This window comes from Nycticebus coucang, chromosome 16, assembly GCF_027406575.1.
Source record: "Nycticebus coucang isolate mNycCou1 chromosome 16, mNycCou1.pri, whole genome shotgun sequence".
Classification (NCBI taxonomy): domain Eukaryota; kingdom Metazoa; phylum Chordata; class Mammalia; order Primates; family Lorisidae; genus Nycticebus; species Nycticebus coucang.
The window spans coordinates 47,914,081-48,202,438 of record NC_069795.1 but is presented as its reverse complement, the minus strand read 5'-3'; the positions used below and the strand labels follow the sequence as shown (position 1 = coordinate 48,202,438).

General features: G+C 37.5%; 1 pseudogene; it reads right to left on the bottom strand.

Annotated features, from left to right (window-relative positions):
• Positions 1-113,381: 113,381 nt before the first annotated feature.
• Positions 113,382-114,461, bottom strand: LOC128568135 (RING finger protein 44-like; annotated as a pseudogene).
• Between the last annotated feature and the right edge of the window lie 173,897 nt (positions 114,462-288,358).

The window sequence follows — 288,358 nt, the reverse complement described above, 5'->3', positions numbered from 1 at the left end:
AATTCCTCCATTCTACAGATGCCCCATCCTTCAGTTTTTGTTGTGAATCACTGTCCAGAATGGTCTAGCTGTCTCTTTCCTCACCTCCTCCTCATGTGGTATTCTCTCTCTCTTTGGTTTGAGAGGAAAATCAGTGGACATACCCCAAAGATGTTTTCAAATGGGTTTCTTACTTTAGCATATTATCTCATAAATACACCCTTTCTTTGTCTACCACACTTGCCTTGACCTTCTCTTTGATTAGACTACCATTTTTCATTTTGGAGGGTGAGGAAAGAGATGGCACATTCAAGGGCTATTTTCAAGGTTACAGGGCAGGGTTAGTGGATAGCAAAAAAGGCATGGTGAAGCACATCAATCTCCAGGGAGTCTTATCTTCCGATCTTATGGTGGTCTTTCCCATTGACCACACCCTTGTGGTGTAAACTAAGGGAGCTCTTTCGTGCAGATCAAACTCTACAGCACAGAGCAGGTGGAAGAGACTGATGTGCACATCTGTACAAACACACGGAGAATGGCCAACACATGCATTATTTCTTATTATCATTTTCCTCCCTTCCTTGCACCCTTTGGGCTGCTTTCTTATCCTTTCAGTTGGTGTTCTTAGCAATCCAAAGGTAATGCTTGGGTAATTGCTAAAGTGAAATGAGAACTAATATTGAAAGAAAAGGAAAGAGAATCAAGGATTCTAGTGTGTTTGCTTCTCATCAACAGGCTGAACAAACCTAATCAGAACGTAGGAAAGTGAATCTGCTGAATTAAAACAGTTTTTCCTTTGTGGTCCCAAGTACAGTATAAATGAATATGGAATAATATGTTGTGGATTCCTCAGGCCACATACAGGTAATTGAGAGATAGCTCATCATGGTAAAATTTTAATTTTTTTTTTTTTTTTGCTGTGGTTCCATTTCACTTAAAGTATTCCTCCTGTTTCTTTTCATCCTTTGCCCAATCATCTTTCTTTTTTGGTCCCTACTAGCTCTTCTTATGGCCTTTTACATGAATATTGCCCCTCCTTTTTATCTCGATGCTGATGAAACCACTATTATAATAAGTTGAGATACCATCAGTGTATTTCTTTTACCCTCCCTCCAGAGTAAGGAGTTATGAACTAATTTCTTCAGAGTGCAGGAATACTTGATTGAGCAGTGGAAGAATTTAAAGATGGACTTGGTATATAATAATCTCTTCTTCTCCTAAACCTCCACCTCATAGTTGATTATGGAAACCTTCATCTTATGGGATACAGACTTCACCCAAGTTTGTGACTATCCCCTAAGTCCTTAGACCACCTCTGCATAAGACTAACTAATGGCATGCCTTTGGGTTTCATCTAAATGCCATTTTTTTTTTTTTTTTTTAGGGAAGCCTCCTCTAATTGCAAAGACCAGGATAAATCCTCTGTTGTAAAACTTGCTGCATTATAATTAATCTTTTATGTCTGTCTTGGACTCATAAATAAGCTTCAGAAGGGCAGGAACAATAAGTGTCCTGTTCACCTCTGCATCCGCAGACACCAGTCATGCAGTGGACACTCATGAAAGACTGGCTGAGTGGAAATTGAATTAATATAGCCAAACACCAGCTGAATTGCAGCCAGGGTGATTTGAAGCTCAGTAGGTTTATCAGTCATGGTAGTCTTTACCACACTGCTAGGCTTTGTACTAAATCTTATTTATTTATTTATTATTTTTTTGTAGAGACAGTCTCACTTTATCACCCTTGGTAGAGTGCCGTGCAGCATAGCTCACAGCAACCTGCAACTCCAGGGCCTAGATGACTCTCTTGCCTCAGCCTCCCAAGTAGCTGGGACTACAGGTGCCTGCCACAATGCCCAGCTATTTTTTTGTTGCAGTTTGCCTGGGGCCGGGTTCGAACCTGCCACCCTTGGTATATGGGGCTGGTGCCCTACCCACTGAGCCACAGGCGTAAAAATCACTTTGCTTGGTCAATAGCTGCTTTAAAAGTAGAATTTTGCATGTAGCAGCACAGATAGTGGAATTGCAACCTTACTGCAATTTACAAAACTCCAAGAGATTTGGCAAGTATTTTGGCCTGTTGCATTTTTGTAAGTATTTATTTGGGGAAGAGGCTGCAAATTTAACTTTCTTTTCATGGTCCCTTTCTTATTTCTGTCTAAAGAAAACTGATATGAAATGAACTGGAAACTTTAGCATTCTTTTTGTTCTTTTTTAACTCTTATTAGAACAATGTGGAAAGAACACTGGCCTTGGACTCATAAGCTCCAGATTCCAGTCCCCAATCAGTGATGTTTTTTCATCTATAAAACAGAGATAATATTAATTAAAATTGCATAAAGTTGTTGTCAACATAAAAATGAGATGGTCTGCATAACATATTTTGTGCAGGGTCTGACATAACTAAGTGTTCATTAAATGGTGATGACGATGTGGCGATGACAATGATGAGGATAATGATAATAGATGCTTAATTATTTGATATATCTAAATACTTACTGTTTTATCTAGATCACAGGTTTGGGAGGTCATGTAAAAATGAGAAAAAATATGTGAAAGCACTTCATAAACAACTTAATTCTGATGTATAGCACTAATAACGGTAGTGACGGGACTGGTACATAGTGGTAAGCATTAATATTGTATGTAGATTTAACTCCTAATCCAAGTCGCATTCAGTTCTATTCTGAACACACTATTGTTTTCCTTCTTCTTTTTTTTTTTTTCCTTACTTGGGGGAATCAAGAGTTCTGATTGGGAATGGGGTTTCAATGAACCTGCAAAACACTCATCAAATGGTTTATTTTCCTAACCTTGTGTGTATCAATTTCAAAACCTGAAATGTTCATTCCACATTTCACAGCCTCATTTACCTATAGTGTCATGAATGCCATGAAAGGTGTTGATTTAACTTTACATTTGTGAAAAGTAACAGTGGGCAAACAAATACTCCTGAACTGAAGGAGATAAGCTTCCTACAAACTTGCAAGTCACTGATTTTGGTTTTGTTTTGTTTTCAAAAAACAAAAGCCTTCTGATTGCTTTAATTCTTATCATAAAGGGCACAAATTTCCAGATTCCCAGCTGTGTTGGGGTCCCTAACAGGAGAAGTTCATTGAATTTTCTGCCAGTATTTTCCTTCAGAGGTGCTTTCTTTTTAACTTAATTTTTATTAAATCATAACTGTATACATTTATGGGGTACAATGTGATCATTTAATATACAATATCGAATGCTTAAATCAAACTGATTAACATAACTGTCACCTCATTTACTAATTTTTTGTGGTAAGACATTTATAATATACACTTAGTTGTTTTGTAATGTACCCTTACATTGTGCACATTAGGTGAGATTCTACCAAATACTCTCCCTACACTGTCTCTCCCCCATCTCCTCCCCTTTCTCTTCTCTCCCTTTCTTCTTTCTGGAGTATATCTGTGTTTTATCATTTGTATGAATATGTAAGTGATTCTATATTGGTTTCATAATAGTATTGAGTACACTGGATACTATTTTTCCCATTCTGGAGATACTTTACTAATGAGAATATGTTTGTAAAGTCTCCCTCTTTTTATGCCTCCACAGTATTCCATGGTATATATATACTGCAATTTGTTAATCCATTCATAGGTTGATGGGCATTTAGACTGCTTCCTCAACTTGGCAATTACGAGTAGGGCTGCAATAAACATTCTGGTGCAAATGTCTTTGTTGTAAAATGATTTTTGTTCATCTGGGTAGGTACATAGTCGTGGAATTGCAAAATTAAACAGTATGTCAACTTTTAGTTCCTTGAGAATTCTCCATACTTCTTTTCAAAAGGCTATATTAGTTTGCAATCCCATCACCAGTGTAGAAGTGTTCCCTTCTCTCCCATATCCATGCCAACATCTGTAGTTTGGGGATTTTATAATGTGGGCTAATCTTACTGGAGTTAGGTGATATCTCAAAGCGGTTTTGATTTCATTTCTCTGATGATTAAAGATGATGAGCATTTTTTCATGTGTTTGTTGGCCATTCACCTGTCATCTTGGGAGAATTTTCTGTTCAAGTCTCTTGCCCACAAAGAAATGGGGTTGTTTGTTCTTTTTATATTGATTAATTTGAATTCTCTGTAGATGCTAGTTATCAAAGGTGCTTTTTCAATCAATCTGCAGGTTTTCTGAGGTTCAAACCATAGTAAACTCTTTCTTCAATGTCACTGAAGAAAGATATTTCAGAGAATTTAAACATGTGGGAAAATTCTCTGGATAATTATGAACTTCAACTTTGTATCCCATCAAATTTGACTTAATAGAACTTGTCTTCTTTTTTCCCCTTTGATTAGCACCATTAATGAGAAGTTAATATAAAGTAAGAAGGAGGAGAAAAGAGGTAAAAATAGAATATGGAGTGTTTAGAATTGATAATGAGCCTTTGAAGGTTTTTCAACTTCACCTTATTCAGCAGATGCCTTCTGAAAAAATAGTAGACTAATCAAGTCATAAAATGTTAGCTCAAAAAGGCAGAGCTACCATGAGTTAACTTCTTTCCTTTGCCAAATAGGAAACAGATACTTCAGTTACTGGTGGGTATCCCTTCTGTGCAAGTGTTATGCTTTTCTGCATCTCTCTTGTTGGGTCTTTGGTTATCACAGAAACACTTGCCAGCAATCAGTATAATCAGTGTTGGCAAAACACAAATGTTAATGCCTTTTAATCAGCTAGGCTTTTAGAAGACTTGGGCTGAAAGCCCAGAATAATCTTACTTAGCTCTACAGATGAATGGTGCAGCAAGTTTTAAGAATTTTCATTCTAATTGATGATGGTGATAGAAATGGCAGTTGTGCTCACAGTGATAGAAGAAACCACAAAGTCACGTGTTGTGTGGGCATGTGGCTGTGTGTGTCCTGACCTCACCACATGTTTCACATTCCCAGCTTTCTTCTTACATTTCCTTCTAGCTTCTGTCTTATTTAGCAGTAAGCCTGGGGCAAGACACTGCCTCAGCTACCAAATATTAATGGAGCAAATAAAATATACCACTGTAAAAATTAACTGTTAACTTTTTAAAAAACTTTTTTGCCACATGGGGCATCTATGCAGCTTGTCCTGCCCTTGTGTAGACCAAAATTGCCCAATTTCCTTTCATGACTCAGGCCCCCTGGGCCCTGGGCCTAGCTCTGTTCCTTCCATTTCCTTTCACTGCTTCCTGATAAGAAGTATGAGATATGATGTCCTACGTCAGAGGGTTAGGATATTTCTATTGCTGGTACATCTAGGTCAAAATACAGTTGGCCTTCTGCATCAGTGGGTCCAAGATCCCACTGCCTATCAAAAATACTCAGAGAAAAATGGCATCTGTACCAAATAAGTACAGAATTTTTTCTTGTCATTAAAACCTAAACAATATGTTATAACAAATATTTTATTCACATTGTGTTAGGTATTATAAATCATGCAGAGATGATTTAAAGTATTTGAGAGGATGTGCCTAGGTCATATGCAAATACTATGCCATTTCATATCATGGACTTAACACTGAGGAAGGACTACAGTTGTAACTTTAGAACTTAAGCATTTCGAAAAAAGCAATTAGGGCGGCACCTGTGGCTCAGTCGGTAAGGCGCCGGCCCCTTATACTGAGGGTGGCGGGTTCAAACCCGGCCCCGGCCAAACTGCAACCAAAAAATAGCCGGGCGTTGTGGCGGGTGCCTGTAGTCTCAGCTACTCGGGAGGCTGAGGCAAGAGAATCGCTTAAGCCCAGGAGTTGGAGGTTGCTGTGAGCTGTGTGAGGCCACAGCACTCTACCGAGGGCCATAAAGTGAGACTCTGTCTCTACAAAAAAAAAAAAGAAAAAAAAAAAGAAAAAAGCAATTAGACTTTAGGTATCTAGGCTTTTGACTTTGGAACAAATTTGTGACTAGTAATCAAGGTGAGTAGTAAAATGGAGTTTATTAAATACAACAAAAGAAGTGCATTTCAAGAGCTATGTTCACTGAGGATAGAAAGTACACTTTGGACTTAAGATCTAACACTGGTGCATCTGTCAGTGATTGACATAAAAACCTTTCCCTGGATAGGTACATGTCTACAATAGGATGAGCATTACATGGATACCACTGTTTTCTTGGATTCTAGTACTTCTGTTGGGGCTTATCCCCTGTACTTCCACAGCCTCTGAGCTTTATCTTGCCGGCATTTCCAGGGTGGCCTGGACGAAGCTATTGATGGATGAAGTTTTATAAGAAAGAAAAGCAGCTAATGTGACTCCTTAGCTTAAGCAGATCAGGAACACAATCAATTGACCTTGAAGGGGGTGGAAAGATACTGAGTGAGCTGGAAAAAGTGGTTTAGCTTTGACTTCCAAGAAGATCCCTTGTGCTAGACAGATGAGCTTGGGTGTTTTCTAGTCAAGATCCTTCTAGTCATGAATTCCTCCCCCACATCAGATTTTCCCCCAACCCAAGGCTGTCTAATTGCTCTTCTTTGAGAAATACTTTAGTTTTCTGAGATTATGGCTTTCCCCATTTTTAGTGTGAATATGCCTTTGTTTTATAAAATCATGGTGTTGACAGATGATACTTTGTGTTTTTGATGGCCCAACTTGGCAAGGTTGGCACTTGGTAGTTTTCTGAAAATTCTCCACATTTTAAAAAATTTACTGGTTGTTGAATTCCCAAAGTCAAGAACCCAGGGTGTTTTGGTCCTTGGGGGACAGAGGTGGCCAGGAAAGCTTGAGGCAAAAGGAAGACCTTGCAGACACTACAAAGCAGGCAAACAAGGGTATTAAGTGCAGAGGAAGGGAGGAGCACGCAGGTATTAGCAGGAAAATGGGTTAAGTCAGAAGGGAGGTTAGGCAGCAAGAGATGGGCCTTGCAAAATCCAGAGGAGGGAAGGTGAAAAGATGATCTCAGAGGCAGGCTAGCAGCACAGGTCCCTGCTGTGATGAGAGAAGAGCTTTTCTCTGCTGCATGTGGTGGTCCTCAGACTTGAATGGATGTAAGTCAGAAGGCTGAAATCCCACCCTTGTTTTGTCACAATGGAGGAGTGTGTATTGTTAGAGGCACCTGATTCAGTAGAAGAGGAACTCAAATTCAATATCTTCCTTTACCTTAGAGCACACATGTAGGGGCTGCTCACAGAATTCTCTGTGTTAGCTGGGTGAGGGAAATGTGGTAATGGGGTCCCAGATTGCCAAGACTAAGGGAAGCAGGCAAGTCTCTAAAATCTCTTGAAAATAACAGAAAACAGGAGGGTCAACATTTTTACCCAAATCAGAGATTGTTACTGATTTTAATTCTTGCATACAAATATAATGGATAATAAAACAGAAATTGCTATTTTAGGTTGTATTTTCCTTATGAGTAGAGAGTCAACATCTTTTCTTTCATTCATAGTCATTTTTATTTCTTTTGAAAATGTCTATTTGAAATTGACCATTTAGTTTCTCATGTAGCAGTCAGCTCCCAGTAATTAGGTTTTATCAAAGGACCGAATATGGTGGGGTTTTTTTTCTTTTTCTTTTTTTAAATTTTACCTACCTATTTGCCTACTCAGGTTAAAATCTTGACCTTGGATTTCGAAAACCCGTGTTCAACTCTTGGCTCTAGTGGATACATGTGAGCTCAGAGCTTCAAGCACGTAATTAATTAAATGAGTCAAACATCATAACTGGTGGGAGGGGCAAGATGGCCGACTGGAAACAGCCTCCAACAGAAGCTCCTATCCAGAGAGAAGAATAATGCCCTGAAAATATCCAATTAAGCTGAAGACAGGGAGCCCAGCTGAGAGAGAGGTGAGATAACTCCAGGTCACCCCCGCTGAGACAAGCTGCGACTCCGAGACAACAATCTTCAGGTACAAAACTCAATCGAAAGGAAAAGTGCCTGACCCCTACCCCAAGAAAGCTGCGGGTTCTTTTTTCCTTTTCCTTTCACTCCTCGTTTGCTCCTGTGGGTTTTCTACAGGTGAGCAGTGAACTGAGGATCTCTTATCTCAACCCATGGGTGTGAGCTGTAGGAAGTGGGGACTACTTCCTCCAGAGGGACCCTGAGGTGACTCTGAACATTCTCTTACCAGGCAGAAAAAATTGAACTAACATCATCCCTGCCATTCTGAACTTCCAGTCCACCCTTCTCCCCTCACAGCATAAACCAGATCCCTAACCCCTGCAGAGACTGAGGGAGGAGGCTCATGAGCAGGGCCCCCCCTCCCAGTCTGCCTGACTGAGTGCCCAGCCCTCCTCCTGGACTCACCTGCAGCCCTGCACCTGTGCTGTAACCCGCCTTCCCTGTCTCCTAGCCGCACCATGGCTCCCGAGCTGTGTGCCATGCCCAGCCCAGCAGGAGACCCGCTGAGGCTGCACACCATGAGGTGACCCTCCAGAGACCTGCTGAGGCCACATGCCAGACCCGCCTGGCCAGAGACCTGCTGAGGCCATGCCGGGCCTGCCCTGCCTCTGTGCCGGGCCCCCACCCGACCAGAATCACCAGTGGAGTCACTGGGCACTGGACACTGCCAGATTCCTGTGCAGCATACCCTTGCTGCCAGATCCATGTGTAGCATGCTCCTGGAGCTGCTCCTACAGCCAGAATTCTTTGGCTTTGACAGTGGCAGAGGAACTGTGCAGGGGCACTTCCCACAAAGATCCAGCAACAATGAAGTGATCACGCCAGGGTCTAATCTTGGAGAAACACCCCCCACCCCAACTCTGTACACTACTAGAGGAAACCAGAACCTACTCTATAGGGACACTGGTGCTGCAGAGTGGCAGGGGCAAAGGCGCAGTAGCTGAGAGAGATAAGCATTTGCTGGCCTGGTACCCCCAGGATTAGACTGAGCCCAAGTGGAGCACTTGCCAGTGGCTATTGAATACCCGAGGCAGGCAGGCCTCAGCTCCCCTAGCTGGCTGGTAGCTGAGGGCAGTAGCCAGGCCTTAGGGGCATTGACCTTCCCTTGACTCTGACAGGCGCTAGGCCCTGCCACTTCGCATTATTGGAGGGAGCAGGACTGCAGCCCTGTGGGGACACCAGTGATTGGGCGTGAAAAAGGAACAAAGTGGAGAAAGAGACTCAGCTCTCTGGTTCTACTGTGCTACCGGGTGGGCCTTTCTGACTCCGTAGAGCACTGGACAGAGCCAAATCTGAGCAGCCAGTAGACCTCTGCTATTTAGCTGCTGGAGACCTTTCAAACTCTCCCACCTGAGAGTTTGTACTAACTGGGTCAATTGGTTCAGAACCCCTAACTTGGGACAATCACCCAAGGACCCTCTTGGGTGATACCCTGGTTGTGTAGTAACAGGAAGGGTCGATTTTCCCTTTCTAATTATTGTCTAGGGAAGTGGGGTTTCTTAATTGCTTGTATTTCTTCACAGCTAAGATTTCACCAGAGTCACTGATCCACCAGGATCAGACAAGAAACAGTTAAATACAAGACTGAGCCACCTAACCCCACCACACCAAGCAGGTTTCCCCAGCCTCAGACTGTAATATAGTACAGGTCATTTGCAAAACTAAAGGGAAAAAAGTTGCACTCATCAGTCCCAGATCCTTAACAAAGGGCTTGTTAACCACAACTCCAGGAAACCCCAATCCAATCTCACCTTACCAGACCACCTAGCCAACACTGAAAAACAATCAAGAGGGGGAATCAGTGGAAAAACTCTGGCAACATGAACAATGAGAGCAGATCAACTTCCCCAAGAAATGATAAAGCAGATACAGCACAAGATCCTATTCACAAACAAATGTCTGAGATGTCAGAAATCGAGTTCAGAATTTGGATAGCAATCAACAACATGGAGGAAATGATGAAATTAAATTTAAAGCAGAAATTCAAAAGATGTCTCAAGAATTCAAGGAATTTAAAGACAAAATGACCAAAGATTTTGACAGGTTAAAACAAGAATTTGTAGCCCTCAAAGATCTAAAAAATACAATAGAATCCCTCAGTAGCGAATGGAGCAGGAAGAAGAAAGGATCTCCAATATTGAAGACAAAGATTTTGAATGCTCCCCAACACTCAAAGAGGAAAAAAGTGGAGAACAAAAACGGATCATTCTCTCAGAGAGCTCTGGGATACATTTGCCTTATAGGAATACCTGAAAGTGATGAGCTTGCTGCGAAGGATACAGATGCTTTGCTTCATGAAATAATTAAAGAGAATTTTCCAGACATGCCCAGAGGTTCTGAAATTCAGATAGCAGACAGTTTCAGAACACTGGCATGACCCAACCCAAATAAAAATTCTCATAGACACATAATTAATTTCGGTAAAGTTAATATGAAGGAGAAAATTCTGAAAGCTGTAAGATGGAAGAAAATAATTACATACAAAGGGAAGAACATTAGAATGACTGCAGATCTCTCTGCTGAAACCTTTCAAGCTAGAAGAGGGTAGTCATCGACCTTTAATCTCCTTAAACAAAATAAGTTTCAACCCAGGATCCTGAACCCAGCTAAACTGAGTTTCATCTATGATGGAGAAATTAAATACTTTAATGACTTTCACATGTTGAAGAAATTTGCCATAACTGAATCAGCTCTTCAGGATATTCTCAGACCTATCCTCCATAATGAACAACACAATCCTCCACCACCAAAGTAAAATCACTCAGAAACTTTTGATCAAATTCTAACTTCCATAGTGGCCAAAGGATTAAAAATGTCTGCTGCACTTTTGAAAAACTCAATACCCCAAACCCTGCGTGGTTTATCATTCCTCTCAATAAATGTGAATGGCTTAAATTGACCTCTAAAGAGACACAGGTTGGCTGACTGGATACAAAAACTCAGGCCAGACATCAGCTGCATTCAAGAATCTCACCTTACCTTAAAAGATAAACATAGACTCAGGGTGAAGGGATGGTCATCTATAATTCAGGCAAATGGAAATCAGAAAAAAGCTGGTGTTGCAATTTTATTCGCAGATACAATAGGCTTTAAACCAATCAAGGTAAGAAAAGACAATGATGGTAATGTCTTATTTGTTAAGGGCAACACTCAACATGATGAGCTTTCAATTATCAACATCTATGCACCCAACCAGAATGTGTCTCAATTTATAAGAGAAACTCTAACCAACATGAGCAACTTGATTTCCCCCAGCACCATAATTTTTGGAGACTTTAACACTCCTCTGGCCGTATTGGATAGATCCTCAAAAAAGAAGCTAAGCAAAGAAATTTTAGAATTAAACTTAACTTTTCAACATTTGCATCTAATAGACATCCATAGAACATTTCATCCTAACAAAATAGAATACTCATTCTTCTCATCAGCCCATGGATCATCCTCCAAAATTGACCACATCTTAGGTCACAAGTCCAAACTCAGCAAATTTAAAAGCATAGAAATCATTCCTTGTATTTCTTGGACCACCACAGAATAAAAGTTGAATGCAGTAACAACAGGAATCTCGACATGCATACAAAAACATGGAAACTAAATAACCTCATGCTGAATGATAGCTGGGTCATAGACAACATTAAGTAGGAAATCACCAAATTTTGGGGACAAAACAATAATGAAGAAATGAACTATCAGAACCTCTGGGATACAGCAAAGGCAGTCCTAAGAGGAAAATTTATAGCATTGCATGCCTTCCTCAAGAGAACAGAAAGAGAGGAAGTCAATAACTTAATGGGACATCTCAAGCAACTGGAAAAGGAAGACCTTTCCAACCCTAAACCCAGAGGAAGAAAAGAAATAACTAAAATTAGAGCAGAACTAAATGAAATTGAAAACAAAAGAATCATACAACAGATCAACCAAACAGTTGATTTTTTGAAAAGTTCAGTAAAATAGATAAACCATTGGCTAACCTAACAAGAAGTAGAAGAGTAAAATCCCTAATTTCATCAATCAGAAATGATAAAGGCCAAATAACAGACTTCTCAGAAATTCAAAAAATCCTTAATGAATACTACATAAAACTCTACTCTCAGAAGTATGAAAATCTGAAGGAAATAGACCAATACTTGGAAACATGCCACCCTCCTAGACTTAGCCACAAAGAAGTGGAAATGTTGAACAAGCCCATAACAAGCTCTGAAATAGCATCAACTATGAGAAATCTCCCCAAAAAGTAAAGCCCAGGACCAGATGGCATCACATCAGAATCTACCAAACCTTTAAAGAGGAACTAGTACCTATATTACTTAATCTTTTCTAAAACATAGAAAAAGAAGGACTACTTCCCAACTCATTCTATGAAGCAAAAATCACCCTGATACTCAAACCAGGAAAAGACCCAACAAGAAAAGAAAATTATAGACCAATATCTCTAATGAATATTGATGCAAAAATATGCAATAAGATCCTAGCAAACAGAATCCAACAACACATCAAACAAATTATACACCATGGCCTGGTGGGTTTCATCCCAGGGTCCCAAGGATGGTTCAATATATGTAAATCCATAAATATAATACATCACATAAACAAATTAAAAAACAAAGACCATATGATTCTCTCAACTGATGCAGAAAAAGCTTTTGACAATATCCAGCATCCTTTCTTGATCAGAACGCTTAAGAAAATAGGTAATGATGGAATATTTCTTAAACTGATAGAGGCCATCTACAGCAAACCCACAGCCAATATCATATTGAATGGAGTAAAACTGAAATCATTTCCGCTCAGATCAGGAACCAGGCAAGGATGCCCACTGTCTCCACTGATTTTTAACATTGTAATGGAAGTCTTAGCCACTGCAATCAGGCAAGAGAAGGCAATCAAGGGGATCCAAATAGGACCAGAGGAGATCAAATTGTCACTCTTCGCAGATGATATGATTATATATCTGGAAAACCCCAGGGAATCAACTACAAAACTCCTAGAAGTGATCAAGGAATATAGTAACGTCTCAGAATACAAAATTAACACTCATAAATCTGTAGCCTTTATATACACCAACAATAGTCAAGGGGAAAAAACAATCAAAGATTTTATTCCTTTACAACAGTGCCAAAGAAGATGAAGTATCTGGGAGTGTATCTAACTAAGGATGTGAAAGATCTCTATAAAGAGAATTATGAAACTCTGAGAAAAGAAATACATGAAGATGTTAACGAATGGAAAAACATACCATGCTCATGGAGGGGAAGAATCAACATTGTTAAAATGTCTATACTACATAAAGCAATTTACAGATTTAACACAATCCCTATTAAAGCACCTCTTTTATATTTTAAAGACCCGGAAAAATTAGTACTTCGTTTTATATGGAAACAGAAAAATCCTTGAATAGCCAAGACATTACTCAGAAATAAAAACAAATCAGGAGGAATCACGCTTCCAGACTTCAGACTATATTATAAATCGATAGTGATCAAAACAGCATGGTACTGGCACAAAAATAGAGAGGTAGATGTATGGAACAGAACTGAAAACCAAGAGGTGAACCCAGACACTTATCGTCATTTGATTTTTGATAAGCCTATTAAAAATATAAATTGGGGGAAAGATTCCCTATTCAATAAATGGTGTTGGACAAATTGGCTAGCCACTTGTAGAAGACTGAAACTAGACCCACAGCTTTCTCCTCTGAAAAAGATTGACTCTCCCTGGTTAAAGAACTTAAACTTAAGACATGAAACTATAAATATTCTTAGAGAGAGTTCAGGGAAAACGCTTGAAAAAATTGGCCTGGGAGAATACTTCATGAGGAAGACACCCCAGGCAATTGAAGCAACATCAAAAATACATTACTGGGATCTGATCAAATTAAAAAGCTTCTTCACTGCCAAGAACACACTAAGCAAAGCAAATAGACAGCCCTCAGAATGGGAGAGGATTTTTGCAAGTTATACTACCAACAAAGGTCTAATAATTAGAATCCACAGAGAACGCAAACTTATTACTAAGCGAAAAACAAGTGATCCCATTTCATTGTGGGCAAGAGACATGAACAGAAACTTCTCTGAAGAAGACAGGCGCATGACCCTACAGACACATGAAAAAATGCTCATCATCTTTAATCATCAGAGAAATGCAAACCGAAACCTCTCTGAGATACCATCTACCTCCAGTAAGAGTAGCACACATCACAAAATTCCAAAACAATGGATGTTAGCGTGGATGTGGAGAAAAGGGAACACTTCTGCACTGATGGTGGGAATGCAAGCTAGTACGTTCCTTTTGGAAGGAAGTTTGGAGAACTCTGAGGGGTCTAAATGTAGACTTGCTGTTTGATCCCGCAATTCCTCTTCTAGGTGTATATCCAAAGGACCAAAAATCATTTGGCAATAAAGATATTTGCACCAGATTGTTCATTGCAGCTGAATTCATAATAGCCAAGTCATGGAAGAAGCCCAAGTGCCCATCAACCCATGAATGGGTTAATAAATTATGGTATATGTATATCATGGAATACTATTCAGTGGTAAAAAAAATGGAGACTTTACCTCTTTTATGTTTACATGGATGGAACTGGAATATATTCTTCTTAGTTAAGTATCTCAGGAATGGAAAAAAAAATCCAATGTACTCAGTACTACTGTGAAACCAATTTATAATAACTCACACTTGCATATGAAAAATGGAACACAATTTTAGCCTAAGATGAAGGAGGAAAGGGGAGGAGGAGGGATGGGGAGGGTGTGGGAGGGATAGTAGGGGATAATGGGGGACCACAACTATGGAGCACATTGCAAGTACAAGTTGGATCTATCATGTGTAGAGAACAAATGTCCTAATGTTATAATTGGTAAATGAGGTGAAAGCTATATTGATTAGTATGATGTAAACACTCCAATTTGTACAAATAATCAACACACTGAAATTGGCATAAATGTATTTATGATTTATGTGCAAAAGACTTAATAAACAAACAAAAAAACATCATAACCTATATTCCCTAGAATGATTGTGAAAATTAAGTGAGGAGATGCCATGTACAGGACTTAGCATAAGATTTGGCACATTGATTGCATGAATGGTTGCAATTGTATTTAATAAAAGAAATTACAGATCATTAGTAATAAATCACAACCCACATGATTCTGCCTCTTCTACTTCAAATTCAGATTGGGGTTCACACCAGCTATAGAGACTCTGGGGCTTCTATTCTGAGTTGGGCTGAGTTAGTTGCAATTCCTTCTAAGATACTGCTATACCTCATCTGATCACCTTGCTGTGTGTGGATTACCTCTTATAAATAGTTCAGAAATTTGAAAATTAAAAGATTTGGAGAACTGTTGCTATGCAATATCTTGATTGAGGCAAAGGATAGAATCAACCAGAATCACAATGGTTAGCCACAATAGTTATTGTAAGTTATAAGAGCAATAACAAGTGAATGATGATCTGAGTATATTAAAAGGAGGAGGGAAATGCCACAGTTTTCTCCTCGAATGTTTTGGATAACTACATGTCATTATTGTCAATAATTATAATAATGTGAAAAATGATGAATTAATTAAACAGTACCTTTATAGAATGGGTGAGATGATGATCATTCCATAAAAATGAATATTGGTAATTTATCTTAATTATTCTGTTAAGAAAATAACACTACTCAATAATTTTGGGAGAAAATATGTAGTGTTTCTTCTTTTTTCCTTTTATTATTGAATTATAATGTGCAAAGCTGTAAAATGTTTTATAAAGGACTTATAAATGTCACTCCAGTCTCTCTTACCAATAATTTCTATTTCCAAAACTAGAATTTCTATTAAAATACAATAGTAGAACTAGGAATTTACAATATAATCTTGATAGTTGCGTGCCTCAGAGACTTTTTCCCATTGATCGCCACAACTTACATGGAACTTTTGAGAGGAAGCAGATGTTACCCCCTCCTGGTAGATATCAAATGCATGTGACCGTGAAGGGACTTTTTGAGTGAAAGCATGCAAAAAACCAGGCTGGCATAGTAATCTAAGTCCCTCAGTTCCCAAAATTGAACCCCTGGGGCTCAAACATAGCTGAAGGTTGAGGCAATTAGGTTTATGATTACCTCAACTGCCCTGCTTCTGGCATTTCTAAATGATGCCTATCTCAACTCTAGGAAAGTGGATAATCATAAAACAGTGTCGGGATTCACTTCTAACTCTTGGGGGCCTTTCCTCATTATGTTTACATATCTGTTGTGAATGCTTTAAAGTCTGTTCAGGGCGGCGCCTGTGGCTCAGGGAGTAGGTTGCTGGCCCCATATACCGGAGGTGGCAGGTTCAATCCTGGCCCCGTCCAAAAACTGCAAAAAAAAAAAAAAAAAACAAAAACTAAAGTCTGTTCATCTCCAGGTTATCGCAGATAACGGAGATAAAGTAAATGGGACACAATTCTTTATTCTAGGAGGAATCTGTTTTGTAAATGATAGTGTCAGTGGGGTGATACATTTAAACGTGGTCATGCCTGGTATCAGGCTGTTACTGGGAATAACCAGGCATCTGTTGTTGCCTCTAGGGTAAAACTTCAGCTAAAGGGATAGGAATATCAGTAGAGACCAGGATTTTCTTGGTGTCCTGGTGTCATCAGGATTGACCCTCCTGGGTTGGTGACTGATGGTTCAGTATTGGGTATGCCATAGAAATAACACTAGGTTCCTTGTTACACCAAAGCTTTGTCTGTCTGACTCTTGGATGTTCTGCTCTATCATGGAATTGGTAAACTCCATGATGAGATATTATTTTTTAAAAATTAGGATGAAGGGAAAGAATAGGGAGGGGAGATTTCTTTTCAGACAATGGGAAAATATAGTAAATTTGGCTACAAAGAAAAAAATAACCCAACTACAGTAGAACCTCCATGGTTGACCATCTCCTTACATTGACCACCTTTTATAGTTGACCTAATTTTCACAGACTGGACATGCACCATGTGTACGCATCAGTGCAGTAGGCCTAGCTCTTTATATTGACCACCTCCATATGTCAGTTTGTTACAGCCCCTGGGTGGTCAACTTACAGAGGTTCTACTGTAATTGAAATGATTTTAATTGAAAAGTGGCTCCTAGATTCTTAGAGACCTCTTATTTTATTTTATTATTATAATAGCACAAAATAAACACAGTCATGACTGTCTGACCCAAGCTGCTGGGAGTGAATGACACAACTGTGAGGAAATGAAGCTCTCACACATGAATCAAGGGGCTGCTAACAGTTAGAAACAGACGCCTGGGTACCTGCTGCCAGGTTCTCACTAGGTCATCTTCAAGTTAAAACCAGTTTCAGAACAATCACCAGAAGCTGGATATCCAAGCTACCGAACAAAATCTTATGAAGTTGGTACAAGGCAACATTGCAGCTAGACAGTGCGGGTGGTGGAAAAGGTCGGGACTGCACGCGGAACAATGGATCTTAGCTTTCTCCCGTGGCTGTGTGATCATAGATAAATTTTTATACTTTTTACTATCCCAATTCATTTGTTTGTGAAACTAATAAATAGGACTAGATTAATTCCAAGGTTCCCCTTTAGCTCTAAAAATGTTACTGATTTACTAGTTTTGACAGGCAATCCTGGCTGTCCTTCTTTCCTTTGCTGTTCATTTTTAAAGTGAAGGGTTTAAATGTATAATATTTTCTGTTGGCTTATAAATATATACTTTTATTTTAGTGAATGGATAAACACAACCAACATTTAAATTAAGTACTATTGCAGATACTGTGTCCATCTTTCTTGAGGCTATTGTTCTGTAGGAATAAAAAATATTCTTTGATATCTGGGATATGACCAAAATTCCATAGAAATAGGACAAAACAGTGCTTAGCCTAGTTGCCAGAATGTTGGCTTTCATTAAATGCATAATTTTTTTTTTTTTGGTGTTTTTGATCTCAAACTCCACCCTGCTGCAAAAATGCAATTTTAGCCAAATACCATATCCAGGGATGAGGTAAATTTAATCTCTTTTTGTTCTGGATGAAATATAACTGATATTTTTTTACTATTTTGGTGCAGTCTTCAATAGGAATCATTATCCTATTTAATAGACTATATTTTTCAAAACTGTATTGGCAGTAAAAAGATGGTATCATAAAAATTATGTCCACCAAAGTAAATCTTTCTAATAAATAGTTGGCAGATATAAATTATAATAAAAACCTCTAATTTATTTTGAGCCCTTAATTTCTTAAAAATGCTTCAAAGAGATACCTTTTTTTATTCAACCATTTTCCATTACATCTGTAGTCTCTGTCAGCCTAATTTCAGCAGGATTTAAGCAGAAATTACTTTTTCTTTTAAAAATGTAATATCCTTGATCTTGGTCTGCCCTCATATAAGTATTTCACCAAACATAATGTTTGTTTTCTGTGAATACACAATTATCGAAAACCTTCTCCATAATAAAGGCACACATGTGTGATACGGTCACAGTCATCATATATGACAGATACCTTATACACACACACAAATATACACACAAACATGAATTCACTCCCTGAATGTCTGGGATCACACACACACACACACACACACACGACGGAATTCACTCCCTGAGTGTCTGGTATCTCCAGGATCACACACACACATGACAGAATTCACTCCCTGAGTGTCTGGTATCCCCAGGCTTTGTGTTAGACACTGGTGGCCCCACAGTGAACCAAAGCTTACACAGCTTCTGGTCAATAGGAAAGTGACGGCTCCAACCGCATATTAACTTCTTCCTTTTCACTCACACAAGCATGGGAAGCACAGCAAGCACAGTTGCTGTTGGAGGCAGCAGAGCAGTGCCCGGTCTGTGAGAGAGAAGAATCCCAAACATGACTTTTGTACTTTTCATGGAGGCCTCTGCAACCCCCCCAACCCCATGGAGCCTTCTGCACCCACCCATGGAGCCCAGAAAAAGAAATTGGATATTTACAGATTCTTTTTTTTAGAGACAGAGTCTCACTTTGTCACCCTTGGTAGAGTGCTGTGGCATCACAGCTCACAGCAACCTCCAGCTCTGGGGCTTAGGTGATTCTCTTGCCTCAGCCTCCCGAGTAGCTGGGACTACAGGCGCCCGCCACAATGCCCGGCTATTTTTTGTTGCAGTTTGGCTGGGGCCGGGTTTGAACCCACCACCCTTGGTGTAAAGGGCTGGCATCCTACTCACTGAGCCACAGGTGCTGCCTGGATATTTATAGATTCTTGTAAGAGCAATTGCCAGTGCTTAAAAATCAAGAGATTTTTCAGTCTCCAAACTTGATTTTCATTTATGTGTTTGATTTTCTAGGCTTTGGTAAGCATGAAAGATGGTGTGACCTAACGACTGAGAATCTAAGTACTGGAACCTGCCAACATGGGTTCAAGTCCAGATTCTATTTTCCAGTTTGGGCACCTTAGTCTTATGATATATCTCATTTCCCTCACCTGTAAGATAGAGATGGTGCTGACATCTGCCTGACTGATATATTGTGCCTTATTATGAGGATTGCATGAAATTAATACATGTAAAATAATTACAATGGTGCTTGGCATATAGCAGCCACTCAAAAAAAAAGCTGTATATTATTATGTATAATAAAAAAATCCCACCCAAGATATATACATTTGGGAATAATTTGCTTTCTCTTTCTGTCACAGTAAATTATTTTGGAGTTTTCTTTTTTTTTTTAGTGTGGAGCTGAACCTTTGTCAGGGATGATAAATGTGACCCAATTTTGATATATAGTAGGACAAAGGCTGTGTTTTAGGGCTTCCCTCCTTGAAGACTCTTCATGGCTTGGTTCTGGCCCTGTCACTTTTGCCCTGTGGGTTTTAGGTTCCCTATGCAACAAAAATACAGAACAGATGTTATGAGGCTGAGCTAATGGCAGCCTGTAGCCCTGAGCTCCTTGACTGATGGGTTCAAAAACTTTTCCCTAGCAACTTAAGAGTGCCAAGAATGAGTGGGCCAAGCAGGAGAGTTATGGCTCTTTGCAAACCCAGAAGGAGCAGTTCTCCGTCTGCACTTGACATGTCTGAGGGTTTAGAAGACCGTTTTGTGGTACAGCTGAATCCCCAGTGTGCTGTGTTCCCAGGGAAGAAAACCAATAACAACAGATCCCACAACTCATACCATTTACAAAATGGGCGTCCTCGCAAGTGGGGCTCTGGGAGGAATCTCACAATTTCCTGCCGCTTTGTCTCTGAAGGGTAAGTAAGGAGAGTTGTTCCCATTTCAGATGCTTTCGTTTCTCAAGACCGTGTGGAGAGTGTGGCTTTGCCTTTGCTTTTCATTTTTGCTTCCATTACAATGCTTGCTTTTTATCAGCTTTGCTTTTTGTACTGCCTGATAACCTTCAAACCTGAGAATAAATTCAGTCAAACTTCTAATTTCACCTGCTGGGAGTTTGGGTGTAGAAGATCTCTCGTATCTATCTTTCAGTCTCAAGGTAGACAGAAAGTGGAGAATGCATGATGACAATGACCAAAATGAGGCAGTAGCCGAGATGCTGCAGGAACACTGCAAACGCAGTGAGAGTCAACCAGAGTCTTCAAAGAACCATTTGTTATCTGATTTTGCTAACATTAATTCTTTTCACTTACATGTGCTTTCTTGTGACTAGAATAAACAGAATTTTACAATTTCCTGGGGACCAGATTCCAGTTCCTGTCAGGATTTTATAATTAAGTCCTTGAAGCATATTCTGTCTGACAAACATTTATGCTCTATAGACCTAACTCACCACATTTCTTAAAGTTACAAATAGCCAAGTTTCATCCTCCAAAATGCAGAAATTCACATTCAATAACCTTGAGCCCAGACAGTTGATCTCTGATGTTAGTTAATTTGGGGGAGGGAGTCCCATTAATCATTTGATTGAATTCCCATGGCTCATCAGCTTACTCTACTGGGAAAAGGCTTGGAGACTGAAAAACTTCAGCTAATAACTATCTTGGTCTTGAGAATGTAGTGTCATGATTTAGGTGTCTTCGCCTCTTGGATACCTAGTGTTTTCTTTTAGAATATACTAATAAATGATGCAGCTGTCACTTCTAAGAAATCAGGATTGTAATATATTGATAACTGAGATTTAGGGGAATTATTATCCTTACCAAATACCCTGAAAGAACTAAAAAAAAAGATCCTAAAATTTTTCTCTTTTTGACAGGGAAAGAAAGCTGAGCCAAAAGAGCTTTTGATAATGGTGGCAATAATTTTTTTTTTTAATTCTTAATTTTAAATATATTTTTTAAGACTTTAAGACGACCAGAAAAAAGCCTGGGTTTAGCAAGGGTCTAAGGAATCTTTAAAGAAAGGATCATCACAAAGGAAATAAGGAAGCAAGGGTTTGAATAAATCCCTGAAAGCATGGTAGTAGGGACAGGGGAGGCAGGGGCCCAGGTTGCAGGCGACTGCAGTCAGTGGAGAGGAGAGTGGTGGGCATTTGGGTCTCAACTGTAGGGCACAGCAAGTCCTTAACACAAGATTACATCAAGTTAATTATGTAAAACTAAGCCCAAACAATCGACATGTTTTAGGTGCTTAATGTATATTTGCTCTATTCTTGTTTCACCATCACCATATGCCACAGACATAGTCCTCACTTCAGGAATGCATAAAACTGGGAGGAAAAGGGTTGGGTAAAATTTGAATAGACAAATTTAATAAAGAGAATGCTGAAAATAGCATGAGCACCAATGCTGGCCAAAGTGAAGACATCCATGTGCACAAGTAAATGTGCCAGTAGTGTGGGAAAAGAGGGAGATACAGTTGGGGAAAAGATAGCTACTTTCTACACAGGTTCTAATAGAAGTCAAATCTGCATTTTGGTTTCAGCTCAGAGGTGCTGGAACCTGGAGAGCTCTGTGGTTCTCTAGGACCATGTTACCTACCTATATCATGGATGCACTTCCATCAATCATTGTAGAGATATAAAACTCTCTAAGAAGTTAATTTAGCTCTACTGCCTTTATTTCATTAGTTTTCACCCAAGATCTGGCATTTTTTAAAAGCTGGAATAGCTGGACTTCTTCTTTTGTGTGATGTAAAGAAAGCATACTCTCTAGTGTCATCTCGCACGCTGGTGCTCTGAAGACTGAAATCGGAGAGAATGAGTTGTTGCCATGGATGATGGTCATTTTCTAGTTTCCTTTTATTAACATGTGATCTTTAATGGGCTATGACAGAACATGTGCTCTGTGCTTTTTCGTAGTTTCTTGGCATTAAAGAGGCCTAGAGCATGCCTTGAGCTCCACAGCACATTCTAGCCCCACCCTAATTCCTGCCTGATCTGATCCCACTATAGATACACACTCTATTCCAGAAATCCTGCTAAACTTTTCCATTTTCTCTCTAAACATGCCTCAGTGCCTTTGTACTTGCTATTCTCTCTTCCTGGAATGTTTTTCTTCTGTTTGTCACTGGGGATCTACATCTCATCCATTTATTTAAAGTTTGGTTTCTTAGATAGAACCTTTCCTGCCTCTCTTGGGCTGAATTAATAAATCATTCCATTGGGATTGCCAATTCTACATCCTCACAGTATTTTTTAGCTTTTTGAATTCATTAGTATGCTATGGAGACATATCTCAGCTAACTGTCATAGTTCCTCAATGCAAATAATTATTTAGAGTCATCTTTCCAAAACATTATATTTAATGTGTGGATAATTTTTAAACCAAGGGTAGCTTATTATAAAAAAGCAAATCTTATCATTTGTTTCAACATCCCCAGATTGAGTCTGCATTTTTCACATTGCTTGTTTAAAGATTCTTCAAGATTACCTTTGGCAGTAATGTTTGAGGACATGGGGACTCATTGTTTCTCATAATTCATGCTGGCAATTTAGGCAGTTTCATCTTTAGAATTAATAGAATAATCTTAAGATGTGTTCAAGAAACTAGGGTTTTATGTTCATTTCCTATTTGATTAAATCTTTGATTTCGTTTTTCCCTTAAGTGAATTACTGTCACTGAAAATTAAGCAACTTCTTGAAAGCTTTAAATGGCCAAATGGTCATTTGCCTGGTAGAGTGTCAGGACCCACATATTACTACTGAACTCTTTTAAATTTAAAAATTCTAGGATCTTTTAGTCGGGCACAGTGGCTCACTGCCTGTAATCCTAGCAGTCTAGGAAGCCAAGACGGCGGGGATCACCTGAGCTCAGGAGAGAAGTAAGAGCAGAGAACCCACCTCTAAAAAAAAAAAAAAAACTAGCTGGGCCTTGTGGCAGGTGCCTGCAGTCCCAGCTACTTGGGAGGTTGAGGCAAGAAGATCTCTTAAGCCCAAGATTTTGAGGTTGCTGTGAGCTATTATGCCATAGCATTCTACCAGGGCAACAGACTGAGATTGTCTCCAAAACAAAAACAAACAAAAAAAATATTCTATCATCTTTTCCCAAATTTGGAAACTTTTATTGCCTTCATTGCTTGGCCTGTTATGTGACAGCTGTTGACTGCATATAGAACTTTCATTTTTAAAGCTGCATCATAATTTATTCTTTTTGAAGGCAATAAAGGCAGTCTAAATTTATGGTAATGTTCAACTCCTCGATGCTCATGTTCTTTCTACAGCATTTTACTCCTGTTATTTTCTTCCTGGGTGGAAACTTATGAACCTCTAATTACAAGATTCAAGGGGAGAGTACAGGTAAATATGAGAATTCTAAAGTATTCAGGAATGGGCTTCAAGACATCTTCCCCTTAACATTGAAAATCAGCTCATCAAAAAACAAACAAACAAAAAAGGAGAGAGGTTGTCTTTGTTCATGAAAATGTAACAGCAAGAGCTGAGAAGAGTAGAATTATTTAATTTTAAAAAGCAGGATAGATATATTGACATCTTAATTTTAATGAGAAAACTGAGGGTACTGACCTTAAGGCATTGTCCAAGATCATAGAGTTAAGCTTTTTCAAAAACCTGAAAATTTTCAGAGGCAAGTGAACTGGTCTGGCTAAAACAGAGGAGGTTTGGTTTTATTTAGTTTGGAGAGCATAAGAACATTGGTATGTGCAATTGCCTAGGGGGTAAAGATGCACATGTTGGTTACATCTGTCAGTCCTTCCAAACATCCCCATACATGTGAGTACGAATCATAAGTAACAATGATTGTAAGATATACATATAAAATGAGCTCCGTGTTTCAGTGACTTACTTCTAAATCTCATTTCCCACTTACGTTCTACTTTTAGCTGTATTGCCCCTGGCCCAACACATGGTTTGAAATACCAGACATGGAAAGACAGTAATAGCCAAGCAATTTTATCAGTACTTCCACACTTTTGCAATATATTCTCTTTAACAGCAAAATCTTTGAAATGGATTGCATTAATGTACACAGCTATGATTTAATAAAAAAAATCTTTGAAATGGCCTGCTTATTTATCAAATTGTAGATTTTTACAAACACATTACGATAAGTTTTCCAATATGTATCTATGAGTGAAAACACAAAAGAGAGTAATATGTACATATTTTAAAATATATGAGCATTTTGTGAGCATTTTAAAATATACGTACATATGTATGGAAAATTTCTAGAAATATACACAAAATAATTAACGGCTCTGTGGAGAGGGCCTGGGGAAATGATGTAAGAGAGAATTCACTGTTTATTGTCTATAATTTGTATACAGTATCTCTGGGTTCCCACACACCTCTTATATTTTAAAATAATTTGATAAATGCATGTATTCCCTATAACATATTTCTCATGAAGGGAAAGTCTTTAAAAGAAGTATGGGAAATGGGGCCAATTTTCTCTGTCTCTTAATTGCATTTTTTTCTTTTGGTTGCTCTGATAATGGTCTTTTATCTATTTGTTTTCAGATCCTTTTCTCTCCCTTCTCCTATAGTTTATAGGGTAGGACAGACAACAAAGAAGCTGAATTCCCTAGTTTCCTAGCCCAGTTGGCTTTCATCTAAGTTTGGCAGTGGGAAGCAATGGAAAGATGGTGGAGGATAGGAGAGGGAAAGAAACTAGTGTGGTTCCCTGCAGGCCTCTGTGCCTGTTGGCCACTCTGATTGACTCACCTCTGTAACTCTAGTTCTCTCTAAAGTGCCGGCTTCCAACAGGCAGTCCAGTCAAAGTTTGAGCCTTCTTGATAGACTCAGCTTCTAGACTCTAGGAGTATTAACCTGTCCTTTTATCCTTCCAGCCTAGAGACATCAGCAGCTTTCTGCTGTTACTATCCTGTTTCCCTGAAAATAAGACAGTGTCTTATTTTAAGGTGTGCTCCCAAAGATGCACTAGGTCTTATTTTCAGGGGACATCTTATCTTTCCTGTAAGTAGGTCTTATTTTCGGAGGATGTCTTATTTTTGGGGAAACAGGGTAATTCTTAAGTAATACCTTTTCCTATTTTGCAACTAGAACTTAAATGATAAGGTCACTATCAAAAATAATGAGTACTTTCCTTTTCCTAATTTTTTCAAAAAGTTATTATTTGTATGTAGTCTGTAGAATAGCAATTAAATTTATATGTGAATTTTATTGACAACATTATGTATTTCTTTATCTTCTTTTTGAAGACATTTCTAAAGGCTTAACCTTATGACTTTGGCTAGAAATTAGAACCAAGAACCCTCAAGGCTTCAGTCTTCTAATTTGGCTATTATAATATTATTTTCCTATTTGACACAAGAGTTGTTTGGGGATGTTTCAACTCTTGGTGTGTTGGCATTAATTTTTATTGTTATTTCTAGTGTTACGGCATTGTGGTTACAAAACATCATCTATGCTATTTCACATTTGGAAATTTATTGAGATTTTATTCCAGGGCTAAAGTTGGCTTCCACTGAAAACTTTAATATATTTTCCATGTGCTTTTAAAAGTTGCTTCATTTGATTTTATGTGTGTGTATAATATCTATATTTATTATGTTATTTAATTTTTTTCTGCATTGATACTTATGTTTATATCATCTATCGAGGACTATGTATATGTTCTCTATTACTATTCATTTATGTCTATTTTTTCCATGTTTTGGTTTATATATTTTGATGATATATTATTGGGCACATAAAGATTCAGGATGGTTATATTTTCATTATAGACTGCACACTTCATCTTTATCAAATCCCCTTCTTTGAGTAAGTTAGTACTTTTTGCCTTGGATTTGAACTTATTAACATAACTTACAATAGCTTTCCTCTATAATAACTTTGATTTTTTTCTAATTTTCTTTTCTTCATGGATGTAGATGTTGACTCTTACTTGTATGTCTTCTATGTCCATTTTCATTTCGCTTTAATTATTCTTTCCAATGATTTCTAATTCTTTATTCTTGTTTTGCTCAAATACTCGATGTTCTCAAGTCTAACTTCCATAATTAAGTCTGTATTTTTGCTGGTGTTCATTAAAAATTTGTTTCTAACGTGGATTTTATTTCTGAATGAGTCATGTTTATTTTTTCTACTTTCTTGCTGAGTTCTGCCAGCTCATTTTTTAATATCCTTCTATTGACTTGTCTTTTCTTCTTTAAGCCATTCTGTTTTGTTCTAAATACTTTGTTCCAAAAGACTCTCTGTTTTCTCTAATGTTTTTTTAATATCACCAAAGAGTATTTGAACAAACCATATATTTCTTCTATAATTGTTACATGTGACTTTTGTGTGCCTCTTATATGTTACTTTTTCATCTTTTCCTTTTACTAGCTCTATACTTTGGTTTTATGCCAATTTCTTTCTGATTTATTTTCATCTTTAAATAGGGCTGTTCTTTCAGAGCTAGCTGTTTGCTGAACAAGAGTCTGAGGAAGGGCTGAGGAAGTAACTTGGGACAGCTGATAGCTTTATTATGGTTATGCTGTTTCAATTCTCTTTGTAAAGTTTTGCCAGGAGACAGAGTTTTGTTCACTTCTCATGGATGTGCCCTTTTAGTTTGCTTGTTTTGCCATAGAGCCATGTGCTAGGAATTCTTATTCAGTAATTTTACTTCACCAATTTTGAGCAGCAACCATAAAATGATTGATTGTTACCTGCTTTCTCTCCTTGCTGTATTGCCAGCCTACGAGTTTGAAAGATATTGGGTCTGCCTTATTCCTTATTTGGCCCCAGGTTGCCTGTCACTCTACAACTTGCTATTTCAAATAAGGGAAATCACTGGTCAGGCGCCTGAGGGCTGTGTCTCTTTCCTTTGTAGAATTCCATGCTCTGCCTGAGGTCTGTTAAGGTATGCATCTATTATGCTCAATTGAATCCAAATATCACTGTATTCCTCAGAGTTTTTGGTTTGGTATTGTAGTGGCTAATATCATTTAAAATGGAATTTCCTTGTTTTGTTCCTGATTGTTCTTTCTATCTGGTTTTAGAGAAGAGAATAGAGGTAGAAGCACCTTTACTTTCAAGCTCTAACTGCAAGTCTGTAGGCTGGTGGTCATCAGGCCTGTAGCATAGACTGCTGGGCTCACCCCAAGAGTTTCTGATGCAGTAGATCTGGGGGAGGACCCTAGAAACTCTACTTGTTTTAATGTGGATGCTTGATACTGGACCACAGTTTGAGAACCTCAGCTGTAGGCTATTTATATAATAGTAGTATCAACTCTGGACTGAGTTAGTAGGACATAGATTTGGATCCCAGGTCATAAACGTCAGTTGGATTTTTGCTTAATTCTTCATGTAAAAAAGGAAAGTGGTATATGTTTTGTGATATTACTATGTAAAGACTTTCTAACAGTTCAGTGAAAAGGTTTATAGCTATTAACTCAGAGGAAACAGTTTTGTTCACTTTTTTCCCCTCAAATAACCAATTTTACTCAAGACTGAGCTCTTTTCTCAATTGGGCTCAAGTTTTCCAAGTGTAATTAATGCTTGCTTTTATGTTTTCATGGTACACTTCAATAGGTAATTCTTGGCCCTAAACTTCTTTTTAATTTTTTTCCCTCATCTTCTTCTATTTTCAGTTGATATTTGCCCTGAACTTTTATCCATAGTTTTTAGCATTAAACCACTCAGGAGATCTCCAATATACCAAACTGAGTGTTACCACATAGCTAAATTTCACCAGAATGCTTTTTACTCTGACCAATATATTTTCAGGTTTGACAGTTTGATAGCTTTCTCATCCCTATCTCAATTTTTTTCTCTTCCCCAATTTAGGACAGAGATTGGCCTAGTAAATGTCATGTTTCATGCAGTAGAAAGGTCAAATATATTTCAAATCCTGTGATTCAAGTTCATCAGGAGGAAACTAGAGATTTGATAGAGCTAATGAATTTTCTGATTGTGTATTGATAAGATGAAACCTCTGAAACTATAATAACTTTAATTGAGTGAATTATTTACTTAAAACTTGGAAATTGAGCAGCTGCATCTGGGGAAATAATTTAATCTTTCATTTGTGACTTGTTCACTTTTTTCAATGGTGTTTCTGTTGACTATAAATTGTAAGCGACTATATGTACAGAGTTCAAACTAGAATCTATGCTGGGGAGCTGAAGGATAATTCTGGCATTTGTTCATCTACACCAGAAATGCTGATTTGTAATAATGGGAAGCTTTGATGACTTGAAAGTATTGTAATCTCATTTCAAAAAAAAAAAGTAATATTATCAATTAGAGGAAGGCAGAATGGGTACTTAATTTCAACAGAAGTTCCAGAAACATATATTGAGTTTAAACTGAGCTCTGGAGCCATGTGCCTGGAAAAAGTGTTTGAAGACATGCCCAATTGTCAAAAGAGCCAAAAGATCAGGGCTGTCATACTATTTTCAAGTCCTTCACACTTTCCTTGTCTAATATACCTAAGTCACAAGTATGTAAATTGCTGTAAATGAGTTACAGAAATACTCACTGAGATCGGGAAGAAAAATAATCAGAAGTCAAGAAAGAAGGTTACTTTAGGAAGCAGCCAGAAAAATTGAAAAAAAAAATGAGAAAAAGAATAAAAAAGATTGGCTAAATAGTAAGATGACAACTGTCAGTCCTTCTGTTCTTTGGGGTCTGACCTCGTGGTGGTGGATGCAGCCTTTGGTATGAATGCTGCTAAGTGTTTCCTGCCACACGCTTACTCCACATCTCTCCATCACAGCCTCTGTCACTCACACAGAAAAGACCTTTTTCTCTCTTACTTAGTGAAAGGCTGCTGTTGCACTCTCTTCCTCAAACCAAATGTTAAAGCCATACAGTTATGTGATGGTCACCTTTCCCTTAACTATAGAACCTTCCTGGACGTCATTTCCAGTGTGCCCTTTGCATTTTAGGGGAGGGGTGATGGCTAATGACTTCCCAATATGCAGCCCTAGAATTTCTGCTCATGCCTGAGTGAAGCCCCGGGGCAGCGAGATTCTGTTCTTTCCATTCCCACTTGTGTATTATTTCCTTTTCTCAGTTGTGCCATCATGTAATAGAATTATTCTTTTTTCAGTCAAATCACAATATTATTAATAACAGTAGCAATTGCTTTGCTTATTTATTATCTCTAATTTTCTGACAAATTTGATAGTGCAGGTCTCAATATATCTATTTCACAGATAAGAAACTGAGGTTCAAAGACAAAATCTGGTGGTCCTAGGACTCAGAATTAGGTTTGTCTGAATCCAAAAGCCACAGTCTCTTTCCCACACCACTCCAGCCTACTACTTTGCGTTATATTTATTACATGGGAAAGTATAAACAGAAATTTCTCTCCTTTGCATTTCTAATATAGTCTATGACCATGGGGTTGGTATAACTTACCAATTTCCAGGGACTAAAGTGAATAAAGAATGGGCTTACGCAAACCATTCTTCAAGTTTCAAAGTGGCCATGGCATGAGTTTTCAAACTTCCCAATCCAAGCTCAATGCTAAAGATTGGGTTCACATAACCCAAGCTGACAGAAACTTGCCCACAATTGATGTGGCTAATTTGTACAAGAGATCTTACTTAGAGCTTAGAATAGGAACATCTGACTCCACAAAGGGGCTGACCAGTTGAAAAAGTCCACTGTCCTTACAAATCTTGGAGATTTGACCAAGGAAGTAGAAAGCGGATTTAGCTTGCTTGGCATGTGAAGCTGCCGATTGAAAACATTTCAAGTATGCAACTCTAGACTTGTTTTCCCCCCCAAAAAGGACTAATATGGAAATCTCAGCTCATAGAGACCCCTCCGGAAGTTCTTCACATTACTATGAGTATCATTCTTTCTCATAAGCTAAATGTACATGCAACTAAGAAACAAAACATTCTAGCTATGTATTTGTTAAAGATTAGGCCTGCACTGGAATTTTATAACATCAATGAGAGGGGGAAAAAAGGCATTATTGAATCAAAGTGCAGATACTAGTCTGTGAGAACTGTCTCAAGATTAACTGACCATTCAAAACCAAGAATTGATTTGTTTTACAAGGTCTGGGTACCTGAATGTCCATGCCCCTCTATTTAATCAACCCAGCCAGGAGTTAGTTATAAATATTGTGGCCTTCATTTAAAAGGTAGCAGAAAAAGGAAATAAGAGCATTTCATGAAAGCTTTATAAAACATAAATATAAAAATAATTGTTAAGTCTATGAACTTGGAATTAACTTCTTTCCAAGATTCATTTTCTACTTTGTCGTACTTCTCTCACACACGCACACATACACACACAATTGGCAAGAAGAGCATTTATTCACAGTAAATGTTCTTAGCCTTCTTAGTTTTTTCACAGAGCTCAGATGGTTATTAAAAATGAACACAAATTACAACAACAGTGAAAACCCAAAAGGAAACTGAAAAAAAAAAAAAAGGGTAATTGAATCTTTTAAATATGGAACAGACTATGTCCTGACCATACTCACATGTTGAAATTTTAGCCTCCACTGAGCTGGTATTAGTCTGTGGGGCCTTTGGGAGGTGATTAGGTTACGAAAAGGATTAGTACCCTTATAAAAGGAATTGTAGAGAGCTCTCTAGTCCTTTCTGTGCCATGTGAGGACACAAGAAGTTGGTGGACTGCAACGCAGCACTGACCATGCTGGCACCCTGAATCAAACTTCTAGCCTCTGTGACTCTGAGAAACACTTTTTTTTTTTTATAAGCCACCTTGTGTATGACACTTTGTTATAGCAATCCAAACTGACTGAGGTACTATGGTTAAAGTAATGTGATTTTTAATGTGAATATCAGACATGCTGATATCTTCTAAACTCTTGTGTTTGTGACTTGTCTGTTGTGGCAGGAGTGTGGCTAGAGGCCCTCCTGCCTCCCCAGCTGTTGCCCCATGGCACTTTGCACATAGCGCTGTATTGATGTCTATTGTCTGTATGTACACCCTCATCTCTTCAGCCTGAATCTTATATAACTTCTCTCCTCTCATTATTGCTTAGGAAGATTTTACATATCTTGACATCCTCTGTCATTTTTTGGTTTGGTTTGGTGGCAAAGGGAAGAAGACGTAGGGTTGAGCAAGGGGAAGTAGGAAGATAGGGATGGTCCCTCCAACTTGGTTCAGTGCACTGTTTTCAACTTCTTTTGTTAGAGAAGTGAGTGCCAAGAACTGGCTATTCAAAAGGGTTATGGAGACCCTGGCTGGCAGAGATTCCTTGGAGCCCAAGTGGAGAGCGAAGGGCAGTGCTGAGGAGGAATGCTCTCATACTCTGCAGACTAGGATTTGGGGGAGTGCCCGCAGGAAGTTCCCTTGGTAGCATGTTGGAGTTCTCAGGGACAGCAGTTTCAGGAGTGAGAGCTCCTAGGCCCGAGGATGTACTTCTCAGTATCTTACGTTGCAGCTGCAAGCAACTATACTTCTTTCTGAAGTTCCTGTGAAGTCCTCAGCCACTTCAGGCTCTTGTTCCTCCATGAGTAGAGGCAGAGCAGAATAGCTTCTGACATAGACCCCTGATGGATCAGCCAGCCCTGGACCACGCCTGTCTTTGCTGTGAGAAGTGGCATTCTGGTAGGAGCTGTTTGGGGGGCTAGATTGTCCTGATTACAGGAAGAACAAAGAGAGCCTGGAGTGGGAATCGGGGGTGCTGTGGCCTGTATTAGTCAGATCTGTTCTATTTCGGAGTAAATGGGGAAGAAACAAAAACACCCGGAGAGGAATGTCCATGGGGAATAAGAATAGATTTTCCAGGGGCATATGAGAAGAAAGTTCTTTAGCCCCCTCTCCCCTCCTTTGCCTTCCCCCATCTTCTCCTCCCTTCCTCTCTCTTCCTCTCCTCTCTTTTATTCTTAATGTTCTGTTGCTGTTTGGGTTGTTCTGAAGTCAGTGTGAAGGGTAATAGAAAACAGTGAGTTTTCTTGTCAGCTTTGATTGACACCATTTATATTAGTCAGTATCCAACCAGGAACACAGAAACCACTCAAAGTATTTAAAAGTGGAAGTTTAATAGAAGGCCTTGGTTATATACATGATAGAAGAACTAAGTAACCAAACAGGAGACAGGAAGGCAACCCAGAGATTAGCAATGATGGAAGTCATACCAAGAAAGACAAAGAAGGGACATTTTTATGTGATCCCAGGGAATGGGGGTCATCCAGCGCTATTTGTAACTGCAGCTGGCCTTTCTGCCATGAAACCATGATGGAGACACAACCTGAGACAGAAAGAGAGGTGTAAAAACTCAGATCTTCTTTTTCTCATGCTCTTCTATCTTCCCTCTAAAGCCGAAGTCCTCCGGAATTTGGGGAATGCAGCCTGCAGGGGTCAGCACCTCCTTGCTATAGAGCAGACTAAGTGAGAGCTGACACCCCAAGGAGCAAGTCCCTCTTCCTTCTAGTAGGGTTCTGGATAACATGGCAGAGGACAAGCGTGTATGTGTGTGTGTGTGTTGTGGGTGGTGGAGTTTTAGAGTAAAATTGAGAGAAATGTAAAATTGAGAGAAATCCTCCTCCATTTTACTGGTAAAAAGGATAAAGTTTATGCTGGCTTAATGTTCAACTTTTAGACGAAGGGATCATATTCAATGTGAATTCATTTCACAGACTTTAATAAACATTAGAACCTGCCACCAGTTGAAATGAGCTTATCTGAGATTCTATTCCCAATGAGCAGTAGCAGATAGAATTTTATCCTGAAATGTAGAAATGGCCAAACACTTGAAGCAAGTGGGTCTCAGTCTTTACATTGAAATGGTAATACTTATTTCTATTATAGTAATCATAGAAGAATTAAATTTAGGAGAGGGAGGGGGGAAGTGGGCAGAGGGAGGGTGATTGGTGGGATTACACCTGCAGTGCATCTTACAAGGGTATATGTGAAACTTAGTAAATGTAGAATGTAAATGTCTTAACACAATAACTAAGAAAATGCCAGGAAGGCTATGTTAACCAGTGTGATGAAAATGTGTCAAACAGTCTATAAAACCAGTGTATGGTGCCCCATGATCGCATTAATGTACACAGCTATGATTTAATAAAAAAAAAATACAATAAATAAATAAATTTTAAAAAAGAAGAATTAAATTTAGAGGAAGCAGATGTGTTTATTTAAATTTATTCATGATGTTACCAGGGATGGGCAAATTTGTTTAGATAATGTACAAATTGGGTTAAAGGTTTATAATAAATATGAACAATTTGAGGGCTCAAAGTGTATAATTAACCTTTTTTCTTCCTTTTTTGTTTTTATGATTCTGTTGCTTTTTCTGTTTTCAGCCAAGAGAGACAGTACTGAAATGTCATTAAAAAATGTTGATTTTGCAGTATTTCTCTGCCCTTGGGAACAGGAAATACCTAGAATTCTGCTAGTAAGATGATTCTTATAAAATTTCTCATGTAATTTTTATAATGAAGGGGATTAAATATGTTTAGATGAGTATCCAACATCGGGAATTTTGTCACTCTGATGCTTCAGATCCATTGACATTTTCCCAAAATGTTTGTCCCCTCTTCCATATGTTAGGGAATTACATTTAAGATCAAGTAATCAGGATAATTGAGTGTGTGCTGGTTTTAGTTTCATACTCCTTATGAATGTGAAATAGATTAAATAGAGGACACTTGAGAAGTAACGAATTCCAACAATAATATCAATTGTTGTAACAAAAAGGCCAAGTGAGTGACTTTTCAACACCATTAGGGTATCCACATTTTCTTCTCTTTAGGAGGAGAGAGGCTTGGGTTAGGTTGTAAGTAAGAGTTGGCTATCTGTAGAACTGCCAGGCTACCTAAGCAGCATTTTGGCTGCCGGTGTTCTCCTGGTCATCTGAGCCATGGAACCAATTTGGAAGTAAATTAAAAAAATAATGTCACATAAAGACCCAAATTCAATATGCTGTTCTTATATCTTTCTGTATCATAGAGAAGAACTAACTGTCACCTGGTATTTAGTTATTTGAAACCCACTTTTTATGTTTACATTTACCTTTGCTATAGATGATCTGATTGTCTTAGTCAACATTTCAGAGAGGAAAACAAAGCAGACTAATTTTTGCTGAGCCCCCACCATTGTCTAGTCACTGTGTGAGGTAGTTGGGAATGAGGAGGAAAAACAGACATTACTAAATTGGCAAGTAGATAGCTTGTCCCTGTGACAGACACCGGCTGTACTCGTTTATGTACTGAACTTGAATGATGGAGAGTAGAGTCATGGCTTAGTGAAGTTAGTTAGCATGGACTTTGGGGTCAAGTAAATTCTCTATCCTTCCCCTACTTTCCTCTCTGTATAGCAGAGAACCTGTCTTTGTGAATTATTTCTGAGACTATGTTGCCAGTTGGGAGATAGAAGACTGGTAGGAGGAAGAGATGATCCCGGGGCTTCCTCTCCATCTCTCTTTGCTTCAGAGATTACTTTAAGAGTGGCTGTGCCTCCTCTGAAGCTTTAGTTCCTGCCAGACAGTTTGCTTTTCCATGGCTCCAACTCCCACTGTCTGAGCCTCTTGGTTCCAGTGTCTACTGTGTCTAGCTCATGAGCTCTGGTGACATCACCTCCTCCCTTTGTCTCTTCAGCTCTGAGGATGATAGGAGCCTCCTGCAGATAGAAGTTCCTCATTGCTTCCTTTCCAATGTATGCTCTTTGAGCTCTTCTAATGCCTTTGTGACTAATACCCTTGGTGAGCTCCCTCTGTTAGGTTACCAGTTATAGGCATTGTGTTCCTGGATGTACCATGAATGATACAGAGTTTAATGGGTCCAGGTTAAAGTCTGTGTTTGACCCGTCATGTGCAAGGCATTCAGGCTAGTCATTTAAACGGTCCAAGGCTATTTTCTCATCCACATGGTAGGTTGAATACTGACCTCCAAAAATCATTATGGAGCTTAAGTGAGAGATTTCTATCATGGTACCTGGCACATTGCAAACATTCAAGAAATCTTAGCTCTTAAATCTATGATGAAAAGAGCAGGGTTCTGCTCTCTAAAGTCTCCAATAAAGAGAATTCTAGGGAAACAAGAAAAACATAATGATCGTATGAGCAAAACATCCATTTAAGAGGGTGTGTGGGTTGTTGGAAAGGTCATGGAATACAAACTGGAGTTGTTTGGACATACTGTCTATGGAGAAGAGCAGATTGTCTGAGAGAAAAAGATGAGACAAGGGTGTATTCCAGGGAAAGGGTCAATGGGGAGAAAAAAGTAAACGTTGGCTACAAGGCCTTAAGGCGTGCCCGTGGAACAAGAAGAGTGGGCAGCAAGTACTTATAAGAGCTGAGGGCACATAAGGATAGCTTCCGGCTGTGGGAGCCATCAGAAGATTAATGCAAACCCAAAGAAAGCAATGTTGCTTATCCTCTCATAATATACAGTTTTGCTAATCCATTTCCAAAATGACATCAAAACTCTTCTAAGATATATCTGGTGCTAGAAGAAGCTTGTAAACATAACTCACTTTACAGAACCATATCCAAGGAAAATCTTTGATAAGTGTCCAAATCTTAATTGATTTGAATATGTTTTTAACCTCCTTTCTTTTACTGAAAATACTATGTAAGAAGTATAATTTATTAAAGTGATAGACATGAAATTTATGATATAATGTCCCATTTATCTAAGATTGCAATGGAAAAACATTTTGGTTAGCTTTGGTAAATAGGATGACACATTTACCATGTGGTGTGACATGAGGTTGGAAAGTAGTAGGTGCTCAATTAGTGCTCACTGCATTAAATGTGTATTAAGTAAAAATATTGGCAACATGGAGTGACAGATTTCCCAAAGTTTTAATAAGACAACCACACAGAAACAACACATGCATTATGAGATAATGACTTTGAAGCTACAAAATGTGTTACAAATGTAAGATGTTGTTATTGCAAAAGTAGCTTGAGTTAACATAGCAAGAGTTGCTGGCATTAAATCATAATTTTAATCTTGTAAAGGAGGGAGTGTTAGGTATTTGTGTCTTTGATTTATATCTCACTAAATCATGGCACAGTGCAGTGGGGCTGGAAAATACAAAGCCAAAGCAGACTGGAGTTTGCTTTTAATGATGCTACATTTAGGTGGAATGCAAACATCTCAGTTTAAGATATTATAACAGACCATAATATCTACACAATAAAACATACAGGTTGAGTCTGTCTCCAGAGGGCTTGATCTTTTCCTGGAGAACAAGAGAATCAGCTGGCTCATGTTGTCTTCATCTTTAGGCTAAATCTGGTACCAGTGAGACAGTACATGCAGTTGCTTTGGGTCCAGTGATTGGCAAGGGAAGCACCATTCCTCGTATGTGGAGACAGATATAGTACTTGCCTCTGTAAGCTACCATGCAGGACACCTGTTGCCTTGGCTATCTGGGGAGACTAGAGAAATCTTGCTTATAAGATTATACTCTTAAAAAATATTGGGTATACTTGGGAATATAGATTTGGGATAAAGTCATGGAAACTTCAAGTCAGAAGAAAAATTCCAGTGGTTTAGTTTTATTTACACAGAGGTTGAAGTTAATAACATTTAGTTAACCACCATTTCGTGAAATTTTCCTTTATATGAACATACAATTTTTCATAAGACTCTTTTGTTAATTCTCCCTACCTTACCTTTTTTTTTAATATTCCAAATAAAATTTTCTGGAGAAAGGGGATAATTTAATATGCTGCCTAGACACAGCTGTTGTTTTATGTTTGGGGAAACAACACAGAAATTCCTAAGTGAAAACAGAATGGCGTTCCTTTCAAATATACCAATATGCTGAGATTTTTATTTTCAACAAGATTACCCTGTAAAGTAAATACAGTTTCAAATAGCCACTCAGAGAATTTTTAAATGCTTAAAGATATTTTGGCACCATCTATAGCAAATTAATTTGTAGTTTATTCAAATCACACGAGGAGAAAATAGCATAGTAAATGAGCGTAAACCAATTTCTTAATGTTTCTCATTTGCCTAATTGCTTTCCCAAGGAATAAATGCAAAACACTCAAATATAAAGTTCATAAAAGATACAAAACATGCTTATGGCCACAGGGCTTCCTCCTGTGTTTTCATAGCTCTATGTTTTATTTTTGAATATGTCCATATACTGCTCCATCATTATCAAGATCAACAAAACACAATAGTCACCACCCATTTCCAACTCTTTTCTTCTCCTACTCTTTCTTCTTATAACCCCCATTCTAACCCTCCTTTCTTTCTCCCTTTTCTACTCTCCTCCTCTGCCTTCCTTTTTCAACAAAAGGATCTTTATTAAGTATTTTCTGGGCATCAGATATTGTGGGTTCAAAGGTGGGCTATAAACAGTTCATTAAAAGAATAAAGTGGGATTTTGAAATTAGAGTTCATTGTGGAGAGTCTTTGGGTAGGATGGATAGTGGAGGAATGTTGAAGAAACAATAAATCTGTCAGTCTGGCTGGAGTAAAAAAAAATAATAGAAATAACAAGAGGAAGATAAATATTGACCTGAACATTATGAAAGCCCATGAGTGCTGAGTTTGGATTTCATTTTGTAGGCAATGGGGAACTGTCAATGGTTTCTAAATGCCAACATATGCAAAAGAGTGATCTGGGAAGAAAAAATATATTAATTAAAGGGTAGGTTCAACTGATCTGACAGAAATCAACAATGAATTCCCTAAATAAGATTAAAGTTTGTTTTGCACTTTATTAACAGTCTAGACTTAACCAGTCTAGACTGGTAGATTGGCTCTGCAGAGTCAGGGCTCCAAGACCCTTCTATCTTATTGCTTCACCATCCCAAGGGTTTGTTCTTGTCTACGTGGCTCATGACAGCTTGCCTCCACTTCCACATGATTGCTACAGAGAAGCAGGATGGGGAGGGCAGGTGCTGAGCTGAAATACAGGGCTTCTATTAGGATAAGAATAATCCCAGTGGAACAAGTGTGAAATATAATTAACCTGTCAAGCAGCAGTGTGCAGAACACACTGCAATAGGGCCTCTGGCTCTGTTCCTTTAAATATCATAACTATCCTAGGACTGGCTTTTATACATGGGGCTCTGAAACTTATGTTTCCTGGCTCCTTGGGGGGAAAATTAGATTATTTCACAGAGAGATTGGGGTTACAAGGAGATGCAGAATGGGACAGTGGAAGAAGCAACAGATTGTCAAGCCAATTGTGTTCAGTGCTCACATATAACTTGGGTGACCTTGTACAGGTTAAGTAAACTTATTAAATCTCAATTTATTATCTACATATGAGGTTATAAATACTTTTCCTTTTGTCATAGTGCTTGTCATAGAATTAAAAAAAAGAGAAATATAATATCATTGGCTTGCTGTTAATATGGATATAGATGTAGATAGACAAGGTCTGACAATTAAGTACTCAAACACATCCTAGAAAAAGTGCTATGTAGCCCATTGCTGAATACCACTATGGTCACCTTCAAATTACTCCCCTTGGGAAGCTATGCACTGATGCCAGTGCCTAGTTCACCCTTCAAAGTGATTTTGGAACTCTTTTTCTAGAATGGCCATCAGAGCTGTCATGGTATTATGCTGGATGTCCTAAATGTCATCAAAATGTCTTCCTTTTAATATGTCCTTTATCTCTGGGTAAAGAAAAAAGTAACTGAGGGCTAGAACAGGTGAGTAGGGAGGGTGTCTCAATACAGTTATTAGTTTACTGGCTAAAATCTCCCTCACAGACAGTGCCGTTTAAGCTGGTACATTGTCATTACATAAGAGCCACACCTTTCCCATGCCAATATTTTCAGTTAAAGTTTTCCTAAATGTTTTTCTATGGATGTTTACTTGGTCTTCTGTACGTCTCACAATTAGCCAATGATTTGGACCCAAAATTCTATGAATTCATACAATGTTTTCTGCTGAAAATGTGTTCTGCAATGTGTTCTGCATGTTACTAGCTGTCTTAACCTCTCTTCTTCAGTGACATTTCTCTCTTGCCAAAAAACATTTAATCCACTTGTACACTGCCATTTTTTCATGGCATTATCCCCATAAACTTGGCAAACAAGTTCCTGATTTCACTTTCACTTTTGCCCAGTTTAACAAGAAATTTATGAATGTTTGTTTTTGTTCTAATTCAATCTCCTGCATTCTCACGATGGCACACAAAAACACACAAAATTATGAATCCCACTCAGAAGGACACCACCACACATTGATATGACCACAGCTGTGACACACAAATATATCAAGGTTGTAAAACCTGATTGAGTTGTTTGTATGGTGCTGTCAATGTAAGCATACAGTGGCATGTTTGGGAACTTGATTGTCATACCTCGTGTATCTATGTGTGTGTGTGTATGTATGTTAGATAGATAAATGAGAATAGAATAACGTAATAAGGAACAGACATGAAAAAGACTACAATTCCTACTGTGATATTTATTTCTTTATCCCTAGTGTCTGGCATATGGCAGGCTGAACATATCTTTGTTGAGTTCACCTGTTTCTAAAGAGCAAAATTTACCTTAAAATCATATTCAAATATTCTTAGGGAAATGATTCATATTTACTTGTAGTTGTCAAGATTTTCTCCATCTCATTTTTTTACTAACTCTCTATTATAGTCTACATAGTAGTAAATAAAAGTGTGGTTTGATATAAATTTTCTATTTATCATATAGTATTATCAGGAAGAAATCTAAAAAGGTATCTGTTTTAAAAACTATTTAACAATTGTATTTTTCATTCTTTTTTAGATCTTTTCCTTCAGCTCTCCTGTCATTAAGAATGAGTCGTGAAACTTTTGCCTTAAGAATGAGTCTCACAGATAACCTTTAAAGTCCATAGTAATAGAATGGTTTTGAAATCTACTGTTTAAAAATTTTATTTTGAGAAAGAAAAAAATTTATTAAATTTCTAAATCTTCCTTTCTGTAAATATTAAAAACCAAGACTGGCAGACTTCTTTCATAGAGTTTTATTATAAGTCATTCTATAAAAATATTGGCATATGTTTTAAGGAAATTTCTCATCAAGGTACTTAGGTTTTGGTTTTTGTTTGTCTTGTTTTCTCATAAAAAGAAAAAGGTAGGAAGAAGAAGTATAAGATGTCAGACATTATTGTCCTAATTGTTGTCTCTTGGCCCAAACTCCAAGAAGTGGCAGTGAGAGACATAAACACTGATAGTTTTAGAAAATTCCTAATGAAGGAGGAAGTGCTCCTCCCTTGAAATATTGCAGCCAGCCTCTTACAAGATTGGTTTCTTTCTGCCTGTGTTGGAGCAACATGATGACAACCAGATGATACTATGCCATGGCTCAATGTCAAGGCAGATAGGCTAGAACTAATACACTGTTAACCTGTTGGCTGAGTGTGGCCTTTAGTGGGTCTAAATATTTCTGTATGCCTTGGGAAGTAGACATCTAAGTACTAAGTCAGGACAAAGAGGCAGCAGAAGTTATTAAACTTGTCCATGTCAGGGACCAAATTTCATTTCAACAGATATTAAGGAAAGATTTCTAAGCGCAAGACCAGATTGACTACTATATGGGAAGGAAATAGCAACAGAAATGTACAAATTTCCCCACTCCCTAGATGTGCTTTTTGGAACGTGGAGCCGAAGGGAGAAACTCAGGTAAGTGAGAAACCTACAGTTGACTGAATTAACCAAAAGGAAATAATTTTAATTTGGAAGAGAATTTTTTTTTTCTCCTGCCTTAATAGGGGTTCTAGAGAGATGAGATGAGTTATAGACAATGGCAAAAGGTGGAGGATCTACCTGGGTTGTTGTGAATATATTTCAGCCCTACTTTAAGTACTTAAAATATCTACCCTGTTTTCCCGAAAATAAGACATCCTCTGAAAATAAGACCTACTTACCGGAAAGATAAGACGTCAACTGAAAATAAGACCTAGTGCATCTTTGGGAGCACACCTTAAAATAAGACACTGTCTTATTTTCGGGGAAACAGGGTAGTAGCATCCCAAAGTGAACACTGACATTTATTGGCACTTAAAGTATATGCTATTTTGGCCAAAGGTAGCCTATTAAATGTTCTCTTTTATTTGAAAAAAGGAGCCTTTGTTTCCAGAAATTTCATAACTTGTGAATTTCTCCATGGTGGTAGGGTGGAGAAATACAAACCCTTCAAGAGAAATCCAACCGGCCTCTATGAGCACTTGTCAAAGAACTTGGAAGCACCACGAGAGGTCAGGGAGCACCCTGTGGAATTTGCAGGAAAGAGGTAGAAAACGCCTATTGCCAATCAAGGTAGGGCCTGAAGGCTAAGTCAGGGCACCCACTCCATTTGCTTTTGTGCCTGCTGTTTGCCTTGGCAAACACAGACTCCTTTGCAGGAGGGAAATGATTTCTACATGGGTCTGCAGACTAAGCGGATGTGGACTCAAAAGAAAAGGGGATTGAGTTATTCTGACCGCATAGCTGTGGTTCATTTCCCTGGGCCCTCCCCAGACACATTGACATTTTTACAGGAATGAAATGAAGGCGGTGATGACAAAGAAGACATTATAACTGCCACCTGAATGGCAAGTTAGTGTAATATTTACTTGTTAATGCTTCTGAAAATAGTTCTGTGAAGAAGGAAAATTTCAAATAAGTTATCTAATCTATCTTCCTGGCAGTGAAGAATTACCACCTACTATTTATCAAAGATTAGGCAATAGGCTTTAAATTTTAAGTTATGAGGGTGAAATAATTCCATATGACCCAACAGACATACTTTGGAGAAGCATCACTGCTGAATGGCCTTATAATTGAATATATATGCCAAGAGGTACATAGTTGAAGGAGATATCCAAGGAACATGAACTTATAATGTAACATGTATTTTGATATTTGGTCACTTACATATCACATTGTTGTTAAACACTATTCTTGAGCTCTGTACTGGGTTCTGGGGACAGCCGAGTTTGTTATCTAATGGAAGTGATGAGTATAAATGATTCAATACATGTAGGTGCTAAGGAAAGGCCTGAGTTCCAAAATAGCATGAAGAATGGTGATTGGAGATCTGGGCTGGGAAATCAGAGCAGGCTTCATGGAGGAGGTGATACTTGTGAAAATTTTTCATGCAAAGCCACATGGAATCATTTTTATAATGTAACAGGTGCTTTGAGGAATAAGCCATTTTGAGGTTTTTTTTTTTTTTTTTTTTTTTGAGACACAGTCTTCTCAAGCTGTCACCCTGGGTAGAGTGCTATTGTATCATAGTTCATAGCAATCTCCAACTTTTGGGCTCATACGATCCTTTTTCCTCATCCTCCCAAGTAACCAGGACTACAAGTGCCTGCCATAATGCCCGGCCATTTTTAGAGACAAGGTCTCGCCCTGGCTCCAGCTGTCCGCTCAGATAATCCACCTGCCTTGGCTTCCCAAGTGCTGAGATTATAGGTGTCAACTAATATGCCCAGCTTTGAGGGTTGTTCTTAAAAACAAGTGACTTGATCAACATGAGGAAGTTTCTTTAGTATGCTCCTTAAGAACCTGAAATGAGGAGACCAAGCCATTTTGTAATGGCTTATTCAATGTATTTTGCTATTGCTGCAGTGAAATCAGCTCTACCATGCGCATTGTGCTTGATGACCTAGGGAATAATCATTGTGAAGGCCAGGGTCTGCTAAGCAAAGGTGAGAAGGAAAGGGAAGTTTAGCAGAGATGTTTCTAACTCCTTCACTTTCTATGTCATCTCTTCACTGCTTCTCTCTACCTTGATCATCGTCATATATATCTGGCCTTCACCTGTTCTTTTGTCTCCTTTCTTGGTAGGAAAGAAATTGATAATCTCATTGACATTTCACTTTTAGAATGTAATGGTTTGCTTCCTGTCTGGGAACTTTGGTTTTTAAAAAAATCTATAGAAGGAAGACAATCCTTAACCAGGAAGAATGATGAGATTTCTGATAAAAAGACACTTGAATGGTTGAAGTGTATCTTTTTACCAAACTTCTCAAAGAAATACCACCTCCTTTGCCTAGGCAAGAAATGCTGATTAAAACTCCTCAAAAAGTATTCCCCTAAAGGAATTTTAGGAGATTTAGTAAAGCTGTAAAGACAGAGTCCACAGGACTTACAACATCCTAAAGAAGTCATGGTATTATTTATACTTTACAAATTCATGAATGAATTGCATTATTTGAACCATACTTATATACATGCAAGTTCAAATTTTTATTCTTAGTGTAGACTTGAGTGGTGAGGGTAAAGAAAAAGAAAGTGACAGAGAAAAATATATGCATGTTTACAAATTCTATTTACGTGTGTCTAAGTATGTGTTTATGTGTGTAGATGTGTGTATGCTATATCACACAGCATGTTTTTGCACTAGATGGTGTTGATTGTGGCACCAAGAATCACAGAGGCAGTCTGGAAAATTTTAATTCAGTTCTCTTTGGGTCTGGTACTGTAATTTTTCTACCCTCAGGGCGTGCAGGGCATGTGAACTTTTCAGCTTCTGAATTAATTATTTATTCTTAGCCATTTAACCAGTCAGGCTCCAGGAGTCCAGAGCAATCTGATTCTGGAATGATTTCCTGGCAGACTTAGCATGGATCCTTTTTAGAGAAGGCATGTAATTAATTGTTATTGACAAGACTTTGATGGTTTTCTGTTTCTTTACCAGGTTACCATGTTGTTATAAACATGGTTTTGTTGCTCAGTTGTATGGTTTTTAAAAACTATAAATTTGTCTTTGTTATTTCAGTTTACTGTCTTGTATTATATACAGCCTTTAACACTCTTTAAGACATTTCCTGTTCATCTTAATTCTCAAATTATTATTCTGGAGAATTAATACTATGTTGATTAATATTGAGTCCAACAATCTATTTGCTTCCCCCCGCCCTTTCCCATGTTCATTTTCTCTGTTTTAAATTTCACCAAAATTCTAGACAGCTACTATTATAACTAATAAAAAATTCTTGCCTTATTTACTGTTGTATTTGTTACTTTCATGTCAGTTGCTTATTATTTTTTATGAATGTCAAGTGGAAGAAACAATGTAAATATTTAATATCTTGCAACTCATACGGTCGTAAAATCAAATTTTCAGTTTGACACAAAATTCAAAAACAACTCAAACCATCCATATGTCTTGAAAATATTTCTAAATTGATTCCAAATATTCTTTTGTAGCTATGAGTCCCATTTCCCACCAAATGTTTGTCAATCCCCCCCACAACCACTAAAGCTTTAGAAAATGAATGAGAGTTCAAACAAGCACCATATGATCATGGAATCACATACTTATGAAGTTGTATAAGACCTTCATGGTTATTTTATTCATCTACTCATTGCATTTTAAAATTTCCTTTATATACATCCCCTCATAGAGAGAGTTTGATTTGTTCTTGAATTTCTCCTAAGAGAATTAATTCACTTTTGAAACAATATATTTTATATTTGAACAACAACATCAGAAGTTTTCTCCTCTTAAGACTTGACTTTTCTTGGTCTTAGCTTTGGAATTATCTTGGAGATATAATTTTTCCAAAATTATCTTGAATAAGTCTAATTCTTCAATCATATGCAAACCTTTCATTTGTTTATGTCAACAACTATGGACTCCAATGTCTTTTTTTTCTTTCTTTACAGGTCCATTATTTCCTGTTCCCTTGTTCATTGCTTACATTATATGTCTGACTATTATTCTTAGAACATACTCAGTTTGTAGCTTTCCTAGAATCTGGAGCCTATAGGTGGTTTGGACACAAATCTCCAGGTGTGTCCTCCAGAAAACTATCATCTTTCCTCATTCTAAAATGATAAACTTCCATCGACATATCCCAAGATTGCAGACTAAGAATTTTGGATATTGGGCGGCGCCTGTGGCTCAAAGGAGTAGGGCGCCAGCCCCATATGCTGGAGGTTGCAGGTTCAAACCTAGCCCTGGCCAAAAAAACTGCTAAAGAAAAAAAAAAAAAGAATTTTGGATCTCATATTTCATTGTTGATTTATTTCAGGCTTACTGTTGTCTTAAACCATTAGTCATGTCTTTATGCCTTCACCCTGGGCCCTGTATCCTTCACTACCCAGAACTCAAACCTATTTTTGTACTTCAGTTCAGGATGTTCAATTTATCTACTTTAAATCTTATCTTATTGTATGCATCCTGGCTTGGAAAGATGTTCTTGGGGTTTTTTTGGGAGGATGGGGTGGAGAAGAGAGCTAAATCATTCATAATCATGCCCAGCTTTCTAGCATCTACAAATTAGGCATTGCTATCATCCATATTTTTTATGTGAATTGTTGATAAAATTATGCGGTGTGAGAGAATTAGGCCAACTTCTCTTTAAGTTGCTATTGATATACAAATAAACACCTTATAGTTATTTTTATGGTTCTTCAAAAATTATAAATGCAACTAATCAAATTGTCATCTCACCCCATTTCTTCTTATTATAGACTAAGCTATTTAGAAGGAGACTTTGTAAAATGCACATGTTCCATATTCCATACCTATTACAATTTCTTTGCCTGGCGAAGTGGGAAAAGTAGGTTAATCTGATGTGACCTATTAATTAACTAATGCTAACTCCTTGTGGACGCTGTTCATTGTATCCTCATAATATTCTCTCTTCTGGAGTCTTACTGATATTGTTATGCTGCTCACTCTCTTTTGGAGTGTGCTATTTCCATCTCCTTCTCTGTTTTGGAATAAAAAAGACATTTGGTGGGTCTGCAGTCCTCCTGTTCCTCTGCTAGTTTTCACATTTCCTTGCTGGCACACATCATGTTTGCATTTCTCTTAGCCACAGGAGATGCAATTCTCCTTGACAGAATTATAGAGCTTGTTTAAAAAGAAGATAAATGCTCTCTTAACATTTATACAGATTATAATATATTTAATAAATTTCATTCCCTCCTGGTGTGTTTTTGGCAAAATATTCATTCTGAAGAACATTATCTACAGAAAAGATAGGGATCAAATGAGAAGTATGTGTTTTTACTGTCTCTCTATTTTCTGTCAGCCCTTTAAAGTTATCCATAGTTCTTCAACATTCATTGTTAGGAAAATGAAAAACAAATCTGGAGAAAATATTTTCAAATCACGTATCTGATAAGGGACTTACATGCAGAATATGAAAGAAAACTGATAAGGCAATAATTAAATAAAAAACTCAATAAAATAGAGGGTGGAGCAAGATGGCAGCCGAGTAACAGCTTCCTTGCATCTGGGCACCGTGAGTCTGGGGATATAGGACTCCAGGCATCTCTGGCTGGTGGGATCTGCCTATCATCACCCCTGAGAGGATACAGGGAGTCAGCGAGAGACTTCTGGACCCCAAGAGGAGGACTAAAACAGTGGAAAACCGGCAAGTGGTCGCGTGTGTTCAATCCGCCTAAACCCGCCCGCAACTTCCACAGGCACAAGAACTTAAAGAGCAAGAGGAATTGAAAGGAAAATTAGGGCAAGTAAACAGATAAAAGAAATCACCCATGAGGAAGAATCAGCAGAAAACTCCAGGCAACATGAAGAACCAGTCCAGAACTACCCCGCCAAGGGACCATGAGGTAGCTACTGCAGAGGATTCCACCTATACAGAAATGTTAGGAATGACAGAAAGGGAATTTAGAATACACATGTTGAAAACAATGAAGGAAATGATGGAAACAATGAAGGAAACTGTTAATAAAGTGGAAAATAACCAAAAGGAAATCCAAAAACAGAATCAAATAAGAGATGAACGATATGAAGAATATAAAAAGGATATAGCAGAGCTGAAGGAAATGAAACAGTCAATCAGGGAACTTAAAGATGCAATGGAAAGTATCAGCAACAGGTTAGACCATGCAGAAGAAAGAATTTCAGAGGTAGAAGACAAAGTTTTTGAGATAACTCAGATAGTAAAAGAGGCAGAAAAGAAGAGAGAGAAAGCAGAACGTTCACTGTCAGAATTATGGGACTTTATGAAGCGTTCCAACATACGAGTTATAGGAATTCCAGAAGGGGAAGAAGAATGCCCCAGAGGAATGGAAGCCATACTAGAGAATATTATAAAAGAAAATTTCCCAAATATCACCAAAGATTCTGACACACTGCTTTCAGAGGGCTATCGGACCCCAGGTCGCCTCAACTCTAACCGAGCTTCTCCAAGACACATTGTGATGAACCTCTCCAAAGTCAAGACCAAAGAAAAGATTCTGCAAGCTGCCAGGAGTAAGCGCCAGTTGACCTACAGGGACAAATCCATCAGATTGACCGCAGACTTCTCTAATGAAACTTTCCAAGCAAGAAGACAATGGTCATCTACCTTTAATCTACTTAAACAGAACAATTTTCAGCCCAGAATTCTGTACCCTGCTAAGCTAAGCTTCAAAATTGATGGAGAAATCAAATCATTTACGGATATACAAACATTGAGGAAATTCGCCACAACAAGACCAGCTCTACAGGAAATACTTCAACCTGTTCTGTACACTGACCACCACAATGGATCAGCAGCAAAGTAAGAACTCAGAAATTAAAGGACAGAACCTAACCTCCACACTGATGCAAAAGATAAAACTAAGCAATGGACTCTCACAAAATAAGACGAATAGAATACTACCACACTTGTCAATTATCTCAATAAATGTTAATGGCTTGAATTCCCCACTGAAGAGACATAGATTGGTTGACTGGATTAAAAAACACAAGCCATCCATTTGCTGTCTGCAAGAAACACACCTGGCTTCAAAAGACAAATTAAAGCTCCGAGTCAAGGGTTGGAAGACAATTTTTCAGGCAAATGGAATTCAGAAGAAAAGAGGAGTTGCAATCTTATTTTCAGACACATGTGGATTTAAAGCAACTAAAGTCAAAAAAGACAAAGATGGTCACTTTATATTGGTCAAGGGAAAAATACAACAAGAAGACATTTCAATTCTAAATATTTATGCACCCAATTTAAATGCTCCCAGATTCTTGAAGCAGACCTTACTCAGTCTGAGCAATATGATATCTGATAATACCATCATAACAGGGGACTTTAACACTCCTCTTACAGAGCTGGACAGATCCTCTAAACAGAAATTAAACAAGGATATAAGAGACTTAAATGAGACTCTAGAACAACTGTGCTTGATAGATGCATATAGAACACTCCACCCCAAAGATAAAGAATATACATTCTTCTCATCACCCCATGGAACATTCTCCAAAATTGATCATATCCTGGGACACAAAACAAATATCAACAGAATCAAAAGAATTGAAATTTTACCTTGTATCTTCTCAGACCATAAGGCACTAAAGGTGGAACTCAACTCTAACAAAAATGCTCGACCCCACCCAAAGGCATGGAAACTAAACAATCTTCTGTTGAATAACAGATGGGTGCAGGAAGAAATAAAACAGGAAATCATTAACTTCCTTGAGCATAACAACAATGAAGACACAAGCTACCAAAACCTGTGGGATACTGCAAAAGCAGTTTTGAGAGGAAAATTCATCGCTTTAGATGCCTACATTCGAAAAACTGAAAGAGAGCACATCAACAATCTCACAAGAGATCTTATGGAATTGGAAAAAGAAGAACAATCTAAGCCTAAACTCAGTAGAAGAAAAGAAATATCCAAAATCAAATCAGAGATCAATGAAATTGAAAACAAAAGAATCATTCAGAAAATTAATGAAACAAGGAGTTGGTTTTTTGAAAAAATAAATAAAATAGATAAACCATTGGCCAGACTAACGAGGAATAGAAAAGTAAAATCTCTAGTAACCTCAATCAGAAATGATAAAGGGGAAATAACAACTGATCCCACAGAGATACAAGAGATCATCTCTGAATACTACCAGAAACTCTATGCCCAGAAATTTGACAATGTGAAAGAAATGGATCAATATTTGGAATCACACCCTCTCCCTAGACTCAGCCAGGAAGAAATAGAGCTCCTGAACAGACCAATTTCAAGCACTGAGATCAAAGAAACAATAAAAAAGCTTCCAACCAAAAAATGCCCTGGTCCAGATGGCTTCACTCCAGAATTCTATCAAACCTTCAAGGAAGAGCTTATTCCTGTACTGCAGAAATTATTCCAAAAAATTGAGGAAGAAGGAATCTTCCCCAACACATTCTATGAAGCAAACATCACCCTGATACCAAAACCAGGAAAAGACCCAAACAAAAAGGAGAATTTCAGACCAATCTCACTCATGAACATAGACGCAAAAATTCTCAACAAAATCCTAGCCAATAGATTACAGCTTATCATCAAAAAAGTCATTCATCATGATCAAGTAGGCTTCATCCCAGGGATGCAAGGCTGGTTTAACATACGCAAGTCTATAAATGTTATCCACCATATTAACAGAGGCAAAAATAAAGATCACATGATCCTCTCAATAGATGCAGAAAAAGCATTTGATAAAATCCAGCATCCTTTTCTAATTAGAACTCTGAAGAGTATAGGCATAGGTGGCACATTTCTAAAACTGATTGAAGCTATCTATGACAAACCCACAGCCAATATTTTACTGAATGGAGTAAAACTGAAAGCTTTTCCTCTTAGAACTGGAACCAGACAAGGTTGTCCTCTGTCACCTTTACTATTCAACATAGTGCTGGAAGTTCTAGCCAATACAATTAGTCAAGACAAGGAAATAAAGGGAATCCAAATGGGAGCAGAGGAGGTCAAACTCTCCCTCTTTGCTGACGACATGATCTTATACTTAGAGAACCCCAAAGACTCAACCACAAGACTCCTAGAAGTCATCAAAAAATACAGTAATGTTTCAGGATATAAAATCAATGCCCACAAGTCAGTAGCCTTTGTGTACACCAACAACAGTCAAGATGAGAAGCTAATTAAGGACACAACTCCCTTCACCATAGTCTCAAAGAAAATCAAATACCTAGGAATATACCTAACGAAGGAGGTGAAGGACCTGTATAAAGAAAACTATGAAATCCTCAGAAAGGAAATAGCAGAGGATATTAACAAATGGAAGAACATACCATGCTCATGGATGGGAAGAATCAACATTGTTAAAATGTCCATACTTCCCAAAGCAATCTACCTATTCAATGCCATTCCTATCAAAATACCAACATCATACTTTCAAGATTTGGAAAAAATGATTCTGCGTTTTGTATGGAACTGGAAAAAACCCCGTATAGCTAAGGCAGTTCTCTGTAATAAAAATAAAGCTGGGGGCATCAGCATACCAGATTTTAGTCTGTACTACAAAGCCATAGTGCTCAAGACAGCATGGTACTGGCACAAAAACAGAGACATAGACACTTGGAATCGAATGGAAAACCAAGAAATGAAACTAACATCTTCCAACCACCTAATCTTTGATAAACCAAACAAGAACATACCTTGGGGGAAAGACTCCCTATTCAATAAATGGTGTTGGGAGAACTGGATGTCTACATGTAAAAGACTGAAACTGGACCCACACCTTTCCCCACTCACAAAAATTGATTCAAGATGGATAAAGGACTTAAACTTAAGGCATGAAACAATAAAAACCCTCCAAGAAAGCATAGGAAAAACACTAGAAGATATTGGCCTGGGGGAAGACTTCATGAAGAAGACTGCCATGGCAATTGCAACAACAACAAAAATAAACAAATGGGACTTCATTAAACTGAAAAGCTTCTGTACAGCTAAGGAGACAATAACCAAAGCAAAGAGACAACCTACACAATGGGAAAGGATATTTGCATTTTTTCAATCAGACAAAAGCTTGATAACTAGGATCTATAGAGAACTCAAATTAATCCACTTGAAAAAAGCCAACAATCCCTTATATCAATGGGCAAGAGACATGAATAGAACTTTCTCTAAAGACGACAGACGAATGGCTAACAAACACATGAAAAAATGTTCATCATCTCTATATATTAGAGAAATGCAAATCAAAACAACCCTGAGATATCATCTAACCCCAGTGAGAATGGCCCACATCACAAAATCTCAAAACTGCAGATGCTGGCGTGGATGTGGAGAGAAGGGAACACTTTTACACTGCTGGTGGGACTGCAAACTAGTACAACCTTTCTGGAAGGAAGTATGGAGAATCCTCAAAGCACTCAAGCTAGACCTCCCATTTGATCCTGCAATCCCATTACTGGGCATCTACCCAGAAGGAAAGAAATCCTTTTATCATAAGGACACTTGTACTAGACTGTTTATTGCAGCTCAATTTACAGTCGCCAAAATGTGGAAACAGCCTAAATGCCCACCAACCCAGGAATGGATTAACAAGCTGTGGTATATGTATACCATGGAATACTATTCAGCCATTAAAAAAAATGGAGACTTTACATCCTTCGTATTAACCTGGATGGACGTGGAAGATATTATTCTTAGTAAAGCATCACAAGAATGGAGAAGCATGAATCCTATGTACTCAATTTTGATATGAGGACAATTAATGACAATTATGGTTATGGGGGGGGGAAACAGAAAGAGGGAAGGAGGGAGGTGGGTGGGGCCTTGGTGTGTGTCACACTTTATGGGGGCAAGACATGATTGCAAGAGGGACTTTACCTAACAATTGCAATCAGTGTAACCTGGCTTATTGTACCCTCAATGAATCCCCAACAATAAAAAAAAAAAAAAAAAAAAAAAAAAAACTCAATAAAATAGACCAAAGATCTGAATAGACACTTCACCAAAGGGATGTATGGATGGTGAGTAAGTATATGAATAATGCTCAACATCATTAGTCAGTAAGCATATTAAAGCCACACAAGATATCAATGCATTTATAAGAAATGCTTAAAGAAAAAAATTAATCATACCAAGTGTAGGCAAAGATGGAAAGGAACTTGATTTTCATATGTTGTTTGTGGAAATGCCAAATGATTTGGTTACTTTAAAAAACAGTTTTGCAGTTTCTTATAAAGTAAATACAAACCTATCAATCTTATTCCTAAGTATTTATCCTAGAGAAAGGAAAAACTACATTCACACAAAAACTTCCAAGGGGATGTTCATATGGCTTTATTTATAATTGCCAACAATTGGAAACAGCCTAATGTCTCTCAACCATGGTATAGCCACGCTATAGAATAATACATGAATATAAGAAAGACCAAACTATTGGACAAATCTCAAATGTATTATGCTAGTGAAAGAAACCAGGCTCAAGAGGATGAATACTATCCCATGGATATGACATTCTTTCAAGAGATGCAGAACAGGCAGGTGGTGGCCAGGGTCTGTGTATTTGGATAGGAATTACTTACAAAAGGGAAGAGAGGATTTTTGTTTTGTTTTGTTTTTTGACAATGAAACTTTTCTATGTCTTGATTGTGGTAACACATGATTATATGCATTTGTCAACTCTCAGAACTGTGCACTAAGAAGAGTGAATTTTATTGGATATATAAGTTAAATCATTTTTTTTAAAAAATGAGAGTGTAGCTTCTTTATTCTTACTATTCAAATCTTTTGTTATTGAAAGCAAAACCATTTTAATTTTCCTAATACATAGTGGAACTATGCCAAAAGATCTCTCATAATAGCTGGACAAACCTTCCAGACTGTCTTAGTCTGTTTGGGCTGTGTTAACAAAATACTCATAGAACAGACATTTATTTCTCACAGTTCTAGAGGCTGGGAAGTCCAAGATCAAGGTGCCAGCAGATTCAGTATTGATGAGGTTTTACTTTCTCATATGAAATTGTTTTCCCACTGTAACTTCACATGATAGATGGGGTGAGGAATTTTTCCAAGGTCTCTTTTATAAGAGGACTAATCCCACTCATAAGGGCTCTGTCTTATGACCTAATCACTTCCCAAAGGTTCCACATCCTAATACTATTATCTTCAGGGTTAGGATTTCAATATACGAATTTTAGATGGACATAAACATTCAGCCCAGGCTGAATTGCACAGGCTGACTGATATGATATCCCATTTCAAGTTCTTCCCCCAAGGACTTCTCTTTCCTCATAGAGTTCTCCATTGTAGATCTGATTGTATCCCACAGGATCACAGTCTCCTATTAGGAACGCTTTGGCATCATTACTATTTTCCCCATAGACAAATACATGGTCTGACAATTAAGTTCATGAACTTGCCACGGGCTCCTTATGTTGGCAGCACTGTACAAACAGTTCAGTAAGGTTTCATAACCCTGGTATATCAATATCTCCCAGCTATGTTCGTGTTGATGTGTGGCAGCATCTTGCTGAGTGACCTTCACTACTGGTGTTGTGTGTTTTTGTGTGCCATCGTGAGAATGTAAGAGCTTGAATTAGAGCAATATACAAACATTCATAAATTTCTTGTTAAACTTAGTAAGAGTGGAGGTGAAATCAGGAACATGTTAGTCAGAGTTTATGGGGATATGCCATGAAGAAAACAGCAAGGTAAAAATGGATTAAATATTTTTCTGAGGGGAGAGAAAAAAATCACTGATGAAGATAGGTCATGGCAAGCAGTGATGAGGAAAACCGATGAAAACATTGCACAAATTTTTCAAACTGCACATCAAAATCATCTTCTGACTATGAGAAGCATAGCAGACCAAGTAAACATTCATAGGGAAACAGTTAGGAAAATCTTAACTAAAAATCTTGGCATGAGAAAGGTGTGCCTCTTGCATCATGACAATGTACCAGTTCACATGGCAGTGTCTGCGAGGGAGTTTTTAGCCAGAAATACAAATAACTGTATTGGAATACCCTCTGTACTCACCAGATCTGGCCCTCAACAACTTTTTTCTTTATCCAAAGATAAAAGAAATATTGAAAGGAGGACATTTTGATGACATTCACGACATTAAGGTTAATATGACGACAGCTCTGATTGCCACTTCTAGAAAATGAGTTCCAAAATTGCTTTGAAGGATGAACTTGGTGTGGGGTTGGCGCATAGTTTCCCAAGGATACTACTTCGAAGATGACCATAGTGTTTTCAGCAATGAGGTATGTAGTACTTTTCCTAGGATGAGTTTGTGAACCAAGACTTATTATACCACAGACCCAATGGCCATGATCTTCCTATGATTTTTTTTTTTTTAGTGCCCTTGCTCCTTAGCCCCAGTATAACATTTGCGACAGGCTTAGAAATGATGAAATACATACATATTAAATACGTCTGGTATGACCATATTTTCCTGGTACTTTATAGAATCATGAGGTTTTAAAAACCACCAATTCAGATCAGATTTTCTTTGTTTGTCGGTGAATATGGAATGTGGGGTGGAATCATAGAGTCACAGAATGTTCAAGCTGGACGACTCTTAGAGTTCATCTAGTCCAATTCTCTATTTGACAGAATCAAAAGCTTCATTGCCTGTTGGCCATTATCTGGTAACTTCAGGCACTCTCTGATCTTGCATTCCTTGGGCTCCATCCAGACCCAGGTCCAAGATACGCTGTGCTCCTAGAGAAATGCATTCCACTTGGATAAAGCAAAACAAAACAAAAGCCCAGCCACCTCTTCTTTTAGCAGACAGGAGTATAAATATGAAGTTCTGAGCATGCATCAGCAATCAGCTATGCTGTGGTTCAGTAAAATAGGGCTTATTTACACAGACTTTGGGTTTTCCTTAAGGTCAGGCATTTGGGTTCCTTCAAGCCTTCCGGTGGTCTAGGAGTAAAGACTTTGGATGATCCATTTTATGTATTTATTTATTTAAATTTAACTGTAGTTCAGGCTTACTATCCAGGATGTTGGGAACTCTGATTTTAAAAACAAAAACAAAAACAAACAAATACCTACCTTCAAGGCTACTTTACCTTGTTTGTTCTTAGAACATTTCTTTTAAGAAGTTCAAGGCTCTCTCAAAAAGGAAAACATGAAATTAGGTTTTCTGCTGCTCTTGGCTTCTTAAGAATAAGGTTGTGGCACAAGTACAAAACCACCAAGGTTTGGAGTTCTCCCTACTGAGGATGGGTGGGTGATATCTGAGAAGATAGTCTCAGCCGGAGGAAAACAGGCTACACAGCTCAGTTGTTTATTTCCCTTTCTCTCAACAAGTTTACTAAGAGAAGCTTCTGGGTCCTTCGTTTATTTGTCCTTTTGATTAATTTTCTTGCAATGATATCTGCCAAACCTGAAACTGTCACTTTTAATCTGCGCCTCTCTCCGAGCAGGGTCAATTGTGGGACTTGGTCCTATTCATGCTGCCCACCCTCCCTCTCTCTCTCTTCTTTTTTTTTTTTTTTTTTTGCAGTTTTTGGCTGGGGCCAGGTTTGAACCCGCCACTTCTGGTATATGGGGCAGGTGCCCTATTCCTTTGAGCCACAGGTGTCACCCCCTCTCTCTTTTGGAGATCAGAACACTTACTGCCCCTGGGGCATGAATTTCTACTTGAATGAATTGAACTGGTCAAAATTCAGGTGTATGGGACCTCTCTGGTTGTTAAGAAAATGTGTTTTTTTGTTGTTTTTTTGTTTTTGTTTTAATGTGTCACTTCTAAAATCTTGCCTTTCTTGTCCCCAGAGCTTAATTGTTAAAGATTTAGGTTCCCTGTTTCCTTTTCTTTCCTCTTGCTTCTTTTTAAGAGTGTGTATGTACTTCTGTCTAGACTAGAAGAACTCTCCTAAGAGTCTGTATGGGGCGCCGAGGAGGGCTTACTGGGGGAGCATATTTACTTTTCGGGGGTGCTCTTACCTGCTGTCCGTGAAGCTGTCCACCTTCCTCTTCAGAACTCCCTCTGGAATTTTCCTCTGATACTCTCATGACCCCTTCCCTCCTGCTCTCATTGCCTAAGACCCAGTGACATGGGAGTGTCCTGTGCAGTGCCCTGGTGTCTAGTTGCTGCTGTTCTCTGCCACTCAGGTCTTATCAAGGCCCCGATCATACCCCCCAAGGATGTTCCTTAGATGTGGTCTTGTTTTCTCAGTCCTTCCAAAGGGACTGTTTAACCTAAGAAGTAAGTGTGAGGTAAGGAACTCATAGATTTCTCTAGCAGCTGTCTAGAGACAGAGACTCCGCTGTTGCTCTCTACTCAAACACAGTGTCTCCAAGGGCAAAATAGGGGGATCTGGGAGGCGTCCCACATGGAATCTCCCTGCTCTGCCTGGCTTTGGGTCTGCCTGTTATTGCTTATTCCAGAGCAGGGAATCTTAGACCTGCTTTTGGGCTGCGTGTGGTTTCTCATGTTCACTCAGACCTCTGATGTCTCTGCTTCAGATCCCATCCTCAGGGGCCTCACATAGCATCAGCAGTCCCAGGCTCTTCTGGTATAGGTGGCTTGTGAATAAGCCTCTCAAGTCACAAAATGGGATGAATTCCCACTAAAGAAACAAGTTTTTGCAATTTTTAGGCAATTTCCAAAGCTACATGGAATACACATTGATTTATCTTTAGGAAAACAAAACTAGAACAAGAAGTTGTATATTTCTAAACATTAAAATCATTAAAAGGTTAAAGAGCAGCTATTTATTAACATGTTCGCCTCCCACTCCATCTTTCCAAAAGGAAAGGAGCGATATTTATTACCCAGTAGGACCTGTCTGGCCGCAAGGAACTCTATCTAATGAAAATCCCATGCTGCAGGCTGAGCTGGAGGAAAGATCGGGAGTGGCTCAGACCCAGGCCTTCAAGGCAGGGGATGCACAGACACTGTGGTACTTGGTCTGCGGTGGAATATCTGGAAAAAGCATTGGTTACATTTTTGTAACCCTTGGCTAATGAGTCCCAGTCGGCAGAGGCTGAGCTGAACACCACACAGGCAGCAGACCATCAGTTTGCTTCTCATGAATGCAAAGATATCATGGAATCAGGTCTTGTCTTTTCATGTAACTTGGCAGTTAATTTCCCCCTTAATTAGTTACAACACCATTTATGCACAACAAAGGATTTTATTATTTCCTTAAAAATTATGCTGGGATCCTGGAATTTATTGTTTTTTTAATTTTATTTTTTACATATACATGTGTTAATTAGGTTTCCATTCTTTTTTTCTTCACAAAATTAAAAAGACTTAAAATTTAATAACAATAACAATGTTTAAGATAAGGATTAGAAACAAAAACCTTGTAAAGAACGAATGAACATAAATACATTCAGAAAAGGAATCAGACAATTGCTACATTGAAATATTAAGCAATAATAATAATAATGCAAAGAAAGTAACATTCACATTGTCAAATAAGAGTATGTCTATTATAGAATGCTTGACTCTGAGATTCAGTATGGGAATTTATTTTCTAAGAATATAATTCAGCATTCATTGTGCTTTTTTTCTTAAAAAGCAAGCTTGAAGGTCAGAGATTTTCTGGTGGAGACTGTTCTTGTTCTCCAGGTTTATTGAAAGAGTGTTACAAAAGTACATGTTTTGCCTCTTTGGTCCTGCTCCTAGGTTCTAATAGTTAACAATTTTTTGGTATTTTGATGTTTGGAAAGAGTTTGGCTATGCAGAATCTCCAATGGAGGTCTTACTAGAATTAGGGGAGAAAAAAGAATCATAAAGTAAAATTTTAGAATATTACTGCTTGGAAGGGCTTTGGGAATCCTTAGTTTAGCATAGCCCAAAATGCATCTAGTAGAATACTAGTTCTAAGAAATAATATTTAAAAATCAGGTTACAAAATCAAATGGAAAACATGGGAAACATGGAACATTATTTCTTTTCCTGGAGATACAGAGTTTATATTAATATATTATGGATCTGAAGAGTACAAAAATGAAAAAAAAATACCAAAACCACAACACCCCAGCTTCATATGAAAGCAGCATTTCACCCTTTTATTTGATTATGCAATATCTCTCATCTCTCTCTTTTTTCCTAAAAAACACTTAAGGAAACTAAAGCCTTAAAGTCACATAGCTAATAGGTGGCAAACCGCTGATCTCATTGTACTCAGGCTCTAGATTCCTCCATAACTTGCTGGGGTTTGTGAAGTGATCCAAACATGACTTAGGGAGTTGCTTGCCAAGTCATTCTCCTGGATCTAATGATCTTTAGGTGATTCTCAGACCAAACAGGAGGCAACAGTGCTCATGAGGTAAGCTCACAGAAAGAACCATGGAGGACCGGAGTGTGTTTGAGTTTCTGCATCTGAAGGGAGAGTTGGTTCTGCTGCCCACAGATGAGTAGCTACCTAGTCTATGCCAGCCCATAATAAGTCAGCGAAGAGATGAAATGTGCCTTCAGAAAATGTCTGTGCTCTTTTAAAATTCCTGGTGTAAGTATAGCTATCCCTTCACACCCCCAGTGCTTTTAATAAAAATTCTACTCTGGAAATTTTATTCATATTAAAGTATAAGTGATAAATAAAAAATTAAGTATTTCCTATTCCACAGGGATTTACATTTTACCCTAAACCCTGTGCTAAAGAAATAAAACTCTGAGGGGGCCACTTAAGGCAAGTGAGTGGGGGAGAATTTATAAGACGGTACATAGAACTGAAAACCACTGCAGGTAGATACATGTCTGTTTCATGTTTGAATAAGAATAGCCTGGGTTCCAAAAAATACACATTTCTGGTCCAACCCAATTTAATACATATGCCTTAATATTTTATTTTAACAGTTCTGATAAGTCATCTTTTTCACACGATGTAGTAGCCTTGGTGAGTCGCTAGGGAAGAATGTGACCTGACTTTTCACATCTGACCTTTGCTTCTGCCACTTAAGGAAATGACAGAGCATGCTCAGGACTTCTTGGTCTCTCACACATACTTATTACATCCTTCTTGTGAGTAGCTCTCATGTACCAGACCTAGGGAAACAGATACACCTACGTCATGGCTTTTGTCCTCAAAGAGCCTACCTTCAAGAGAGGATATTCATAAATTCATATAAACAGATAATGATGACTTGATAATTTCTGTAATGGAGATACATGCCAGCAATGTGGGAAGGAATCTTCATGTTGGGGTTTTGAGCTTTCTTGACAAAATCAATTCTACCTGCTAAGTACTTCAGTGGAACTCAAATTTTGTGCTATTCTTCAGGCCCTAAATCTAGGCCAAAGTCACAGGTCGTTCTTAAAACATAGTTTCCTGCATGATGTGGTTATGTGAGGTGAAAACCTTCCTATCATAAATGGCACAAGCTTTTAAGGCAACATTTGTGTTTAGGTTGGTCTGAAGCTGTTAGGTATTGGAGAGAGGTAACACACTAACTTAGGGAAAACTGTGGACTCTAAAGATATTAAGATAGCCAGCAACTTCTGAGCAATAAGCAACAGAGAAGAAAGGAAGATGTTTTTTAAAGCAAAATGATAGCACTTAATGAGGTCATTAGGCTTTGACATCTCAATTCTCTTACGCTAGTCCATAAAACTAAGTTTCCAACATATTGGGCAAGCACATCAGCAAGAATTGAGATGTTAAGTCATCTTCAGTTTCTTCTTCAGGGCCTCATGGAGTAGATCAGCACTGAAAAAGTCTGGATGAATGTTGCAAGAGGTAACCAGTGTCCCCAAGAGTTGTACAATGTGCTGACAATACCCAGGCTATGAATGTCTTGATGGTGCTGGGCCCCTCTTTCCTTATATCTGCCATCATGTAAACTCCCAGGGCATTAAGTTTAAGCAACTGAATTCCAGAGCTATAAGTGACTTGAAATCCTTCTGAAAAGCATTAGGGGAACAGCTTAATGCTCAGCTTTTGAAAGTGACATGTTTAGATTTGGACCATGGTTGGGCCCTTTACTAGCAGTATGACCCATGAAACACTTAATATGCAATGAGATCATGGAAGGTAACCATGTAGCATCTGCACAGTGTAAATGGAAAAATAAATGTTAATTACTATTGTAACCTCACCTACCCTTCTTCCATTTAAAAAAATAATTTGGGGACTCAACAATGTGAAATACTTTGTCTAGGGTCTTATGGCTAGTCAGTAACAGTCAGAATTAACTTACTGTTGGCCTCACCAGAACCCTGGGATTTGCTCAATAGAATTTTATATTTTAAGCCACCTTTAAACAACCATAGAGTAAGGCTCCATTTGGATCTTCTCCTTCAATTACTTGTCACACTCATACTACAATCACATACTTTTTGTATTCATTTCAGTAGTTTTGGCACTTGGTTTTAAATTCTTCACCTTAATATTGTGTTTTGCAAAGTCTGTTACCTGTAGAGCTGAACCCATAGTAGACTGTCCAGAATTCCTCGAATCCCTTTTACTATTTATGTCTGGGGGCTTCTCCTCTTCTGTTTGTTTGAATTTCTCCTGACAGCCCTCACTTGCAATTCTTTTTTTTTTTTTTTTTTTTTTTTTTTTACTTTTTTTTTTTTTTTTTATTAAATCATAAGTGTATACAATGATATGATTATGGGGCATCATACACTCACTTCATAAACCATTTGACACATTTTTATCCCAGTGGTTAACATAGCCTTTCCGGCGTTATCTCAGTTACTGTGCCAAAACATTTATATTCTACATTTACCAAGTTTCGCAAATACCCCTGTAATATGCACCACAGGTGTGATCCCACCGATTCCCCTCCCTCCACCCACCCCCCCCTTTCCCACTTCCCCCTATTGTTAAGTTGTAGTTGGGTTATAGCTTTCATGTGAGAGTCCCAAATTAGTTTCATAGTAGGGCTGTGTACATTGGATATTTTTTCTTCCATTCTTGGGATACTTTACTAAGAAGAATATGTTCCAGCTCCATCCATGTAAACATGAAAGAGGTAAAGTCTCCATCTTTCTTTAAGGCTGCATAGTATTCCATGGTATACATATACCACAATTTATTAATCCATTCGTGGATCGATGGGCACTTCGGCTTTTTCCATGACTTAGCAATTATGAATTGGGCTGCAATAAACATTCTGGTACAAATATTTTTGTTATGTTGTGATTGGAGGTTGCTGTGAGCTGTGTGAGGCCACGGCACTCTACTGAGGGCCATAAAGTGAGACTCTGTCTCTACAAAAAAAAAAAAAAAAAAAAAAAAAATCACTTGCAATTCTTCTGGAGTCCTATGGTGCGGACAGCCAGCAGGGTCTGGGATTTTATGTTCCCTCTCTACTCCATTCCCCTGAGCTCCTAACCCATGAGTAAAAGGGGAGGGACATGAACACTCAGCCTTTGTACAGCTGGTCAAGACCAACTCAGAAGTGCAGTTTATATTCAGAGCTGTCTTTGGGGTCTGGGCTGAAGCCAGGACTTTGCCTGAAATCCACCCCCCTTTGCTTATTTGCTTTTCCTTTCCTGTCCCAATTCCTTCCTTGGGAGCAAATCCTCACCTCAGAGTCTGCTTCTGGACCCCCCAGGTATGCTTGTGTTAACCTTCTATCAATAAAGAACAGCCTTATTTAAGAACAAGCCATCTTCATTTTTACATAAACAATGTTTCATACTAGAAATTGTTCAAGAGGGTAGAATGTTTTGTTATTTCAGTGAGATCACATACGTAAAGGCTGCTTGAACACTATAAAAGCCATGGAAATGTCTGTTATGGTTACTCAAATTTCATTCCCTGTGCTGTAATTTTGAGCTAAGGAAGATAAGTCTGGCCTGTAAAGTACACATCACAGTTTCCCTTTCTCAGCTTTCAAATTCATCAGCGTTTCTATTTCCATTTCTGACACTTTGGTTGTCTGTTGACACCTCACCGATTGTATCAGGGCAGGAAGTAGAGCTCTCAGAGTAAAGACTGTAGAACTGGCATATTTAGTGCATTCAAAGTTGGATGCACTAAACTGGTTGGCCAAAGTTGCCAAAGTTGGATGGCCATATGAAGGCAGTAGGTTATGCTTTTAAAATAATATTTAATATGACTTTATCCTTTAATTTATAACAAGTTTTAGAATATGAAAGGCTATAAAAAATATATATTTTTGTAATTGCCAATTGTTTTCCTCAGCTTTCTCCTCTCATGTTTAAAAGAGGGGAGCATTTAGCACTAAATTTGACCATGAATGCACAAGGAAAAAACAAGCTTACTATACACTAGATTCTTCTTCTGTTATGCATGTTGATATAAAACTTTAGTCTGGTTACTTCTCCTGGTGCTTGTGTTTAGTGATTGAAAGAGCAAATATTTTTCTATTAAAAAAGTGCAAAAGAAATGAAGACGTTTGTGTTTTATTTGCTATAAATTCTCTGTGGTTGCTGCACTGACCATAACAGCTTCTGTCCTTGCTCTTACAGCAGTTTCATCAGGACTGAAATTATCTTCAAGGAGTATCCTGCAGGCATTGTTGGGCCTTGTACTCTATTCCCACAACCCAACATGGGTTTTGGAATTATAAAGGTGCTTTGAGTAGCTGATGCAAGAGTGGATGCTGAACCCCCAATGTGGCTTTTATGTAATGTTGATTCTATAACTTGCAACCAATGGCAGAGCTCATGGGAAAACTTTCTATCCTCCCACTCTCCCTGTTCTTTTCTGGCCACAGCCAAGAGCTGCAGAATGAGGAAATTCTGTCTAGTGAATCTGGGGACAATAACTTCATTTCACTGCTGGTCCAGTTCAGGATTTGCCCCTGGCTTAGAGTTGGTCGAGAGAGTTATGCAAACCAGCACCAGAGTGGGAGAACCACAACTCAACACCAGTTTTCCCTGGAGGTCCCCAGCACAGCCCCAGGAGTGCCTGGCTGCATGGATGTGGGGCTGAGGCCTTGGGACTGCCTGTAACACCAATACTCAGAACATGAGAGACTCAAAGTTCATTGCAAAATAAGTTTTTGATTTCTTCCCATGATTTACTTAATTGTGAATTATGTAGACTAATTTGAATAATTGTCATATTTGTTCTCAATAAAACAAAATGAGAAATTCTGAGCAATCCACTTGGTACTATTAAAAAGAAAAGAACTCATGGTTGAAATGAATGATTGTTATTTTAATGAAAATATGAAGAATAAAATTATATTATTTCTGACAACCCTGGGTTTTACTTTTTCTCCCTCATTTTGAGCTTATAATTCTGGCTCTAAATTCCAGATCAGTATTTCTTGCCAAAATGTACCCTCTCTTTTTTTGCCTGAATAGCTCAAAAATATCTATATATCTATATATAGATATACACACAAATATATATACATATATATTTCATATATACATATGAACTTTTTTTGTATAAAGGAGAATTCCCTTATTCCATCCAAGGATTACAAGACTTCAACGTGTATCTTGCCACTGAGCTTAAGATCATTAAAAGCCAGTTTTATTTTGCTGTGACTTATCTGAGGTTTTTCACTATATCCAGCTTCAGCCTTATTTTGTACATATTCTCAGAAGTGAATGTTTTAGGGAGTGTAAATGCCATGAACACTGCTTGGATAGGTTTGTCTCTCAGCCCCTGGGCATCCTGAAATCCTCAGAGAAGTCTGTTTTTGAATTGCATGAGCAGGTTTTATTGAATTAGGTTCTGATTTCTTTTCTTTTCTTTTTTTTTTTTTTTTTTTTTTTGCGGTTTTTGGCTGGGGCTGGGTTTGAACCCACCATCTCCGGCATATGGGGCCGGTGCCCTACTCCTTGAGCCACAGGCGCCACCCGGGTTCTGATTTCTTGATGAAGAACCTCATCATAATACAATGCAATTGATACCCTTTGGACATATCCACAGTCTGCAGGCTGTGTGATTTTGGCCTTTAGATAAATTAGGATTGAAATATCACTTTTCTGGGCGGCGCCTGTGGCTCAGTGAGTAGGGCGCCAGCCCTATATGCCGAGGGTGGCAGGTTCAAACCTAGCCCCGGCCAAACTGCAACAACAACAAAAAAAATAGCCGAGTGTTGTGGCGGGCGCCTGTAGTCCCAGCTGCTCAGGAGGCTGAGGCAAGAGAATCGCGTAAGCCCAAGAGTTAGAGGTTGCTGGGAGCCGTGTGACGCTATGGCACTCTACCGGAGGGTGGTACAGTGAGACTCTGTCTCTACAAAAAAAAAAGAAATATCACTTTTCCTCACTGAGGCATACCTAACTCCAACATCTTGGCACAGAGCTTGACTTGTCATCTAGAGAGAGAGAGGTGGCCAGGGGACTGCAATTACTTGTGGACTATTGGGAGGCAACCTAAAGTCATAAGCCAAAAATTCAGCCACTTCATCCTTGTTCACAATTTCTTGTCCATGTTTATGGGAAATTCATAAGATGCTTCATCTAATGGTTCAAACCCACATGTATTTGCTTGAATTATTCTTCATGTTCAGCCTATTGCATCAGAAAGCTACTCAAAAGATGAGTTAATAGAATAAATTTCTATTCCTACAAGTGGGTGTAAATTCGAGACATTTTGTTGCATGGAGTGAGGTTAGAAGAAAGAAGGGGTCTGCACTGTCCTGGCTCCCTCTACTTCTCCATAGTTTTTTTTAAGGATCCAGGAAAGAAAGTCAGCTATCAGTAAGCCTTTCCTTGTATTCAGCAACACCATGTGTCTTTGATAACACAGCACACACTGTCTTCCTCTCCGCTTAGTAAGTTGTTGAAGGAGGCAGAGAGTAAAGAGGGAAAGGTGTCTTGGGAGACAGGAATTCTAGTACCTCGTTGGAGTCCATATGTGATCCCCAGAACTGAAGTTGTCCCTGAGTAAAATAAGAATGCTGCACAACCTCGTGCAGGAGGTAGGATAGAGAGTGGAAAAGAAAGACCCACCTGGATTCACATTCTGGCTCTACCATTTGCAGCTTTTAGACATTCGACCACCTTCCCAGTATTTATAAAATGAGGCAAATAAGGCTGACCTTGTAAAGACATTTAGGATGAAAGGTAGTATACATACAGCATCACATTTTATAAAGGTATTTGATAAATAGTAGGTAAATATGTTAGAAACTTTGTACATTCAAAGGGCATCACATCATCATTCCTGTGAGTGCTTGTCTTTTGGATAACTGACGCTTGTTTTACATCAACAGCTCCTATTATCTTTAGAGAGATTTGTAAGCAAAAATGATTCCAAATTCAACATTTTTTCTTCTGTTATTTGGGGTTTAGTTCAGTCAATAATTTTTTAACTCCAGATATGTTTGTGCCAGGCAGTGTGCTATGTGCTGGGAATGCAAGGACAATTGGGCAACTCTGTCTGCCAAGTGCTGTTAATTCTAGTGCAAAGGCAGACAGAAACAGAAAGAATATTTCAATGCAATTTGAGCTGTGCTATGCATAGGTTGTGATTGACACTGTTAGTTGTCTTCTTGATAATAGTTCTCTCTTTCTTACAGTTGAGGCAATGCTGATTTTGTTCAGGCTGGTAGAGTGTTCAGCCTAATTCCTGCCTCCCTGGGCTCCCTTCTTGCTAGGTGTGGCTGTGTGAAGGAGATCTGAAGAGTAGGGGACACATGGAGGGATCTGATGGGGATTCCAATACAGTCGTAGTCCTGATAAATGGGGGTTATTCTAGGGGACACTGCCTTTCTGCATTTTTCCTGTCTCGAATGAGTGATTGTAACGCCCAATGATGCAACAACCATCGTGTGATCACAAGAGACAAGCATAAGGGAAAATATGAGAGAATTCCAGAGGTACTAGCCCTGATGCCATCGAGCTACTGAACCAATATCAGCTGCTTGCTACCTAGCTCCAAAATCTTGTTATGTGAGAAAAATATACCCGTATTTTGTATGAGCTGCTATGAGGCAAGCTTTCTGCTACCTGCAACCAAACTCAATCCCTGTTGTCTATAAGCAGGAGGAAAAGAGGTCAGATTGCTCCCATAATATTTCAATACTAAGCAGCTGAAGAGGAAGCATAGTTGCTACATCCAGAAAGTCTGCCCTCTGGTGGTTGGGAAGAGTGCCTGGCCAAAAACTTACTCTGCTATAAGGAATTTCTCACCCACCACCCAGTTTAGAACACTACTCAGGCTGCAATGGAGAGAAAAAAAAAAATAATTGGATGAGCCTGCCTCCTGGGAAATTGGAGACATGTTCCCATACAGTCTTCCATACAATTAGTCACAGTGTCACCTGAGTGACCTCGTGAGCTGAGGGACCCTGGTCAGGAACTCAGGGTTCCCTCTGAATTAGATCACACCAGAGCAATCCACAGTCCACGTTTCAGGTTAAACCCTTGCTGCGTTTTCCAGAAGCAGGGCTTTGGAAACCCTGACCGTGGCCAGATTCACAGATATGCAGCTGCCAAGACTAACAGACTGGTAGACAGTCTTTTAGCTGCCCTCGCAAACTCCTAAAGAGATACCTGCTTTTTCCAGTAATTCCCCATCTCTCTCTTTTTTCTTTTTTTGGGCACAAGTTGAGAGTCTCACAGATGGCTTCGGGGAAAATAACTGCTTGTTCTCAAACATGCTGTTGAGAGACACAGCCCGGCTCCCTCCCGCCCTCTTCCACAGTTCCTGGCCTGCCTGGCCCTGTCTCCAGATCATGACGCTGCAGCCTTGCTGCTCTGCAAGCCCCCATTCCTTCCTGTGCCCTGCTGGCGGCCTGGACTGCTGGCGTTTCCATTCTTCTAAGTAGCTTGGCAAGTAGGAGACTTTGCTTCTCTGTTCTGAGCCTGGCTTTTAACTGTTGGCTGAAGGGAGCATTCAGCTTTGTGTCCACAGAGCTCAGGGAGCCCTCCCAACTCTTCCTCCTATTATGACTGCCTGTAATCACTGAGGTGTGTCTCAACCTGCAAAACAAACAGCCACAGAATGAGCTGGCTTGAACTAGACCTCCCATTTGCTGGGAGGTGGGATGTGAGGCAGGCTCAGGGTGTGGGTTGACATTGAGGGCTGGAAAAGAAACCTTAGTGGAGCCATGAAAATGCTGTGTCTATGATCAAAATGAGGACATGCACAGTTTGCGTTCCCAGGTTTAGTTTTACTGGATTCCATGCAGGTGAGGAGAGCAGAATTGTAAGCAAACGCTCAAAGACGGCAAATCCAGATGTCAGCAATGAAAGTTAACATTGGGATAAAAGGCAAGTAACAGCTGATATTCAGAAGAGACTAAATATATGCTAACATGCGGTCATGTCTTTGGGTTTTCAAAGACCCTGAAGTAAGTGGAAACTGTGCCGGACTAACATTCATTCCTGCCTCTTAAAATTTCTTTAGGTATCTTATTGAGTCTTAGTTTCTTTATTGGTATCTTGGGGATAAATGAATGAACTTTTCTCATAGGGTTATTTTGAAACTGACATTTTGATATCTTCAAAAGAACTTTATAATTTGTGTTATTTCTCACAAGGTAAATTTTCTTTTTTCCCTTTATTTTATAATTTTTATTTTTCATTAAAGTGTAGTTGACAAAAATTGTATATATTTATAGTGTGCAATACAATCCTTTGATATTTTGGATATCAACCCTGTATCAGATGAACAGTGTGCTGAACAGTGTGCAAATATAAGGCTGACTCTTCTTTCTGTAGATTGTTTAGTTTGCTGTGAAGAAGCATTTTAGTTTAATATAATGTCAATTACTTATTTTTTCTCTTTTGGTCTGAGCTTTTAGAATCATAACCAAAAACTTCACTGCCCAGGTCAATGTCATGATGTTTTCCCCCATGTATTCTTCCTATAGTTTTATAGGTTCAGGTCCTATGTTTAAGTTTTTAATCTATTTTGAGTTGATTTTTGTTTTTATTATTATTATTAAATCATAGCTGTGTACATTAATGCGATCATGGGGTACCATACACTGGTTTTATAAACAGTTTGACACATTTTCATCACACTGGTTAACATAACCTTCCTGGCATTTTCTTAGTTATTGCATGAAGACATTTATATTCTACATTTACTAAGTTTCACATGTACCCTTGTAAGATGCACCGCAGGTGTAATCCCACCAATCACCCTCTCCCCGCCCATCCTCACACCTCCCTCCCATCTCTCTCCCTTCCCCATATTCTTAGGTTATAACTGGGTTATAGCTTTCATATGAAAGCCATAAATTAGTTTCATAGTAGGGCTGAGTACATTGGATACTTTTTCTTCCATTCATGAGATACTTTACTAAGAAGAATATGTTCTAGCTCCATCCATGTAAACATGAAAGAGGTAAAGTCTCCATCTTACTTTAAGGCTGCATAATATTCCATGGTGTACATATACCACAATTTATTAATCCATTTGTGGATCATTGGGCACTTGGGCTTTTTCCATGACTTAGCAATTATGAATTGGACTTCAATAAACATTCTGGTACAAATGTCTTTGTTGTAAATGTGATTTTTGGTCTTCTGGGTATATACCTAGTAGAGGAATTATAGGATTGAATGGCAGATCTATTTTTAGATCTCTAAATGTTCTCCAAACATCTTTCCAAAAGGAATGTATTAATTTGCATTCCCACTAGCAGTGTAGAAGTGATCCGTTTTCTCCACATCCATGCCACTATCTCTGGTCTTGGGACTTTGTGATGTGGGCTAATCTTACTGGAGTTAGATGGTGTCTCAAGATAGTTTTGATTTGCATTTCTCTGATGATTAAAGATGTTGAGCACTTTCTCACATGTGTGTAGGCCGTGTGCCTGTCTTCTTCAGAGAAGTTTCTCTTCAAGTCCCTTGCCCAGCCTGCAATGGGATCACTTGTTCTTTTCTTGCTTATACGTTTGAGTTCTCTGTGGATTCTGGTTATTAAACCTTTGTCAGAGACATAACCTGCAAATATCTTCTCCCATTCTGAGGTCTGTCTGCTTGCTTTATTTACTGTGTTCTTGGTTGTGCAGAAGCTTTTTAGTTTGATCAGGGTTCCAGTAGTGTATTTTTGATGCTGCTTCAATTGCCCGGGGAGGGGGTCCTCCTCGTAAAATACTCGCCCAGACCGATTTCTTCAAGGGTTATCCCTGAACTCTCTTCTGGTATTTTTATAGTTTCATGTCTTAAGTTTAAATCTTTAATCCAGTGAGAGTCTATCTTAGTTAATGATGAAAGGTGTGGGTCCAGTTTCAGTCTTCTACAGGTTGCCAGCCAGTTCACCCAGCACCATTTGTTAAATAGGGAATCTTTTCCCCACTGAATGTTTTTAATTGGCTTTTCAAAGATCAAATAACGGTAAGTAGCTGGATTCATCTCTTGGTTCTCTATTCTGCTCCAGACATCTACTTCTCTGTTTTTGTTCAGTACCATGCTGTTTTGATCACTATCGATTTATAGTATAGTCTGAGGTCAGGTAGCATGATTCCTCCTGCATTGTTTTTATTTCTGAGTAACGTCTTGGCTATTCGAGGTTTTTTCTGATTCCATATAAAATGAAGTATTACTTTAAAGTATGACAGTGGAGCTTTAATAGGGATTGCATTAAAATTGCATATTGCTTTTGGTAGTATGGACATTTTGATTCTTCCCAGCCGTGAGCATGGTATGTTTTTCCATTTGTTAACATTTTCAGCTACTTCTTTTCTTAGAGTTTCATAGTTCTCTTTATAGAGATCTTTCACATCCTTTGTTAGATAAACTCCCAAATATTTCATCTTCTTGGCACTACTGTGAACGGAATAGTGTCCTTAACTGTTTTTTCAGCTTGACTATTGTTAGTATATATAAAGGCTACTGATTTATGAATGTTGATTTTGTAACCTGAGATGCTGCTGTATTCCTTGATCACTTCTAAGAGTTTTGTAGTAGAATCCCTGGTGTTTTCCAGATATACAATCATATCATCTGCGAAGAGCAAAAGTTTGATCTCTTCTGACCCTATATGAATACCCTTGATCACCTTTTCTTCCCTAATTCTGATGGCTAAAACTTCCATTACAATGTTAAAGAACAGTGGGGACAATGGGCAGCCTAGTCTGGTTCCTGATCTGAGTGGAAATGATTTCAATTTAACTCCATTCAATATGATATTGGCTGTGGGTTTGCTGTAGATGGCCTTTATCAATTTAAGAAATGTCCCTTCTATACCAATTTTCTTAAGTGTTCTGATCATGAAGGGATGCTGGATATTATCAAAAGCTTTTTCTACATCAATTGAGAGAATCTTATGGTCTTTGTTTTTTAATTTGTTTATGTGCTGAATTATACTTATAGATTTACATATATTGAACCAGGCTTTAGACCCTGGGATAAAAGTAACTTGGTCATGATGTATAATTTGTTTGATGTGTTGCTGGATTCTGTTTGTTAGGATGAGTTGATTTTTGTATATGACATGAGGTAAATGTTCAATTTCATTCTTCTGCAGATGGATATCCAATTTTCCCAGCACCATTTATTGAAGAGATTGTCCTTTCCCCATTGTGTGTTCTTAGTGCCTTGTCCCAAGATCAGTTGATGGTGAATGCATGGGTTATTTCTGGGCTCTTCATTCTATTCTCTTGGTTTATGTGTCTGTTTTTATTTCAATACCATGCTGTTTTGATTACTATAAATTTGTGGTATGTTGCTCTAAATTGCCTTAGCTGTGTTGAGTCTTTTGAAAAGCCATACAAAGTTTGAGATTTTTTTCTATTTCTGTAAATAATGGCATTGCAAAATAATGTCATTTTGATAGAGAATGCATTGAATTTGTGGTTCACTTCGGGAAGTATGAGCATTTTAGCGATATTAATTTATCTAATGGTATGTCTTTCCATTTTTTGGCTTAATTTTTTTCATCAATGTTTTATAGTTTTTAAAGTACAGATATTTCATTTCTGTTTAAACTTATTTCTAAGTATTTTATATATAATTTGAGGGTATTGTAAGTGGGATTGTATTCTTGAATTCCTTTTCACATAGTTTTTTGTTAATATATAGAAATGTTACTTATTTTTATATGTTGATTTTTTTATCCTTCAACTTTACCAAATTTGCTTATTATTTCTTACAGTTTTTGAGGTGGAGTCTTTAGAATTTTCTATACATAAGATCAAGATCATTTACAACCAGAGACAATTTTACTTCTCCAATTTGGATGTCCTTTATAATATTCATTTTTCTTGTCTCATTGCTCTGGCTAGCACTACTAGTACTAGCACTACTGTACTATTCACTATTCTATAGTGAATAGAGGTGATGAGTGAGGTCCTCTTTATCTTGTTCCTGGTCTTAGAGGAAGAGCTTTCAGCTTTTCATCATGAAGTATAAAGTTAGCTATGGACTTATTATATGTTAACGTTATTTGTTAGAGATTTTTTGTCACAAACTAATGTTGAATTTTATCAAATGCTTTTTCAACATCTCTTGACATGATCATATAATTTGTATTACTTATTCCATTACTGTGATGTATCATGTTTATTAATTTGTATATGTTAAATCATCTTTGCATCCTAAAGATAAATTCAATTTGTTTTTTTTTTTTAATTTTTTTATTAAATCATAACTGTATACAATGATATGATTATGGGGCATCATACACTCACTTCGTAAACCATTTGACACATTTTTATCACAGTGGTTAACATAGCCTTTCCGGCGTTATCTCAGTTACTGTGCCAAAACATTTACATTCTACGTTTATCAAGTTTCGCAAATACCCCTGTAATATGCACCACAGGTGTGATCCCACTGATTCCCCTCCCTCTACCTACCTCCCCTTCCCCCTTCCCCCTATTGTTAAGTTGTAGCTGGGTTATAGCTTTCATGTGAGAGTCCCAAATTAGTTTCATAGTAGGGCTGTGTACATTGGGTATTTTTTCTTCCATTCTTGGGATACTTTACTAAGAAGAATATGTTCCAGCTCCATCCATGTAAACACGAAAGAGGTAAAGTCTCCATCTTTCTTTAAGGCTGCATAGTATTCCATGGTATACATATACCACAATTTATTAATCCATTCGTGGATCGATGGGCACTTGGGCTTTTTCCATGACTTAGCTATTATGAATTGGGCTGCAATAAACATTCTGGTACAAATATCTTTGTTATGTTGTGATTTTTGGTCTTCTGGGTATATGCCCAGCAGAGGAATTACAGGATTGAATGGCAGATCTATTTTTAGATCTCTGAGTGTTCTCCATATATCTTTCCAAAAGGAATGTATTAATTTGCATTCCCACCAGCAGTGCAGAAGTGTTCCCTTTTCTCCGCATCCACGCCAACATCTCTGGTCTTGAGATTTTGTGATATAGGCTAGTCTCAGTGGAGTTAGATGATATCTCAAAGTAGTTTTGATTTGCATTTCTCTGATGATTAAAGATGATGAGCATTTTTTCATATGTCTGAAGGCCGTGCGCCTGTCTTCTTCAGAGAAGTTTCTCTTCAAATCCCTTGCCCAGCCTGCGATGGGATCCCTTGTTTTTTTCTTGCTGATGCGTTTGAGTTCTCTGTGGATTCTGGTTATTAAACCTTTGTCAGAGTTATACCCTGCAAATATCTTCTCCCATTCTGAGGGCTGTCTGCTTGCTCTGCTTACTGTGTTCTTAGCTGTGCAGAAGCTTTTTAGTTTGATCAAGTCCCAGTAGTGTATTTTTGAAGCTGCTTCAATTGCCCGGGGGGTTCTCCTCATGAAATACTCACCCAGACCAATTTCTTCAAGGGTTTTCCCTGCATTCTCCTCTAGTATTTTTATAGTTTCATGTCTTAAGTTTAAATCTTTAATCCAATGAGAGTCTATCTTAGTTAATGGTGAAAGGTGTGGGTCCAGTTTCAGTCTTCTGCAGGTTGCCAGCCAGTTCACCCAGCACCATTTGTTAAATAGGGAATCTTTTCCCCACTGAATGTTTTTAATTGGCTTGTCAAAAATCAAATAGCGGTAAGTAGCTGGATTCATCTCTTGGTTCTCTATTCTATTCCAGATATCTACTTCTCTGTTTTTGTGCCAATACCATGCTGTTTTGATCACTATCGATTTGTAGTAAAGTCTGAGGTCTGGTAGAGTGATTCCTCCTGTTTTGTTTTTATTTCTGAGTAATGTCTTGGCTATTCGAGGTTTTTTCTGATTCCATATAAAACGAAGTAATGTTTTTTCAAGATCTTTAAAATATGACAGTGGAGCTTTAATAGGGAGTGCGTTGAAATTATATATTGCTTTGGGTAGTATGGACATTTTGATAATGTTGATTCTTCCTAGCCATGAGCATGGTATGTTTTTCCATTTGTTAACATTTTCAGCTATTTCTTTTCTTAGAGTTTCATAGTTCTCTTTATAGAGATCTTTCACGTCTTTTGTTAGGTAAATTCCCAAATATTTCATCTTCTTCGGCACTACTGTGAATGGGATAGAGTCCTTAACTGCTTTTTCAATTTGACTGTTGTTGGTGTATATAAAGGCTACTGATTTATGAATGTTGATTTTTGTAACCTGAGACGTTGCTGTATTCCTTGATCACTTCTAGGAGTTTTGTAGTAGTGTCCCTAGTGTTTTCCAGATACACAATCATATCATCTGCGAAGAGCGAGAGTTTGATCTCTTCTGACCCTATATGGATACCCTTGATCGCCTTTTCTTCCCTAATTGCGGTGGCTAAAACTTCCATTACAATGTTGAAAAGCAATGGAGACAATGGGCAGCCTTGTCTGGTTCCTGATCTGAGTGGAAATGATTCCAATTTAACTCCATTCAATATGATATTGGCTGTGGGTTTGCTGTAGATAGCCTCTATCAGTTTAAGAAAAGTCCCTTCTAGACCAATTTTCTTGAGTGTTCTGATCATGAAGGGATGCTGGATATTATCAAAAGCTTTTTCTGCATCAATTGAGAGAATCATATGGTCTTTGTTTTTTAATTTGTTTATGTGCTGAATTACATTTATAGATTTACGTATATTGAACCAGCCTTGAGACCCTGGGATAAAACCAACTTGGTCATGATGTATAATTTGTTTGATGTGTTGTTGGATTCTGTTTGTTAGGATCTTGTTGAATATTTTTGCATCTATATTCATTAGTGATATTGGTCTATAATTTTCTTTTCTTGTTGGGTCTTTTCCTGGTTTGGGGATCAGGGCGATATTTGCTTCATAGAACGTGTTGGGTATTCTTCCTTCTTTTTCTACATTTTGGAACAGGTTGAGTAATATAGGTACTAATTCCTCTTTAAAGGTTTGGTAGAATTCTGACGTGAAACCATCTGGTCCCGGGCTTTTCTTTTTAGGGAGGTTTTGGATAGTTGATGCTATTTCTGAACTTGATATGGGTCTGTTCAACATTTCCACTTGATTCTGGTTAAGTCTTGGAAGGTGGCGTGCTTTCAAGTATCGGTCTATTTCCTTCAGATTTTCATATTTCTGAGAATAAAGTTTCTTGTAATATTCATGAAGGATTTTTTGGATTTCTGATGAGTCTGTGGTTATTTCGTCTTTGTTGTTTCTGATTGATGATATTAGAGATTTTACTCTTTTTTTCCTGATTAGGTTGGCCAGAGGTTTATCTATTTTATTGACCTTTTCAAAAAACCAGCTTTTTGATTTATTGATCTGTTGTATTATTCTTTTGTTTTCAATTTCATTTAATTCTGCTCTAATTTTGGTTATTTCTTTTCTTCTACTGGGTTTGGGGTTGGAATGTTCTTCCTTTTCCAGTTGCATGAGATGTCCCATTAAGTTGTTAACTTCCTCTCTTTCCGTTCTCTTGAGGAAGGCTTGCAGTGCTATAAATTTCCCTCTTAGAACTGCCTTTGCAGTGTCCCAGAGGTTCTGATAGCTTGTGTCTTCATTGTCATTTTGTTCCAAAAAATTGGTGATTTCTTTCTTAATCTCATCTCTGACCCAGCTATCATTCAGCATAAGGTTATTTAACTTCCATGTTTTTGTATGGGTATGCAGATTCCTGTTGTTACTCAATTCAAGTTTTATTCCATGATGGTCCGAGAAGATGCATGGAATAATTTCTATTCCTTTAAATTTACTGAGGTTAGACTTGTGACCTAAAATGTGATCAATTTTGGAGTAAGTTCCATGGGCTGATGAGAAGTATGTGTATTCAGTTTTGTAGGGATGAAATGTTCTGTAGATGTCTGCTAAATCTAAATATTGGATGGTTAGGTTTAAATCTAAGATTTCTTTGCTCAGCTTCTTTCTGGAGGATCGATCCAACACTGCCAAGGGAGTGTTGAAATCTCCAACGATTATGGACCTGGAGGAAATCAAGTTACTCATGTCTGTTAGAGTTTCTCTTATAAATTGAGGTGCATTCTGGTTGGGTGCATAGATATTAATAATTGAGATCTCATCATATTGAGTATTACCCTTAACAAATATGAAGTGACCATTCTTGTCCTTCCTTACTTTTGATGGTTTAAAGCCTACTGTATCTGCAAATAAAATTGCAACACCTGCTTTTTTCTGATTACCATTTGCCTGAAATATGGATGACCATCCTTTCACCCTGAGTCTGTATTTGTCTTTTAAGTTGAGATGTGACTCTTGTATGCAACAAATATCTGGCTTGAGTTTTTGTATCCAGTCAGCTAACCTATGCCTCTTTAGAGGACAGTTTAAGCCATTCACATTAATGGAGAGTATTGATAAGTCTGGTGGAATTTTGGGTATCGAATTTTTCAAAGGTCCAGTGGACATTTTTAATCCTTTCGCCAGTGTGGAAGTTGGAGTTTGATCCGAAGTTTCTGAGTGAGTTTACTTTTGTGGTATAGGATTGGGTTGGTCATTGTGGAGGATAGGTCTGAGAACATCCTGAAGAGCTGGTTTACTTATGGCAAATTTTTTCAACATATGAATGTCATTGAAGTATTTAATTTCTCCATCATAGATGAAACTCAGTTTAGCTGGATACAAGATCCTGGGTTGAAAGTTTTTTTGCTTTAGGAGATTAAAAGTTGATGACCAGCCTCTTCTTGCTTGAAAAGTTTCAGCAGAGAGATCTGCAGTTATTCTAATATTCTTACCTTTGTATGTTATAGTTTTCTTTCGCCGGGCTGCTTTGAGAATCTTCTCTTTCATGTTAACTTTAGTGAAGCTAATTATGATATGTCTGGGAGATGGCTTATTGGGGTTGAATCGTGCTGGGGTTCTGAAGCTGTCTGCTATCTGAATTTCAGATTCTCTAGGCATGTCTGGAAAATTTTCTTTCATAATTTCATGTAGAAGGGCCTCTGTGTCCTTGGCAGCCACTTCATCATTCTCCAAAATTCCTATAACCCTTATGTTGTTTTTTTTTTAATTATCTGAGAGCTCTCTGAGTGAGTGATCCGTTTTTGCTCTCCATTTCTCTTCCTCTTTGAGAGATTGGGAGCGTTCGAAGACTTTATCTTCAATGTCAGAAATCCTTTCTTCTGCTTGTTCCATTCTGTTACTGAGGGATTCTACTGTATTTTTCATATCTTTGAGGGCTGTAAGTTCTTGTTTCAGTGTATCTAAGTCTTTGGTGGTTTTGTCTTTAAATTCGTTAAATTCTTGAGACAATTTTTGAATTTCTCCTCGAATTCCTAATTCCATTTTATTAATCTTGTCTGCAAACCAAATTCTGAATTCGACTTCTGACATCTCAGCCAGTTGTTTATGAATGGGATCTTCAATCACATCTGCCGTAACTTTTCTTGGGGGGGTTGATCTATTCTGGTTATTCATGTTACCAGAGTTTTTCCGCTGATTCCGCCCCATGGTTTACTCCCTTTGGTTTTTCCCCTGGGGTTTTATCGAGGGCCCGTACAGTGTTGTGGCCTGAGAAACTGGGGCCCTGTCTGGTGTGGTGGAGCAAAGTGGTTCTGTCTTGTTTTCAGCTGGTTTCTGTTCGATCCTATTGCAACTTCTACTCTGGCTTGAAGTCTCAGCTTTTGTTTGCGTCCTTGTGATCACAACTTGCCTCAGCGGTGTTGATGTGCGTTCTTCAGCCTTCTCTCTTGGTGAGGCTCAAGTCCACCAGGATACTTACTAAATTCCTGTCCCTTAACTCTCCTTCTGGACGGGAGCCTTTGTTGAAAGCTGGCTTCAGTCCGCCATCTTGTCTCCCACCAGATAAATTCAATTTGATCCATGCTGTATAATTTCTTTTAATGTGCTATTAAACTCAGTTTGCTAGCATTTTGTAGAGGACTTTTGCATCTGTCTTCACCAAGGTTATTGCCCTGTAATTTTATTTCTTTGTAGTGTCTTTGGCTTTGGTATCAGAGTAATGCTGTCCATGAAAAATGAGTTTGAAAGTGTTCCCTCCTCTTCAGTTTTTCAAAAGTGTTTGAAAGGATTGGCACTAATTCTTTTTTAAATGTTTTAGAGAACACATCAGAGAAGCCATTATTTTCTGAACTTTTCTTAGTTTGGAGGTTTTAAATTATGGATTTAACTGTTGGTCTGTTCAGATTTTCTATTTCTTGATGATTCAGTCTGGGTGAGCTGTATATTTCTAGGAATTTATCCATTTTTCTAGGTTATCCAATTGTCGATGTATAATTATAATTGTTCAAAGTAATCTCTTATAATCTTTTGTATTTCTGTACTATCAATTGTAATATTCTTTTCACTTATTTATAATTTTCTTTGAGTCTTCCCTTTTTTCTTAGTCTATCCAAAGATTTGTCAGTTCTGTTTATTTTTTTGAAACACCAACTCTCAGTGTCATTGATATTTTTAATTGTTTTTCTGTTCTCTGTTTTTGCTCTGATATTTATTATTTCTTTCCTTTGCTGAACTTTGGGCTTAGTTTGCTTTTCTTTTCTAGTTCCTTGAAGTGTAAAATTAAATTTTTGATTGAAAATATTTCTTCTTTCTTAATGTAGGATTTTATGGCTATAAATTTCTTTTTTAGAATTGCTTTTAGTGTATCCTATTAGTTTTGGTTTATTGTGTTTTTATTTTCATTTGTCTTAGATTTTTTAAATTTCTTTTTTGATTTCTTCTCTAACATATTGGGTGTTCAGTGTGTTGTTTAAGTTCCACATATTTGTTAATTTTCCAATTTTCTTTCTGTTATTGATTTCTGGTTTAATACCATCGTGGTCAGAAAAGATATTTGATATGATTTTAATCATCTTGAATTTGTTAAGGTTTATTTTCTGGCCTAACATGATCTATGCTAGAGAATTTTCCAGGTGTGTGAAAAAAGTATATATTCTGCTGTGTTAAATGGGATATTCTGTATATGCCTTGTAGGTCCATTTGGTGTATGGTGTTATTTAACTTTATTTGTTAAAGTTTGTTTCCTTTTTGATTTCTCATCTGCATGATCTATTTGTTGTTGAATGTGAGATATTGTACTAAAGCTCCCTATTATTGTATTTCTATTTCTCCTTTCAGTTCTGTCAATATTTGCTTTATATATTTAGGTACTCCAATGTTGGGTGCATATGTATTTGTAATTTTTTTTTTAATAAATTGTCCCCTTTATCATTATACAATGACCTTCTTTGTTTTTTTATACACATTTTGAATTAAGTTCAGTTTGTCTGGCATAAGTGTAGCTATATCTGTTCTCCTTTGATTTCCATTCATCCTCTTTCAATCTACATATATCCTTAAAGCTCAAGTGCATCTCTTATAGGCACTATATAGTTGGGTCTTATTTGTTTACCCATTCAACCACTCTATAACTTTTGATTGGGAAATTTAATTTATTTATGTTTGAAGTAATATTTGTAGATAGGGACTTACTACTGTTATTTTGCTATTTTTTGACTCTTTTGTTTTTTTCATTGGTTAACATCTCCTCCTCTCTTCTTGTCCTTTGTGATTTAACAATTTTCTGTAGTGGTGAGTTATGATTCTTTTCTCTTTATCTTTTGTGAATCGAGTATAGATGTTTCTTTGTGGTTACTATGAGGCTGATATTTTATATTTATCAGAGTCTATTTTAAGCTGATTTCTATTGAAAAATGAAAACACTGTATTTTACACCCACCCTCCACATTTTAAGTCATTCCACAAGGTGATGTCCCATAATTCCTATAGACATTTTCCACTATTTTTTCTGTCTATTCCTCTCAGATGATTTCAAATGACATGTCTTGAGCTCATTAATTCCATTTTCTGCTTGGTTGAATCTGTTGCTGAATTTCTCTGTGAAATTTTTCATTCAGTTATTTTGTTTCTAAGTTCCAGAATTTCTGCTTTGTTTTTTTCTATAGTTTCTGTTTCTTCATTGAACTTTTTTTTTGCAGTTTTTGGCCAGGGCTGGGTTGGAACCTGCCACCTCTGGCATCGACACCCTACCCCTTTGAGACATAGGTGCTGCCCTCTTCGTTGAACTTTTCATTTTGTTCATATATTGTTCCTGATTTAATGTTATTCCCCTTTTCCTTTCATAACTCACTTCTTTTAGTAGAGATGAGATCTGGCTCTTGCTCAGACTGGTCTTAAATGCCTGACCTCAGGCAATCCTCCCACCTTTACTCCCAGTGTGCTAGGATTACAAGTGTGAGCCATCCATGGCTGGCTTTGTAACTCACTTCTTTAAAAGGATTACTTTGAATTTTTGTCAGGCAGTTCATAAATATCTATTTCATTAGGATTAGCCACTGGTGGTTCAGTTTGTTTCTTTGATGGTGTTATATTTTTCTGAATGTTTGTAATCTTTGTGACCATGTATTCGTGTCTGTGTTTTTGAAGAAGAAATTACTTATTCTAATTTTTAAACACTAGATTTTGCTGGAACAGCTTTTTACCAATATGCTTAGAGGTTCTGGGCAGGCTGTCTGACATGTTCAACAAGACTTTCTACTTTATGGGTCTGGCCTGGAACCTAGGACCACTGGTGCTAGCCATCTGGTGGGGAAGGCCCTTGATATGAGCCTGTGGGAATTGGCCTAGTACTAGGGTCACCCTGGATACTGAGTCTTAGTACTGGCCTGGATACTGGAGTGGTGAGGTCTTGTTTGGTGCTGAGTTTTACTGGAGTGAGCCCAGTGTTAGAGTCTGAGGCAATGTCCCATATTTACTTTACCCTTCCCCTCATTCAGGGAGTATCTCTCTCTGTGTGCTATACAGCATGGGCTTGGCAAGGGTGATGCAGGTAGTATGAAACTATCCATCCTATCCTCTTCAATGCTTTATTTCTGTGCTACATTCAGATGCTGTAATCTCTCATCTGGTTTTCTTAGCTCTTGTGAAGGTATTTTCATGCACAGATGATTGTAAGGGGATGAGCATTGGGAAATTCTATTCTACCATCTTTTGGATATCACTCTTTATTTAATTTAGTAAAGCACTAGAATCTTTACCTAGGAACCAAAACTAAGAAAAGTCACAAAATAAAAGCAGGAAGGCAAAGCTCAGAGAAAGATATGTCAACACCCCCTTTTATGTAAGCATTACTAGTTTCAGAGTTGGGTGCAGGCAGAACTCCTTTAAATTGCTAGCCTGTGATGCATTTCTGGTTACCTTTGCATGTATAGATATTTAGGGAACCAAGTCTCTGCTTGAAGAATTTAACAGTAAATTTTATTTCTCTCCTCTCTCTATTTCCTTTGGAAAGGAGACTAGAATCCAGAAACAAGAACAGAGAAAACTGGAATGTCACAGAATGAGAATGTGCATCCTCTTGAAAATCTGAGGCTACTAGAATTAATTTTAGGACTTTACTGGATAAGGGCACACTGGCTGTAGTGTTCATCAATATCTAGTTCCCCTCCAGTTCCAGATACACAGGGATTGTGATCTCTTGTTCCGTGAAGTCAGGCATTGCCTAGAAGTCACTAGCAATGGCTAATGAAATGTAAGCAGAAATGACCTCTGTCTCTTACAGTTCCCATCATTGGTGTGGGATCTACTGCTCTCTCGCTGCCATGCCTTCTCAAGGGGCTGTGTTTTTCAGATCCTGTAGTGGTAGGTTGGGGAGTGAAAAGGAGAAGGAGTAAGACCCTCTGAAAGTGTGGACTGCAGAAGTCACTGACAATTGCCCTGGATGGAATCTTGAAGTGCAAAGGACTTTTGTGTAAGAAGTAAATCTCTGTAGTGTTGGGTGGCAGCCTAATCCAGGCTTTGCTAAATATTACTGATATATTGATGTAAGACTTCTGCTCTTCTTGTGGTGGCTTTCGTTGCATTTTGCCCACTCTAAGCAGCCAAGCCAGCACGGAGTTTCCTTTTTCTCTTTTGTTTTTCCTCTTTCTCAAACCCAAAATAGCAGATGTATGGAGCGTTTCAGCTGTTGGGACTGAAGGGAAGAAATAACTTCTCCTTTCTCTTCCGATTTAGTCTTGTCACATAAGTGGTTTGCACTCTGGTGGTCTCCACCAATGCCAGGTTTTTATTCTCAGGTACTTCCCCCATTCCTCGCCAGCCCATCCCACCTTTATTCCAAGGCTCCAACTCTCAAGGCAGAGTGGTAAGAGGAGAGGAAGTGGCTTCCACAGGAGCCAGGACCCCCCTCCGAGGCAAAATGTATTGTCACATGTCAGCAGGTCTAGGTTTCTCTCTGGAAACTAGCAGACTTGATATGTGTCACCCACACACCAAGCTATTGCAAAATCAATGCAGCCACAGAGACTCTGCAGAGCTATTTCCTGGCAAGGAGTAATAAATGTGGTTTAGTCTCCTCTCACCCCCTGGGTATTAAAATAGTATATTTCAAATAACTTAGAGGGAAATGTGCCTGAAAGGTACTTTAAATGGTTTCTGTGGGTTTGTGTGCCATCATGTCTTCTTGTCACATTTTCCTCAAGTATACTCTATCCCTGAGGCTTTTTTAATTTGTGTCACAATCTCCATATACATATGATTTTGGTTTTTGTTAACTAGATATAATCATAGATTAATATAATTTTTGCTGACATTTATTTAGAAACCAATTACCGTATTTCAAAAACACAATAAAGTGCAATAGTTGAATTTTACACACCTATTAATTAAAAGATGTTAGCTTTTAAAAACTAGGTCTATGTAGGTGTCTTAACACAATAACTAATAAAATGCCATGAAGGCTATGTTAACCAGTTTGATGAAAATATTTCAAATTATATATAAAACCAAACCAACACATTATACCCCATGATTGCATTAAGGTACACAGCCATGATTTAATATATATATATATATATATAAACTAGGTCTATGTCTAAAAATGAAGTTTTTATAATACATATATTGCCAAACATACCTTCCCAGGACAGTTCTGGCCCTTTATTACTTTCTTTTTCTTTAACTGTATGACAAGAATAATGATAAGAAGAGTAAGAGTATGCCACCACATCTAAACCATTGGCTGTTAAGAAGTATTGATGTTCATTAGGTTAAATATAGACAAGAAGTCAATAGAACCTATTGAAATCACCTTCAATTTTATGATTCCTATTAATCCAAGAGATGGAAATATTTGATCAGGCTCGCTTCATTATAAATTACTCTATTTAATAAATTTTAAAGATTTTTCTTCCTCTTATTAACTAAATTACATTTTTTAATTTCTAGTACGAAATTCTAACTTCACATTTCTGACCTGGGTGAAGAAAATGTAACTGATGTAGGAAAGTGACTTCCAATCTTGGGAGCCACTTGAGGTCCAAGTGGGTCCTTGGCTTCACACAAGAAATAATTCAAGAGTGGACAGGGTAAAGTGAAAGTGAGATTTATTCAGAATGTATAAAGTCTGCTCCACAGACAGAGCAGAGTCAAGCACTCCCTGCAGAAGGGAAGGGAAGGGGCCCTGTTACTGTTTTCTTTCTATTTAAGCAATAGGCTAAGCAAGGGGAAGAATATGCATGGTAGTGGCAGTGTTTTTCCACCATCATGTTTCTAACCAGGAAGAACCTGTTTCTATCCTATTCTGATTGGGGCAATTTGAAAGTTTGTCCCATGACTTCATGACTCAGGTACTGTTTCAGCAGCCCCCAAAGAAATGACCAAGGCATCTCCTGCAGCAATGCCATCCCCAGAGCTGTACCTGCCAGTACTTGTCTCATAACCAGAAATAAAAACCAGGTAATATTCAAAATTCTAATTGAGTCTAATTAAGTTTTCTGTTAGATACAATAAATGAGTTATCAATTGTAAAGTTGAGCACAGCTACTATGGTGGGGTTTGGACAGATCCTATTTATGTTGAATTTATGTTGAAGTCCTCATTTACTCAAGCCTCATGTGTGAACATTCAATTCTGACTCATTAGGGTCAATTTCATATGAAAACTGTAATGCAGATACAGAGTTAAAACACAGATTTTGGGCAAACCCTATTGATATGATTCAGATTTTTGCCCCCCCCTTCCAATTTCATGTTGAAATTGAATATCCAATGTTGGAAGTGAGGCTGAGTAAGAGGTGTTTGGGGGTAGATCCCTCAAAAATGGCCTGGGAAACTTGCCATGGTAATGAGTGAGTTCTCACTGTATTAGTTATGTGAAAGCCAGGCATTTAAAAAGTGTGATACCTCCTCTCTCTCTCTCTCTCTCCTTCCCATTATATGACATACTTACTTCCTCTTCTGTCATGATTGAAAGCATCTTGAAGCCCTTGCCAGAAGCAGGTGCTGGCACCATGCTCTTTGTATAGCCTGCAGATTTGTGAACCAAATAAAAACTATTTTCTTTATAAATTATTTAGCCTCAGGTATTTCTTTAAGGTAATGGTAAATGAACTAAGATACCCACATTCACTGACCTCAAATAGCCCTGTGGCCATGATGGGAAACTTTGCAGGGATATAGCTGGATGATATTTGGCCTGAGATGACGGATCTAAGTTACCATGATGTATAAAAGAGGCTACTTCTTAGTTCATTATGAATTCTCAAGTTATTCATGATACACTTCTTGTTGCTTCAAACTGCCAGTTGAGATAAAAAAAAAAAGCTTAAAGGGACTCTGGTATCCATGATATGATTTTAAGCTTAAGAGGAGCTTAAGCTTCTTAAGTTGAATAGGAATTAAGAATAGAGGATATCTCAACCTCTGTCTACTCTTAGAGTTTGCCAAGTTAGTACTTGTCTGAGGCTGTAAAGAAAGGATTGTCTAGCGTGTCTCAATAGGAAGAACTGGTTTTGAAACCATGAACTTTGGAGGCAATGGAGGCTAAGGGAAGAGAAGATAATTAAAAAGTTCTCATAAATATAGGCATTCCTATCCCTCTTCTTAGATCTCCTGACACAGAGGGCTGTCCATGAGATTGTTTCTTCCACTGATTTATTTTTCAATGTTATAGACTGAAGCATTTGTTTGAAAAGCTTATTAGCAATAAGCTGCCAAATAGTATTAAATGATAGTGTTGGGGAGAAAAGGTAATGTCTTTTCTTCATTAGTCACAAGGTTCATGGATGAAGTGCCCTTAATAAAATAAAATAAACAAACAAACAAAAATAAACAAGAGAAAAGTACACAAATTTATCTAATACAAGTTTTATGTGACATACACAGAACAAAGACCTCAAGAAACAGGGAAACTGTGTATTTTTAAGATTAGGTTTGATGAAGAGTGGGTACCCTCTTAGAACTATGATTAGACAAAGGTGATAGAATCTAAAGGTAAGGAGCTGGGGGAAGAAACTCAGCAAGGCAGGTTTGTTCAGATTCTTTTCTTATGTTCCTGTGTTTTCAGGATGTTCCTTACCTGCAGGTATAGGGTGAGCATAGACAAAGATCTTATGACCAATTCTGGAGAAAAGTCAGGGAAATTTTTATGACCTGCTTCAGAGGAGAAGGCCGGAGAATGCCAGAGAAAACTTCCTGCTTGTGCTGTTTTCTCAAATGCCAAGGTGCCATATTTTGAGGTAGCATGTCCTGAGCCCTGTCAAAATCCTTAAGGAAAATTCCTAATTAAGAGTATTCTGCACTAAAATTTCATAGCTTTGAAAAGTTTTCCAGTGATTTATCCTATCGAACATTACTACTGGATTGAAATAATATTATATTTTAAAGTGAATGTGCCAGTTAATATAGGCTAAGTTGTTCTTAACAAATAGTTCTAAAATTTTAAAGGTTTAAAACTCTTGCTCCCACTCTACGTCCATTGTGGGTTGGCTTGTCGAGGTGGGTGGGTAAGGAGATGTATGCTACACTGTCTTCTGTCAAGAACCAGGATAAGGTTGGCTATGTGTCCACACAGCCAGAATGTCAAGTCAAAAAGAAAAAAAGACAAAAGGCAGGTGGGAGGAAACAACACAGGGAGCAAAGGAAGCAGGCAGATCACACAGTGATTCTTGAAGGTTTCTCTTAGATGTGACAAACATAACTTCTGCTCTCATTTCACTGGCCAAAGATAAATCTATGGGCCACGCCTAACTGCAAGGGGCAGTTATCAATTTCAAAGAAGGAAAACTAAAAATATTTGATGAACATTGGGGCGGTGCCTGTGGCTCAGTGAGTAGGGCGCCGGCCCCATATGCCGAGGGTGGTGGGTTCAAACCCAGCCTGGGCCAAACTGCAACAACAACAACAAAAAAATAGCCGGGCGTTGTGGCGGGTGCCTGTAGTCCCAGCTGCTCGGGAGGCTGAGGCAAGAGAATCTCATAAGCCCAAGAGCTGGAGGTTGCTGTGAGCTGTGTGACGCCACGGCACTCTACCGAGGGCAGTAAAGTGAGACTCTGTCTCTACAAAAAAAAAAAAAAAAATATTTGATGAACATTAATGACCATTATACTGTATAAGATTGTCACTTATTTAATGCTAATTCCAGAAATGCTAAAGTATTTTCATTAAGCATTTATCTGTCAGATGTGTCTCACAGAGACGTATAGACTTAGACCTTTACTCTTAGTAAGTTGGCCCCTTCATATGCATGAAAGTGAGTTTATTTTTTATTTATTTATTTATTTATTTTTTATATTTTTTAGTCCTGTGACGTCATCGCCCTCTACCGAGGGCGGTAAAGTGAGACTCTGTCTCTACAAAAAAAAAAAAAAAAAAATTAAAATTAAAGTGAGTTTAAATGTAGCAGCAAAGTTTGAAAGAGCAGGGGAATAGGCAGCCAGATGGAGTATCACTCCTTAAGGGTGCATGTTGGGGAGGAGCCAGGGAATAAGCAAGTACAATAAGGCAGTCTGGCATAGGAAAAACAGAAGACAGGGGTTGAAGTCAGAAGACAGACCATTTTTAATCTCTTACTTTGAAATTTACTGGATGAGTAATAACGTGTATGTTGTTTATTCTCTAGAAGCTTTAGTTTCCCTACCTGAAAGATAAACAATCAAATGGGTATTACATGTAAAGTACTTTGTGACTCATAAGTACTATATAAGTATCGTAGAAAGAAGAGTATGTTATTCTGAATCCTGGGCATGTCTGAGCTCTGTCCAGATTTTAATGAATCCCTAATCCTGTCTCAGAAAATAGAATTACTATTTTTCATAGTACCACATCATATCATCTTTATTTAAGTTACCAACACTAATTTTAAATCTATAAAATTTATTAATAATAAAAATGATATTTCATAATATTTTCCTGAATTATTTCACACTGTAACACCCAAAGCCCATATCAACTGCCCTTACTGAACAAATAAAATACCCTAAACAAAACTGGGTAGATAATAAAATAGTGGAGCAGAAAACCAATCCTGAACAAAAAATGAACACACAGAAAATGAAGCCTCTTTGGAGGAAGGCAAAAGACAAAAATAGTGAGGGCAAAATGTAAGTTACTTTATGTTTACACTTAATGTTATGACACTATAAACCTATTCATTATGTGCCACCCCCCTTTATTATGCCACACATTTTGAATAGTCAGGGTGCTTTGCTCATTCAATAAATATTATTATGAACTTAGTAATTACAAATTTAAGTTTTAGAACTTCTTTGTCATTTATAAAGCTTAAAGTCTTCCTTCTTTTCCTTTCTTCTCTCTCCCTCCCCCTTTTTTCTTTCCACATTGATTAACCATAGCTGCTGCATGTTATGTAGGAATAATCAATGTGCTTATAATATTTTCCCTGATCTAGAACAATGGAAAGGCTAGGGATGGTAGTGAGGTAGAAGCTGTTATACAAGTATAAATAGAATGTTATGGGAGCAAGGAAAAGAAAGTAACTCTGTTTAGGAAATTCAGGAAAGGATTCAAAGAGAAGGCAACATTTGAGTTGAGTTTGCTGTATGTGAAAGGTGGAGAAAAGACATTTAGGTAGAGAAACAGCTGTGCTAAAGTGCAAAGATGAGACATAGCCTTGTGTATCTTGAACATCAAGTGATTTAAGTAAATGAAATATAAGATATTTGTGGCAAGGCCACATTGCAAAGATAGGCAAGAACCTGACCATGGTGGTCTTTGTAGGCAATAGCCAACAAGTTTTTGGGATATCTTAAATCAGTGGTTCTCAACCTTCCTAATGCCACAGCCCTTTAATATAGTTCCTATGGGTCACAACCCATAGGTTGTGAACCGTTGTCTTAAATGGACTTCAAATAGGCTGATGCTAATATTGTTATTTAGTAAATGTCCACGTTACTCACAATAGACGAAAACATTGTTTCATCTCAAGTTGATGGATTTCTGAATTACTATCTTAATCTATATGTTGGATCTAAAATTAACCCCTCACTTTGGCTCAACCACATGGTTAAGATTATCTTCACAAAGTAGAAAATCTCCTGTCCTGATGCTTCAGGTAACTTCATAAGTAACATTGGTCACATTGGGGAACCTAGTCTACCCACTCAGTATTTTAACTCCAAAGCAGTTGAGTGTGACTCATTTGTTGGGATTATGCTCGACTTTCATGTAATCATCACAAACATCAACACAGGGAATGACCTTGAGAGTTTTCCATTGGGTAACTCAGTGCTAAATATTTCAAAATGAATGAAGCTGGCATGTGTTTTCTTTTTCTTTCCCATACAGTCTGAGTTTTGCCAACAATTTTAAGTGTTGAGCAAGCTAATTTTTTATAGTCAAAACACCAAAGGTTTTAGTTCTATAACTTTAACTTTCAGAATGAATTCAACTTTGCTGCATATTATGATATTAAAGACCTTTGGAAAAAAACGTAAGCATAAACTAATGACCATGATGCAGATGATGTATTAGCAAGCTGGAAACATTTTGTTCATTGTAGCTGGGTGCTTTAAAAGGAAACTCAGTAGTACATGTTCTCTTGTCTATAAGAGTAAGATCTACAAATTTATGCTAGTTTTATAGACTAGAATATGCTTATGGTAGATTTAAACATAATATAAACTATTTCATATTGGGGCATTTTGGGGGGTATGCAATCATAATCTTGATTGTATGACTAAGATTGTAATATGTACTCTTTTTTTTTAAAATTAAAAAGGGATAAGATCATTGAGATGGGTAATGCCTTCTAAGTGAAATATCTAACAACTGTGCTTGGAGGCTAATATCTCTGGGAAATTACACCAGGTTCCATGGATAGGTAAATAAAAAACAAATTTGATTTAGTGAGTAAAGAGGGAATATTTGAGAGTGAAGTGTTAGTTGAATACGGGCAAGAGTCAGATCTTCTTGCTGCATAATGATATCCTAGGGGTTAACCTAATTTTTTCTTATCTCTGTAAGCCCTTTGTTTACTTCACCTTAACTCTGTTCATATTAAATTAGGTCTTTACTGGCCACAGCTAAAATGCAAAGTGATTAATTCTTAGCATTTAAAATTCTAAGGGCTTTAATTCTGGTGACATAATATAATAGATTAGAAAAATACTTTGCTAGTTGATCCACTTGTCATGACCCCAGCCTCCAGTACCAGACCTGGGGAAAACAGATAAAACTGTAGGCAGAGGTGTCCAACCTGTGTCCTGTGGAATCCATGCTGAGTTAGTGAAGACTTTTTTCTTTATCTGTGGTGTCAGACATTACAAAAAGTATGCATGAACTTTGTTTTTGCTAATCAGCTTTCCTTATTGTGTATTTACTGTGTGGCTGAAGACAACCCATATCTTCCAATGTGCAGCAGAAAAGAAAAAAGGTTGCAAACCCCTGTTAAGGTGAGGAGAGAGAACTTCTGAGTGAGTTGAATTTTTCCCCTGGGAACATTTGCAGAATCCTGGAAATTTTGCCCTTTGGAAAATTTAGCCAAGTGAGGGTAGGGTCTGCAGATTGGGTTTTGTTTATGCATCGAGCCACTTCCAGGAAGAAAGGGAAATCAGCAAAGATTTTGTTCGTTTGCTTGTTTTTAACCATCATTAGAGGCTGGTGAAGCAAATTGGAAACTTTAGGAGCTTCTTAAATGCATAGCTAATTTACCCCAGGTGACATTGGCACAATTCTAGACATTTGCAGCAGCACTAAAGATTGGAAAGGTAGTCTATAAAAGCTTCAAAAGGTGAAATCTAAAACATTCTGGAGGGAGTGGGCCTGCCTCACTGCGGTCTCTTAGTGAAGACATTTGTTAGAATGTTAAGATGCCTGGAGTGGCAGGCTGAAGAGCTGGGTTAGAGACTTATTAATTACAGAGCTGGAAATTCTGAAGTTTTTCAGAGCTATGGAAAAGGAGATCATTTAGGCACTCAATCAAAAGCTTGAGATAGTCATTCTCAAGAAGAGGACTGAAACAGATGTATACTGAAACTACAATCCAGCTCTACCTCAGGCCAATTCCTGACTATACAATGATCAGCCTCTTACCTGAGCTGCATAACAGAGGAAAGAGAAAGCCTTCTCTGGAGAGAGAAAAAAAAAAATCATTCAGATCCTCTTTATTTCTTTTATACTTAATGTCTGACACACAATAAAATATTACTATATATGCAAAAAGACAGGAAAATATTAATGATCAACAGGGAAAAAGAAGGAAAATAGCAGGAGACCAATAAATGATTCATGTAGCAGAGTTGCCAACCAAGACCTTTGGAATAATAATGATTAATATATTAAGTAAATTAGAGAAAAAGATTAAAAGAATAAATGCATGAAAATTTTTTCAAAGAATTACATATTCTGTTAAATAAAATGAAGTAGACAATCTAGAAGTGAAAACTACAATCTTTAAAATTAGGAACTCAGTAGATAGAGAGAATTTAGATTAAAAAGAGAAGTATACAAGGGCAAGGGAATTGAAAGGAAAATCAATAAAAAACACACAAAATAAAGAATATAGAAAAATCAGAAGAAAACATGGTTAAAGATATATAGGATGATCCAATAGTCTAACATACATATAATAGGAGTCCCAGGAGGAAAAAGAGAGAAAATAGGTAGAATCACACATGGTTCCTACTCTACCATCTGTGAATGTAAGGAGAGCAGCACTCATGATGTAATAGGGGCAATACTGCTTTTCTGATAGAAATAGGTGGAGCAATTACTCACTGTGCAGTGCATAGACCACGTGTCACAACCACAGGGGAGTAGTGAGATGGGGGATGCAGGAGAGCACCAGAGTTAAACGCTCACAGAGTATCCACCTATCTCTTTGTTAGCTCAATTTTACAGAGTAGGGCTAAAATATACAGTCCAAGAAACTCTCTCTTCACTGATAGATCTTCTGTTTTATGAAGAGAAGATATTTCAGATGAGAAAGAACCAGGATAAGAACTCTGGAAACAAAAAGTTGAGAAGACCCCAGGGGAAGAAGTTTTTGAAATAAACAGGAAGGAGCAAGATATTAGCACAGACCAAACCCCAAGAGCTTTAGAGTCCAGTTGGAAGAGTAGGTGGAATGGTTTTTTTCATGTTCTCTAACATCTCTGACAGACAGTGGATTCCTGAGTTGCTGGAGAGACTTTCTGTCTACGCAAGCCCAGAGGACTGCTGCCACCAGTGAGCTGGGAATTTCTTGTGGATAATATCATACCAGGCCCAGCCTTCCTAAAGTGCCTCCTATCTCCACATACCAGAGCCAGGATGGCATATTACTTCACTACCCACCATGTGCCTTTGTTCTCTTCAGGGTGTTAAATTCCTTGGGTTTCACTTGCTCATTCCTACACAGACATTTCCCAGCTCCCACTCAGACTGCAGGAGCCACCAGCTCCAGTGGGTCCCAGATGACCTGTGTGACTCCAATGGTTGAACACTTTAAGCAGAAAGCTTACCAAAGAGAGGGACAGACCCAGCTTGAGTGCTAGCTTTTCTCCTTTCAGGCTCTTTTTTTTCCTCTTCTCCTACCCCACTCATGGCTGCCAAGAGACAATTGAGCCACCAAATAGGCTTCCAAAGAGAGAGGCACTCAAACCTTTCTTCTGGGAGTCCTGCAGTGACTGAGAGGTGCTTAGACTGTGAGCTCTCTGCTTGCTGGCCCTCCCTGATGCGGCCTCCGTCAGAGTGGGGCACACTACAAAGTGGAGGGACATTGAACATGCTTGAGAACCCTGTGGGCAACACAGGACCAGTGTGCTTCTTCCTGGCATGGCCAGAATTAATCTTTGGAGATGCCAGAAGGGTCTAAAGCTGCATTCTTAGTCTTTGTAAACAGAATAATGACTAGCTTAGAATTTTGTATCCTAAAAAAATAAGTTTCTTATATAAGGGAGAAAATAAAAGACTTTCTCAGACAAGCAAATGCTGAAGGAATTTTTTTAAGACCAGACCTGTCCTGAAAAAGTACTAAGATCTGCATTATACACTGATCAGCACAGTAAACACACACCAATGTAAAATCATCCAAATGCTAAAGTTCAGAGCCCAGATATTACAATGGCTCAAAAGGTAAGACAAAGTAATAAAGTTCTATGAGTAGGAAGAACAGTAATCCTCCCCACGTATCAATTCTTTCAATAAATGTGAATGGATTGAACTCTACTAATAAAAGACAGGCTAGCTGAATGGATAAAAAACTATAAGCCAAGTATCTGCTGTATTGAGAATATGAATCTAATTCACAAGGACTTATTCAGATTCAAGGTGAAGGGATGAAAAAAAAAACATTCCATGCAAATTGAAATCAAAAGAAAGCAGGGGTAGCCATTCTCACATCAGATAACAGACTTTCAATCAACATAAAGACAAAGATAATCATTATGTAATAGTAAAGGGAATAATACCACAAGAAAACATAACAATTCTAAATATTTATTCACCTAACATAGGTGCACTCATATTTAAATGTAAATCGTACTAGATCTAAACAAAGTGATAAACAGCAACATTGTATTATCTCGGGCCTTCAACACAGCACCTTCAGAACTGGCCAGATAGGAAAAATAAATAACACTTAAACATGCTCTAGAGCAAATGGGCCTAACAGGTATTTATGGAACACTCTACCTCCAAACTACTGAATATGCATTATTCTCATGAGCACAGAAAACATTATCCAAGATTGATCACATCTTAGACCACAAAACATGTCTCAACAAATTCAGAATAGAAATTATATCATTTATCTTCTCTGACTACAGTGGAATACAATTAGAAAATCAAGTCCAACAGAAACACTCAGTTCTATACGAAGTTATAGAAATTAAGTAACCTACTGCTGAATGATAATTGGGTTAAGAAGGAAATTAAGATGGAAATTATAAGATTATGTGAAGTACATGACAAAGCAGACACAAGCAATCAAAATCTGTGGGATTCAGCAAAATCAGTCCTAAAAGGAAAATTCAGAGCCTTAAATGCCTACATCAAAAAGAAAAAAAAATCTAGAAAGATCACAATCAATCTAATGAATCATCTTAAGGAAATATAAGAGTATGTGAAAATGAGCTAATAGAGAATCACAGACTATATCCCTGAAGGAGAATTAGAAAAAGCAAAAAGCATGGAAAGCCTATTTAAGGGAATAACTGAGAAAAATTTCCCTGGTATCACTAGAGATTTAGATACCCAGATATGAGAATGTCACTGAACATGAAAAGATTCATAGTAAACAGGACATCATGAAGTCACAAAGTCACGAGTCTGCCAAAGTCAAAGTAAAGGAGAAAATCATACAATCATTCAGAAGAAAGTGACAACTAACTTACAAAGGAAAACACATCAGACTAACAGCAGACTTCTTAGCAAAGACCTTACAAGACAGAAGGATTGAGGTCCCATTTTTAGTCTTCTTAAACAGAATAAATGCTAACTAAGAATTTTATATACTGCAAAACCAAGTTTCACGAATAAAGGAGAAATAAAGCCTTTCCCAGCTAAGGGAATCTGTTGCCACTAGACCTGCCCTACATGAAATGCTTAAAAGTGCTCTATACATGGAACAGTACAATCAATATCCATCATCGTAAAAATGCCCAAAAGTTAAAGCACATAGCTCTTATAAAACAGTAAGATAAAGGGGAAAACAAAGCAAGTAGGTATCATTCAGCATGATGAACAGTACAATATTTCACATATTGATACTAACGTTGAACATAAAGAATCTTAATTTGCTACTTAAAAAATATAGATTGGCTGAATGGATGAAAAATATATAACCAAAATATATGTTGTCTCTAAGACATCCATCTAACTCACAAAGATTTTCATACACTCAAGATAAAGGTGTGGAAAAAAAATTCCACTGAAATGGAAATCAAAAGTGAGCCTGATTAGATATTCTCATATTACATTTTATAGATGTTTAAATCAACAATCATAGAAAGGAGATGATAGTAATTATATAATGATAATAGGAGAAATTCAGCAAGAAAATAATCCTACATGCACTTAACAGAAGTGCTCAGATTTATAGAACAACTCTAGTAGATCTTAGAAAAGAAATAAACAGCAGGATTATAATAGCTGGAGACTTTGACACTCTCCTGACAGAATTAGACAGATCATCAAAAAAGAAAAGCAAGAAAGAAACATTGGATTTAAATTGCACTCAAGAACAAATGGACCTAATAGATATTTATAGAAAATTGTATTCTATACATTCTTCTTATCAGCACATGGTACATTTTCCTAGATAGGTCATATGTTAGACCACAAAACAAGTCTCAGCAGATTCAGAAAAGTCAAAATCATACTATGTATCTTCCAAGACCACAGGAAAATGAAACAAAAAATCAATTACAGGGAAACTTTGAAAACTATGCTAACAGATGGAAATTAAACAACCTGTTGCTGAATGATCCTTGGGTCAGTGACAAAACTAAGATGGAACTCAAAAGATTTTTTTCAAACTTTTGTTTGACAAAGAGGACACAAGATTCCAAAAATCAATGGAGTATAGTTAAAGCAGTGCTAAGAAAAAAGTTTATAGCTTTAAGTGTTAAGAGGACAGTTCATACTGATAAATCAAAAAAGACATAAAGATTACAAATTAACAATCTAATGTCACATTTCAAGGAACTATAAAAATAAGAAGAAACCAAACCCGAAGCTAATAGAAAAATAGAAATAACAATGCTTAGAGCAGGGCTAAATTCAATGGAAACAAACAAAAAAAGTTGGTTCATTGAAAAGATAAACAAAATTGATAGGTCACTGGCTAGATTAACCAGAAATAGAAGAAAAATAACTCAAAAAAGGAAAAAGAAGTACAATTAATACTCCAGAAATACAAAATATCATCAGAGACTGCTATGAAAAGCTCTACAAACACAAACTACAGGGTGTTAACCGATGGAAGAACATATGCTCATGGCTTGGAAGAATTAACCTTGTTAAAATGTCTACCCCACCCAAAGAAATCTACAAATTTAATGTAATCCCCATTAAAGTACTAAAGTACTAAAGTCATATTTTGAATATCTTAGAAATATTTTTATGTCTATGTCATAGTTTTATGTTTTGTATAGAACTAGAAAACAACCCCAAATAGCCAATGAAATTTTATGAAATAAAAAGAAATCTGGAGGCATCACTCTACCAGACTTCTGGTTTATACTACAAGTCTATAGTGATCAAAATAGCATAGTATTGGCATAAAAATAGGGACATAGATCTATGGAACAGAACAGAGAATCTAGAGATGAAACCAACCTTATATGCTCATCTGATTTTTAACAAAGCATATACTGGGAAAATAATGTGTATTAAATAAATGATGCAGGGAAAATTGGCTAGCCACATATCGAAAACTGAAACTAGACCTGCACCTTTTACCCCTTATAAAAATTAACTCATGATGGATAAAAAATTTATTTATTTATTTATTAAATCATAGCTGTGTATATTAAGACGATCATGGGGCGCCATCCATGTTGCGTGACCGGAGACGCAAATGAGCAGCAGCTTTGCTGTAGGTGTAAACTCGCTAGTGTAATTTATTAAGTCAAGAAACAGACTATGCACCATGGGATGGCCTATTGCAAAATTCTTTATTCCAAGTTTTAGTTTTATACTCTTCTAGTCACGTACACACCTAATCCACTATCTATTAGTTTCATCATCTTATCTTCTTTTTTACGTATCTGTAATTTAACTTGCAAGGAAATATTTATCATATCAATGCAATCAATTGTGTAGTAAATCTCTTCCTCCAAACAGTGACTAGGTTTTGAGCAGCTATCTAAAAGATCACAAAGACGAAAGTACCCACAGGGGAATTGAATATCTTCAAGCATTCACTCAGTTTACTCAGTATGAAGTAATGACTGTAACCTTCCTTCAGGGCGGAGCACCTATAGACCTCTGACAATATGTTGTTAACATATGTCAACCCTCTGGTCCGTATCTCTGAGGAAGGGTGGCATGCCCTAGGATCTCAGGCTTCACGGGGTGTACTGCTTCAGAGAAAAGGCCTAAGAAATTTGTAACTCCAAAAGCCTAACTCTGCGAGTAATCCAGGGGGGTCCAAGCCTCTTAAGCCTCTGGAAGAAAAGCATGTCATTTAAAACTCACACTGAGGATTGAAAGCAATGCACTGTCGAAGGAACCGCTGAGCTAAAGCCAGCCCTGCTGGTGGGAATGCAAATTAATACATTCCTTTTGGAAAGAGATATGGAGAACACTTAGAGATCTAAAAATAGATCTGCCATTCAATCCTGTAATCCCCCTACTGGGCATATACCCGGAAGACCAAAAATCACACCATAACAAAGATATTTGTATCAGAATATTTATTGCAGCCCTATTCATAATTGCTAAGTCAATGGAAAAAGCCCAAGTGCCCATCGATCCACGAATGGATCAATAAATTGTGGTATATGTTCACCATGGAATATTATGCAGCCTTAAAGAAAGATGGAGACTTTACCTCTTTCACGTTTACATGGATGGAGCTGGAACATATTCTTCTTAGTAAAGTGTCTCAAGAATGGAAGAAAAAGTACCCAATGTACTCACCCTTATTATGAAACTAATGTAGGACCTTCACATGAAAGCTATATCCCAGTTATAACCTAAGAATAGGGAGAAAGGGGAAAGGGAGGGGAGGGAGGGGGGACGGAGGGGGAAGGAGGGGGATTAATGGGATTACACCTGCGGTACATCTTACAAGGGTATATGTGAATCCTAGTAAATGTGGAATGTAAAGGTCTTAGCAAAATAACTAAGAAAATGCTACAAAAGCTATGTTAACTAATGTGATGAAAATGTGTCAAACGATCTATGAACCAAGTGTATGGTGCCCCACGATCATACTAATGTACACAGCTATGGTTTAATAAAAAAATAAAAAAATAAATAAAAATAAAACTCACACTGAATTTACTTTGTGTGCTTGATGTAGGATAAGTTTATTTCTAAATATTATCCTACAATACACTGGTTTTATACACCATTTGACACATTTTCATCACACTGGTTAACATAGCCTTCCTAGCATTTTCTTAATTATTGTGTTAAGACATTTATATTCTACATTTACTAAGTTTCACATGTACCCTTATAAGATGCACCGCAGGTGTAATCCCACCAATTGCCCTCCCTCCTCCCATCCTCACCCCTCTCTCCCCGCCCTCTCCCCTTTCCCCATATTCTTAGGCTATAAATGGGTTATAGATTTCATATGAAAGACATAAATTAGTTTCATAGTAGGGCTGAGTACATTGGATACTTTTTCTTCCACTCATGAGATACTTTACTAAGAAGAATATGTTCCAGCTCCATCCATGTAAACATGAAAGAGGTAAAGTCTTCATCTTTGTTTAAGGCTGCATAATATTCCATGGTGTACATATACCACAAGTTATTAATCCATTTGTGGATAGATGGGCACTTGGGCTTTTTCCATGACTTAGCAATTATGAATTGGGCTGCAATAAACATTCTGGTACAAATATCTTTGTTTTAATGTGATTTTTGATCTTCTGGGTATATACCTAGTAGTGGAATTATAGGATTGAATGGCAGATCTATTTTTAGATCTCTAAGTGTTCTCCAAACATCTTTCCAAAAGGAATGTATTAATTTGCATTCCCACCAGCAGTGTAGAAGTGTTCCTTTTTCTCCACATCCACACCAACATCTCTGGTCTTGGGATTTTGTGATATGGGCTAATCTTACTGGAGTTAGATGATATCTCAAAGTAGTTTTGATTTGCATTTCTCTGATGATTAAGGATGATGAGCATTTTTTCATATGTCTGTAGCCCATGCACCTGTCTTCTTCAGAGAAGTTTCTCTTCAAGTCCCTTGCCCAGCCTGCAATGGGATCACTTATTCTTTTCTTGCTTATACATTTGAGTTCTCTGTGTATTCTGAGACATAACCTGCAAATATCTTCTCCTATTCTGAGTGCTGTTTGCTTGCTTTAGTAACTGTGTTCTTGGCCGTGCAGAAGCTTTTTAGTTTGATCAAGTCCCATTAGTGTATTTTTGAAGCTGCTTCAACTGCCCGAGGGGTCCTCCTCATAAAATACTCGCCCAGACTGATTTCTTCAAGGGTTTTCCCTGCACTCTCTTCTAGTATTTTTATAGTTTCACGTCTTAAGTTTAAATCTTTAATCCAGTGAGAGTCTATCTTAGTTAATGGTGAAAGGTGTGGGTCCAGTTTCAATCTTCCACATGTTGCTAGCCTATTCATGCAGCACCATTTGTTAAATAGGGAATCTTTTCCCCACTGGATGTTTTTAATTGGCTTGTCAAAGATCAAATAATGGTAAGTAGCTGGGATAATCTCTTGGTTCTCTATTCTGTTTCATACATCTACCTCTCTGTTTTTGTGCCAGTACCATGCTGTTTTGATCACTATCAATTTATAGTATAGTCTCAGGTGCAGTAGCATGATTCCTCCTGTTTTGTTTTTATTTCTGAGTAATGTCTTGGCTATTCAAGGTTTTTTCTGATTCCATATAAAACGAAGTATTATTTTTTCAAGATCTTTAAAGTATGACAATGGAGCTTTAATAGGGATTGCATTAAAATTGTATATTGCTTTGGTTAGTATGGACATTTTAACAATGTTGATTCTTCCCAGCCATGAGCATTGTATGTTTTTCCATTTGTTAACATTTTCAGCTATTTCTTTTCTTAGAGTTTCATAGTTCTCTTTATAGAGATCTTTCACGTCCTTTGTTAGATAAACTCTCAAATATTTCATCTTCTTTGGCACTACTGTGAATGGAATAGAGTCTTTAACTGTTTTTTCGGCTTGACTATTGTTGGTATATATAAAGTCTACCGATTTATGAATGTTGATTTTGTAACCTGAGACGCTGCTGTATTCCTTGATCATTTCTAAGAATTTTGTAGTAGAATCCCTGGTGTTTTCCAGATATACAATCATATTGTCTGTGAAGAGGGAAAGTTTGATCTCTTTTGACAATATATGGATACCCTTGATTGCCTTTTCTTCCCTAATTGAGAAGAATTAGGGAAGTGTAAGAATCAGAGAATTGTGAAGAATTGTAATGTAACTTCCATTACAATGCTAAGAGCAGTGGAGACAATGGGTAGCCTTGTCTGGTTCCTGATCTGAGTGGAAATGATTTCAATTTAACTCCATTCAATGTGATATTGGCTGTGGGTTTGCTGTAGATGGCCTCTATCAGTTTAAGAAATGTCCCTTCTATACCAATTTTTTTAAGTGTTCTTATCATGAAGGAATGCTGGATATTATCAAAAGCATTTTCTACATCAATTGAGAGAATCATATGGTCTTTGTTTTTTAATTTCTTTATGTGCTGAATTATACTTATAGATTTACATATATTGAACCAGCCTTGAGACCCTGGGATAAAACCGACTTGGTCATGATGTATAATTTGTTTGATGTGTTGCTGGATTCTGTTTGTTAGGATCTTGTTGAATATTTTTGCATCTATATTCATTAGTGATATTGGTCTATAATTTTCTTTTCTTGTTGGGTCTTTTCCTGGTTTGGGGATCAGGGTGATGTTTGCTTCATAGAACATGTTGGGTAGTCTTCCTTCTTTTTCTACATTTTGGAACAGATTGAGTAATATAAGTACTAGTTCCTCTTTAAAGGTTTGGTAGAATTCTGACGTAAAGCCATCTGGTCCTGGGCTTTTCTTTGTAGGGGGATTTTATATGGTTCATGCTATTTCAGAACTTGATATGGGCCTGTTCAACATTTCCACTTGATTCTGGCTAATTCTTGGAAGGTAATGTGCTTCCAAGTATTGGTCAATTTCCTTCAGATTTTCATATTTCTGAGAATAAAGTTTCTTGTAATATTCATTAAGGATTTTTTGAATTTCTGAGGAGTCTGTTTTTATTTCATCTTTGTCATTTCTGATTGATGAAATTAGAGATTTTACTCTTTTTTTCCTGCTTAGGTTAGTCAAAGGTTTAACTATTTTATTGATCTTTCCAAAAAACCAACTTTTTGATTTATTGATCTGTTGTATAATTCTTTTGTTTTCAATTTCATTTAATTCTGCTCTAATTTTGGTTATTTCTTTTCTTCTACTGGTTGGGGTTGGAATGTTCTTCCTTTTCCAGTTGCTTGAGATGTCCCATTAAGTTGTTAACTTCCTCTCTTCCTGGTCTCTTGAGGAAGGCTTGCAGTGCTATAAATTTCCCTCTTAGGACCGCCTTTGCGGTATCCCAGAGGTTCTGATAATTCATATCTTCATTGTCGTTTTGTTCCAAAAATTTTGCAATTTCCTTCTTAATCTCATCTCTGACCCAGCTATCATTCAGCATAAGGTTATTTAACTTCCATGTTTTTGTATAAGTATGCAGATTCCTGTTCTTACTGAGTTCAACTTTTATTCCATGGTGGTCCAAGAAGATGCAAGGAATAATTTCTATTCATTTAAATTTACTGAGGTTAGACTTGTGACCTAAGATGTGATCGATTTTGGAGTATGCTCCGTGGGCTGATGAGAAGTATGTGTATTCAGTTTTGTTGGGATGAAATCTTCTGTAGATGTCTGCTAAATCCAAATGTTGGATGGTTAGGTTTAAATCTAAAATTTCTTTGCTCAGCTTCTTATTGGAGGATTTATTCAACACTGCCAAAGGAGTGTTGAAATCTCTGACTATTATGGAGCTGGAGTAAATCAAGTTGCTCATGTCTGTTAGAGTTTCTATTATAAATTGAGATGCATTTTGGTTGGGTGCATAAATATTAATATTTGAAATCTCATCATATTGAGTATTACCCTTAACAAATATGAAGTGACCATTCTTATCCTTCCTTACTTTTGTTGGTTTAAAGCCTATTGTGTCTGCAAATAGAATTGAAACACCTGCTTTTTTCTGATTACTATTTGCCTGAAATATAGATAACCATCTTTTTACCCTGAGAGTATATTTATCTTTTAAGGTAAGATGTGACTCTTGTATGTAGCAAATGTCCAGTCAGCTAACCTGTGCCTCTTTAGAGGACAGTTTAAGCCATTCACATTAATGGAGAATATCAATAAGTTGGTAAAATTTGGGGTATCCAGTTTTTTGAAATTCTAGTGGACATTTTTAATCCTTTTGCCACTGTGGAAGTTAGAGTTTGATCAAAAGTTTCTGAGTGAGTTTACTTTTGTGGTAGAGGATTGGTCTGGTCATTATGGAGGATAGGTCTGAGAATATCCTGAAGAGCTGGTTTGGTTATGGCGAATTTCTTCAACATATGAATGTCATTAAAGTATTTAATTTCTCCATCATAAATGAAACTCAATTTAGCTGGATACAGGATCTGGGGTTGAAAGTTATTTTGCTTTAGGAGATTAAAAGTTGATGACCACCCTCTTCTGGCTTGAAAACTTTCAGCAGAGAGATCTGCAGTCATTCTAATATTCTTCCCCTTTTAGGTAATGGATTTCTTATGTCTGGTTGCTTTTAGAATTTTCTCCTTCATATTGACTTTATTGAAATTAATTATGATATGCCTGGGGGATGTCTTATTCTGGTTGAGTCATGCTGGGCTTCTGAAACTGTCTGCTATCTGAATTTCAGAATCTCTTGGCATGTTTGGAAAATTCTCTTTTATAGTTTCATGGAGAAGGGCCTCTGTGCCTTGAGAGGCCACTTGATTACTTTCAGGGATTCCAATGAGGCAGATATTAGCCTTCTTAGAATTATCCTAGAGCTCTCTGAGAGAATGATCTGTTTTTGCTCTCCATTTCTCTTCCTCTTTGAGAGTTTGGGAGCATTCAAAAGCTTTGTTTTCAATTTTGGGAATCCTTTCTTCTGTTTTCCACTCTGTTACTGAGGGATTCTACTGTATTTTTCAGATCTTTGAGGGCTGCAAATTCTTGCTTCAGTGTGTCAAAACCTTTGGTGGTTTTGTCTTTAAATTTGTTGAATTCTTGGGAGAACTTTTGAATTTCTCCTTGAATTTCTAATTCTGACTTTTGAATTGCTCCTTGTATTTCTAATTCCAAATTTTTCTCCATTCTATTAATCTTGTTTGCAATCCAAATTCTGAATTCAATTTTTGACATCTCGGTCAGCTGTTTATGAATGGGATGTTCAGTTACATCTGCCATATCTTTCCTTGGGGGGTTTGGTTTATTCTGGTTATTCATGTTACCAGAGTTTTTCTGCTGATTCTGCACCATGATTATTTTACACCATTTGATTTTTCCCCTGGACCTTTGTCAAGGACCCATACAGTGCTACGACCTGAGAAACTGGGGATCTGTTTGGTGTGGTAGGGCTAAGTGGCTCTGTCTTGTTTTCAGCTGGTCTCTGTCTGACCCTAGTGAAACAGTTACTCTGGGTTGAAGTCTTAGCTGTGGAGAAATACCAGCAATTAAGTCACCCCACCCCCCACAGGTAACATTTGGAAAAGGATAATCAAACCTTCCTACAAGCACACACCCAGGGGACCACTTGGATAGTCCTCGGGCGATTGGCTCTTTTCAAAAGGTCCAAATCAGTTGTGTCAACCATCACCTGTCTCAGGTGGGAGAGTTTAAAAGGTCTCTGGCAACTAGACCACAGGGGTCTGCTGACAACTCAAATATGACTTGCTCTGGTGCTCCCTGAAGTCAGAAGGGCCCACCCAGCAAATAGATTAGTCTGGTAAGGTTGATACCTCCTTCCCCACCTTGCACCTCTGTTCACATCCAGTCACTGATAACCCTCACAGGGCTGTGACCCAATTGCCTCCAATGAGCAGATACTCCAGGGGTTTGCACCTGCCTGAATCACAAGGAAATCTATGTCTGCTCAGCCAGAGCACCACTCTCTGCCTCTATCCAGCAGGGGGAGGTGAGGCCTGAAAACCTCAGGCACTTAATGGAGGCTTGGGGGTGTTCAGCCCTGCCCCTGATTGATGTTACTGACAGAACAGAACAACTTTGTGGGAATTTGTTTCTGTCCCTGCTAAATTCCCCTGCAGAAGAGAAGCTATTTTGAGTTTCCAGAACCTGTGCCTCAGGCCCCATCTGTGCTGCTGTACTGTCTCAGCTGTTTGTATTCATAGCACGGTTACCTGTCAGATCCAGCCTCTGCCTGTCATCCTTTGTTTAAGCTGATGGTCCCCTGGGGGCTAGGTGCATCTTAGGCTCAGTAAAGCAGTCCTCTGGGTCAGCCCCATTCTGAGAATCTCCTGGCTCTGCACATGCATTTTCTAGTCCCTGCGCTCCACCCAGGCCGGTATTGCCTCAGGCAAACACTTTACTCTCGGGACCTGCTTTTCCATCCCAGATCTGTTCCACAGTGGTTGCCACCTGAGAAGATGCCCGGCCTCCTCTGGTTGCCCAGAGAGATAGAGGGTGTGACTTCAGAATATCCAGGGGTGAGCCCTAATGTTGCCAAAAACGGCTGCTGCTTTGTGCCTCGGGGCACTGCCACTCTGGTGTGGTTCCCTCTCAGCGAACCATCCTCTCCTCACTCCCATGCCGCAGAATCAGCACTGACCAGCTGCAGTCTAGGCCCTGTCCACATCCCTTGAGAAATCACCCAAGAATCTGGACTCCTGGGGGACAGGCCTCCAGACCTCAGAGTGAGAGTGGAGGGGAGTGGTGGGAGCTCAGAATTGCAGGTAGAGAATATATACAGTTTTATACAGTTTTATGCCTGGCAGGAGAGCACCATGGCACCCTAGTAGGGGAGGTAGGTCTAGTTTTTAGAGGGTCTATCCCGTGGAGTGTAGTGGGAGGACCTTTGAACTCTGTTGTTTGCGGGGTACTCTGAGCCGTTCTCATTGGTGAGGGGCTCCCACCTGCTTGGTGAGGGATTTTGTACCTTTTGTTTGTATCCTTGGGGGTCACAGCTTGCCTCAGTGGGGTTGATGTGCATTCTTCAACCTGCTCTCTTGGTGCAGCTCTAATCCACTAGGCTACTTGCTAAATTTCTGTCCTTTAACTCTCCTTCTGGATGGGAGCCTCTGTGGAAAGCTGGCTTCAGTCAGCCATCTTGTCTGTGCCCCTGGATAGAAAATTTAAATCTATGACACAAACTAAAAAAAACCCTAGAAGAAATTGTGGGAAAAAACTCATTAACTTATTAGAAAGAATTTATGAGGAAAACCCCACCGGCAATCACAACAACAATAAAAATAAATATATGGGACCCAATCAACTTAAAAGTTTCTGAACAGCTAAGGACACAATCAATAAAGCAAAGAGACACCTTCAGAATGGGAGAATATATTTCATACTACAAATCCAGCAAAGGTCAATAGCAAGAATCTACAAAGACCTAAATTAAATCAACCTCAGAAGAGCAAACAATCCCATTAAAAACTAAGTAAGGGACATGAACACGAACTTTTCTCATAAGGACAGATGAATGACCAACAAACAATGAAAAAATGCTTATTTTACCTAATCATCAGATAAATGCAAATCAAACCACTTTGAGCTATCACATAACCCCAGGGAGAACAGCCCACATAACAGGGTCCCAAAGCAACAGATGCTGCCATGGGTGTAGAGAGAAGGGAACACTCATGCGTTATTGGTGGGACTGCCAACTAGCACAACCTCTATGCAAAGAAGCATGGAGATTCCTCAGACAATTGAAAGTAGATCTACCACTTGATCCTTTAATTCTATTACTAGGTATCTACCCCAAAGAAAAAAGACTTTTTACCATAAGGACATTTCCACTCAAATATTTAAAGCAGCTCAATTCATAGTTACAAAGATGTGGGAGCAACCCAAGTGCCCTTCAATACATGAATAGGTTAATAAATTGTGGTAGAGGTATACCACAGAATACTATTTGGCCATAAAAGATGGAGATTTGTTATCTTTTATAACAATTTGGATGGATTTGGAGAATATTCTCCTAAGTGAAGTATCACAAGAATGGAAAAACAAGCATTACATTTACTTAGTACTAAATCAGAACTAGTAGATAAATACATGCTTACATGGAAGAAAAGTGCAATTAAATTGAAATAGAGAAAAAGAAAAGGAGGGTTTGGGTAAGTTCCCACCCTGTGGGTATATTGCGTACTACCTAGGTGAAGGACACAACCACAATTTGCACTTTAACCTTACAAAAGTAAATTGCATAATCTAATTGTATTTACCCTCACCTTAATCTGAAATTAAAAAACATTAACAAATTCAACCCAGAAAAACATAAAAGGGATCATACAACAACACCACAAATAGTTTATTTCAGGTATGCAAAGGTGGCTTAACATCAGAAAATCACTCTGTAATTCATCACATAAACTGACTATGGGAAAAAAATAAGAATTTACAAAAATATAAAAATCATGAGCATTTACAAGTAGATTTAGCAACATTATTGAATGTAAGGTTAATAATATGGATAACTTTATAAGTATTTCTATATGCCAGAAGCAAGTGGAAAATTAAATTTAAAACATTATAATTTACAAAAGCATTAAAGATTGCATACCTGGTATCTTAATTCATTTTGTGTTGCTATAACAGAGTATCTGAGACTGGGTAATTTGTAAAGAGAAGGGAGTATGTAGTGTAAAGTTCTGCAGGCAGAGAAAGGGGGGAAGCATGACACTAGCTTCTGCTCAGCTTCTGATGAAGGCCACATGCTACCTCAAAAACTGACAGAGAACGTCAAAGGGGAAGTGGACACTTGTGAAGAGAGAACAGGAGGCAGAATCTCACTTTATTGAAACTCCTTATCCTGGAAACTAAACCCACAAACTAATGCAGTCTTCTGAAAGTGAGCATTCACTACCATGAGAATAGCACCAAGTCATTAATAAGGAATCTCTCTCCATGACCCAGACACCTCTCTTGAGGCCCCACTTGACAATACTGCCACAATGGGGATCACATCTCAACATGGGTTTGGTGAGGATCAATGAACCATATTCAAACCATAGCACCTATGAACTAACACCATGAGAATGTGCAGACACGACCACTAACTCCCTGTTGCCATTGCCCCATGAAGGAAACAGGATAGAAGTACAAGCTTGCAAGAGGTGGGCTAACCATAAGTGCAGGGTTGCCCCGAGCAACCTCTGTCATGGCCTTTTATTGCAGCATTATACAACAGGTGTGGGGAGGCCCATGCACTGGAGATACGTGCTTAAACTGTCTCTATGTGCTCTTTTCCCACGGGCCCAACTTCCACCCTGCTGCACCTTGAATGTCCAATGTATAATACCTGCTTGCTAATGAGCAACTGATCTTAACTCATTAACATCTGCAGCTGCTTGAAGGCTTGTCTACAGGCAGCAAAACATCTCCATGCCGGCTTGGAGATTGTCCCACTCCCTGGGCCTCCCTCAAGAGCAGGTGGCCACTTCCACAAGCTTGGTGCACAGTCTCCTACACACCTCTACAGTCAAATTATAAAACATTATGGAGAGTAATTAAAGAGGATCTAAACACACAGAGATATACTACATGTGTTTAGGAGTAGATGGAAGACTAAATGTTGTAAAGATATTATTCTGCCTATATAGTCTACAGATTTAGAATAATTCTAATTTAAAATACGAGCATGCTTTTTATTAAATGAAAATTGGAAATGGAAAGGACCAACAGTATCCAAGACATTATTGGAGAAGAACATAGTTGGATGACCTATTTTACCAGATATCAAAGTTTATTATGAAATTGTAGGAATCAAGACAATGTGGTATTGGTAGAAGGACAGATAAACAGAACAGAGAGTCCAGAGCAGGACTCACATCATCAACTGATTTATGACAAAAAAATGTGAAAAAGTGACAGTGCAATGCTGCAAAGAAAGATCGATCTTTTCAATAAATGATACTGAGTCTATTAGGTATCTATAAGAGTACAATTTGCTGAACCCTACTTTGTAATATGTAGGAAATGATCAAATTTAGATGGATTATAGGTCTAAATGTAAAAGGAAAAACAAGGTTTTTAGAGGAAAAGTTGGGTGATCATCTTTGATGTCAGGGCAGGCAAAGGCTTTCAGACAGAACACAAAAAGGACCACTTATAAAACAAAAATAATAATTAAGAACAACTTTAAGAACCTCAAAGTATATGTATCCAGAATACATAAAGGACTTCTACAGATTACGAAGAAAAAGGTAGACAACCCAATAGAGAAATAAAGATTTGGGTAGAGAGTTTGTAAAAGAAGATACTCAAAAGGCTGATAAATTTATGAAAAGAATTTGATCTCTGCTGTCAGAAAAGTGCAAGCAAAAAGCCAGCATATGACAGCACTATGCGTGATTGGTCAAACTGGAAAGGACAGAGAATGCTGGGTGCTGGAGAGGCTGTGAAGCAACAGGAACTACTTTGGCTGTGAGGCACTGCTGGTAGGAGTCTACATTGGTACAACCACATTGAAAAACAGTCTGGAACTGTACCTTGGAAGTGTGAACAATGTAATCTAAAAATTTGTACCCTCATATTTATTAATTTGAAATAAAAAAAAATTATGGTACTATCTCCTAAGCAGTAGGATATACCTAATATGATGCTTAGGTATATCATCAACAGAAACAAGTAACTGTATCAAAAGACGTGTACTAGATGGTTTTAGTAGCACTATTCATAAAAGTAAAAAACAAACAAACAAAAAAACCCCTGAAAACCACTGAAGTGCCTGTTAAGGATAGAATGGATTAATAAATGCTTGCATTGTCACAGACCAGAATACTGCCATCGCACCACACCAAGGACAACTCTCCTCCTCAGGATGGATTATTCAGAAATGTGTAGTTTTCCCAGAGTGTCTCACACTGTTGGAACACACATTTCAGAAAGAAACAAGAGGCTCAGTGGGGATAACTCCATGGAAGGTTCTGTGTGACTCTGGTAAGGGATTAGCCTTTGAGAGGCAAAGCTCCTATCATTTGTGTAGTCAGCCTTCATGATTCCTACATGGCTCACCAGTGTCTGAGCCTGGTCAGAGAAGGGGCTAATGCATCCCTTAGGAATCACAGCTACAGAGCGAGTGACTCACAGCGATCAGGTCCTTCAACCACCTTAACCGTGATTATGCAGTGGAATAGAATTACAGTAGAATTAAGTAAATTTAGATTCTAAAAATTGTCTTTGTGTGTGTGTGTGTGTCTTTTTTGGATGTGGATCTAGGGCTGGAAAAAGTACCTGCAGATGTGTAAAGAAAATGATCCAGTATGAGGAGTTTTGCATTACAAATCTGTCCCTGAGGTTGAACTTGCTACAGTGGTATGCTTTAATATGACATCTAACGTGCAGTGAGGAGGGAAAAAAAGTGAGGAAAGATTGATTTTCTTTTGCAACAATGAACTAGACACAAAAATTTGATAGTTAACTTCATCTGCAAACTAAATTTTGCAGTGTCTTTTTAAGAGCCAGACAATTCTACCACCAAATAAAATATTTTTCTTTCATCCATATTACCATACTACTGACAAGTCTTCACCTCAGAACTCATCATTCAGAAATGTGTAGTTGCTTCCAGAATGTGTCTAATACTGTTGGAACAGGCATTTCAGAAAGAAATTAGAGGCCCAGTCTCGGTAATGCCATGGAGGGTGCCTTGCGCCTTGAGTGAGGGACTTGGCCTATAAAAGGCAATGTTCCTATCATTTGCCAACTTGGCCTTCATTATTCTGATGTGGCTCGCCAGTATCTGAGCAGATTTTGGCCTCCTGTCAGCTGGGGACTTGGGTCGTATGTCCCTTTAGTTACAGAGCAACCAAAACGCCACTTCAAGGGTGTTTTTGAGACTAAAAAGTTTTCAGTTTTCAAGAACATTAATCATATTAACTAGTTTATATTTTTTAAACATAGTTTTTTACATTCCCTGGCCTGAAATGGAAATGTCACTACTGGGCATCGGCCCCTACAGACTTGGCTATTTCAACAAGGTTGGGAGAAAGCAGTGCTGGTGGCCAAGTGAGTTGCCCGAGTCATTAGGAGTTGGAGAGAGTCCTGATACAGTCAGGGTTCTGCTCTTGCTATTTACCACTGTTCTTGGCAATGCTGATCATTGTGGCTGCACTAGGGGCCTCTGGGACTCAGGAACCAGAGACTATGATGGGAGAGAGGAAATCCAAGTCCTCTCAGAAAGGGGATGCCTTGGAGTAACCTCATGTGGCCTTCATGTGCTTGGCCCTTGTGCCAATCTGTGCTCAGTTGGAGTACCAGTTAATCCTCCCCATGTCTGTATAGGGTTCCTTGATCTCCTCCCCATGTCTGTATGGGGTTCCTCGGCCTCCATGGAGAAAAGCCATTTATTATGATTTTAGATCAGGCTCAGATGTCTTCACTTCCCACTTATTATGTAACTCCCACAGAAGCAAGTAGTTTCTCTAAATAGAGGGGGGGGTAGGGGGAGGAGGGGAAGAATAATGCTACATCTAGGTAGAGTATTCTTGGCAGAGAATCACAGGAGGGCAAAGAATTTTATATATAAAATTGTCCAAACATTTTTGTTTGCAGCATATGAAGAAACAAAGTCTCCAACAAGTTATGTGACTTATCCAAGGACATGGAGAAAGTTAGCAATACCAGGATTAAGATTTTTTTTAAAGTTAAGATTTCTGTTTTTCTCTCATTTTCTACCTATCCGTAATGACACACACACACACACATATATATTCAGGTTTAAGTCAGGAAAATGATATTATTTTCAAAATCTCCATTATGTACCAACTACTAAAATTATGTAACAGTGAGTAACTTTTTTTTTCCACGCTTATTTTTTAGGTCCAAGGATTGTTTCTTCTTGGCAAAAGCAAATCCATCATTCTTTAGTTTCCCCACCTTAACAATTAAGGAATTTTCTTCTCCTTCCTTCTGTTAGCCTGGCAGCATCCTCAAATGAAAACAAACAAGCTGTTAATCGTTTCTTTTTTTCTTTTCTTTTTTTTTTTAAGGAAAAAAAAATCTTCAGAAATTGTGTTTAGCCCCATCTGGCCTTAGAAAAACATAAGAATTGGTGATCAAGTACATTCAGCAGGATGGCTGCCTTTCAAGGGAAACAATATCTGGATACTTCTACGTCTAGACCACAGAGGAAAAATGCTTCCTTGTTAATTAACCCATTGAAAGCAGAACAGGCCCACGTGGCTCTGGGAAATGGAGCTAGAGAGGAGCTGGAGAGACACAGACTCTGAAGATTCACCCTACAGATGGCATTGCTGCTGATTCCTTTACAAAAGCTCGTTCGCTAGTTTTTATTTTAGCATTTTAGATCCGGAATCTATATAGAGTAAAGAATGAATAGAGGGGTAATAAAAAGTTGTATTCTTAATTGGCCAGTGGTATTTACCAAAAAAAAATTTTTTTTTTTTTTTGCTATTTCCATTTTACTCCATTTGCATGCCAGTGCTGAGGATTTTTTTTTTTTTTTTTTGAGACAGAGTCTCACTTGGTCACCCTTGGTAGAGTGCTGTGGCATCATAGTAACCTCAAACTCTTGGGTTCACAGCAACCCCAAACTTGCCTCAGACTCCCAAGTAGCTGGAACTGTAGATGCCTATCACAATGCCTGGGTAATTTTTTAGAGGCAGGGTCTCAGTCTGGCTCAGGTTAGTCTGAAACCTGTGAGCTTAGGCAATTCACCTGCCTTGGATTTTTTGAGAAATCTTCTTCTCCCTGGAGTATGAAGCTATATAAGACCCTCTTAACCTTTTCATTGAGAAATAAGAGGTTGAAAGGTTACTTAGAAAAGTGATTTGTCTGGGTTCTCTCAAGAGAACATTTATATAAATCTTAGAAGGATTATGAGTCATAATTTGATTTTATAATCACAGTGTTTAAATTCTGCTTCATTATTTACAAAAGCTAGATATGAGCTGATGTGCATTGTTACCTAACTAAATAACCTACTTTTTAAAAATTCTTTGCAGGCATAGACAATGAAATAGCACAGATTTCAGTGAAATATTTTAAACCTCTTATGTGTATATTAACACTATTATCAATCATAGACAAAGTTCTTTGTATGGTACATTAAAGTTTCCTAAGTATGATCATGCATAAGGAATACATGATAAAATGCTACTACATGCTTACCAAGAAGCGTAAACATCATGCAGATCTGAAGTGAAAGAACACACAGTATCTACTTGAGAAATGTGGTCTATAGGGAGAAATAAATACAAAAAAAAATTAATATCACACATAGCAGTGCTGAGGAACTCAATAAAAGCATGGTGAATGTCTAGTGAAAATAGCTGAAGAGTTTTTACCAGCTTTTGCTAATCGATGAAATAATAATATAAGGAATGTTTGAATAGCTATGAAGGAAATCAAAAATAAAGTCATTCAAACTTTCTTCTTACCTGTCTCCCTCTTGAGAGAGTTCCCCCTACCTCCACCAGGCTACTCTTTGGTGTGGACCTTTCTGGAATCACCCTTTCCAACATTATCCCTCATCTCTGCTCCTTTTGTCTATCAGACTCCTGCTGACACTTGCAAGCACTGACATTGCATTTTCCAACTCCTCCTCTTCCTGGTTTTCTGCCTCTTCTTAGGCTCACCTCTGCCCTCTACCCACAGATTATATTAGATGAGCCTCCTCAGTATGCTTATAAGAACTCTTGACTATTTTTATCCGTGTATGTACAGTGTAATAGTTTAATGATTTATATCTGCCTATCCCTTCAACAAAGACGTGAGTACTTTAAGAGGAGGAATACTATCTTATTGATGTGGTATTCTTACTACCTGTGTTAGTGTCTAGCACATAGAAAGGGTCCCATAAAGTTTACTAAGTGAACGAACTAGGGGACTGATATTCAGCACTGAATGAAAATACAGAGACTCTGCCCTCAAGGAGTGTATAATCTAATAGAGAGATAGGAAACACGCATGTATACACACACACCCTCCTTCCCCTGTACCCCACAATTACAAGGTGTGCTAATGCAGTGAAGGAAATGAAGAGAGTTATAAGATAGAGAATAATAGAGTGAATGCGCCTCAGATGGGAGATTATATTAATAAATGTTAGGTTTTAGTTATAAACAAGGGAATCTACCATGGCTGTCATTAGAAGAAAATGAATTTATCAACATACAAAAGGTGACTCACAGGTTCTATAAGAAAATTAGGGATCCAGAAACAATGGCCAGTCACATCTTAGGATCTGCTCTAGCAAAATCAATGCAGCCACCGCCACTTGAATCCAAAACAACAGCTTTCCCAAGCTCCCACCTGTCCAACGATGCTCAGAGTGGGCCATCACAATGTCCACAATTACTGCCCAGAATAGTTCATCACACCTTTCACCTGCCTTCTGAAAGGTGAGTCTGAGTGAGACTAGCTGCTATTGGTCCCTTCTCAGGGGAAGGCTGATCCACAGACCCTGGATCAAAGACCTGCTCTCCAGCTGGAGTGGATCTGCAAAGTTGAAGTAACTATAAAATGTGCAAGGAACTGGCCCCCCAAATTGCATACAACCTTTCTAACACAGAATACAGTTCCTGGGCCCAGCCAGGGCTGGGGAAGATGCCTGCTGTCATGTCGAGGCCAGAAGTTGGTGATTAGAAGAGTAAAGAGAGAAACAATGACAAGCCCCTACCACAGTAAGACACTGGTGACGTGGCATCTATAGCAAAGTCGGCAAATCTCAAATATCCTAAGTAATTGTTTTATAGTCTTTTTTTTTAAATGATGATGTTTTTTCTTTTAATACGGAGTTCTGCCCCCAATAGCTGTGTGTTGGAATCATTGCTACAGCTGTCTTACTGATGTGGTATTCTTACTACCTGTGTCAGTGTCTGTGAGCCCCTTTCTGCCTGCCCCAGGAACTGTAAGGGTTTTGAAATCCTTTTGCTGGTGTTGAGAAGGAAGGGAAGTTAGAAAGAGTGGTTCTCAGTGTAAAATGCATGGATTTTCAACACTGCTGTAAGTATAAAAATGTCACTTGGGGTTACACACAATGAGAAATTTAGGTTCTCCATGGAGATGAGACCAGGCCAATGGGCCCCATGAAGGCTATGGTGGAAAGTGGGGAGCTGGGGCCACTTTTGGGGAGAACATGGGTGGTTGGAGCATCCTTGAGGCAACAGGTGCCAGGGGCTGCCTCCTAAGATGTGCCAGCCCCACATACAGTTCATTTGGGGAAGCTCTCCCAGCTAGGAGTAGGAAAGGAAAGGAATGGGACCAGGGAATGAGGGTGGGGAGCTCAGCCAGACCCTACAGGGATCCCCTCCAGACCTTGGAGGGCAGGATCAGGCTAAAAGGGGGCCTCTGGCAATGGGGATCCATTCCCTCCCTGGCCCCCTTCCTCCTGGGACTTCCTTGGAGGAGATTCACCTAGGCAGGTGGCAGACGGTACTGGCTGGAGTGGGAGAAACACCCTGAAAGGTGAACAGTCCCAGCAAGGATGTGTGCAGTACAGTGCATGGCAGTCAGCTGCATAGACTCTTCAACACTGACCGTGACTGCCAGCTGTCCAGCCTAGCCCCAGCCACGCAAATGAATGTGGCTCAGGAGGCTCAACTAGACGGCTCTCTGTCCCCTGGGCAGCATTCAGTCCTGGTTGGTCCCTAACCCCATTAAACCAAAAAAAAAAAAAAAAAAAAAAAAAAAATTGTCTTAAGAATACACAGCTATGATTTAATAATAAAAAAAATCCACATCCTGAAATTATATAGTGATTTTGGACCAAATGAATAAAGAAACTTTGCTACTCTTCACATTCATGCAAAATGACAGAAAGTGGAGAAAATCAAGCATAGGTGTGGCTCCACCATGGGGTGGGGCAGCCACCAGGAGCATGGAGACTTCCTAAGGGTACATGTGTCTCAGCTTAGGGCTGGTCTCCCATTTGCTCAAGAGCACCAGGTGGGATACCCTCCAGCCTATGGGAGGGGCTTTTGTGTCTGGGGTGAGGGTTCTCTACGAAGCCACAGCCACACCTTACAGCAGTGTAGGCAAAGGTGGCTGCCTGAGTTGGTCCTCTCAAGGCAGGAGGACTTAGCCTCGGAGTCAGAGAATGGCTTCATGATACTGACCACCCACCTGGAAGTGCCACTTGAGCAGAGGGTTCACTATTTCAGTGCAAGAGGACAGAGGACCCAGGATGGTTCGTACTCTGCCCATCCTGGGGCCAAGGAACTCCACCAGTCACACTTGCAGTGCCAGGAGAAAAAAGGAGAGGGACCAAAGGCAAACAGGAGGAGACAAAATCATGGACACACAGGCAATTTTGTAGCAGACAGGCAGGCAGATCAAGGAAGGAGTCTTTGGAGTTTAGCAAATGCAGAAGCTTCTTGTAGGGATTTCTTATGGGGCTGACTCTGGCAGCAGCTCTGGAGAAAGAGGTGAGAATTATGGGGCTGGCCTGGATCACTCCCTCCCTGCCTGCCCTGGGTTGCCTCTGAGTTTGCTTTGGGCAGGGTGGTTTTCCTGGGCAGCTATAGGGCCTCACTAAGCCTCTCTGGGCACCTTGGAGGCATGAGGCCTGGCAAATGGTACCTGTCTGTTTAGTCTTCAACCGCTTGGACACACTTGGTGTGGAACTCATTCCGTAGGGAGGATTTGGAGCAGCAGCCACATTCGAAGTCACTAGCACAGACCATACACAGTGTCTGTTCTGACTGATGGCTGTCTGGGTTAAAGCAGTAGATGGAATCTGCTCTGTCTGCTTTGGTGAGGTCTCAGGGCTTGGCATCTCCCAGCCCTTCTGCCAGAATCAGGAGGGTTCCACATTCCTCCATGTTCACATCATCCACATCCAGATCCAGCCCGATGGTGAGCCCCATCACTGTTGGTGACACTGGTAGCATCAAGAGGAAGTAGGGCAGGAAGCTGGGATAATAAGGTGGTGGGGGTGGGGGTAGAGGATGTTGCAGACCATGTCTCTGGGTGCTCAGTCTTCATGGCATTGTGAGAATATGGCACACCAAAGGACAGCTCTTGGTGCAGCAGATTGTGGGGCAAGTAGTGCAGGGGCACTGACGGGGACAGGGTAGGACTGGGGCAGAGGTGCAATAGGTGAAATTACCCAGGGGGTGCAGTGCCCTTGCAGGTTCACATTGTTGTCCAGCCACCGGAGGGGCATATGTGGGTGCTGGGTCTGCAGTGATACAAACTACCAAAGAGGAGCCATGTGGGTGGGCTGTGGGGTGGAGACAGTGGGTATCATCACTGAAGCTGAGATGAGGGTAGGTCTGGGGGGCAGAGGGAGCTGCTGTATGATGCACACCAAGATCAGCAGGGGCAGGGGTGGGAAGCAGCAGAGAGCATAGTGCTGCCCACTGAATGTCAGGGAGCATGCTGGGAGCTACTGAGCCCTGCAGATGTGCTGGCCTGTAGGCAGGAGGAAGCCTTGGATAAGCACTGTGGTGACTGTGTCAGACATAGGGACAGGTCCCTGGTGCACCTACTCATGAAGATGAACCATGAACAGGTTCTATTGGGTTGCTGGGTGCAGCATTGGGGGCTCCCACCAACAGGCAGGTGTGGTGGTTAGGGCAGCAGCTTCCTCAGAGCTGGTCAGGAATGCTGCCAGGTTGTGCAGAGAATCTCCACTAATCCACAGGGGCAGAGGGTGGCCACCTAGACACTGCCAGAGCCCATAGTTGTATCAGGGGAGTATGGGGGTGGAGGGGCTGGGCCAGGGCTCATAACCTATGTCATAGTCCCCTCCTTGGAGAAAGGGTCTCACCTGGAACACTGAAGTGCAATAGGGTTGATCTTCAATGTGGGGGGAGTGGCCTACCAAATTGGCCCAAGTTGTTAGGAGGGCCCTAACAGCCAGGCCAGCAACCTTCTTGGAGATGACCTCACCTCCTAGAGCTGCAGCACCACAGTGACATCATGTGCTGATCACCCCACATCTCTGTAAACCTTTTATATAGAGAGAGGATCTTGCAAATGAGACTGAAAAGAAGTACCAAAGAGATCAAAGGAGAACTGGGGAACATGTATCATGTAAATGAAGATAAGAGAGAGTTCAAAAAAATTAAAAAGAAAGTGGCAAAGTGTGGCATTAGAATAATCATGTAATTATTCTAAAAGGTGGGTGAATCTCAAATATAATTGGCTAAGTGGAAGAAATCAAACTCTTGCCAAGACAAAACTAAATTTCAGGAATATAAAACAGATTAGTGTTTGCCAGGGGCTAGGAATGAGGGTGAGTTTACTAGCAAATGGTGTAGAGAATGCTGGGGGTGGCAATGGTAGAATTATTCTGTATCTCATCAGTGCTGTTGTGTGCATTACTCAGGACTTGCAGTGCTCAATGCAAAAACCGAATACGTTGCTGTGTTTAATAGTATTTTGATACTTTTTAGTGCTGTGTGTATTCTGTTATATAAATATATCACTGTTTATCCATTCTAGTTGAGGAACATTTGTGTTGTGTTAAATTATTTGTTATTATTCATAAAATTATTTGTATATTGGTTTTAGGGTAAACATAAGCAGAGGTTAAATTGTATATTTAACTTTATATCAAACTTCCAAACTGTTTTTCAAAGTGGATGAATTATTTTCCTTCATACTTTAAGCCTTCAATCCTTATGAGCACTTGATATTGTTAAATTTAAAAAATAAATTTAGTTATTCTAATAAATGTGTAGTGGTATTTCATTGTGGTTTATATTTCTCAAGTGATTGTGTGGAAACAGTTTCATGTGCTTTGTTTGTCAAAACATTCTTTCCTCGATTGTGTCTGTTTTGTCTATTTTTATTGGCTTATTTACTTTTTTCATACTCAGTTTTTTTTAATAATAATATATTTAATGTTTGTCTTCCATACCAAACCATAAGCTCCAAGGACTGATTTGCTCTCAGTTTGTAACATAGTTCCAGCACCTAATATGTGTTATAAAAAATAGTTTGATATGAAGAAATGCATCTATATAATGTTTTATAATTTACATTTTTAAAAAACTTTATTCAAATTAATATGAAGGTAAAATATTTAGGTTACATTGTTCTCACTTCCAGGATAAAGTTCCATTTGTCCAAGAACTCCTCACCCAGGGAGCATGTTATACACCTTCCCAGTGTGCACATTAGGTGAGATCTCGCCTCATATCCTCTCTCCTTCTGTGATTTGTCCCCCACCCCCACTTTCCTCTACCCCCAAAATGAACTATAATAGTGTTTTATTGTTCTTATGGACATGTAATTGTTTATATATTGATTTCATATTAGTATGAAGTACATTGGATATTTACTTTTCTATTCTTAATGATACTTTAATCAGAAGCACATATTTCAGCTCCATCCATGTAAATGTAAAAGATGTAAAGTTTCCATATTTTTTAATGGCTGAATAATATTCCATGGTATACATATACCACAGTTTGTTGATTCATGGGTTGATGGGCAATATAAAAGATGTAAAGTCTCCATCTTTTTTAATGGCTGAATAACATTCCATAGTATACATGTACCACAGTTTGTTGATCCATTCATGGGTTGATGGGCACTTAGGTTGCTTCCATGACTTGGCAATTATGAATTGAGCTACAGTAAACATTCTAGTGCAAATGTCTTTGTGGTAAAATGATTTTTGATCTTCTTGGGAAATACCTAGTAATGAGATCGCAGAGTCAAATGGAAGGTCTACTTTTGGATCTTTGAGGATTCTCCATACTTCTCTCCAAAAAGACTATATTAGTTTGCAATCGTGCCAGCAGTGTAGGAGCGTTCCTTTCTCTCCACATCCTTTCCTATTCAGTTTTGAGAGCATTTGTGTAATTTAGATACAAGTTCTTTATTAGATATGTAATTTGCAAATATTTTCTTACATTTTGTAAGTAGCTATTTCTCTTAACTGTGTCTTTTGTAATTTTGCTGATATTTCCCCTGGGTATAAAATTCTTTGTTGACAGTTTTTTCCTCTTGCATTTTGAAGATGTCACTCCATTGTTTCTGATTTGCCTGGTTTTTATGAAATATCAGCTGTAATTTTGCCTGTGGTTCTTCTGTACATAATGTCTTTTTTTCCTCTAACTTCCTTCAAGATTTTCTGTATGTTTGATTTTCAGCCATGATCATGTTGTACCAATTTTTTTTAATATAAAAAACCGTTTTGACATTTTCCAAGCTTTTTGGATATGTAGTTTGAAGGCTACCAATAATTTGGGACACATTTAGCATAATACATATATATATATTTTTTTTAATTTTTCAGCATAATATCTTTAAACATTTCTCTCTTTCTCTTTTCCTTGTTCTCTCTTTTCTTTTGGAATTTCAGTTATAGTGGTTTTGACATTTTGTGGTCTAATGCTGGGATGCTGTCTCCATCTAAATCCTTTTTGTAAAAATTATTATTTTTTCATTTGTTCATTCTTTTTTCTTTTTAATTTTTTAATTTTATTATTTTTTATTGTTAAATCATAGCTGTGTACATTAGTGCAATCAAGGGGTACAATGTGCTGGTTTCATATACAATCTGAAATATTCTCATCAAACTGTTCAACATAGCCCTCATGGCATTTTCTTCTTTATTGTATGTAGACATTTGTATTCTGCCTTTAGTAAGTTTCACCTGTACACATTCTCAGATGCACCATAGGTGTGGCCCCACCCATTACCCTCCCTCCACCCTAACATCCCTCTTTTTTCTTTTTTATTATAGCTGCTTCATGTGAATAGAAATGATTTGTTCTTTAGTTTGTGTAAATTTCACCAATCTTCCTTCAAGATCTCTGATTCTTTCCTGAGTTGTGTAAAGTTGATGAATGAGCATTTTGAAAGCATTCTTAAAGTCATGATGCAGGTTTTTAGTAAATGGTTGCACTGAATATAATAATCTTTTCTTTATTAATGTATTAAAAATGAGATTATTTTAAAATTTTCTTTTCTTGTACTGCTTCATTTAGTCTTTGTTACTAAAGTTTTCCTAGTCTTATAAAATAAATCGGTGGCTTTTCTTCATTGAGTGAATCAATTTGTATTATGTAGAGATTACTTTTTCCATGAATTTTTTCTAAATCATTCCTATAAAGTTATCTTATTTTCATGTTGCTATGAGGAAGCCTTCTTATCCTTGAGGTGAAATAAATACAATATGTAATTAGCTATTGTAATGTGTATTTAATCACTGGTATTTAGGGTACAATTCAACAGTGTTTAGTGTATTCTTAGTGTGTGCAATTAACAGTTTTATAGTTTCACATTTTTTTATTACACCATAGACCCCATATCTATTAAGTAATCAATCACTCTCATTCCCTTCTCCTCTCATTCCCTAGTAACCTCTAATCTGCCTTTTCTCTTTTTTTTTTTTTTTTTTTTTTTTTAATTTTTTTATTAAATCATAAGTGTATACAATGATATGATTATGGGGCATCATACACTCACTTCATAAACCATTTGACACATTTTTATCCCAGTGGTTAACATAGCCTTTCCGGCGTTATCTCAGTTACTGTGCCAAAACATTTATATTCTACATTTACCAAGTTTCGCAAATACCCCTGTAATATGCACCACAGGTGTGATCCCACCGATTCCCCTCCCTCTACCCACCCCCCCCTTTCCCACTTCCCCCTATTGTTAAGTTGTAGTTGGGTTATAGCTTTCATGTGAGAGTCCCAAATTAGTTTCATAGTAGGGCTGTGTACATTGGATATTTTTTCTTCCATTCTTGGGATACTTTACTAAGAAGAATATGTTCCAGCTCCATCCATGTAAACACGAAAGAGGTAAAGTCTCCATCTTTCTTTAAGGCTGCATAGTATTCCATGGTATACATATACCACAATTTATTAATCCATTCGTGGATCGATGGGCACTTCGGCTTTTTCCATGACTTAGCAATTATGAATTGGGCTGCAATAAACATTCTGGTACAAATATCTTTGTTATGTTGTGATTTTTGGTCTTCTGGGTATATGCCCAGCAGAGGAATTACAGGATTGAATGGCAGATCTATTTTTAGATCTCTGAGTGTTCTCCATATATCCCTCCAAAAGGAATGTATTAATTTGCATTCCCACCAGCAGTGCAGAAGTGTTCCCTTTTCTCCGCATCCACGCCAACATCTCTGGTCTTGAGATTTTGTGATATAGGCTAGTCTCATTGGAGTTAGATGATATCTCAAAGTAGTTTTGATTTGCATTTCTCTGATGATTAAAGATGATGAGCATTTTTTCATATGTCTGAAGGCCGTGCGCCTGTCTTCTTCAGAGAAGTTTCTCTTCAAATCCCTTGCCCAGCCTGCGATGGGATCCCTTGTTTTTTTCTTGCTGATGCGTTTGAGTTCTCTGTGGATTCTGGTTATTAAACCTTTGTCAGAGTTATACCCTGCAAATATTTTCTCCCATTCTGAGGGCTGTCTGCTTGCTCTGCCTACTGTGTTCTTAGCTGTGCAGAAGCTTTTTAGTTTGATCAAGTCCCAGTAGTGTATTTTTGAAGCTGCTTCAATTGCCCGGGGGGTTCTCCTCATGAAATACTCACCCAGACCAATTTCTTCAAGGGTTTTCCCTGCATTCTCCTCTAGTATTTTTATAGTTTCATGTCTTAAGTTTAAATCTTTAATCCAATGAGAGTCTATCTTAGTTAATGGTGAAAGGTGTGGGTCTAATTTCAGTCTTCTGCAGGTTGCCAGCCAGTTCACCCAGCACCATTTGTTAAATAGGGAATCTTTTCCCCACTGAATGTTTTTAATTGGCTTGTCAAAAATCAAATAGCGGTAAGTAGCTGGATTCATCTCTTGGTTCTCTATTCTATTCCAGATATCTACTTCTCTGTTTTTGTGCCAATACCATGCTGTTTTGATCACTATCGATTTGTAGTAAAGTCTGAGGTCTGGTAGTGTGATTCCTCCTGTTTTGTTTTTATTTCTGAGTAATGTCTTGGCTATTCGAGGTTTTTTCTGATTCCATATAAAACGAAGTAATGTTTTTTCAAGATCTTTAAAATATGACAGTGGAGCTTTAATAGGGAGTGCGTTGAAAGTATATATTGCTTTGGGTAGTATGGACATTTTGATAATGTTGATTCTTCCTAGCCATGAGCATGGTATGTTTTTCCATTTGTTAACATTTTCAGCTATTTCTTTTCTTAGAGTTTCATAGTTCTCTTTATAGAGATCTTTCACGTCTTTTGTTAGGTAAATTCCCAAATATTTCATCTTCTTTGGCACTACTGTGAATGGGATAGAGTCCTTAACTGCTTTTTCAATTTGACTGTTGTTGGTGTATATAAAGGCTACCGATTTATGAATGTTGATTTTGTAACCTGAGACGCTGCTGTATTCCTTGATCACTTCTAGGAGTTTTGTAGTAGAGTCCCTAGTGTTTTCCAGATACACAATCATATCATCTGCGAAGAGCGAGAGTTTGATCTCTTCTGACCCTATATGGATACCCTTGATCGCCTTTTCTTCCCTAATTGCGGTGGCTAAAACTTCCATTACAATGTTGAAAAGCAATGGAGACAATGGGCAGCCTTGTCTGGTTCCTGATCTGAGTGGAAATGATTCCAATTTAACTCCATTCAATATGATATTGGCTGTGGGTTTGCTGTAGATAGCCTCTATCAGTTTAAGAAAAGTCCCTTCTAGACCAATTTTCTTGAGTGTTCTGATCATGAAGGGATGCTGGATATTATCAAAAGCTTTTTCTGCATCAATTGAGAGAATCATATGGTCTTTGTTTTTTAATTTGTTTATGTGCTGAATTACATTTATAGATTTACGTATATTGAACCAGCCTTGAGACCCTGGGATAAAACCAACTTGGTCATGATGTATAATTTGTTTGATGTGTTGTTGGATTCTGTTTGTTAGGATCTTGTTGAATATTTTTGCATCTATATTCATTAGTGATATTGGTCTATAATTTTCTTTTCTTGTTGGGTCTTTTCCTGGTTTGGGGATCAGGGTGATATTTGCTTCATAGAACGTGTTGGGTAGTCTTCCTTCTTTTTCTACCTTTTGGAACAGGTTGAGTAATATAGGTACTAATTCCTCTTTAAAGGTTTGGTAGAATTCTGACGTGAAACCATCTGGTCCCGGGCTTTTCTTTTTAGGGAGGTTTTGTATAGTTGATGCTATTTCTGAACTTGTTATGGGTCTGTTCAACATTTCCACTTGATTCTGGTTAAGTCTTGGAAGGTGGCGTGCTTCCAAGTATCGGTCTATTTCCTTCAGATTTTCATATTTCTGAGAATAAAGTTTCTTGTAATATTCATTAAGGATTTTTTGGATTTCTGATGAGTCTGTGGTTATTTTGTCTTTGTTGTTTCTGATTGATGATATTAGAGATTTTACTCTTTTTTTCCTGATTAGGTTGGCCAGAGGTTTATCTATTTTATTGACCTTTTCAAAAAACCAGCTTTTTGATTTATTGATCTGTTGTATTATTCTTTTGTTTTCAATTTCATTTAATTCTGCTCTAATTTTGGTTATTTCTTTTCTTCTACTGGGTTTGGGGTTGGAATGTTCTTCCTTTTCCAGTTGCGTGAGATGTCCCATTAAGTTGTTAACTTCCTCTCTTTCTGTTCTCTTGAGGAAGGCTTGCAGTGCTATAAATTTCCCTCTTAGAACTGCCTTTGCAGTGTCCCAGAGGTTCTGATAGCTTGTGTCTTCATTGTCATTTTGTTCCAAAAAATTGGTGATTTCTTTCTTAATCTCATCTCTGACCCAGCTATCATTCAGCATAAGGTTATTTAACTTCCATGTTTTTGTATGGGTATGCAGATTCCTGTTGTTACTCAATTCAAGTTTTATTCCATGATGGTCCGAGAAGATGCATGGAATAATTTCTATTCCTTTAAATTTACTGAGGTTAGACTTGTGACCTAAAATGTGATCAATTTTGGAGTAAGTTCCGTGGGCTGATGAGAAGTATGTGTATTCAGTTTTGTTGGGATGAAATGTTCTGTAGATGTCTGCTAAATCTAAATATTGGATGGTTAGGTTTAAATCTAAGATTTCTTTGCTCAGCTTCTTTCTGGAGGATCGATCCAACACTGCCAAGGGAGTGTTGAAATCTCCAACGATTATGGAGCTGGAGGAAATCAAGTTACTCATGTCTGTTAGAGTTTCTCTTATAATTTGAGGTGCATTCTGGTTGGGTGCATAGATATTAATAATTGAGATCTCGTCATATTGAGTATTACCCTTAACAAATATGAAGTGACCATTCTTGTCCTTCCTTACTTTTGATGGTTTAAAGCCTACTGTATCTGCAAATAAAATTGCAACACCTGCTTTTTTCTGATTACCATTTGCCCGAAATATGGATGACCATCCTTTCACCCTGAGTCTGTATTTGTCTTTTAAGTTGAGATGTGACTCTTGTATGCAACAAATATCTGGCTTAAGTTTTTGTATCCAGTCAGCTAACCTATGCCTCTTTAGAGGACAGTTTAAGCCATTCACATTGATGGAGAGTAAGGATAAGTCTGGTGGAATTTTGGGTATCGAGTTTTTCAAAGGTCCAGTGGACATTTTTAATCCTTTCGCCAGTGTGGAAGTTGGAGTTTGATCCGAAGTTTCTGAGTGAGTTTACTTTTGTGGTATAGGATTGGGTTGGTCATTGTGGAGGATAGGTCTGAGAACATCCTGAAGAGCTGGTTTACTTATGGCAAATTTTTTCAACATATGAATGTCATTGAAGTATTTAATTTCTCCATCATAGATGAAACTCAGTTTAGCTGGATACAAGATCCTGGGTTGAAAGTTTTTTTGCTTTAGGAGATTAAAAGTTGATGACCAGCCTCTTCTTGCTTGAAAAGTTTCAGCAGAGAGATCTGCAGTTATTCTAATATTCTTACCTTTGTACGTTATAGTTTTCTTTCGTCGGGCTGCTTTGAGAATCTTCTCTTTCATGTTAACTTTAGTGAAGCTAATTATGATATGTCTGGGAGATGGCTTTTTGGGGTTGAATCGTGCTGGGGTTCTGAAGCTGTCTGCTATCTGAATTTCAGATTCTCTAGGCATGTCTGGAAAATTTTCTTTCATAATTTCATGTAGAAGGGCCTCTGTGCCCTTGGCTGCCACATCATCAGCCTCCGAAATTCCTATAACCCTTATGTTATGTTTTTTCGAATTATCTGAGAGCTCTCTGAGTGAGTGATCCGTTTTTGCTCTCCATTTCTCTTCCTCTTTGAGAGATTGGGAGCGTTCGAAGACTTTATCTTCAATGTCAGAAATCCTTTCTTCTGCTTGCTCCATTCTGTTACTGAGGGATTCTACTGTATTTTTCATATCTTTGAGGGCTGTAAGTTCTTGTTTCAGTGTGTCTAAGTCTTTGGTGGTTTTGTCTTTAAATTCGTTAAATTCTTGAGACAACTTTTGAATTTCTCCTCGAATTCCTAATTCCATTTTATTAATCTTGTCTGCAAACCAAATTCTGAATTCGACTTCTGACATCTCAGCCAGTTGTTTATGAATGGGATCTTCAATCACATCTGCCGTATCTTTTCTTGGGGGGGTTGATCTATTCTGGTTATTCATGTTACCAGAGTTTTTCCGCTGATTCCGCCCCATGGTTTACTCCCTTTGGTTTTTCCCCTGGGGTTTTATCGAGGGCCCGTACAGTGTTGTGGCCTGAGAAACTGGGGCCCTGTCTGGTGTGGTGGAGCAAAGTGGTTCTGTCTTGTTTTCAGCTGGTTTCTGTTCGATCCTATTGCAACTTCTACTCTGGCTTGAAGTCTCAGCTGTGTGAAAAAATCAGCAATTAAGTCACCCCGCCTGCCCACCTCTGGCCCCAGTTGGAAAAGGAGAATCAAACCTTCCTACAATCGCACACCCAGGGCACCACCTGAAAAGTCCTCAGTCTATTAGCCCAGTTCAAAAGGTCCGAATCAACTGTCTCAATCGGCACTTGTCTCAGGTGGAAGGGTTCAAGAGGTCTCTGGGAACTGGATCACAGGGGCCTGGTGACTCCTCTGAGACAGCTCACCCCAGTGCAGCGTGGAGTCAGGAGGAGCCACCCCGCAAACAGAGCAGTCTGGGAAGGTTGACGTCTCCTTCCCCACTTTGCCCCTCCATCGGACCCAGTCACTGGTATCTCTGCAGATGGCTAACCCAGTTGCCTGCAGTGAACAGACACTCCAGGGGTTTGCACCTGCCTGAATCGCGAGGAAGTCTGCCAGGCCCCCGCAGACTGCCGCTATCTAGCAGGAGGAGATGGGGCCTGACATCTTTGAGTGTTTGATGCAGGTGATGGGAAGGAGGTGTTCACTCAGGCTTAGCCCCGTCCCTGATGGATGCTGCTAACAGAACAGAACAGAACAGACAACTTTGTGAGGTTCTGTCTCTGTTCCTGTCATCGCCTACAGGAGACGGGCTGTTTTGAGTTCAAACGTCTTTGCTGCTGGAGAATTGCGTCTGAACACCTCTCTGGGTCGGCCCCGCCCTGGAGGCTTCTGGGTTTGTGAGCCGTGACACCGGTGGCCTCCTCTGGTTGCCCAGGGAGACAGGGGGTGTGGCCTCAGAATATCCAGAAGTGAGCGTTCTGCCGTTAAAGAAAAAACGGCTGTTGATCTACCTCCAGGGAACTGCTGCTCTGGTGTGGGCACTCAGGCGACCCTTTTCTCCTCTGTCCCGCGCACCAGAGTCAGCACTGAGCGGCTGCAGTTTGTGCTGGGTCCACACCCCTTAAGAGATCCCCCAAGAATCAGAACTCTTGGGGGATGGGCCCCCAGACCCGGATTGGGAGTGGGGCGGGGGGAAGCTAGAGTTTCATTCAGTTTCACGCAATACTACGGTCCGGGGAGGGCTCCTGCACTGCACCGCAGGGAAGTGCCGCCAAGGCTTGATTTCCCCTCAGCGGAGTGCCCTCTCCTTGCTCACGTGTCCCAGAGTCAGCGCTGACCTGATGCAGCTCAGGCACTGTGCACTCCCCTCGAGAAATCACCCAAGGAGCCGAACTCCGGAGGGATAGGCCCTCAGACCCCGAGTGAGAGTAGGGGCTCTCAGCTCTCAGCGGGGAGGCCAGAGTCTTATTCAGTCTTGTGCCCGGGGAGGGCTCCTGCACTGCACCGCAGGGAAGTGCCGCCAAGGCTTGATTTCCCCTCAGCGGAGTGCCCTCTCCTCGCTCACGTATCCCAGAGTCAGCGCTGACCTGACGCAGCTCAGGCACTGTGCACTCCCCTCGAGAAATCACCCAAGGAGCCGAACTCCTGGGGGATTGGCCCTCAGACCCCGAGTGAGAGTAGGGGTTCTCAGCTCTCAGCGGGGAGGCCAGAGTCTTATTCAGTCTTGGGCCCCGTATGCCCGGGGAGAGTTGGTGCACTGCACCGCAGGGAAGTGCCGCGAGGCGTGACTCCCCCTCAGCCCGGTGCCCTCTCCTCACTCGCGGGCCTCAGAGTCAATGCTACCAGTCGCAACTCGGGGACTGTCCACTCCCCTTGAGAAATCACCCAAGGATCCGAAGTCCTGGGGGACAGGCCTCCAGACCTCAGTGGGCGGGAGGGGAGCGCCGGGGATTCAGGGTTGCCGGCAAAGGATTCCCAAAGTTTTATTCAGCCCTATGTCCGGCAGGAGAACGCCACGGCACCCCAGTAGGGGAGGTAGGTCCAGTTTTTAGAAGGTCTTTCCCGTGGAGTGTAGTGGGAGGGCCTTTAATTTCTGCCCGCTTGTTAAATTGTGAGGCTCCAGAGCCGGTCTCATGGGGGAGGGGGACTCCCGTCCGCTTGGTGGTGGATTTTGTACCTTTTGTTTGCGTCCTTGTGATCACAACTTGCCTCAGCGGTGTTGATGTGCGTTCTTCAGCCTTCTCTCTTGGTGAGGCTCAAGTCCACCAGGATACTTACTAAATTCCTGTCCCTTAACTCTCCTTCTGGACGGGAGCCTTTGTTGAAAGCTGGCTTCAGTCCGCCATCTTGTCTCCCTCCTGCCTTTTTTCTTTATAGATTTGCCCATTCTGGATATATCACATAAAAGGAATTATATGTTTCCTTTTGTGTCTTGCTTCTTTCACTGGCATAATGTTTTAGAGGTTTATCCAAGGTGTAGCCTGTATCATTACTTTATCTTTCTATGGCTGAATAATGTTCCATTGTTTGTAATATAACACAATTTGTTTAGACATTTATTCACTGATGGGACATTTGGGCTGTTTCTATCTTCAGGCTATTATGAATAAACATTTGTGTATAGGTTTCTGTGGGAACACATATTTTCCTCTCTTTTGGGTATAAACTTAACAGTAGAATTTCTGGGTCATAAGGTAATCCTATGTTTAACCTTTTTAGAAACAACCAAATTGTCATCCACAAGAATATCATCCTTATGTATATTCTTATCAACATGTTTAAAGTTTCCAATTTTTTCACATTCTTGCCTATACTTGTTATTTTCTATTTTCTTGATTACAGTCATCCTAATGGGTATACAGTAGTGTCATATTATAGTTTTGATTTGCATTTCCTTAATGATGGACAATGATGTATATGTTTTCATGTGGTTGTTAGTCACTTTGTATATCTTCTTTGGAGAAATGTTAATTCAATCTTTTGTTTATTTTTAAATTTGGTACCTTTTTGCTGTTAAATTCTAAGAGTTTTTATATAGTCTGGATATTAAATATTATCAAATATATAATTAAAAATTATTTTATTTTATTCTGTAGATTGTGGGGAAACTTTTTGAGTAATTATAAATAATATGTTTTCCTTAGTGTTAAAAGTATTTTCAAGCTATTTATATCTTTTTTATTCTATTTTATAATATATTTCCACAGTAGTACTAATTTCATTTGATTTAAAAAATATATTTTCAAAATGTTCATATTATTCTCTGCTGATAACTTTAATGTCTGATATATCCATTTCAACAACTTTTATTATTCTTGGTAGTTCTTATTTGTGTATTTTTCTCTTAAGTAATACATTGTTGGGTTTATAAGCCTTCTCTCTTGTGCCTTTGTTTTCTATTTCACTGTTCTCTTCCCTTAGTTATATTATTTCTTTTCTTTTATTATATTTAAGTACTTTGCTTTTCTTCCAATTTCTCAATTTCAGATTTTTTTTCTGAAATTTTTTTTAAGTCATATACACAAAGATCATGAATACATTTATGCCTTTGTGGGAGTTAATGTGTTGATTATTTGTACAAATTAGAGTGCTTACATCCTACTAATTAACATAGCTTTCACCTCATTTACTTAATCACAGTGTTAAGACATTTGTGTTCAATACTTGATAGGTTTGACTTGTACCATTACAATATGCTCCATAGGTGTAGTTCCACCATTAACCCTCCCTCTATCAAACCACCTGCATCCTTTCCCATACCCTCCCCATTCCTCCTTCATCCTGGGCTATAGTTGTGATTCATCTCTCATATGAAAGTGTGAGTGATTATAAATTGGTTTCATAATAGTACTGAGTACATTGGATATTTTCTTTTTTCATTCCTGAGATACTTTACTAAGAAAAATATTTTCCACTTCCATCCATGTAAACATAACTGAGGTAAAGTCTCTATATTTTTTAATGCTGCATAGTATTCCATGGTATACATATGCCATTATTTATTAATCCATTCATGGGTGGATGGGCACTTGAGCTTCTTCCAAGATTTGGCAATTATGAATTGAGCTGCAATGAACAATCTGGTACAAATATCTTTGTTACCAAATGATTTTTGGTCTTTTGGATATACACCTAGTAGAGGAATTGCAGGATCAAATGGAAGGTCTACATTTATATCCCTGAGTGTTCTCCAAACTTCTTTCCAAAAGGAATGTACTAGCTTACACTCCCATATCAGAAGTGCAGAAGTGTTCCCTTTTCTCCACATCCACGTCAACATCTGTAGTTTTGGGATTTTGTGATGTGGGCTACTCTTACTGGAGTTAGATGATATCGCAAAGTGGTTTTGGTTTGTATTTCTCTGATGATTAAAGATGATGAGCATTTTTGCATGTATCTGTAGACTGTGTGAGAACAGAGAATCTTCTGTTCATGTCTTTTGCCCACAATGAAATGGGATCACTTGTTCTTTTCTTATTAATAAGTTTGAGTTCTCTGTGAATTCTGGTTATTAGACCTTTGTCAGAAGTATAACCTGCAAAAATACTCTCCCATTCTGAGGGCTGTCTACTTGCTTTATTTACTATGTTTTGGCAGTGCAGAAGCTTTTTAGTTTGATCAGATCCCAGTAATGTATTTTTTTTTGTAGAGACAGAGTCTCACTGTACTGTCCTTGGGTAGAGTGCCATGACTTCACACAACTCACAGCAACCTCTAACTCTTGGGCTTATCTGACTCTCTTGCCTCAGCCTCCCAAGCAGCTGGGACTACAGGCGCCTGCCACAATGCCCTGCTATTTTTTTGTTGCAGTTTGGCCAGGGCTGGGTTTGAACCCGCCACCCTCGGCATATGGGGCCGGCGCCCTACTCACTGAGCCACAGGTGCTGCCCCCCAGTAATGTATTTTTGATGTGCTTCAATTGCCCTGGAGGTCCTCCTCATAAAGGATTCTCTCAGGCCAATTTTTTAAGTGTTTCCCCTGCACTCTCTCTAAGAATTTTTATAGTTTCATGTCTTACGTTTAAGTCCTTTATCTAGTGAAAGTCAATTTTTGTTAGAGGAGAGAGGTGTGGGTCCAGTTTCAGTCTTCTACAACTTGCCAGCCAATTTACCCAGCACCATTTGTTAATAAGGAATCGTTCCCCCAATTTATATTTTTTGATAGGCTTATAAAAGATCAAATGATGATAAGTGTCTGGGTTCATCTCTTGGTTTGCAATTCTGTTCCATATATCTTCCTTTCTATTTTTGTGCCAGTACCATGCTGTTTTGATCACTATAGATTTATAGTATAGTCTGAAGTCTGGGAGTGTGATTCCTCCTGATTTGTTTTTATTTCTGAATAATGTCTTGGCTATTTGAGTTTTTTTTCCTGTTTCTATATAAAACGAAGTACTAATTTTTCCAGATCTTTAAAGTATGACAGAGGTGCTTTAATAGGGATTGCATTAAATCTGTAGATTGATTTGGGTAGTATAGACATTTTAACAATGTTGATTCTTCCCAGCCATGAGCATAGTATATTTTTCCATTTGTTAACATCTTCAGCTATTTCTTTTCTCAGAGTTTCATAGTTCTTTTTGTAGAGATTTTTCACATTCTTTGTTAGGTACACTCCCAGATATTTCATCTTCTTTGGTGCTATTGTAAAGGGAATAGAGTCCTTGATAATTTTTTCACCTTGAATATATAGCATATATATATGAACAGTTTTATGAGAATATTTCAGATTGTATATGAGACCCACACATTGTACCCCTTGATTGCACTAATGTACACAGCTATGGTTTAACAATAAAAAAAATAAAAAATAAAAAAGGCTACAAATTTATGAGTATTGATTTTGTATCCTGAGACACTGCTGTATTCCTTGATCACTTCTAGAAGAAGTTTTGTAGTTGAGTCCCTTGGGTTTTCCAGATATACAATCATATCATCTGTGAAGAGTGACAGTTTGAAATCCTCTGATCCTATTTGGATACCCTTGATTGCCTTCTCATGCCTGATTGCCATGGCTAAAACTTCCATTACAATCTTAAAAAGGAGTGGAGACAATGGGAAACCTTGCCTGGTTCCTGATCTGAGTGGAAATGATTTCAATTTTACTCCATTCAACATGATATTGGCTGTGAGTTTGCTGTCGATAGCCTCTATCAGTTTAAGACATGTTCCTTCTATGCCTATTTTCTTAAGCATTCTGATGAAGAAACTGAGTATGCAGAGTATACAGGATAGTGGATATTATCAAAAGCTTTTTTTGCACAATTGAGAGAATCATATGGTCTTTGTTTTTTATTTTGTTTATGTGATGAATTGTATTTACATATTTATTGAACCATCCTTGGGATCCTGGGATGAAACCTACCTGGTCATGATGTATAATTTGTTTGATGTGTTGATGGATTCTGTTTGCTAGTATCTTATTGAATATTTTTGCATCAATATTCATTAGAGACATTGGTCGATAATTTTCTTTTCTTGTTGGGTATTTTCCTGATTTGGGGTACAGGGTGATATTTGCTTCATAGAACATATTGGGAAGTATTTCTTCTTTTTCTATGTTTTGGAAAAGGTTAAGTAATGTAGGTACTTGTTCCTCTTTAAAGGTTTGGAAGAATTCTGATGTGAAGCCATCTGGTCCCAGGTTTTTCTTTTTGGGGGGATTTCTTATAGTTGATGCTATTTCTGAAATTTATATAGGCTTGTTCAACATTTCCACTTCTTTCTTGGAAGGTGGTGTGCTTCCAAGATTGGTCTATTTCCTTCAGATTTTCATACATCTGAGAATAGAATTTTTTGTAATATTCATTAAGGATTTTTTGAATTTCTGAGGAGTCTGTTGTTTTTGGCCTTTATAATTTCTGATTGATGAAATTAGGGATTTTACTTTTTTATTTCTGGTAGGTTGGCCAAAACTTCATCTATTTTATTGACCTTTTCAAAAAAAAACAACTTTTTGATTTATTGATCTGTTGTATAATCCTTTTGTCTTCAATTTCATTTAATTCTGCTCTAATTTTGGTTATTTCTTTTCTTCTGCTGGGTCTGGGTTGGAATGTTCTTCCTTTTCTAGTTGCTTGAGATGTCCCATTAAGTTGTTAACTTCCTCTCCATTCTCTTGAGGAAGGCTTGCAGTGCTATAAATTTCCCTCCTATTACTGACTTTGTGGTATCCCAGAGGTTCTGATAATTCATGTCTTCATTGTCATTTTGTTCCAAAAATTTGGTAATTTCCTTCTTAATCTCATCTATGACCCAGCTATTCTTCACCATAAGGTTATTTAATTTCCAAGTTTTTGTATGAGTATGCATATTCCTGTTGTTATTTAGTTTAACTTTTATTCCATGATGGTCCAAGAAGATGCAGGAATAATTTCTATTCTTTTAAATTTGCTGAGGTTAGACTTGTGACCTAAGATGTGATCAATTTTGGAGTATGTTCCATGGGCTGATGAGAAAAATGTGTATTCAGTTTTATTAAGATGAAATCTTCTATAGATGTCTATAAAATTCAATTGTTGAATGGTTAAGTTTAAGTCTAAAATTTTTTTGCTTAGCTTCTTATTGGAGGATCTATGCAACACTGCCAAAGGATTATTAAAATCTTCAACTATTATTGTGCTATAGGAAATCAGGTTGCTCAAGTCTGTTGGTGTCTCTCTTATAAATTTAGGTGAATTCTGTTTGGGTGCCTAAAGGTGCATAATTGAAATCGCATCATGTTTAGTGTTACCCTTAACAAATATGAAGTGACCATCCTTATCTTTCCTTAGTTTTGTTGGTTTAAGGCCTATTGTATCTGCAAATAAAATTGCAACACCTGCTTTTTTCTGATTTCCATTTGCCTGAATTATAGATGACCATCCCTTCACCCTGAGCCTGTATTTGTCTTTTGAGGTGAGATGAGATTCTTGTATGCAGCATATATCTGGCCTGAGTTTTTGTATCTAGTCAGCCATCCCGTGCCTCTTTAGGGACAGTTTAAGCCATTCACATTAATTGAGAGTATTGATAAGCCTGGTAGCATTTGGGTATCGAGTTTTTCAAAAGTTCAGTGGACATTTTTAATCCTTTTGCCACTGTGGAAGTTGGAATTTGATCAAAAGTTTCTGAGTAAGTTTACTTTTGTGGTGGAAGATTGCCCTGGTCATTATGGAGGATTGGTCTGAGAATATCCTGGAGAGTTGGTTTAGTTATGGCAAATTTCTTCAACATGTGGATGTCATTAAAGTATTTAATTTCTCCATCATAACTGAAACTTAGTTTCAACTTGGGTTGAAAGTTATTTTGTTTTAGGAGATTAAAAGTCGATGAACACCCTCTTCTAGCTTTAAAGGTTTCAGAAGAGTGATCTTCAGTCATTCTAATGTTCTTCCCCTTGTAGGTTATGGTTTTTTTACATCTGGCTGTTTGCAGAATTTTCTCCTTCATTTTAACTTTGGCAAAGTTAATTTATAATATGCCTAGAAGTCTTATTCCAGTTGAGTTGTGCTGGGGTTCAGAAACTGCCTGCTATCTGAATTTCAGATTCTCTGGCTATGTTTGGAAAGTTCTCCTCGATTATTTCTTGCAGTAGAACATCTATGCCTTTTGAAATAACCTTGTCACCTTCAGGAATTCCTATAAGGCGAATATTAGTTTTCTTTGAATTTTCCCAGAGCTCTCTGAGAGAATGATCCATTTTTGCTCTCCACTTCTTTTCCTCTATGAGCGTTTGAGAGCATTCAAAAGGTTTGTCTTCAATGTCAGAGATCCTTTCTTCTGCCTGATCTTGTCTGTTGCTGAGATATTATACTGTATTTTTTAAATCTTTGAGGGCTGCAAGTTCTTGTCTCAATGTGTCAAAATCTTTGATAATTTTGTCTTTGAATTCTTGAAACAACTTTTGTATTACTCCTTGAAATTCTAATTCCATCTTTACCTCCACTCTGTTGATCTTATTTGCCACCCAAATTCTGAACTCAATTTCTGACATCTCAGCCATTTGTTTATGAATGGGATCATTTGGTGTGTCTGTGAGTTGATCTACTCTGATTATTCATGTTGCCAGAGTTTTTCTGCTGATTCCACCCCATGATTATTTTTTACCATGGGCAGGTGAGGTGAAATTAGATTGGGGGCTCCTGTAGTTGTGGTTAACCAGCCGATTGCCAAGGTTCTGGGACTGGTGACTGTAGCTTTTTCCCCTACAACTTTGCAAAGGACCTGTACAGTATTATAGTCTAAGGCTCTGGGGACCTACTTGGTGTGGTGGGGGTAGGTGGCTCTGTCTTATATTTATCTGGTATTTTTCCGATCCTAGTGGTTCATTGACTCTGGTTTGAAATCTCAGCTGTGGAGAAATACAAGCAACAAAGACACCTTGCCCTCCACCAGCAAGAACTGGGAGAGGAAAATCAACCCTTGTCATTGCCACACAACCAGGGTACCACCCGAGAGGGTCCTTGGGTGATTGACCCAGAATAGGAGTTCCAAACCAATTACCCAGTCACTATCAATTCTCAAGTGGGAGAGTTCAAAAGGTCTCCAGCAACTAGATAGCAGAGAACTATTGGCTTCTCAAATTCCAGTGCTCTGTGGAGTCAGAAAGGCCCATCCAGTAGCAGAGTTGGACCAGGTATCTCCTTCCCCACCTTGCACCTCTTTTATGCCCAGTCACTGATAACTCAACAGGGCTGTGGTCCTGCTCCCTTCTCCCTCCCCACATGTGCCAGGGCTTTGCATCTGCCAGAGTCAAAGGAAAGTCTATTCCCCCTTGGCCAGGCAATCACCCTCTGCCACCTGCCGGCTGTGGGAGGTGAGTCCTGCCTGCCTCAGGTACTTAATGGCAACTGGGGAGTGTTCCACCTGAGCTCAGTCTGAAAGGAAAACAAGTCAGCAAATGATCTTCTCCCTTAGTCACTGTGCCTTTGGCCCAGCCACTCTGTAGCACTGGTATCCCTATAGGGCAAGGTATGGCTTCCTCTGGCAGTCCTCAAAGTTGGGGAGGTGTCTCTCCAAGATTAGACCCCAGTGGGATTGCTCTATTGTTGCTGCATCTTCATGGGAGATGTCCCTCTGCAGCTCCCAGGCAGCTCCATGGCCAGGGAGGTCACTGTAGTGGCTGCTTTGGGAGCACGGGGAGCAGGGCTCCAGCAGCAGGGCGGGGTGCATGGTGCATGGTTATGGTGGGGTGGAGTGCCCAGCAGCTCTGGCAAGCAGAGCTTACAGCCAGGGCTCTGGCTGGTGGGGGTACAGGGCTCATAGCTCTGACAGAGCGGCTCTGGCTAGATGGAGCATGTGGCTCTGGCAGGGTGGAGCATGCTGCGTGCAGCTCTAGCTGGGTGGAGGGTGCCACAAGGTGCTCTGGCTGGGCAGGGGCCATGCACTTGGTTTCAGGAGGGTGGAGAGCTTGTGGCCCACAAGCCTCCTCTTGCAACTGGTTTGCACTTTCACAGAGCCAAGTCTGACAGCCTCCCCCCTTTGCCTTCACTACTACTGTTGGGCTCACTGTTACAGTGTAGCTTTTGTACCATGGCCCTTGCAGTGTCCAGACCTGGCAATGAACTATAGACATTCTGGTCTCTGCATGGGTTAGGCTTGTGGATCGTAGGTGAGGTGTGGAGGTTGGACTGGAAGTTCAAAATGGCAGGGAAAACATTAGTTCAACTTTCATGCCTGGCAAAAGAGGGCTCAGGGTTACAGCAAGGTCCCTCTGGATAAGTAGTCCCCACTTTCTGCAACTCTATCCTGTGGGGTGAGACACGAGGTCCTCAGTTCACTGCTTGCCTGTAGGAAACCTATAGCGAGCCAAAAAGAAAAAAGAAAAAACACTCTTGGATGAGGCAGTGGATACTTTTCCTTTGGGATGAGTTTTGTACCTGAAATTTGCTTTCTTGGAATCTCAGCTTGCCTCAACAGAGGCAACATGCAGTTAACACTCCTCTCTCAACTTAGCTCCTAGTCTTCAGCATTGTTGGGTACTTTCTGGTCATAATTCTTCCCTCTGGATGAGAGCTTCCATCAAAATCTGGCTCTAGTCAGACTTCTCCCCAATTTCAGAATTTTTTGAGGTAAGTAATCCATTATTTTCAAGTACTCTTATTTATATTTTAGCAATATGCAAAAATTTTTAAACGTAGTGCTTCTATTGTCCAAATCTAAATTTTGTTGCTTCCAATGTGGTTTCCCATTTAGCCAATGGGTTATTTAGCGTTGAGTTCTCAGTGCACAAACATGAATTTTCAGAACATTTATTTTTCAATTGGTTACTAATTTTTGTAAATTGGCTTAAGCGAATGTAGTCCATATATCAGTTCTTTTCTAATTGTGGAAATATCCTTTGCGACCCAGTTTGCAGCCAGTTTTGGAAAACATATTCTTTTTAGGGTGCAGAGTTTCGTGTTGATTAATTGGATCAAATATATGTTGACATTCAAATATCCTGTAACTTCATTGATTTTTGTATGTGCTTGAAATATCAATTTCTGACAGTTATTTAAAAATATCTAAGTATGATTTTAGACTTATAAAATTCACTTATAATTCTGGCAGCTTTTGCTTAATGAAATTTTAAGCTATTTTTTAGTTAATATGTATGATTGTTTATCTTCTTCTTCCTTTTATTGTTGTTTGATAGTATTTCTCTTAAGTTTCAGTAATGTGTGTATCTTTAATTCCATGTTATTTAATGTTAATATTTTTTTTCTTTTTGAGACAAAGTCTCACTTTGTTACCCTCAGTAGATTGCTGTGGCCTCATAGCTCACAGCAACCTCAAATTCTTGGGCTTAAGCAATCTTCTTGCCTCAATTCCCCAAGTAGCTGGGACTACAGGCACGCACAACAATGCTCAGCTATTTTAGAGAATGGGGTCTTGCTCTTGCTCAGGCTAGTCTCGAATTCCTGAGCTCAGGCAATCCACCCACCTGAGCCTCCGTGAGTGCTAGGATTACAGATGTGAGCCATTGTTCCCAGCATAAGGTTATATAGTTACAACAGCTTTGTTTTGGCTAATAAATGGCAAGAATTCTTTTTTTATACCTTTATTTTCCATTGCAACTTTGTCTGTTATTTGTCAGTTGTAGCAGTATTTTTGTATCTGTATTTTTTCTTAGATTCCAATTAGACCATCTCTGTTTTTCTAAGATGAGATTATTCTTCCTACATGTATTATTTTTCACATTTAGGACTAATTTCTTCCATTTTGTTTTCAATTCTATATAAAATCATTGACTTTTGTCTCTATCTTTTTCTGGTGTTTTGCTCAGTATTTTCTAATTTGTAATAGATTGATAACATTTAAATAATTTTTCCTTTCTTCTGTTATTTTTGTTTTCAAGACATACATTCTAAAATTTTAATGATTAGCCTTACATTTTAAACCTTCATATTTAAATATAAATTTTTAAAATAAATCTATATTTATTTAGCATTTATATCCTCTTCCTTAAAAGCACAAGTTTTATTTATCCCTCAATTACCTATTATGCACTGTGGTTAGATTTTGACATTTTTCTTTAGAATATAGGCTACAACTTATTTTTAAACTAAAAATGTTGCCATTATAGATATCAGCTTATTAATTTATCAGTATCTTTTCATATTGTCTTTGCTTTCCTTGTGCATTTACTTTATTTATTGTTTGATTATATCTTAATGTAATATTCTAATTCAATGATGGTTAGGGGTTGGGTGGGATAGGAATAGTCTTAATCTTTGTGTTTCTATAGTTATCCTTGTTTTTCTCTCATAACTGAAAGTATAATTGAAACGTATCAATATAAATATCATTTTTCTGGAAATCCAATTAGAAATGTGGTCCAGATTTTTAATCTCTCTTTCACATATTTGGACAACTTTTTGATATTTTTTAACTTCCCTTTTCTTTCTATAGCACATTCTGGATAAATTCCTCAGTACAATCTACCAGTTTTCTAATTCTCTCTTTGATGATGTTCAGTCCAGGATCTATCCCATTTATTCAAATTAAAAACTAAACTTTTTTTTTTAATTTTAAAGGCTTCTAATTCATCTTTTTTCAAACTCATTTGTTTCAGTTAGATTGTTTTATAACAATATTTTATGCAGGGTGACATATTTATATTAATTTGTTGCCTATCTTTGTATTAAAAATCTTTAAGTATTTTAAATTTTGTTTTGTAGGTCCTTTCTGAAAGAGAATCTTTCCTTTTTTCTGTAGTAGTTTGTAATTTTCTCCACCTGGCATCCTGTATTCTTTATTCATGACTAAGTCTTTAAATGGCTTTTGGCACTCTTTTTTTTTGTGTGTGTGTGTGTGTGTGTGTGGCTAGAACTGCAATATAATTTGCAATTTTGTTGTTATGTCTATGACCCCAGTAATCCATAGACCTGCAACTCCATTTAAGTTGTAGCCTTAGGCTGTGTTTGAGCAATGTTATTGTCAGCCTTCTTTTACAGGTACAAATAGAGCAGCTCCTTCCTAGTACTTGGCTTCGTGTAGTAAACCTGGCTCACAGCTTCTATAATTTTGTGTGGAACACATTTTGTTCCTGTATCTTGCAAGGCTAAATGCCTCATTCCTACTGCTTGGTTCCTTCCAGTTACAGAATCCAGCAGGCCTTTGGCTTGAACCCCTCTTGGTGCTTTGTAGATAGGTTCTGTTTCTGATCATCATAGATGTTTATTTTTTATTTTGTATGTATATACATATACCTACATAATTTTAAAATACACACATATGAAACACTACACATATGTGTATGCATGTATATAAAAATCTATGTTAAATGAATAAATATATATTTTTAATTCTTTCATTTAATATATTTCAATTAGGGGGTTATAAAGGCATTAGGTTATATCTTAAGTTCCATTTATTATCAATAATTTGGTTAAAGTTTAGATATACAGAATAAAATACAAAAATTAACTTATACTCACAGCTTAACTTTTACATGTTATCATATTTTTGTTCCAGTTTTTAAAAGTAAATATTAGACAAAGCTAATATTGTTTAAACCATGGCCCTGGGTTGATTTATATTCCCTTTCTCTAAAGATAGCCACCATCATGGGTTTGGTATATGTGTATCCAGTCTCTCTCTCTCTCTCTCTGTGTTTGTACATATAAATTCATAACGAAATATAGTATTTTTTGTTTTTAAATCCACTTAAATGGCACTACACTGTGTAGATTTTCTTTTTGCTTCTTCACACTTAACTGTTTCTGAAATTTATTCTTACTGATTCCTATCAGCATAACTACTTTTACATTTTTATTCTTTTCCTCCATACTGATAAAATACATTCATTTCCCTTATATGTACATTGTTTTAAAATTTTACTGTTTCAACATAGCTACAATTAATATTCTCATATTTGTTACCTTGTGTATTTGTAGCTTTTCTAGGACATCTGTAATACCTTGAAGTAGATTATCTGTCTTGTAGAGTATGTGCACTGACATTTTTATCAAGAACTGTCCTCTCCAAAATGGTAATAAAGTTAACTGTGCTTGGGGGTTGGGGCAAGATGGCAAACTAGAGGCAGCTCCCCTCTAAATGCTGGGCTGGAGGTGGGAGGGTTTGACTGAAATGAGCTGCCCTGCAGGTGCAGTTGCAGTTGCAGGGTAGACAGCAGTGAAAGGCAACAAAGTGTCCGGGGACCCCACTGAGAAGAGCTGGGGAGATGACAAAGAGGAAGAGGGCAGTGATAGAGCAGATCCAGGGAAGCCTGAGCTAAATAGAAGGGTGAGGGGGATGCCCCTTCTCTCACCTGGGGCTCTTTGCCAGCAGTGAACACAAGAGCTCTCACTTCCAGGGAGAGTGCCACCAGAGACTAGAGAGCCCACTGTCCTGTACCTAGATGTTTCCTCCTCTGCATTTCCCCTTTCCTGGCATAATAGAGAGGGAACATTGGCTCCAGCAGGCTCAAAGCCACATTCCACCCCCGCTAGCAATCAGCTCCTTGCTGAGCCCGCTTCCCTCTGCTGATGTGTGCAAATGGCCCACCCAGTTTAGATAGCTTGGCTGGTCTCGCACCCTCTAGGCACAGGAGTGGTCCCTCTCCCTCCTCTGTATGAGACTGGAACTCAGTGGCCCCATCTTGGGAAGCCCTGACTGGCAGTTTTGGCTGGCTGTGAGTGGAGTTCAGCCCCTCCCTCAGCCGTAGGAGAAATCTGTGGCCCATCTAAACAGACTGCTGCTTGCGGCCTTACCTGCCTGCTGCCCGGCTGGCTCTGACCTCACCCCTGCCGTCATATGAACACTGCCTGGGGCTCAGAGGCTCCACCCCAGTTCAGGCTCAGAGGAAATCAGGCTGTGCCCAGTAGGCCCCGCACTGTGAAACACGGAGAGGCGATTGCAGCAGGCAGTTTCCCTTGGCAGCAGGGAATAATGGCTGCCCATCTTAAGTGGCATTCGCGGGACTGGTGCCTGCAGCTGTGTAACTCCTGCCTGGCTGGCTCTGACCCCACCCTATAGGGCGTGTGGTGGTCCAGGGAATGGTCACTTGAAGAAGCTCCTACGCTTCTCCTCAGAAAGCTGCACTAATGGATAAAGGCAGAAGGAACCAAGCTCAGCGCCTTAGCATAGAAGCATTCAGCCCCTGACCCCCCAACAGCTCTGCTGGTCTAGAGAGCTTACCCTGACCCTCCTACCAGCAGCTCCCCCTAGTGGCTGGAAAAGCAACATACAATCCCCCACTCCCCCAGCTTTGTAAAGCCCCTTTCAATTCCGTGCAACCTAGCCACAAACTGCCTGTCCTTTGGCTATCTTGGGGGTGGAGGAGATCAAGAAACCCCCTGGTAACTACAGGTCTCTCTTAATGCTTGCAGCACTCAAGTACTCATCAGGGAACCATATCTACCTTGGAACAAAAAAAAAAATCTTGATGGTGGGTTTACTCACACAAATATCCACCAAAGACAGGGAGAATAATGATATAGCCCAACAAAGTGTTTTCCAACTCAAGCAAACAGTGTCCCCGATACATATATACAAGTGCCACCTATAATTCCTGAGAGCTGGGGTGGATCTTCAGGGTCTCAGAGACAGGCCCATAATCCCTTCCTATTACTCTCCTCTCTTGATTGAGAAATCTGATGAGAGGGAACATGTGAAAAAAGTCCATAAATATGAAACATGAAAGTGAAAGGTAACCCCCTGAGAAAAGCAATAACCCCTAATCAACCTAAACCAACAGACCAAAGGAACACGTGAGGCATTTTGAACATGGTTTGTATGCAAGCTCATGGAAATAGAAGAGAAAATGGAAATCTAACACAAGGATGCCACAAAGACAATGCAGGAAATGAATGAAAAATTCTCTAAAGAAATTGAAATATTAAAGCAAAACTAAACTGAACTTCTGAAAATGAAAAAGTCATTCAAGAAATTAGAAAACAGAATGAAAAGTCCTAAGAATAAGATTGAGTAGGCAGAAAAAGGAATCCCATAACTTGAAGATAATACCTTTGTGCTAAGCAAGTCAGTAAAATAAATAAAAAGAGAAACAAAGCCTATAAGAAACATGGGATTATGGAAAGATGCCAAACATAAGAATCAAAGGCATCCCAAAGGGTGAAAAAGAAAATCTAAAGGGTTAGATAACTTATTTGAGGGAATTATTGAGGAAAATTTCGCAGGCCTCTCTATAAATCTAGATATCCAGGTGCAAGAAACACAAAATACACCTGGAATATTCATTGCAAAGAATCATCGTGACACATAATCATCAGGCTGGCCAAAGAATCACCAGAACACATAATCATCAAGCTGGCCAAAGAATCACAGAACACATAATCATCAGCCTGGCCAAAGTAAACACAAAAGAGGCATTCTACAAGCAGTAAGGTGAAAACAGCAGGTAGCTTACAAAGAAAAACCAATGACTAACTGCAGACTTCTCAGTGGAAATCCTATAATCCAGAAGGGATTGGGAACCCATCCCCGGTCTTCTAAAACAAAATAATGGCCAGTTTAGAATCTTGTATTCTTAAAAACTAAGTTCCTTATGTGAGGGAGAAATAAGGAATTTTGCAAACAAGCAATCACTTAGGAAATTTATGAAGATCAAACCTACCCTATAGGAAATACTCCAACCTGCAGTTCACATGGAACAGCACAACACACAATGAATAGTAAAATCACCCAAAAGCTAAAATTCAGAGCCCAGATACCACAGTGGCTCTAGAGGTAAAACAAAGCAATAAGGGTCTACCCAAGAGAATGAACAAAAACCCACCACATGTATCTATACTTTTAATAAATGTGAATGTCTTGAATGCCCCACTGAGGAGACATAGGTTGGCTTAATGGATAAGAAAACACAGACCCAAGATTTTCTATCTCCAGGAAACACATCTAATCTGTAAAGACTCATTTAAACTCAAGATAAAAGGTTGGAAAACAATTCTCCATGCAAAAGAAACCAAATGAAAGCTGGTATAGCTATTCTTATATCTGATAACATAGACTTTAAATCAGCAAAAGTAAAGTAGGACAAAGATGGTCACTATATAATGGTAAAAGAAAAAATCCAACAAGACTTAATCATAAACATTTATGCATCCAACTCAGGAGAGCCCAGATTCTTAAAGCAAATTTTTCTCAAACTAAATGGTAAACACCACCACCATAATTTCCAGGGACTCAAAAACCCACCGATAGAACTGGACAGATATTATGAACAGAAAATAAACAAAAAAACAATAGACCTAGACAGAACTCTAGAACAAGTGGACCTCACAGATAGTTACAGAACATTTTATCCCCAAATGACTGAATATATATTCTTCTCATCAGCATATGGACCAGTCTCTAAGATTCACAAAATACTAAACCACAAAACATGTCTCAAAAAATATTTAAAAAATGTATAAATTATACCCTGTATCTTCTCAGACCATAGTGGAATAAAACTAGAAATCAATTTCAACAGAAACACTCATCTTTACACAAAGCCATGGAAACTAAACAACCTAATGCTGAATAATTCTTGGGTCAGTGAAGAGATAGAGATGGAAATCAAAAGATTCTTTGAATAAAATGACAATTGGGGTGAAAGTTGTCAAAATCTGTGGAATACAGCAAAAACTGTCCTGAGAGGAAAACTCACAGCTTTAAACTCCTACATCTAAGACAGAAAGATCACAAATCAATAATCTGATGAATCATCTCAAGGAATGGGAAAAGGAAGAGCAAAACAATTGCAAACCCAGAAGAATAAAAGAAATAATGACAATCAGAGCAGAATGAAATGAAATTGAGAACAAAAGAACTATCCATAAAATTAACAAAGCAAAAAGTTTGACAAGCCTCTTGCTAGATTAACCAGAAACAGAAAAGTAAGGACTCTAATAATAAGCTCAATTAAAAATGAAAAAGGAGAAGTCATAACCAATAGGACAAAAATGCAAAACATTATGTCAGAATAGTATAAAAATCTCTATGCCCACAGACTTGAAAATATGGAGGAAATGGACAAATTATTGGAAACACACAACCTCCCTAGGTTCAACCAGAAAGAAATAGAACTGCTGAACAGGCAATATCAAACATCAAAATTGAAGCAGCAATAAAAAACTTCCAACTAAAAAAAGATAGACCAGATAGTTCCACATTGAATTTTACCAAACCCACAGAGAGGAATCAGTACCTACATTGCAGAAATTATTTTGTAATATCGAGAAGGAAAGAATCTTTCCCAACTCATTCTATGAAGCCAATATTGCCTTGATATCAAAGCCAGGAAAGGACCAAACTAAAATACAAAAGCTGCAGACCAATATCCTTTAGGAATATAGATGCAAAAATTCTCAATAAAATTTTAGCAAACTGAATGCAGCAGCACATCAAACAAATAATTTGCCATGACCAAGTGGGCTTCAACCCAGAGATGCATGGATTATTTGACATAAGCAAGTCTATAAATGTAATTTACCATATAAATAGATGCAAAAACAAAGATCATACAAGCTTTTCAACTGATGCAAAAAAAAGCACTTGATCTTTACCTCTTTCATGTTTACATGGATGGAGCTGGAACATATTCTTCTTAGTAAAGTATCTCAAGAATGGAAGAAAAAGTATCCAATGTACTCAGCCCTACTATGAAACTAATTTATAGCTTTCATATGAAAGCTATAACCCAATTATAACCTAAAAATGGGGAAAGGGAGGGGAGGGGAGGATGGGTGGAGGGAGGGTAATTGTTGGGACCACACCTACGGTGCATCTTACAAGGGTACATGTGAACCTTACTAAATGTAGAATATAAATGTCTTAAACACAATAACCAAGAAAATTCCAGAAAGGCTATGCTAACTGGTGTGATGAAAATATTTCAAATTGTATATAAAACCAGTGCATGGTATGCCACAATTATTGCATTAATGTACACAGCTGTGATTTAATTTAAAACATTTCAATATCCTTTCATGATAAGAATGTACAACAAAATTGGTATAGATGAAACATTCCTCAGAATTATAAAGGCTATATACAATAAATCTACAGCCAATATCATATTAATGGGGAAAAATTAAAAGTATTCCTGTTTAGTACTGGAGCCAGACAAAGGTGCCCACTTTCACCACTTTTATTCACCATACTGTTAGATGTTCTCACTGCAGCAATCAAGCAAGAGAAGGAAATCAAGGGATCCAAATGGGGAGAGAAGACATCAAATTATCATTCTTTGTTGATAGTATGATCTCATATTTAGAGACCCCCATCAGTTTCAACTAAGAGATTTCTGGAGGGAGGAGTTATAAGAGCTTCCAAGTGGAAGAAAGATTTAACATGCTTATGTTGGGCTAAGATTCTGAGACCATATGCAAGATCTGGGAGGCTTCTAAAAGATAAGAGCAGCCCCTGCCTGACAGCTAGCAAAAGAACAAGGACTTTAGACCCAATCTAAAAGAAGTTGAATTCTTCCAACAAGCATAATGGGCTTGGAGGGGATTATTCATTTCACCAGTAATAGCCCACTTAGTCAACACCTTGATTTGAATCTTGTAAAACATAGAACTAGGCAACTAGTGAGGTAGTAAATTTATGTTGTTTTATGCTGCTAATATATGCACCAACTCATCAGCATTTTCAAAGCACCAAGCTTGAATAAACTCCAAAAATTCAATTTTATGTCAGTTTTGAGGTTTTATAATCTATTTACTATATAGATGCAGGCTTACTGAGTGCCTTTGTCTCCATATGAGCTCACAGTGCCTCAGTTTAACCTCTGGTTTGTGTGTGTGTGTGTGTGTGTGTGTATACCATACCTACGGTATGTCCCAGATATGGTATTAACCATGCCTCTCCATCCTATATAACATGATTTCTGTCAATAAATTTATCAGAAGTCCCAATATATCTTGTGTTTCTAAAGAGCAGCAGTTTTTCTGAAAGAATCATTGGCAAGCAGGGTCTCTGTTAGGAGTATGCTGGGATAATATCTCATAGATAGAAAAGGATTTCACTAGAGGATACACTTCCTTGGCATTCTAAATTGGACAGTGGGTGGGACGATTCCTTTTGCATAAGAGATATATGACCTTGATTGTTTATTAATCATGTATTCATCAAATACTTATTATTGAGGATTGTATTTTAGGGATTGAGAAAACAATAGAAAACAAAGATGAGATGACAATCTGTTCACAGTTACTGCCTTCATGGAGGTTCCCGTCTGGGTGAAAGAGACGTAAGGAATAAAAGCTTAGGAGAAAGAGTTTAGTATTCTTTTAGACAATGCTCATGGTAGGCTTCTCAGGGTATTCTTGGATGGCTTCTCTAAGCTCAGATGTGAAGGATTAACAGAGGAATGGGACATGGATAACAAGGATTTGGGTTTGCTAAGGTGCAGATCATCTTCAAAGACAAGCAGGGGAAAGGTGGTATAAGAAGCTCAGTGTTTCTAGAATGTGAAATATGAGAAGAGGAAGTGAAGTGAAGAGAATCGGTAAGTACACAGATGCTTTAATACAAAGTCAGAATGCAAGAAGGGAAAAAGGATGAGGACAAAATTAAAACTGGACCCTGTATTTGAAAGGAAAATAAAGTGCCTGATTCAGCAAAGCAATGCAGGGAGAAGTAAGATCAGAGGCAGACTTTGATTAGGTAGACTCAACATAAACCAAAAGAAAGAACATTCCAAAAGCTAGTAAAGACAATTGACTTTATATTTATCATTTTCTGACATGGATACAATAAGGTATGTAGCATGTATGTAATCCCAGGGAATGAAAGCTCTTTGTTACCATACTTAGCAAATTTTTAAAGTATAAAGTTCACATTACACACATTTAATTTTTTTTTTTTTTTTGGAATTTGGCATTAATATAAATGCCATTCTACAGGAAACAATAGACAAGTTAACACAATCTTTTTCAAGCTAGAAAAGAATTGCCTTATTTTCAAATATGGTAGGGTTTTATAACTTTGTTTGAATGTAAAGCTTAGCTCCAGTTTATTTTAAGACTTAGATTTAGTAGGGCAGAAAACCAGACTATACTGAACAAAGTTAAACTGTCCAGATATGATGATTTGTATCATCTGACCTAAAAGAGCAAACTAAAAACAAAAATTGTAGTCAGTTGGGACAGACATGCTTAAGAGTGACTTCCCTTCTTATCATTCCAAATTATTTCTTAGTGGAAAATCAGCCATTTTTCCTCTTGGGGAGCGTTCCTTAAATGTGGTGTGTTACCTCAGCCTCACGTTCTCTGGAAAACAAAGAATCTTTATGTTCTCCGATCCCAAACCTGACTATCTTTTTATGAATCAAACAACTAGAATTGAAACAATAGGCAGAGCAAACACAAATGACCTTGTGTCAGCCTTCTTGTATATTTAGTTTTAAAAGAAAGTATATAGATTTTGTTCTGTTCAGTATGACATTAGCTGTAGGTTTGTCCTAGATGGTTTCAACCAGTTTAAGAAATGTGTCACCTATTCCTATATTCTTAGGTCTTCTTGTTAAGAAAGGCTGTTGAATTTTGTCAAATGCTTTTTCTGCATCTACTGAGAGGATCATATGGTCTTTGTTTTTGCTTCTATTTATATGGTGAATTGCATTTATGGATTCATATATGTTAGACAAGCCTTGCATCCCTGGGATGAAGCCTACTTGATCATGATGTATCATTTTTTTTAATGTGTAGCTTCAATCTATTAGCTAAGTTTTTGTTGAGTATTTTTGCATTGATATTCATTAGTGAAACTGGTCTGTAATTTCCTTTTTAGTTGGGTCCTTTCCTCGTTTTGGTATCAGGGTGATGTTTGCTTATAGAACATGTTGGGGAAAATTTCTTCCTTCTCAGTGTTTTTGAATAGTTTCCACAGTATGAGTACAAGCTCTTCTTTGAAGGTTTGATAGAATTCTGGTGTGAAGACATCTGGTCCAGGGCTTTTTGTTGTTGTTGTTGTTGGAAGCTTTTTCATTGTTTCTTCTATCTCAGTGCTTTATATTGGTCTATTCAAGAGATATATTTTTCCTGGTTAAGTCTGGGGAAACAGTGTGATTCCAGGTTTTGGTTCATTTCCTCCACATAGTCAAATTTCTGGGCATAGGGTTTCTTCTAGTAGTCAGAGGTAAACTCTGTATTTCTGTGATATCGATTGTTATTTTCCCCCTTCTCATTTCTGGTTGAGGTTCTTAGAAATTTTACTTTTCTGTTTGTAGTTAATCTGGCCAAAGGTTTATCAATTTTATTTATCTTTTCAAAGAACCAACTTTTTGTTTCATTAATTTCCTGAATGATTATTTTGTTTTCAATTTCATTCATTTCTGATTTAATTTTGGTTATTTCTTTTTCTCTGCTAGAGTTGGGATCAGACTGCTTTTCCTTTTCCATTTCCTTAAGATAATTCATTAGGTTGTTGATGTACTCTCTTTCTGATTTTCATATGTAGGTATTGAATGTGATAAATTTCCCTCTTAGGACTGCTTTTGCAGCGTCCCACAGGTTTTGGTAACTTGTAGCTTCATTGCTGTCATTTTTGAGGAATTTAACAATTTTCTCTTTTATCTCTTCTTTGACCCAACTGTCATTCAGGATAAGGTGGCTTAATTTCCATGCCTTTGTGTGGGGATAAAAATTTGTGTTGGAGTTGAGTTCCACATTTATTGTCTTGTGGTCTGAGAAGATACAAGGTATAATTTCAATTCTTTTGATTTTCTTGAGGTTTGATTTGTATCCTAGGAGTATATCCAAAAGAACATATATTCCTTAGCTTAATAGATGTTTATTAAGCCCATTTGTTCTAGGGTCACCTTTAAGTCCCTTGTATCTTTGTTAGTTTCTGTTTAGAGGATATGTCCAGTTCTGCCAGAGGAGTGCTATAGCTTTTCCACTTAGAACTAGAACCAGACAAGGATGCCTCTATTGCCACTATTATTCAACATATTTCTGGAAGTTCTTAGCTAATCCAATCAGGCAAGAGAAGGGTATAAAGGGTCCAAATGGGGGCACAGGAGGTCAAATTCTTGATCTTTGCTGATGATATGATTCCCTTCACAATAACTTCAAAGGAAATGAAATACCTAGGCATATATCTAACAAAAGAGTCAAGGACCTCTACAATGAACTCTAAGAAAAGAAATAGCAGAAGACATTAAGAAATGTAAGAACATACCATGCTCCTAGCTGGGAAGAATCAACATTATTAAAATGTCTACACTACCTGAAGCAATCTACAGATTCAATACAATCCCCATTAAAATATCAATGTCATATTTTGAAGGACTGGAAAAAATAGTTCTTAGTTTTGTATGGAACCAGAAAAAAACCCTGTATAACCCAAGGCAAATTTTGGTTATAAAAACAAAGCTGGAGGCATCACTCTACCAGACTTTAGGCTATATTATAAGTCCACAGTGATCAAAACAGCATGAGAAAGTACTTTAGTAAAAAGTACTTTATCTTTAGTAAAGTATCATAAGGATGGAAGAACAAATATCCAATGTACTCAATACTAATATGAAGCCAGTAGACGATCTAATTCACACTACAGAGGAGAAAATCTCATTTCAATTTAAATTGGGGTGAGGGGGAATGAAGGAGGGGGGGTTGGGCACTTAATGGCCACTTAATGGCCAAGGGGTGTATGGCACACCTTTTGGGTGCAGGACATAACTATAAGAGTGACTCTACCTAACAAATTCAAATATTGTGACCTGGTTGCTTGTACCTTCATATTAACCTGAAATTAAAATAAGAAAGTACGTAGAAAGGGTTCTTTTTTTGTAGTTAAAAAATATTGATTTTCCTTTCTATTATGTCTTTTAGAGAAGAATCTTCATTTGCTCTCACTTCTGCATTTCCTAAAGCAGCTAAGATAATTGCTAACTGTTTTCTGTCAGTGTGATTTCTACCATCATTTTGGGTGGTCACTGATCAAATGGATAACTAGGTTTCCTTGGGTCAGCCACCCACAGCCATTCCATATCACTCCTCTTTTTTCAAAAATACATATAATTTATAAGAAATATCTCTGTTAAAGTTTACAATGTGGGGGTAGTCAATGTAGGGAAGGAACAAGTATTAGAAAGGGTCAGGTAAAACCGGTAAAACTGTAGCATTTGAAGAAATTGGACTGCCAGCCCTTCTTTCTGTGGGCTCACTTTGCTGGGTACTAAGGTGATTTTGGGAATTCTGCCTAATTTCCATGTCCCTGGAAATGACATGCCATTTCCTTCAGGGTTGTAAACCATGTTCCATTCCTAGAATTGGGTCTTTGGCTTCCTTTTTGCTGAGTGAACTTGGAAGTTTACTTCTCTGAGCCTCATTTTCTTTAATTGAAAACTGAGCTGGGGGGTGGGGTGGGGTGGGGTGGGGATACATCTTGTCTTCTTTTCCAGCACCAGGAGTTTTTGTCTAATTGTAATCCTTAAAACTGAGATTTTCAGGTACTGAAAATGATTCTTAAGAAAAATAAAACTTTGTACTCACATATCTTCCTTCATTCCTTATTGCTTTTCTTTGCTTCTTTGCTCCTTTGCTTCTTTTCCCCCTCCTTTCTTCTCTCCCTCCCCCCTTCTTTCCTTCCTTCCTTCCTTCCTCTTTTCATATATACCAAGTGTCACATATTATGTTACCTCTTCCCTCCTTCTACTTTAAGTTTTATGCCCTGAGTAGTCATTTCCCAGGGCTGTCATAACAAAGTTCTAGGTGGCTTAAACAACAGAAATTTATTTTCTTACCCTTTTGAAGGCTAGAAATCTGAGATAAAGTGTTAACAGAATATGTTTCTTCTGAGGCCTCCCTCCTTGGCTTGCAGGTGGCTGTGTTTCCCATCTTTATGTGGTATTTTTTCTGTACATGTACATGTCTGTGTCTTAATTTCCTCTCGTAAGGAAACCAGCCCTATTGGATTAGAGCCCACTCTAATGACCTCATTTAACTTAATTACTCCTTAAAAGCCTTATCACTAAATTGAAGGGTACTAGGGATTAGGACTTCAACATATGAATTGGGGGGAGGACATAAGGAAGCCAATAAAACCACATGTTAATTCTATACATTGACTCCTTTTTTGTATAACAAACTACCTTAGTTGCATTCAAATTGAAAATTGTGACTGAGCTGTCAACTCCTGAGAAAATTTGCTCAAAAAATGATACCCATAGGAATTTTGTACATGGTACTAAAATAGAAAATGTGTGTGTACAGGAGTGTCTGAAAAAAGAAGGTGAATATACGAGGAATACAAGGGGAAAGAATAAAGTTTTTTCTTACCTTATCCTTCATGGTGATCAAGTATTTTTGAGGTCATAATGAGTTTCGGATTAAAACTGTATAAAGCTTAGAAAAATTAATTTTCTTTGGAAGCTATGAAGACAAAATTGCAACACAGTTTTAGGGAAACAGTGTTTCTTCTTCTTGGCATCCTCCTACTGGCAACCAGACCACTCTGACAGAGGCCACGGACAGCTTTGGTAGACTTGGAGCTTAGTATAGTGCAGCTGCTGTCTTCTTCTGTTTTGTGTTGCTATGAAGAAATACCTGAGGCTGGGTAATTTATAAAGAGGAAGGGTTTATTTGGCTCATGATGTTGATGTCCGTAAAAGTTCAAGATTGGGCATCTCATGACAGCCTCAGGCTACTTCCACTCATGGCAGAAGGTGAAGGGCTGCTGGTGTGTGCAGAAATCATGTGGTAAGTGGAAACAACAGGGAGATGAGGGAGGTTCCAGGATCTCTTTAACCACCATCTCTTTTAGGAACTAATATAGTGAGAACTCACTCATCCCTGAGGGATAATGTCAGGCTATCCATGAGGAATCTTCCTCCATGACCCACACACCTCCCATTAGGCCTCACCGCCAATGTTGCGATCAAATTTCAAGATGAGGTTTAGGGGGAAACAAATATTCAAACCATAACAGCTGCCAACAGCAAATAGCTATGCCACGTGGTGATAGAGGGAGGCAATTAAAGCAGGGTTAGCATGAAGGCTGCTGGATGGGGGGGGAGGGGAGGCACAGTGAAAGAAAAGGGAAAACAGCCTGAAATTTCAGATGGCCTACTATGGCATTGGATTGAAGTAATTCATTCAAAAGCTGGAGCCTATTAAGAAGGATAGCATAGAGAGCTAAGCTTTTATATAAATGAAATATAATTGCTACCCACCAACTGATGAAGCTGTTGCTTCTGGGGTTAAATTTGTTAATAATCTTCTGCCAGAATAATTTTTACTCCTTTTTTCCTTCACAGTGAATATCAGGCAGAAAAGCTGTCACTTCTTAAATTCTCTGTAGCTACTAATAAGAAGACAATGCCTTTGAATAATTTGACTTATCTACTTATTTAATGTTTCTTTTTAAGCATTCATTACACAACAAGAAACTGAAATTCTATCACATGACAGACTGCATTTACATATGCTTTTAACGTTAGTAGTTTTCTCTACAAGGGAGACAGATACATGGATATTTGAGAATTTTTATTAACTGTTTTCAAATTATTATCAAAGAAAAAAGCCTAAGTTCTTTTTATTTATAGCCATGGAAAATCGGGAGGTGAGAGAGATATACATTATAGCATTTGTCCTGATGTAAGTATCAACAAAAAATCCTCACAGAATCCTGTGATGGATTTCATGGCTGGTAATTACCGACAATGCAACAGATGAATTTTTAGCCTTACACATGTATTAAAATTTGTTCATGTTCATCTAAAGTAGATTTGAGGGAAATAAATTTTACCAAATCATTGTATCAAGTATCTTAGAATTCTCTTAAATGCATGTCAGATGAAGAATATCTTCTCTACCATGTTCTTTAGTGCTATGGTTCAATGGGACCCCCCAAAAGAATATGCTTACAACAGTGTTGAGAGGTGAGGCCTAATGAGAGGTGTTTAGACAGTGAGGGATCTGCCCTCATGAAGGACTGAAGGCTATTATCATGAAAGTGGATTTGTTATTGTGGGAGTGTATTGTGTATTTCCTTTTTTTTTTTTTTTTTTTGAGACAGAGTCTCAAGCTGTCATCCTGGGTAGAGAGCCATGGCATCATAGCTTATAGCAACGTCCAACTCAGGCTCAAGTGATTCTCTTGCCTCAGTTTTTATCTATTTTTAGTAGAGATTGGGTCTTTCTTTTTGCTCAGGCTGGTCTCAAAACAGTGAGCTCAAGACATCTACCCGCCTCGGCCTCCCTGACTACTAGGATTATAGGTGCAGGCCACTATGCCTGACCCGAGTGCATTTCTTATAAAAGGACAAGTTTGGCCTCATTTTTTCTCTGCTCTTACATCATGGAATGACACCATAGGAAGGTCCGCACCAGATGCTGGCCCCTCAATCTTGGGCTTCCCAACCTCTAGAACTATATGCCAGTACATTTCTGTTTATTATAAATTACCCAGATAATTCTGTTATAGTAGCACAAAACCATAGGACATAGGGTTTTTATGTTCACCCGATACCAGCAGGAAGTAAATAAAAATAACCAAATTCTTTTGTTTGTTTGTTTTGAGATAGAGTCTTATTCTGTCTTCCTGGGTAGACTGCCATGGTGTTGGAGCTGAGAACAACCTCAAACTCATGGGATCAAGTAATCCCCTTGCCTCAGACTCCCAAGTGGCTAGTACTACAGGTGCCCACCACAAAGCACAGCTAGTAGAGACAGGTCTTGCTCAGGCTGGTCTCCAACTCCTGAGCTCAGGCAATCCACTCAGCTCTGCATCCCAGAGTGCTAGGATTATAGGCATGAGCCACCCTGCCTAACCAAAAGTAGCTAAGTTTTAAATAGGCAAATATTTTTCTAAAGTTTTCACATTACAAATGCATTATTGAGTAGTATAACTTTAAAAATATGATGGGGGGAGAGATTTTTTTCCACAGATGATATTATTTCTCTATTATTGAAGGTGTCAAGGAGAGTCTCATTTTTCTAAACAACACAAAAATGAGGCATCAATTCACTTGCCACTTGTTTTTCAGTAATCTGAATGTAGCCAATTTTGAAAAATTCATAACTTTCTCAAGAAATGAGATATTTAAAGAAAATGACTTTGTAAGTCAAAATTTGATCAGGTTGGGAGTTCTGAGGATTTCTCGAGATTGAATATTGGGTAATAGAACTAGGATGTTGTAAAATTTGATAACTAATTTGTCTAGATTGAGTTATGAATGACAGACCTAAATAGGTAGGCCAAACATTAATGCTTGTACTGAGCAAGATTCAGCACATTGGACAGGGAGACCAATACTATCTGGAAAGACTTTATGCAACCTATTTCTTACTATGAATAAGAACTAGAAATGTTGGACCATTAGGATAGTATTAAGTAATCATAATCAGTGATGAAAATTATTTAAGGTAAAAGGAGTGCGAAGAATGGCTCCAATGTCACTGACCAATACTCTTGACTAGTATATACTCCAGTAACAGACGCTTTCATTAATTAGGGCAAAATCCACTAGATTTTTTCCAGATCGTTTTTGGTTTGGTTCTTTCCACATTCATTGTGCTGAGCATACTTAAATGCCCTAATCTGTGATTTTATATCCTTCAATTCTGGATGTTCTTTTTCTACTGTTTCTTTGATAATTTATTCTACGTCATCTTCCTTTCCTTTCAACTCTTATTAGTTGTAGGCTGATGTCCTGATTTCCATACCTTGGTTTCCCCTCCTTGCTTTTTAATCCTATTTTTGGGTCATCATCTTGACCTAATCTTTTAAATATTCTACAGTTTGTCTTCAGAGCTTCAGCTGTTTAACTTTAAATTCTTTTTGACTTTTTAAATTTTTATTTCTTTTTATTTTGGATTAATATAAGGGTGCATACAATTAGGTTACATTGTTTGCATTTTATTTTTTTATTTTAATTTTTTATTGTTGGGGATTCGTTGAGGGTACAAGGGACCAAATTACATTCATTGCATTTGTTAGATAAAGTCCCTCTTATGACTGTGTCCCGCTCCCAACAAGTGTGTCACACACCATGACCCCCACCCCTCTCCTCATTCCCTTGGTAGCATATGTCTTTATTTCAAGGCTACATCATTTTAAGTATCTTAAAGTATTAAATATGGATTTAGTTAAATATATTTTTCTCTGCATTATCTCTGTTTTCCCAAGTTTCTTTTGTTAGATTTGTCCAGTTTGTTTTATCTTTTCCATACTGGAGGCTTTCCTTCTCTGTGTTTATTTTGTCTTCTATAAGAGTAAGAAACTAAAAAGCAGATTGGAGTTCTATATGCATCTGTGTGGTGCCAACTGGTGAGCATACTTAAAACAAATTGGATACAAAATTGGTATTTCATTTTCAGATGCTGTAAATAAAGATGTCTGTATATCAAATTTTTGTTTCTTCTAACCTTCCTCCTGGAGAGTATAAGCCTTACTGCTCATGTTCAGAGGGTAGTTTTGAGAAGAAACTGGGTTCTCACTAGGTACTATGTAGACTTACACTTAATATCTTCATTTATAATCCGTTTTCAACCCATTTCAATCAAAGCCTGCTTCCCTTTGTGGACATTGCTTCAAAATATGGAACCTTGCTGACTCACTGTCTCTGAAACAAATTCCTCCTAACTCCCAGAGCTACAGAAGAAAGGCAGCCACCTGATGCTACAGGTTGGATTGGGCACCTGGGACCAAATAACTCCAGAAACAGGCTTTTAACCCCTCATTGTCGGCCACCTGCCTAACTTACATCTTCTGCAATTGCCCATGCTCCTAACTGTTTAGCCTTCCTTGAAATCCTATGATAGAACTGGTCTACTTTTCATCAGTTAACTTCACTTTGTTCCCCCTACACAAGTACTTGGATTTGACCTTTCTTTTTTCTGCTAAAATTTTTATAATCCCTGTTTTCTTAAATTATAATTTGGGATTGTAGATGTATTTGAATTTGATTAAATATGGGATTTATATTATATTTCTTTAACTGTGATTGTTTTTATTGTGATATTTAGCAGAAGTAGGGGATGGAAGAACTTTTACTTCACCCTTTTGACCCTGGAAATCTAATGTAATAAGAAAATCATAGAAGTAGCTAGGAGAAAAGTATGTAAATATAAGAGTAGGATGTTTAAATGTATCCAGCTACTTTTATTGCCAATAAAATGGTAATTTGATGTTTTTAAATTGTCCCAAACACCTACATGTGAGTATTTTGGTCTCAGGCATTATACTTGTCTGTTTTTTTATTCTATATTAAAAATGGTAGTATTTTTAATCTTAGTAACAGAACGCCCATATTTCACTAGTCATATCACAAATGTGTCCTGTTCTTTACAGTCTTCTACTCTCTTCAGGCTTTGGACCTGCCACCACCTCACTCATCATCAGTAGACAATGTCACCTTGGACTTCCCAGCCATCAAAAGTTTCCATTCCTTCCCAACTTCCTGCCACTAAACCTTTGCTCTTCTTCTCTTACTATGGTGAAAGAGAGGTCCTTCCTTCCATGTGGGACTGCTGCCTCTGCCTGGGCCCTGGATTTCATCCTTTTCTGCTTCCTCAGGGCCTCTGCTATTTTTATTATTTCTTCTTTTCCATCTTCTCACTCTGTAGTCTCCTCTTTTGTCAAGATTTTAACATTTTCAAGTCTCCATCTTCATGGAAAATCACATTCTGAATTTCTTTCTTTTTCTTTTATTAAGTCATATATACATAGATCATGAATACATTTATGTCTTTGTGGGATTCGATGTGTTGATTATTTATACAAATTGGAGTGCTTACATCCTACTAATTAACATAGCTTTCACCTCATTTACTTAATCACAGTGTTAAGACATTTGTGTTCAATACTTGATAGATTTGACTTGTACCCTTGCAATATGTTTCATAGGTGAGGTCCCACCATTGACCCTCCATTGAACTATCCACTTCCCTTCTCATCCCCCTCCCCTTCTCTCCTTCATCCTGGGCTATAGTTGTGATTCATCTCTCATCTGAAAGTGTCAGTGATTATAAATTGGTTTTATAGTAGTACTGAGTACATTGGATATTTTGTTTCCATTCCCGAGATACTTTACTAAGAAGAACATTTTCCAGTTCCATCCATGTAAACATAAAAGAGGTAAAGTCTCCATCTTTTTTTAATGCTACATAGTATTCCATGGTATACATATACTACAATTTATTGACCCATTCATGGGTCGATGGGCACATTCTGAATTTCACATTTCCCTGCAATGACCAATTCAATCTTCTCCTCCTCCAATCCAACCTGTAGCATCGGGTGGCTGCCTTTCTTCTGTAGCTCTGGGAGTTAGGAGGAATTTGTTTCAGAGACAGTGAATTTCTACACACATGAATTTCTGGAGTTTTCTACAATCACTCTTTCTACTTCCTCACTTCTCACTTCCTCCTCAACCTAATGTAGTCTGATTTCACACTTATCATGCTATAGAAACTATTCCTTTTGTAATGAAAACATTTTAATGATTTCTCTATAGCCAATTATGATAGACATTCTTTAGTCCTACAGTAGTTAAGTACTATTTAATATTTGGTCTCTTGATCCATCCTTTATTCAGAAACATTCTCTTCTTTTGGTTTTTAATCCAAATGAGTGAGCTCATAGTGCAATAAATTTTATTTTATGTTTATAGAAGATTGACTTGGGGCTCCAACATGCATTCTCCTCATTCCCACATGTGGGTTGATGAAAAAGTCACCATCTAGATTACACTAGGGAAAAATGTTAAGGCAAAGGAAAAGAGAGAACATGGCAAGTCAGATATTCACCCTGACGGCCTTGATGAGCAATAAACACATGGCCCTTCTGTTTGTATTCCACTGCTAAAGCAAGTCGCATGATTCCACTCGTCTTTAAGAGAGCAGAGAAGTACAGATTTATCAGGTGTTCAGGGGAGAAATGAAAATAATTCTGGAAATCCTAAGGACAACCAGAACTACATTTACAAAAAACTGCCTTAATATCCACATCTAGGCAAAAAATATGGACTCAAATATACGACTTTTGGAAATGTTTGAAACATCTTACCAACTGAATGAAGCAAGCATGACTGAATGACAGACACACACGTCAGGAGTAAATATGGTTAAAATGACCACATAGATTATACTGAAATTTAAAAGTATAACTCTACTTTATTTTAGTTTATTTGTTAGTCTATTTGTGCTGCTATAAAATAATAGCTGACACTGGGTAATTTATAAATAATAAAAATTTATTTTCTCTCAGTTCTAGATACCGGTGAAGTTCTATTTCTCACAGATGGTGCCTTCTAGATATTTTTGAATGCTGAAAGAGAGGGAAGAGAACAAACTCACTTCTCAAGCTTTTTATACAGGTCCTAATCCCATCCATGAGGAATGGGCGTTCTTCCTTCAGGACTTAATTGCCTCTTAAAAGCCTTACCTCTTAATACTATCACTTTGGCCATTAAGTTTCAATATACGATTTTTAGAGGGAACATTTACACCATAGCAATCTGTGTGTGCTGCTATAGCAAACATGCCATCAACTGGGTGATTTCTGAACAAGAAACATTTATTTCCCACAGTTCTGGAGACTGCAAAGTCCCGGATTATGACACCTGCAGATTGGTTGTCTGGTGAGAGCCTGATTCTTATAGATGGTGCCTTCATGCTCCTTCCTCACTTCATCAAAGAGGTAAAGAGAAGAGACAAGTTTTCTTGGCCTCATTTATATAAGCCTTGACACCATTCATAAATAGCAGACCCTTCTGACCTAATTGCCTCCTAAAATGTTCCATCTCCTAAAACTATAACTTTGGAAGTTAGAATTTAAACATACACAATTTGGGAAGACATAAACATCCAGTTCATAGTACATTCATTTATTCAATAAATAGTGAGCATTTACTATATTTTCCCTAAGTACTTACTATATACTTGGTACTGTGCTAAGTGATAGAGATTAAACAAAACATAATGGAAATGGAGAGATGCTGTATAAAACTTGTAATTTTTGATTCAGCCCCTGCCCATCAGTGAATTCTTTCACACTTATAAAAAGTGAATCTGGACATATAGTAATCATTGTCTATAAGATAGAAATTTAGATATTTGCAAACTTGAAACAACTATAAAGAAGAAAGTAAAACTCATTTAATCCAATTACTGCACTTAGTATACTACTTAATTACAGTTTGGCCTTAGAGATAGGTGATTAGGATATCTCATTCATCACCAAGATGAGAATCTTGCTTCAAATTAGCAATCTTACATCCTCAAAGAAAACAGCTGGGGACTTCCAGAGGGAATATAATTTTCATTTGGAAAGAATTCTCTAATGAGGTCATTAACATTAGCTAATTAAAAAAAAAAATGTTACCAGGTAAAAATTCACAAGAGAGGAGATTCAGAATGACCAGTCTTATTTCTAGATAACCCATACTTACCAGCATAACTTTTAGACTAAAGCCAAGAAATACACTGGGGTCTCGACTATAAATGTAAATGCTAAGACTTCACTTCCATGTCTTTTATATACTTATCCTTTTTCTGACAGGATACAGCATGTGGACAAATGAACTGGAAACATGACATTCTAGCCACCAAGAGCAGAGAGCACTTCAGTTGCAAGAATTCTCCAGAATGCCTGTTTTTAAAAAATCATGAGATTTTTTCATATGCTTCTTGAGAACATGCTGAGATGGAAAGAAAGTCAGTTAAAGATAGTGACTGACTGGGAGCAGACAGTAACTCAGAAGTCTTGTTATGAAGTATTTTTTAAGGTGGAAAAACATGCCAGCACTCCCAAATCAGGCCAAATTCATTTTAGCTTATGCAGTTGTTTCCTACTGAGTCAGTGAACTATAGAAGCAAAGACGTCCAACACTTCTGTAATAGGTCAAAGAAAAGAATGTGCGGCTGGAGGAGAGTGCACGCGGCTCAGCGCGCCAGAGCTGCTTCAAGGTCTCGGTGCATGGAGACCGTGCAGGATGACTGGTTTTTATCTCAAGTGTAGGAAAAATATGTATGACTCAATTTACATGGATGTGAATTAATTTAAACTGGTTTATATTTGGTTACTTTCTGAAAGTTCAAAGATTATCTTAGTTGGATCATTAGGATTGTAAGTGCTTTTCAAATGTAGGACATTTTACAAAGTACAGTGTTGACATTTATTAAATAAAAAGGGATAAATAAAAAGAGCTAATTGAGTTAGGACACACATATATATCATGAGAAACTCCAATTTTCATGAAGGTACGTGTGACAATGTTAAACTGTGTTCATTTATTAGCATGTCCCCTAATCTGCTTTGTCTGAGATTCTCTTGATTCTAAGCAAAAGACTAGTTTGCTAAGTAGAATAAGAAAAGTTCAGGTTGAGTTCATTTACCAAGGCAAGTCCATTTCCATAACCCTGTATTCTAGAATATTCCTGACTGTTATTTTTATACAGATCTTTAAGAAGACCATGACAGTTGAGTAAAGGAACCAGAGGAATGTGGCAAATGTCCTCCTGGACATACTTGTTTGGTTATTCAATCTGGGAGGAGGAAGTGCAAAGTCACAACCTGTTGTGAGGTGATTGAGACTCCAAAGGCATGAGACTTGGCCCATGATAAGCAGAAGAAAATATCCATATTAGGAAAGGTAGAATTATTGCAAAGTCAAGTTAAATATGACACCCTTTCCCGTCAGATTCCCATGTGTGGATAAGCATGCTTGATTAAGATTAAGATTAAGACATCCCTGGTTTCATCTGGCTTAACTTGGCACATACATACACCATTTCTCTCCTCAGTGTGGTAGTGTCTCTGACCAGGCTCCAATGATCTCACAGTGGAAAATTTTGATGTTACACTTGTGCATGTAAAATACTTTAGAGATCTTTGAAAAAAATTTAAATTTATTTATTTATTTATTTATTTTATTAAATCATAGCTGTGTACATTAATGCAATCATGGGGCACCATACACTGGTTTTATATACCATTTGACATATTTTCATCACACTGGTTAACACAGCCTTCCTGGCATTTTCTTAGTTGATGTGTTAAGACATTTATATTCTACATTTACTAAGTTTCACACAAAACCTTGTAAGATGCACTGTAGGTATAATCCCACCAATCACCCTTTAAATTTATTTTGAGTAAAAAAGTCAACATGAAATAAAGCACTAGCAAATCTATTAACAACTTGAACTGAAGCATACATGCAATATAGATGATATCTAATTTTAGCAAACACAGCCCTGATATTTGCACTCAACATCCCTGAATATGTGAGATGACATTTCTCACATGTACATGTAGAGTGGGCTTTCAGAATGTGACTGGCCATCCATTTTGTCTATAAGCTGTACATCCAAATGAAGTAGACAACATCAGAATGTATTTCCAATAGTTCAAATAAAAAATATTTGCAATAGTTCAATTCAATAAACTGTATGTACTTAAGGTGAACAGTACAGTGTGTCGAGAAGACAGACTGCTACTATGAACTACTTTTGTGACCTCAGGCAAGTTATTTAACCTTTTCTGCTTTGTGTTCCTCCTCTATAAATAGGGATAATGTAGCTACCTATAGTTGTTGTGAGGATTAAATGAGCTCATTTGGGTAAGAAGTGCTTACATCAAGGCCTTGCACAGAGGTAATGCTTGGTCTGTTTCTGCTGTTGATGTTACTGTCTCAGTGCAAACACTGCCCCAGGTGCTATGGGGGTGGAGGTGACTGAGCAGCAGCCCTTACATTCAAGATGCAGAAACTCAAGAGGTAACAGTGAATTATAATTCAACTGAGCCTGCAACAAGTACCCTAATAGACACAGATTACAACTGGTAGTAGGGTAGGTTTATGACAAGGGCTACATTTGATTTGAATCATAAATGAGGGGTAAAATTTTGATAAGTAGAAGGAGAAAGGAGGGAACAATCCAAAATTCTAGGCAGATGAAATAAAGAGGAGAGATTTATGGAGGTAGCAAATGCAAGGGACGGCACATATTTCAAATTGGCTCCAATATAGCATAGAGTATTAAGGCAGCTAATACTCTTTTCTGTGTCCGGTGGCTGACCTGGCTAATCTATGTCAAAATTCTTTCCTCTGTGTCTGATTTGCATCAGAATCCTTCTGAACATAGGGCTTAAGAACTACCCTGTTTCCCCGAAAATAAGACATCCTCCGAAAATAAGACCTACTTAGAGGAAAGATAAGACTTCCCCTGAAAATAAGACCTAGCGCATCTTTGGGAGCACACCTTAAAATAAGACAATGTCTTATTTTCGGGGAAACAGGGTAGATCTTCAACAATCTGGCTTGAGTAATGAAATCTATTTGCTACCTCAGGAATAAGATAGCTTAAAGGTGGGAGTCATTGTAGTAGATAAAGTTGAAAAGTTAAAAAATAATAATGGTTATCATATGCTGAGTATTAATTGTGTAGCTTTATATAGTTTATCTAATTTAATTCTCACAACAAATATGTAAGGTAGATTTTTTCTTTCCATTTTAAATATTAAAAAAAGAAAAAAAAGCCAAGAAAAAGTTAAGATCCATTTCCAAGGTCACTTAGCTAGACAATACTACAGTCAGAGTTTACATTTAGGTCTTTTGAAATCTAAAATCTGTGTTCTTTATCATATTATAAAGCTAAATCTTATTTAGCTGAAGTTAATTATGAACCAGCTCTTAATTTCATGTTAGGAATTTTAAAACTTTATTCTGCATGTGTAGTGATGCTATTGAAGGGTTTTGGACAGAAGAAGAGTTTGATTGGATTTGTGTGTTAGGAGCAAAACTCTAGTAACCGGATGAGAAATATACTGGAAGTAAGGAAATTGGAGATGAGAGAATACATTTGCTGGGAGAGGAATGGAATTATGGGTGAAAAAGGGGAAATGAAATCAAATTATAGCTTCAAAATGAAATTTATGGAACTTTTTGACTATATGAGAAGAGGTGACATTTCTGAAAATTTGAGTTTAGACACATGCCAATTGATATGGGCAGAAAGAGAGAGTTAAGTTTGAGATACTGGTGAAATATATAGATGGGGTTTATATATTGAACTAACTAAAAAAAGAGGCTATCTTTGTATATCTAAGATATAAGCAGTTAAGTTTTGTTATTCTAGTTAAAAAATAATGGACAATACACCAAGGCCCACCCCCTCCCTCCGTCCCTCTTTCTGCTTCCCCCCCATAACCTTAATTGTCATTAATTGTCCTCATATCAAAATTGAGTACATAGGATTCATGCTTCTCCATTCTTGTGATGCTTTACTAAGAATAATGTCTTCCACTTCCATCCAGGTTAATACGAAGGATGTAAAGTCTCCATTTTTTTTTAATGGCTGAATAGTATTCCATGGTATACATATACCACAGCTTGTTAATCCATTCCTGGGTTGGTGGGCATTTAGGCTGTTTCCACATTTTTGAGATTGTAAATTGAGCTGCAATAAACAGTCCAGTACAAGTGTCCTTATGATAAAAGGATTTTTTTCCTTCTGGGTAGATGCCCAGTAATGGGATCGCAGGATCAAATGGGAGGTCTAGCTTGAGTGCTTTGAGGTTTCTCCATACTTCCTTCCAGAAAGGTTGTACTAGTTTGCAGTCCCACCAGCAGTGTAAAAGTGTTCCCTTCTCTCCACATCCAAGCCAGCATCTGTAGTTTTGAGATTTTGTGATGTGGGCCATTCTCACTGGGGTTAGATGATATCTCAGGGTTGTTTTGATTTGCATTTCTCTAATATGCAAATGAGATGATGAACATAGAGATGATGAACATTTTTTCATGTGTTTGTTAGCCATTCGTCTGTCATCTTTAGAGAAAGTTCTATTCATGTCTCTTGCCCATTGGTATATGGGATTGTTGGCTTTTTTCATGTGGATTAATTTGAGTTCTCTATAGATCCTACATGTGAAATTTACTAAGTGTAGAATATAAATGTCTTAACATAGTAACTAAGAAAGTGCCATGAAGGCTATGTTAACTAGTTTGATGAAAATATTTCAAACTGTATATAAAACCAGCACATTGTGGTCGTCGGGACACTGGCAAGCAAGTCGGCTGTGGCTTTCCTGGCACTGTTCATTAGCTTTGGAGGCCGCCTTTTCAGAGGCCGCCTTTTCAGAGGCCGCCACGCGCCGGCAGCTGGAGGAGGCGGAGTCCGCCATGCTGAGGTGGTGTGCATATTGAGCCCCTGTATAGACAGTTTCCTCAGCTGACCAGGTACCAGGTGGTCCTGGGTGAGACTTTCAGCGCAACCATGTGGTTCTGGATTCTCTGGCGCTTTTGGCATGACTCAGAAGCTGTGTTGGGTCACTTTCCATATCCAGATCCTTCCCAGTGGACAGATGAAGAATTAGGTATCCTTCCTGATGATGAAGACTAAAAGTGTAGACTCGACTCTTTGCAAGAGCCAGGTGAGAATTTCAAGATACTACGGACTTCGTGTTGTACATTAAAGTTGAAAATTAAATGGTTTGGTCAAGAATGGAAAAAAAAAATAAACCAGCACATTGTACCCCATGATTGCATTAATGTACACAGCTATGATTTTTAAAAAGAAAATAGTAATAATAGCAGGGCATTGTGGTAAGCACCTGTAGTCCCAGCTTCCTGGAGGTTGAGGGAGGAGGACCACATTAGCCCAAGAGGTTGAGGTTGCTGTGAGCTATGACGCTATGGCACTCTACCTAAGGTGATAAATGTGACTCTGTCAAATAAATAAACAAATTTAACTAAAAAAATAAAATAAAATAATGGACAATAGACTAATGGAGCACCAGATACAGGCTGTAACAAGAATGGGCACATTTCTCTGTAATATTAAAATGTACGTGCAGGAGAGAAAGAGAGAGAAAGAATATGAGAATAAAGTTACAGGACTTTAAGGAACTGTTTGATATTATCAGAAAAAAATACTTTGAGTTTCTCATTAAGTCACTTCTTTATAAGCACAAGGTAGATTTATCACGTCCTTTTCATTCTTCCATGGTAGAGAATTCTTGCTCAGTCTTAAATAAACTTAGTGCCGGGGTTCTCAGCAGTCTGACCTACTTAGCTAAATTTTTTGCATTGGGCTTGTAGTTTAATTATGATGAAAATGATAGCTCCAATGTTATTGGAAATCATTCAAGTTAGTAAATTTCAATTCCTGTTTTCTTTTAACCACATTGAATTGCTAAGCATGGTGAGGTGTATTATGTTATTACATCATTCACGATCTATTGGAGTTTATATTATGGGAGTACCTAGTAACCTTTATCATTCTAAAACATCTTTCTATGTAGCTGGCTGGTGATGATATCCTTGGAGAACTTCATTTTAGCGTCCAAGTCAGATGAGGAGACATAAAAAAAGAGAGCAATCAGACTCCGAAACAAAAAATGTCCTGCAGAAACAACACACACCAATTCTTGTAATAAAATTAAACTGTGGTGGTTAATATACTTAATTAATTTTTATATTACAAATACCAGGTTTCCTGATAATTATATAGTGTTTTGTCTTAAAGCAATTATAATCCTTCAAAATTTAGTGAGAGTAAAAAATGTAATTTGTTTTTCTTCACAGGTAGCTGTTCAATTGCCAATAAAATTAAATTATTTACAAAATGTTTGAAGTGTTCTTAGGCTCTTATGGCTCATAGTAAAGAAGAATGTGCTGACTAGTCTTAAGAAATTAAGAAAGCAATCAAATTATGGGAGATATATTATAATTGTGAATTTATTCATATGAACAGTTACTAAAGGGAGTTAATAACTGTTATTAATAGTTATTAATAGAGAAAGAAGAGGAAAAATGCTTATTTAGGGAATGGTGCAAGTATTTGTTAGAAAAAGCTCCCTTGAAAACACTAAGTCTTGATCTTTCTGCTAAAATAATAAAAAAGGAGGAAGCTGTTCACCTCTGAATGAACAAGATTTGGAAATCGATCATTGTTCTCAGTGTTACTGAATTTTCTTGTGTATTATCAATCAGTCTTTAACTGATGTATCCTTAATTTAGAAAGCTTAAGCAAATCATTGATTAGAGATTGAGTAAAATGTGGTTGGCAACAATTTTATGGACATCTGCTTCCAGAGGGATGTGATTACTGATTCAAAACTGTAGGAAAAAAAGTGACAAATAATCAGAGTCTTGGCTGTAATTTTCGTACTTGGATTGGAAGTCAGCTTCCTCAGAAATCAGCTTAGTAGTTAGTTCCCTTCCCTTCATTCCCTTGGCATGCAGGCCAGCTGCTTGTCTCTAGAGCCTAGCTGTGAAGAATTTAAGGGAGTCTTCTCCCAAGGATGCCAGCCCAGGAATATTTGCCATGCAGATTTCTCCCAGAATTTCAACATGAGCAAAATCCCAATATGATTATCTTTCTATGTAGACTTTCCAACAAATGGAAGAATAATTGTCATTCTCTTTCTATCCTTTCTACTGTTCATTTAGTGTTTGTTTCTGAAAAGTATTTCCAAGAGGAAAGTTTCCTGCATATATTTTATTTCTAGAATGAAATCTTGCTTTGAAAACTGAGTATGTGCATAGGCAGGGAAATAAGAGGCTTTACTCTTTTCCTCTTTGCATTAATATACAGTTTTAGTAGGAAACACAGGATCATTTATGAAGGTCATGAGCTTATAAAATCTTGCAGAGGGAGTTCATATGCTGTCCTAATAATAGAGGTTTCAGTACACATTAAGAGACATCTTGACAGCAAATACCCTTTGGGGGATTCTTACTAAATCATTAAAAAGAAGCAAATGCTGGAGTTTGAGTTCCTCCTTTCTTCAGAACTAGTGTTTGAGTTCTTTCTTTCTTCAGAAATGAGAAATAACATCTAAATTTTTACATATTTTTGTTGTTAGGGGAGGTGGGAAGTACAAAAAGGTATCAGAGACTTCTTGCTCGTTTATTTTTAATTTCAGTAACTAAGAGGGTATAGTTCATTTATGAGTAACAGAAAAAGCCTCAGGTTTAAGGTTGAACAATATTTTGGGGATGAAGGACCTAAATCTCTTGGTAAGCTATCTTGGTATCGGGTATGGGGAGGATACTATTATGGTTTGACTTGTCTAGGAAGTTTGACATACACGTTTGTCAGAAAGGTTGCTAAAATGGAGATAAATTTAAACCCAGTGAGGTTGATAAAAAGCTTATTATTACCTTCCAAATACTACTTAAAATTACCACCTGGTGACAAGAAACTCTACATAAGAGAAATACTGTGATCTCATTAATTGTAAAACCTAAAGGTGCAGAAAACTAATGGATTTTAGTAAGGAGAAACTCATAGTTTAAGAATGTGACAACCACAATAAGGTACTAAAAAGTCAGTTTTCCTAAAGCAGTTAGCATGGGCTCTGTGATGAACTAAATCCTGAGAAGTTTCATTTGAATTTTCCAAACTGTGTGCCAAAATATGTATGACTGAAATGTATTTTCAGAAAGCCATAAAGCAACCATACTTCTTGACAAGGACTAATACTCTGCTTCTGCAAAGATTTGTTTTTTAAAAAAATCTGGGGACTTTGGAGAATAAGTATAGAATCAACTATCATGCCACCATTTAAAATTAGGGAGATTGGGGGTGGCACCTGTGGCTCAGTGAGTAGGACGCCAGCCCCATATACCAAGGGTGGCGGTTCAAACCCAGCCCCAGCCTAACTGCAATAAAAAATAGCCAGGCATTGTGGTGGGCACCTGTAGTCCCAGCAACTCGGGAGGCTGAGGCAAGAGAATTGCCGAAGCCCAAGAGCTGGAGGTTGCTGTGAGCTGTGATGCCACGGCATTCTACCAAGGATGACAAAATGAGACTCTGTCTCTAAAAAAATAAAATAAAATAAAATAAAATTAGGGAGATTGGTTTGGAAGTGGGGCTTGGGGTTTAACCCTGAGTTCTGGCCCATATATTTTTCCATTTTAAATCTAGGATTACTTTATTTTTCTTTGCCTTTTTTTTTAAGTTATAAAAACTAAAAAAATTCCAATAGTGTCTCAAAAATATGCCTGATGTTTAAAGACTGTTTGGTATTTTATTTCAAATAATGAAAATATTTCCAAATTGAGTTTATTTTGAAACATTTCCCAAATGGTAAAACTCCAAGACAGCAAAACAACTGCTCACTTTGTGGGCTTCAAGTCTGTGATCCTTTATTAGTGCAAGGTCTTGTGAATAGAATAAGGAAAGACAACTGAAGTTAGCTTCAGAGGACCAATTGGTTTATAGGAGTGATAGGTGGTATCTTCACAGAGCAAATGTAAGAAAGGAGTGAAGACCTATAGATTGTTATATGGGACATGCCACGTAAAACCCTAAGACTATGAAAAAGCATAGGTAAAGAGATTCTTGGGTACAAAAGCTAGTTTTGGAAGGAGCAGGAGAAGAACATTAAAGACAAACATTGTCTGCTTTAGGACTTTGAGTAGGTTTTGTGTTCATGGGGTAGCGTACCCACATGAGCGAGAACCCAGAATTAGACTGAATGTCACTCCCTGCCTTCATAACCACCACTGTGGCTCCATGAAGGGATTCAAAGGAAAGACAGGGCCAGCCATTCATTATTCCCTGAGTGAGTCCCACTGTCAGACCCCCAAGACACAATCTCATCCCATTCTCATACTAACCTAAGAGGCAGCTAAAATTAACCACCATCAACATCCTCCCACCCCTTTTTAAATGTAAGATACCCAGACTCTGAGAGCTTAAGTCACTTGAAGGTCAAATAAAAAATGACATTAAAACTGGGGTTTAACTCTCAAACTGTCAGCTCCAACATCCAAGTGTTATTCTAGGGTCCTGAAACACAGAAACTAACATCAGGAATGTCTTGAGAACTTGATGCAGTTTTGTCTCCTGGCTCTGCACTCACCCCAGAGCAGCAGCCTTTCTCTTCATGGAAATTGAAAGACAATTTCTGAGACTTTAGTGCAGCCAGTCTCAGGTCCTTTCCTTCTACAGATTCTTTCTTGCCAACCACCCCCCTCCAGAATATTACGGGTGTGCAAATGTTTTGGTTACAAGAATGGTTTTGTATGTATTGAGTAAAAGTAGGAAGTGTGCTCATGGCCCAGATAGCATACATTGTACCCATCAGGTGCCCATCTCCTCCTCCTCCCACCTGTTTGATTTTCCTTGAGTTTTACTATGATATGTGCACATGAATGGTGGTCGATTATTTCCAATTTAATAGTGAGTACATGTGCTGTTTGCTTTTCCTTTCTTGTGATACTTTAAAGAATGGTCTCCAGTTCCATTCAGGTTGTTATAAAAGGTATTCATTCACTATATTTTAATGTCTGAACAGTACTACTCAGTTCTACAGATTCTGAGATGCAAATATCTCAGAAAGGAGAAAATGGGGCTTAAAAGGAGAATGTTTAAGAGGCAAGGGGAGGAATTCCCGACTAGTTTCTGCCTTTCCTCGGCTCCTCATTCGCTCCCTAGTTCCAAGGATCAAAGGGGACCGTGGTGAGGAAGGACAGGATGTGAAGGGACAGAGCCTCTTTAGCACCCACCTTTGTTCTGTTCCATGTAATCCTTCCTCCCCTTTGCAAATCATTGTCTCATTCTCCAGCTGTGACATTGCCCTTTGCAGACTCCTTGTTCTTAAAAATTGGCAGGGAAAAAGGCAAAACTTCATTTTCAGATGAGTTAATTGTTGCACTGGTAAGGACTTCACTCCAGTGCTGAATGTGGAGTTTGCTGCTTACTAGGCAAGGGTTGTTGTTGTTGTTGTTTTAATCAATCTCTTGAAATTCCTCAGGGTAAAGATATTTCACAAATGACACTAATTGGAGCGAAGCTACTTATAAAACATGTCTCAACACAGAAGATTTTTGCCTCAGGTAGATAAAATAGTTGATATCCCTACCCGTTCTTACTTTGCTACCGTGTCTGTGAACACAGTAACTTTTCCCTGGGGTTTTGGCACAATTCCTGAGTAGAGGAGGTGATGTGGAAGGATAAAAACATTACTCAGGCATGCTGTTTTTTTTTTCTAGGAGTTGGCAATCCTCAGTCTGACCTTTATGTTGGATTTTGCTGTAGTTTTAATCACTTTACCATCACTTGCAGGAGAGAGGCATCGTTAAAAGTGCCCTATTTAGGGAAAACTTCAGGGCCAAGGCTAAGTGTATATTCTTGTTATTTCGCATGTTGTCAAAGTAACCAGCACAGTGAAAAGACAGGCTTTTGAAGGAAATAAGTAGGTGCAAAACCCTTAGTGAAGAATATTTTTTTTTTGCAATTATTTACATTTATCTTTTTATTGGCATTTTCATATTTATGCAGCAATAACTATATTGTACTATATACTACAATATATTACTATATATGACTTTATTGCATATAAAACATTACTTTTAATTTCCTACCACTGTATGCCAAAGTTCTGTACATTCTATATCTTTGGCAAGAGTGTTTGGTTATGTGTCTGTGTGGTTTGGTGTCTATTTTACTATGACTGGGGTCTCAATTGCAAAAAAAGTAAAGTAATTCACATATACCACGTGTTTATTGATCAAAGTTAAGCTTGACTGTTTCTCTGTATGACACCTACCTAACACTCATAAGACTAAAAATTCGATTTTATAGTGATTATTACTACTGTCACTCTTTTTTACTTTTTCTTTTTTTTAATTTTGAAAATATCAAGCCTTCAGAAATGTTGCAATAAGAACTTCAATTAGATTTACTAATTGTTACCTATTAGCAATTTGAGAGTTAATTGCATAAGGATATTCATTGCCAAATATTTCAACATTTCTCTCCTACAATGAGAAAATTCTCCCACAAATCACAATAGCATTATCACTAGAAAATTTAACATAGATATAATGCTATTATTTAAACACAGTCTATATTTACATTTCCAGAGTTGTCCCAATAACCTCCTTTGAATTTGTGCCCTTCCTTCCAGGATCCAATGAAGTATCACATATTGCATTTAGTTTTCCAGTCTCTTTATCCTATCCTTTTTATCCTTCTAAATCAGTTTATAGCTATTTCTGTTCAAGGTATTAACATTTTTAAAGAGCTCAAACTATTGTTTTGCACTTTCTTCCAAAAGTGAGTATTTTTTCTTAATTAGATTCAGGTGAAACATTTATGGCAGGACCTATCGTGTGTGATGCTGGGTGCTTCCCAGAGCATTGTGTCGGGAAGTGCTTGATATCAGTGTATCCCCTTTGATCACTCGGTTAAGATGTGTCCTTCAAATTTTCTTCATTGGAAAGGTACTCATTTTTTGTGATTCTTAAGTAATGAATGATACCTTGAGACTGTATGAATATATTATTCTCCAATGATTCTAACTTTGATGGTGTTGGTATCCATTAATACATATTGCTTGAATCAATCATAACTACAGTGTCAGCATATGATGATTTTCTAATTTTATCATGTCCCTCATATTTATTATTTTTTCTGTATGTAAGAGCTTTTCCTTCTTCTCTCTCCAACACTTGAAATTACTGTTTTTGGGTGTTGATATAAATGAATGGATTCCTCTTCTAAATAAATGTACTGTAGTTTATTCCACTTACTATTTTTTGTAATGCACAAATTGTTCCAAGCATGACTAGTGGAAATTCCACTAAGCTCTGCTATCCATTGCAACTGCCCTTTCCACTTAACTTTATCATTAGAAAGAAACTTTGAAGACAATTCAAAATAATCTTTAGTCTAATTATTTGCATCAGTACTTCAACCCCCTTGTCAATTTCCTTCCTTCCTTCCTTCCTTCCTTCCTTCCTTCCTTCCTTCCTTCCTTCCTTCCTTCCTTCCTTCCTTCCTTCCTTTCTTTATTTCTTTCCAGTTTCTGGCCAGGGTTAGGTTTGAACCTGCCACCTCTGGCATATGGGGCCAGCACCCTATTCCTTTGAGCCACAGGTGCCACCCTCCCCTTGCCAAATTTACCTGTGAAAATAACGGTTCAGCTCCAACTGGTAATGAACTTGGAAGGTGTCACTCTGGATCATCATTAAGATGAAAACTGATGATTAAGGATGATGAGCATTTTTCCATATGTCTGTAGGCCATGTACCTGTTTTCTTCAGAGAAGTTTCTCTACAAGTCCCTTGCCCAGCCTGCGATGTGATCACTTGTTCTTTTCTTGTTTATATGTTTGAGTTCTCTGTGGATTCTGGTTATTAAACCTTTGTTGGAGACATAACCTGCAAATATCTTCTCCCATTCTGAGGGGTAAGGGAGGGTGATTGGTGGGATTACACCTACGGTGCATCTTACAAGGGTACATGTGAAACTTAGTAAATGTAGAATATAAATGTCTTGACACAATAACTAAGAAAATGCCAGGAGGGCTATGTTAACCAGTGTGATGAAAATATGTCAAATGGTCTATAAAACCAGTGTATGGTGCCCCATGATTGCATTAATGTACACAGCTATGATTTAATAAAAAAAAAAAAGGAAAAAAAGATGAAAACGGAATATAATTGAAAATGAAAGATCTTTCTTACATCTAGTAGAGGGCCAAGATCACATGTTAAACTGCCACCTCCAAAGTAGACAAGAGAATCACTTGTCTTTGCCTACCCAAAACAGAAGTCCCTGCAGTCATAAATTTACAATACTTACAGGTAACTTTGATGAATTATGGCTGCTGACTGTGGGCTATTGTGAGAATGAAAAATTTCTGGTGCACACAGTGGTAGGGGGCCTCCACGCTTTCCTGGGCTTTACCTTTGGGAATTCCACCAAATTCTCAGGGTTAAGAGTCAAGAAGAATCCTCTGATGGCTTTGGCACAAGGAGGAAAACAAAAACAAAAAAAGTCTACCAAAACATTCACTGTAACAAAGGCCACCCTCCAAGGTAAAAGATTGTTACCACAGCCTTATCCCAACTGGGAGGAGGGCATCTACCCAACTTGAGCTTTTTCTAGCATCTTATTTCAACAAAGCAGGGAGTAGAGCTAAGAAATACTTGTTAAAATCATAGCCCAGTGACACAGACCTATGAAGACAGATTTAATTACAAGATTATTATTGGGGTAGGGATCCAGTTCCTGAACCTAGTTGACCTGATTCCATTATTCCACTGATCTAGAAAGTTCAGCTGAGGCATAGTGTTAATTGAAAGCAATAATGAACAAAACAGAAAATAATACTGGCACAGCACGGGCAGCATGAATAAGAAGTCAAAGTTACCTGCACAAGTTTCAGTGTAACAAAGAGAAATTTTATTTAAGAATAACAAAGAGAAATTTTAGAGCCCTTTCAAAATGAATTGGAAGTGGGTCCCTCCCATGAAGGAGCAGAGTCGAGAGAGAAGGAGACCCCAAGGCCTGCAGGGGCGTAAATACCCTCTCCATTTGAAATTGATTGCAAGTCTTTTATTGGCCTCTCTGTGCCTGCAGGCACTATTGCCCTTTTCTATTGGTCATTGATACTTCATACCCGCCTTCTTATGGGTCCTCCAGAGGTCCTGGTTCAGCAGGCCAGTTTTTCCTCTCACTCCTCTTAAAGCCTTTGTCTTAGTGTCTCTTCTCAATTATAGAAGGCTCCCTTTCTCCCATACCTTACCAACACACCGACAGAATTCCTAAATAATAACAGAGGATTACAGCTGAAAGAGCTATAAACACAAACTACCTCTAAGGGGATGTTCTTAGGGAACCCCCAACATCAGCAGAGATGAAAAACAAGGGCAGGAAAGGCATTTTAAGCCTCTGGTGTATACAGGTACAGAAAGTATTATATACAGCCACAGCCCAACTTCTAGCCAGTTAGCATAAAATCTTCCATTAAAGACCAATTTATCAAAATTCCTATTAATCAATATATCATGCCTACCTTTCATAACAAATTACAAACCATGCTAAGATGGCAAAAAAAACCCTATATAATTTAAGAGTCCTCTCTTTAAGAAGACGGTTTTTATCTTAAACTTAATTAAGATGGGATTGCATAAAAATTTTTTTTCTAATACATGTGTTGTGAAATTCCATAAGTAATATCTGATTTGTGACTGTAAAAATCAATACAGTGGCTTATATAACATGAAGAAAATTTAATTTTTAATTCAGTACGAGGGCAAATAAGAAGTGTAATTAAAGGAGTACAATTAAAAAAGACTTGTCAATCGAATGAAAAGCTGTTTTCCTTAGAAACAGAGAAACAAGGCGAAATATTTGCATTGAAGGGACCTGCTGGTTTTATGGTCACATCTGCTAACCAGTCTGCATCCTTGGCTCACAGAAATCCCCATGACTGCTCGAAAAAAAAAAAAAAACACGATGCTTTCAAAAACATTTCCCCTTCATGTAACCCAGCATATTTCAGCAGTCTGTGTTCCCAAAACTCATGGTTGAAAAACACTCAAACTCATGCCTACATTTCCTGAAAAGAAGATCAGCCCAGAGGTGATTCAGTACCACATGAAGCTCTCCAGACACAAATAAGAAACACAAATCAGAAAGAACACCGCATAAAGATGACAGAAACCTCATCACATTAAGCTGAGAAGTCAGTCCTACTGCCAGTTAAGAGAGAGTGAGTGTTCTTTGGCAGTGGGTGGTGCCAACAGTGGGCTACGTGTTATAGAGAACATAGACATAGAATTAGATGAAGTTCCCACCCAGGGGGCTCATAATTGAATCAGACAAACCAGACACTAACACAGTCCAGCAGTCTGGAGTGAGGAGAATTGGGTTTACATAGGGAACCTAAGGTCACTCTGTCAGTGAGAATACTCAGTTTCCCTCCAACAAGTCAACTTTTCTGTGTCGTAGAAGTCAGAGAAATATATCTTGGCATACTAATTTATGACTTTGATTTCTACATCACCTAGAAAGCCTGCTTTGCAAGGGAGTACAGTTGAGTTTTTACTTGTCATGTAACAGGCTTCAGGATAAATTCTATGAAGCTATTGCCATGGTTTATTGGGAAGGAAGGAAAAACAGAAAACCATAATTAAGAGAAGAAGTAAAGTTATTTGGATGAATATCCCACCGAGAAGGCCATGGGGCCACATTTCTGCTTGAACCACTATTGGCTGGTGGGTCTATTCCCATCTCCACACTGTAATGGGTAGTGAAGGTTGCATGAGGAATCTTGACAAGTTAGATGGCTTGGCATCAGGCAATATGGATTTGGGATGTCAGCTATTTACAGAAGATTTATGGGTACACCAGTATCTCCATAACTAGAAACCTTTGAAGTGAGGTTCTAGTGAGTAAGTGAATTTCCCTTGTTTGCATGAGATTCTAAGTTTAAAAAGCAATAGCATGCATGTGAGAACTCAGCTCAAGGTTAGATTTGATAATTTCCTGTCCTTCTACAGCACTTAGTACTTAGCTTTAACATAGAAACTACCTCTCTGTGTTAAGGTTATTGCCTATGTGTCTAGATCTTGCCTTAGCACCTAGATGGTATGTGGCATATATAATTTCCAACAAAACTTTATAATGAATAAGTGCATAATGAATGTAAGTCAGCTCTAACTTTGCATGTTCCTAGAACTCACAAAGAACTTGAGTACGACAGTTTCCAAAAATCTTCCAAAAATCTTCACACAGGCCTCCAACCCCTTGACTTTTTTTTTTTAAAGAGGCAGGCCTTATGAGCCCCACCTTTACTTTAAACATATAGGATGAGTTCCATGGATAATTGGTTAGAATCACAAGAGTAGTCACTATCCTCATCTATTCCATAGTTTTATGTATATATCACAAGGTGTGCATTATACACATGGCATTACGACACCATGTTGATTTGGTTTATATAATAGTACCTATGTAATTTGAACTCAGAATCATAGTATAACTGTTTTAAGAAAAACCTTTCTTAAAAGAATTTAAAAGCCATGCGGTATTTAAATAATAATTTTGCTTCATTAAAGTTCCATCAAGCCCGTGTAGATTTTTAATAGAAAAAGTGACTTAAAAACAAAGCCACTGTATGTATTTAATATATTGCAGGCTAGCTTCCAGCAAAAGCAATGGATTCCTCTCCAGACTCTCCAGGACTTCAAGACCAGAGGAAGTGTGCCCTAAATGTCACGTAAACATGCTAGTCCTAACTACTAAGCCAAACTCAACATTGCTGAAGCTAAAGCGAGTGAAGGGACCTGCCACACACATGTGGGTTATCCCCCTCCCTGTGCAACAGGGCATGGGAAAACTTTGGCTTTCGGAAAATATCAAAAATAGCTAGTAAGGAAATTTGTTTTCTCTCTGATATGCTGAGAGGGTAGAGTTTTATAATTTAATCTTAAAACAATTCCTCATCTCTATCATTTGGGGAAATGCTGTCTTGGGCTGGACTGAGGACACTTGTTAGACATTTGCTCACAATGAGCAAACAGTTCATCATTCTCAAGTGCAAGATCTTTATACTTGGATGTGCCTATTGTCCTGGATTTGAAATAATCCCAGGACTCTTTATTTCTATGGTATAGAAATAGTTATTAGATGGAAATAGTTATTAGATGGAAATACTCTTTTCTAAGAAATAAAAACCCATGGAAGAATCACCAAGCTGGGACTTTATTTCTAAAATCAACTAATCTAATCTACATGTTTTGCAAATTAGAAAACTTTAATTCTGAAAGTTGAAGTAATTCACCCCAGGTCATATAGCTTCTGAGTGGTGATAATGGACAAGAACTCAGGTTTTCTGAATCCAGGGCTGTACTCTTTCCTTTTAAAAATAATTATTTTATTATTTTTTTAAAAAAACTTTTAATTTTGAGGAAATTTCAGATTTACATGCAGCTGTAAGAAATAATACAGAAAGATTCCAAGTACGCAGTTTTTCCCATTGGTAACACCTTGCTAAACAGTAATGTAATATGACAACCAGAATACTGAAATTGATGCAATCAACATATAGAAAGAACATTTCCATTACAACATGGATGGCTCATGTTCCCATATCTACTTCCTTCTCACTCTATCCCCTCCTTAGTCTCTGACAAATAATTACAGGAAATGGTTCTTCACTTCCATTGTGTCATGTCAAGAATGTTATATGACCATTCAAATCTAAAATGGTTATGGAGTCATACAGTATGTAACCTTTTGAGACTTTTTTTTTCACTTGGTCTAATTCTCCGGAGATTTATTAAGCTTTTTCTGTGTATCAATAGTGCATTCCTCCTTTCCTTCTTCCTGAATATTCCGTGCTATGATTATATTGCACTTTGTTTAACTATCTACCTTTGAAGGACACCTAGGTTGTTTCCAGTTTTGGGTCAATACAGATACATTTGCTACAAATATTCAGTGAAATTCCTGAGTTGTATGATAAACACATTTGTAGTTTCAGAGGAAATTATGAAACTGTTTTTCAGAATGGCTGTACCATTTTACATCCCTAGCAGCAATATACGAAGGATTCTGTGTCTGCAACCTTGCCAGCATCAGGTGTTGTTACTATTACGTTAGCCCTTCAGAGACATGCAGTGATATCTTATTGTGTTTTTAATTTGCAGTTCTCTAATAACTAAGGAGGTGGAGCTTTGTTCATTGATTATGTAGTATTTTGCATCTATATATTTTCAGTGAATGTGTCTTCATAACTTTTGCCCATGTTCTGTTTTGTTTTTGTTTACAGTTTGCTTGTCATGTTTCTTTGCGTGTTGTAGATCAGTGATTTTTGACCAGTGCACCTCAGCATACCAGCATGCTGTACCATGAGAAGATCTTAGGTGAGCTGCGGAAATTTTTATTTATTTTTTATTTTTGAGACAGAGTCACACTATGTTGCTCTCGGCAAAGTGGCGTGACATCACAGCTCACAGCAACCTCCAACTCTTGGGCTTAAGAGATTCTCTTGCTTCAGCCTCCCAAGTAGTTGGGTAGAATCATTTCTCCCATTTTCTTTTTCTTTTTCAACATTGTTATAACTATTTTAGTTCTTTTGCCTTTTCATATACATGTCTTTTCTATAGCTACAAAAGATTACTAGGGTTTTGATTGATATTGAGCTAAAACTATATCAACTTGGAAGAATTAACTTTATATGTTGAATCTTCTAATCCACGGTGAGTCTCTTTATTGGTCTTTGATTTATTTCATTAGAATTTTGAAATTTTCTGCGTATGGTGCATGTTTTATTAATTGTATGCTTAAGTATGTAATTTTTGTTGGAGTGAATGTAAATGGTATTATTAAATTTCAGTGCTTATTGATAGTATATAGAAATATACTTAAATTATTTATCTGTTAGCCTGGAACTTTGTGTAAAACATTTTGTTTAGGAGTTTATTTTGGAGAATATTTTTTTGGATTTTCTATTATTAGCAACCTGACCTCAACACTACAGGAAATTTAGGTCCTTCCTAAAGTGGACCAGTCCTCTCCCTGGCCCATTCTCTCTAGGCAACTGCTTTATTTCAAAAAGGAAATTCAGTGGAGGTAGGGCCACATCTTTTACTTCTTTGTAGCTCACTCAGAGCCTGCTACTGCTATAGGGATTACAATGTAGTGGTTAAAATTAGGCTGTGAAATCAGACTGGGATTTAAGAGTCTGTATGGGATCAAATTCTGACTTAATCATATGTTGAGCTATATGACTTTGTGCAAGCCTTCTAACTTCTGTAAGTTTTCTCAACCTTGAATATAAATAATAATGATTTATCTCACTCATCTGACAGTGTAGGGTTAAATGGGAGAAAGCACTGGCACAGGAATGACATGGAGTATGTGATGCAGATTAGCTTATTGTTAATGCAGTATGCTCATATGCTCTATGTGATTAGCATGGAGACATTAATATATACTTCTTGAGTAGATCTTACTTATCTTCCACTATGCTGTGGCTTTGTTCATTGCCTTGAAATGAATTTAAACTTTGTCTGATTTTTTTCTCCAACACAGAGAGGACTCATATAGTCTTAGGTGGTGAAGCCTCTTCCACTGTGTGACCATATTTCCCAACATGTTATTTTTGGTCAACATATTCTACTTGAATGTTGGATGGTGAAAACAAATTCAGTTGGTTTCCTGAAACACAAAGACTTTACAATAAAGGAAACTGTTTTTATATACAAATGAACAATTATGATAATTCAGGTAATTCTAGTTAGACAAGACCCTCTTTTATGCTTAGAAGTTTTTAGAGGAGCTTTCTGCACTACTCAGATTTATCCAAAATTTCCCCTCATTTTGACTTTATAGAGCTGAGTCTAAATATATCTTAAAATAACATATATTTTATGAACTTTTGGCTTAAAACTTGTTATATTTGCTTACTAGCATCAAAATTATTAACTAGAAACACATAGATGAAAGGATAAAAAGAACTCAGCTGAAAAGTGATTTTTATTGTCAAATTCTGAGTTCTCTTTCAGTGGCTGCTACAACCTCATTAACACTCAAGGCAGGCAAGAGTCAGGTTTCTTTCATGCTACAGATCTTAGTGATGAAATACACTAAGCTGTATTGGAAACAATACAGCAGTCTTAAAAAATTTGGATGTTTTAAAAAAGAAGAAACAGGCGGGCAGCGTGGTTCACGTCTGTAATCCTAGCACTCTGGGAGGCTGAAGCAGATGGACTGCTTTAGCTCAGGAGTTTGAGACCAGCCTAAGCAAAAGCGAGACCCCATCTCTACTAAAAATAGAAAAACTGAGGCAAGAAGATCACTTAAGCCCAAGAGTTGGAGGTTGCTGTGAGGTATGACACCATGGCACTCTACCCAGGGTGACAGCTTAAGACTCTGTCTTTTTTTTTTCTTATAAGAAAAATCATTTTCTTTATATTTTTACTCGTTTCTTTAAATTCCATTAATTGCTTATTTTTTGCCAATTTTTATTTATTCAAATTTTCATGCGTTTACTTTTGTATTTTCTTTTTTTTTTTTTATTGTTGGGGATTCATTGAGGGTACAATAAGCCAGGTTACACTGATTGCAATTGTTAGGTAAAGTCCCTCTTGCAATTATGTCTTGCCCCCATAAAGTGTGACACACACCAAGGCCCCAAAATAAATAAATAAAATAAAATAAAAAAGAAGAAAGTGTTTTTCAACATGGGTCTTAAAAATGTTCGTTTGCAAGTCCTCTTGTTCATTTTGCTTCCTTTTCATAAATTTTGTAATGCTAATGGGGTACCAGGTTTTTGTTGCATGGATACCTTTATAATGCTGAAATCATAGCTGAAGCTCTGAATCGTGTTGATTGTAGCGGATAGGTGCTCTAAATAGACAACCCCAAATAATTTCACTTATTATTTGTTTTAGGATGTTAATTTTGATGTCATCTTGATGCCTTTCATCTCTTTATTAACTTTTCTATTCAGTTATACATATAGCAAAGAATTACTAACATGTTTCTAAGTTCTGGAAAATATTAGCCATACATAGATCTCTGACATGGAATTCAGGGTGATTTGAATTGTCTGTATGTTATAAATACTAAGATCTACATAATACTTGTTTAAAAATTTTTTTCTAATCTATTAAGATATTTTAATAAGTTTATTCTTTATTTAAAATAATTAAACATTGTAAAAATGTTTTTAAAATACAAAAGTGTAAAGAAAATGAAGGTAAATTATAATTATATAATCAAATTATTACTCAAGTCAGCATTTTGTAATACAGGGTGCCCATAATGTTCATGTGCAGTTTACTATGTTAAACTATTTTAAATGGCACATAAACTTTTATCCACCGTTTATTTCCAACCGTTTTTCTGTTCACACACATAAAAATAATTATTTTCATAAAGATTAGATTATACTGTTTTAACACAATAACTAAGAAAAAGCCAGAAAGGCTACGTTAACCAGTGTGATAAAAATATTTCCAGTTGTATATAAAACCAGTGCATGGTACCTCATGATTGCATTAATGTACATAGCTATGATTTAATAAAAAAGATTAGATTATACTACAAATTATTTTATAACTTAATTTTAAATAAATAACTTATTATGACTATTTTAATGCAAGTTAAAGTATATCTACATTATTATTTTTAATGGCTATAAAATATTTACCATCATTTATTTAGCCAAGTTTCAAATGTTGGCCAATTGTTTTGTGGGAGTAGATGTTGTTATAAACAATCTCAAAAGAAGATACTTGTGCATATATCCTTGTGAAACTACTGTGTTATTTCCCTAAGCTTCAGAAATAAAAATACTGGATCCAAGGGGAGGCATTTTTAAGGTATTTGGCATATATTAAGAAATTGTGCTCCAGATAGTTTTATATTTATCCATACTTTCAGCGATAGTGTATGAAGGAAAGTATCTACTGAGCCATTATGTAAAAAGCCATTATGCAGCATTTTATTCTTTGCCAAACTGATGAATAGAAAATAACAGTACATTGTATAGGAATAAATGTTTCTATTTTAATTCTAAAATTATATTTACTGCTTCACTATTTAGTAACTATTTGACTATTACTCTTAATGATTAAATTCTGTAGCTCATGCTTTATGTGGGGCGATAGGTTTCCAGAACTACACAAATTTTAAATGAAGAATTATTAACATTCTGTTTTTAAGTGCTTCAATTTCCTTCAAATTCAAAACATCAGGTAGATTCTCTGGGTGGAGAAAATGTATGTTTCTTTAGCTTCGTGATGTGGGAGAAAGAAGAAAACATAGGTTAGATAGTAAAAATTCATTTTTACATTTTGCACACATTATTCATTGAGAGCTCGAGTTGCTGAATTAAGCATTTTGCACACAAGTTGTCTATGTTTTCCTTATACAATCTTATGTAGCAGTAGTAAAATATTCCATTGTAAAAGGTGTCATGGTCCACCATGATACAAACCATCATTTAAATCTAGGTGTGTCTGGGTCCGGAGCTTGAACTGCTAATTACTATAACATCCTGCTTTCTCTGAAATGGTCCCAGGCTAATGATGCTGTGAATGGATTCTCTCTTGATTATGGAAGGATGAGATCATTAACGCCAGCACATGCTGCATCTGGCGGCAGCACTTTATTCCCTCTCAGAAAGTTAAAGAAGGGGGGGGGGGTGGCCTGCTATTTTTTTGCTTCCTTCAGTTTCCTGTCCTGCTGCCAGATTTCTGTTTAAGCCAGTCACGCAGGGCACGGTGGTTTGTGTGAGAGCCGATACCCTCCTTTTCCCACAGGCGCTCATCCATCCCTGTTCTGTTTTTCTTCATCTTGGAAGCAACGTATAATCTTCCAGGCCTAACTCATTACTCACGCTGCATCCTGTAAATCCTCCAGAAGACAGGGCACTGGCTTTGGTGGTTATGTGGTCCTTGATCTCTGCTCTCTGCGAGCTGAGGGTGAGAGTCTATCACATGAGGAAACATAAATCCTGACACCTCTCAACCACCAGTGCTGCTGTAATAGACCACATTCCAGGTTTTCTCCTCATTCTGTAGAAGGCAGGATGTGCTGTGACCTTCTTCTGATTGTTCACAGGTACACAGAGCCCATGGAATGGGTGCATAAACTGTGCACAAATATCTCCAAGTATTTCTTGTAGTTTAACCTTTATTTGTTTTCTTTCACAGTCAATTTTTCATGGGGAGGGGAGAAATCCCTGGGTCTCTAGCAACCCCTTCAGAAAAAAGTACATTTAAGTACATTTCCACTCATATTTTTCCATCCTTGAGCCCAGCACAGAGTTGGAGTTCTGGTTACCCAGAATTATATTGATTTGCACAGGAGAGACTTTGTCATTTAACAAATGTTTAATGACAACTGAATGTATGTGAGACATTACTGACCACACAGAGGGTTAAACCGCCCAGAGCCGATTCCTTCTTCATGGGGATAGCACTGGGGTAAAAGGGTAGTAATAATCAAATAACCAAATAAATGAGATTAGTGATGCATTCTGTGAAATACATAAAAATAGAGTGTTATAACAGAAAGTGATGGGCAGGGTTTGGGGAAGAGCTACTACCCTGTTTCCCCGAAAATAAAACGGTGTCTTATTTTAAGGTGTGCTCCCAAAGATGCACTAGGTCTTATTTTCAGGGGATGTCTCATCTTTCCTGTAAGTAGGTCTTATTTTTGGAGGATGTCTTATTTTCGGGGAAACAGGGTAGCAAGCGAATGTCAGTGAGGAGGGGACATCTGAGCTAGACTGAATGACTAGAGGAACCAGCTTTTCAAAGACCTGGAGGCAGAGAACTCCAGCATGAGGAAGCAACAGGGGCTAAGTTCTCAAGGAAGGAAAGAGCGTCACCTACTCTAGAAGGGCAATGTGGCAAGAGCATAGAGAATGAGGGGTAAAGGAAGAGGCATAGATAAAGTCAGAGTCATATCATGCAGGATCCCACGCACTATGATAAGCAATTTAGATTTTATTCTAAACACAGTAGGAGGCTATTGAAGAGTTGGATGCACAAGTCTGAAAAATTCTGTTGCATGTTCTTATAGCATTGCTCTGACTTTTTGTGTAGATCATAGAAGAGCCCTAGTAGAAGGGAAACAACCAACTAGGAGACTTTTATAATAATTAAGGTTAGTGTTAGTAGTGCTTTAGAACAGGATGAAAATGTTAGCAATAAAGAAAAGTAAACAAATGTAGAATGTAGTTTTCATGTAGATCCAAAGGTATTTATTGATAGATTGGCTAGTAGTAGAGACAGAGGCAGGACAAGAATAAAGGAAATAAAAGAATCAAACATAACTCTAGATTTTTCACCTGAGCATTGGGTCCATAGTGATGACATTTACTGACACAAAGGAGACTCAGGAAAGAGTAATTGGCAGGGGTGGAAGTTGAGGCAGTGTTAGGCATAATGAAAATTGATGTGCCTTTTAGACATGTAAGTGAGAATGTCAGTCATGTAGTTGGGTTAAGTGAGACTTAATTAAGGTTAGAGTTCAGGAAGCTTCTTTTAATTATTATAATTATATGCAAAATTAAGAATGCTCAAATGCAAGCATGCACAGTTTTGTATGGGGGGGTCTATTTCTGCCAATGATGCCATTTTCCTCATTGCTCATTTTCAAAAACAAAGTTAGATTTAGTTCTTTCTTCCACTACCCTATCTAGACATGATATTTATCAATGTGGTATTTCTCTACCCTAAGTTTTTTTTTTTGTTCTTTTTTTTGAGACAGAGTATCTCTCTGTCACCCTGGGTAGAGTGCTGTGGCATCATAGCTCACAGCAACCTCAAACTCTTGGGCTTTAACAATCCTCTTGCTTCACCCTCCTGAGTAGCTGGGACCACAGGCATGCCCTACTATGTCTAGCTAATTTTTCTATTCTTAGTAGGGACAGAGTCTTGCTTTTGCTCAAGCTGGTCTTGAACTCCTAAGCTGAAGCAATCCATTCTCCTTGGCCTCCCAGAGTGCTAGCTGCTCCAAGATTTTTAATGACTTTCTTGGATAAGTTCTTTAGCCTTTAGGCATGCATCTTCACCTGTTCTCTAGCTTTCTTTTTTCCCACCCACTATCATGAACTCTTTGCTTCAGCTAAATGTATCTGTCCAAATGGAGTCTTCTTATGCCATCTCTGCCCTCCTTATCTGAGATGTCTTTTTGGCTTTTCTTGGCCAAGTTTTAACTTGAGACTCTGATAAAATTCTACCTCCTCAAAGAGTACACCTTTGCCTCTCTCCAACCTGTGGATAACGCCTTGTCTCGTCATTTGGGCCCTATTTTCAGGATCACTCTGAAATTAACTTCATGATACTGATAGCTGTCCTTTATTGTCTTCCATGTCATGTCTACTTGGAAAATCATAAGGTTCTTCAGGCTGGACGTTAGGCACATCTCTTGAATAATTAATGATTTCTTCCTGAATGAATAGGGAGTTCAACTTAACCATGTAGTTTCTTTTGAAATATAACATGTAAATAGAGTGAGATTATATATTTAAAATATAGTCATCCTTTGATATCCATGGGGAATTTGTTCTAGGACACCCCCTTATACCAAATTTTTCCAATGCTCAAGTCACGTGTATAAAATGGCATAATATTTGTATACAGCCCATGCTTATAGAGTAATCCTTAGTACAATGCCTGCCCATTACTTCATTCAGATGGATTCAGTGTAGTATACAGTGCACAGAAAATTCAGGTTTTACTATTTGGAACTTTTGAGGTTTTTATTTTTTTTACTGAATATTTTTAATCTGTGATTAGTTAAATCCATGGATGCAGAACCTGTGGAAATGGCACTGACTGTACTTCATTAAAGAGCAGAACAAAAGAAAACTTAGGTGGAGATGGAATGAAAGAAAAAGCATGGGATTTGAAGATGGAAGGCTCTTGGGGATCGTGAGTTTTCACTAAGGAAATGTGTATTATAATCCTTTTACCCTGTAAGTCAGCACGCCAAATCATTCTTAGCATTAGAGATTGATGAAATGAAACACTTGAGCGTCCGTATTGCACATTTTAATGGCTTGGCTATCACTATACCTTTGTCTTGGGCCCCCTAGGACATTTTCCTTGAACTCTGAAGTACTTTCATTTATAACCAAAATTGTTAGCATTAAAGACCTGAAGTTTATCATCCTTCAGTTAATGTTTCATACTATCCTTTTGTATTGTTTTGTTCACTCTTTTTAAATTGGAAAAAAAAAATGATGCACAAATGTGAATTAGTGGCAAAACACATTCACTCCACTCTGAAGTATGCACCCTTAAACTCTGCTCTGAATCAATCCACCAAACACTGTCAACCAGATTTTAAAGGAGCCTGATCAAAAAACTGACATGTTGCACCCCCCAAAATCACAAAAATTTACACATCAACTCAGTCTGAAATCTTCAGCAGAAACCAGAGGAAAAATCACATTTCATACTTTATTGTTTATTTACAATAAATGAAACACTTAAGAATGTAGATAACATATATACATGCTGCCTCCAGTTTATGCTGACAATTTATGCAGGGTGAAAGGAAAATATACAGGTCCTGTGTGAAGAATGTGCATTGGTCCTTAGGCAATGTGGTGCTAGACAGAGCTTGATAGTGTGGGTCGTTTGAGCCCGGTCCTGAGGAAAGCCCTAACAGAAATGCTCTGAGGGGTTTCACTCCCTTTTCTGCTGCTGTTGGACTACTCAAGAATCTCTCTGTTTTTAAATTTAATATATTTTTTAAAGAATATTCCAGGGATAAAAATGTTTTGGTTACATGAAACACTTTTGTAAAGTTTGAGTCAAAGTTTAAGTATGTCCCTCACCAGGATAGTGTGCCAGTACCATTAGGTGTAAATTTACCCCTCCCTCTTTTTCCTTCCCACCTTCTTGCTTTCTACTCAGTTTTACTACCAAATGTGCATATGGGTGTTGACTGGTTAGTTGCAATTTAATAATGAGTACATGTGGTGTTTCTTTTTTTTTTTTTTGCATCCTTGGGAAACTTCACTTAAAAGAATGGTTTCCAGTTCTACCAAGGTTGTTGCAAAAGCTATTAGTTCACTATTTTTTTTAAATGGCTGAGTAGTACTTTCTAGTATACACATATCACATTTTATTAATACATTCATGAATCGATGAGCATTTGGAATGGTTCCACATCTTTGTAATTATGAATTTCACAAAGTGACATACAAGTACAAAATAAATCATGGTTGTTAAGTTTACAGATTTTCTGCGAATGCCCTAAATAAACACTTTCTGTTTATTTTGTTGAGAAGGTTATTTTGTCTTATGTTTCTCTGCCATCCATCTCTCCCACTCCAGAGGCAAGGTCAATCTTGCTATCATTATACCTAAGAGGAGAGCTGACTTACAAGCCGGAGCAATAGAGCAAGTCTCTATAAAAAGTTTTAAAAAATTAGCCAGACCTAGGAACTGGAGCTTGTAATGACAGCTACTCAGGAGACAGAAGCAGGAGGATCGTTTGGGTTCTGGAGTTTGAGGCTGCTGTGAGGGGATGGTGAAGTGTGGGAGAGGGGAGAAGATGTTCTTCACCATTGGTTTAACTGGTTCTACATGTGAGGACTATCTTCTAATGACTCTGAGAAACTAATCTTAGGAGAGGGCCTCTCCAGAGACCAAAGAGAATTAACAAGTTCTCTGCAATTAATCTAGATTTCTAAAGAAAATAGTACAAAATTGAATAAATAATTAGAGAAAATGTATTTTTATGGAAGTTTTCAGTTACTTAGGGAAGAAGGAATCATAGAGTTATGTCACTATTTTGCAATCTCTAACAAATTAATAGATCTAGGTAATGAGCAACAATGACTTGTAGTATTCTAAGAGGAAAGAAATTTGACAATGCAATGCCTATAAAGTTTCTTGCCAAAAAAAATTACATCTAAATCTACTCATGCCTTTACACCTAAATGGTATCAGAAAATGCATGGAATAGAGAAACATGTTTCATTTATTTATTTATTTATTATTTATTTACTTATTTTTGAGACAGAGTCTCACTCTGTCACTCTGGGTAGAATGCCATGGAGTCATAGCTCATGGCAACCTCAAACTCCTGGGCTTGAGCAATCGGTCTCCCAAGTCACTAGGACTATAGGCACCTGGCACTACACCCAGCTAGTTTTTCTATTTTTAGGAGAGATGGGTCTCACGCTTGCTTAAGCTGGCCTCTAACTTCTGAGCTCAGGAGATCTGCCCACCTCTACCTCCCAGAGTGTTAGAATTACAGGTGTGAGCCACCGCGACTGGAGAAGAACATGTTTAAATGATACCTCAGGGATGTAATCAGCAGAATACAAACTGGAAAAGCTATACACAGGAAAACAACCTGTTCTCTTCAATAAGTAAATTGAAAGATAAACAATGAATGGGGGAATTTATAGATGAAAAGAGAATAAGGTCTATTTGGATTCAGACTTAAGAAAACAAATGAACAAATTTAAAACAAAAGAAAATTATGAAATGGAGGGGATTTGAATAGTACTAAAGTATTTAATGACATTGTGAACTTATTCTTTGTTTTATTTCTATTTATTTATTTGCTGCCAAATACACATTATTTTATTTTATTGTTTCTCAATTTTTATTAAATCGTAACTATATACATTTATGAGGTACAATGTGATGATTTGATATACAATGTGGAATGCTTAAATCAAACTAATTAACATAACCATCATCTTACTTATTCATTTTTTTGTGGTAAGACATTTATAATATACTCTTAGTTGTCTTATGTACTCTTACATTGTGTGCATTAGATGAGATCCCACCAAATACCCTCCCTCCACTTGCCCTCCACTTCCCCCTCCTATTTCTATCCTCTTTCTTTCTGCACTATCTTTGTGTTTTATCATTTGAGTGTATAAGTGTTTTATCATTTGAGTGTATAAGTGTTTTATCATTTGAGTGTATAAGTGTTTACATATTGGTTTCATAATAGTATTGAATACACTGGATACTTTTTTCCCATTCTTGAGATACTTTCCTAAGAAGAATATGTTCCAGCTCCATCCAGGTAAACATAAAAGATGTAAAGTCTCTCTCTTTCCTATGGCTGCATAGTATTCCATGGTATACATATACCACATTACTATGTATCTACCCAAATGAACAAAAATGATTTTATTTATTTATTTTTATTGTTTGTTTTTAACCTGTGAGTGTTAAGCAGGTAACCTTGAGAAGGGTTCTTAGAGACCACCAGGGTCAACCAGAACACATCAAGCAACCACTATATTAGAGATGCATTCTGATATATGCACATATTTAAGAGGAAAAAAAGTATTTTTGGTATCAATTTCATTGTAACCTGGAGTTGGAGAAAAGTGATAGAGTATGCATTTGACACAAATTATCCGTAAGTCTATAATGGTTCGAACTGGGTGGAGATTACATAAGGTGCATTATACTATTAATAATTTCTTTCTGATGTTTCAGTTTTTCACAACAAAAAGTAGAAAATAAAGTTGACATAAAGGAAAAAATAAATAACAATGCAAATGTTTTATAGACTATTGGGCTGCAATAGAAATATGATTATGGTATTGAAAATTTTGGACAAGAGAACTAGCAATCTTGATCTGTTAGCATTGTCTTCAGGAAAATATTAATATGAATAATACACTATGGCCAAGATTATACAATTATAAAATCCATGCTCTTTGGAATGATACACAGTTTAATTCATTAATTGAAATTGTTTTATGAGTTTTTGCCAAGACATGTCAACAGTCATAAAGTTAATACATGTTTTTAAACTTGGATGAAATAGAGTAAAGAGATGGTTTGAAAGTTTTGATTTTTCTAGGCTATATGCTTTTCTAGTGGCAATAAACAGTTAACTGTTGGCAAGAAATTCTTCCCTCAGAGAAAAAACTATCTTTAACAATTTTAGTTAACTCTAACAAACTTTCAGTAGACAGATCATCTAATCCTGTGTAAACTCTTTCAAAATTTTAAGAGTACTCAAGAAGTACCAGAAAAAGTCCAAATTTCAATCTATAAAGTTGTTATAAATTCAATAACAAAACCAAATAAGAACAACAACAACAAAAAGAAATAAAAAGTACTGGCCCGTTATATTTCCGGATATAGCTGCAAAAATCCTGAAAAAAAATAGTAAACTAAATCTTACAGTGTAAAAAACACATAATATATGTGATGAAGTTAAGGTTGATTCCTGGAATTCAAGAAAGAATATCACAAAAATTTTTAAATATTATCCACTGTATCAATAAATTAAAAGAGAAAACCTAGAAGACCTCTGCATAGATGAGGGAACAAGCATTAAAAAATTCTTTATAAACTAAGATTGGAACAGCATCCCTAAATCTGATAGAAATATCCATAAAAGCATAAATTAACATAATCCTGAATTGGGAAATATTTGAAGCATTCCCTATACAATCAGCTACCATATTAAAATACTGTTAACATCACTTTATAAAGAACTGTATTTGAGGTTTTAGTTAATACAATAAGCAAATAAAGCATAAGGATTAAGAAAAAGGAAATAAAACTATCATAGGCAAATGATATGAATGTCTGCATAAAAACCTGATGGAATCCACAGACAAGTTATTAAAAATCCTAAGAGAGTTGTAAATTCAGTATTTGAAAGTCGGTTTCATTTCTCGAGATAAAACTTGAAAAATGAGTGTTTAAAAAGACAATATTTAGTTTAAATCTATACCATATAGAAAAATTCAACAAAAACCTCCCAAGTAATCTAATTAAGGAAGTGAACAAAGGATATGAATAGACTTTTTTCAAAAGAACACAAAGAGATAGTAGATATTTGAGACACATAAAAAAGACAAAAGATTACCCTCACAAACATATCAAGAATGCTTATAACAAGAATAGAACAAAGCCCAATAGAAAAACAGGTAAAATATAGGAACAGACATATTACAAAGAAACACATGATCACACATGAGGAAATGTTCAGACTTGCAAAGGAAAAGCAAATCAAGACCCAAATGAGATACCACGTTAGACACACTTGGCAGAAACTAAGAAAGTCTTAACAGTTGGAGAAAATGTGGATCAGTGGAAACTCTTTTATACTACTGATGAACGTAAATTATTACCAGGACTTCTGCTAGATTTGTAACCTTTCTTGTTATATTAAATGAATAGATTGTATATTCCAGACATTCCAACTAAATTTATTTCTATATATGCTTAAGAGAAACTGTAAAAGTATACAGAAGATCTACAAAGGAATGTTTTTAGTAAAAGTATTTGAAATAATAAAAAATTTGAAACAAAATGTTGATAGGAGAATGGATTAATAAATCCATTTAAATAAATCCATGGCATATTCTTACAGTGGGATGCGTTATAGGTGAAAGAATAAATTGAAGCTCTATGCAATTAACTCCAGTAAAACTCCAGTTGAATAAAAAGGCAAACTTTTGAAAGTGGGTAAATTTTGATAGCAAAATGATGAGTAAAAAAAGAGTGCTATCACACTCTATAAAAGTATGATACCTTTTTTATAGAGCTTAAAAATAAGCAATGTATAAGGTATATATAGGCATACATCATATTCAAATACATACATTTATTGACATATTTATATACACTTATGTTTATAAATATATATTTGTAGTTATTTGTATTTATATGCATATAGTTTTACCTATACATACATGCATATTTATGTACACATGTTGATTTTATATACAGTCAGACATATGTTTATATACACATAATTAAAATTATTTTCAAAAAATCAAGAAAATCATAAATATACAATTTAAAATAGTGAGTATTTTGTGAATATTTCTTATTAGGTAATGGGTATTTTCAACACCACTATGATGGTTAATTCTATATGCCAACTTGGCTGAGCTAAGTGATGCCAAGATAGTTGGTAAAACATTATTTCTGAGTGTGTCTGTGAAGGTATTTCTGGAAATAGCATTTGACTCCATAGACTGAATAAAGCAGATGGCTCTCACCAATGTGGGCTGGCATCGTCTCATTCTTTGAGAACTCCAGTAGAATAAAAAGGCAAACTTCTGGAAGTGAGAATTTACTCTCTGAGGTGGGACAGTCACTTCTCCTGGTTCTCAGGCCCTCAAACTCAGACTGAATTACACCAACAGGTTCCCTGATTCTCCATCCTGCAGATAGATTATGCCACTTCTTAGCCCCCACAATTCTGTGATGTAATTCCTATAACAATTTGCTCTTTTATCTCTGTCTCTATTTCTATCTCTATATGGTCTATTGGTTCTGCTTCTCTGGGAAACCCTGACTAATACAACCATCAAAACAAAATTATCCATTGAGTTCCTTTCAAGCATCTGAAACATTTGTTGATCCACTGGGAGTTGTAATTCTTGTGGGGATTTGCAAATCAAATGCAGATGTCTGACTGACTGGGTAACAAACCAGGATCAAATGGGATAATCAGCTTCATCAGTATGATTTATATATTTTTCTTTCTTTTTCTCCTTCTCAAATACTCCTGATTTTATGAATACTGTTCATAAATAATGTGAGCAGAAGTCAGCATTGCCAAGTAATTAAAGTCATAAGTTCTTCAAGCACACTACCCAGGATTGAGTTATGTCTCCATTGTGAGTAGCTTTGTGACTTGGAGCAAGACATTTAAGACATTCACAGTCTTCATCTCTATGAAACGGGAAGAAATAACATCACCTTCATAGAATTTTAACCAGTGGTGATATGGCTTTCATGATGGCGAGGAATATGGTTCTAGACCCTGAAAAATTCTCAGTGTCTCTTCCATATAGGAGGAAGCCAGAAGTCCCATCTACAAGTTGCTTTGTGTCCAGGAAATGTTGAAACTTCTGTATAGTCTCAAGCATTCCCTAGGAATTCTTTCTGATGCAGAAGAAATGTCTGAAGCATTGGCACAAATCAGCTCACCAACTTTCCAGCTGTAATACATTTTTATGTTCCCAAACACACTGGAAGTACCCAGGGAAGAATGCACTGTATATAAAACCAGATTCCTTTGGCTGTTCATTACTTATAAACAACTTAACATTTAACACGAATTTACATACTTATACTTATTTACTTATGTTGGTTTTATACAAATTGATTTATTTAAGTATCATTCAGATTAAGGTCTCAAATTTAGCATTTTAAGAAGAATTTAAACATCTCCGCTCCACCCTGGGACCAGGATGTGGATTAATGATTGACAACAATGAATGATTGCTTCTTCTTCCTTCACAGGTAATGGTGCCCTGCAAGTATCATCAGAAATCAAGAAGAGTAGGTATCAGGGGATGGCTGGTTTGCTCCAGGGATTAAACCTAAATTGAACTGAATTCAGGTGTTGAAGTAGAGCAAGGAATTTGTTCCTGAACTTCGTTAATTCTTTACCAACTTAAAAAATATAGTGAAAATGCAGAAAAGTCACATGGAACACATTCAAATTTGATGAAAGAAATACATGCCTTGCTGACATCGCAACAGCCCCTATCTTACAGTTCTTTTTAAAGGCACACAAATATTTTCAACAATTATTTTGGTTGACTGGGTGATGTTGTAAGTTATAAGGCGTTAACAGGAATTCCTGCTCTGAAAAGTCACAGGTGGGTAGGCTCATAGATCAAACTTAGAAGATGGTAAGAGGACTCTGATTTCACAGGCCATTCATCTTCAGCAAGATCAGTTTAATAAGTTCAATTGTAGGACTGGCTTTACTGGAAGCATACCAACTCATTCTATTATTCTAAATATTATGACATTCTTTCCTTACTTGTAAAATTGGAAGAGATTTTCTTGGGAAGAAATAAGTGAGTAATTGTCTTGGATCTTTGGAAACAATTGTGAATTGCACTGAAGGCAGCTGCAGTAACGTAAAATTCTTGGACACTTGAGATGAGCCTTTTCTTATGTAGATCCCATTTACCCAAAATGACTGCTTGATCAGTAAAATTCTTGGACACTTGAGATGAGCCTTTTCTTATGTAGATCCCATTTACCCAAAATGACTGCTTGATCACACATCCAAGAACACTCCTGGCTCCACATATCTTTACCACTAGAATGATTTTGAAATATATATCTACTTCTAGACTCACCAAAAAGTAGACTCAATAGGGCAGTGCCTGTGGCTCAAAGGGGTAGGGCACCGGCCCCATATGCCAGTGCCCTATAATAATTTTCAGGTGGGTTCAAACCCAGCTCTGGCCAAAAACTGCAAAAAAAAAAAGTAGACTCAATAGTTATGATGTAGTGGATGCTATGGTGTGCAATCCAGATAAAGATCATGACACTTATTAACACAAATTATAGAAGTATTGGTTTCTAATAGCTCTTAGCTGAGTTTTTCTCTGGGAATTTCCCTTGGGTAAATGAAGCAACCTCATTGAAGGTTGTATTTCCTTCCTGAAGACAGTGACTGATTGTTGGTGAAGGTACAATGGCCCAACCTTATTGTCTCACACGGGAATACTCTAAAGAGTCTTTTCTAGCTCCAGAGTTCCTGGAGACCTAGCTCAGGCCTCTGTGGGACTACATTGCAATTCAGCTTGCCCCTCGACCTAACACTGCTGCCTTCCCCTTGCCCTACTGGTGTTGTCCCAAGGCTTACTTTCCCCCCAAATCTCCTGTCTACAAACATCTCAGCGTCTCTACCATAGGGAATCTGTTCTCTGGCAGGTAAGGTTCTAGGAAATAGATTATAAAGTGAGAGTCTGGGAATTTGATCTCCCACCAGCCAGTGGATAATGAGGACCCCATCATTGATGGTGGGTAGAATACTCTTAGATCCCACAGGTCTCAGTAGTGTAGACTTACAACTTTCACTAATGGTGAACTAGATGGATACTGGTAAAGGAAAGGCACCAGTATAAGACTATCTTCGGCATTTGAAGGGTACTGAAGAAACAACAATTATAACAGCTGTGAATCAGAATGATATTGGGCCACTTAAGAATTACATTAAAATGCTGAAGGTACACAGCTATGATTTAATAAAAAAAAAAGTGCTGAAGATAATTAATAACTCATTAAATGTGAGATCTGAAAGCCAGAGGACTTCCTTGGTGGTACAAAGCTGCAGTTGGAAGATAAGAAAAAATAATTTTGTAATAATAGTAGAGTTACTGAGAAAGTTGATTTGTCTCAATAGTGCAAGTCTGACATGCCAAGATCAGAAGCCTATTAGGAAGGTGTAGAATGTGGTCAAGTTGTCAAAAATCTTGAATCCCTAGATCCTCTGATTCCTTTGAGTGTGCAGAAGTGGCCCACACATCCCTGTTAAAGGCCAGTACTTTTCTCTCTGCTTTGTAGGATGATAAGCACATCTTGGATCTGTCCCCACTTCTTCTTTTTACCACAAGACAAGTATCTAGGGTCAGGTTATAATAGCAGCCAGCCAAGAAAGTGCTGAATCTTCTAAAAAAGGGAATATACACCAAAGGATCAGTAAACTTTAGTCAACATATGTTAGCAGGAGTCAGGAGAGTTTTTATGGGATTTGTTCCTGAGGTACTAGATTGGGGAAGGTGGATGGGGAAAAATGTAAAGTTGGATAAGTGAGAGCTTATTTGCTGCTCTCCTGGGATATAGGATTTAAATCCTTGGCAAAACTCTAGGGGAAAATGTTAACATATTGCTAGGATGTTTAGCCTTGGAAGCTTGGAAAAACCAGAGGCCTGGTCTAAATGAAGGAAACATACAGTGAGAAACAGCTGAGTGAGGGATAAATGGGCATAGAGAAGTGAGATAAACTACATATGACTGGGAAACCCACCAGTTGACAGTATTTTGTGGAAAGGCTAAGGAAGACACTTGGTTTACCAAGGTAATAGGAGTACATTGTAAGAGGGATACCAGAGTTTCTGGGAAATTCAATGGGGGCTTTTGCTTGTGGACCAGGAATGACAGGAAGAGATGCTGCCACAGAATGGAACTGGAGATGAAAGAGGGCAGGTGCTCAACCATCAGAACCAAGCTGTGCACAATGAGAGGCAAAACTGGAGTGGCAATGCTGGACCTAACCTGCATAGAGCTGTTAAATACAGTATTCCTGGGTGGGAGGAGAAAATAAATGAGCAGTGATGAGGGATATTGCTTAGCTTATATAACCTAAGAAATGAGATATTAATGATTAGGAGTCTGAGGGTACTCGCCCCAATTCAATGTGATAATTGTTTGGCCAGTTTCCAGATTTGAGCCAAATCTCAGGTCCAGAACTTACTAACTTAAGGAGATGCTTGGTCCACTGGACAAATGGCTCTGAACGCCACTGTAAATATATATGGTAATAATTCCCCTAGCTATTTATTCACAAAACCATACCCTTGGGAAAGAGAAATTTTCAGGCATTTCATGGTCTTCCAGGGATAGGGTCTGAGTCGACCTCACTACTTGGAAAACTGAAACATTGTCATTGACTTCCTTGTTATAATGGGGATTCTGATGGCCAGGTAGTTAATTGTGCTGCTGCCTAGAATTGGCTCATAGTAGGTTCTTATCCCTATGTCCAAACATGTAATTGGTGATTTTTACAGCTCTCACATTGGTTCCTTGACCTGTGGAATGGGTGCTATCCCAGTAAGGAAGGCTAGATGGAAGGCACGGAAACTACTCCCTCCATACCTGGTCAAGATGATAAATAAAAACAACATTGCTTTCCAGAAACAATGGCAGAGATTAAGACCTGAAGGAGGTAGAGATGATTGTTTCTATCATTTAATTTACCAGTCTGGCCCCTATGAAAACTTTTGGGTTCTGTTGGATGACAGCAAACTACGGCAAACTCAACAAAATACTGGTCCTAATTCTAGCTGCTGTGCCAGGTGTTGTATTATTGCTAGAGAAGATTAATACAGATTCAGGTACATGGAATGTAGCCATTGACTTGGAAAATGTGTTATTTTCCATCTCTGTCAAGCCATAAAAAAGAATAAAATCATGTTTTTGCCACAACATGGATGGAACTGGAAGCCATTATCTTAAATGAAACAACTCAGACACAGAAAGACAAATACCACATGTTCTCACTTATAAGTGGGAGCTAAATAATGTGTACACATAGAAGCAGAGTGTGCAACAATAGACAATGGAGACTCAGAGGTGGAGAGGTGAAAGGAGGGCCGATGATGGGGGTGTTCAAGGTGGGTATGATGTATGTTGATTGAGTGCAGGATGTATTGAAGGCCCTGACTTCACCACAATGCAATATATTAATGTAACAAAATTGCACTTGTGTATAAACAAATAAAAAATAGTGGAGAGAGAGAAAGAAAGAGGATTAAAACTAGTTTTCATTTACATGGAACAGATGATCCTGAACATATACTGTCTTGCCCTAGACGATGTTAATTCTCCGAACCTCTCTCATCTTGTAGTTTCAAGAGGCATCAACCATAGATATTCTTTCTGCAACATATCACATGAGTCCACTATAAAATGACCTACATTAAGTGGAAAAAATGAGCCAGAAGCAGCAAGTATATTAGAGATTTTATAGGTGCTCCTTGATAAGTCATACATACTCCAGAGGTAGAAGGCACACTCTGTGAAGATTCAGGGACTGCCACGTCAGTGGGTTTCATAGTGGTCAGGGGCATGCCTGTACATCTCTTCCAGAGTAAGGAAGAGACTATTACAATTCACATCCCCTACCATTAGGAAAGCAGCTCAAGGCCTTGTAGGTCTCTTTAGGTTCTGGTCGGCAAAATATTACATATTTGGGAATAGGGAATACTTCTTAATTTACCAACTGACCCAAAATCTACCTGCTCTCAGTGGGCTCAAAACAAATAAGAGGTTTGCGGCAAGTCTGGGCTGCAATTCAGGCAACTCCAGCAGCTCCCATGCATGGGCCTTGAGGCCCAGCAAAATCCTTCTGTTACTAGAAGTTCTATGGTAAGTAAAAACACTATGTTGAATTTATGGGCCAGCTGATGTCAGACAGCACATGTCATCTCCTGCCTCAGTGCTAGAATAATAGACTCATGCATGGAGTAACCAGAATGGCAAGGATAGAGGCTATGCCTGGGCCCACACATCTGTCCCACTTGCCAACACTTAATTAGCCACTGCTACTTCTAAATATCCAACATCCAGCAAGGGATACTAATACTGAGCCCCCAGTACATCAGAAGGATCATTAGCCAATTGATAGTAAATCTATAACACCGGATCAATTTTACCCTAGAGAAGGCATCAGTTCATTATATCATTCCTATTGACATATTTTTGGCCAGCATCACTATTTGAGACCCACTGAATACTAAATCCACTGACCAGGTAACCAGATATCCCACATAATATCAAATCAGACCAAAAATCCCACCTATAACAAAAGGGTTATAGTAATGGGTCTTGTCACTACTGTCACTCAGGAGCTGCCAGCCTAACAGGGTGATGGAATAGCCTCTTGAATAACACTCAGCCCTGAGCAGCTGAATGGAGTCAGGATTCTGAGAATGGAATGCCATCCCTCATGGTACACTATACCGTCTAAATCAGTGCTCAACAACTACCATCCAAGGACCACATCTGGCCTTCCACTTTTGTTGTGAGTAATGTTTTATTGGAACACAGCAACTCTCTTTCATTTGCATATTGTCTGTGGCTGCTTTCACATTAAAATGGCAGTGTTGAGTAGTTTTGATACAGACCAGATGAGCTGCAAAACCTAAAATATTTACTATTTGATCTTTTACAAATAAAGAGTGCTGCCACTTTCTCTAAATCAATAGCTATCACATGGAGTTATGTCCCCAATAGGAGGACTACATTGGTTCTTGAACCAAATGGAAATCAGAATAGCTGCATGTACCATCACTTCTAGTGACCCACTCATGTGCTTTCCAGTCCAGCAGTTTATGTTCTGTGAAGCTAGGTTTTAGTTATCCAAGAGGAATAATGCTTCCCCTAGGGAAGATGGTAAAAATCCCATGAAACTTTAAGATACAGTTGCTTTGGGCTCTCCATGCCAACAGATCAGCAGACAAGGGTAATTGACCCTGAACACCAAAGGGAAGAAGGGTGACTACTATGCAATAAGAATAAGGAAGAATATGCTTGGCAACTGCATGATCTGATGGGGCATCTTTTGTTACGCCCCAGAAGCCCTGCTTGAATTTCATGGTAATGGTAAATTGCAGTAGTCATAGCCTGAGAACCACAAAGTGACAATCATATTTATGATAAATAAGGATCTGGGTCACCTCACCAAATATGCCACCTGGCGCTGCAGAAGTGCTGAGGTTGAGAGAATTCTAGAATGGCTATTAAAGGAGAAAGATGATGAGCATTAGTTGTACACAGTAATATGGTGGGGCCTGTAGTTAATCCTACTAACACTCCATAGTATAGTTCTCCAGAAAAAGAGACCAATCATACTACTGGAAAAGCAGATGGGATGAATTTAATAGGAAGAGAAAGGATCTGTGGGTACAGGGGTAGGGTGGGGTTTGATTTCTTTCCTGTCTAACATATCCAATTTCATTTCATGCTATTCTTCTTTCTCATTACATTCCAGTTACATTGGGCTCTTTTATCAACATGCCAAGTCTTTCTGGAATGCTCTTCTTCAGCTTTTATAATGGTGCTGTTAATATCTTCCTTCAAGTTGTAGCTCAGTTGTCACCTTCCCTGAAAGGCTTCTAAAATCACCCTACCTAAAATGACCTTTTCAGATTATGTTCTGAGTCATAAGCATGTTTACAATGTAATATTTAACACGATATGTTAATTATCTTGTTTATTTACTTGCTCGCATCTGCCCCATTGGAATGCAATTTCTATGAGAGCAAGGAACTTGTTTGTCATATTAATCATTTTATTGCTAATACTCAACAGTGACTGACATATATTATATGTGCAGAAAAATTTATTGATCTTTTTGATTGATTTAATAGATAAATGAATTCAGAAAATTAAGTACATTTGGTTGTGAATCAGAAATGAGCATTTTAAACAAGCAATATGCATTGTGATGTTAATGCAAATTTTGCTCACACCACATTTTTCGAAAAAAGAATTTAGTGGTTGGGCAGTTTAAAAATTTAACTGTTCTTTCTTTCTTTCTCTCTCTCTCTTTCTTTCTTTGAGACAAGGTCTTGTTCTGTTGTCCGGGCTACATGGCAGTAGTATCATCATCGCTCACTGCATCCTCAAACTCCTGGGCTCCAGCAATACCTCCTCCTCCTGCCTCTGAAGTGACTGAAACTACAGATGTGTGCCAACCATGCCAAGCAAATTTTTTATTTTTTGTAAAAACAAGGCCTCCCTCTTTCTCAGACTTGTCTTGAATTCCTGGCCTCCAGTGATTTTTCCCAGCTTGGCCTCCCAAAGTACTAAGATTACAGGTATGAGCCATTGTGCCTGGCCCACTATTTCTTTAAAAGTATTTTGATGGTGATGATAATTTACAATTTTATTGACTCTTCTGTCATATGTTAATTCCATGCTTGCCACAAAATGGGTATTACCCTATTTAATTTTACAGCCGCCTTATTATTGCTCCCTATTATTTTAGCAATGAGGAAATTCAGACTAGCCACATACTCAGTCAATGTTTATGCATCTGGTGAGTAGATTCAGGATTAGCGCTCAAGTCTGTCTGAGGCTAAAACCAGTGTTTCCTAACTTCTCTGTTATCACATTTAACACACAAATGGCTCCCCTCACCTGTTGCTTGGAATTCATTAGGAATACTGTTCTCTTGCCTTCCTCACTTTTTATTTTTGCCTTGTCACTAAACAAGAAAGAAGTCATTACTTTAGCCAGATAGCAGCCAAATCACACCTCTTAGAGAACAAACTGGCTGCCTTTATTTTAAATGGCACATAAATCATGATGTTTAAATCACCCTTTCAACATAGTGCCAGGAAAAAATATAGGAGAAATGATTGAATATATCAGAAATAATCATAAATCCCTTAGTGTGGAAAGGTTTAAAGCTTTAAAAACTGGACAAGGTATTTCAGGCTGTTGCACATCTTGCTTCAAACTGCTGCATGAAAGACAATGCTTCCACAGAAAATGTAGGTTTGAGGAGTCTTAGATGGTCTTTTCATGAATTCATGACACCAGTTAAAATGGAAATATTGCCAAAGTAGAATTTTCCCAGGACATTAATTTTATTCTCCTGTTTGTCACCATGGTTATATATTTGCTCTATAAATGTATGTACAGTGGATGATTTTATGAAATGATGACTGTCCACTCTCAAATAACATTCTGTTTTGTTCTTAGAGCTTTTTCCTCTCTTTCTGTTAGATTCATACTTAGCCTGAACAACCATGCCATTATAGAACATAGAGCATATCATTGTATTTTCAGCAAAAGAATCAATCAAAATGGAGTAGTAGGGTTGTTAATTAAATTCAAGACTTAAACACAAAATAATATATAGATGCTTCGATGCTTCTTGACTTACAATAGTTACTTCATGATAAGCCCTTTGTTAAGTCAATAAAAACACTGTAAATTCTAAAAGTTGTAAGCTGAACCATCCAAAGTTGGGAACCATCTATACTTCCTTATCCGTTATCACTATTGTAGTAACAGAAACCAGAAAAGGAGAGATGGAAATTGGTTGTTGACCCTGTTCCTTAGATGTAAAAATAGAGGAAAGCATACCAAAGAGTATACAGAGAACTATAGATGAAAGGACTTTTATCCTTTCAGTGAATTTACATCAATAGGGATCAGAATTTCACATTTAAGAGAGAATAAAAAGTGTTCTTATATTTTACATTGAAAAGTAAAAACTAAAATTTATAAAGATATATTTATGGAATTAATAAGTTAGTAAGCAAAATATAGATATGCTTGCAATTATTTGCTAATAATAGGAAGAAATACAGTATAAATTGTTAAAGTCTCTTTTTTGGGGGTGGGGTATCAGGCAAAATAATCTAACTCCAAATATAGTTACATTAAGGGTCAGAGGGAGGCTCCTGTGGCTCAAAGGGATAGGGCGCCAGTCCCATATGCTGGAGGTGGTGGGTTCAAACCCAGCCTCGGCCAAAAAACCACGAAAAAAAAACCCAAACATACATTAAGGGTCAGAACCTCAACATAGGAATTCAGAAGGACACAATTCAGTCCCTACCAACATGTGCTTACATCACAGCCCCATCATTTCCTTCATGTTTGAACTTGAACAAGTTATAAAAATCTCTAAGCCTCCATTTGATAATCTATGAATGTGGATAATTATACTGCTCAATGGACAAAATTTTGACATGGATTAAAATAAATATTGCATTATAAGAACCCAGCATAGTATTTAGCATAAAATAAGTGCACGATAAATATTTGTTAATGTAATGAGTTACTATGGATAGCCCAGTACTGATTAAATGTGAAAAATGGAAAAGCTCTTATTCTTTTTTCTACATGGTAGTAACAAGTGGGGAAGTTGAGACTTGTGGAATGAGGGTAGAATGAGAAGCAGTAGCAGGTAGAGTCCTTGAGATTTGAGGTTGGTACAAGAACATTTGTGTTCAAGGAGCCTGGGTGCTTAGTTGCCCAAAGACCTATGACATTTCCTATTGGTCTGTCTTTCCCAAAGACTCAAGGCTCATGGGAAAAAATGGCCAAATTTCATAAAGTTTTATAATCCTGACATTATCTGATGTTGTACTTTGCCTGAACATATGGTATGTAATGATTTAGTTGTATTTTACAGGTGATTACCTATCTCTTTGCCTAACCAGTATTTCTGTGGTCCACAGAGGCTCAGATCATCCAGATCATTCTGATGCATCCTGTTTGCTGGGGTCCTAAAGGAACACAATCATGTTAGTTTAACTCAGATGTTAGTTACTTCAAAGGAGTGCTGAGGGTACTTTGCTATTTTATTGTGAATAGACAAACAAAAGCCCTTAAATAAATACCCGAATCTCTTTGAAATCATACTCTTTTTAGCCTTACTTTCAGTTTTTGCATGTTTTTTTGAAATTTGTGTGTTTTAGTAGATTTTCTCTATCATTTTTCCATTTTGTTCATCACTGTCATTCTGTAATTTCTAGATTACTTTTGCTTTACTGCAAGGTATTCTACTAGGTTGTGCCCTTATTTAATTGTCCTCTTCTTTTTTCTTTTCCAGAAGTATAGAAATTATGGATGGAAAAGACACATTGCTCATCACCAAGTCCCCCTCTTTCATGTTGGAATGTCCTCTGTAATACAGTAATTTTTCCAGCTTAGCCGAAAATGATTCAAGTGATGGGGTTTCCACCACTTCCTTTGAATGACTATTCCACAAACTGACAGATCTCATTACGTTGTCATTTTCCCCCTCATCCTTTGCCTACATTTTTCTTTGCTCAATTTAATCCTGTTTCTCTTAGTTATACCTCTTTGGATAACTCAAAGACATTCTTCTCCCCCTCTTACTTTTATTTTCCTCAAATATTGGCAGATGGTTATTATTTCTCCTTAGTCATTATTTGGCCCCATCATTTGAATGAAGTATTTCATCTTTTTCTATTACACAGTGACCCTAGCTTTTTTCATCAGTTGGTATTTGTGCTCAGAATTTGTCATTTAAAAAATAATATGACAGCTTTGGAATGAGAAGGAGCTCAGCATGACACTGTTCTTATAAACTTCAACGTGATATTCACACACATTGTAAGACAGAAACAATGAAGGGCCCAAATTGCCTTTACACTTCCATTGTTACAATTAAGCAATGGTGCTTCTCCCTGGTTCAAACTCTACTGGTTCAAGTCCTGTTGCTTCTGTGATACCCCATTTGCAGTACATAGTACCACTAGGGGAAAAACCAATGCTGAATTGTTTGAGAGAAAAGAAACAATTCTGCCATAGACCATTCAGAAACTTCCTGAAAGAGGCATCTTTCTACTTAAAGAATACAATTTGTCAAAAAAAATTTTTTGTATTTAGAAAAGACTATTTGTGGGGGGTTGGGGGGTGGAGGCAAGATGGCTGACTGAAGCCAGCTTTCCACAGAGGCTCCCATCCAGAAGGAGAGTTAAAAGATAGAAGTTTAGCAAGTAACCTGCTGGATTAGAGCTGAACCAAGAGATAAGGTTGAAGAATGCACATCAACCCTGCTGAGGCAAGCTGTGACCCCAGGGATACAAACAAAAGGTACACAATCCATTGCCAAGTGGACAGGAGTCCCTTTCCCCATGAGAACAGCTCACAGTACTCCATACAAACAAGCAAGCAGAATTCAAAAGTCCTCCCATTTTATCCCATGGGAGAGACCCTCTAAAAACTGGACCTACTTCCCCTACTAGGGTGCCATGGCACTCTCCTGCAAGGCATAAAACTATATAAAACTGTATATATTCTCTACCTGCAATTGTGAACTCCCAGCACTCCCCTCCACTTTCACTCTGAGGTCTGGAAGCCTGTCCCCCAGGAGTCCAGATTCTTGGGTATTTTCTCAAGAGGTGTGGACAGGGCATAGACTACTGCTTATCAGTGCTGATTCTGTGGCACAGGAGTGAGGAGAGGACGGTCAGCTGAGAGGGAACCATACAGGAGTGGGGATGCCCCAAGGCACAGAGCAACAGCCATAGTGGCAACAATAGGGCTCACCCCTGGATATTCTGGAGTCACATCCCCCATCTCTCTGGGCAACCAGAGGAGGCTGGGCACATTCTCTGGTGGCAGCCACTGGCAGAACAGATCTGGGACAGAAATGCAGGCCCCGTGAGTAAAGGCTTTGCCTGAGGCGGTACCGGACTGGACTGAGTGTGGGGACTAGAATACATGCATGATGCACAGAGACTGCAGGGTGGGCCTGACCCAGAGGACCACTTTACTGAGCCTAAGACTGCACTTGGCCCTCAGGAAATCATAGCTGAGACAAAAGAGGGCAGGCAGAGACCGAAACTGAAAGCTAACTGTGCCGCCCCAATACAAACTGCAGCCAAGACCGGGCAGCAGCACATACCGGGCCTGAGTTGCAGTTTCAGTGAACTCAAAAAGTGTCTGATCTCCGGGGGAATATACCCAGGACAGAAACAAAGTTTTCAAAGTTGTTCTGTTCTGTTAGTAACATCAATCAGGGGCAGGGCTGGAACTGAGTGAACTGCCCGAGACTCCATTAAGCACCCGAGGTTGTCAGGCCTCACCTCCCCCTGCTGAATAGTGGCAGAGAGCACCAGCCTGGCTGTGAAAACATAGATCTCCCTGTGATTCAGGCAGGTGCAAATCACCTGATACTCCAGGTATCTGGAGTATCTGCTCTGGAGGCAACTGGGTCACAGTCCTGTGAGGTTATCAGTGACTGGGTGTGACAGACGTGCAAGGTGGGGAAGGAGGCATCAACTTTCCCAGACTAATCTATTTGCTGGGTGGGTCCTCCAGACCTCACAGAGCACCAGAGGGAGTCATACTTGAGTTGCCAGTAGACCCCTGCATTCTAGTTGCTGGAGACCTTTTGAACTCTCCCACCTGAGACAGGTGCTGAATGAGACAATTGATTTGGACCTTTTGAACTGGGGCAATCACCCGAGGACTATCCAAGTGGTACCCTGGGTGTGTGGTTGTGGGAAGGTTTGATTTTCCTTTACCAATTGTTACCTGTGTGGGACAGGGTGCCTTAATTGCTGGTATTTCTCCACAGCCAAGACTTCAACCCTGAGTAACTGATTCACTAGGGTAGAACAGACATTGGTTGAAAACAAGACAGAGCCACTTAGCCCCACCACACCAAGCAGGTCCCAAGTTTCTCAGGCCGTACCACTGTACGGGTCCTTGGCAAAACTCCTGGGGAAAAGATACAGACACCAGTCCCAGCTTTTGGGCAAAGGGCTGATTAAGCACTACTCCTGGAGCCCCCAGCCTAACATCTCTTTATCAGCTCATCTAGTCAAATGGTGTAAAATAATCATGGGGTGGAATCAGCAGAAAAAATCCAGTAACATGAAAAACCAGAGTAGATCAATGCCCCCAAGGAAAGATATGGCAGACACAACTGAAGATCCCATTCATAAACAGATGGCTGAGATGTCAGAAATCAAATTTAGAATTTTGATTGCAAACAAGATTCATAGAATAGAGAAAAAGTTGGAATTAGAAATTCCAGGAGAATTTCAAAAGTTGTCTCAAGAATTCAACTAATTTAAAGACAAAATCATCAAAGATTTTGACACATAAAGACAAGAATTTGCAGCCCTCAAAGATCTGAAAAATACAGTAGAATCCCTCAGTAACAGAATGGACCAAGCAGATGAAAGGATTTCTGACATTGAAGACAAAGCTTTTGAACACTCCCAAATGCTCAACGAGGAAGAGAAATGAAGAGCAAAAATGGATCATACTCTCAGAGATCTCTGGGATAATTAGAAGAAAACTAATATTTGCCTCATGGGAATGCCTAAAGGTGACAAAGTGGCTTCTCAAGGCACAGACGCATAATTTCTTCATGAAATTATGAAAGAGAATTTTCCAGACATGCCAAGAGATACTGAAATTCAGATAGCAGACAGTTTCAGAACCCCAGCACGACTCAACCCAAATAAGACATCCCCCAGGCACATCATAATTAACTTCACTCAAGTTAATATGTATGAAGGAGAAAATTCTGAAAGCAGCCAGACTTAAGAAAACCATAATTTACAAAGGGAAGAATATTAGAATGACTGCAGATCTCTCTGCTGAAACCTTTCAAGCTAGAAGAGGGTGATCATCGACTTTTAATCTCCTAAAACAAAATAACATTCAACCCAGGAGCCTGTATCCAACTAAACTGAGTTTCATTTATGATGGAGAAATTAAATACTTTAATGACATTCACATGTCGAAGAAATTTGCCATAACTAATCCAGCTCACCAGGATATTCTCAGACCTATCCTCCATAATGACCACTGCAATCCTCCAGCACAAAAGTAAAGTCACTCAGAAACTTTTGATCAAACTCCACCTTCCACAGTGGTGAAAGGATTAAAAATGTCCACTGGTCTTTCGAACAACTTGATACCCAAAATTCTACTAGGCTTATCAATATTATCCATTAATGTGAATGGCTTAAATTGTCCTCTAAAGAGGCACAGGATGACTGACTGGATACAAAAACTCAGGCCAGATATATGCTGCATACAAGAATCTCATCTTACTTTAAAAGATAAATATAGCCTCTGGGTGAAGGGATGGTCATCTATATTTCAGGCAAATGGAAATCAGAAAAAAGCAGGTGTTGCAATTCTATTTGCTTTAAACCAACAAAAGTAAGGAAGGATAAGAATGGTCACTTCATATTTGTTAAGGGCAATACTCAATATGATGAGACTTCAATTACTAATATGTAGCACCAATCAGAATGCACCTCAATTTATAAAAGAAAATATAACAGACATGAGCAACTTGATTTCCTCCAGTTCCATAATAGTTGGAGATGTTAACATTCCTTTGGAAGTGTTGGATAGATCCTCGAATAAGAAGCTGAGCAAAGAAATTTAGATTTAAACTTAACCATTCAACATTTGGATTTAACAAACATCTACCAAACATTTCATCCCAACAAAACTGAATACAGATTTCTCTCATCACCACACGGAACATACTCCAAAATCAATCACATCTTAGGTCACAAGTCTAACTTCAGTAAATTTAAAGAAATAGAAATTATTCCTTGCAACTTCTTGGACCACCATGGACTAAAAGTTGAACTCAGTAACAACAGAAATCTGCATACTCGTGCAAAAACATGGAAGTTAAATAACCTTATGCTGAATGGTAGCTGGGTCATACACGAGATTAAAGAGTAAATTAACAAATTTTTGGAACAAAACGAAAATGCAGACATGAATTATCAGAACCTCTGGGATACTGCAAAAGTAGTCTTAAGAGGGAAATGTATAGCCCTGCAAGCCTTCCTCAAGAGAACGGAAAGAGAGAAAGTTAACAACTTAATGGGACATCTCAAGCAACTGGAAAAGAAAGAACATTCCAACCCCAAACCCAGTTGAAGAAAAGAAATAACCAAAATTAGAGCAGAATTAAATAAAATTGAAAAGAAAAGGATTATACAACAGATCAATAAATCAAAAAGTTGGTTTTTTGAAAAGGTCAATAAAATAGATAAACCTTTAGCTAATCTAACCAGGAAAAAAAGAGTAAAATCTCTAATCTCATCAGTCAGAAATGGTAAAGATGAAATAACAACAGACTCCTCAGAAATTCAAAAACTCCTTAATGAATATTACAAGAAACTTTATTCTCAGGATATGAAAACTTGAAGGAAATTGACCAATACTTTAAAGCACACCACATTCCAAGACTTAGCCAGAATCAAGTGGAAATGTGAATAGGCCTATATCAAGTTCTAAAATAGCATCAACTATACAAAATTTCTCTAAAATGAAAAGCCCAGAACCAGATGGCTTCACATCACAATTCTCTTAAACCTTTAAAGAGGAACTAGTACCAGGCAGCTCCTCTGGCTCAGTGAGTAGGGCGCCAGCCTCATATACCAAGGGTGGTGGGTTCAAACCCGGCCCCAGTCAAACTGCAACAAAAATACAGCCAGCTGTTGTGGTGAACACCTGTAGTCCCAGGTACTTGTGAGGCTGAGGCAAGAGAATCGCCTAAGCCCAAGAGATAGAGGTTCCTGTGAGCTTTGATGTCATAGCACTCTACCAAGGGTGACAAAGTAAGACTCTGTCTCTTAAAAAAAAAAAAAAAAAAAAAGAGGAACTAGTACCTATATTACTCAAAATATAGAAAAAGAAGGAGTACTACCCAACATATTCAATGAAGCAAACATCACCTTGATTCCCAAACAAGGAAAAGACCCAACAAGAAAAGAAAATTATAGACCAATATCACTAATGAATATAGATGCAAAAATATTCAACAAGATCCTATCAAACAGAATCCAGAAACACATCAAACAAATTATACATCATGACCAAGTGGGTTTTATCCCAGGGTCTCAAGGCTGGTTCAACATACGTAAATCTATAAATATAATTCAGCACATAAACAAATTAAAAAACAAAGACCATATGATTCTCTCAATTGATGTAGAAAAAGCTTTTGATAATATCCAGCATCCCTTCATGATCACAACACTTAAGAAAATTGTTATAGAAGAACATTTCTTAAACTGATAGAGGCCATTTACAGCAAACCCACAGAAAATATCGTATTGAATGGAGTTAAATTGAAATCATTTCCACTCAGATTAGGAACTAGGCAGGGTTGCCCATTGTCTCCACTGCTCTTTAACATTGTAATGGAAGTTTTAGCCATCACAATTAGGGAAGAAAAGGTGATCAGCGGTATCCATATAGGGTCAGAAGAGATCAAACTTCCACTCTTCGCAGATGATATGATTGTATATCTGGAAAACACCAGGGATTCTACTACAAAACTCTTAGAGGTGATCAAGGAATACAGAAGTGTCTCAGGTTACCAAATCAACATTCATAAATCGGTAGACTTTATATATACCAACAATAGTCAAACTGAAAAAACAGTCAAGGACTCTATACCATTCATAGTAGTGCCAAAGAAGATGAAATATTTGGGAGTTTATCTAACAAAGGATGTGAAAGATCTCATAGAACTATGACACTCTAAGAAAAGAAATAGCTGAACATGTTAACAAATGGAAAAACATACCCTGCTCATGGCTGGGATGAATCAACCTTGTTAAAATGTCCATACTACCCAAAGCAATATATAATTTTAATGCAATCCCTATTAAAGCTCCACTGTCATACTTTAAAGATCTCAAAAAAATAATACTTCATTTTATATAGAATCAGAATAAAACTCGAATAGCTAAGACATTACTCAGAAATAAAAACGAAGCCGGATAAATCACACTACCAGACTTCAGACTGTACTATAAATTTATAGTGATCAAAACAGTATGGTACTGTCACAAAAACAGAGAGGTAGATGTATGGAACAGAATCGAGAACCAAGAGATGAACCCAGCTACTTACCATTATTTGATCTTTGACAAGCCAATTAAAAACATTCCGTGGGGAAAAGATTCCCTATTTAACAAATGGTGCTGGGTGAACTGGTTGGCGACCTGTAGAAGACTGGAAATGGACCCACACCTTTCACCATTAACAAAGATAGACTCTCACTGGATTAAAGATTTAATCTTAAGACATGAAACTATAAAAATACTAGAAGAAAGTGCAGGGAAAACTCTTGAAGAAATTGGCCTGGGTGAATATTTTATGAGGAGGATCCCTTGGGCAATTGAAGCAGCATCAAAAATACACTACTGGGATGTGATCAAACTAAAAACCTTCACAGCCAAGAACACAGTAAGTAAAGCAAGCAGATAGCCCTCAAAATGATATTTGCAGGTTATGTCTCTGACAAAGGTTTAATAACCATAATCCACAGAACTCAAATGTATTAGCAAGAAAAGAACAAGTGATCCCATCTCAGGCTGGGCAAGGGACTTGAAGATAAACTTCTCTGAAGAAGATAAGTCCATGGCCTATAGACATATGAAAAAATGCTCATCATCCTTAATCATCAGAGAAATGGAAATCAAAACTACTTTGAGATATAATCTAACTCCAGTAAGATTAGCCCATATCACAAAATCCTAAAACCAGAGATTTTGGCATGGATGTGGAGAAAAGGGAACACTTCCACGTTGCTGGTGAGTTGCAAACTAATATGTTCCTTTGGGAAAGATGTTTGGAGAACACTTAGAGATCTCAAAATAGACCTGCCATTCGATCCTACAATTCCTCTACTAGGTATATTCCCAGAAGACCAAAAATCGCATTATAAGACAGATATTTGTACCAGAATGTTTATTGCAGCCCAATTCATAATTGGTAAGTCATGGAAGAAGCCCAAGTGCCCATCGACCCACGAATGGATTAATAAATTGTAGTATATGTATACCATGGCATATTATGCAGCCTTAAACAAAGATGGAGACTTTACCTCTTTCATGTTTACATGGATGGAGCTGGAACATATTCTTCTTAGCAAAGTATTTGAAGAATGGAAGAAAAAATATCCAATTCACTCAGCCCTACTATGAAAATAATTAATAGCTTTCATAAGAAAGCTATAACCCTATTATAACCTATGAATATGGGGAAATGGGAAAGGGTGGAGGAGGATGGGGGGAGGGAGGGTAATTGGTGGGACAACACATAGGGTATCTTACAAGTGTACATGTGAAACTTACTAAATGTAGAATATAAATGTCTTAACACAATAACTAAGAAAATGCCAGGAAGGCTATGTTAACCAGTGTGATTAAAATATGTCAAATGGTATATAAAACCAGTGTATGGTGCCCCCATGATTGCATTAATGTACACAGCTATGATTTAATAAGGAAAAAAATAAAGAAAGAAAAGAAAAGACTATTTGCTTAAATTTCTTTGAAAACCTAATTTACTCTCACTCCATGTCCAGAGATCTCCTAGTTCATTCTGTCATTCTGGATTCCTTAATAGCCAGTGTTGGAAATATCATTTGAACATGGTATTCTGATAAATAGATGATTTATTTAGAAATGCTATATACCTGTTATTTTATTAGTGACATAAAGATGGGGTGAAAAAAATGTATTGTAATCATCACATCTGGAAATCCTGGATATAACAAATTCCCCAAGTTTCTTCCTTCTTGATCTTTTGAGTGGAAATTCAGTGGTACTAGATGGGTAGTTTCCCCCGAGTGAATGTTTAAAGGGAAAGTAATGCAAAGCTGCAGTGTCTTTTATGACCTACACCAAGGTTAAACAGGAGTCAGGATAATTGGACTCCATATTGGAGACTTGATTAACACCTTTTGTTTAACTGAGATTTTTAATGAAATAATTGTGAATTTGTGTGCAGTTTTTAACAGCCCATACATAGAAATCCAGTGCATTCTTTGCTCAATTTTCCCCTGGTAACATTTTGCAAAACTATAGAAAAATATTCCAACAAGAAGATTGACATATAATCCACCAATTTTGTTTGGCTTTCTCAGTTTTACTCCTATGCATTTGTATGTGCATGTGTTTATGTAAATGTGTTCTATCTGTGTGTATATATTAAATTCTATAGTGTTAAGTCACTTGCATTGGTTCATGCATCCAACACCTCAGTCAAGATACTAAACAGCTCCAACACCTCACCCACCTCTCTTTTACCTTTCTATAACCACATCCTCCTACCCTTGCACCATGTCCTACCCTCTCCTCAATCCTAACTACTGGTCATCACTATTCTGGCCTCCATTTCTGCAAGTGAATGGTTAAACAAAATGTAGTACATATATACCATAACCAGCCTGAGCAAGAGCAAGACCCCATCTCTACTAAAAATAGAAAAACTAGCTGGGAATTTTGTTGGGGACATGTACTCCCAGCTGCTCAGGAGGCTGAAGCAAGTGGATCACTTGAAGTTTGAGGTTACTGTGAGGTGTAATGCCACAGCACTCTACCCAGGGCAACAGAGTGAGACTCTGTGTCAAAATAAACAAATAACAACAACAACAAAAAGAAAACAAACAAACAAAAAGACCAGACAATTGATACACACAACTGGGGATAACTCTCCAGGAAATTACTCCAATTGAAAAACAGTTAAGGTTCTTTCTTTTATTCTCTCTTTTTCTTTTCTCTTCTGTCAGAAGAATTGCCTTTAGCCAATATTTAAGGGTAGGTTTGCTAGTGACAAATTCTTTTAGTTTTCCTTCATTTGAGAATGTTTTTATTTCTCTTTTATTCTTGAATAATAGTTTCTCCAGAGACAGAATTCCCAGCTGACAATTCTTCTTTCAGCACTTGAAACATAACTGTCATGTGTCATCATTTCGCCAATAAGAAATTTGTTGTCATTCTACCTGGGACTTCCTTATAAGACAATGTGCTATTTCTGTCTGGCTGCTTCCAATATGCTTTTCTTTGTCTTCAGTTTTCAAAAGTTTTTGATGAGTACTGGTGTAGATTTCATTGAGTTTATTCTTTGGTGGGTGGGGAGAGGGTTGCTCAGTTTCTTGAATCTTCGGTCTGTGTTTTTCACAAAATTTGAAATTTTTTTTATTTCCTCTAATACACTTTCAGTCTCACTTTCTCTTCTCTCTCCTTTTGAGACACCAATGATATAAAAGTTTATTATTGTTCCCTAGGCCCCTGAAACTCCCTTAATTTTTTAAGTCGATTTTTTTCTCTGTTACTCCTATTGGAGTGAACAATCAATTTAGAGTTACATCGTCAGGTCATTGATTCTATTCTCTGTCACCTGAATTATATTACTATACCATCCAGTGAATTTTTATTTCTTTAATTGCATTTGTCAGCTCTATAATTTCTATTGGATTCTTTTTTATATAACTCAGATTTCTTTGCTGATATTTTATCCTTTCTGTTTGTTTGTTTCAAGAGAATTTGTAGTTGATTGCTGAAGCATTTTCCAATAGCTGATTTATAATCTTTGTCAGATAATTCCAACATCTGAGTCATCTTTATTTTGCCATCAGTGATCATCTTTTTTTACTCATGTTGTAATCTTCTTGGTTCTTAGTATCGTGGGTTATTTTATATTATATTCTTCATGTGTTCATCTATGATGTTAGGGGATGCTTGATCTTATTCAAATATTTTTCTTTTGTAGGCAATACTATGTTTAGATTCATCACATAAAGATTGGTCTACTTTGTGGGTTATTATTCTTATGGTAGTTTTATTTATTTACTTTTTAAATAGTTTCATACTTTTTTAAAAAAAAATTTATTTATTTTATTTTATTTTTTTGCAGTTTTTGGCCAGGGCTGGGTTTGAACCTGCCACCTCCAGCATATGGGGCCAGCGCCCTACTCCTTTGAGCCACAGGCACCACCCAGTTTTATTTTTATAGGCTTTGTGGTGTTATTTTGGTTTACCTAGTGATTCTGAGGTAAACCTGCTGGTGTTACCTGAGGGTGAAGAAGGGGTTTGCCAAGTTGAGGCTGTGGAGTACCTCTCATTGGCAGAGGGCTGACCCTTCCTGATTGCATTGACATCTCTAGGCACTGGGAGGAGTGTATGGGGCCTCTAGGACAAACGACTTCCCAGACAGGGCTGGGCCTCTTTTGCCAGTTTCTCCAGCATGGCTTGGTATCTACTGGTGGGAGACAGAAGTCTCAGGCTCTGCAAAAAAGGAGAATGCTTTCTCAGGTTGCTTCTTTTTGGCAGGCTCCCAACTCATTCCCCTTTCCAATGGAGTCTGGCTCTCCTGGTGTTGTTAGCGGGACTCCCATTCAATCTGGAGAAAGAATGAACCTACCTCAGCTGTCTGATGTTGCTAAGTTGGAGCTACAGAAACACTAGCAGGTGGCATGCCCTTTTGGGTGAGGTCTGCATGACATGCTACCATCGTGCCATCTCTCTAGCTCTGGGCTCCCAAACTAGCTTACCTTCTCCTTTGCATCTTTCAGGGTTCTCTTTTTTAGTGTGTCTTTTACCATTCTCAGAGTTGATAGTTGTACTTTCCAGAATGGAGAAGGGAAAAAGGAGTCTATGCCATTTAGTAGTTTATCTTTTAAAACTCAGGCTTAGGTAGTGATGTTTCTCCTGTTCACCTATCCCGTCCTTCCGTCCCTCACTCAGCACCTGCTGTGGGTTTGGTACCACGGTGGTTATTGGCTATGATGGAGAAGCACAGCATTCCTGTCCTCTTAGAGTTTACATTCAATATTTCTTTGATTGTTACTTTTAAGCTATTTCTTTTTTTAGGTTTCTTATGATTTCACTTATGATTTTCTTTACTTTGTGATGTATATCTTAAATACACAAACTACTTTTCCTTTGTAGCAGATTTATTTTCAATTTCTCTAAATTTTGAGTTTTTACTTTCCTGATTTGGGTGAAGAACTCCTTGTGGGTGTGTGTGCACGTCCTATTTTATCTCTTTCATGGAAAATTCAATTGGAATCTCGTGTTACTTCCATTAGTCCTGCTTTCATGTCATGGTTATTTGATGCAATCATCTTCCCATAAGCAATTATGTCCTCTTAAAATAGACCCATTATGTTTTCTTGTCAATAGGTTTTCCTTGTGGGGGGGAAGTAAACCATAGTATAAGGACATTTTTCTCCAGGTAATTGTGTCTGACAAATTGAAACTTCTCTGTTGAACCATGGCAGAGGAAGATTTTTTTTCTATTTAGATGAAATGGGAGTGGCTTGAAATCTCTTTCTGGGGTTGTGACATTAAGGAAACAGCCTGCTTTTTCTAGGGCTGCGCACAGCAAATTGTGTTTCCTCCCCATTCCAATAGATTCATGTAAGTTCCTGGCCAGACACTCCACATGATTTCCACCCCAGGACACTTAGAATCACTGTTTTGTTTTTTCAGAGAAGCAAGCCTCTTGTCAAGTCACCAGACTCTGTGATGCCCCATTCACGTACCACATTCATAAGGATATCAGGGGTAACCTGTGTCTGATTTCTTCTCAGCCATGATTATTTTAGTGATTATGTCTCCAACAGGAACTTGTCAAGGAGAATCTCATCTAGCTTAATCTGCCTCTTCAGAGTGTAGGAAGGGGAAAGATGAGAACTGGGGAGTTGGTACAAGGTGGCTGAATTCCCTCTAGAATGGACAGAGAGTTATTAGTAGGAAAAAATGATTACATTGGGTGGCGCCTGTGGCTCAATGAGTAGGGCGCTGGCCCCATATACCGAGGGTAGCGGGGTAGTGGGTTCAAACCCGGCCCTGGCCAAACTGCAGCAAAATAATAGCTGAGCGTTGTGATGGGTGCTGTAGTCCCAGCTGCTTGGGAGACTGAGGCAAGAGAATCACGTAAGCCCAGGAGTTGGAGGTTGCTGTGAGCCATGTGATGTCATGGCACTCTACTGAGGGTGGTAAAGTGAGATTCTCTCTACAAAAAATAAATAAATAAATAAGATTACATTAAGAGAGAGGAAATGAAGGAGCATGAATGCTTATGGAGACAAGGTTAGAGCATTTGCATTTAGGGTGTGGGAAGAGGAGAGACTTGGGAAATAGTTCATAAGAATAGGAACTACTGAGACAAAAAGAGGTAAAAAGGGAGAGATGTAAGGCTTTACTTGAAATATGAATAGAATCTCCTTCCATCCTGGAATTTCCTTGAGTCACAGTAATATACATTTAATCTTTAAAAAATCGTATTTAGATGTTGGTTCTATCTTTCTCTGAATATAACACTTGGTCAAGATAAGGCCACTCAGTGGCTAGGTTTTATGTGGCTTAGAAGAAAGGTCATAAATCATATGGTACAAGTTGTAGAATTTAGAGCCAGGGAGTGATTATTTAAAAACATGATTTAACCAATGCTTGCTAGATAAAAACAAGCATATTTAACTCCTCTACACTAATTTTCTTATCTGATAAATGAAGATAACCCTACCTACCTATGGTAATGTTGTAGTTACTTGTGGTTTTAGGATAAATTTGGAAGTCTAAAACATACTTTATAATTTTTTTCATATTTTGGCCACTGCTTCCTTACTATTTCCTCTCATTGTACACACCAGCTACAGTTTTTGAATATGCTACCATTTTTCTCTTGGCTTATCAACTTCTCAAAGGCTATTCCAAACCACTCTGCTCCTCTCTTTTTCCCTACAGAACTCCTGCTCATCTTTTAGGTCTCAGCTTAAACATAATTTCTGTCTTTATGTCCCTCAGTCCAATTCTCTATCTGTTCTCTGTTTCTTTACTATAATAAGGATATAGTCCTGTTTCTTTATTGTAACAGCCAAAACATTTTCTTGTGTTTATCTACTTGTTATCTACTTGTTTATCTACTTGCATTCTTCTCTTCTCCACCAGTTACTGACTGTCCAGTTCTTTCCATTATTAGCCTCAGTAATAGAATGCCTGTTATTCACTAAGTAGTCAAAAATATGTTTAAGTATATGAATGAATGAACAAATGATGTAGTGCCTGAAGAGAAGTAAGTATCCAATAAATGGTATAATTATGGATCCATTCAGCTTCATAATTTACCTGATTGTATCAGCTATAAAAATGGCCATTAAAAGAGAATTCTGGCACTCCCTTAATATCAATACACACTTTGTATACAATTTCAAAGAAATAGTAAAATAAAAAGCACTGTATTTTTTATTTAACATACATTATAACCTGGTTATCATATAGGGAGTAAGCAGCCCTTTTCTTAAAACTTATTCCATGTGTCATATCAACAGAAAGTCACATACCAATATTTTCTAATAGATTTAAAAGAAAACCTACCAGTTACTTATAAACACCATGAAATTGATAACACGGAGAGAAAAGCATTGCTTGTTATACTTGAAATCCCAGGAGTCAATCAGATTTGTTGTTACCATATAATTTTTCCTTCACAATCCTTCCTGTCTATGGAGCCCACACATATTTTTTAGAAAAGATTTCTTTTTTGTAACAGTGCACAAAATAACCATAGAAAATTCTGCTATTTCCCACAAACCAGAACTAAGGTAACTAAGTCACATTTATCAGACTACTGGGTAAGTTTCCAGCAGTCAAAATACTTTCCAAGTACTTAGCTCAAGGGGCAAAGTTCAAGAGCCCACCAGATCCTCTTGAGATGTTGGGAAAATAATAGATGAGGACAATTCCTGTCATAGCTACTTTTGTTCCAGCTCATTATTCTCACTGCTGAATTAGAAAAGAGATTGAACAGCTCCCCAGAAATCTAGTGTGAAGAACATTATTCTCTTAGGGTCATAAATCTTTGAATAATGTCCCAGCCAAAAAGATAAGTCTGGACATGCCAGACAAATTTAAATTGAGACAATCTTGCTTAAATGAAAAGACTGAGGATGTGGATATAGTGTGTGTAAGGAAAATAGCTTACACAAGCAAGCGACCTCATCTTTCTTACAGACAGAGGTCTATTAGTCTAAGAAAGACTTTCAATTAGGAGATAAGAAACACAAACTACAGATCCCACCTAATCAGGCTCTGTCAGACATTCAGATGATCCAAAGTTTACTTCAGTAAGTCTGCTTATATCTCAGACTCACAGTATATTTTATAATTATTGTTTTCTATCTGTCTTCCCTATTGTAAGACAAGTTCTGTGATGTCATGCACTGTCGTGTCTGCTTGTCATGGTATGCTTGTAGGTTTCTGAGGTCCATGTCCTCATGTGAAGCTCTGATGTCTTATTTTGTTCTTGGTAGGCTTACTGGGTACCCAGGGTACTAGTGACCATCTAATTCTCATTTAACAATTTTTTTTTCAATCAACAGTGGTCACAAAAGAAAAGCTCCACATTCTTCTATTACATTCAAATATAGACTATCCCTCTAAGTGGATGAGCATTCCTCTAGTGGAGACATGACCCACACTCTTTTTTAATTTCTTACAAAAGAGGGACCACAACCATGCTGCTTTAAAATCAAACTCAATTTATGAAATGTCCTTTTTGGGATCATCTCTCATTCTTTTTGCGTGTTGTTTTAAAGATGCTTGGATATTTTAATGTTAATAGAGATGAGCGTTATTTTAAAATACTATGTTCTTTAGTCAGTGCGAAGTGTGGGAGGTTCTATGGGGAATATAGAAGGAACCCTCATATACAAGTGGATTGCATTATAGACCCTTCTAGTGAGAAGAGCTTACATAAAGTAAGCAAAGGCTCACTATATGACCCAGATATACACCCTAGAAATATTTTTATGCAAAAACATGTGATATTCTCCATGCCATGCATTTACCCACACATACATACCCACAATGTCAATATAACTAATCTAAGAATACACATACAAGTAAATAAAGCATAAACCAAAACATTTTGAAATGAGATCCCATGGAGGGCAAGAATAACAGAAGTGGGGAATTGAAACAAATGTGAATTAAAAATAAATAAATAAAATAAGAAAAAAGATGAATCTTTCATGAACCAATAGAGACAATATAACGTGAGGTGAGAAACAGAATGAACGCAACCTGAATTCCTCTTTCCACCTCAACAAAACATATGCGTGTACATACACACAGGCAAGCCATACACACGGAAGTACATACATACAATAACTGATAATCTCTCACTCCTCTGAACCTCCTAGAGATAGCTGCAAGTTTCAGAATTCTTTGTGGAAACCGAAAGTACAGTCTAGTGGAGGGTGGGTGAGGGCAGTTGCCCAAGAAGAGCTCACTGACAAAGGTAGCTTAAAATTGCTTGTCTAGTCTTAGTCATGTCCTCTCTCCATTACATGAAATAGATTATTCCACTCCCTAGGTTATCAGTGTTCTCATCTACAAAGAGGAACCCATTTTATGGGTACAAAGTACTAAGATAACATATTTATAAAGAGGTTAACACAAAGTTTGGTGTAGGGTGGGCATTCAAGTAATATCATGTTCCCTCTTCTCTCTCCACCTCCTTCTACCTTTTATACTGCTTTCTTTTTCTTAAAAATGAGAAGCTGGTCTATTTCTCTCAAGTTGAAATAATAGTGATCAACTTTGGAACAGCCCCATATCCCATTTATTGTGCTTCATATGCATCATCTTGTAAATGAGATATAACTATTCTAATGATCTTAAAGTTTAAGGCTAATATTTTTTTTTTCAGATTAAAAACCTGAGGCTTGGAAAGGCTAAGTAATTCAGCCATGTCTATATAGATACCAATTAGATGAATATAACCTCATCTTCCCAACTCTCAGAGAGAAATACAAGTATTTGAGCAGTTAATTATTTTGAGGACTAATCTTCAATCCTAGCTGAACTTTGGCTAACAGAGTGCCATAAGATAGATACAGTTCTACATTGAGTTTCTTCCCCTACTTTTGGGTGAACCAAAAGTGTCTACAAAATGAAAAGGCATAGGATAGGAGAAATAAAAAGAAGGAAAAAAATTAACACACTCTTCCATCACTATGTAAAATATTCACTCAATTTTGATAAATCATGGGGGCAGTTATGAAAATATTTCTACACTTCATGGGTTTGTAATGTCAAATCTATGAGAATAGATATTTATCCTTGGAAGCCATGGGCATGTTTTGTTCAACTGCTACTCATTGGCCAACGAAGGGAAGAAGCAGTCTTGTCTGAGACCCATGCTAGTGGAGAGATCTTAAAGAGCACTGTGTTAGAAGGGTCTGTATTCACCCCAAGCTGTGTTATAGAACCTCTCTGGCAACGGTCTCTCTCCCTCCAGATTGCTTTGTGGAACCTGGCATGCTATAGTCATCACTGTCCAGCTGAATCTTCCAGATGACTATTTTAGAGCTGTAATTCTCAGCCCTGGCTGCGTATGGGAATCAACTAGGTTCTACTCTCCAAAGATTCTGAGTCAATGTTCTGAATATCAGTATTTTAAAGACCCCACAGGTGACTATAATGTGCAGTCCAGTTCGAGGACTGTGGAGCCTTGTCTGATGGCACTGTTGATGAGAGGAAGGATCAGGGCAGTAGACAGCAGCTTGCTCACCATGCTCACCCTGACTGTCTCCAGCTGAGAAGAAGCAACAGTCTATGGAGCAGACAGGGCCTAAGAGTTCTGGGTGGTGCCTGAATCAGGCAGAGTAATGGTCCTTGACCGGGGGTGAAAGCAGTTCTGAGAAGCACAGGAGGCTGAGGAGCAATATGCAAGTAGAAATAGAAGGATCCATGTTCAAATAAGTAAATGTAAACTTTCTACTTATTTCAATAAGTATCAGATGAAAACTGAGGTGGTAGTGACAAAATCAGGACTCCATCTCCAAACCTGTGCACATCTCACCAGGCTATTATCTTTTTCCATGAGTCTTGTGCCCTAAGTCTCAAATATAGACATTGCAAGCCCAATGGTCAGGCAGATATGCTCATTTCCTTGTATGCCCCGAGCTTTTCTGTGCATATGAGCTCATTCTACATTCTCTGAGTTAACACTCCTCACTTCCACCACATTCATCAAGGTCCAGATCAAGCCCAACTTCCCTCTGAGATCTTCCTCAAAATAGTCTGGTCACATTCATTGCTCCCATTGGCATCATGCAGATGATTATTACTTAATGTCTGATGTGCACAAGTTCTATTCTCACTGGCATTTTAAGTTTCAAGTGAATAGACCTCCAATTTTTTTTCTTTTGAGGTTCCTATACTACTTGGCACAGTTCCAGGCACATAGTGGGTACTCCTGAGAATATGATCAAGTGATGGATTAGTGATATTAATAATCCTCAACATTTTTGAAGAAAGAATATAAAAAGCAAGCAAGACATACTTTATGGAGGGAATATGACAAAAAATTTGATAAATAAACCTTTTTATTGAGAGTTGTGTCCTTTCAGTGTACTCATGTTCAACAATGTGTAATCAGATTATAAGCACAAGACACCTGCCCCCAATTTAACATTTAGACACGACATCATTCTTTCCTATGACTCAGATTATTTGACCATTCAACTATCCAAGACTGTTTATTCCAGAGTTTTCTTTTCCTTTTTTAACCATATCCTTGATCTTCTCCCTTGTTTGAAATCTGAGACTTTGATATATTCTCTTCATAACTGGAAACTCTAACTCTAAATTTCCCACTGCAAATCTGGAGTTTGAAAGAGAACTTCTGGAGCATTGAGATAATTTTTCCGTGTTTTCTAAGAGCCAAGTTTCTGCTCCCATATTTTCCCAAATGCTACAGTCAATTATGACCTGAATACTTCAATGAATTCCAAGGAAAAAATGTCACTTTGCTTCACTGACTTCATCGCTGGGACTGGCTCGCACAAGGGCTACTTGAACATTTGTTTTTCTCCTTTTAAGAAAATTCTGCCATTAGACCTTTTAAAATAATTTGTTATTCCTCCAATTATTTTTAGTTACAATATCAGAAGTTTTTTAAAAACAGTATTACTCTTCCTAAATTTCACCAGTCCCTTTCTATATTTAGGAGAACTGAGAAGTGTAACTTTATCAAGACAATGGAGGGCGTGTGGATTCAAGCATCAAACTCATTCTATGACGGATTAACAAAAAGTTGGCCAGAGTTTATCTACATGGGTAATAAGTTGGGGGTTGGTCACAGAACATTGGTTATCAGCTCTGGTGTGCATCCAAATGACCTATGGATCTCTTTCAGAAGTCTGTGTGTCTGGCTCATCCCCCTTCCTTTTTAAGAAACACTAAACTCCATCAGGTAATAATTTATCCTTTTTATGAAAACAGGTGGGTTCAATAAACTGTAACTGTTTTTCCTAACTTGCCCAGATCTCTGTGCCCCTTTTGCTGAAATAAACTACAACAAGGGAGAACATGTAATGTTTCTTATTAAATTCTAGCTCTATTAAAAATTGTTAATGCTCATGGTTTTATGTTTCTTTTAGAAAACAGAGAAAAAGAAGCCCCTTAAGTAAAGAATGAGATAAGAGTATAATGATATAATATTCTTGTTATTTCTGGCTATACATGCAAACATACAGACCTCTCCAACACACCAAGAAGTTTTCCAGTTGCCCATTGCTCTCCCTCCACCAATGGTTTAGTGGTTGATTGCAAGCAAAACTTGTCTGTGTGCACCCCACTACCAGGAAAGCCAGGTCTGCTCAGGGTCCAGGACTATTTTCGTTTACATCAGGAGTCTGGAGAGAGTCACATATCATTTGTTTCTTATTTAATATTTTGTTTAACAGGAAACAAAGAAACAACCATTTGGCTTCTGCTCTGGCTTCAAGTAATGTGCCAAAACTTGTGTTTTAATGGAGTTAAAAGATTCAGAGCAAGAGCGAGACCAACAAAGGGCATCTGATTTAGATCGTGTAACAGCAGGTCTAGGGTGTGGCCAGGATGTCTGAATTTTTATTTTTTTCATTATCGGGGATTCATTGAGGGTACAAGAAACCAGGTTACACTGATTGCATTTGTTAGGTAAAGTTCCACCCACAATTGTGTCTTGCCCCCAAGAGTGTGTCACACAACTGAAACCCCACACCCGTCTCTCCTCTCTCTCTGCTCTTATTTTCCCCTACACCCCTGCCCCCTTCTCTCTCTCTCTCTGATCTACCCTCACCCTCCACCTGCCCACTGCGTAGTAGGTCATTAATTGTCCTTCTATCAAAATAGAGTACATAGGATTCATGCTTCTCCATTCTTGTGATACTTTACTAAGAATAATGTGTTCCACTTCCATCCAGGTTAATACAAAGGATGTAAAAGCTCCATCTTTTAGAATGGCTTAATACATGTTATACATATACCACAGCTTGTTAATCCATTCCTGGGTTGGTGGGCATTTAAACTGTTTCCGCATTTCGGCGATTGTAAATTGAGCTGCAATAAACAGTCTAGTACAAGTGTCCTTATGATAAAAGGATTTTTTTCCTTCTGGGTAGATGCCAGGATATCTGAGATTTTTGAAGGTCCACAGGTGATTTGGATAAGTACCAATGGTTTAAAAATACTGCCTAAAATCCCTTAGGGAATTTGTCAAAGGCTTGCTGTCTCAGCTTCCCAGCCAGAGCATGCCGAGAAGACCACCACTCTCCAGACTGCATTCCTTCATGTCACTGTCATTTTTCAGGCCCTCCTAGGTGCAGGCATGATATTAAGTGATGGAGCATCCACAGCTCTTGCCCTCCAGGAGCCTACAGTTCAGTATCTTTCTTTTAGATGGCACCAGTGAAAAAAAGAGGCAGGGTTTCTAGAGTGCTCTTAGGTCTGAGTCTGGGCTCTGCTACTTAGTAACAAGTCATTGAGCTTCTGGGACCTTGGTTTCTTCATCAATAAACAAAAGCTAATGAGACCAATGCGGTATTGTTAAGTATTAAGTGTGATCTTATACACAAATAGGCTCTGCATATACAAAGTAGTGTTTTTATTGACACTAATGCAGATGCATTTCTTTGCCATTTTAAAAATTATCTTTTACATTTGGTCATTTTACCAATTTGAACTCCCATTTTGACTCATGATGCAGACTACAGCAAAGATGTTACTATTACTTCGACCTACTTTGTTTATCTTGCTCAAGTATTAGATGTTAGAAGTGCTATGAGAATAATCTACTTAATGTAAACAAGGTCTTAGATAGCAATAGCATTTCATTTCACTAAGAATCTATCATGAATCTATCACCACGGTCCCAGTCATGGCTTTGGAATCATCCTACTAGGTTTACACTGTGTTCACTGCAGGGATAGCCAGTTGTGTTAGCTTCTCATCTTATATGAGTCACTCACCTTATATGCATGGTCTCCTTGGTTTTGTGTTGCAGAGCTCCCAGGAAGATGAGAAGGACATTAAAGTACTATGTTGACATGGGCGTCATTTGTTATAAATCCAAGGGAATAACAAACATATGATTGAGAAAGATAAGGATGAGAGAGAAGACAGAGTTAATTTGCCATGCTAACCTACGTCTAAGACCCCACACACACACTTGTGTGTCTTCTATGGCAATCAGCACATTCTAACTTAAATTCAAGTTATGCATAGTATTGATTTTCTATTGCCACTATAACCAGTTACCACAAACATCATGACTTAAAACAACACACATTTTTTATCTTGTAGTTATGGAGGTCAGAAATATGACAGGGGTCTCACTTGGCTAAGATGAAGGTGTTATCACGGATGAGTTCTTTTGTGGAGGTGCTAAGGGAAAACTCCCTCCCTTGCCGCTTCACTTTCTAGAGGCCACCAACATTCCTGGGTCAAGGCCCCTTTCATCTTCAAAGCCAGCAATAATGTAGTTCTGTGACAAATTGCATCTTTTTCTGCCTATAAATAATGAAGAGCCTATGATTTTAAGAATCATGTAATTATATTCAACCCATCCAGATAATCCAGGATAATTTCCCTCATCTCAGGGTCCTTAACCTTAGTCATATCTGCAAAGTAGTTTTTGCCATATAAGGTAATATATTCAGAGAATAGATCCCGGAAACTATTGGATGGCTATTAATATGTCCAACACATGTTTGTTTGTCTTATTTCTTCTACTAGCTTGTAAACTCCTTGGAGCTCCAAATATGTGTCCAAAATCTATTGTATTTTGCACAGAAATCTATCGACATGTACTACATACAACAAAGGATTCAACTGGCATTTATTGAAAGAGTCAGAAGAACCATAAAAATTTCAAAAATTCATTGGAACAAATGACATAGTCATGAGATTTTAAGAATTCCTGAAAGGGCTGGATACAGTTTCTCATGGCTGAAATATCAGCACTCTGGGAGGCCAAGGCAGGTGGATCACTTGAGCTCAGGAGTTCAAGACCAGCCCGAGCAAGTGTTAGACTGTCTCTTACTAAACACAGAAAAACTAGCTGGGCATCGGGACAGGCTCCTGTTGTCCCAGCTACTTGGGAGGCTGAGGCAAGAGGATCATTTAAGCCTGGGAGTTTTAAGTTGCTGTGAGCTATGATGCAATAGCTCTATCCAGAGTGACAGAGTAAGACTCTGTCTCAAAAAAATGATCAAACAATAAAGAATTTCTGCAAAGAATGACCTTTGAAATATTTCCAAATATATTGTAAAATCAATAAATATTTAAATAATTTTATAAGTATAAAATTATAAAAATTATTTTTTATCTTTAGCACTTATACATGCTATAGTTATATGACCACATTACATATTCCAGGAGGCTGTGATAGTGGTACTTTCCAAATAGATTCTCGTCTGCCAGTGGAACCTATGCCATAGTGTTTGCAGTGCTGATAAGCACAAGTCAACAACTGGAAATCAGGTGCCATACGAAAGATTTAGCATTGCCTATTGGATGTTAGCTATGGATGGGTCAAGGGGAAATTCAACATTACAGGCTGGTTTGGTTTCTTTCCCTGGGCAATAACTTGCTGATAATTTCAATGTTCATTTCTAGCAGAATTGAATGTGATGTGTTTCTAGTCTCCCTAAAGGAGTAGCTTTTAAGAAACATGTCTTATATGGTTTGTATCACACAGAGTTCTGCCAGTTGTGCAAGGCAGCCACAGTCTCTGGAATCTATAGCTGGCAAGAGAAGTAAATATTTCCGTATTGCATTTAGCAATTGCTATGTATTAAGGCAATTTTGTTTAAAAATTATTAAGAGCTTTGTAGCACAAAGACACTGTTAAATTACACAGAAAGGATTAGATTTAGGAGATGGGTGGGTGGGGATATTAGATATGCAAGCCCAGATGGTCTTCATCGACTCATGCACACACCAGAGCCAAGCGGGAAATGTATGTTTTGTGTGGTTACATATGTTGTAAAGAAAATTGCCCCTGGTTCTTTCCTATAAGAAAGTATGAAGAAGGAAGGGCAGGGGAGAGATCAAGATCATGTGGGGAAATGTGAATCAGGAACAACAACAGTATATGTAGCAGATGTCTGGCAGAGAGGAGCTGGGTAGGAAGGAGGCTGAATTCCTTCCCTGACATGTGAGTGACTGATGAGAGGAGGGATCTTCTGTGCCAGAGCTTGAGAGTGCTGGGTGGGTGTCTGTTCTGTAGGCAGATGTCTTGGAATCCAGGTGCAAGTCCCCCAAAATCCTGCCTGGTTTGGCATGGAGGACTGTCCTCCCATGAGGGATAAGTGTATACAAAGTTGCTTCTAATCCACCCAATTCCTCCCTTTTCCACAAAAACTCAAGATACCTGAGAAGGGCCTGGACAAGCCCAGTTACTCTGAACTCAGTTTCAAGGCCTTTATGTGTCTTAACATGTATAGTCCTTACAAGAACACTATGGGATAGGTTTTAGAGTATTGCCGTATTTTATAAATGAGAAAATCTAGGCACAAAGACGTAAAGTAACTGGTGTGCTTGAGTATCATATGAGTATTTGATATTAGACTCAGGGTTTGAAATCAGGCAATCTGGCTCCATAGCACCTGCTGGTAGCCCCTTGCTACCTTCATCAACACTCTGTGGTCTAATCTCTTTAAAGTAATGAGCCCCTCAAAAGAAGCAATCATAGATTTTCATAGTTGTGATCTTCATAGAGCCTGTCAGAACTCCTATCCGTAGAATTAAATGCTTAATTTTATAGTAAATGAATTACTTCCTTAAGGTTCCAATATTATTTTTTAGAAACTAGAAAAAGCCCTATTCTTTCACCTTAGTGGGAATGTGCTAAAAGGGGAAGAAAAGGGACAGGGAACAACCTCAGCAGCTCTACAAACTGGTGGAGAACATGGGAACTGATCAGAATGTAGCAGTATTTCTAATAATCTCAGCTCTGGTGACACAGAGTGATCCCCAGGGGCACTCTGCTATATTCATGGCTCAGTTCTCTCTCTGCCTTATTCTCTACCTATTTTTTTTCTTCCAGATCTTCTACCACCTAATAAATCATTCTCTTGTCTTTCCCTTCATGTTCTAACTTCTACTTGAGATGTAAACCTGTAGCCTTATGGGCTGTGCTGCCTTCAGGCTTCTATCCCTTCATAGTGCCTTCTTTCATTTATCTTTCAAATTCTTTTTCCATTAATTATTTTGACTTTGTGCATCCCTCATTTAACTTCCACATAAGAGATCTGAGAGAATCAGTCATTCCATCATTTTTGTTGAGTAGAGTTCTCCCACCAAACTCATTCCTGACTCTTGCCCAGTCTGTGGATGGCTGTGTTTGGCATAGGCACAAAATATTTGGGTAGAGAATTTGCATCCAGGGTTAAGGAGTAGGGGGCAAGGGTGGCAGGATACAGAGTGATATAGTCTATGGATAGAGAGCCACCCTGAAAGGATCTAGAGCTTGGCAGGGGCTCCAAGGCTTCTCAGAAGGTTACATTACTTGGGTTGTCTAGTAGAGTCATATTTATGAGAAGGGGCAAGTTACAGTCCCATGGGTGCTTGAAATTCCATGAAAATGTGATGTTCCTGGTATACAGGATGAGATAATTAGGTAGACTAGAAACAACTTTGCAAATAGTGCTCAGAGTCTTAGACTCTAAAACTGTGTGAAACATGCTTTGAAAGTGTTGAGATGAAGCTTAGATGATTTATCCTTCTTCAAGACTCATTTACGAAGTCAGTCAATCAAACTTCAAAACATAGCAAAAGATGAAAAACAAAAGTTTACAACATATTGTACATATATAGTGGTTCCAGTTGTCAAGAGAGTATATGGTTTTTGTGTTTTTTGTTTTTAAATCGCAGTCCTAATGAGAAACATGATATTCATTCTTGGCACAATATGAATCAAACTCATTTAAGAAACTTAGAAGTATAGAAATAGTTATAAAGAACATTCTTTTTTGTCACAGTCCTAAATTTGTAATTCCCTTTCAGAATGCCATATGGAAAAGAAGAAACATTTTAAATGGGTTTCTGAAGAACAGCAATTGACAAGAATACCAAAAAAACTTCACAAACCCACTAAATATTTGGCTAGCACAGAGTCTACTGGAGGTTTTTAAAAGTCTGAAAACAAATTGTTATGTTAAAAATCTTCAGACCATGGCTGACTTATCAACTGACCATAAATTTCCCCACCGACTATTTAAATCACAAGTCTTCAGAACTAACAACTTCCCTAATTAAGTAGCGTTCCCCCCAATGGTTTGGAAAGAACCAGTGTGTTGCCTTGGCTTCCCTAGAACAAGCATGTACAGTGTCTCATCTGCCCAACCACCCAAACTACTTTCCCATGCCTCAAGGATCCAAAATAATTTCCCCAGACACTCTGAAGTGCAATTTCAATTCGCCTATTTCCATCTCATATATCTTCCTAGAAAATGCAGATCAGCACAGAATCTATGATATTTTTGTTCAAACACTGATCTTGGCAGATGTCTCAGCAACCTGGAAGTGGATATACTGCTAGCGATGGTACTAAATGAAGCATCTTTCATAGTACTTGTTGGTGTACAGTTATAAAGTGACTACTAAAGAAAAAGAATGTTTATATTTGGGATTGTAAGGTTGAACCTTTTTGAAAAGACTTCTAGATGTAAGAACATAGTGGATTCAAACAAGTGGGCAAGATGGCATTACTGTAAAGGGGGTATATAGGAATTTCTTGGAGCCATAGTCCCTGTAGAATGTTCAAATGAAACATCTTTGCATTTCAAATTCCAAGTCAGCAGTTTCAGTAAAATTGTGTATGTCAAAAGAAAATATATCAACAGTGGGTTCATATTCTGATTTCCTTGGACTTTGTAGTGGTGAGAATTATGCTGTACTCCTTAGAATACAGGCCAAGGCTGAAAAATACTTGTTATAGAATTTCAGATGGTAACAAGGCCAGTCTGGTTTATTCATAACAACTGCTATGAGAGTTGAAAACATGCCACTTCTACTAAACGAAGAAAAATGGTGCATCAATGGATATCAATGGAGAAATCTGTAAATACTTAGCTATTTCTCAACCTCAGAGCACATGTGTGTGAATAAGACCTCGTTCTACTTTTTTGCAAAGGAACTGTTTATATTTTGTGGATTATGGGAACATGGTAACTTAATACCTGATGGTCATTCTCATCCTCTGACTACATGGTGGCTGCCTAGAGTTGAGCTTTCATTCTGCTCACCTGTCAGTTGATGTAAGCTCAAGTTTGGCAGCTGATCAGAGAACAGAAGTGTAGGGCCACTGGCAGATCCTGACTCTGCTCAGTTACTTACGTACCAACCTTGCCTCACATGGTTCATTGCCCTTTCCATCTCTTGGGGGTTGGAATCAGGGATAGGATCAGGAAGCAAGCAGGCTCTGTTACCTTGCTGTATATCCAAAATTTCCAGCATCAGCATTTTTTGGAACCTAGCTGTGTTTTATGAGGGTAAGAATTTTTGTGAGGTGAGAACTATCTACCAGCTAATGCTGATGCCTAATAAATAACAGGGCTCTGCAAATGTTTGTGGAAGAGTACATGAAGTTTATGTGATAACTAGTACTTTGGTAAGCCTGAAGAGGAAGGGAACATGCTTCTCGAGGAAGGAGATTCCTTGTCCAAAGTCAGTTGTGTGAAACCTTGGATAATCATGAATAGCATAAAGGCATTTAGTGAAAATGGCAAAAAATAGGGAAGAGGACAGCTGGGCAGTAGAGTGGGGGCAGAGAGACAGATGGGAATGGGTTGGAGGTTTACAGAAATAAGCTTTATCCTATTTTATGGCTACCTGTTTTGCCCAAACAATCCCTCATCTTGTACTAAGCAAAGATCCTAGGGGAAGGTCAGTGGAAGCAGATCAATGGATCCCTCTCCATTCTGTATTTGTCAACTCTATGTCAAGAAGTTCTCTAGACATAACTACACCTCTACACAAATCTCTAATAGCTATGAAGACTGACTAGTATAATTCACCTTGGTCTGAATTCTGAAGCTAAGTTACCTGTCTAGGCCTCTTTTCATCTTTATCCACAATTTGATAGCATTTTATCCCTTGGTTCACTCATTTTTATTCCTCTTAGTATCCTAGTTATCAGAAATGTTATTTCTATCTTGCAGATTAGAGGTAGGCTTACCTCTAACTTAATAGAGGGAACTTATTAAGTTACTTACTTCTATTAAGTTCCTTAATAGAGGGAACTGGGGAACTTAACGTGATTTGGGAAATTTATCCCAATAAACAGGGATAGGATCAGTAAGCAAGCTTAGCAGTTTTAGGAACACATTTTTGTCCTCCAAGGTTCTACTTTTTATTTCATTTGCATTCATCCAACATCTTTCTCTTGTATGGCCCCAGTGGCCTATGGTTATTCTGAAGTAGAAATTCCTAATCCTTGTTACTTTTTAGCTTGACAGAGGCACTGCTTTAAGAAAATATGCTATGTTCTGTTATGTCATTGTTGCTGAAGAAGCAACACAGAACTGGAAGCCAGAAGTTCTTCGCCATATACAAGCTCAATGACCTGGGTGAAGCATCAAGTGCCTTCTCCTCTCCAGTAGTAATCTCTGCCCCTGCCGATCTTGCTACCTGAAATGAAATTATTTTGACCTACTTGGATTTGATGAGTTCTAAATTCTCTTCTAGATCGGAAATATAGCTCTTTACTATGGGTGGAGAAGTTGAAAACAACAGCCAAACCAAAATATTTAGATGATCTACAGTTTTTATTTCCAGCAGTAAACAAGTGATGACAGTTCTTAAGCTCCTATCTTATCCTTGTCAATAACAGTCATTCAAATTTCTGGATTTTATCCTTGGAGATATTACTTAGGATAAAAATTATTGATCTCCTCAATTCAACTACCAATGTTGTAGTTTCCATGAATGGTGTGTTCAAGTATCTGAAAACAGTAAGGAAATTTCTTACTTTCTGCAAGGAAAATATAGTTGTTTGTTTCTCAGTGTTAGTTCAATCCCTTCTTTCATCACCTCCATCTTTAACTTCCTTTTCCCCCAGTAAACTCTCCTTGTTCCTCTCTCCTTCTATAAACAGCTCATTAGAGATCTTTGTACTCAATTTTATCTGACCTGTGAGCTCCATTCTCTACAGATGTTCAAATTCTTACCAAATAGAATCTGGGTTGCTTAATCAAGTTTTTGGATTCCTTTTCCACTTGAATTAGGGAACTATTTTGATGAGAATCAGCTATGAGGGAAAGAAGACATACATTGAAGACACAAATATGGGTTTCCACTCAGGGGCCAAAAACAGGGCAGGTCTAGTCAACTATCAATCCATGATAAAAGAGCTCATCCCCAAAACTCATACCTAAGTTTGGTTATAGATGGTAAATATTGTGCTTTAAGCACATAGTATATTTGGAGTCAGAAAGTCTTTGTTCATGATCCTAATTATGCCTCTCATAAACTATAGGAACTTCTAATTAACAGTTTACTGTGAAAGGGGGGAGGATATTATTAATGCCTTCTATCTGCTTCATGAAACTGTTGTGAATAAAAATTTATAAGTTTGTGAATTTAGAGAATGTCATTTTTATATTTTTAAAATGTATATGATCTATAATAAAAGAAAATCATACTTTATGCTCTTAACCCTTATTTGATTGTTCAAATTACTTCTCTCTCTCTCTCTCTCTCACACGCACACACACACACACACACACACACACCCAGCTGAGGAAGGCTTCCTCTGATGACACATCTAAAGGGCACCTCACTGTGGCTCCTTCTTCTTCAGCATGCTTTCCAGAACTTACACTATCCAGCATTATGTCATATATGCGTATGTTTTCTGGCTTATTTTCTGATGTTACTTTTATAATTTGAGCTCTCATAGGGCAGGGGAGCTTTAGCTGCCTGTAAGCTGACTGCCTTAGCTCCCATAGGGCAGGCCTTAGCTGCCTTCTTCATTCTTGTATCCTAAGTGTGTAGTACTTTGTCTGGTATATAATGGATGGTGCCAGGAAGGCTACGTTAACCATTGTGATGAAAATGTGTCAAATGGTCTATGAATCTAGTGTACGATGCCCCATGATCATATCAATGTACACAGCTATGATTTAAAAAAAAAAAAAGAAAAAGGAAGAAAGAAAAAATAAAAATTAAAATTAAAAAAATAAATAAATAAAAAATACCTGTGGAATGAATGGATGAATGCAATAAATAATGATTGTTGACTTCCCTTTCTGCTTCTGGTCCTATTCTTGAGCCTAAGTGAAGTATTTTTACAGAAATATGAGCATGGACTAAAGCAACAAACTATTCTACAGTTAACCAAAATACATTCAGAGAAAAAATGGAACCAAATCTCTGAGAAGGTGAAGTATCATTTAAAAAATTGCTTTGGACTAAATTTTGAGAAATTGATCTTATGGCTTCATGTTTTACTACTAGTGTTTCAATCTCATTCTTGGCAAAAACATCACAAGTTCCATTTCCACCTGCAAAATATATGGTTGTTGTGTATCTTATGGTATGGAGGTGAGAAATCATGGTCATGCCCCACATGTGGTATGTGACATGATTTCTTTTTTCCACCCAAGAAATGTCCAGAGGGAAATAGCAGGCACAAGTCTTTGGTCAGGGCACAGGCATTTCCTCCTCTAGTTTCTGCAGGCATGTTTAGACAGAAGACCATAAAAGAAAATGAAATCCAAATTTCACATGTAGGCTTTTTTAGAAATGAAGCAAAGCAAATTTCTGTCCTGTCTCAAGAACTTGACACTGCCTGACTTGGCTTTTTACCACCTGGCAAAAAGACATCAGGTGTCATAGAAGGTTGGTGCTATGAAAATCATTCCTAAATTTATGGGGGCAAGACATGATTGCAAGAGGGACGTTACCTAACAATTGCAATCAGTGTAACCTGGCTTATTGTACCCTCAATGAATCCCCAACAATAAAAATAAAGCAAAGAAAATCATTCCTAAATTAACAACACACACAGAGAGAGAAAAATCTAAACTCTATGAGGTGAAATGTGTTCAAGGAATACCTGAATGTGAGTTTTATTCATCCACAATAATTTTTCCTTCTCAACTAAAACAGATATTTATCATATTCCATGAAGTCCTTTGACAGGTTTTAATACAAGGGAAACACTAAAATATGGTCCAAAAGCCTAAATACGAATGATCTTTTTCCTGTAAAAGGAAAAGGACTACATCTTGATTGGATGTGGAAAAGCAGCGTTTTCTGTTGCCCGGTTCTCTGTGTCCTTCTCCATTTCCTTTGCCTGATGAGAGCTGGATTTCTGAAAGTCATGTAGATTTCAGCAAGCAGCTGGGGGGGAGCCATCAGTCTCTGTCCTGAGATTCTTACCAACCAACAGTCCTGTTTCCTCTGGGTTAGTCTCTTTGAATTGAGACTTTACCATGAAGCACATCTACTGTTTTTGAGCTTGTCTCTGCTACAGAGCCCCCAAGTAGAATGACACTACACAAATTTGTGCCATGTTTATTGCCATATTAAATTATTTATCTGGCTACTATTTCTTACACATTGCATGACAGCTTGTGAAGGAGAGTTCCAGAAGTTTTAATCCACGATCCAGGGAGTCTACATATTGCAGTGGCTGGGTCTGAAAGCTGACTGCATTGTTATTTGACTACTGAGGAGAGCAAAGGAGTTCAAAACAGTACAGAAATTTTTTATTCATTGGATTATGGTCTCTTTGGATCATTCAATTTGAGAATATCTCGGGAAACGAAGGCTTTTCCATATGTTCTCCCCAGGTCTAGGACAGGAATCTTTATGTGAATACGTAAGAAGGATTTTATTTCCCAAAGGATCCTCACCTCCCAGTAATTCTGGTCTCCTCTGGTTCAGTCTCTTTGAAAATCACAGTATAATATATTGGCTGAATATAATTAATCCTTTTAGCACAAATGTTCCCTGGAGATTCTTCTACCTCAGAAGCTCTTCCCCTTTGGAAGACAAAGCCAGCTAGTGTACCAGCAGGATTTCTCTTTTCAAGATTTAGCAATACCTACTGACAAAAATCTGCCTTCTTGTTATTTCACATTTAATTTCTGGTATGGAAGTGATTCTGGGGTTGATATTCAAAATATTGAGCAGAATGGAAATGGCACATCAATTAAAATGAATGCCAAACAGAGTGGCCAGCATCACACCCCAATGAGAAACCAGTGGGTCATACCATGATGGGTAAGTAGACATCATCCTTATTTATTCTCACAAGCAGCTCAGTCTCTTCTATAAAGCACCTAACCCCATCTTACATAATCATCCTATACTAGAGACTTCTGATCAGAAACTGCAAACATGCTGTTCAAAAATATTTGATTCCTGGGCGGCGCTTGTGACTCAAAGGAATAGGGCGCCAGTCCCATATGCCAGAGGTGGCAAGTTCAAACCCAGCCCCAGCCAAAAAAAAATTGATTCCTTTTAACATTAACATTATTCAACATTAAAAATTCAGCTAGCATAGATAACTAAGTGTTTTCACCCCCAAATCTTCCCTAGTTCCCCCTGATATTCTAATTAAAGATTAACTATTCCCTGGAAAGACATGCCATTTGGGCATCTTTCATATTAATTTCCTTTTATCACTACACAGTATGCAGGCCTAGGGAATGACCTCAATTTGCTGATCTCATAGGCTTCTGAGCGCTGTCCCTCTTTAGAACTAAGATGTAGTTGGAATTTTCTATTTACATGCACTTTGGCATTCAAAGACTGATTTCTGTACCATTTATTATCCTTACACTCTCAATAATGTCAGATGTTCATATAAGATTGCCACTATTTCCTGCTTATAATTATAATGTAATAACTTTTGAAGTAATTGGTTAATTGATTGATGTCATTGATTGTATTAGAACTGAATTAGACTGTTAGATTAAGAAATATTTATTGGACTAGTTTTTCTATGTATCTCTATTAAAAGTCCTCTTCCAGAAGATTAGCAGAATGCTTCAAAAATTAAAAAAAATTAAAGGTAGCAATAACAAGAAGAAAAAATTCATTCATGCTTCCAAAGGGGCTTAAAATTTCTCCTACGGAAAACAAACAAAACAAAAAATAACACTCTGCCTCTCTTCCTTTCTGTTTGTATCTGTCTTCCCATTCTATTTTATTTGTACACTCTTTATTGTCATCCAAGATTCTGATTTGTGCCTGACCTACCCAATGAACAAGGAAATATGTGAGAGACTGAAAAAATTAGTGAAGTGGGTGTACATACCTCACCCAGGCCCTCTGTCCTGTAGTTCTACAGTGAAAGATGGATAGAATCTCTTCCCATTTTAAACATTTGCCTCCTGGTTGCCTGCTGTATACCCAGTACTTCTTTCTCTGTAAAGCCATCTCAGTACTTATTTTATCTATATGTAGGCATCTTTGGATGGGGGAAGGGGAGCACCAACTCTTCCCATGCCCTGTTTTCTACCTTGGCTCCAGCCAACTTGCAGTGGTTCTGGTGGCATTTCAGTGGAAACAGATGTTTCCCCTTTCTCAAATGTTAGTGTTGCTATAAGATCTAGGTCTTTGTGTCATTCCCCGGGAAGCGTTTCCTAGCCATCTCGGAGCTTTTAATATAAAGCATTATAATATAATATTATAATCGGGCTCTTTCCCTGCATGTAAGCTCTTGTGAGATCAAGATTTATTTTATTATATTATTATTTGGGGGTATGTTTTTTCAGCACTTATTCCAGAGTTTACCTTATCCTAGATTCTTAGTAAATATTTTCTTAAATGTATGAATGGGTAAATTATTCAATAAGAGAATGGAGTTTGGGCATTTTTTTTTACTAGTTCAGAAAACTCTCGACATTTGCCCCTCTTTGTATTTTGATTATGTAAAGTTTTTCCTTGTCCCAGAGATGGAGAGCATATAGGCAGGCAGGGTACATAGATACCAGTGTCTATCATCCACGTGCAACTAGTTTAAAAAAATCCAAGAAATGATGAAAAGAAAGTTCATGGAGACTGAAAATATCAAATTTGAACTTGTGTGCTCATTGATTGAACCAAAGGACCTTACCTTATGGGAGAGGGCCTAGAAACTTTGGGAAAAAGACAGAGTAAATAATGCTTTTTCATTTCTCTTGGACACAAATTTAACTGGATAAAATATAAATGATTAAAAATCAGATTAAGACTTCTTCTCTAAGTAATTTAAACCCCTATGTTCTGCAGTTTTATCTGTGGTAATAGAAATTCAAGTTTTCAATGATGAAAATTAGGAGGAGAATAGTAATGAAGGTTATCAGAACTGCCATTAATCTCATTTTTGCTGTAAAAAAGGTGATTGGATTAAGCATTTTATCTCTTTAAGCCACGGTTTTCTCATTTAAAAAATAAGCATAAAAACAACTTCTTTTTCTATCTTATAAAGATGTGACATCCTATACAAACCATATACATAACAAGTGACTTTTGAAGAAAAACTATGCAAAACACTACAGCATGGCACTATTATCTTCAAGGCTACATCAAGTCTGACTAAACTCTCCTCTTTTAGCTGCAGAAGTAGGAGCAAACTTTCTGACTTCTCATCTGGAGAAAAGGGAGTACCAAATTTCTCTATCAAGAAAAATGAAACTTGCAGCCGAATAATTTAAGGCAATATGTCTATCTTGTGTGATTTCCTGCTGCTTTCTCAAAATGTTGCACTGATGATTATCTCTGAAAATTTCAGGACAGTGTATAAATTCATCAGCATGACATTTTCAAGGCTAGTAGAGGCTTCAGCCAGTCATAAAAATAATGCCCTGAGACATAGCTTCAGTTTTGTTTTGTTTTGTTTTGTTTTTTTACTATTTTAGCCAGGGCTAGGTTTGAACCCATCGCCTCTGGAATATGGGGCCGGTACCCTACTCCTTAAGCCACAGGTGCTGCCCTATAGCTTCAGTATTTTGATACAAATTGTTAGCCTCCAAATGTGGAGGCTTCTTAATGTTCAAAGATAATTCTGTTTCCTTTCTCAAAAAAGATGGGGGGATCAGGCCAACTTTTTCAAATTACATATTCCAAATGACTTCTGGGCATGCTCAAACTATCTGCATCCTGCTTGGGATAGAGTTTTTCATTCAGCAATCATGGACTTCCAATTGAAGAGTTCTGTGCTGATTTATCATTCCCAAATTACATTTGACATCTTGGATAAAGTCAGCCATGTGATGGTAGAAACCAGAAGTGATAGCAAATCACTTACATAATGCTTATTGCCAAGTATTATCTTAGAAATAATAGTGAATACTTAAATGGTATTTACCAATAAGCTCTGTATTAAAAATGATATGAATTTATTTAATCTTAACCATTTAATCTAAACTCCATTTTATAGGTTAGGAAACTGAGGCACAGAGACATCAAGTATCTTGCCCAAAGCTATGTACCTAACAAAGTCAAAATATTCATGCAAGCAGCCTAGCTGCAGAATTTGTGTGCTTAGCCTCTGTGCTATGCTCTATTGAATAATAACTTTAGATTTGTTTCCACTAGGAAGGCTTTGCCTTTAGCAGTTGAATGGATAAGCTTGAATTGAAGGTAGCTAATAAAGATTACTTTTGAATGTCACTGATAGAGAAATTAAAAGTGTTTAAATCAAAGACATGAAACCATAAAAATCCTGGAAGAAAGTGTGGGAAAAACTCTTGATGATATCAGTCTGGGGAAAGATTTTATGAAGAAGACTCCACTGTCAATCATGACTACAATAAAAATAAATAAATGAGACTTAAGCTAAGAAGCTCTGCACAACTATTAAAAGAAACAGACAACCTTCAGAATGGGAAAAGATATTTGTATGTTACAAATCTGACAAAGGGTTGATAACCAGAATCGACAGACAACTCAGATTAATCAACAACAACAAAAAAGAACAAAAAATCCCATTTATTATTGGGTGAGAGATATAAACAGAACCTTCTTTGAAGAACACAGATGAATGGCCAACAAACACATGAAAAAAAATGCTCTTTGTCCCTAATTACCAGAGAAATGCAAATCAAAACCACCTTGAGATGTCACCTAACCCCAGTGAGAATACCCCACTTCACAAAGTCTCAAAGTTGCAGATGCTGGCATGGATGCAGAGAGAACACCTATACACTATTGGTGAGATTGCAAACTAATAATAACCTTTTTGGAAAAAAGTATGGAAAATCTTCAAAGAGCTAAAAGTAGATCTTCCATTTGATCCCATAATCCCATTACTAGGTATCTACCCAGAAGACATTTGCGCTAGAATGTTGATCACAGTTCAATTCACAATCCTTAAAATGTGGAATCAACCCAAGTGGTCATCTATACATAAATGGGTCAATAAACTGTGATATATGTATACTATGTAATACTATTCAGCCATTAAACAAAGATGGAGACTTTACATCTTTTTATCAACCTGGGTAGAGTTGAAGAACATTCTATTTAGTAAAGTGTCACAAGAATGGAAAAGCAAGTGTCCAATATACTCAATACTAATATGAAATCAGTAGATGAACAAATACATATCCACACAAGAGAAAAAACACAAACTCAAGTGGAGGGGGAGCAAAGGTAGGGGAGGAGGCGGGTTTAGTGTGCTCTCAACAGGCGCAACGTAAGGGTATATGGCACACCTCCTGGGTGAGGGGCACAGCTACAACTTGGAATCTACCTAACAAAAGCAAATAATGTAACCTAATTGTCTAAACCCTCATACTAATCTTAAATTTAAGAAAATTAAAACTACTGTGTTTTACCACCAAAAAAAAAAAAAGAAAGAAAGAAATACTGGCCAGGCCTAGTGGCCTACAATCCTAGCACTCTGGGAGGCTGAGGTAGGTGGATTGTTTGAGCTCAGGAGTTCCAGACTAGCCTGAGCAAGAGCAAGAGCAAGAGCAAGAGCAAGAGCAAGAGCAAGAGCAAGAGCAAGAGCAAGAGCAAGACCCTGTCCCTACTAAAAACAGAAAAAAGTAGCCAGCTATAGTGGTACATGCCTGTACTCCCAGCTACTTAGGTGGCTGAGGCAAGAATTGCTCAAGCCTAAGAGTTTGAGGTTGCAGTGAGCTATAAGGACCCCGTGTCACTCTACCCAGGACAACAGAGTGAGACTGTCTCAAAACAAAACAAAACAAAATAACAAAAAAACTAGCTCTTTACCATAAAAAAAAGAAAAATCCAAAGTGACTATATATAAGCACATACACTGTCTAGTTCCCTTTTCGTAATGCCTATTACATTTACTATAAGTGTCTAAGTTAACTACACTTGGTATTTTAAGTAGGTAAATTTTGCTTCCACCACATTACAAGAAAGTGACGGAGAGTGACTATGCCTTAAACCTCCATTGTTCTTTTGGATTATACACATACACACACGCTTCATTTGTACACACAGCCACATTTTTTCTTTTTCTTCTGCAACATTTACTTTTCTGTCCTTCTTGCTCTAAAAATATTTATAGGACTCTAAAGAAAAGAATTGTTTCTACTCTCTGAGCAGCATTCTCTTCAGACTACTGTGAGAACACATCAGCTATCCTTAGAAAGAGAAAAGGAAGTAAAAGACACCTTGGGAAAGTGGAGGCAGAGTATTCAGACAAGACAGTGGCATATGCTTCTTATATATAAAAGGATAAGATACTGAGAGATAAATAGCCCCACAAAATAGCATTCCACAGGCTTGTTGATAGGGATCAAACTAGTGCCTGAGTTATGTGGGGGTCTCCCTTTCACTAGTGCAGTGGCCTGGCTCATGGAAGTCTGACTTCTCTGATGTTAAATCTAAACATGGAAAAAAATAAATACACATAAAACTTGGTATTAGAGTGACTCTTTAAACTACTATGTTTTTCCTGCAGGCGCACCTGGTCTGTATACAAATTTAGGTAGAATGACAAAGAGAAATATATGTTTACACAAAACCCTGCAAATCTGAAGGTGATTCCGTTTTAATATTCAAGAGGAAATTATTTTTGTTATTCTCAGTCTTATAAAAAGAAAAGGAATTTTTTCAAAAATGAAGTAAATGATTTTGTAGGAGATCGAGGACTAAAATGGAAAATATATGCTTTCTGGGCCATCCTACTCCTTATCAGTGGCAGACAAATAAAATTTATATCCTTATTATTAATAATTCTACCCTAGCCATATAAGTCTTATTAAAAAAAACAAGAAAGTATGGAAAGCTTAGCTTTAATTTTTCAAATTAATCTGGTTGTAACAGATGGTAAAACAGAGTATACTTGAGAGAGAGAATACAAATTCTTGTAAAAAATCATTTATTTGTTATTTTATGAAGATTGATTTACTTTTTATTAAATAAACACATAAAACTTGATAGGCCTTGTGTTAGGCATGGATGAACTTCACTTGTTTAAGGACATACACTGAAGTACCAATTAAATGTTAACCAAACGAAGGTTAGGTTTCTAAGAGCAGGGGCACTGGACATGCAGGTTTTTGCCTTCTGTGTTGATGCTTTGTATTCCTTATAGAACACTTTTGTGGATGCCATTTCATTTAGCTGAAGATACCTACATTTGACAATATTGTGTAGGAGGTAGAAATAAAGGTTCCTGTTTTGAGGGCTCAACACAAACATGGTCTACCTGAGGGGATGGTAGTGAGCCACACTACATAAAGGCCTTAGCACAGGAATGGAGGAGTTAGGGCTCAATCCTCATGACTTCAAAAGAAGCCAAACTGAGCCAAGCCCCTTTTGCAAAGAGCATATAAACATATGTGAGACAGAACTCTCCATCAGGATAGGGACGTGCATGCCAAATTCAGTATCTAGGGAACTCTAATAATATGATCACTTTGATGACTGGAGAAAGATTTATTTCATTGCTGAAAATATCCTGATATATATGAAGACAACTTGTCAATGGATTATTAGGAGAATGAAAAGCTATCAAAGTATTTAGCTAACATCTTTTAAGTTAATTTATAATTTAAAAGCACTTGTAATGAGCTTTAACATTGGTATTTGTTCTTGGATTAACTTTTTATTGCTGTTGTAACCAAATAGCCCCAATAAGTGTTGTAAATATATATTTGTACCAAACACAATCTCATGCATGTACTGTAGGTTAGATTTTATTTTCCTTGTGTCCATTCATCCAGTCTTAGGAACCAAAGAAAAATAATTAATACCACATGTATGTCTCTTCTTCACTTGGTTATGTGACAAACTACTTGATTACTCCTGAAACAGATCAAGCAAAGGTTTCAAGTGAATGTCCTTTTGTGTTAAGATATTTTGATGACAAACATCAAATGAATACTTTTTAAAAAGTTTATATGAATATCATCTTCATCACCATAATCATGACTTCTTTTTGTTCATTTTTTTTGTGCATAGAAATGGGAAACTTGGAGTTTTACTCCTGAGTAACTTATATTCCAATAGTAGAAAGAAGGCAAATATACAGATAATGTTTCTTAGCAGTTTCTCACAATACTTTCACTGAAACTTCTTATTCATTTTCTTTTAAAGTGATTGCAAATATTCTGAGTAAGTGAAATGGTTTGGTGTTCCAAGTCTTAACTGTAAAATATGCTTTGAATGATGTTTTGATGAGGGAAAGGATGTCAAAGAGAAATTGTCAGCAAATTATGGTCCAAAGAACAAATACGGCCCATTGCTTTTGTAAATTAAGTTTTATTGGAACACAGGCACACCCATTTGCTTATGTTATGTATATGGCTGCTTTGTCACTAAAACAGCAGAGTTGGGTATTTGCAAAAGAGACACCCTTACCTGCAAAGCCTGTAATATTTTATCTTTTACAAAAAAAGTAAAAAAAAAAAACTTTATACAAAAAGTTTTTGACTCCCTCTGCACAGGAAAAGGAAGAGAGGCCATTCCGGTCAAGACTGTAACCCTGAATATAGCAAACATGAAAGCATTCAGATAATCGAAGAATAATCTATAGATGACTTTGAGGTTATTTTCTAGGACTCTTGAGTTAAATAATAATTGGTGTCTACAATAGACTTCTGAAAAAGAAAATAAGCAAAATGATTTTGTATAGAATAGGTTAAGAAATCTAGACATTTTATATCTAGAATATTCTTCTGATTCTTTTTCATAGCCTCCATTTGTCTACTAATATTTCTTTTCTGTTCGTTTATTATAAGCTTTTAACATATCCCTTAGCATAGTGATAATAGCTGCTCAGAAGTCCTTGTATGCTGATTCCACCTTGGGTCTGTCTCTGTTAACTGTCTTTTAAGAACAAGTAATATTTTCCTGTCACTCCATATGTTGAATAGTTTTAAATTAGACTCTTGACATTGTGGATGTCGTGTTGTGAGGAACTTGGATTCTGTTATATAACTCAAACACAGAATTTATTTTGTTTGTTTTAGTAGGAAATTACCTTGGTTAGAGTTGGAGCGTAAATTCTATCTTTTACACAGCAACTCAGCTCTGGGTTTAATTATGTATTTTGTTCTTAGCTAAGTAACATCTTTAGCTCTCTAGGCTAAAAGATGTTCAAATAACTGCCCTTCTTCCTTGCTCCCATGCTGTTTTGCACTATCCAGTTCTTTCAGGTAATTTATTTTGCATTTGGTTCAGAGTACAGGTTATTACCTATAGAAAAGTCAATCTAGTAAAAATTTGGATATTACAGAAGCAGAATTACTTCTACTATCAGAAGTAATACATTATCACGGTCAGGCCTAGTGATAAGCAAAGACTCAGTGGGACCCCTAAGTAGACTTCTTTTTGTGCGTAGATATCTACTTTCAGGAACTTTGATCTGTAACTTTTAGTTGTTTTAGACTCTCAAAATTTGATTTCCATCTCTTGAACTCAGTGAGGTCAACTGAATTCTCTTTGTATTCCCACTTTTTATTTATGATTTCATAATTAAATCCAGACAGAAAGCTAGTATAAGAATAAGGCTTACCTCAGCTTTCCTCTTTTTCTTATGAATCACAATTCTTCACTTTCTGGTTTTACTATATCTGAAAGTAGTTGTTTCATATATTTTGCCCAGATTTTTAGTTGTTTACAGAATGAAGTTAAGCTCAATTTTTGTTATTTCCATGGCTGAAATTCCTGTGGATTTATTTGAAAATAATATTTAAGGAATGTAGATAATTACATGCATTCATGCTCTTTTAAAGTATTTCTTCTAATTTTAAAAGTAATAAGTTCTTATAAAATACTTAGAAAATGTAGAAAAAAAGAAAATAAAATTATTCTAATAAAAACCAGACAATCACTGTCAACATACTGATATATTTTCTTGGCGTTCTTGCAGTTTTTTCCCAGACTTTTTTAACATGATAAATATATGTGTATGTGTGTATGAATAAATATTTATAATAATTAACATATTATTGAAGCTATATATAATAATTTTAATATATATGATTTTGATTATTATATATAGAAAACCTTAAATGGTGAATTGACCATCAACAAGATGGTGAAGGAGGAGATACCAATCTTAATTTCCCAACCAAAAACCAAATAGACAGCTATTCCTAAATTAGAATATTTCAGAGAGGGCCATTAAAGAATCTGTGGCAACACAGTGGAACAAAAAGATGGAAAATATCCATATAGAAAGGATTGTTGGTGAGATCAGCATTCCTGAAATGCCAGGGGATGGCTAATAAACTCAACATGGATTAAAGATTTAAATATAAGAAGCTGAAACTGTAAAACTACTAGGAGAAAAACAGGGGGAAAGTACCATAGCACTGGTCTGGGAATTGATATTTTTATATATGACCTCAAAAGCATAACTAACAAAAACAAAAATGGACAAATGAGATGGCACCAAGTTAAAAGCTTCTACACAGAAAAAAAAATTAACAAAATGATGAGATAACCCATAGAATGGCAGAAAATATTCACAAATTATACATCTGATAAGAGGTTAATATCTAAAATATATAAGGAACTCAAACAACTCAATAGCAAGAGTTGTTAAACAAGTAACCTGATTAAAAAATGGGCAAAATACTTGAACAGGTATTTCTCAAAATAAGAGATGGAAATGGCCAACATGTACATGAAAAAAAAAATCAGCATCACTAATTAAAACTATAATGAGATATCACTGCACACGTAGTAGGATAGTTTTTATTTACAAAATAAAGGAAGCTATGTTTGCAAGGATGAAAAGTAAAGGGAAATCTTATATATTGTTTATTGGAATGTAAATTAATACAACCATTATAGAAAATCATATGCACACCTCCAAAAAACCAAAAAATGACTATGTGATCCAGTAATCCTACCTCTGTATATATAACCAAAGGAACTGGAATCAGTGTGTTAAAGGAATATCTGCCTTCTCGTGTGTGTGCTGCATTACTCACAATCGTCAACATATGGGATCAACCCAATATCAACAGATGAATGAATGAGTAGAGACAATGTGGCATGCATACAACATGGAATACTATTCAGCCGTAAAAAGGGAGGAAATCCTGTTATTTGTAAAACCTGATGAATCTGGAGGACTTTCTACTAAGTGAAATAAGCCTGGAACAGAAAGACAAATACCACATGATCACAATTATATGTGGAGTATAAAATGACAGTTATCAGTGGCTGGAGGTGGGAAAATCGGGGAAATGTTGGTGAACAAGTACAAAATTTCAGTCAGGGAGAATAAGGTTAAAAGATCTATTTTGGGGCAGTGCCTATGGCTCAAAGGAATAGGGTACCAGCCCCATATACTGGAGGTGGCTGGTTCAAACCAGACCCCAGCCAAAAACTGCAAAAAAAGAAAAAAAACTTAAAAATAAATAAATAAAAAAGATCTATTTTGGTTTGATTACAATTAACAATATTGTATATTTGAAAATTGTTAAGAGCCAGTAGATTTTAAATGTTCTCACTACAAAAGAAATTTTTTTGAGGTAGTGCATATGTTAGATTGATCTAGCCATTCCAAAGTTTGTACATATAAAAAAATATTGTGGGTTGGGCATGGTGACTCATGCCTGTAATTCTAATACTCTGGGAGGCTGAGGCAGGTGGATTGCCTGAGCTCATGGGTTCAAGACCGGCCTGAGCAAGAGTGAGACCCTGTCTCTAAAAATAGCTGAGTGTTGTGGTGGGCGCCTGTAGTCCCAGCTGCTTGGGAGGGTGAGGCAAGACATTCACTTGAGCCCAGGAGTTTGAGGTTGCTGTGAGCTGTGATGCCATGGCACTCTACCAACGGGGACAAAGGGAGATGTCTGTCTCAAAACAAACAAATATATATATGAGATGAGATAGTCAAAGCATTGTGCCAGCTAATGTTTTCTTTAGGTGGTTTATTGGTCTCTCTTAATTAAACAAAATTACTCAGGCTATTTAATATGAGTTTTTAGCATGCAAAAAGTATACTTCCTCAAGATACTTGGCAACGAAGTTGGCATGATATTGCTCTGTAGAGATGGGTGAGGAAAGTTCCTATTGGCAGAGTGCTTCATGCAAATAGTTTAGATACTTTTTATATGTGCTAAATAAAAATACCAGAAATATTGCATTCTTCTTAATAAAAAATTATAAAGGATTCCAGCTCAACTCTGGGGTAAGTTATTTGGTAGTAGACACAGTACCTAGATCTGGAAAAAGAGTGGAATCCAAAGAGAGAGTTAGGAGAGTATACTTCAAGGGTGAGTGTTCCTCCTGGGGAGCAGAATTTGTCTAGCAGCCCCATCAACCAACTGGAGTAGACTGGAGGTCAGGATATATTACAGGAGAGCTTTTCACATTTTACTTTCAATTGCTGATTTTTTTCTGCCTTTTTCATTTTATTTCTTCCTACCTCTGATAACTGTATTTTAACTTTCTTTCCCTCCTTTTCTTTAATTTCACCTTTCCCTTCTTTTTCTTCTATCCTTTTCATTTCATTTGTTAGTTAAATCATCTCAGATTTTTCTTTGTCTGCATCTGCTTAAAAAAACAAACGTGTTTTCTTGTATTTTAAAGAGGAGAGCAAAATGTTAGAAAAATGTCTTTCTGTTTTCAGAGTGTAATGTTTTCAGGGGTTTATTTAGTTTATTCTTCGCCTCATTATCTGGGGAAATTTGTCCTTTCTATTTTTTTTTTTTTTTTTTTTTTTGTGGTTTTTGGTCGGGGCTGGGTTTGAACCTGCCACCTCTGCCACATGGGACCAGCGCCCTACTGCTTGAGCCACAGGTGCTGCCCGGAAATTTGTCCTTTCACTTGTGCTGTCATAGCTTTCTATGGGTCCCATGTTGTTATTTTTCTGTTTATTTGTTTTAAATAAGGAAAAACTATCCAGATCAGGGGTTTGTTAATAGAATCTAAGTAAAAAAAAAAACATTGTTTTTGGTTCTCCATTTTCTCTTCTTGGATGTTGGTCAAACTTTCTTCTCAGGCCAGGAGTGGTGGCTCACACCTGTAATCCAAGCACTTTGGAAGGCTGAGGTAGGAGGATCATTTGAATCCAGGAGTTTAAACAAGCCTGGGTAACATAGAGAGATCCCCTCTCAAAAACAAACAAAATTTCTTCTCACAGCTACAGCCAAAGTCAGGTGATAATTATGACGCAATCCTATGTCTAGTGTCTTTCGGTTTTCTTGGGATGACTTGGGACTTTACTCAGTGTGTAATGTATGGCTAACTGATTGGTGTATATAAAAAAGGGGAAACAAACCTACAATTCCCAGTTTACATTATTATTTGGGCACTTCTCACTGGAGCCTAGATGACAGTGTGATTTTGAAAGGATAGTCATGAGCCAATCAGAGTCAGAATGCACAGTCCTGGGCCTCATCCCAGATCCTCTGTATCACAATCTTTAATGTGAAGGAGAGGAAGACCAGAAACTCAGGTGTACACAGAAAACATCTGCAATAGAGCTTTCCCTGTGGAGACTTCACTACCTGGAATACAGGTGAGTATGTCTTGTTCACACCTATGTCTCAATTTGTTCTCTCAATAGATGAGATGTAGACTGATGGCTGCAGGTTACAGAGGCCAAATTCGGCCATCACAAAAAAACAGTAAAGAGAAGCTGCCAATTGTTCTGTCTGGTAGGTATTTTGTTCCCTCTCTGGACCAATGAACAAACTACACAGAGGGCTAAAGGGATTTTTAAATTAATATCTGGTGAATAGGTTTGCTTTGTTTCTAGTTCCACTCTTTAAGCATTCCACAGTTTATAATTTTTCCTTCAATTTCTTTGATCTGAAAATTGGAGGTAATTCTGCCCAGACTGTCAGCGTGTTGCTGGAAGCATTTGCCTTTAAAGTGTCTACATCCTTAATTTTTATAAAACGTTGGATGTGGCTATGTCAGGGCATATTATTAAATGTCATTTTAAATCAGAAACCCTGAGAGGTATCTAAAAACATTTGCTAATCTTGGAATAGAGTTATAACAAATTCATTTGTACTTCTTAAACAATTTTGTTTATGCTTATAGATCTTTTAAAAAATGAACAAAATACAAAAAATATATAATTGTTCTATCCATTAATTGAAGCTGACCCTCATTGACATTTTACTGTATTTATTTTATCAATTTTGTATGAAGTAAATAATATACTAGAGATAAAGTTGAAGTTGCTTGTATATCCCCTTCTCCTCGGCTCTCTCCACAGACAACTAATATTATGCCTGTAGTAAAGATTGTTCTGATCTATTAAAAAAAAATATATATATATATAAACTATTATTTTATGGGATTTTTATTAACATAATTTACTACATGCTCTATGTTCTGCAGTGACATTTCTCACCCTCCAACCTTACAGTCTGGGATCTAGCCATGTTGATATATTGAGACCTATTTAATTTCTTTTGCTTGCTTAATAATATTTCTTCCTTTGTATATATATTTTTCAACTTCCTGATTGTTTCCAATTCTTAAAATATTACAACAATACTATGACGAATATTATTGTTTATGCTCCTTTGTGTATTTATATAAGAACCCCTTTAGGCTCTATACTTCTGAGTGGAATTTTGGAAGTAACAGGGTATGTACATTTAATAACACAAGATACTAACACAGTTTTTGCCCCCACATTTTTGAACCACTTTTTACAACTATCATTAGGGCATAAAATTTTCTGTTCTTCTAAATATTTGCCAAAAGCTTCTAAAATCAAATATTTAATTTTTGCCAAGATGTTGTCATACTTATAATAATTTTATCTCCATACAAAAAGCCTCTGAATTTAGTTCACTCATATATCCTATACAACTAGAGCAGTGCCTGGCTCTCAGTAGAGACTTCATAAATATGTTATACTTACTAGTATAACATGAAATACTTACTAGTGATATTGAGTATCTTGCGTGAATTGCCTGGTTTATTTCCTTCTCTCATTTCCTATTGCATTATCTTTTTCTTACTGATTTGAGGAAGTTGTTCATATATTCCAGCTACTAACTTCTACTGTATATAATATAAACATCTTTACACTATTGTTCCTTTTTTTTTTTTTAATCAGTAGATTTCAGTTTTTGAGAAGTGTTAGGCTCACAGAAAAACAAAAGTTCCCACATACTCCCTCATTTCCCCCTCCATCGAGTTTCCCCTATCATTAATATTTGACGTTAATGTCGCATATTTGTTATGATTGATGAGCCAATATTGATACATTATTATTCACTAAAGTTCATAGCTCACATCAGGAATCATTTTTATTTTGTATGTTTTATGGGTATTTACAGATGTATGACAACATGCATCCACCAGTATAGGATTATACAGAACAGTTTCACTATTATAAAATTCATCTGTGTTCCTATTTGTCCCTCCCTCTTTGCCTCCCTCTCTCCAAACCTCTGGCAACTAGTGATTCTTTTGCTATTTCCATACTTTGGACTTTTCCAGAATATTGTATTGAAATCACACATCATGTAGCCTTTTTAGATTGGTTTCCTTCACTTAACAATAGGCATTTAGCAATCATCTACATCCTTTTGTTGCTTGCTAACTCATTTTATCTTACTGTTGAATGACATTCAATTGTGTAGATGCACTAGTTAGTTTATCCATTCACCTATTGAAGGACATCTGGGTTGCTTTCAGGTTTTGGTAATTATTGGTAAAACTGCTGTAATCGGTCATGTGCAATTTTTCTGCCTTTACATAAGTTTTCAACTCGTGTGTAAATACCAAGGAGTAACATTGCTGGGGCTTTGGGTAACACTATTTTTAGTTTTGTAAGTAGCTGCCAACCATCCTCCAAAGTGCTGTGCCATCCATTATCTTTTAATTTTTATCCCATAGAAGGTTTCTATTTTGGCTTAGTCAAATGTATCATTTTTATGGTTTGTAATATTTGCTTTCTCAAAAAAGATTTTCAGTATGAAATGATAAAATATGGGGTTGCTTGATCTTTTCTTGTTGATTTGCTTGAGTTCTTTGTGGATCTTACAAAAATAAACTATGTAACTAAATTGTAAATAACCACATAAAAATCATAAAGTATTCTTTGAAATGTCTATGAGAAATAGTTTTAAATTTTATTTTTATATTGATTCCTTGAACTTGGCCTCAGTCTTCTACGTTCTGTCCCCTAATTGAATTCTAATTCTAATTCTCTCTTCTATCTTCAATATAATCCAATCAGTCTTACTATTGACTCCAAAATGTATCATGAACAGTCTCACTTCTTGCCTTAAATCATGCTGGTTAACCTCAGCTGAAGAATTTATCTTTGTCTCTGTTTAACCCAAATTGTACTGCTCCTTCAGACTTGAGCTATGTTCAACTTTTCCACTTATTTATTCATCTTAAATATCAGAAAGGACCAGTGATGGAAGAAAATGTCATGGCTCAGAGATTTTCTCTGCAATTTTTCATTTGTTTGCATATTAGAGGAACTCTTTATTTTTCACACATTTCCTAATTTATTCCTGTACTGTAATTCATGTGGTCTTCCAACAATGTTGGAAAATCCTACATCTACATTTTATTTCTTATTAAAAAATCATGCTTGGTTTAGACAATAATAAGATGAAATAATAATGCTTTATAGTAGCAGAACATCTTCTATCTAATATCTAACACTACTCAGTGGATAGTAGAATCAAATATCAATTTATATTATTTTTCCCACATCAGTGATATTTCATACATAGTGAGAGAAGTTAGAGCCCAGACGAGCCACAACAGAACAAGAGCCAACATTCCTGTTCTAAAGAAGCTCATATTCTTGGCCTGAGTGCTGGCTTACTACTTTCAATCTAGTTCTAGTCTGTTCACATATCCCAATAAATTTCCTTACCAAGTTTCATTCTTCAGACTTCTTCCTGCCATGATCTCACCACACCCAGACTCTGCCTTCTACATGAACAATTGAAAAGAAGCAGAGTCAAGCTATCCATCAAGTGTTCATCCGGGTAAAGAAAAAAGATGACTTGGTAATGTCAGTATGCTTGATATTCAACTGGTTTCCCAACTGTGATAAGAGTTTACACAGGAATGTGTCACTGTAAAATATTTAAAAATATTTATCAAAAAAGTCCTGTCATTTCAAAAGCAGAAAGGGTGCGGATTTTGCAACTCTTAAAAGAAGGTCATGTGCCTAGGTAAACTAAGGATTTTTAAAATTACTTTCTTTTATCTTCTTATTTATTTATTTTTCATTATTTTTATTTTTTTAATTTATTTGAGTCAGAGTCTCACTTTGTCACCTTGAGTAGAATGCCATGGTGTCACAGCTCACAGCAACCTCAAAGTCTTGGGCTTAAGTGATTCTCTTGCCTCAGTTTCCCAAGTAGCTGGGACTACAGGCACCTGCCACAATGCCTGGCTATGTTTTTGTTGCAGTTGTCATTGTTGCTTAGCTGGCCCAGGCCAGATTCCAACCTGCCAGCCTGGGTGTATGTGGCCCGGTGCCCTACCTACTGAACCATGGGCACTGCCCTATCTTCTTTTTTATTAATATTTAATAGTGGTACATATTTTGAGGGTATGTTGATATTTTAATATGTGTATATAATGTCTTTCCTTAAAATATTGAACATATTTCCTGAGGTGATAAGGAATTTGAATGAAAACATAAAATAGATTACAGTCAGGATGGCAGGAAATAACCTTTAATTCACCAACATCAAACCCGAAATATTTTAGAGCAGACTATTAACTTCTCAAAGTTTTGCTAATATTTTATTTTCTTCCTCCTGAAAAATGCATGCCTGATGATGATGGTGGTGATGATGCTTTTTAGGGAAGGGATATCATAAAAATTACAAATATTCATTAGTGCTAAAAAAGGCTTCATATTGACAGAATTATTGAATCATTGGCTCATTGGCTCATTTGCCTATTTCCTCAAAGTGACTTTTAATTATTTAATTAAAAAACAAAATAAAACATTTTTCACCTGACTTAGGATACAAAGCCAGATGCACAGAATGAAATTTGTATAAAATCAGAAGTATTCCACGTCTCTCAGGAAGGTGCATGCTGGGGATCTAATTAGTATCTCTTGAGTAATATAATGAACTCCTTTTTTCTTTGACATTGGAATAGGTAATTTATAGTTATTATTTTCTTTATGTATTTATCGATATTGATATTTGGTTGTATATTAGGTAAAGCAGTTGACTTGCATTTAGACTGTGTATGAAAAATGTTTTAAAAATATTTATTTTTAGACCAGGCATGGTAGCTCAGTCCTATGATACCAGCCCTTTGGAAGGCCAAAATGCGAGGAATTACTAGAGGTCAGAAGTTTGAGACCAGTCTGAGCAACATAGAAAGATCCTGCCTCTAGTAAAAATAAATAAATAAATAAATAAATAAATAAATGTCAAATGTGGTGGTGCTCCCCTGGGGTCCTAGGTATCTGGGAGGTTGAGGCAGGGGAATCACTGAGCCCAGGAATTCAAGGTTAGGATGAGCTATAAGCATGCCACTACACACCAGCCTGGATAACAGAGCAAGACCAACCCTGTCTCTTAAAAAAAAAAAAAAAAAATCCAACCTAAATGTAGTAAGGAGATATAATATATCCAGTAATGAAGATATACCTTTGCTCACAATTGTAATTAAGAAGAAGAAATACACAATGAGAGATGGTCTGGAACTGAGACTAACAGAGGTAACAGAGTTCAGACACTCTTACTGTGCTCATGCTACATGTTATTGAGTATAAGAATGGACGGAATTGATGAGTTTGGGTTTGGGTTATATTTATTTTGTTCTGACTTCTTAGCTTGTATGGTTAATCTTATGTAAGTAAAAAACTTAAATATATAATTGTACTAAAAAATAGACAAATCTTTCATGAACAATTTGGAAGAATATAAAATGTCTTTGATCTTCAGTATCTGTTGTTGACTTTCACTAAAAACACATTTATATGTCATGAATTTACTTCATATCAGTTATAGTCACCCTAATATCTACCTACCTCTCTAATGTACTTTGCCAACTTCCTCTCATCTTTTAAGCTCTAAACTATTTCCTCCAGTTGTCCAAAAGACAATGAATTTTCTTGTCCTATGTGCCTTTGTATGTGTAACTATGGCCACCTCACTGATTATCATTGCACTTTATACTTTAGTCACTATGTTTATGTCATATTGACTTTTATGATTATCTCTTCAATTAGATAATCTCCTCAAAGGCAGTGTTTGTAAAAAATATCTTTGCACTCTCTGCTTTACTGTGGAATCAGCAGCCACTCCAAATGTGATTGTTCAATAAATAAATAACGTGTATATTTATGCTCAGGATGTTAGGAACTAAAAAAAGAAAAGAAAAAGGAGGTTGATTTGGTATAAGAATTCAAGCTTTTTTTTCTCAGTGTATACTGACTCTCCATGTAAACACCTCAAATAACCTGCTATAGAGTCTTAATAGTGTTCAATGTCTGTCTGTAAGACAATAGAAACTACCACATCCCTTACAGGAACATTCCACGGAGAGTTCTTGGTGCTCTTACTTCAAATACATATAAACCCTTCACACTGTATGGGTGAGCTAGTAGCCTGGAAGTTGTCTTTCCTATCAGTTGAATCCACACAGTTTGATTCAACAAAATGTTAATTTCCCACTCAAGCTTGGATATAACCCTAGTACACTAGAAAATCCAGAATGGGTAGAGAAGCTCTACTTTATCCTAAGATTTCAAGAAGGTGTGTCATTGAATCTACCGAATTATAGAGGTAGAACATTGTATGACAAGTGGAAGATGTCTTTTGTATCCCTAACTCAACATCTTCTGACATTTCCTGTAACTTTATAAGCTAATGACTGTAAAGTTTATATGCTAGAGATGGCTTAATTTCTTCCTAAACATTCCTGTAACTGAAAATTGAAAATGCACTTTTTTATTCACTTAAGTTTTTAAAAAATAAGTACTTCTAAAACAAGAGCATACCTATGATTACCACGAAAAGCCCATTTTAATTGTAAAATCTTCTAGTGGAGAGTGATTTCAGAGATACTATTTTTTAAAAGCCCCTTTTGAGGCTGCAAAAGCAGCAGTCCTAAAGAGATATAAGGACTTTCTCAAGGTCACTCAGGCTTAGTTTAATTCTTAGATTGCAACCCAGTACTTTTGAGTTGTAGACAAGTCTTATGTATTTTAAAAGGTGAAGAAATTTAGGATAAAATTTAAATCATAATTGTGTATGAGAGAAGATTTTTAAAAATAATTTAAGGCCATAAGTTGAAGATGGTATACATTCTCTTCAGACAGTTTATATAAAAATAAAATTGATTGAAGTGAGGAGTCCTATTGCTGTATAGCCAAAGGAAAATTACTATCAAATGTAGAGTGGTGTAAGTTAAGTAAATGAATCCAGTCAAGATGCCTAGATCTTCAAATAGCTCAGTGCATGTTATCACTTTATAAATCCTTTTTTTTAGCTCATTAATTGACCAAGTTAAAAAAATAGATGAAAGTAATATTCTCAAGAAGATATTCCTTTTTCCCAAGAAATAACTAATAATTTTCTGCATGTTTTAGTCATGTGGAATGACTAGGGTCTTAAAAGCTCAGATTTCCTGGATGATTGTAATTAAAGGCTGTGATGTTTTATTTCTTTGACTTAGATTCCCAGAGAATTTTATCCTAATGTTGTCAACCAAGTCAGATATTAATGTATGTGTGAGCAATTGTCTTATAACCAATATTCTGTTGACTTTCCTCTTAACAGTTGGATTAACCACATAAAACACTGACCAAAAATAGTTTATATCTAAAACATCTGTAAAAAAAATATTAAATTTATTAATTTGTTTCAGAAGTATGTGTAACCTAGGTATTAACCAAAATCATCACTGGAATTGTTTTTATGTTGGGCTAGTCTGAGAAAAAAATTGTTGACCAGGAGTCCATTTCTTCCTTCTAGAAATCTTTCTCATCTCAGACACCTCATGCCACTCCAGAATTTACAGACTCTACTGGAGCCTAACTTCCTGTATAATCCTCTTCTACTTCTCAAATAAAAATTTGCTTCCCTGTATTGTATCCACTCAAAGTTCTGATAGTATAATAAAAATATTATTAAACTAATGTATTATTTTCTCACATTATTCATTTGAATTTATGCAAAGCTTTTTTTTATTAAATCATAGCTGTGTACGTTAGTTCAGTCAAGGGGTACAATGTGCTGGTTTCATATTCAATCTGAAATATTTTCATCAAACTGTTTAACATAGCCTTCATGGCATTTTCTTAGTTATTGTATGAAGACATTTATATTCTGCATTTAGTAAGTTTCACCTGTACCCATTCTAAGATGTACCGTAGGTGTGGCCCCACCAATTACCCTCCCTCCACTGTAACCTCCACCCTCCTCACCCCTCCCTTGGCCCTTACTCCATATTCTTGTGCTATAGTTGGGTTATAGCCTTCATATGAAAGCTATAAATTAGCTTGATAGTAGGGCTGAGTACATTGGATACTTTTTCTTCCATTCTTGAGATACTTTGCTAAGAAGAATATATTCCAGCTCCATCCATGTAAACATGAAAGAGGTAAAGTCTAATTTTTTAAATCCAACATGGTCAGTGCCTAAAGATTTCTGGCTGGGCAAAGGGGATAAGATAAATTTAAGTTATCAGTAGATCTTAACTTAGACTACATAGAGAAATTCCTACTTGAGGGATGTTGAGGGTTCTCCAGAGAAACAGAACCAGTTGTGTCTTTGTTTATATAATACATACATATTTTATCTCATCATGTCTTATCTCTCTCATATATGTGTATATATACATATATACAAAATAGAGTGAGGGAGATAAGGATTGATTTATTTTATGTGACTATGGCAGCTGATAAGTCTCAAGATCTGCACTTCACAAGCTGGAGACCCCATAGAGGTGAAGATGTAGCTCCAGTCCCCAAATTGGCAAGGTCAAGACCCAAGAAGAATTGGTTTTTCAGTTCAAGTCTGAAGGTAGGAAAAGATCAATGCTCCAGCTAAAGCAATTAGTCTTTGAGGAGCTTTTCCTTACGCAGTCTTTTTATTCTCTTCAGATCTTCAATTAGTTGGATGAGGCCCACCCACATGATGGAGGGTGATCTGCTTTATTCAGTCTACCAGTTCATTCAAGTAGTAATCTCATCCAAAACACTGAGGAGAAGAAACCCTATTCAATAAATGGTGTAGGAAAAATTGAATAACCACATGAAGAAGAAAGAATGCAGGTGTTATTTCCCAAGCCCTCCCATTTCTCTGCCCAGTCATCCCAGGACAGTCCCCTGAAGCTAGGTAGGGAGCAAACCTTTGGGTGGGCAGCACAGAGGAGCTGGGTGTGGGAGCACAGGAGGACATCACAAGAGATTCTGAGGGATCTGGGGAGAGAATCAACAGAGTTCTCATCATGTTTCTTGCTAGCAGGGGATGGTATGAAATTCTCCAGATGACATGAGTGGATCAATCAATGAAATAATTAACCTCTCAAAATCTTACTGCAAAAGATAATTCCCACATTTCATTTTACCAAATAAATAAATAAATAAATAAATATCCCTGATGTGTTAGGCAGTATCTTTCTATGTAAACTAATTTTTCTATTCTTGTAGTAAATATCAGTAAGGGTTTCTGAACTAGAAGGAACTTTTGTGTTGCTAAGGTGTCCCCTCCCTCCCAGTAACCTAACAGTTGAAAATACTTGGGAGGTGGGGGAAATGTGCATTCATTCAGTTGTTTTTCTGGAAAGAGCAAATGAAAGTAAGATTGATGCCTTGCTGACTGTTTAACTGCCAACATTGCCACCTGCTATCTTGAGGCAACAAGCAGCCTTATTGGCACCCTTGTGCTTGGTGAGAAAACCAAGAGATGATGAATAGCCAGGCTCTAAAATCAAACGGAGCACACAGCAGTGGCTGGCACAAGATGAAGTGCTTGCTGAGGAAATATTAATAGAATGGTGAGTTGAAGTTTTTAGACCATTGATCAGACTTGTTTGTAGCCAACAATCAGTATTTTGCTTTCAGCTGTTAGAATCTCACTACCCTTCCTGGTCTAGAGGAAGCCAGGGATCCTTCATCTGTTTATACAGACCATGTGTAACTAAAACACAGCTCCCTTTGGAGCACAGGCATCCGTGTACCTCCCCCATATGAAAGCCAAAAAATAAATGTGTTCACTGTTTTTTATTACCCCGTGGGATCTTGCTACAAATTTACTAGCGGTATGACTTAATCTATATTTCCAACCTGCACATGGAAAAAAGTAATAAAGCCAGTAGATCCTGTTATTGTTAACAAAAACTAGGACCTCTCTGATCCAACTCCCAGATGGAGAAAGATCCTCTCTATAGACTCATCAATTTTACTTTCCAGACTTAACTGAAAATTGATTAGCCCATGGAAGGGTTGCCATACCTTGCAAGGTACACCTGAATAGAAGGGGTAAAATTCAGCCTTCTTAGTTTTAAATGGCCAACAGGCTAATATTAGTAAGTGAGAATATATCCCTATGGTAACGCCTTCCATGAAATTCTCAAAATAAATGCTATTTATCTGGAAGAGTTTGAATCTACTTACTAGTATAGTAGATATTGCATCATTTTCACAATGCTTTCTGGCCATTTTAGATGCCAAGAATCCACTCTGATATATCTGTTATTTCTTTTTTCTCATGCCTCCATGCTTAGTAGCCCAAGTCAAGTCAGATTTGTATGTTTATATATTTATTTTATTGAAGTTTTCATACTGTTTATTACTATTAAACATGGGTTCTTTTTTAGATTTTTAGACACTTGAGGACAATGGCTTCTATCTTACCCACTTACTTAACTGCAGCCCATCACATAGGTCGCTTCTAATTATGCTCAGTAAATATTCATATATATTGAATGAATGAAAAATATAAATCAAAGAATTAGAAGAAATTAATTCTCAAGCTCCTTTAAAGCCTGTGATAGGAAGAATTCTAAGAATTCCCTGGAGTGTGGAAGGATGACAACATGTGAGATATCACTCTTATGCTATGCGATGTTATATAGCAAAGAAGATTTCTGAAGATATAGTTAAGATGATTAATTTTAATGACATTTTAATTCAGTTTTTGATTTTAATTACTTAAGATTTTGCAGTTATACTTAAAGTTATTGATCAGGTGACTTTAGGTTAAGCAAAACAGAGCTATGTAGGTGGGTCTGAGCAAGAACACAGGGACTTCAGTCTTAAAAATATCAAGGAACTGAATACTGAGAACAATATGAAAATGAGCCTGGCAGAGAACCCCAAGCATCAGATGAGGCAGCATGCCCAGCCAGCACCTTGATTCCAGACACATAAGACTCTGAGCAGAGAACCCAATTACATGGTGCTGGATTCCTGGCCAATAGAAATCGTGAGGTGACAAATTAATGTTGTTTTAAACATTGTCATCAATTGTTACACAGCCATAGAACCTAATGCACAGCCCTAAAAACAATCATTTAACAGGTAATTCTAAATAATTTTAAATTGAGGCCAAGAATAAACACGCTTTTGATTTGCTTCTTGTGGCTTTGTAATTTCTTTCATTATAAAACAAGCTTTAAGAAGGTTTGGGATTTGCATGATTCATTTATTGCTGTATTCTCAGGCCCAAGAATTTAGTGCCTGCCACATAGTAGACATTTACTGAATAAATGAATGGTTTTCTAGTTAGTTAATTTTCTTGCTATATGTAATTGCTATACTGGTTGCAGTGAGAATAGGTAGGAAAAGTATAAACGAGGGTCATTTTCCTTGAGGAATTTATATTTCATTATTTTTTTAAATTACAAAATAGAGATTAACACATAGAAAAGGAAAATCTGAACAAAACTGCCTTCCTTCCCCCAGTAGACTATTAAGTGCTATAGAAGGAATATCATGAGCATTGGAATCAGGCAAATTTGGATTTGTACACAGGTTCAGTGACTTACTGGCTAGGATTACATTGATAATCCCAATTATTTTATTTATTGTTAGGGATTAATAATATCTGCCTTGTAAAGTTTTCCCAGGATTAGAAGAAATATATGCACACGTAGGGTGATCAATATACAGACATGTTGTTCTACGACTGACAATGACTCCTGCTATATTTTATTCTTGATGTTTTCTTTTCCCCTTGAGCCAAATCAGTTTTCAAATGTGAATGGGAACTGTTTGGTTTCTTTTGGAAATGTTGTATGTGTCATGTTAGCTCCTATCTGTAATATAGACAGTAGGTGCCCACTAAGGTTACGCTTGAGCAAAGTCAATGTGGAACACAGATCTCAGCAGAGGTGCAATGTGAGACACAGAAGAAGGGGGCATTGGACTAAGGGTGTGGAAATGTGGATTCCAGCTTCAGCAGACAGTGCCGCTTCTCCCTACAGATAACTCAAATGCCTCTTGAATGGGCTTGGAGTAAAATCAAAATTCTCACACTAGAAAAAGAGGGACTCCTCTTGGCCCTGAGCTTTAGGAGGCCTCACTCTGACCCTTCTTTGTCCATGCCTCTCCATGGGGAAGTGAGTTCAGGGGCCTAAAAGCATGTTTCCACCTGGAAGCTATGTCCCTCTTTAAGATCATATTCAAGGTGGCTGAAAACTAGACCTCAGAATTTCTGATCCAAATGGTTCTGAACCCATTTTCAAAGCTTATTTCAGTCCACTACCTTGAACTGGTTCAATACAAAGCCACTTTCATGATTCCAGTTCTGGAGATACCACTTCCCAAATGCTTTTAATGCTTTCTCTGCCTAAGCACTCTTCCTACCTCCACATTTTCCAGTCTGTCAACCAGAATGAATTGCTTATTCCTCAACTATACATGTTTCATATCTGTGTTGTATATTAAACATTTGTCAGTCTTCCACACTAGATTATAAGTGTGTGGTCAGCAGGTTCCTTTCTTGTTTATGCTGGTATCCACTATAGCACACAATTTAGTGCCTTCTATATATCAAAAACCTGGGAAACATCTGATGAATGAATAGAAATTTTCTTGGGCCTTGGTTTCCTCACCTCTGAAAAGCAGACTACTACAGAGATTGTCTCTAAAGTTATTTCCACATCTAGCATTTTATTGTGTTACATATGAGTCCATTCTATTGTGTTACAAGAGTCCAGTGGTCAGAAAAACAATACTGAAATACATAACATAATAGACTCTCACAGACCATTTAGACTAGCAAAATGAAAGCTAGTGGAGGGACTTTACCTACTCCATCCTAGAAAGAAGGTCATCCAGTCTGACTTGAACATATCAATCAGTAAGGAACTTGCCATCTTGTAAATTAGTGTATACACTTTTCCCCCTTAGAAAACTGAATGTGTTTCATATAACATCTTCCCTTATATGTTGTCTAGGACAAGTATTCCTTTAGCTGGACCAAACATTTCTAGTTTTGTGCTCCTATCACAATGTGGCATCCAGCCCCCTCCACTTCCCAGTGGCCCTTAACTAAGCACATTTCCCTCATTCCACCTTCCAAACACTGTCTGACCAGTACTTAAGACAATGGAATTGGGAATGCCTCTAGGCACCCCCTTTTTTTTTCCTATGGAAGTATCCCTGCATAATATATTTAACATACTATTTCTTTTGCAAGGGAACACACTGCTGGCCCATATTGAGTTTATAGTCAAGAAAACCCTCCAGATTTCATTCTTAGAAATTGCTGCTAAGTCAGGTGTCTCCTATCCTGTATGTGTGAGATGATTTTGGAGACCAATATTATCTTTTAGTTTCAGCCCAATAGTCCAACCTGTCATAATATTTTTGAAACTTGATTCAGCTATCCATCATATGAACTGTCTCTCCTAGCTTTGTGTTGGCTGTAGATGTGATAAGCAGGCCCTTTTGTCTTCGTCATTAGTAAAAATGTTGAGCATAGTAGATGAAAGCGTAAAACACTGAAGTATATCACCAGAACATAGTTTCCCAAAATGTGCTTTTAAAGTTCCATTAGTTGCTAAAAATACCACACACTATATGCTCTTTCTTGCAAACTCAGTGCAAGTTGTGCATTATAAACTGATGAGTCTTACAGTAACTGGGTTAACTTCAAATAACCCAATATTTCCCAAGTTTATTTGGACAAGGAAATCAAATTGATAGTTATTTGGTTTATTTTAACATAATATTATATTCCTAGTTCACAGAATATACTTCATGATACACTCCCTTATAGCTCCTAATGTATTTGGAAATTTTCCATAAAGGACCCAAACTAATGGGTATGTAATTTCAAAAATTCATTTTATTTTTCATTAAGTTTAAGATGAGGTTTTTTTTTTTTTTTTGTCTCTATGTTACTTACCATGATTCCTTATAGATTGTGTTATTGCAAGTTGTTTTAACACTCTGGAACATATTAATCTCACAATTTGTTTGTTTCATTTTATCTAATGCTTAATTTTTCTCTTCCCCGTATTTCCTCATTTTTCAGTTTGAAAATCTTTCTCTCTGTCTGAAAGTTGGAAATAGGAAAACTATTATTAAGGGTTTAGTGTTGTACTAAAATTATACTATCTCGCTTAAATAAACTTGACTCTTCATGTTCTTCTCGTTCTGGGCATACCTAATTTTAATTTTTTTAAAAGTTGTAAAACTCCATGTTCTATTTTTTTTTATATGTTCCACAACCCATTTTCAACTTGACTTGTGGTTCTTATATGTTTATGAAACTTTTTTAAAATTTTGGTAACACACTGTTTGTTCTTCTTTTTTATATCTTTTTAACATATGATCTCATCCCAGACAGTATCTAGGATTTCATTTTCTTGTTTTAGAAAACATAATTAGTGCTGATGTTATCAGGATATCATTGTTATTCTTTCATCTCTCTGGAACAGTTTTGTCTTTTAAAATCTCTGGCTGTGTGGTCATTCCTAATTTGTCCTATCCTCTTTGAGATCTGCTTTCTTCAAGTCTAGGGTGGATGTTTGGCTGTCCCCCTGCCTTCCTATCCACAGCTTTATTGTTAATTCCAAGAACATTGTTCAAATTCTCTAAAGCTACTCTCACTCTCATTGACTCAGTCAGTTTTTTTTTTTTTTTCTTGTTGCAAAGAATCAAAGTAGCAATTCCTTTTGCTTATTTCTGGACTGATTGAGAGCTGAAATTATTAGCAGAGCAATATTAGAGATAGCAGGATAATTTAGTCATTAAATATAAAACAAGTACCCACTGTATATCAAGAAAAATTCTTATTGCGGGAAATCGGACACGGGATATAGCAGAGAACAGGACAGAGAAAGGAGATACAATAAACAAAGGAAAAACAAACAAAAAATTTTAGCCATTTTTAGATTTGAAAAATAAAATACCAAAACATGACAGAAAGTTATGGGTCAGGAGTATACTAATTTAAATTAGGTGCTCAGGAAAAGCCTCAGGAAAATTGTAAGATTCCACTAAGGAAGTAACTTTTAAGCTGAGATCTAAATGCCAAGAAGGATCCAGGCATAAAAATATTTCGGGGTAGAATATTCCACATGGAGGAACAGCATTAGTCCTAAAGTGTGAATACTCCTGGCATATTCCAGGAAGAGGAAGAGGGCTAAAGAGCGGAACATAAGGAATAGGGGATGCAATGGTAGAAACGGAGGTTCAGTGTCAGCAGAAGTCAGGTCATGTTCCATGAGAAGCAAGCTAATTCCTGTAGAAATAATCCTGCGAGGTTTCCTTCGGAGTGGCAGCATGATCAGTTTTTATTTTTCAAAGATCACTCAGACTCCAGGTAATGAACAGATTGGGGCATGATTGAGACAGATGGAAATTAGGATCCTGACAAGGGAACTATTGGAGAGTTCGGGAACACATAGCTGAGGTTCTCCTCACTGCCTTGTCTCAGATCCGCCCCTTTTGAGATCTTAGGTGTGAATATGGTAGATGTCTCCCTTGCTTGACTGAACAACATTTAAACTTCTCTCCAAGCTAGATTTGGCTTCATATCTCTCAGCTTCATTTGTTAACATGCTTTTCTCCATATCTTTCTCACAAGGGTCAAGGTTGTTCATGGAGTTCAAGCTTTTTTGACTACTATAAAACTACTTCATTCCCCCATATCTCAGATTTGTCTTTTCTCTGAACCAGACCAATAGTCTGGATGCTCTATTTGCAAAAAGTGACCTAAATGATGCCCTTGGAATTGTGCCATACAGAGGCCCTGAACATTGGCTAAAACATACTTCAACCATGGATCATAAATCATGTCCTATTCATGTTATACTCTGAAGGGAGTCTCTTGAGCGTCTCAAAATTATTAAGATGTTGCCATTTTCACAGTTATGTTTTGGATAGGAGGAAGGAAAGAAAACTAACTTTTATTGAGAGAAGTCTGGGGAAGAAATAACATATCTGGTTCCTTACTCAAATTAGTTAACCAATTTGGTATGGCAAAACACTTCAAGTGAATCATACAACTTCAAGAAGCAAACTCCAGACAGTAGGCAATAATAATCACTTCAGATCAGGCACAATTTTGAACTAGCCCCAGATTATCAGCTTTTCTATGAACACATTAGTTAAACAACAAAAAGCTTCCCACACGTCCCTTCTCCATTGCTCCATTGTCAACAGGGGTCATACTGAAGTTACCCGAGTTTATGCTCTTTTGTTTATGTGACTCCAGAGACCACCCACGACACAAATGGGGGTCATATTCATTTGCTTTTCTCTGTTGTGTCTGGCTCCAAGATCATAGTATCAATGAGACTTGCCTGCAACCAATTATTTTAATTTCTCACAAGAGATTATTGCTTCTATTATGAGATGAAGGTGGTGGTAATTCTCCCAACTACCTGGGACGGTTTTACTGGCTGGAATTTTATAGCTATAATGGTGAGACAAAAAAAGCATGTTCTGTTATTGCCAATAACATTCAAATAAAAAGAAAAAAGAAGACCTTTCCATGTCTTTAAAATAAGCCATCTCAATGATGTATCAATAAAAAAATTATTAGTACTGTATCAACACACATATTTTATATGTACAAAACAAAGGGATTATGAATTCTGAGGACAGCTCAAAAGTTTTCAATAATTTACATCCATGCAGTAACATTATAGCCCAAGAAATAATGACACACGGTTAAGGTTTCTTTCTGAATGTTCTCTGCTATTACCTGACTTAGCTATAACACGAAAATGAGAGTACTGGAGCTTAGTTCTGTTACTAGGTTCTATTTAAAGTTCTGTTACCAGAAAGAAGTCATGACTTCGGAAGTTACGGCTTCGGAAGTCACATTACATCCTTGTGAATTTCTTAATGAGCTGATGGGGCTTTCTTGTAGCATGGTGGTCAAGTTCCAAGAACAAGTTTACTAACAAGAAATGGAACTTACCAGATTTTTGTTGCCTGGCTGAGAAAATTTTAGCATATTACTTCTGAGATGTTCTATTACTAAAGTAGTCACAGAACCCAGATTTAATTGTAAAGGACATAGATCCCTTGGGGAGACAAATTTCAAAAGAATTTGGGGGTTACATTTCAAAACTACCACGATAACATTGTGGCAACAGGCCATTACATCCTACTGTCTATGATAATTATTCTATTATTCTTTCTTAACCATTCCTGAATATTTCCTTTAATAGTTTTCATAGATTTGTTTGCCATTATAATTTATACAGCATATACCCAAACATCAGGTTGACTAGAAGTAAACCTTGCCATGAGCATCTTTAAAAAGTCATGCTGGATTTGGAAATATCTCCAGCTTGCCTAGAGACAGGAGCATTGGACTCTAACTATTCCATACATGCTGCTCTTCTATGGAAATGTTGAGAGGGAAATAACTATGCTCTATCCTCTCACTCATGGGCAATATGAATTTAATGAAGGTTTTTTGACCCGGTCAAGTTACAGATGAGTTACATAACCACAACCTACCCATTTTAGACATCTAATCTTTGATATAAATTCCAGGTTACAGAGTGTGTAGAGTAAGGGGGAGTTATAGATTGATAGAGATTCCAGTTAGGAAAAGCCTTGAGGGTGAGAGGAATTAACTCAGAATAACCACATTAAGATTTCAGGATATTAGTGACAGAATAAATAACAACACAAAAAAGAAGTAGGAAAAAAAGAGCAAGAACTGATAAATGTAGAATACTTGAGAAAGTTGGAGAGGAAACGAGAGGAAGAGGAGATGGGATGGGAGGGGAGGGGAGGGGAGGGCATGAGAGGAGGGAGAGGAAAGGAGAAACTAACATTTGGGAATTTTCCCTATGCCACATATGCATTAAATATATCATATAATTTAACCCTTAAAGCTATCTCATGTATTACTACAAACTTTTCCATGAGTGAGCACATTGAAGTGAAGTTATATTAAATAAACAAGTGTTGGAGTCCCAAATTCAAGAAGGTGCAGAAGAAGAAAGTTCATGAATCTAGGGGCTTCTATCTACCCCTCGATTCTAGTCAGTTGCTGAGAAAGGGCTCTGAGTGGAAACCCGAGAATAAACACAATTTCATTGAGAAAGGAAATAATAGAAGTATTAGAAAACACTAAAGTCACATTGAGCCAAGGGTACTACAAAGCAACGAATTTGCAATTTTCTGTATATCATAGTAATTACAGTGAAAGTGTTTAAAGTTGAGCAGAGGGAAATTAGTGGGAGAAGTAAAGTCCTGAAGGGGTGTAGAGAAAGGGCCTTTGATGGACTAATAAAGGCTGAATTTAAGGAAGAGAGACCAGAGTGGAAAGCCAAAAGATGCTGAAGTTATACCTGAGTTCAAGTCCTACCCCATTGTTACCTGGCTACATCTAATACCATTATTTATTTAACTTCTGTGAGTCTCAGTTTCTTCTCCTGTAGCTGTTGACAATTATATATACCTCACAGGACATGGGGAACTATTAAATGACATAGTGTTTGTGAAGCACCTGGCATAAAAGAAGTCCGAATTACACTTTGCTTTACTTTGAAAACTAATTGAGGTCGATTGACACTAACTTCTGCATAAACAAATTTCCTGTTTCTAAGGCCTCCTCCCTATGGCTAGATTGATTTGAGTGTGAAATTGATTTTCTGCCCAAATTTATAGCTTCTATACATGCTAGTCATTATTAAATGTATGTGCACAGACTATACCATTTGTAGTTTTCCCCCTGAGGTTTTCTTTAAGCTAATCAGAATGCCACAGAATTAAAAATAAAAACAGATATATTTGTTTTAATACCACAGATGTTGTATACTTGGAAAATGTAGCAATATTCTCATTCTTCTCTGATGTCAACTGTCTCCACTTTTGTTTACATAAGGAAATGCGTAAGCAAATTTTAAAGGGGAATATTTTGGAATTAGTTTCTGCACAATGAATCTTTGGGTACATAGACATCTGTGATGTAATATCTCCTGGCGTTGCTTCAGAAAAAACATCATTGTTTAAAAGCTGTCATTTGGAATGCAATTTAAAAACTTGTTTTCAACAGCTGTGGAATTATACACAAATTCTGAATGGAGAAATATAAAATATATACACTGTGCTCATCGTTTTCACATAGTTATAGTAACTATTTAAAAGTTAAATCCTAAAGTGTGCGTCTTGATTTATTTCATGTTTTGTACTTTTGAACATCATTTCTTTCAGTGACTCATCATCTTCTTATTATTACTGTTATTCTAAACTTCCTTCTATAAATCTCTCAGTTTTAAATGATGAAAGCAGGTGCCCCATATTTTCCTTAAAACGGGAATTCTTACATTTATTTATTCATTCAAAAGATAATCACTGAGAGACAACTATTTTCCTAGCATTTTGTCAAGCTCATTGAATATAATGGTGAGCAAAACAAATACAGTCCCTACCCATAAAGAGCCTTAAAACATTGGAATAGGAATTGCTGAGATAGTTCCCAGATAAAATTGTGATCAGTGCTAGGAAGAATAATTTCTGGGTGTTCTTGAGAGCAGATCAAAGGGAGCTCATCTAGTTAGTTGCTGAGAAAGGGCTCTGAGTGGAAACCTGAGGAGTAAACCCAAGTCAGTTAGGTAAGGAAAGAGGTAAGAACATACTAGAGATAGGCGTTGACTTAAAGGCATGAGAGCATTTCCAAGAGCAATGTGGGACTGGAAGGGTAGGTAACAGCCAGATAGTGTATGGTTATTTTAAGGATTTGATCGTTACCTAGAAAGCTAAAAGAAGTCTCAGAAAGAGTTTTAAAAAATGAAGAGATTTGGATGTTTGAAGGTCACTGTGTACGAGGTAGAATTGGAGAAGAGACAAGTAAAAGAAGATGGAGGGAACTCATTAGGATCTCTCTGGGGTTGAGAGGGGTTAGGTGACTGTGATGGAGAAGGAACATATTGCACAGGTGTGTGGGAGGAAAGTTTCTTTCAATTATTGTTTCTCTATTGTTTCACTTTATCCGCACAGTCCATTGCCTTTCTCCCTCCCACTGTAGTAAACAATCATCAGAATTCTTTATGTATGTACTTTTGTTTCTCAATGTTCCAGCAAATATGAAACGTTGCTTAGTAGGCGTATACTCTTAACTTACATAAGAGGCATTGAATTTTGTATTTTGTGTCCAGTACTGTTGCCACATACATCTAATCCATTATTTTACTTGTTGCGTAGTTCTCAGTGGTGAGCTTCCGTTTTCCTCTGGCCAGTCACAGAGATGACTGCCAGCTTCCCATCACTCCAAATAACGTTGCAAAGACTATCCATATACACATTTATTTGTGAACCTATGAGAGAAGGTCTTACAATTCTTCTGTGTCTACATACTAATGAATTGGAGTACTTCTTTATATGGTTGTTTTTTTTAAATTTTAAATTTTTCCTTTGCCAAAAATTGCTCATTTTCCCTTTTGATATTGATACCTTTTTCTTATTGCTTTGCAGGGATTTCTTGCATAATCTAAACATTAATCTCTTATTGGTCTCATTCATTGACCTCTTTGTTTTTATTAAATCATAACTGTGTACATTGATGCACTTATGGAGTTTAGTGTACTGATTTGATATACAATGTGAAATGATTACATTGAACTGATTAACACATTCATCACCTCACTTATTTGTTGTGGTAAGACAATTATACTATTTTCTTAATAGTTTTTAAATGTATCATTGCATTATGCACATTAGGTGATGTACCCCCAAATACCCTCCTTCCTCCAAGCCTCCTCTCTCCCCTTCCCGCACTGTCCTGTTCCTTTCTACTTTTCTGGACTATAGTTATGTTTTACCATTTATATGAATGTATAGGTGATTATATATTGATTCCATAGTAATATTGAGTACATTGGATACTTTTTTTCCTATTCTTGAGATACTTTACTGAGAAGAATATGTTCCAGCTCCATGCAGGTAAACATAAAAGATGTGAAATCTCTATCTTTTATGGCTGCATAGTATTCCATGGTGTACATATACCACAATTTGTTAATCCATTCATGGGTTGAAGGCACTTGTTTCCATGTATTGGCAATTATGAATTGGGCTACAATAAACATTCTGGTGCAAATATCTTTGTTGTAAAATGGTTTTGATCATCTGAGTATATATACCTAATAGAGGAATTACAGGATCAAATGGCAGGTCTACTTTTAGTTCCTTGAATATTCTACAAACTTCTTTCCAAAAAGGTCGTATTAGCTTGCATTCCCACCAGCAATGTAGAAATGTTCCCTTCTCTCCACATCCATATCAACCTCTGTAGTTTTGGGATTTTGTTATGTGGGCTAATCTTACTATAGATAATATCTCAAAGTGGTTTTGATTTGCATTCCTCTGATGATTAAAGATGATGAGCATTTTTTCATGTGTCTGTAGGCCATGTGCCTGTCTTCTTCAGAGAAGTTTCTGTTCAAGTCTCTTGTCTACATAGAAATGGGGTTATTTATTCTTTTCTTTCTCTTTTTTTTTTTTTTGTAGAGACAGAGTTTCACTTTATGGCCCTTGGTAGAATGCCGTGGCATCACAGTTCACAGCAAGCAACCTCCAACTCCTGGGCCTAGGCGATTCTCTTGCCTCAGCCTCCTGAGTAGCTGGGACTACAGGCACTTGCCACAATGCCGGCTATTTTTTTGTTGCAGTTTGGCTGGGGCCGGGTTTGAACCTACCATCCTTGGTATATGGGCCATAGGCACCACCCTATTTATTCTTTTCTTATTGATTAATTTGAGTTCTCTGTGTATTCTCCATAGTCAGACATATTATCCATTGCGCCACTGGCCCTATGCTTCATTCATCTCTTAGCTATATTGAAAGTTTCATAATTGAAAAAACATCCTCTTTGTATATAATTAAGTTCGTCAATGTTTTTGGAGAGAGTTTTAGGAAACAGTGCATAGTCAACAATGCCATGTATTGCCAAGAGATTTAATGAGAGAGCTCCAGTGTTGTGTAGGATGAGATAGAATAGTGCAAGCAAATGACCTGGAATTTTGAATTTCAGTTTTCTAATATGTAAAACAGGAACATTAATACCAGAATTTTATACCTGTTTGTGAGGCTGTTTGTGAAGAACACAAAAAATAATTTTTTTAGGTCTGGCACAGTGGATCACACCTGTAATTTCAGAGCTTTGGGAGACTGAGGTGGTAGGCTTGCTTCAGCCCAGGAGTTCAAGACCAGCCTGGGAAATGGGAAACACAGTGAAACTCTGTCTTAACAAAAAATATTTAAATATTAGCTGAGCATGGTGTGCCTATAGTCCTAGCTATCAGGCTGGAGGATTTTTTGAACTCCTGAGGCTGCAGTGAGCTATGATCACACACTGCCCTGCAGCCTGTGACAGAGCAAGACGTGGCCTTTAAAACAAAGAAAAATAACAATTTTTCAGACTAGAAAGGTTTTTATAACCATTTGTAGGTTTTAGATTATTATAATAACTACTTTTAAGCCTTAGCTCTAAAAAACAAGGTAAATGGTACAAAATACAGAGTTTAGAGATGCATTTATTTACATTACTACATGAAGCAGTATTCCAAAATTAAGTTTAAAATATATTCTTAATAACAGTACTAAGTAGATAATTTTGGAAAATATACATGGTCTAAAGTTATAAGATCTGGGTGTTCTTCTCAGAAATATGAAATTTACAGAGTAATAACACTTTGCAACATTAAATTTATTTCTGAAAAGATTTATTTCTAAAAATAAGTGCTTTTATAAATTAAACTACTTATTAATTTAAAGGAATTAAATATGTACGTTCTTCTATAACTCAAATAATAACTAAAATAAATGTCAATTTAGTAAACTTGAACTTTTTTGAGACGTCAAACACAATATTGTATAAGTCTGTCAACTGGACATAGGCCAACTTCTTACGCCCTGTTAATTGGGCATGGCTGTTCAGTGTTCTCAACCGAGAACTCGTTCAGCTAAGAATATGTTACCTAGATCCTCCTCTACAGGGGGTCCTTATTGCAAATCATCCTCTTTTTTGAACCATGAATATTCCAAAATCTGTGCTGTGCTTTTCACAGGTTTTTTTCTTTGCTTGTTGGTTTGCTTGCTTGCTTTGGGGTGTTTTTTGTTTATTTTAATCTTGGTTTCTTTGCCTTCTGCACCATAAAGCTTCAGAATTCAGCAAATGTCTTCAAGAAAACTGAGCACCAGATACATTTCAAGTGTTTAATATTGTTTCTCTGGTCTGTGAGACCAGACCAGAAGTCTCTGCAAGGTTCTATTCTCCAGGAGTGCCTTTTGCCAGTGCAAACCTGGATTCTCAATCTCTTGCCAATCGACGGATTGGAATATATCCTCATGACAAAGCTGTGGAAGGTTCAGTCTTTCCATAGTTCCCTCTTCTCTATGGTCTTAGTCACTCTCACCCTCAGTATTTTATCAACTCACTTGATGCTTTTGAATGATTAAGTTTTATGCAACTCCCCTTTGTTCACAGATGAAGCACTGAGAGTTGTAAGATGCTATGTTATATGCTGCATGTTATAATTAAATATGCTAAATCATGTTTAAATATCTCTTAAGACATCTTAAGTACATTTATTATATTTTTATTTCAAATTAATATGAGATACAATTTTTAGGTTACATTGTTCTCACTTCCAAGGTAAAGTTCAAGTTGTAGGAGAGCCCTTCATCCAGGGGGCGTGCTGGACACCCTCATATTGTGCACATTAACGGAGATCGCTTCGATTGCCCTCTCTCCTTCCACCAATCACCCTCCCCCTTCCACTCTCCACCTTCATCCCTCCCCTTGCTAGACTGTATTTGTGTTTTATTGTGTGGGCATGTAATTGTTTATCTATTAGTTTCATATCAGTATTAAGTATATTGGATTTTTTTTTTATTCTTAAGATACTTTGCCAAGAAGAATGTGTTTCAACTCCATCCAGGTAAACATAAAGGATGTAAAGTCTCTATCTTTCTTATGTCTTAATAGTACTCCATGGTATGCATATGCCGCAGTTTGTTAATCCCCTTATGGGTTAATGGGCATTTGGATTGTTTCCACGACTTGGTAGTTATGAATTGAGCTGCAATAAGCATTCTGGTGCAAATGTATTTGTGGTAAAATGATTTTTGTTTTAAGTGCATTTAAAAATCCAAAATTGGGTAAAAATTCAACTTTGTAGAATATGCCAATTCTAATGACTCAAATTTATATGTAGCTAACTATATATAACATTCTACATATAGCTAAATTCATAAAAGCACAGGTGATTATTCATTGAAATCTAGTTTTGTGAATAATAGAAAGCAAATTTCTTTTAAATGTCTTTATAAAGTACATTCTGGTAACAGAAATAATATATTATTAAAATGTGTGGTTTTCAATGAAGGAAATGTGGTTTTATTGGTACCAAGACACACTATTTTCTAGTCTTTTCCTCTTGTATGTTTTAAGGTTTTTGAAAGAACAATTAATCATAATATTATCTTAGAATGCTAGGAATTAGCAGGGTTTGTTCTTTTGGGAACTCTTTCTGATTTTAATTCCCCTTTCCTGTCCAACTGAACCCTAAACTTTATTTTCAGTTTACTTTGTCTCTTCTTCCATATAGTTCTTCAGATGTCTTCAAATGAATTAGAATATGATCCAACATTTACACAGAACTTCCTTAATGTTTTTATTTGTGACAATATGATGACTGATATCTTTAATCTAGACCAAGGGCAGCAAATGAATTTCATCTTGTATGGCTATTCTAAATAGAAGACACATATTAAGACGTTTGAAAAGATTCTAAAAACACATCCAAGGCCAATTTGAAAATGTACCAAGATAATTTAGTGAGATCAGTCATGGGTAACTGATAATCTTGTTAGATCTTGAGCACATCAAGTTGAGCAGAAAATCAAAAATTTAGGAAAATTTGTTAATTGACTGATTTTTACTAAAAAGAAAAATCATGAATATAATAAATAAAAGAGACTTCTGGTTTTAGTAATAACTAGTGTTTATAAAATAATAAGTTTTTTAATAACTGTTTTATTAAAAATGGATTGTTCTATGAGTTCATTGAATTCCTCTGCTGAGCTCGTCTTGTTCATTTTTATAGGACTTGTTGAAGTTTCTGATGTACACTAAATAATTTATAATTAAATTTAATTGATTTTAATACATAACTTTTCTGAAATAGTTTTATTTATGTTTTGCTATGAAAATCTTGTATTTGTAAAGGAATCTAAGTAATGACAAACATGATGAAAATTTTCATTGATGTAATATGGATGTGTCATAAGGAAAAATATAAGTAAAGCATTTACGTTTTAAAATATATAACGTTATTATGTTAAGCCAAGTCTATTGGGGAAAATAAATTGTTAATTGAAACTCTAAAAGGAGAGTTTTTAATCATAAAAGGAGCTACCAGTGGCACTCATAGATGGTCATTTTATTGAGAAACATCTTTGAACCAGGTACCATCAAGATAGCAGTTCCTGGGAAGCGCTATAATTATTGTTTTGTTTCATTTTGTTTTTACCTTGATTGAGCTCTATCTTCCTCCACAGCAATCATCCAAATATTCCAGTTACTGGATCCATCTTGAAATTAATTATGAGAGAATTGAGTAACTTGTGAATATCCTGGATAATTAGATTTTATTTAACTAGTTTTTAAAAATTTAATTGAACGGCAAAAAGAACATGTGCTGGGACACATGGTCCTACAATCTGAATGCCACCAACGGGAGGGTATCAGTTGTCGACAGCAGCAAGTTAATTCAACTGTAAGACAAAGTTTTGTGAGAAGAGTTGCAAAACATAAAATTCTATGTTTTCTAAGATTTCCTCTACTATTTAATAACAATGAATTATTTACTAAAGGACAAAGAACATCAGAGTTACATGCTACTTTTTTAAACATTCAGTATCTTTACTTTTTCTCCAATGCTCTTTCTTCTTCTAGATCTGAGACTCTGATTTATTATCATTTTCCTTCCTCCTGAACAACTTCCTTTAACTTTTCTTACAGGGCCAGGAGGCACCAGTAGTAAATGCCTTCAATTTGTATCAGTTTTGAGAATTTTTATTTCTCCTCCATTTTATGAAAAACAAATTTTACTGGCTATAGGATTCTTGTGTGTGTGTGTGTGTGTGTGTGTGTGTGTGTGTGTGTGTGTGTGTGTGTGTTTTGCTTTGTTTTGGTTTTTGGCTTAAGTGCTTCAAATATTTCATTCTAGTCTCTCCTCTTGCCTGCATAGTTTCTGACAATAAGGTCACTGAAATTCTTATCCTTGTATTTTTTTCCCTGTGTAAGTAAAACGATTTCTTTTCTCTAAATTCTTTCAAGATTTCCTTTTTACCTTTGATTTTTCTGTAACTTTAAGGTGATATGGCTAACTGTAGATGTTTTTGCTCTTTGTCGGGTACTTAATGTGTCTGGCGTTCTCTGAGCTTCCCGGGTTTGTGGTTTGGGATCTGTCATTAATTTTGTAACAGCCTTGACTTCAAATAATTCTTTTACATTCTTCCTTTCTCCTTCTAATATTCTGGTTATGCATTTGTGATGCTTTCTGAAATTATTCCACAGTTCTTGGACTGTCCTACGTTTTCATTATTTATTCTTGTTGCATTTTGGTGTAGGAAGTTCCTATTGTCTTATATTCAAGCATCCTTATTCTTTCCTAGACATGCACAGCCTGTTAATGATACCCAAGGCATTCTTCTTCTATAATAGTTTTTACCATAAAAAAAAGCCTGAATAGCCAATGCAATTCTAAGAAATAAAAGCAAATATGGAAGTGTCATGTTACCATAGTTCAGGTTTATACTGTAAGTCTACAGTGATCAAAACAACATGGTACTGGCATAAAAATAGAAATGTAGACTTATAGAATAGAATAGAGAACATAGAGGTGAAATCAGCTACCTAGTGCCATCTGATCTTCAATAAATTAATGAATGTTTTGATATTATAACCAGTATTCCAACATTATATTCAATATTCTTCCTGAAAATATGAATAACCTGTCAACACTTTACCTTAAAGATGGAGGAGTCTCTCTGATGCCTACTCATATTCTTTCCATCACTCAACACCAAGCATCCTCTTCTTCCCTACAGTCTGATTTTACAAAACAACTGAGTCTTTGGGTGCGCATATAAAGATTTACTTCCTTTATCCTTAAATGGCAGGTTAAAATACCATTCAACAGGGGTTGATCTAGTCAAACCTGCTAAGTTGATAAAATTCATCTCTGGCAACATTTAAGCAATTTTCTCTACACCAATTCCTTTTGATTTCATCTCTTCTTTACCAGCATTTCCAGACCAAAAACCCTTAATTGGCCCAATAATTCAGGACTTAACTAAAATTATTACTCATATCTTCTCTTTTCTCTTCAACACAGGGTTTTGTTTTGTTTTGTTTATTCATGTGACTCATAAAGAAAACATATCTAATTCACACTGACTTATAAAGGACTGACAGCTTTTTAAGGTCCATTTGCTCTAGAGAGCAGATGGCTAAACCAAATAAATCACTAATTGAGTTATAAAGGGCTATTAGCCTCATGAAAGGGGGATCATCAGAATTCCATATAAAGCTGAAGCCAAGACTGCAACCAAGATCAAAGCTTCTATTAGAGTCAGGTTTTTGTCCTAGCTCTGGGTCTCTGCTCTCCCTTGGAATGGGTCTGCACTGAATCACAGAGAGACCAAAGACAGTTTGTGCTCGGAGGGTATGATATCCACTGATTCAGTGGATAAGGTCAAGGCAAGACAAAATGTAGGGCAGAGAGTGATAATGGTTAGTGCTTGAGGTCTTCCACCAAATTCAATCTGTTGCTTATATTCTGTTGCCGAATATAAGCAACAGATTGACAAAGGCTCTTAAAAAAACTTATGCTTTTTAGATGCCCAATTTCTTTTGTTTTCTTTCTTTCTTTTTTTGTCTTCAGATTTGGCAAAAGAGAAAAAAATCCATTTCAATATTATCTGAGAATTATTATGATTTAATAAAATTTGATGAAGCTCTACTTCATCTATATGGATATCAATCTGGTAGAAGTTAAAAATTCTTTGTGGTGAAGAGAGTTGTGATTTAAATTCATAGTTTGTGACTCTAGTGTAAAATCAGACCATACTTGTAATAAAACCCACATGCCACATGTTCTAATAGCTTTACTACAGTAAGAATTCCTTATGCCAATGCCATAAATTTATCATTAAGAAAAGTTCATATTATAAAAGAAGAGAAGAAGAAAATGCCTGTTTGGCTCTAGAAAATGGAATAATCTAATCAAGAGCAAAGAAAAAGAAGTAGAAATAATCTCAGACTTCCTGAAAACATGGTTTTAAAAAGATCCTAAAATTTTGGTCTTCTGTGATTTTGCTACTGATCTATAACTTTTTCTATGCACTGTAAAAACCAAATTTCATGGAATTTTTTGTTTTGACTTTTTTTAATTTTTCAAATTATTAGAAGGTAAAAAGGTTTTTGTTTACATGGATATGTTGTATAATATATCATGTTTCTTTCATTATAAAACGTGGTTTTGCAAGAATAAAACTTGACCAAAGCAAACTTACAATAAAAAGTCTGTTAATATCATGTTAAACAACAAAGCTAGAAAGTTGACATAAACACAAAAATTGGGAACAAAGAAATTATAGCTTTGAGTTATTAGAACTGGGAGGAAATTACGATGATTTCTAAAATTTCTGTATTTATAATCACCTTGAGTCAGAGTCGAAAAAGACTAACTGCTTAAGGAAAGCTACACTTTTTCCTTTATATACTATTATATAGAATGAGTTTATCATGAACTTTTTTTGAGTAGAGAAAAATTTCTGCCGTATTTCTTTAAAATAAAGCAAAGCTCTGTTCAGCTACATCAGAGAGCTGAAAATACAAATAAACCTAAGCAAAGAAACCCAAAGCTGCCTTCAACCCATATTTCATTAATAAGCAGTAAGAAGAGAAAAAATCCAACAAAAAGAAATTCCAGAGGGGCTGGGTATGGTCGCTCACACCTATACCCTTAGCACCCTGGGCGGCTTAGGTGAAAGGATCGCTTGAGGTCAAGAGTTGGAGACCAGCCTGAGCAAAGTAGAAAACCCTATCTCTACTTAAAAAGAAAGAAAGAAAAACAGAAAGAAAGAAAAATTAGCCAGATGTCATGGCAGGCACCTATAGTCCAGCTACCTAGGAGGCTGAGGCAAGAGGATCCCTTGAAGCCCCGAATTTGAGGTTGCTGTGACCTAGGCTGACACCACTGTACTATAACCTGGGACAACAATAAAGAAAATAAAAATAAGAAAGAGATTCCAGGGTAATTATCACCAGATTACAAATAGTCAGCCACCTTTGGCTTGAAATGATGTGTTGTAATCCTGAGGTGCCCAAGCCACAGAGAGAGCCTGCACCCACCCACCAACTATTACCTTCACAAAGTGCACAGGAATTATGCACCAAAGACAGACAGCTGAGAACTCCCTTTCTCTCTATGGGCTTTTGCACCTGCACTGCACTACAGTTGTCTTTGAGGGGTTGACAAGGAAATAGGACAGAGAAAGATTCTCCCAGGTTTAGAGGATCAGAAGGCAGGACTGGAGAAAGTACAACTTCCCTATTGACTCAAAGAGGTGGCAGCTGTACCCTAAAGCAGAGAGCTATCCCTCATGCTTTAAAAAGCTCATTGTTAAAGTATAAAGAGACTAAAGCTGATAACATAAAGAATGAAGAGGGCTTTACAGTCTTCCAATGCCCAGATTCCAAGCCTCGCTTGATGGAAAAGTCCCCATCTCACCATCAAAAAATTTTGATAACAGAGGTTAACTAAATTCAACCAATGCTATAATAAATCAATCTAAAGATGCAAGGCACAGTGAAATTTAAATTCTACAAAAATAACAAATAAAGAATTTATTTAATAGTCTTAGCAGTAGATTGTACAATGGAAATGATAAGTTTACTTAAAGACAGAACATAGAAATTATTCAAACCAAAACACCAACAGAAAAAAAAAAGAGTGACAAAAATTGAACAGACCATTCAAGATCTATAGAACCTAAATAGAGTTACAAAAGGAAAGGAGGAAGTGAATGAGACAAAAGAAATATTTAAAGAGATTATGACTATAATTTCCCCAAACTGAGGAATATTAACCTATATATCTAAGAAGTTCAGCAAACCTGATATAATAAATACAAAGGAAATGACTCTTAAAGAAATCATAGTCAAAAAGCCAAACATGAATGATTAAGTAAGATTCATAAAAGCAGTCAAGAAAAAAAATAATAAAAGAACCAGAAAGTTCTCACACAAAGGGAAAGCATAAAAATGGTGGCTTATTGCTGGAAAAATATCTTTAATGAGCTGAAAGAAAGCAAAAAACTGTGAAACTAAAATTCTATCTCCAGTGAAAGATATGCTTTACAAATGAAGAAAAGTTAAAGGAACTTTTAGATAGACAAAGATAAAAGCTGAGAAATTTATTTCTAGCAGACCTGCACTATGGAATAAAATAAAATATGTAAACTAAAGAAAGTTGTACAATAAGGAAGCCCAGATCTGCTAGAATTAGTGAAAAGTTGACTCAGCTCTTTGCTTTACCATGGATTTCAAAAGGCCAAAACCAGGATGTTGACCAACTGGGCTCTTATTGAGGGACATTTGGCATAAGCTTCAGGATCCAGCATCTTGTGATTCATGGGTCTGTGGTCTCCCTACCTCACTGGCTATAAGCCAGGGGCCATTCTTCCCTTTTGGGATCCTCTCTCTTGTGTTTGCATTTAGGCTGTACATACTAGAACCAGTAATGGCACATCAAACTAAGTGCCTACAGATGGATGAGTAAGCAAAGACAATGTATATAGGTGTGCAGAATACTATTCAGCCTTTACAAGGGGAGAAAATCCTGTCATTTTTGACAAAGAGGATGAATCTGGAGGACAGCCTGCTAAGTAAGGCACAGAGATAAATAACACACAATCTCATGTATGTGGAACTGAAGAAGTTAATAACATGGCAGTATGGAGCAGAGTGGTGGTTACAGGAGGCTAGGGGGAATGAAAAGTAGAGACTAGGGAATTAGTTGCTGATCAAATAATACAAAGGTTCAGACAAAAAATAGGAATAGGTTTTGAGATCTGTCACAAGACTGAGTGTGACTATAGTCAATAATAATGCATTCTATATTTCAAAATAATAAGAAAGCAAATTTCAAATGTCTTATCATACAAAATGATAGTTTGGGAGCAAGATGGTGGCCAAGTAAAAGCTTCCCTGCAACTGGGCACGGTGAGTCTGGGGAGATAAGACTGCAGGCATCTCTGGCTGGTGGGATCTGCCTATAATCATCCCTTTGAGGATACAGGGAGTTAGCAAGGGACTTCTGGACCCCAAAAGGAGGATAAAAACAGTGGAAAACTGGCAAGTGGTTGCATGTGTTCGATTGACCTAATCCCACCGGCAGCTATAAGTACAAGCAGCAGTGAGGCTGCAAACTGGAAAGGCCTTACCTGTGAACTGTTTCTGTGTTTTTGGACTTGGCACTAAGTTAAACTGCCTTGGGGAGAGTTTGAGCAGGAGTGCAGAGAACTTTGAGCATTGTCTAGGACCCCAGACTGAGCCGCTGAGCTGGACGGAGCTAATAGTGTTTGGCTGTGGGCTGCAGGGAGCCATTGTGAAAGAACTGCCCTGGCAAGCTCCGCCATCAGGGTCACAGAGCAAGGATCAGGTGGGAGCTAGTAACCTAGTGACTGAGCAGCCTAAAGGCGGGGACTAAGCTGCCTTGAGCAGGAGTGACCTCAGGGGTCACTTAAACCTCAGGGGCAGAATGAGACCAGTTTTGGCACACTGGAGCCTCGGGTTGTTGCCCTGGGTAGAGTGCCGTGGCCTCACAGCTCATAGCAACCTCAAACTCCTGGGCTTGGCACCACCCAGACCTCCATAAGAGCTGTGCTATGACCCCCCCACCTGCGACCCATGCCCTCTGGACCCCTGCATGCCCTGTCCAGGAACTGCAGGAGCCATGCAACCCTGTGTTCTCCATCCTGTACCCTCCCTGCCTCCATACCGGCCCGCTCATCTGGCCAGGGACTCTGGTAGCCGTGTGCCCTCTGGAGCCCTCCCTGCCTCTGTGCAGAGCCCTTCTCCTGGCCAGAGACTGCTGGAGTCTTGGGCTCTCTGTGCCAATGTCACTGGGTGCCAGGCACTCCCAGAACTGTATGCACCACCTCCCACTCTGTTGCTAGATCTGGGTGTGTCACACTCCAGAGCTGCTTCCACAACCAGAACTCCCTAGCTGGGGCAGCCCCAGAGGAACTACACAGGGTCACTCCCTACAAAGATCCAGCAATAATAGAGTGATTCTGCTGAGGTCTAATCATGGAGAGACACCTCCCCAACTCTGAGGATGGCCAGAAGCAACAGTGAAAAACAATCATGAGGTGAAATAAACAGAAAAACTCTGGCAATATGAATAAACAGAGTAGATAAACTCCCCCAAGGATCAATGGGGCAGACACAGCACAAGATCCCATGCACAAACAAATAGCTGAGATGTCAGAAATCAAATTCAAAATCTGGATAGTAAATGAGAATGAATTAGAATTCCAAGCAGTAACCCAAAAGATATCTCAAGAATTCAACGAGTTCAAAGACCAAATGACCAAAGATTTTGACACATTAAGACAAGAAGTTGCAGCCCTCAAAGATCTGAGAAACACAGTTGAATCCCTCAGTAACAGAATGGAGCAAGCAGAAGAAAGGATTTCTGACATTGAAGACAAAGCTTTCAAAATTCCCAAACTCTCAAAGAGGGAAAAGAAATGGAGGGCAAAAACAGATCACTCTGTCAGAGAGCTCTGGGATAATTCAAAGAAAACCAGTATTGGTCTTATAAGGATCCCTGAAAGCCATGTAATGGCTTCACAAGGCACAGAGTCTCTTCTCCATGAGATTATGAAAGAGAACTTTCCAGACATGCCAAGAGACTCTGAAATTCAGATAGCAGATGGTTTCAACTCCAGCATGATTCAACCAAAATAAGACTTCCCCCAGACACATCACAATAAATTTCACTAAAGTTAATATAAAGGAGAAAACTCGGAAAGCAGCCTGATGAAAGAAAACCATCACCTACAAGGGCAAGAATATTAGAACAACTGCAGATCTCTCTGATGTAAACTTTCAAGCTAGAAGAGAATGGTCATCGACTTTTAATCTCCTAAAACAAAATAACTTTCAACCCAGGATCCTGTACCCAGCTAAACTGAGTTTCATTTATGACGGAGAAATTAAATACTTCAATGACATTCACATGTTGAAGAAATTTGCCATAACTAAACCAGCTCTCCAGAATATTCTCAGACCTATCCTCCATAAAGACCAGCATAATCCTCCACCACAAAAGTAAACCCACCCAGAAAATTTTGATCAAATTACAACTTACACAGTCGCAAAAGGATTAAAAATGTCCACCGGACTCTTGAAAGGCTTATCAATATTCTCAATTAATATGAATGGTTTAAATTGTCCTCTAAAGAGGCACAGTTTGGCTGACTGGATACAAAAACTCAAGCCAGATATCTGCTGCATACAAGAATCGCATCTAACATTAAAAGACAAATATAGACTCAAGGTGAAGGGATGGTAACCTATACTCGAGGCAAATGGAAAGCAGAAAAAAAGCAGGCATGACAATCCTATTTGGAGACACAATAGGCTTTAAACCAACCAAAATAAGGAAGGATTAGGATGGGACACTTCATATTTGTTAAAGGTAATAATATGATGAGATTTCAATTATTAATATTTATGCACCCAACCAAAATGCACCTCAATTTTTAAGAGAAACCCTAACAGAAATGAGCAACTTGATTTCCTTCAGTTCCATAGTAGTTGGAGATTTTAACACACCTATAGCAGTGCTGGATAGATCCTCCAAAAAGAAGCTAAGCAAAGAAATCTTAGATTTAAACTTAACCAATCAACATTTGGACTTAACATACATCTATAGAACATTTCATCCCAACAAAACTGAGTACACATACTTTTCATCTATAGAACATTTCATCCCAACAAAACTGAGTACACATACTTTTCATCTATAGAACATTTCGTCCCAACAAAACTGAATAGACATACTTATCATCAGCCCACAGAACATACTCCAAAATCGACCACTTCCTGGGCCACAAATCTAACCTCAGCAAATTTAAAAAAATAGACATTATTCCTTTCATCTTCTCAGACCATCATGGAATAAAAGTTGAACTCAATAACAACAGGAACCTGAATACCCATACAAAAACATGGAGGCTAAACAACCTTATGCTGAAGGATAGATGGGTTATAGACGAGGTTAAGAAGGAAATCACCAAATTTTTGGGAAAAACAGCAATCAAGACATGAATTACCAGAACCTCTGGGATACTGCAAAGGTAGTCCTAAGAGGGAAATTTATAGCACTGCAAGCCTTCCTCAAGAAAATGGAAGGACAGGAAGTTAATAGCTTAATGGGACATCTCAAGCAACTGGAGAAGGAAGAACACTCCAACCCCAAACCCAGCAGAAGAAAAGAAATAACCAAAATCAGAGCAGAATTAAATGAAATTGAAAACAAAATAATTATACAACAGATCGATAAATCAAAAAGTTGGTTTTTTGAAAAGATCAATAAAATATATAAACTTTTGGCCAACCTAACCAGGAAAAAAAGAGTAAAATCTCTAATTTCATCAATCAGAAATGGTAACAATGAAATAACAACAGACCCCTCAGAAATTAAAAAAATCCTTAATGAATACTACAAGAAGCTCTACTCTCAGAAATATAAAAATCTGAAAGAAATCGACCAATACCTGGAAGTATGCCACCTACAAAGACTTAGCCAGAATGAAGTGGAAATGTTGAATAGGACTATATCAAGTTCTGAAATAGCATCAACTATATAAACTCTCCCTATAAAGAAAAGCCCAGGATCAGATGGCTTTACATCAGAGTTCTACCAAACCTTTAAAGAAGAACGAGTACCTATATTACTAAACCTCTTCCAAAATATAGAAAAAGAAGGAATATTACCCAACACATTCTACGAAGCAAACATCACCTTGATCCCCAAATCAGGGATAGACCCAACAAGAAAAGAAAATTATAGACCAATATCACTAATGAAAATTGATGCAAAAAATACTCAATAAGATCCTAACAAACAGAATCCATCAACGCATCAAAAAAAATTATACACCATGACCAAGTGGGATTTATCCCAGACTCTCAAGGCTGGTGCAATGTACATAAATCTATAAACGTAATTGAGCACATAAACAAAGTAAAAAATAAGGACCATATGATTCTTTCAATTGATGCAGAAAAAGCTTTTGATAAAATCCAGCATCCCTTCATAATCAGAACACTTAAGAAAATTGGTATAGAAGGGACATTTCTTAAACTAATAGATGCCATCTACAGCAAACCCACAGCCAATATTGTATTGAATGGAGTTAAATTGAAATCATTTCCAATTAGATCAGGAACCAGGCAAGGTTGCCTGTTGTCTCCATTGCTCTTTAACATTGTAGTGGAAGTTTTAGCCATTGCAATTAGGGAAGAAAAGGCGATCAAGGGTATCAACATAGGGTCAGAAGAGATCAAACTTTCTCTCTTCACAGATGATATGATCACATATCTGGAAAACACTAGAGACATACAACAAAACTTTTAGAAGTGATAAAGAAATACAGCAATGTCTCAGGCTACAAAATCAACACCCATAAACCTGTAGCCTTTATATATACACACAAAAACCAAGCCGAAAAAAACAGTCAAGGACTCTATTCCTTTCACAGTAGTGCCAAAGAAGATGAAATATTTGGCAGTTTATCTAGCAAAGGACATGAAAGATCTCTACAAAGAGAACTATGAAACTTTAAGAAAAGAAATAGCTGAATATGTTAACAAATGGAAAAACATACCATGCTCATGGCTGGGAAGAATCAACATTGTTAAAATGTCTATACTACCAAAAACAATATATAATTTTAATGCAATTCCTATTAAAGCTCCCTTGTCATATTTTAAAGATCTTGAAAAAATAATACTTCATTGTATATGGAATCAGTAAAAACCTCAAATAGCCAAAACATTACTCAGCAATAAAAACAAAGCTGGAGGAATCACACTACCAGACCTGAGACTGTACTATAAATTGATAGTGATCAAAACAGCATGGTACTGGCACAAAAACAGAGAAGTAGATGTCTGGAACAGAATAGACAACCAAGAGATGAATCCAGCTACTTACCATTATTTGATCTTTGACAAGCCAGTTAAAAACATCCAGTGGGGAAAAGATTCCCTATTTAACAAATGGTGCTGGGTGAACTGGCTGGCAACCTGCAGAAGACTGAAACTGGACCCACACCTTTCACCATTAGCTAAGATAGACTCTCACTGGATAAAAGATTTAACCTTAAGACATGAAACTAAAAATACTTGAAAAAAGTGCAGGGAAAACTCTTGAAGGAATCAGCCTGGGTGAATATTTTATGAGGTGACTCCCCAGGCAATTGAAACAGTATCAAAAATACACTACTGGGACTTGATCAAACTAAAAAGCTTCTGCACAGCCAAGAACATAGTAAGTAAAGCAATCAGACAGCCCTCAGAATAGGAGAAAATATTTGCAGGTTATACCTCCCATAAATGTCTAATAACCAGAATCCACAGAGAACTCAAACATATTAGCAAGAAAAGAACACGTGATCCCATCTCAGGGTGGGTAAGGGACTTGAAGAGAAACTTCTCTAAAGAAGACAGATGCACGATCTACAAACACATGAAAAAAAGCTCATCATCCTTAATCATCAGAGAAATGCAAATCAAAACTACTTTGAGATATCACCTAACCCCAGTAAGAGTAGCCCACATAACAAAATCCCAAAACCAGAGATGTTGGCATGGATGTGGAGAAAAGGGCACACTTGTACACTGCTGGTGGGAATGCACACTAATATGTTCCTTCTGGAAGGAGGTTTGGAGAATACTTAGAGACCTAAAAATAGACCTGCCATTCGATCTTATAATTTCTTTACTAGGTTTTTTGTCCTTTACTAAGGACAAAAATCACAATATAACAAAGACATCTGTACCAGAATGTTTATTGCAGCTCAATTCATAATTGCTAAGTCATGGAAGAAGCCCAAGTGCCCATCGACCCACAAATGGACTAGCAAATTGTGGTGCATGTATACCATGGAATATTATGCAGCCTTAAAGAAAGATGGAGACTTTACCTCTTTCATGTTTACATGGATGGAGCTGGAACATATTCTTCTTAGCAAAGTATCTCAGGAATGGAAGAAAACATATCCAATGTACTCAGCCCTACTATGAAGCTAAATTATAGCTTTCACATGAAGGCTATAACCCAACTATAGCACAAGACTATGAGGAAAGGGCCAAGGAAGGGGATGGGAGGGGGGAGGTTTTGGTGGAGGAGGGTAATGGGCGGGGCCTTACCTACGGTGCATTTTAGAATGGATACAGGCGAAACCTACTAAATTCAGAATACAAATGTCTACATCAATAACTAAGAAAATGCCATGAAGGTTACGTTGAACAGTTTGATGAGAATATTTCAGATTGTATATGAAACCAGCACACAGCTATGATTTAACAATAAAAAAAAGAAAAAACAAATTATCCAAAAAAAAATGATAGTTAAGCAAGATAATGACTATGTTGATTAGCTTAATTTAATCATTCCACATTGTATACATATCAATATATCATATTGTACCCCCAAAATGTGTATAAGTATAATTTTTCAATCAAAAAGAATTCAAAAGATAAATTATTAAAGCAAAATTTACCTACAAATTCTTAAAATTCTTTTAACAATCTAATAAAATTTTTTAGATCTTGACAATCAGTAACTAAAAATTCTAATGAAAATGCAATCACCCAACAAGAGTAAAAAGAGTTTAAGAAGAAAGAAATGGTACAGGAAATCACTCTACCAGATATCAATATACAGGAAAAAAGCTATAATGATATAGTAATAAAATCAGTATGATATTGATGCACAGTTGGAAAGTCAACCAATGACACAGAAAATAAAGTGTAGAAGTACACTCAAGGAAATATTGAGATTTGGTAGATTACTAAATTCCTTTTGTAAATCTTTGAGGATAAATTGGCAACTCAATAAACATTGATGAATAATTAGCTATAAGAAAAAGTGAAATTAGATTCTTGGTTTATACTATTCTAAAAGAATCTATTGGAATTAAAGAAAATATAAAAAGTAACACTTTGAAATTTCTAGAAGAAAATATTTAAGTATATCTTCATTACATGAGAAAACAAAGAGTTTTATTTTCTCATGTTAAAAAAGATACAAAATGCATAAACCATAAAAAGAAAGCCTGTTAACTTCACTTTCACAATTTTATTGTGAAAATACATGTAAAGGAAAAAAGGTCATTTTAGAAGAAGGACACCTGCACTGGAATGTTTATAGCAACACAATTCACAATGGCAAAGATGTGGAAATAACCCAAGTGCCCACAATACATGAATGGATTAATATAATGTGGTATATGCATACTATGGAGTACTCCTAAGCGATAATTTAAAATGGCAATCTAGTGTCTTTTGTGATAACCTGGATGGAACTGCAGATTATTCTTCAAAGTGAAACATCACAAGAATGGAGAAATAAACACGTGACTCAATAATGGGTTGGAACTGATCCATCAGCACTTAAGTACACATATGAAAGTAAATCTCAGTGAAAATCAAGCTGGGAGGAGTAGGGGATGAGCAAATTCACACCCATTGGGTAAGGTACATGATGACTGGGTGCGGAGCATGCCTATAACCTTGACTCATTTTGTACAAAAAACAAAGTACGTAAACAAAACACATGTACCCCCTAATATTATGAATTGCAAAATAAAATAAACCTAAAATAAATTTTATTGCAGAAATAAAAACTCTTGTGTAACAAAAGACCCTATAAACAAATCTAAAAGAGAAACTACAAACTGACAACACTTACTGCAGTGTTTAACTGACAAATGATTTGTATCTAAAATCTACAAATAAATCAATAAGAAAAAGAGAATTGCATAGATATGGATAAAATACATGAACAGAACCAGCACAGAAAAGAAGACCTAAATAACTAAAAAATATAGATACTGAATATTACTGAAATGAAGAATGGCTGGAATGGTTAGAAGACTAGGTGACGATGACAATGATGGGAAAAATCTAACATAAAGTGGAAGATTAATGATTCAGGGGCAAGTCAGGGAAGTGAAAGTTTACAAAGAAAGCAAAAGTGTGAGAAGCCAGAGGCCAGATGGAAGGAAGAGGCACTGTAGGTAGGAGAGGAGTCTTTTCTGGTTTAACAGGAAAGGAGGAGAAGTACATGCAGTTTCAGGTAGGAGGGTTAACAGTCAGCAATTTAGTTGATTTCTCTTCAAGGGCATTTTATTTTTCTCTCATGTTAATGGCAACATCATCAGCTAAAAATCAATAGCCATAGTATGAGACTTGGAGATTGGTCTGAGATTGTCTTAGTTTATTTGGACTCCTATAGTAAAAATACTACGAACTGGATAGCTTATAAATAAAACATATTTAATGTTCACAGTGCTGGAACTTGGGAAGGCTAATATCAAAATGCCAGCAGATTTGGTTTGGGACAAGGGCCTGCTTTCTCATAGATGGTGCTTCTTAGCTGTGTCCTCACATGATGGAAGGCCACACAAACTCTCTTGGGCCTCTTTTATAAAGGCACTAATCCTATTCATGTGGATCGATCTTCCGGATCTAAGAACTCCTCTAAACCCTCCTCCAAACCCTGTCTCTTAATAACATCATCTTAGGGGATAGGTTTCAACCATGAAATTGAGGGAGGAAACATCCAGACCATAGCAAAGATAGAAAAGAAAGTTTGAAATAATCTTTAGAGGAAGTAGAAGGTGAAGTTGACCAGAGAAAGAAAAGGTTTTTTGATCACAAATGTACAGTGGGGGCAATTTTTCTAAGAAGATAATTGAGTTGATGCAGTATTAGAGTTCTGACAAGAAAAGACAAGAAATGTCATGGTTCTTTCAAAGCACTTACTGGATCATGTAATCTTATCAGAAAATGAAGAACAAAGATAGTTTTACAAACTAGAGGAAAGTAAAAGAGTTGATGTACTTAATAGAAGAGTCAATTGTGGTTGAAGGTACTGCAATGGCCATGAATAAATAAATTAGAAATATTAGAGATCATGACAGGAATGAGGAGCATGAATTTGTTATTTTTAAAGTTGGAGCAATTTATTTGGTGACATATGCCACATGGTGACAAATGGAGAAAGTTGTTGATTAGAGATGGAAAAATAAAGGAACTAGAAATCCCAATTTGGCTATCTTGCCCACATGAACATTCAATGAGTTGGAATAGAAAACCATGAACCTGGCATCAAAGTTTCAAAGAATTTGGGGAAATATCCAGGACTACTTATGTAGTCCCGTAGAGAACTACAGATGGTTATACAACACCTAGAATATTCTCTCCTAAAATAGAGAATGATATATGCATGAATGAGTTCCTCCAATGGATCTTTGGGACTACACATACAATTGCAAACTATATTCTGAAATATCAGCATATATGTAGAATACTAAAACATATTATTTAAAGTAAAATATAAAAATTCCACCTAGGCATGGCTTATAAGAATGTGGCATCAGCCCTACAGAGAATGAGAACAAGAATCTAATATGTTCTTCTTTTAGTTATTAGAATTACTTGACAGGTCCAATATCCGGCTGGAGTCTTCTACTGGCTTGAAGCAAGCAAGACTTCTGAGTGTTTTTTGTTCAAAAGAACTTGGCTTGAGATAATTTTTGGCTGAGCTCAAAGTTGAGTAACTGGGACATGAAAGTAGGGCTGCTCAAGGGAGAGCCAAAGAACCCAGTCTGCTGCCCTAGGCAATGTGTGTTCTAGTCAGAGTCCTACTCAAGAATTCATGTCATCAGAAGTAAGTGGTTTGTTCTTATTGAAGAAGACATTGCTCTCAAAGACGTGCCAAGTGGTGTCTGAAGAAATGAATCAGAGTAGAAAACCCGGGTGGTCCTCAGAGTTGATTTTGCACATAGGACAAAAGCAGCATTTGTAAGTTGGTGCAGCATCTGTGAAGGGAATTCTGAATTGTGCACACTTGTGGCCACTTTGGCATAGGCAAGGAGCAGCGAGATTTGTATGGCCATTTTTTCTTTTTTTGTCAGGAAATACTCCATGGTCTACAATTGCTTCTAAACTAGGACGGGCAGTTACCATAATTCTGTGGTATTAAAGAGCTTCTTTTAAGGAATAATAGCTCTGAATATGTACGGTAACAGCTAACCACGGAGTGAGTTAAGTTACGCAAGAAGATCATGTGGCTAAGAAACTGAGCTTGGTCTCATGAGGGCCACAAAGAGCCTGGACTCCAAATCCAGTTCCAGCACAAAATTTTATCTCAGATTAGCTTTAGAAGGTGCTCTCTCCCATCCTGGCTCTGTAGCTATCTTTCAACTCAAACAATGGGTAGGGATGATTTTAAGTAAAAATCAGTTACTACAGAGGTTTTGTATGTGTTTGTGTGTCTGCCGGTTCCTTGGATGTGATCACCCATCTCAAGATGTTCTTTGTCAAACCACCCATATTTTACCCAGATTTTAGTAATAAAAATGCCATAGTGTATATAAATTCATCAGGTAGGAAATCTTTCATTTACAACAAACATGGAAATGCTTTGATTCCATATGCTCTCTTTTGAGATGGAAGAACTGAGATGTAGTGATACACAGTAACTCACCCAAAGTTACAGAGCTGGATAGAGATTGAGCTGAGACTAAAGAGACCCTGGTCTCTGGATCTTCAGACTGGAGCCTTTTTGACAATACCAACTAATACAGGCTTAACTCTGTGTTTTCCTTCTCTTGGCTTTTGTTCCTGCCATGGGATACCTTCATTCAGTTTGCTCTTCTCATCCCAAAGCTTACCACTTCTTATTTTAAAATACTCTAAAAATGCAGAAATCATAGAGTATAGAAAGTATAGCATTTTTAAGGAAAACATGTATATTTTAAGGAAAATATGTTTCTTTCTAGCTTTGACACATATAAACATTATGCTTGGCTGCGTATTTGCTGTGGATCTTTTTCTTCCCCCCCATCCTACTTCCCAGAGATAGCCAGTATACCAAACCTTGAAATTACTGTGTTACTGCAAGTTGTTGTATTCTGTATCTATCTCCGTATGTGTCTTACTTATTTTTTTGAGACAGGGTCTTGCTCTTCTACCTGGGCTAGAGTGCAGTGGCATCATCATAGCTCCTTATAATCTCACACTGATGGGTTAAAGCAATCCTTCTGCCTCAGCCTCCCAAGTAGCTGCGACTATAGATATATGCCACCAGGCCCAGACAATTTTTCCAGTTTTTTGTTGAGATAGAGTCTCACTCTTGCTTAGGCTAGTCTCAAACTCCCAAACTCAAGTAAGCTACCACAGCCTATATATGCATCTACATACATACCTATTTATTTACACATACACATAATTATGTTTTTCTGCATCTTTATTTTTTTCAATATTATGTTTTTAAGATCTTTCTTAACTCTATCCGGTATTCCATTATATTAATGTTCCAATATTGTCCATTTTTCTACTGATAAATATAATATGAAAAATCTTTCATAATATATACAATGTTCCAATAAATATCTTTGTGTCTATCTCTTTGAGCACATTTGCAATCATTCCTTTAGGCCTGAGTAGAATTGTTTGTTCTGAGAGTACATGTAGATAGAAAGAACAATTGCCTCGCTAAGGATGTTCTTGGAACCTGTGAATATGTTACTGTACATAGCAAGAAGGACTATACAAATGTGATTAAGGGTAAGGATCTTCAGAAGGGAAGATTATCTTGGATTACCCAAGGAGACTCAAGCTAACCACCTAGGCACTTAAATTTGGAAGAAAAGGCAGAATAGAGGGTCAGGGACATAAGATCAGAAAACAACTTCTTCTCATTTTGAAAATGGGAGAAGGCAGCCATGAGCTAGAGCAATGTGGATGGCTACTAGAAGCTGGAAAAAGGTATAGAAAAAGGATTCTAGAGCCTCCAGAAGGCAATGCATCCCTATAGACAGACATCTTGATTTTGAACAAATGAGACCCCTGACAGACTTCCAACCTGCAGAACTGGAAGCTAACAAATTTCCCTGTCTTTTTTTTTTAGACAGAGTCTCACTTTATCTAAGTGAGTAGAGTACTGTGGTGTCACAGCTCACAGCAACATCCAACTCCTGGGCTTGGGCGATTCTCTTGCTTCAGCCTCCTGAGAAGATGGAACTACAGGTACCCACCATAACACCCGGCTATTTTTTGCTGCAGTTTGGCCAGGGCCAGGTTCAAACCCTCCACCCTCAGTATATGGGGCTGGTGCCCTAGCCACTGAGCCACTGAGCCACAGGCACTGCCCAAATTTGCCAGTTATAAACCACAAAGTTTCTATTCATTTTTTAGAGCAGCAATAGAAAACAAACACAACATATTAAACTTCAGTAGTTATTGCTAACTTTCCCTTCAAGGTGACTATACCAATTTATGTGCTCACTGTCAATGTGTAAGAATCTCGATGCCTCATTCATCTTACAGAACTAAAGTCTTGCCAGGCTTTTAAATTATTGTTTGTCTGCCAAGTTTATAAAGGTATGTGGTTTAATTTCACATAGTTTTGACTTCTATGTTCCTAAATATTTGTCAGGTTGAGCATTTTACTTGTATGTTATTGGCTCTTTTGAGCATCTCTTTCCTTGAGTATTTTGGTCACAATACTTTTTTATTGATGTTGGATTGTTACACTTCTTATTCATTTGTAGTCATTTACATATTCTAAATACAATTTTTTTTTTGGCCTTTAGAGATTTTTTATTTATTTATTTATTTATTTGTTGTTAAATTGTAGCTGTGTACATTTATGCAATCAAGGGGTACAATGTGCTGGTTTCATATACAATCTGAAATATTCTCATCAAACTGTTCATGTCATCTGCAAAGAGTGAAAGTTTGATCTCTTCTGACCCTATGTGGATACCCTTGATTGTCTTTTCTTCCCTAATTGCAATGGCTAAAACTTCCATTACAATGTTAAAGAGCAATGGAGACAATGGACAACCTTGCCTGGTTCCTGATCTAAGTGGAAATGATTTCAATTTAACTCCATTCAGTACAATATTGGCTGTGAGTTTGCTGTAG